Source organism: Tripterygium wilfordii, chromosome 14, assembly GCF_013401445.1.
Source record: "Tripterygium wilfordii isolate XIE 37 chromosome 14, ASM1340144v1, whole genome shotgun sequence".
Lineage (NCBI taxonomy): Eukaryota > Viridiplantae > Streptophyta > Magnoliopsida > Celastrales > Celastraceae > Tripterygium > Tripterygium wilfordii.
Window position 1 is genome coordinate 9,974,235 of NC_052245.1, and position 243,793 is coordinate 10,218,027.

A 243,793-nucleotide genomic window follows, 5' to 3' on the forward strand; every position below is an offset into this window, starting at 1 on the left:
TGTTCAAATTTGGAGAGAGAGCCTGATGGTAAACTGTGGTATCATGATATTCAACAGTACATTGAGAAGAAAGAATATCCACTAGGAGCATCAGAGAATGATAAGCGTACCATCAGGAGATTGGCAGGATCTTTCTTCTTAAGTGGAAATGTTCTTTATAAAAGGAATGATGGGATAATTTTCTTGCGCTGTGTTGATGTTGCTGAGGCTAAACAAATAATGGAGGAAATTCATGAAGGCATATGCGGTACTCACTCCAGTGGATATGCAATGGCAAGAAAGATTATTCGTGCAGGGTATTATTGGTTAACCATGGAGAGGGACTGTATAAGTTATGCAAACAGATGCCACAATTGCCAGATCTATGCAGATAGAACACATGTTCCAGTTAATCCGTTACATGTGTTGACATCACCATGGCCTTTCTCCATGTGGGGATTAGATGTCATCGGTCCAATTGAGCCGAAGGCTTCTAATGGGCATCGTTTCATTTTGGTTGCTATCGATTATTTTACCAAATGGGTGGAGGCTACTTCGTATTCTAGTGTGACAAGTAGTGTGGTGGTTCGGTTTATGAGAAAAGAGATTGTTTGTCGATATGGAGTCCCAGAAAGAATTATCACTGATAATGGCACGAATTTCAATAGCAAAATGGTGAAGGATTTTTGTGACCAATTCAAAATTAGTCACCATAATTCGACGCCATACCGTCCGAAGATGAATGGGGCTGTCGAAGCGGCAAATAAGAATGTCAAGAAGATTATTGGGAAGATGACAGAGAATTATAAAGATTGGCATGAGAAGCTCCCTTTTGCTCTATATGGTTATCGGACATCAATACGCACATCTACCGGGGAGACTCCTTTCTCTTTGGTGTATGGTATGGAGGCAGTTTTGCCTATTGAAGTAGAGATTCCATCCCTTCGAGTAGTTCTGGAGGTGGGTTTGGAAGAATCGGAATGGACTCGAATGAGATACGAGCAGTTGAATTTGATTGAAGAACGAAGATTAAGAGCAATTTGTAAAGGGCAACTGTATCAAAGAAGATTGATGAAAGCACATAATAAGAAAGTTCGACCTCGTAGTTTCAGGGAAGGAGATTTAGTGTTGAAGATGATCTTGCCGGCTCAAAAGGATCACCGAGGGAAATGGACACCGAATTATGAGGGACCATATGTGGTGAAGAAAGCCTTTGAAGGAGGGGCATTAATCTTGACAAGAATGGATGGAGAAGAGCTGCCTAATCCGGTGAATGCAGACGCAATCAAAAAGTATTATCCATAGCAAAAAAAAAAAAACAAAAAAAACAAAAAAAAAAAACAAAAAAAACAGAGAAAAAGCTCGCTAGATTGAAAACCCGAAAGGGCGGTCTAGGCAAAAATTAGAGCAATAAAAATCCCGCTGGAGTGAAAACCCCTTGTGGACGCTTCAGGCAAAATTAGGGAAAAAGAAAGGTCTCTACTAAAGTGAAAACCCTTCCTAGGAGCTTCAAGTAACATTGAGATCAGAAATGAGTGGAGAAAGCAATTAAAGAGAATTGGCAAAGGCCTTCATGAGAATTTGAGAAGAATATGGGGAAATACAGTGAATGACAGATAGCAAGGCTGTACACAGAGGAATTGGTTATATTCAGGGGTATGTATGATGAGTCTGCGGGGAAGAAATTTCATATGGAAATAGTCATATTCAATAATTGCAAAGTGGGTGCACACAAAACTGGGGCAGTTTTGTGCGGAATCGAAATTATTCCATTTATATCCTGTAGAGATTTCTGCTATTTCCTTTGTTTCTAACCTTCTGGAATCATATATGTACCTCATCAGTTTCTCTTGTTATCTATCCATTTTAATAAAATGCTCTGAGATCATTCATTTCTGAGTTCCTAATTCATTGATTGTTTTCATCAAAATTTTGATTGCTTGCGTAAAATTCTCATGTAGTACAAGCATCGCCATGCTATTGAATTTATTTGAAATTGAGTAAAGTAATAAAAGAATTATGACAAGTGCATTAGGATATTGTTTTTAACAGGAACTTGAAAGATTTTGGAGTTCTTGGCTGTGAAGGAGCTAAAGGAAATTAAATGTCGTTAAAAGGCATTAGTGGAGGCCAGGGAGATTTTGTTTAGCATTAAAGGTACGTCGGGTTTGATGGAAATCAGATGTAAACAGTAAATCGATGGAAAGATCAGACAAAAAGATAATGAAAGATACAAGAACAAGGATAACATGGCAGATTGAAGACATGATGGAATCAAAGACGCAGTCTTCTCATGATGGATGATTACAGGATGATAGGGGTGATGATGCTTATGACAATTAACCAAAATTAAATTTTCAAAATGAGAAAAATAAAATAAGATACAATTTTCTTCATACGTTCATACACTCATGGATATTTTCTTAGATAAAATCCAAACATTGGCCAAGCCGGGAATGGCCTTGTGATCCCGTGCCCCTTTATTTTCCTGCACCAATATTTGGCCAAGCCGGGAATGGCCTTGTGATCCCGTGCCCCTTTATTTTCTTGCACAAATATTTGGCCAAGCCGGGAATGGCCTTGTGATCCCGTGCCCCTTTATTTTCCTGCACCAATATTTGGCCAAGCCGGGAATGGCCTTGTGATCCCGTGCCCCTTTATTTTCTTGCACAAATATTTGGCCAAGCCGGGAATGGCCTTGTGATCCCGTGCCCCTTTATTTTATTGCACAAATATTTGGCCAAGCCGGGAATGGCCTTGTGATCCCGTGCCCCTTTATTTTCCTGCACCAATATTTGGCCAAGCCGGGAATGGCCTTGTGATCCCGTGCCCCTTTATTTTCTTGCACAAATATTTGGCCAAGCCGGGAATGGCCTTGTGATCCCGTGCCCCTTTATTTTCCTGCACCAATATTTGGCCAAGCCGGGAATGGCCTTGTGATCCCGTGCCCCTTTATTTTCTTGCACAAATATTTGGCCAAGCCGGGAATGGCCATAGTGATCCCGTGCATTTTAATTCTCATACGAAACTCGGTTGACTATACCTTTGTTTGCCTTTTATTTCATAAAAGACATACAAAGGGGGGCAGCTGTAGTACCCGATTTTCGTCCGGCTAAAATACCAAAAAATACAAAAAATGAAAAAAACACAAAAATGCAAAAAAAAACACATTTGTTGTACCTATAAGCCCATAAATATTCTCTTTCTTGGATCCTTAAGCCCACAAATACTCATATCTTAGCCCAATTTATACCAACCTATATTCAACATTTGTTGGCCCATTTCATGAAGAACTAATTTGCTTGTGACCACTACCATTTTGACCAATTTCTTGATTATCATTTGAAAGCCCATCACATGATTTGTCAAACCCATTACTATTTCCACCTATACATATATGCACATATATGTATATCTCTCTTGACATCATTCTATGCATCACCATCATTTTAGTGCAAATTGATGTGCAACTCCACTTAAATTCAATGGTGATGATTCCACTTAAATTCAATGGTGGTGACTCCATTTACATTCAATGGTGGTGAATCCACTTACTTAGTGCAAATTGGTTATTCAATGGTGGTGACTCCACTTATTTTGTCATGGTTGGCCATTCAATGGATGGATAGCTCCTAATTTCCTATAAATAGAGAGCTAGGGGAAAGAGGAGGAAAGAAAAGAAAACACAAGATAACATTGAGGGAAGGACACAAGACAACATTAAAGGAGAGGAGAAAGAGGCAAAAGGAGAAGAAGAATTAGAGAGTGAGTTCTTGAGTTTTTATTTTCTTTTTTACAACAATTCTCTCACATATTCTTTCTAGAATTTTGTGAGATTAATTGTTGGTTGTGTAAATCTAGCATGAGGAACTAATCTAGGGTAATGATGGATCCACTCGATTGTATCTATATGTGTTCATATGTGTTTGTATATGTTTTGTGTGTATATATATATATGGTGTGACGCCCATTGGTATATGTGTATATATGTACATAAGTTTGTGAGTTTATATTTGTATATGTGTGTAATCATGGTTTGGAGATGAATATGTGTATGATGTTATCATATATGTTTATATGTGTATGTGAGTCTTTAAATATGGGCTTGGTTTGCTATTATGTTTGGATATCCATTTACTCCATTCTTATGTTTCACTGGTTGGGTTTGGTTCGGACTTAAACTAGACTTGACTCCATTTGGATCGAGTTGGACTCTATTTGGGTCGGGATCAAGGAGAGTTTGAGTAATTTTAGGATCTTGTTTGAGTTATTCTTTGTGTTTTATTTTTCATATGTATATTTGGCCCTTATGTTGTGTACATCATTCACATTAACATGTATAACTTAAACATTAATTATTTGGATTTTTTTTATTTATTTATTATAAGTATATGAGTTTAAAATTGAATATAGGTCATTTCAATTAAGGAAATCATAAGTTGATTTCCTTTATTTGGATTATGAACCTTATTTGATTTCACTTATGAATTTGCCATAAGTTGGCAATAAAAGATTAAATCGATAAATGAAACTTTTCCAAATGATCATTTATACCATAAGTTGGTATTGAAAATTAAACCTACCAAAAGTTGGTAGTACATATAATCATTTATACCATAAGTTGGTATTTAAAATCAAACTTACCAAAAGTTGGTAGGGCATTTTATCATTTATACCATAAATTGATGTTTAAAATTAAATCTACCAAAAGTGGGTAGTGTATCTCCAAATAAAAACTATCATAAGTTGATAGTAATATTCCAAACCTTTTTTCAAACACTATCATAAGTTGATAAGTGTTATTTCAAACCCTTTTTCAAAGCTATCATAAGTTGATAGTATTTTTCATACCAACCTTTTTCTCAAAACAATTATATCTTGCAAAGAGCAAGTTTCCATAAGATAGCCATTAGATTAATCCGGGTAACCGTTTTTCAAACGGGAGTTGTGGGGTGCCTAACACCTTCCCCACACTCAATCGATCCCCGTACCCTTTTCTCTGGTTCGCAGGTTTTTACGGTGTCCAATTGCACCTTAAATCAATTGGTGGCGACTCTAAACATTTTTCATCCTCCAACGCCGGTCCGCGTCGTGACCCCGGTTGCGACACTTTTATTCCCAACTTAGATGGCAAAAGTCAAAATTCTAGTGTTCCTAATTTGGAGAATTCTCCTACGGAGGATTATGATCCAAATACTTCTACAGACATTGAGCCAAGGAGAAGTAAAAGACCTCGGGCTGAAAAATCATTTGGTCCAGATTTTTTAGTCTATCTAGTTGAAGGGAATAGACATGAAATCAAGGATAAAACCTTGTTTGTCTTGAATATAGAAGATGAACCCAAAACTTATTTTGAAGCAATGAATTCTAGAGATGCCCTCTTTTGGAAGGAAGCAATTAATGATGAAATGAATTCTTTGTTGTCAAATAAAACTTGGGTATTATCTGACTTACCGCCTGGATCTAAAGCCATTGGGTGCAAGTGGATTTTTAAGAAGAAACTGAATCCTGATGGTTCAATTAACAAATTCAAGGCAAGGTTAGTTGCCAAAGGGTTCAAACAAAGGCAAGGAATAGACTATTTTGATATTTATGCTCCAGTAGCTCGAATTGCTACAATTTGAGTACTAATCTCTCTTGCATCTATTCATCAACTAGTTGTCCATCAAATGGACGTAAAAACAGCTTTCTTAAATGGTGATTTAGAGGAGGAGATTTATATGGAACAACCAGAGGGACTTGTTCTTCCAAACCATGGAAAGAAAGTATGTAAACTTGTTAAATCTCTTTATGGTCTGAAGCAAGCACCAATGCAATGGCATGAGAAATTTGACAATGTAATTTTATCTTATGGTTTTAACATTATTGATGCTGATAAATGTGTGTAATATAAATGTGATAATAATGTTGTGATTATATGTCTTTACGTAGATGATATGCTTATTTTGGTACCAACCTTGCTTGTGTAGAAGAGACTAAATATTTTTTGTCATCTAACTTTGATATGAAAGATCTTGGAGAGGCTGAAGTGATCTTAGGAATTAAAATCCTAAGAAAAGATAATGGATTGGTACTTTCACAGTATCATTACATTGAAAAATTACTTAAGCGGTTCAGTCATTATGACTGTCAACCAGCCTCCACCCCTATGGATCCAAATATCAAGTTAATGAAAAATAATGGACGTTGTAAATCTCAATTGGAATATGCTAGTGTAGTAGGAAGTCTTATGTATGCAATGAATTGCACAAGACCCGATATAGCATATGCTGTAGGCATGCTTTGTAGATTTACAAGTAACCCAGGTGAAGAACATTGGAAAGCTATTTCTAGAGTTCTTTGTTATCTGAAGAAAACTATGGATTATGGATTACATTATCAAGGTTATCCCGCTGTATTAGAAGCATATAGCGATGCAAGTTGGAATAATATGGAATCTAAATCTAAATCCACAACTGGCTGGATATTCACAATGGGAGGTGCTGCCGTGTCTTGGAGTTCCAAGAAGCAGACTTGTGTTTCTGATTCAACTATGTTGGCAGAATTCATTGCATTAGCTGATGCATCTAAAGAAGCTGAATGGCTTAAAAATTTACTTGAAGATGTACCACTCTGGAAAAAGCCTACTCCAGCAGTGATGATTAGTTGTGATAATCAGTCAACAATATATAAAGTCTCAAATAAGAGTTATAACGGAAAGTCAAGGCATATAAGTCTTAGACATCAAAGTTTGAGACAATTGCTCAAGAAGGGAGTAATTACTGTTGCTTATTACAGTCAAAAGCAAATTTAGTTGATCCTTTGACAAAAAGTCTATCAAGAGAGATGATCTTAAAGACATCCAAAGGAATGGGGTTGCGGTATATATGAAATTCAACCATGTTTAGTGGAAACCCAACTTCAGACTTGAAATTATAGTCTAAGTTCAATGGGTACAAACAAACTAAAAGATTGGTTTAGCATGACACTATTATTTGGCTTGCCTCATATCCTAAATTTGATTTAGTGTCGGTATCTGCATGTTAGAGGATGGATTAAAATCCTTAATTAATTCTTTAAGGGTGATTCGCAGATTCACCTAAGAGAATTTACCTATGAGAGTGTGGAAGTGAGGCCGCTTCCTATGAATAAATTGATCATATTCTAGAGCACTCTCGAAATTAGGATATAGCACAAGGCGACAAGCGTGCAAAGTAAAAGAACACTCTTAAATTCAGAACTGAGTATGTATGACAATTCCGGCTTATCTACAAGGGTCCTTGGTTCAAGATTCGTACACCATAGCACCTTGATAAAGCTTTGATTTGTTTATGCTAAGTGAAAGTTCAAGTCCAAAAGACACTTATCACCTATGTACTTACTATGTTGATGATGTATACTATTGTAAAACCAATATAAATAGGGGAGGATTGTTGGATATTTTCAAATAATTTAATGTTTTTCACATGGAAGTTTAAAGTAGTTTTTTGCATTGAAGAGACACAACCAATGAATACAAAACTACTTGGAAGTTATTTGTCTTAAACAGTTTTTTTTTTATTCAAATTGAAAAGGTGTTTAGGCAATGGTTGAATATCTATATAATAGCATTACTACAACCATTCTAGATATGAGAAAAAGATACATCATCAAGAGTTACCATAAAGAGTGTTCTTGGGTTGCTTTGGATAGTGCATCTTCAAAGATCAACCACAAACTAGAAAACTTCATTGTATCCTAAAGGCATTTTCTCGTATACCCGGTGCACTTGTGATACCTATTAAAGGGAGAGAAATTTGTCTAAAAGAAAGCGATTACGCGCCTTGAAGTTGTTCTAATTTTTCATCTTCTATTACCTCCATTAACATATAACTTTTCCAACAGTACTTGCTTGTTAAGCAAAAGATTAAGAGACCGGACTTCCCGAATGAACATTCCGAGGGTGATTTTAGTGTAGATGAATTCGATTGGGTGGAGGGGCTTGCACATTGGTCTTTTTTTTGTGGTATGAAGAGGTCTTTGGGGATGTCACACTCTCATTTCATACTAAAAAACCAATTAACCATAACTCTACCAAATTCATTCTATAAATTCCACAAAAACCAGTCATCAATACACATAATTAATGTAAAACCAATATAAATATATTACTTAAATACTAAAACACCCTAATTAAAGGATATTGGAACTTAAATTTAGAAATTCAATCATCTACCAAACAACCGCGAGCCACCCTCCTAAGCATAACCTAAAGTAGTATAATTTGAGCATCATTCCACCAGTATTGTTCTATCTCTTGCTTATCTTTCTATTCTATCAATAGAATTTTTGCAATGCAAGTCAAAGATTCTATTTTCTTTAAGCAAAGAATGTTTATTTTCTTGTTCAGGCCTCAAATAAATATCACAAGGAGTTTGATCGAGGAAGGAAAAAAAAATTTGAGTTCAATTGCACAAAACAATCACCTTGTTCACTGGGAGAATTTGGTGTGTAAGATTGAAGAACAATTCAATCACATTGCTCGCTGTAGTACTAGATCACTCAGCAAACAGGTTTCCAATCTTTTTCATTCGCAAAGTTTTTCATTGACTTAATTTGAAGCTTACATGCTCAACTCTAGGTGTTAGTCCGACTGGTTGGACAAACAATTTCATTCTTTGATTGTTTTTTTTTTTTTTAAAATTTATTTTATTTTATCTACCAGAGTTTTTTACACGGGAATTGTTTATTTTTTATATTTTGTCAAAATAGGGTAGTTTGGGGAATTTATTGTGTCGTGGACAAGGCACGTACATTTTTTTTTGAGAAAGAAAACTTTCATTAAAAAAGAAGATTACAAATTCTGGAGACGATCTCTCACAATGACAGACTCAACTTCCATCGGTTACCCAAATCGTCAAATGATTTTCCTACTCCCATTCTTAGCCATACGAGCTAAAGTGTGAGCAATAGAGTTATCAGAGTGGAGAACATGTTGACAAAGAGAAACACCCAACCGAACCATAAAAGATTTAGCTTCGCACATAAAATGACCCATCCACAACTCTAAATAATCATCGGATACCAAAGCGTGGACAACATTTGTTGAGTCCACCTCAACCACCATCTCCCTAAAACCCTCCAACTGCAAGCACCGAAGAGAATAAATCACAGCTAATAGTTCAGCAAACATAGGATTTACGCGCCCTTTAATCCTTTCAGACGAATAGATCAAAGGATCCCCTTGATGATTTCTAAGGATCGCCCCAACACCCACCTTGTTCTTCTTTGCAAAAACAGCTGCATCAACATTCAGCTTAATTGTATCCACTGCAGGAACCCGCCAACATCCATTACAAAGTTTATTTTGTGTAATTATGACCATGTTGTAATTATCAAGGGATTTTTAGGTAGTTTTTGTTGGACCTTTGGTCCTGCATGTTTAATTTTGATGATACCAAAACTTTATTTATGACATGACTTTTGTGTGCTATTTGAATATTCTTTGATTTATAATAATTGAATTTATATGAAAATGCCATGATATTTGCCAAATGTTCCATACATGTTAAGTGAGGCTTATGCCTATACCTATGTGAATTTGACATGCATATATGCTCAACATAATGCTGCAAAATCAGTTCTGAAAACAAAATTGAATGGATTAAGTTAGGACTTAAACTTTGATTATCCATAATTTATCCGGCCAACTTAGTTCCAAATGGCATGAAACTTGAACCACACATTCACAAGACCCCAATATGTATTCTAGGATAAGAATTAGTGCATTACATTCATATTTGGTCATATGCTTAATTTCCACAAAAACTAAGTTTTTGCGCAAAACTTACGTTTTGAGCATATGTTTTCTTTAATGAACGTGACAAACCAAATGTACTACGATTTGCATGCAATTTTGTATGCACCTTAATATCAACACTTTGAAAACATTTTACTTAGAATTTTTCGAGTGATTTTGTCAATTAAGATGTGTTTTAATAGGATTACTCCTACAGCCCTATATGTGATTTGTTAATCAACTTGGTTAGGCTATAACTTCATCATAGGTGAACCAATTGACTTGAAATTTGGTATGTCTATTATATTTACTATGATCTTTCATATAAAATTATTACGGTCAAATTTTGACCACCACACATAGGGGCTGGACAGGAGCTGATTGCTATACTTGTGTTTTTATCAATTTTCGATTTAAGTGAGTTAGTTACTTGGTTGAGTGACCAAATGATTCCCAATTGCTATGAAATTTTATATGGGCATTCTAATATGCATAAAATGATTTATCATGCAGTGATCTGAATTTCCTGGGTTTTTTTCGAATATGATTAACCTAAGTGTTTTTTTTGAACCTCTTCGAGCTTACATACAATTGGGGAGTTTTATCTCCTATTTATTTTGTAGGTTATTCATTTTGATGATCATATATGTCCCAAGTTTCAGATTTGGGAGCATTGAAAGTGTCGTTTTCAAGAATGAGCTTGGAGCTCTAGAAAACTAAGAAACCAAGTTGCACATGTCCACACCACCACAACTATCACAATTAATGTCATGTACAACTTTCCCACAAATTGCCCACTGTTTATCTCAAGACAAATGGTTGGTGTCATAGTTTTTATTTTTCTTTTAGTTTTTTCGAACTACAACCTAAGCAGATGCAAGAACAACCTACACACACATTACCCGTGAGTATTACATCACAGGCATCAATACCAACAATCTCCGCCTTCATTAAAAAAAAACTTTTATAACTTTCGCTATAGCACCATATTCATCAGCAGTCACAACTCTCAATACAGAGAATTGTCATACTCTACCATAAAGAATACACTCACTCAAAATTCACCATTTTAAGAATTTTCATTTGGCTCATGTCGAAAAACCTATTGAAACAATTATGATGGAGCCCCCACGTTTGACTTTCTCGAGAGTTCATCAACACTGGACATGCTTTTCCACTACACACGCTACATTAATGCCAAACCAATGTACGTGTGCAAACCTATGGACCTGTTAATAGTAACACATCCTCTTTCATAGTAACTTGGAGATCAACAACATACCAAAAGGATAACGAGCCTCTTATGGAGAAAAAAGAGACTCACCATCAGCGGCGATATCAACATCTCCATCTATTGACTTGGAGCTTTTAGCCGACCTACTCCACCTGACATTTTTTTTCTTCAGTTGTCAACAAAGATTGTCCACACCTTTTAGACGCCTTGTGTAACTCCGATTGAATTAACACAACTTTGACTTACACTTGTCACAAGCCAATATTAATCCATCTCTCATCAAATTTCTCGATGTCGACATCTAACATGTCTATCTCAAGAATACCATACTCCGATATCAATTGTTGAAAAATTTAACCAAGATCCTCCTCGAGAAATATAAAAAATTGTAACACAATCACAATACAAAAGTATACATAAAAAATTATAAACCGAAGAAAAATTACAAGTGTTGTAAGAGACAATCAAATAAAAATTTACTATGTGAAAATTTGTTACTGCCACACAGTCTTGGTCCTTTACCAACACCCCTCTCACTAGGGGTGGAAGTTCGGTTTGACGGTTCGGTTTGGAATCGGAAACCACGAAACAAAATATTTTCGGTTTGCTCTTTTTATAAACCGGATCAGACCGTTTAATTTGTACAACCCGTTTTAAATCGGACCGAAAAATTCGGTTTGGTTTTCGGTTTTATCGGTTTAAACCGGAAAATTCGGTTCGGTTTAGTCATTTAGATATTAGACTATTAGTTATTTAGTTATGTACTTACGTGACTTATGTCTAGATTAGATGATGGTTAATTACTTAATTAGATTATATTAGCATATAAAAGTATATTACATACTAATTTGTATATATTATTACTTATATAAAACTATAAAAGTATTATTAAACCCAAAATACTATTCGGTTTTCGGTTTGAGACCGAATTATAATTTTTGAGACCGGACCGTAAACCGAAAACCGATTAACTTGTATTTTCTAACCCAAAACCGGACCGTAAACCGAAAAATCGGACCAAATGATTATTTTCGGTTTGGTTTACGATTTGGATTGCGGTGTGGTTTGATTTTTTACACCCCTACGTCTCTCACCCTCTGATACCGTGTGGAAAAACAAGTGCACGCAACCAAGTTGCACATCTCAACACCACCACAAACAACTTTTTCACATGGCCCAGCAGTTTGTCTTGGTCCTTTACCAGCACCTCTCTCCCCCTCTTATACCGTGTGGAAAAACAAGTGCAACCAATCAAGTTGCACATGTCGACACCACCACAACTACCACAACTTTTCCACATGACCCACCATTTTGACTTATCTTGCACAAATACAAGACAAATGGGTGGTGTCATAGTTTTTTATTTTTCTTTCGGCCGGGCCCACCTTTTTAATTCAATACCAAACAGATCCTCTACAAATACGAGTATGCTTTTGAGCTTCAGACCACTGGTTACAACCATTTTAGGCTTTTTTTTGTCCATAATTGCCAAAAGCAAAGAGCTATATTGTAAACTATCTAATTGATTTGGTCAATTGTATTAGAGACGACTGACAATGTATTGACACAACTTCTTCAATGTTCCCCTGAAGTTAAACAGTTACCTTCAGCTTTGTAAATTTGACAAACAACAACATAACCTCTCAGCTTTACCCATTTCTCTTCAAAAAAAGAAGAAAAAAATGGCTGAATCATTTTTGTTCAGTGTTGCAGAAAACATTCTGGGAAAGATAGCTTCTCTTGCACTGCAAGAAGTTTCTTTGGCATGCGGTCTTGAGAGGGATTTGAAGAAGCTTGAGGACAACTTAACAATAATAAAAGTTGTGTTACTGGATGCAGAAGAGAAGCAGGCACAGAGCCAAGCGTTGCGCCTTTGGCTTGGGAGGCTTAAGAATTTTTGTTATGATGCTGAGAATGTGCTGGACGAGCTCGAGTACGAAGGCTTGCGCAAACAAGTTGTGAAACAGTACGGACACACCAAAACGAAGCTAACACGCTTCTTCTCAAGCTCTAACCCGCTTAATTTCCATCTCAAAATGGGTCATAAAGTGAAGAAACTTGGGGAGAGATTAGATGAGATTGCAGCTGAAAAGTCAAAATTTCATCTTACAGAGCTAGTTGACTATCGATTAGCTGGTCGAATAAAGAGGGAAATGACTGACTCTCTGTTGCGTACATCAAATGTTATTGGAAGAGAGAGTGACAAGGAAATACTAGTTAACAAGTTTCTCTTAGATCCGATTGTGGGTGGAGATATCTCTGTGATTCCGATCGTTGGAGTAGGAGGCCTGGGGAAGACAACACTTGCCAAACTGCTATACAATGACCAGAGAGTAGACAAACATTTTGATCTCAAGATGTGGGTGTGCGTATCTGAAAGTTTTGACAAGAAACAAATCATGGTAAGCATGCTCAAGTCATTAGCTCTTCAAAATCGTGGAGACTTGGATCCTGACCAATTGCAAAAGCTGATTCAAGAAGAGCTGAATTCAAAGACATTCTTGCTTGTTTTGGATGATGTGTGGAGTGATGATCGCGGGAAATGGATTGAATTCAGGGATTTATTGGAGGGAGGTGCTCCTGGAAGTAAAGTCATAGTCACTACTCGCAGTGCCTCAGTTGCAACGACTGTTCGAACTGTCTCTTCATATGAGTTGAAGGGTCTTTCTCAGGAACAATGTTTGTCTTTGTTCAAGAAATTGGCATTTATAGAAGGAGAAGAGGATTTACATCCACATCTCAAAGAGATAGGAGGTGACATCGTGAAGAAATGTGGAGGGCTTCCTTTAGCTGTGAAGACATTGGGGACCCTTTTATATTCCAAAAGCGATGAACGTTATTGGAAATTCATAAGAGATAATGAGATATGGAAGCTGGAGCAGAAGGAAAATGACATTTTACCTGCTTTAAGGTTAAGTTATGATCAAATGCCATCTCATTTGAAATCATGTTTCAGTATTTTATCAATCTTTCCCAAGGATATTGATTTCACCAGCGTTTCATTGGGTCAAGTTTGGATGGCACATGGGCTTCTTCAAACCGCAAATGAACATCAAGACATAGAAGATACTGGATTGCAGTACATAAAGGAGTTGTATTCCAGATCATTCTTGCAAGACTTTGAAGATAATGGTGGTTTTTTTAGCTTTACAGTGCATGACTTAGTGCATGATCTTGCATTGTCAGTGGCACAAAGCGAGTGCTTTGCTATGAAGACTCATACCAACAATATATCTGAGGGGATTCGACATCTGTCATTGTCCAACAAGGCATTATTAGAACAAGAAGTTCCGGGTTTTCTAAGAAAGAAAAACTATTTGCGAACTATAATTTTCCCTAGTGAATTGCAAGGCCCTGCTTGTGAATCTTTTGTCAATACATGTATCTCTACATGTACGTATTTGAGGATGTTGGATTTGAAAGGATCATTTTTTGAGGTACTGCCAACTGCGATTGGTGGTTTGAAGTATTTGAGACATCTCGACTTATGTTATAGCAGAGTTAGGAGATTGCCTGATTCTATTTTGAAGCTGCACAATTTGGAAACTTTGTTACTTGGTAATTGTTTAGAACTTGAAGAGTTGCCAAGAGGCATAAGGAACCTGATTAAGTTGAGAGTTTTAGTAATAACGGTAAAACAGAAGTATTTACCGGAAGATGAAATAGGGTGCTTAACGTCTCTTCAGCTTTTGTCTATTGAATCTTGCACCAATCTTGAATTTTCGATGGAAGGAATACAACCTATAACATCCTTGCGATTCTTGGAGATTTGGAACTGCAAAAATTTAATTTCCTTACCTCGAAATTGGAAATATTTATCTGGATTGGAGGTTTTAAGTATCAAAAATTGCGTTCAGCTTAATTTGATGGAAGAAGATGAGAACCAAGAAGTCAAGGTGAGCCTTCGATCTTTGATGCTTGAATCGTTGCCACTACTCGTGACCTTACCCCAATGGCTTAAAATATCTTTCAACACTCTACAAACACTCACAATTAGTAGGTGTAAAAACATCTCCACATTTCCGGACTGGTTCCAAGACTTCACTTCTCTTGAAAAGATTTTGATCCGTTATTGTCCAAAGTTGTTGTCACTACCAGAGGAGATGCGTTGTCTGACTGCCTTGAAGGAATTGAAAATCATAGGATGTCCAACACTGCGTAAAAGATGCAAGAAGTTTGTAGGTGAGGATTGGCATAAGATAGCTCATGTCTCGAACATTGATATTGATGATGATGAAGTTGAAGATGAGGCATTATCAACTGCTTAGGTAACAAAATGTTTGCCCCTAAATTTGACTACTTTCTCAGTATTACTAAATTATAATGTTTCTTCTCTAATCAAAAAAGTTATTTTGCTTCTTCAATTTCATTCTGAATTATATTCTATAGAGCATATCAAACGCATTGCTTATATATTCAACAGGGTACTGAAACAAATCCATTCAACTGGTGAACGAAAATGATCTCGTCTCTCCACAAATTCTACCAATGCTTTGCAAACAGTGTTTACAGGCTTAGGTTGAGACTGAAACAAATCCTTTCAACTGGTGAACGGAGATGATCTCGTGTATCTATAAATTCTACAAATGCTTGCGAACAGTGTTTACAAGCTGAGATCGAGGCGGTGGCGTCGTCATGGTGTCATCTTCTAACAGGAGAACAAATAATGTGTGGTTGAGGTTGAGGTTGAGGCGGTGGTGTCGTCATGGTGTCATTCTTGGGCTAGAGCTTTGTGTATGTTCATCTATTTTATTTTAAAAAAGTTAAATTATATGTTGATTTAAACATGTTTGACTTCTCATATATAAAATTGATTATTTATTTATAGTTATATTGAATATTTTCTTACTATAAACTTGAACGGAGCATGGTTTCACTACATGGCCATAGAAAAATAGATCCATAATAGTCCATAACTTGGTGGCATTCTACCTATACAAATCCATATGGTAAATTCAAAATTCAAAAATAAAATCCTTAAAAACACTTTTTATCTCTTATCTCTTGATATTTCAATTCTCTATCCTCTCTCTCTCTTCTCTCTCTCCCCCTCCACACTCTCATGCACCCTCCTCTCTTTCACGCACCTTCTCTCTCCCTCTCTCACGGCTATCGATGGATCTCCATCGTTCCGCTACGAATTCAACCACCACTGCCGTCAAAAGAAGCATCCGGCCTCCAGGAGCAAAGCCCCACCACCACCTGCCGTCTGGTTTTGTCAAAAATCCACCGTGAAATCGTGTTAATCGCCATACAAAAAGCCCCGATCCGACTGATTTCGGTGTTGGTTCAGCAAACCGACACCACCAATGGACTCCCCTAGTTGAGGAGCACCTAGCCCAACCCTTCATTGATCAAAACGGCCACGACAAATGGACACTCAATGATGACTCGATTTTGATGGGTATTAGAGATTTTTGTTTGGGTTTTGTTTGGATTTTCATTGGTATTTGAGAGTTCAGTTGGAGTTTTGTTTGGGCTTTAGTAGGTATTTGAGATTTCGATTTGAGTTTCCATGGGTTTTATGGGATTTTATGCTTTGTCTTCTTATGATGCTTTGGATGTAATTAGTTACACTGTCAATCTAATAAGACATTGTTGAGTAAACTTGACATTGTTGGCTTATTTAGTTTGGGAGGGGCTTATTACAATTTATATATAAATGTTACACTGTCCATGTGATTAAACTGGGCATTGGTGGCTTAGTAAGTTTGGCAGGGGCTTATTACACTTTGAATGTGATTAATTACTCTGTCAATGTAATAAGCCATTGGTGAGTAAACTTGACAGTGTTGGCTTATGTAGTTTGGCAGGGGCTTATTACAATATATGTAAATAGTACATTGTCAATATAATAAGACACTTGTTATTAAACTTGGCATTGGTGACTTAGTCAGTTTGGTAGGAGTTTATTGCACTTTGAATGTAATTAATTACACTGTTAATGTAATAAGCCACTACTGTATAAATTTTGCATTTGTTGTCCAAAATGTATAAATTCATGACATTTTAATATTCATCATTTGTGCTTTCAGATCAAACATGGCAGGGCTCACGTCGAATACTCAAGGAAGAAGCAAGTCCAAGAATCACAACAAGTAATGGAAAAAAATTATTGAAGTTTGTTTGTTTGCATATTTTCCCTTACACCATAAACATATATGTGAGAAAAGACAAAAAAAATGATGTTTGTAATTACAAAACGATGAAACCTAACTCCACTTCATCTTCCTCCGCCACCAACACCGTTATTACCCCTACACTTCATCAAAGTCTTCAGATCCATCACCATCTCTCTCACACGGCTATCACCACCCCATCGGTCTCCATCACTGCTCCATTTTTGATCGTATATGTTGCAGTAGAGAAGAAAGACAAAGAAGAGAGGAAAGACAGAGAAGAAAGAGAAAATAGAGAGAAGAAAGAGATATGAAAAAGACAAAAAGAAAACCATGAGGCGAGAGAAACAGGAAAAATTAGAGAAAAGTGAGTTGTCTTTTTTAATCTAGGTTGCATGTTGAGTTGGCATGCCACCTAGACTATGTACATTTATGGATGTCAAAATTATGGCTACATATCATTTTCGTTCCAAAAAATATTATTTGAACTTGGTTTACCCAATTTATGTCTCTTCCTTCCAGTACCTACCCCGTAAAAGTTTATACATTTATTTACATCAAATTTAATATATATTAACAACTCTATTTGTGTATGTTTTTGTTTCTTTTCCTTGAAATTTTATTTCATGTGTTCAAAAAAAACTATATACCCATAACTCAATATGTATTTAGCAATATCTTTCTAAATCAAAAAAAAATTATTATTCGTGCGTAGCACGGTCCAAATACTAATTTATATTGAAAGAAAAATGACAAAAAGTTCAAATTTCTGGTAACCCAAACAACCCAAATCTAGGTGGCAATGCCATATCATTTATATCATTTGTCAAGGTGTAAAATTTTTTAAATTCAAAAATTTTCACCACTCTCTCAAGTTAAACCCTACGTTCCCTCACCCTCACACACACTCTCTCTTCCTCTCTTGGCTCGACGGATCTCTCTTCCTCTGTTGGCTCGACAGATCGTCTAGTGATGGATGGCGATCGGTCCATAGGCTCCCTTGATTCAATCGAGCAGCTCCATAATCGGATTTCAATGCTCGAGGTGGTGACGAAGTTGCAGATTTTTAAAGGATTCAAAGATATTGGGATATTGAAGCGGTTATGGGTTCTGATAAGGAGGGTTTTGTTGATTCGGTCAAGGGATTGAAATTCCCAGTGGTGGCAAAGCAATTGATGGCTGATAGGAGTACAGACTTGCACAAGGACAAAACTTATATCATCCTCTGTTTGTCTTCCTCCTTGATAATTGAAAAGGTGAGTCATCATTTGCATATATTTTTTACAGAATTTCTTTGATCTCTCTTTTAAGAATAGGAATGGCCACTCCCTTCCATAATGTTGTCACTCACGTGACTAATTACCATTCACTGATTCACTCTCTCCCAAACAAAATGTTACTAGTCTTTGACAAGGAAGGATTGGGTAAGATAGATACACCAGTTGTGTTGCAAGAGTTTGTGAATCATGGTTAGTCTGTTTTCAAGGTTTATGTGGTTGGAGAGCATGTGATTTTGTGTGATTTCAATGGATAGTTGGATACAATATTACGTTTTATGTCATTATATGTTTGCTATTTCATTGATTTAAATCAATGGAATTTAGCTATTCCATTGATTTTAACTAATTGATTTAGATATTCCACTGATTTGCCTGAAGTTTTGAAATTTCTTCTAGCTGCTAAACATGTTGAGTTAATAAACTTATTTGTATTTTCTGTATATGTTGTCCTTGCAAGGGTTGAAATCAAGAAGAGGATGTCACTAATCAGAGCATGGGAGGAGAGTGCAAAAAAGCAATGCTGAGAACAATGATATAGCTATTATTTACACCTCTGAAGATGAAGATGATATCATAAGAAAAATGTTTTTGTTAATTCTAGACTCCTTGTCATTATTTTCGTTAGTTGGCAGAGAGAATATATATTTTCTTCTATTGCATTTATCTGTATTAAAGAATAAAATTTGTAATGTCACTAGAAATGAAGCTCGCACATTTGTTTTATTATGTTTTAACATTGATCAAACATTTATATTTTGTTACAAGCTTTGATTGCTGATTTCATAGTTAGATATTCTACTGATTGTTTGGAAAGCTTGCAAAAATATAGAAACATGGCGTGAGTCCCGGAGTTTTGTTTCCTTTGCACATAACCAGGAAGTTTGTTCTTGCGATTACATTTAGGCTTTTAAATAGATTTATCTATTCTATCGATTTTAAATAATGGATTTAGTTGTTATATTGGTTCAAACAAATGAATTTAGTTGTTCCACTGCTCAAACCAATGAACTTAGTTGTTCCATTGATTCAAACAAATGGATTTAGTTGTTTCACTTATTCAAAACAATGAATTTTGTTATCAATGTGGAGTGGATTTTATTTTGGAATTTATTAATTTTAATGTAATTCAACTGCTTTTAATCTCAAACAGATCATTATTCCATTGATTTTGATGTCATTACACTGATTTTGATCCTTGAATACAAACCCCATCTCAACAGCTATTGTATGCTCTTACGTTTTGTTCTTTGTTCCATGATTTCTTAACTCGGGAATCGCTAATTCCATTGATTAAATAAATGGAACTTAGTTATTCCATTCATTAAATTAATAGAACTTAGTTGTTTAATTGATTAAATCAGTAGAGTTTAACTAATTCAATTGGTGGTGTACTTTGTGAGGATATATTGTAATCATTTACCTCTGAAGCTAATTTCTTCATCTAAGATTCCTCATCTTTCTAGGGCTTTTCAAATATAATTTAGATTAGTGTTGGGCTTTTCAATTCTGGGTGCTGTTTATGAGGCTCCTTATCTCTACATTTCGGTGGCTATTTGCTTGTAATTTTCTTTCTTTCATACTTAATAAAATTCAAATAGATCTATCAAAAAAAAGTTTCACAACTTCTTAGTTTGTGTACCAATTGAATAGTTGGAAATGTACTCATTTCAAAAGAATTTGAAAAAAGTTGATTGTTGGCTTAATTGAATTGATGGAATAATCAAGAGCTAAACCGCATCAGGAATGCCAAAAGAGAACATCGTCGTAAGGCTTGGTGGCCACTTGTTGCACCACGCGGGGTGAATGCTTGTATCATTGTGGGAAGACCTTTGGCATCCATTAGTGTAGGCCAAGAACAACTCACATTCTCTGGCATCTTGCGAATTGGAAAACAGTCCTTGAAACGGTTTAGTAGGTTTATTGCATCTCAGCACATGCATTTGTTTGTGGTTCTCTTGCTCCCTACAGGGTTGTTACTTGTTAGGGCATGCAACGTGTTCAATTTTTTAATGTGGTGGAATAGGGTGATAATGATATGATGAATCAAGGAAGCAAATTCATTGATAAAAATTAATGGAATAATTCAAATCCACTAATAAAATCAATGGAATAGCCTAAATCCACTAATAAAAATTAATGAAAGTTTCTTCAAGAGATATATTCTATCGATTTTTAATAATGGATTTAGCTATTTCACTAGTTCAAAACAATTAATTTAGTTGCTTCACTGGTTCAAAATAATGAATTTATCTGTTTCATTGATTCGAAACAATGAATTTAGTTATTCCACTAATTCAAAACAATGAATTTAGTTGTTCCACTAGTTCAGAACTATTTTTAATCTCAGGTAGATTGATTGATAAAAATTAATCGAATAGTCGAAATCCACTAATAAAATCAATGGAATAGTCCAAATCCACAAATAAAATCAATGGAAGAGCCCAAATCCATTGATATAAAGTTTTTGTTCAATAACTATATTTCTTACAATAAAATCATTGGGATGACTCAATGTAATAACATAAGAAATCAATGGAATAACCAGATGTTTCAAAAAAAGTAATGGAACAACATACAAAATCAATGGAATAACTATTCCGGCCGTCCGATGGCTGAAACCTGTAGAGCTCAACAAGACGAGTCCAACGGTGGTGGTGATTCGCAAAGAGGTGGCCTATGGTGGTTAGATCGAACTTCGAAAGTTTCGTTTTGCCGCGACTTCAAACTCAGATTCCGATGAAATAGGCAACTGTTGGCAACAAACGAAGGCTGAGGGTGAGTCATAACGCTCCGACGCTTCGGTTTGATGGGTCGGTGTCTTAGATCGATGGCCGGACGGTAGACTTTGGGTTCAGGCAAAGAGGGAGAGAAGAGAGAGAGAAAAGAAGAGAAAAAGAGGGGAAGAGAGAACACGTGAGAGTGTAGGGGAGATGTAAGAGTGTGGGTATTTGTTTGAAAATTTTAAAATTCTCTCTCATTAGCCTAGTCATCAATTCAGTCACCATGCCACCTAGAATTGGGCTCCTATATTTTGGACTACCTAACATTGTTGGAAAAATAACAACAATGTTCCCCGCTAATTTATAGCTATTGGGGGCTAAAATGTCATTTGAAGAAGAAAAAAGAACAAGTCGTTGGCTGCCATGCGGGCTGGGCACCTGAGCTGGGTTTCTCAGCCCAGCCCATAAGGCATATGTGGGTCGGGCCGGGCCGTACCGGGTTCAAGGCCTCGCGGCCCGTTTGACAGCACTAGGTGCACTTGTACCTTAAAATGGCCCCGCTTTATGTCGTCTATCCACTATGCTTTCAGGGGTATGCAAGTCATTTAACAAAATTGACATGTACATATATTTGATGCTAGGTCCCCAATTCGTTGGCTGGGAAGATTGGCAATTTTCTCGCAAACTTAAAAGAAATCAGTCGAGCAAACCGCAAGGATCCCCAGATGTCTTTCCTAGAAGAATTTCAAGCCGGTAAGTTATCACGTTGATCTAAGACGCCTTCTTTTGAATCCCTAATTTATTTTATTGATGTAATGTCAAAACCAATTTTTCGTATCTGAATGAACCGGAAGAGAATTGATTCATTTTATTGTACATTTGATGCTTTGGGAGCTGTTGTTAATAGCTTCTATTTCTGATTTTTTTTTTCTTTCCATTTGGACTCTTTTCTTGTTCTTTGAGTTCTGATAGTATAACTGAACAATGTTAACGTCAATTTCATTGTTGCCCATTGATCGATGTGGTGGGATATTACATGGTTATATGCTTTTTGTTTGGGAAGATACAAGTCTTCTAATTGTTTCTAGATGGAAACACCCTCTAACGAGTACGTATAATATTATCTTCCAAAACTAGCATTTATTAGCTGAAATATGAGATCAAGTGTTTTGATACTGTCTATTTTATGCATTACAGAATGTATTTTTGTAATGGTACTACCAAAGCTCTCCGAGTGACTACATTCTATTGAGTTCAAGTGACTACCCCAGTTTTGAGGAAGAAATTATCAAAGGCTGGACTACATAGTTTAAACCATGAACGTCTTGATTAATTATGCTATGAATAATCAATAATATGAGTATGTCACTGCCAGGACATAAATGTATAGGGAGAGATATCAACCTTGAAGGCTACAAATAGTTATAGTTGATAATAAACTTCTGATAGTGGCCCATGCACGTCACGTTTTAGGCATACCAGAACAAGAAATACAAATCTACTTTAGCACCCCATTGAATTTTCAGTTTTAATTTTCCCTTGATATATTAAACCCTTGCCTCATTTTTAAAAAAAAACAAAGAAATTCAAGGGCTAGATTAGGCGGAAGATATATTTTCATCTATATATCTGAATATGTAGCTGACTAGCTGTACATAAATATTGTTTGTTTTGTTTGTCCTTCTGTTAATATTTCTATATTTTTTCAATGTAGATTTATGCTCCTTTGCAGAGTCTCAGTCTCGGTATATGTGTGCTGTTCTGTTAAATATTGATTGTGAGTAATACATTTCTTTCTTTGAGCACTTACTGAATTGCTTGCTCTTAACTAATTTACCTTTGTACAGATCTGGAATCACTGCCGAATATTCTGCAAAAGAAGTATGCCTTGCTGCATGATCTCGATAAAAGTTTACTAGGTATTCAGTATAACAGGCTTTAGTAGATACTACTGCCCTTCATAATAAAACTAACTAGATTCCGGAAGTTCTCAGATTTGTGAATGAAAGAGAGATATACAACAGTTGCAAATTAATGACAGTGAAAACTGCACAAAGTAAAAGCTGAGTTTTCTTTTATGGATGGACTTGATGGGGGCAAAATCAGGATCATGATCTGCATCTGGCTTAGTTTACAACCAAAATAACCCACTAGGTTCGATTGGTGATGAAAAATATTTTTGAAGAAACAGATGTTATGTTTTTCTTTCTTTCCTTTTTTGTCTGACATTTATAAACTGCACAAAGTAAAAGCTGAGCTTTCTTTTATGGATGGGCCTGATGGGGTGAAATCAGGATCATGATCCGCATCTGGCTTAGTTTACAACAAAATATCCCACTAGGTTCGACTTGTGATGAAAATCATTTCAAGAAACAGATGTTATGTTTTTCTTTCTTTTTTTGTTTCCTGTGTTTTGTGCCTAAGCTTATAAATAAATACTTCATTTTTCATGTAGCAAGAAAAATTGAAGCACATAAAATCATCTGCTTATTTGTAACTAAAATTTTATTTCCTGTCTGGGAATGGACTTCTCAAAAATTCTTTTTTTCAGAAATTCAGAAGCAAAATGAAGAGCGATGTGAACGAGAAATAGAGGATATTAAACGGGGTGTTAAAGCTGGAAATATCACACCGGATACTTCGCTAATTAGATTCTCAGATGAAGCACTTGATGAGCAGAAACACAGCATTAGGATTGCTGATGAAAAGGTTGCATTGGCTCTTCAGGCATATGACTTGGTATGTGGAAACATGGCTTTTGTTATATGTTCGATTAAAATAATCTGCCGCATGTATACTCTTATTTGCACTATGGTTGCCAATTTAGGGTGGATTGGTAATACCCATTTTCTTGACATCTTTCCTATTCAATTGCCATATTTCTTGCATTTTGGTGGATCGGTAACTAGTGAGTAGCGACTAATCCTGAAGCTGCAAGATTCTGTTGTTTTAGTCATTCAGGAAAAGAACTGAACATGGCTATTCCACTAATGACCCAGGGAATCATCAATCAATCATTTCCTTGCCTAAAGACCGAAAATCATCAGTTAATTTTAAAGTATGGTAGGAGTTTCTCCTACTTTTATAAGATAGTTTTTTTTCCAGTTTGGTCGTGGCTAATAATATCTGCTAAGTAGATATACAAGCGAAGAAATTACATCACTACCTTTATAGGCAGAAATTCTTGAGTAAAAATGAAATATCCTTCTACCATTCCCAAAACAAATTGCAAAAAACGAGTGTCATCAGAGCGTGGCTGTGAAAGATATATAGGGATTGAATGAAGTAGAAATGTCTTGTGCAATTTTGATTCACGGGTTAATGTGCTATTCTAATTACTTTCTTCCCCATTTACATAATTTTTTCTGTCTATGTTTTTTTAGGAATTTATAGTGGACTCTATTCATCCTTGTATAGTGATGCAAACTATCCCCAAATAATGCTCTTTGCTTTTTTCTCTTTACTTTTGGTAAAATCTGATTATTACGATTCCCCTGCAACATCTCGTCCATGTTTAGCAAAGGATACACGCAAACACAAACAGAATTCTAGATTCTCGTCGTTATTTTCTTGCCAGCAGTGTATAATCTATTCATGTTGCAGGTAGATAAACACATACAACAACTTGATCAATATTTGAAAAGGTTTGATGAAGAGATTCGCCGGGGTAATCGTCTGATATCCCTTTTTCAATATCCCTCAGCCTGTAATTGGCATTTTCCCATTAGAATATGCTTCAATAGATTATATATTTAGTTGCCTGCTTATGTATTTCATCTGTTTTGCATGCGCTATTCTGATGTGATAACAGAGAGAGAAATTGCTGCTGCAACTGCCCTGCCTACACCTAGTCCTGATGGTAGCGCAAAGCCTGGAAGGAGTAGTGAAAGTGGAAGGGGAGGTCGTAAAAAGTATATCTCTATCTTTAATATGTTGATTTTTTGGTTTCTTCAAAGACTCCCTAACAAACTTTGTCCTTGAGTTTATGTTAATATTAAACTCTTTCTGGTTAAACTCACTAGTCATCACCCCTTCTCTCCACCTCATTTTTATCCTTAGCAAGTGTCTGTGACTGCATTACACGTCTTCGACCTGCAAAACGACCTGCAAAATGCCTTGTCATTTGATCATGCGTAACCAACTGAGACACATGTGCATGCCTTCTTCATTAGTACATTTGTGTAATTTATACCCTCTTCTTAGGTAGTGGTTTTTTCCCTTTTCTTTTTATTTTCTTTCCCTGCTTATTTATGGTGTTAGCAAGACATGGGAGATAGAGATGATGATTGTGAGGGATAGAAGTTGTCATCCAAGGATACTGTTCTATAAATTTCCTTGTTATTTCAATCCAAGGAAGTTGCATTTTATGGTATTCAAAAAAGAGGTTGTTTACGCCCATGCTACCCAAGCAGTATAGATGAAATTTTCATGAAACCACCTATTTTTGCAGAACACGGCTAGCAACAGCAGCTGCAGTATCTTCAGTGACAGAAGCAGCAGCATCTAGTGCTACAAATCCTACTGGTATGGAGTTAGATATACCAGTTGATCCAAATGAACCCACTTATTGTTTCTGCAACCAAGTTAGCTACGGGGAGATGGTGGCTTGTGATAATCCAGATGTATGTTCTCTCAAGTATATTTATATTTCCTTTTCAAATATTTTGTCCTTTTTTTTTTTTTTGTGTTATGTGATGAAAACTCTGTTCCTGAACAGTGCAAGATAGAATGGTTTCACTTTGGCTGTGTTGGTCTAAAGGAACAGCCAAAAGGAAAGTGGTATTGCTCGGACTGCGCTACTGTAAAGAATCGGCGGAAAGGCAGATGATGCAGGATCTTGTGCCTTTATGTATCTGCAAAGCCTTGTTGTAAAATTGTCTTAACAGGCATGATAGATATTTTACTAACCCTTTTGTTCTTTCCGTTTTGAATTTGTTAATGTTCATAGAGTTGCTTCATTTTGATTCAGCTGTTGGTTCTCTGGATTCATATGTTCTATGCAACATTCTACTTGTTCAATGTCAGATATTCTGGAGTCAGCCTTGCCATTCTGCTATGCAGCAACTTATCTGTAATTTGAGTTGCTTTAAAGGCCAATTTTAGAAATTAGAACTCACTGAAATTTTTAGCTAAAACATCTGACGAAGTAATCTCCAACCTTACCCCCAGCTTTGTAGTAATACGGCTATTGAACATACAACCCTAGATGTTCCCCCAAATTTTCAGAACAAAAAAGGCTTGTTTTCCAAATAGAAACTAGAAAGACTTTCAAAAATTATTTTTCTTTTCCAAAGATATGGAGATTATATGCCCTTGAGAGTTGAGAGGAGGGTTGGTTTTTTATGTAGAAAGTTGAAATTGGAAATTGTAGCCTTGACTTGAGGACAGAGGATATATTGAATACCTTAAGCCTGAGGGTACCCCAAGATGAAGAAGAAGATATTACTCAAGGGCCATCCATGAAACTATGAAAGCATCTTATACGGAAATAAAATTCTTGGGATGCCTTGTTGTCTTGTGAATATCAAAAACTATTTTCATCACAAACAGTACTCCTATCGCTTTTTTTTTTTTTTTTTGAGTTGTCCCAAAATTAATGTTACTTTTCTTCATTAATTAATAAATTTACTATTATATTTCAAAATTACCCTTGTAATTTTAATTATTCTTGTTTTAAGAAAAAAAAATTATCACCATAAATAAGGACAAAATTTAGATGTACAGTTGCATTATATTTAATCATAACTCCTTAAAATTAAATTTTCAAATGATGACAAACAAATTGAGACGGAATAAATTTTAAGGATCTATCAGTGTCTCATGTTAAGAAATTGTCAAAGAAATTAGCTGATATTGCCTTTCTAGGACCATAAAGACTTGTAGTTTTGACAATGACGAAGTATAGAATCAATAACCTCTCAATTGCAGTGGCAAAAAGTCTTGATAGACAGTTCTCATTACCGTACACATGCCACCCAACCTATGGTTTGATCCTAAATTTCCCACATTTGAATAATAACTCATTTATGAATAATGTATGGCCTGCCTGAAGATCAAAAATAAATTCAGGAACTCAATAATCCATGCCGCCCATGCCACCCATACCACCACCCATTGCTGGAACTTCCTTCTCATCTTTTGGAAGTTCAGATATGACAGCTTCAGTTGTTGTCATCAGAGAGGACACGCTGCGTATAGAAGTGGCACACAAATGGTGAATTGATAGAAAAACAAAAGAAATGACCAAGTCGGTGAGACGAAAGGATTTTCAGCTTACCTAGCTGCGTCGACCAAAGCTGTCCTAATAACTTTCAATGGATCGATGATGCCCGATTTAACCATATCGACATATTCACCTGGTTAAACAATCAAAATTGGTATATTATTTCACTGCTTATAGAATTGAACACGAGTTTGTAACCAAACACACGAGTGCAAAGATTCAAGCACACGGCAAACAAACATACACAACCTCAGAGATTAAAATAATGCAGTAACTGACCTTTGGCAGCATCATATCCAAGATCAGGGTTATCCTGCTCCAGTAACTTACCAACAACAACAGCTCCCTCTACTCCAGCATTTGCAGCAATTGTGTATACAGGTGTCTGCAAATCAAAAACAAATACGAGTATGCCTTCTTTTACACGATGAATAGAAATCCCACAAGTATAAAATTCCTTATCTCAAGTATTGCAGCTATTTACATGACAAAACCCATGAAATGTGAATTTGTTCACACCCCTGTTGATGTGGGATAAAAAAATTTACACATCAGCAAGACACAAACCTTGAGTGCATTCTGAATAATTTGAACACCAATCTTCTGATCGAAGTTGGCAGTTGGCAGCTTATCCAACTCTTTTGATGCATAAAGAAGAGCAACACCTCCACCTGCAATAGAAACATTTCATTAAGAAATTGTCCCCCATGTTCAATTTTAAAATATAATTTAGACGAGATGGGTGGAAAATTCACCTGGTACTATACCCTCTTCGACTGCTGCCTTTGTGGCATTTAAGGCATCTGTAACTCTGTCTTTCTTCTCACCAACTTCAGTTTCACTAGCTCCTCCAATCTGCAACAAGCCATGTCTAGTTTTCATCTCCATTTTGGTGATTCCAAAGCTAAGTACCGGAAATTGTTGCAAATACCAAATAAAGAATGCAGCTGACTAAGAAGCCTCAGTTGCTTTGCCAACAGGACTTAGTATTCTAATAACAGAACAAGACTTCACACAGACCTTCAATACTGCAACACCTCCTGAGAGTTTTGCCAATCTATCTTGCAATTTCTCCTTGTCATAGTCGGATGTGCTCAATTCAATTGCAGCCCTGATCTGATAGCCCAAGAAAAGAAGCCATACTTTCAGGAGCACATGGAAATGATTTAATAAATTTTCTCGACCATTTACTTCTACAAAGAAATAATGAGCCAGCTTGTAAATACGAAAACAAAAGCAATGCTTCACAAACACGCACCTGTTCGCATCTTTCCTCAATGGCCTTCTTGTCACCGGCGCCATCAAGAACAACAGTATCATCTTTTGAAACTGTAACCTGCAGCACAAAACCAACAAGAAACACTACTTCAAGATGTCATACCCACAGCAACAGAAAAGAAAAACACAATCATGTCTAAAGCACTTAATAACTACAACTTTCAAGCAATATTTGAGCTTTACCTTTTTGCAAGACCCAAGCATATCCAGATCCACCTTTTCAAGATTCATACCAAGCTCCTCAGTTATAAGCTGCAACCAATAAAGAAAAGCACATTAAAGGGTCTTCCTATCTCTAGATAACAATAAGATAGATGCATACAAGAGCACTAACCTCTCCTCCAGTGAGAACTGCAAGATCTTGCAGATTGGCCTTCCTGTTCTCTCCAAACCCAGGGGCTTTGATTGCACAGACCTGTAGTACATAGGAAATTCCAATAAGGAGTATAATCAAGAGCTAAATTACAGCACAGCACAAGATACAAATTACTGATACATCCAACTGTAAATATCAGACCTTGATTCCAGCACGCAGTTTGTTGAGAATTAGAGTTGCTAGGGCATCACTTTCAACATCTTCAGCAACAATCAATAAGGGCCTTTGTTTCTGAAAACAATTATAAAATCTAAATCAGCTAAACAAACCTAATTCTAAAAGTACTTACTGTTGAGACTTTATTTTTTATAAGAAAAAAGAAGTTTCAACAATTATAAGTATAGTCATATGTAACACAAAGCCCACTATTATTACAATATATTAAACATAAAAACTGACGTTCACCTTCAATGCCAACTCTAGTACTTTCACCACGGCATTTATGCTTGAGATTTTCTTCTCATGGATCAGAACTAGAGGATCTTCTAATTCCTGCCATAACAGACATCGATAGCATCTTAGTAAATTGGCAGGATATCATACAGTTACGTAAGGAGCTGTTTTCACTTTCTTACATCATGATATTATAACTGAGGTTACAAGATATATGCCATGCATCTCAATTCAAGGAATTAAGCGCTTACACATTTTTGATTCTTTTGGTTGGTAATGAAATAAGGAGAAATGTAGCCCCTGTCCAACTTCATCCCCTCAACAACTTCTAACTCGTTGAATAATGTCTTCCCATCCTGCAATAGTTAAACAAAGAGTAACAACCATGCATCTCAGCAAACAAATTAAGACAATAGAGAAAAGGAGGAGACAAAGCTCTGAAAAACCTAACCAGAACACAAACAAAGTGATGTGGAAGGAAAGAAAACTATAATGCACATCACATAAAGTTAAAATAGGACATAGAATGCTGTCATCCAGAAACCACAGTTGGACTATGAACTCTATTTGGAGGAAATATTATTTACTTATTAAAAAACACCATATGGAGCCTATACATTAGACGGTATTTATTGACAGCCATCGGAGTCTGGTCAAGTAAGTTCATTTTCCATTGTGCTGCTTGTTTTCATAAGTAAAAGCAAACTTCAGCAAGTGAGACAACAGGGAAAAAGAGCACGCATATACACCACATAAACATACAAAACATTGACATTCTAGAACAGTCATCCCAAAAATGATACCCTCTTTAAAGAATATCAAACAAAACTCTAAACTGCTGCTCTGTTTCAAAAGCAAGACATTAAAAGCCGAACAGATCCAAAACTTCAGTCACTACTACAATTGAATTCCAAAAACTATTTACATGACAGATTAGGATTCTCAATTTAAGCATGCATGTCTCATGACCATATGAATGATTGCGTTAAAACAAGTGTGTTATGAAGGCATCTCCAATCCTGAACAGCACTAAGTTACGAAATCTTCTTCCATAAGTCTCCAGTAGGAGTAAATAACAGAATCAAAACATATGTTATCTGAATGCTGAGTTAAAGTTAGCGTATATAATAATACAATACTCCACAAGTTGAAGTCCAAGGACTTCCGTAGCACCAGAAACAGCTTGTAGCCTCTTTTGTTTGGGGAGGGGTGAAAAAATATGCTCCACAACTTGACCGAACAATCATGATCCAAAGAGCACGACACTAATAAATTGAAGAAACAAAAATAGAGTTTTCAACATACTTGAATTGTGATAACTCCCTCTTTGCCAACTTTCTCCATGGCCTTAGCAATCAACTCACCAATTTCCCTCTCTCCATTTGCTGATATAGTACCAACCTATCAAGCAAATAATTGAGTTACCCTTGAATGAAAATTGAACTTCTAAATACACATAAACAGATATGCACATAATGTAACAAACCTGAGCTATTTCTTCCGAAGTGCTGATCATCCTTGCCCTGCTCTTCAAGTTTGTGACAACAGAATCAACTGCCATAGTGATACCACGTCTAAGGTCCATTGCATTCATCCCAGCAGCAACTGACTTGCACCCTTCAGCAAATATTGCTTTTGTGAGGACCGTAGCACATGTAGTCCCTGCAAACACATTGAAAATCTCTCATGACAAAATTAAGCATACATAACATAACAAACGCTAATACATTTTTCTATCTGTAAATGTTACATCATTTCCTTTGTACCAACAATAAAAACATGGATGTCATGCCAACTATATTAAGGCAGAAAAAGATAACAGGAAAAAAGAAAGATACAAGCCACATCTGGTAGAGAATAAGTTTATAAAGATGTAAAGAAAAAGTTCTATGTAGTTTCAAAGGCTTACCATCGCCAGCAACATCATTGGTTGCATTTGCCACCTGTTTCACCAGGCTAGCACCAATGTTCTTGACCTTATCTTTGAACTCAATACTCTTTGCAACAGTTACACCATCCTTGGTCACTTTTGGGGGACCATAGCTTTGTTCAATAACCACATTACGCCCCTTCAAACAAAAGAGCACCAAAAGAAACACTCCCAGTCAGCATAACAAGATAGTGTCCATAAAATGCGAAGCACCAAATAATGTAGCTGATAAATATTGAACACAATACGCAAGATATATAGCATAGGTACAATATTACAAGATTTCAATATTCAGTTAGCATTACTGATTAACAAAATGAGCATCAGTCACTATTCCGTAATGAATGGAAAAACCACTAATTCTAACAAAGGACCACAAATCTAAATATCAAATAAGCAACAATCCAAGACTGATATTGAATCAACACATCAGACTTAAGTACACCACTTATAATAGCATGTAGGATGCAAGTGAAAGACCTTCGGACCCATTGTGACTTTGACGGCGTCAGCAAGCTCTTCAACACCTCTTAGCATCAAGGCGCGTGCCTCTACCCCATATCTAATGTCTTTGGCGGCATAGTTCCTGCTCCAGTTCAACCTGCTTCCAACCTAGAACACAAACAGAAATAGACGAGTTCAGAGGAAGTTACGAAGAAAACGTAATTAAAGATCAACAAAGACACAAATAGTGGATAAACTACGATCACCTGCTGAGCACAGGTCCTCACAACCCTGCAAAAAACAAAAGAAACAGAACTACAGTGAGATAAATCAAGAAAATAACAGTATCATTGGTCGAGACAGAGGAAACTAATAGGACGAAAAAAATTTAAATTTCAAATCCAATGTATTGGCGCTCGATTGTTCAACACTGGCTTCTCCGCATTTCCTTCGCACATCGAACTTTTTCTTCTCGAGAAACAAACAAAACATAATCGAAGTATGTAGGGAAGAAGACACACCGAGATTTGGAGGCGAGGCTTGAAGTGAGACGGTACATGGCGAAGACAGTCAATAGATGGTAAAGCAAAAAGAGAAAGCGAGAGAGACACGGCGATGAAAGACTGACTGAAACAGGAACGAGTATGGGGAGCGTGCGTTTTTAACGGAGTGGGAAGGTTCCAGAAGCAAACCAGTCGCAACTCGCAACTTCTAGTTCTAGCGTTCTAGGGTTTAGGGTTTTACTAAAAACCCTCCTCCACAATTTCATTTTCACTCGTTTTTAATTTTGCCTTACCATTTTTTTTTCTTTTAAAAAAAACCCCTCTGGCGTCATTATTATTTACAAGAAGTCTACAATATTTTGTTGATCACATAATTTTGATTAAGATGATAATTTTACTATTTAAATTCAACCTTTAACATACTTTGTAGTTAAGGATTTTTTTTCTTTTTAATGTGAATTTTATTAGATTCTTTATTTTACCTACTCAAATATATTATAGATTCTCTATTTTACCTATTTAAATATATCTTTTCACAATTTAGAGCATTTCTACTTATAACAATTGCATTAGAACATCTCCTAACAGATTCTCTATTTTATTAGAAAATACTACTTTTTGAGTTTTGACAGTTTAGATATTCTCTATTCAACAACCACTGCATTAGTATCTTTATTCTAAATTTTTACTGCATTAAAATATTAGTTTCTTCGTATTTCATTATTCCTTATGCATATTATATGATTTCAAGTAAGAATTAAAATGTTTACGAAATATATTCTAGTTTATATATCAATTTTGGACAAAATAATTAATATTAATTAAAATAAAAATATTTTCGTTAAAAATAATTAAAAATATTTATTAATTTATAATAAACTAAAAACAGATATTTCCAACCACTGTATTTTATAATCAAAGATTATTAACAATTATATTTGAAAAGCAAATGTTCTCAACGAATATATTTGAAAAGTAAATATTCCCAACGATATATTTCTAAACTAGCAATTAAACAGCGCTTTGCGGCGGGCCATTGCTTCAGAAGTAAAGCGCGAGGTATTTTTTTAGCATTTTATTTTGTGAAAATTGTTGATCTTTGTAGTCATGAATCATAAAATACATTATATGTGAATTGCTTGTTTTCATGGCAACCATTTTGAATGGACATAAAATAGCTAATATTAATTGATATGAATTAAGTAACACTAAATCTATACCTATATATAAAGCAGAGGCTCTAACATAGATTTATCTTATTTTGACACATGGGATGCTCTTCTTTTTAGTTTTTGCCCACGTGGACTCTTCAGTGCTTCTTATCTCTAATTCAAGCACTTACAGTGTTTCAACATATATTTCAACTAGGGTTATGCCCGCGCTTTGCGCAACATGTAATTGTATTTTTTAATTATATTATAAATTAAATGTGGTGTATTTTTCAATTTTCGTCTATAAATTTGAAATAATTTAGGGTGTGGATCAAAGCATATGCAATTACAATTCATTATTTTTTAGACGCATTTTTATTCATTTTAGATTGATGGTTTGAATAATTGTTACCATTGAGCAATTAAGAAAGTATTTTAAAACCAACGCATGTTATCATATGAATGTTGAAAGATGGTGTCATTGCATACCCACGCTTCATGCAATCCATATCACGAACTTTATTATCTTATATTAATCAACCCAAAAGTCCATATCCAAGTAAGTGTTTAACACAATTAACATGCTTTTAAAAAGAGTAACTAGTAAAAACATACAACGTTAACACTTTGGAGGTGTATTATTGTGAATAACTAGTATTTAGACTCGTGCGATGCACGAATAATAATTATTTTCTTTTACATTTGCTCATAGAAGAATCAATACAAAGTAGGTTTTAGAAAAATATATGCATAATTATTTTTACAATAGAATATTGATTTACAAAGATATTGCTAATAAAGATTGGATTATGTGTATATACTACATAATTTTCTTGAACACCTAACATAAAAATTTCAAGGAAAAGAAAAAAAAATACACAAATAGAGTTGTTAATATATATATATATATATATATATATTTATAAATGTAAATAAACGTATAAACTTTTACGGGACAGATGTTGGGAATGAAGAGACATAAATTGTGTAAATGAAGTTCAAATAATATATTTTTAGAATGCTACGTTCAAGTTTATAGTAAAAGAATATTCCCTATAACTAAAAATAAATAATCTTAACAAAGACTTAAAACGGGAAAAAAATTTGCATGAGAAGACAAATATGTTTGAATCAACATAATACTCCATGCGGTTAATCTTATTTTGTTTCATGCAAAATATCATATAATTTAAGTTGTTTAAAGGGTATAACACATGAATCTAAATCAATAAACATGATCAATTTCTTGGCTTTGTCATATGAAGTATAATCAGATAGATATGTAGCATATAAAATAAACTCGAGCTTATAGAATGTGTATTTCCTAACCTTTTATTAAGAACCCCAACTACAATGCCAAGTTAAAATCTAATAAACCCTTGTACAAAAACTTGCAAGTAGAGCAAAAATAAGAATTTATTGATATTGAAATTGATAAAACCAATGCAAAAAAAAAAACGAGGAAAAAGATGATCGTAATTTACCTTTTTTTAATATGTTATCATATTCTTACTAAATTCAACAAATATAATAAAGATAATTGAGTAACTTATATATAATCGTAAAAATACATATATTCAACAAAATTTTTGTAGATACACTACTGACATTAACTTTAAATTTATAGTAAGATATTGAAGTTGATGATAATAAAAATTGACAAAAGTGTGGCATCCTATATTTATTCTGAAACACCTTTTTGAATATTAAATTACTTGTAGTATTACGTAGTCGTTATTCATCATTAACAATCAATATCTTCAGCTCATTCATACTTTTTACCCTAGAGACTGCAACATATAGTGACCATGACTGAAAATTAGCCTTGACAAATACAAACTCATATGAGAAAGTAATTGTCCTTTACTTTTGTTTATTTTCATTGAAAACAAATAGTTAATGTATATTGTCTTCGTTGAAATTTAAATAATAACTGAGAATCTGATTGATGTCTGATCATTCAAGTAATAAATACCTTGTAACCCACCTTATTCTCTGAAATAACCTTAGCTTCTATAATGTATTTTTCCAATTGTGTTATCAATATGGTTCTATTGCATAAACTAAATTCTGATCAATAATTCTAAGTAGCATGCCTAAAACACCAATCTTCAATTTGAATTAATGGTTTGGAAGACCAAAAGATGTAATTCTAAGTATTTGTCTGCGTTTCGCACAACAATAAATTAATTGGCCGGTTTAAATTAATTAATTTTTTAATTTGTATCGGGGATTGCTTCAATAGGATAATATAATTAACATTGATCATATTAATATAATATCATGTTTTGATTGAGAGATCAAATCAAATTCGTATCATAGAGCCTAGTGGAGCAATCCAATGAGTTTATTAATAAGTTAAGAAAATCTATTGGTGCAACCAAAGTCTTTCTTACTTGTTGAAATATTAAAAAAAAAAAAAAAAGCTTAAGCAATATTTTTGTCCTTGATGGCTCCTCTTTGATGACTCCCCTTCATATCCTTCCTTGGCTTTGGATGTCTTTTTTGGTGAGCTTGTGAAATCAAAGTCTGAAAGGAACACACATAGAAGGGCAATGATTAAAATTTTACATTTAAATCATTTATTCAATTATGAAGTATCACAATAACAAATCAAAGGATGCTAAACCAATACCAAAAATAATTCCATACATTTTCGACAGTTGAAATTGAAGCAGACATTACCATTCATTAAAAAAATATGGGATGTAAAAGAATTTATATATGACATATAGCAAAAATAATATACAAACCACTATCGATGAACCCAACTGATTGCATAGCCGGTAAATAGGTCTGCAGACCACTATCGATGTATAATAACTCACCAGACAATAAAAAAAATCCTTCAATTAGAACTGCATAACCAGATCCATATATTGTTTCTCAGCAATATTATTTCTTATCCGCATAGTGTTTCTCAGCAAAAGAATGATGCACAGTAATAAGCTTCAGACCTGAACTCAGGCAATCAAAAGGCAAAGCTCATATTCAAATTCAGAAGGTTGATTAATTCCAGTAATAGTAGTAATTATCACAACCAAACCACGCAAAATATTAGACATTTATTTAACTTATACATTATAATATTATATTAGTGTGTGTGTATATATATATATATTCCAATTAATTACCTGTGTTTCAATATTAATCATGGATGATGAATCTTATTTGCACCCCATTTTTTGCTAAGTACACCTCATTCACCCTTTGAAAATACACTAGATTGGAGTGTACTTAGCAAAAAATGGGGTGCAAATAAGAGTCATTATCATGGATACTGAAGAAATCTTGGTACCAAGATAGAACGGATGTTCAATGTAGCAAAAGTTACCTTTCAAATCTGTTAATGATTTCACCAACCTGGAAAACTTATGTTCATAAGAAAAAAATTGTGCGTACACTGATTTGGTCAATTTGCCATTTTATTAAGGCAAGCAATCTCTAGTGTTCGATCACCTTCAACCTTCAACATTCAAAGCTGCAAAAAAAGGTAAAAGTAAAAAATTAAATCCATGCCCATAGTACTTTAATGCACTACATCACAATTCATTAAACATAAAATCTATGAATCAAAGTTAATATAGATCAAATAATAAATAATCACTTTGAAATCTGTATCACTATTTCTTATGAAAGAGGAAAAAAGACGACGAAATTATGAATTATAAAAGAAAGAAAAAGAAAAAAAAATCATTACCTGTCATCTCTGAGTTTATCAACATGAGAGGAAACTTGAAATTCGACGAAACCATCTTGACTGAAGCAATTTGACTCCGCTTCTCATTCTTTACCATAGGCCCTATCAGAGTTGTTTTTCTTCTCCTTTCTCTTTTCTGCCCCAACAAAGCTAAATAAAACTATTCATGAGAAAGCTAAATATATAAATATATAGTGGGAGTAAGAGTGAGAGTATGAGAGACAGAGAAAAGAAAAATAATGTTGCAGAGAAAATACATAACAGCAAAATTACCTTGAAACCGTATTTCGATATTTCTTCTAATGTTTAATAAGAAGTTAATCGGTTGATTTAGAACATCTTTAAAATATTTTTTAAAAAATTGAACAATAAACCATAGAACCCAATGAAAGCAACACCATATTCAACATGAGTGGAACATTAATTTTCAACAGCATAATTGGTGAGGATTATCTCGTTTATATATGTTTAAAGTATGGATTATCACAATCTTTTTGAATGTATTTAAAATCTTTAAAAATCTTTTAACCGTTGGTTTTCACAATTTTTTTGAATGTTTTTAGAATATTTGAAACTAACCATTGAAGTTTAAGAGAATAAGAGATATCCTAATATCTACTATATCTTTGATTTAAAACAATTCATTATTGGTTTATGAGGAAAAAAATAATTAATTTTATAAAAACCTTTCAAGTTTCGAAGTGTAATTTTTGAATCTGATGGTAAGAAAATATATTTATATTATAACTTAAATACTGATAAAGGATAATGGGTAATTTTAAATGGTTGTTAGAAGAAAAAGGATGAAAAATCAAATTTGTTAACATAACTAAGCAACTAAAAGATAATGATGATTAAAATATCTAGAAAGTAATAAGAAATAAAAAAAATCTTAGAGGTTTGGGAGGGAAAAATTGTGTAGTGTATCTTACTTTTATATATATATATATAGATATTTGAACTTTGCTAACTAATATTTAAATTTTGAAAAAGGTGTAACAAATTTATAGTGATGAAGATAATCATAAACATTATTGTGTAGAATTTTAAAAAAACAACTATTATATAGAATTAAAACATGATTAAGTATTAAAATAAGGAAAAACTTGGATTAAAGAAGTTGGAAGTTTAGGAGGAAAAAAAAATCCTGAAGTGTGTATTCTACTTTTATAGATATATAGATTAGTCGTTAAATTGAAAGATTCGAAAAAAAAAGAACTTTGAGAAAATTAACATATTTTCAATTGCTGGAGAATCTTGTACTATTGGAGAATCTTATGTACATCGAGGGATTGAAAGACATATATATGATGATAGAATTACAACAATATGCTACCAGTTCTCTTTAACAATCTTCGCCTTCTCGAAAATGAACTTTACCTGTACTTTTGTAATGTCTCATAAGGCTCTTTCATACTTCAAGCCCAACACCTCACGACAATCAACACAATATATATCAACAACGATGTGAAGTCCATTCAAGAGATGCTTGTCTTTCTTAGGCGTCATCATGATATTCATGGCATATTACCATGAGTTAACAGGAAGGCTCTGCCCTTTTTCACTGAAAACCAAAGTAGGGTTAAAGATTCTAAACAAACATTGATACCGGACATTTGCATCATATTAATATATGACAATGATTTTTTCTAACTTATAAGGAAGGGCATGGAGATAACTCCTCAATGGCATAACATCAGACAAAATTTGTATCTCCTAACATTCACAATTCACAAAAAACTTTAATAATTCATGTCTAGTATTATCATTCAAGGTTCTTCGATTATCTTCAAAACTAATTACTTTTCAAGACCCTCCACATTCTATATGGTAATATGATGCAAATGTCTCAGCACTGCCAGGCTTTCAATTCCTTTGAAAAGCAAGTTGTCCCAATATGTTTTGATCCCTTGATTCTATCCTCCAATTGCAAGCACATTGTTCATAAATCTAGAAATAAAGGGGAGGATGTGAAGACATATCACCACTTGCCACATTAAAATGCAATAATGAGTCAATAATTTCAACTTTAAAATTCCATGACATTTAAGGTCTGCCAGCAAGTACGTAGTGTAGATGTTAATTTCCCAGAAAATCTATATTATCATGATTAATTTTATTTTATATTGACTTGTGTTTACCTAGACCATGCTTACAAATAATAAAACCTAATAAGTATTGCAGATCCATTAAAGCAATTGCTTCCATTCTACCAATTTGTGTTTGTTTTAAGTGGTTCAAAGGATCAAACGCGTCTCTCACAAAAATACTTTAGACCTAAATTTAATTTAATTTTATTCAACTAAATTTTAAAGCAATTTCCATTTGGCAACTGTTCGTTGCATGCAAAAGCTGACGCGGAGCCTCTAAAAGCATTTCAATATTCAGGTTTTATATAATGTATATGATGTATATGATGTATATGATATGATATGATATGATACGATGTATATGATATGATGTATATGATATATGATTTTATATTTAAATTTTGATTGAATTGAATTAAATTTGAGCAAGTATGAAGTATTGAAGTTTTCACGACTCTTCTGTTGGCTAAATCTTCTTCGCAGACGTTAAAAACTCAATTTCATAAATATGCATTTATTTCCTCTTCTCAGATTCATGTATGTGATATCCTCCCAGATTCAGATTCACCTTTCTTGCTCTGGCTCGATTTGATCTGGGTTCATGTATTTCCTCTGGGCGAGTAAGTATGAAGTATTGAAGTTTTCACGACTCTTCTGTTTGCTAATTCCTCTTCGCAGACGTTAAAAACTCAATTTCAGATTCACCTTTCTTGCTTTGGTTCGATTTGATCTGGGTTCATGTATTTCATCTGGGTGATCCTTGATTTCCTCCTCAATTTATTTCCTCCGTTCTGTTCATGACATCGCTAGATTTGGGTATTTCTTTTGCTTGAAATCTTTGTTTCTGATCCCGCGAGTCCCTTCCGATCCTCAACTCTTGCAGGTGCGTCCCTCTTTTGGTAACGGGTGTTTCGGGTTTTATTTCTTTAGTCCACGACATCGCTAGATTTGGGTGTATTTTCTCTAATTCCTTCTGTAGCGGAGAATAATTGTCAAGCCTTCTTAACAATAATTCACTCACCCATTTTTATTTTCTTCAATTGCAGGTATCGGAATTTTTCGATCTTCCTCTCTACGTCCCTCTTCTGGTAACAGGTGTGTTGTGTTGTGATGATGTTTACATTTGATGCACTGATGCAAGCAATACTAGCTTTGCATTCCATGGGCCAACCTTTCTTAACCGACCTTCCCTTTGAGTTTTTATCCTATTTTATATTTCAAAATTTAGTGCTAACAGTCGGTTAGAAGAAATGATAAGTATTGACATTGAATAAAAAAGTGTTGAAGAGGTAGGCTTGGCAGCAATATTTACCATTCTTGAATTACTTACAGGACTGACAACAATTTGTTACCTTATAGGTCTAATAATAGTTCCTATCACTGCGTGATCGGCTGCATCTTCTTTGTCTGTTCAGAAGAAAATGGTTTGTAAATCTTCTTATGTATGTTGACTAAATGTAAATTTAAAAAAAATCCACAACAGGTTTCATACATGTTTATTGTTGTTTCTGGTTTTTACAGGTGATGCTCTGTTAGTTTTCTTCGGTTTTTTCTTGATTTTGTTCTACATGTTAGTTTGGTCAAAGAGTTTGGCCTGCAAGTCTTTGACCTACTCACCTACATGCTCATGTGTACTCTCCTTTTTTTTTTTGTTTCCTAAGTTACTTTTGGATATTGGTTACCTGAATTTTTGAATATATCTGCAACTAATCTGAAATTCTTGGTTGCCTCTGAGTTTTATTTCATCAATCGATGGATGGTCTCTGGATGGCTTTGCATTGAAGGGTTTTAGCTTTTCTTACCTTCATGAAGGGGTGCATGGTTGTGTATGCATGGATAGAGAAGTATTTTTCAAAAAAACTTTCTGAGCTTTTTTCCCTGTTAATATATGTTGGTTTTTGGAAAAAAAAATAAATCCCCAAATTATATCAAATTGGGAATGGAGTCCGTGTTTTGTAGACACCAATATTTTTTTTTATCTTTTCGCATGGAATCTTACTGATGACTTTTTCTCATGCAAGGTTCATATCACATTCTAACAGGAAAATGAAATGCTACAGGAACAGTGATCCAAAAATGGCTGTTTGAATTAATTTTGGTAAGTTGTGTTTACAACAAATGCCCGTTTCAGTTCATTTGAAATTGGTTTTTGTATGCATTTTATGAAATGAAACAATTGTTTATATATGCCTAGAATGGGACGAGGAAGATTATGTGGAGTGAGATGCTGCAGAAGTATATCCCCTTTCCCTCTTAGTGTCAATCATATCTTAGTTTGAGTTAGATAACTTTCTTAGTTTGTTTCTGCAATGTATTTAGCTAACTAGATCGATAATGTGGACTGACTTGAGTCTATATTCATTTAGTCTGGTGTTTTTTAGGTACTGGTGTATTCTGACTATTTATGAAACTACAACATAGTAGGAGCATTCTACAAGTATTTCTCCTCTGAGTGGTAAATGCGACATATGCTACTTCTAGGTTTTTTATATCATCATATTGGGAGTAAGTCCTTAATATGGGTTTTGTAGTTGTCTTTGTTGTTGGTAACTCTGCAACTGACTCTCAATTAATAGAATTGGATTATGTTTCTGAGGAGTTGTTGGTTGTCAATGGGAAATCAAAGGTGTAATCACGGTCCTCTAGGGAGAAAAAAATGAGCCGAAGAGAGGAGGTTAAGGGGCCTGCGAGTCCCTGGTTCAAACTCTTCATGACATTGTAAGTTTGTTACTGCTGTGGTTTGTTTTATCAATTCTAAAGCATGACATGCTAAGTTTTTAATTCGTTTTATTGTGGGCTGATTTTGAACAGAACAAGTAGCATGAGAGGGCCAAGGAGAAAGAGGTAGACCTAAAATATTTATATTTTTGATTTGAAAGGAAAGAATATTTCCTGAAGGATTATTCTGTCCAAGATTTGAAGGAAAATGGTTTACTATGAATACTAGATGTTTTTACATAGTTCATGGTTTCTGTATTAAGACATCATATAAGTTCCTGTTATCTTTCTCTAAAAATTTAATATCGAAATGGCTATGCTTCTTTTGTGCATGTGTGTAAAATTCAATTGCTTTGGTTGGTAATTCTGTAATGCAAAGTTGAACTTTGTTTGATCAATAATGTCCCCGAAAATGTTTGCAATACTACTTCATAGTTGGTCCTCTTATTCATTAGATGATGCAGATGTGGAAGCATTTTCAATATACATAATGTGTAGGTATGCGCAAGGTATATAGACTATGCCTTTTGGTCCTAATATAGTTTCACATGTTTAATTCTTCTATTTTTCATCTCTTAAGTAGTGTTTTCGTATATTTCAAGGCATAGTCATGTATTGCTCCCGCTTCCACAAAAATTTTATGAATGACATGGGACAGGGGCTTAGATTACATGCAATGTCATGAAATTGAATTTGAGTCTCTGCATCAGTTGCTCAAATAGAATATGTATATTTAATTATGTTATCAACATTCTGTAAATTTTCTAATATCATCTATTATTGATTTGTCTCAATGACTTGATGCTTTTATTTATGAATATCATCTATTATTCACGTCGTCAAATGGTGCAGTGTACATGAACCCCGCTAGAAGGCTTGACAATGTCATTGATGAGTATTACTGGAGTGATCTTAAGTTCTGCAAGAACACCAAGGTTAAATTCCTATTACATTATTGATTTGTCTCAAGGACTTGATGCTTTTATTTATGAATATCATCTATTATTCACGTCGTCAAATGGTGCAGTGTACATGAACCCCGCTAGAAGGCTTGACAATGTCATTGATGAGTATTACTGGAGTGATCTTAAGTTCTGCAAGAACACCAAGGTTAAATTCCTATTACATTATTAATTTTTCTTTTTTAATTACCCTAAAGAAATTGACTCTAAAGTGCAAACCTACCAGACATTCAACCTGACAATATTTCTGCAGTGTTTATGGGAATCTCAATATATCCATAGTTGCAACATTGGGAATCAGTATATGAATCTAATATTTAAAAACAATTTCTTTTTCAGGTAATTATTACCAAGAATGTTAACAATGCAGAATTAATATTTGTACAAGAAAATAGAGGCAGAACAAGCAGCATGGGAGGGGGTCAAGGGGAACAAGATGGACATAAAATCTTTGTATTTTTTGCTTGAAAGAAAAGAGTATCAAAATCCTGAAAGATGATTCTGTCCATGATTTTAAGTTTTAAAAAAAGGTGGTGTATGTGCTTGGATTTGTTAAGGTAAATAAGATGAGTGAGAGTTCTTAGCTACTGAAAAGGAAACTTCCCCTTATATATGTTTTTCAGAAGACAAAGTTGAATGGTAAGATGCACAATGTTATTGGTAATCCATTAGTTTTATCACGGCTCTCTTGAATACTTTACAATGGAAACACTTATATATGTTTTTCAGAAGACGAAGTTAAATGGTAAGATGCACAATGTTGTTGGTAATCCATTAGTTTTATCACGGCTCTCTTGAATACTCTACAATGGAAACATAGTTCATGGAGGGTCCACCCTCTCTCTGTGTGATATTGGCATAGTTGTGTTTGAATCTATATTTTTGTAAATTTTCATGGATACTGTTGATGGGATGAAAATAATAAAAGAATGTAGAAGAACATTAACAGAACGAGAACAAATTACAAGAACATCCCGATTGTTTTACTATGCACTGAACATGAAAAATGACATTGGAATGGTTCAAAGAAATACATTCAAGGAAATATAGAGCTAAAAATAGAAGGTATAAGGTGTAACATAGGGTCACTGAACATGGAAAATGACATTGGAATGGTTTAAAGAAATACATACTGAACATGGAAAATGACATTGGAATGGTTCAAAGAAATACATTCAAGGAAATATAGAGCTAAAAATAGAAGGTATAAGGTGTAACATAGGGTTAGAGTTGTATAAATTACAAAAAAATTTGTCTTAATCACTAAAAGAAATGCATTTAAAATTTTAAATAACATGTTGCTTAAAAAATTAGCTTATTATTGAAAACCATGTGTATTACAATAAAAAAAAATCCAATCAAATTTGATGAATAATGCAAATTTTTTCCAATTACGGAAAATAATAGTATATTGTAAATAGATTTAATTAGTATAATACCAATTCTCATAAATAATTATTAACAATCAATTCGACACTCACAATAATTACTTTTCTTCATATCATAGTGTGAAAATTGACCAAATAAATTGAAAGAAAACATTATAACATCTATAAAACTAAGAAAAAAAATTAAAAAAATAAACCCGCACATCGCGCGGGATTTTCATTAGTTGTAATTAATAAAACAGGAATTCAAAAATATTCATTTCCATTATTTCTTACAGGGATTTTTACTAGTAACCTCCATCACAAAATATAGAGAATGACAATGAATACTTTAAGAGTTTCCATTACTACTAACAGGGATTTTTGCTAGTAACCTCCATGCACAAAATACAGAGAACGACAATGAATACTTTGAGAGTTGAAGCTTATTGTTTTTTGATATTCAAAATTTTTGTAAGTTATTGTGTTGTATTTGTCCCACTGCAGTTCTTCCCTGTAGACATCTGCACTCATGGAAGTTTAAGAAGAGTATTATATGCTTAAAACATATGATGTAGAAATTTGTCTGTTATTCACCACATGAAAATTGTTGTAATATGTAGTAGTCTTCTTAGCTTCCTCCTTAGACTCTCCATTTCTGCCACTAAACTTGTTGAATCTGACCTCAAGTTTGCATTCTCATTGTTGAGGCTTTCTCATCATTTATTGCTTGTTCTCTCTCTGTGTTGATGACCTACATGTGATATGTGAGTTCTTCTCCATTTCCTTCTCAGCTTTTAAAGAATTGAGAACGTTGATAAGTCCATTGATCATGTCATCCTTCTTTTGAGATTCAACCTCACACATGTGTTTAAAGTGTCTTGATAGTACATGATGTGTCTGAAGTTTAAATCATTTATTTCGCGCCCAAATCTTGTCTTCATCATGTTGAACATTCTTTCTACAGCACATTCTTCTTCTTCTTCTTCTATGTTATTGGTCACCAAAGCTTATGTTATATATTTGTTGCCTGTTGCATAGTCATATATCAATGGTGATAATAACGTTGTCGCACTCGTAAACTTTGTGTATAATGTTATATGTTGGATTGGGGAAAAGAAATGCCTCTGCCAATTCTTGCATTAGCATCTTCCTGGAAGCATGGGAAATAACCATTTTTTCTTGAATACTAGGAAGAGATCTATGTTGTTGAGTGGTTGCACAATTTTGGCTCTACAAACATACGTATACCTCTTTATTTTGAGGTTGATTTCTTGTTAATCATTACTTCTTTTAAAATAGGAATGGGTTTGTTGTCCTTGTCTAGACATTATGATTGCGTAAATTCAATTCTTTTCCATCAGGTGATTTTTTTTCTTTTTGCTCGATTCTTCTGTAGGCTCTTGTAAGACTATTGTCTTGCTACATATGCAATAAAACAATATTTATTAACATCCCAACTAACATTAATATCAGATACTTTAATAACAAAAATAAAGATAAAACAGAGATAAAAAAAAATAGTGATTTTAAAGACGTATATATTCATTAATACTTTCAGATCTCTTTTCTTTCTTTACCTTTCATTTTAGTGAAGCAAATAAAAGCTCATCATCAGAAAGTGAATGATCAGAATTTCTTGAGGTAATATTCCAAGAACATGGGCTCTAGAAATTTGGTCTTGATTTTTGCGGAGTGTGAACTTGGATATCTATCTCTAAATCAATAATCTTTTTTCTTGAACTAATATAAGAGATTTCTGACTTTTGAGAAGACATTTGTGTAGTCAAATCATCTTGGAATCCCTTTCTCTATAATCAAGGCCACTAATTACTTCTTATGATATATCTTGATTTAACATGTCTTCATTATATATGCTTGAAACTTTGAAACATATGGATCTCATTCTTCTATTGGTTGTGTTGATCATCACTTGAAAAGTACATTGAAGATGGAACACATCAACAACAATCTGAGACAATACATAGCGATCTAAATCTTTTATTGACGTTATTGAGACACTCATATTCCAACCAATTTTTTTGCCTATCTTCCAAAAATAGTAAATAACATATACGTTGTCTCATCTATCATAGTGACATTAAGTATGTAGCTTGTTTAGACAAAAAGTCAATTAAATATCAGTATACATCTAATTATGAAAGATTTCATCTATTGATATAGTTATTTTGATGATAAAAACTTAGCTCACCATGAAAGTAGTTTTTGATGAACTACACCACATCCTGAGCACACATTGGAATGTTTCCATAGTTTTATAGTACCTCCACAGACTGGACATGCAGGATATCACCATCCATCAATGACATTTATGTCCCGAAGCTTTGCGTTGCATGTAAATTTCTGTTGCTGCCTAAGTTTGTCAGGTTAATAAAATTTAATGGAATTTGTTAAATTTCTTTTGTTGCCACTTGTTCCCAGAGTGTGATTGACATTGTATTGAGCCTTTGCAACAGATTTATAAACAAATTAATTTACAAAGCAATTAATTAATGAAGGGAACATGATAAATTTAATTGCAATCAGGTAACATGATAATAACTTTTCATCTTCAAACCCTAGTTTCCTCAAGTTAATCATCTTATTGTTGGTGTAAACTTGTTGCAAATGTCCAACGTTAACTATTTGCCCTATAATATCTACGATAAATCATAGCAATAATAAACTTTCTGTAAAGTTATCATGACTATAGTGTTTAGTTACTAGATAGAGAAATGTATACTCAACTCTAAACTGATCCTGTGAAGCATTTGCGGATCATTCATAGCATTTGTGAAATCCCAGGTTGACAATAGGAGGTTTGTACTCCTTTACAAGCTGGACTCCAAACACACTATCTTTCGATGTGGGATCCTCATTAGTTTGTCTCTACTTTAACTACTTGCTCCTAAAGACAACAATTCAGAGTATTCATTAGCTTGCATTTCAGGGGTGTGTTTTTAGAGGTCATGATGAATCCCCTCATTCATTAAATTGAGAAAATTTTCTTGAAATGCTACAAATGATGGATGTCTTAAATAAAGACATTGCAGAGGTTTTATTGGAGAATGTCCCTCAAAATGTCAAATATACAAGTCCACAAATGCAGAAGGAAATCTTTAACGATGATTCGTGAGGAAATTGGGGATGCAAGTTTTTGTATTTTTGTTGATGAATAGTAAGATAAATCTAAAAGAGAGAAAATGAAAATTGTGTTAAGATTTATTAATCGTGAGGGCATTTTAATTGAGCACTTCTTTGAAATTATTGGTGTTAGTGGTACTGCTCTAGTTATTTTGAAAAAAGAAAGTTTTAATATTCTTACAAGGTACAATCTCCATGTTATTGATTTAAATAACTTCTTTTCACCAACTATTATTTTATTAATTATAGCATCAATTTGAGCTTTCTGATATTATTACAAGCTACAATCTCCATGTTCATATGATGTGTGGTCAAGGCTATGACGATGCTAATAATATGCGGAGTGCCTGGAATGGACTTCAAACATTATTTCTCAAAGATTGTCCATACGCATATTATGTTCATTGTTTTACCAATCGACTACAATTAGCATTAGTGGCAGTAGCCAAGGAAATGCCTTGCATTTGATAATTCTTTTCACATTTAAAAATCTTAGTAATAATGAGAAATTTGGCTCTTTACGTGGGGAAGCTAGTGGTGTTTATACAGCAATTATGACCTTTAAGTTCATATTTGTCTTGCATTTGATTGATAAAATCATGAGAATCACATATCTACTTTGTCAAACTTTATAACGTAAATATTTGGATATCTTGAATGCTTTGAGATTAATTTCAGCAACAAAAAATATTCTTTTGAAATTAAGACAAACATTATTTGAGAGAATAAAATTATTTTGTACCCAACATGACATTGATATTCTTGATATGGGTGATCGTTATAGAGTGCGTCATTCTTGGGAACGACAAGACCCTATTATAGTTTAAAACCATTATCACTTCGATGTTTTTGATAAGGTAATTGACTTTTAGTTGACGGCGTTAAATAGTATCTTCAACGAGAAATCAGTAGAACTTTTTACTCTCAGCTCTGCTTTGGATCCAAGTGATTCAAAGCATTTAACATTGAAGATATGCAATCTATCAAGCAAATTTTATCCTCAAGATTTTAGTTCACAAGAAATTCATGTCATGAGATGTGAGTTGGAACATTATCCATATGATGTAATACTTAATATTGAGTTTCAAACTGTTTCTACACTTTTCGAATTATGTCAAAAATTAGTTACCTCGTAAAAGTAACAACATAACTTCACAATAAAATGAATGATGATTTTCTTGTAGATTGCATGGTTCTTTACATTGAACGAGAACTTGCCAATAAAGTGAACTTAGATTCAGTAATAGATGATTTCTATTCCTTAAAGACTTGTCGGACACGACTTTAATAGAAATTATGTCATATTGTTTATGGTCTTTTGTTTCATCAACTTCAATATTATAATGTATTTATGCTAATGTTTTGGATTTTTTTATGCCATCAAATATCAAGAAGAATGTATTTTAAATAGATGGTAGGTCAAACTCAATGGCAAACACCTTAAGAAATTAACCCTCATTTTTCAAAAAGCCTCTCTTTTATAGTCCACCATCAGATTTCCGCCTTGAACAACTGACCCTCACTCCAATTCCCGCCACGGTCATAGTCTAACCTTCCTCACATTGCATCCACCTGCATCGTTTTTAAGCCTACTACCTCACTGACTTGATCTAGGGTCGTATCAAACAACTTGGGGGCCTAAGGCAAAAGAAAAATTAGGGCCTAAAAAATTTTCATATCCATATTCATATTTTCTATTAGACATTATTTATTTTTAAATTTAAAAATGATTCAAACAGTAAGCCAAGAACACAACACAATACAAACAACCAAAATAATTTAGGGATTTTGGGTTAGAATGATAAAACCAGAGAGGCTGAGATCTGTGGGTTACACCAAAGTGTCATATTGCATTGCCTTAGCCCTTAGTGTCCGTACGACTGCATCACACCGCACTACCTACGTGTTTGCCGCAAAAAAAAATACAACAAATTAAATGAAAAACTTCAAAAGGGTCGTTGGGTTTGAATGCCTCAAATCTAGGTAGAATATAAATAAAATTAGACTTACCGGTTATGATGAACACTCCCACACGAGTCACTATCACAATTTGGAGTTGCCAATGACGAGTTAACTTGCAGAAAATAAAAATTAGAGAGGCAAAGAGGTCTTCAGTACTTGTTAATGGAGATTTCAAAGAGAGAAGAGATTAAGAGAGAGGTAGAGACGTTGAAGAAGAAGAAGAGTTGAGAAATACGATTTGAGAGAGAATATTTGACTTTTGAGGATAAGGACAAAAAAACAATTATCTAAGTTCTATTACTATACAACTACATAAATAGCCTTTTAAAAAGTAATATTTTAAAGGTTTTTATATACATACACATATATAATATGGATTTTGGTATTCAAACCTCATTTTCGGTAGATGCACCCCTGTCAGAGACCCCATTATAATGTTTCACTTTTACAGACATTTTTTTTTATTTTTAAATTTTTTTTTCTGTTTGAATGACAAACCATGCCACTTCTTCCTTTGTTTATCAGTGGGGCCCATGTCAATTTGACATGGATTGATAAATGCAAATTCGAAATTATTTGGCAAATAAAGTTCTCTAAAAATTATTTCCTTTAATAAAATAAAATAATTATTTTATTGAATTGCATTAATACATGTTACATCCCTAATCTTCTAACGCAATAGTTTCAGAAGGGAACCTAGAACGAGTATGCTACATGAACGCACCAAGTTGTTCCATATAAGGCGTAGCCCATGTAGCTGCACAATCATACCGAAAGTGTTTCCATTGATACATAATGGGAGGCATCGGGTAACCCTTCGTCAACGCAATCCGGACATAATGATTATTATTTATGTGCCCAATAGCTATAGCAACATGTTGATATAACGGTGGAGGAATTGATTGAAGTGGCAAATATGTCAAGCTCTGTAACTGACTAAGAACGTGTAGTATGACATTATACCTCGAAGCAATCAAGAGAACCATGTCTGACATTGTCATCTAGTGCTCAACTGGTGCTCCTATATCTGTTGCAAAGAAGTTCAATGAGTTTTGAATATGGTATGCTCGCTCTTTACTACCAAATATTACAACATATTGATCCCAACATGTGTTCAACTCTTCTTTCAAGTTATACCGGATGGTAGCCCATGCATCTTCGCCAAGACGAAGATAGACAACTATTGCTCGAAAGTCGCAATTTCCATTAGGTATTACATCTTCTACTTGGTTAATGTAATTTTGCAATATAGGTGGAGATTGACGAACATAGCCATCTACGGAGTAGTTTATCCTTTCAGACCTTGAACTCATTTGTGTAGGAAGCAATGATGTATTATAGAGAGAGAGCAGCTACTGTGTCTCGTTGGTTCCTGGCTATGGAGAAAATCATGCTTAATGAATCCGCATGCAGACAAATTTCCCTGAGTTGATGTGCCTGACTTCAAGTTCGAGGTAGGGCGTTTCTTATGTATAACTGTGCCTACTTAGTTCTTTATCTTGAATAACTGCCTTTTGCTTTAAGATGGGGCGTTCGTATGAATAACTGTGTCTATTTGGTTATTGATCATGAATAACTGCCTTTTGCTTGGTATTCACCACCCTGTTCTTCGTTGGTGGACGTTCACGAGTATTTGTCTTAACAGATGATTCTTGAATAGAAGTTGTAGACGGTTTGATTATCTCCCTCGACTTCCTTAGTAGACTGAATTTACCCGGCCTGGACTACTTCTTAAATTGTTCTGTGAACATTTGTACCTCGACGGCATAATCAATGTCACCATTGAGTAGAGAAACATATGGCGACAAATCAAGTTTCCTCCAAAATGCATCAATAGAAGCAAGTGGTATACGTCGACCATCATTTACATGTATTGCAATCTCGTGGGCTTATGGTACGATGATAGAAAATGTACCTAGACTCGTGTAGGAAGCTCATAAGAATCTGTATTTCAAATCTATCATCTTTCTTCGTCGCCCGAATCTTCTTGCGTGCATTGTATATAGTATCAATTGTGGATGCATTGTCGGGATCACGGTTCTTCAACAAATTCAAGATATTTCTAGCCTTCACGAAATCCTTTGACATATCTACTGGAATCGCATTTTCAACAGCAGATAATTGACTGACATACGGGTGTCCCTCCATAAATAATGTCGCGGCATTGTTATACTTTCCACATAGCACCCTTAACATCCAATCGTCATCTGTTTTCAATTTCACTCCTTTCAGTTTGAAAGGACAATATATGTTTTTGGCGCCGATAAATTTTGTCGACATCGTCTTATTTTTGTATGTGCCACCGTGATCACAATGTAACTGTAATTTGGGTCTCTTTTCGAATCCACCAATCTCTGACCTTTTAATGACAATGATAAATCCCAAATTACGTCCAGTGTCTTGAACCCAATCAATTAAGGATTGATGCGATTCGAATACCTGAGGATATAGTAATTAATATAGAAATTAAGAAAGTTAGGTCAGGAATTAAATGCTAATGTGTAAAATTTTACCCTAAAATTGAATCTTGAAGCCAAGAAATTTCGTGGTAAATCACAGATCATCATACCATGTTAGCAAAAAATTCATTTGTAACATCAACGTCTATATTGTCTTCACTTTCTTCCACAAGTTCGTCTTCTTGTTTTATGAAAATATCATCCTGCTAACAATAGATATTCACCTTATAATATGCAATTAATAAAAATATTTTATGAAAAAGTAAAAAAATATGTATATTTACTTGACCGTCACTAGAACCACTTGACAATTGTAGATCTTCAGCCCAACTTCGTAACTGATCCAAATTCATTTTTTCTCTGAAATGATGAAAATAAGATAAAGAGAATGGAAGAAGTGGAGAACATCTCTACTTATAATAGAAAAAATTATAATCGTTAAAATTTGAACGTTAAACACATAGAGCCGTTGAAGATAGAGTTGAGAAAGCCAAAAAAAAAAACATACTTTAATACGTTTGGATTTAGGGTTTAAGCCTTATTCAAATAATTTTTCTTAATGGGGCCTTAGGCAACTGCCTAAGTTGCCGAAGGCCCCAACCGGACTTGACTTGATCATTGAAACTTCTTCGACCAATACTCCATCGGTGTAAAAGCTTTTCGTCTATCACCTTTTATTCGTTTTGTAGAATTGCTGGTGATCCACACAACTTCCTTCGTTTTTTCTTCAATTGTAAATTTGAACATCTATAATAAAAGAATCCATTGAAACACCAAATCTGATGAGGAAACTAGTTTGCTAAAAAGAATGCATACTCATATCCTATGAGTTTTTATTTCGAAGACATGATAGCGAAATTAACACTTTCACAACTGACATAATATATCATATCAAAGGCTCCGTTTGGCACAGCGGAAAAATTGATTTTCAATGCTAGTAGAAATGCTGTGAAAAATATGCTGAGCTTAAAGCTGTGAAATATGCTGTGATGTGTTTGGTGAATTAAAAACTGACGCTAGAGGAAAAATTGTTGACTTAAAAGTATTATTTTGAATTTAATAATCATTTGTTAATCATTTTGTTATTAAAGTTAATTTAATAAATATAATTTATTATTAAATTAATTTAAGTATATTAGAATTTTTTTTATCAAAATTGAAAATTTTAATTAGTCAAATAAATAAAATAATAAGTTTTTATGTGAAGATTATTAATGTGTATTTTATTTGTTTTATAAATATTAAATTAATTTGTATAATATTAATTTATAAATATTAAATTTTTTGGCAAAAATATATTAAATATATATGATTAAGTTGTGCGACCCACATTAAATAATGTAAAAGGTCAAAAATATCATGCTGAGCGTGGGTCCCACAAAAAGAAAAATGAAAAAAAAAAATAAAGCTGCCTCCGCCCATTGGGAGCTTCTTTTTGGCCAGCGGAATCGCTGGCCGTTTTTAGTCTGTTTGGCACAGTAGAGCCGCAAAGCGGAGCCGCCCTGCGAAACAGGCACAAAAGAAATTCTCACAAAAATGCTTCCCAATTGATTGAAAATCATATTGAAATTGTATTTGTATCATAGGAAGGAAAATACTATAAATCAACAACTATTCAAACATGCCATAAATGCCATTTATTTAGTAAAATACTTGGAAAAAATTAAGGCTAAAAAGAGGTAGCCTCTTCTTCTTTTTTTTTTTTTCCATCTTCACCATATTATTAGCCTTTAAATTTGGCCCTTCAATTTTAATAAATCTTAAAATTGAAGGCCAATTTTGATTGGTTTCAAACTTGGAGGACTTAAATTAAATACCTAAAAGAAAAGGATGGCACCGAAGTAAATTCACTTTCGACGAGAGGTACGATAAAGTGGCATAGCAGTGACAGATTGCTGCTCCGCCGGAAGAGCATCAACACAGAGTCTCACAGGCTGCCATTTTGGGCGAAACCCCTCAAATCGACCCAAAAACCTAGTAATCACCTCACCTGATTCTGATTAATAAGCTCAGAGACGGACACCGACGAACGGAAAGATGACGGAGGCAACGATAAGGCATAAGCCCGGTATGACGAGCGTGAAGGATATGCCGCTCCTGCAGGACGGTCCGCCTCCAGGTGGGTTTGCCCCGGTCCGATACGCCCGACGTATCCCCAACAAAGGTCCCAGCGCCATTGCAATGTTCCTTGCTACCTTCGGGGCCTTCTCCTATGGCATGTATCAGGTTGGCCTGGGCAACAAGATCCGCAGGTTCACATTCCTCTATCTCCACCATATCCATATATTTATATATCTCTCAATGTTGATTAATTAAAATTTTCGATATTTACTTACATTGATTGGATTGGGTACTTGATTTTTGTAGCTGATCCTGGTAAATTTTTTTGGTTATTAATGTAGCTGAGGTTGCATTGGTTGTTAAATATCTTTTCGGTATTTCTAATTGAATTAGATTCTCTGAAGCTTTGAGCAAATTGGTTGAGAAGGATTAAGCTGTAATTATTTTATGCTTGGGTATATCAGTTAGCTTTTTGATGTTACTCTATGGAGCTTTTGATGAAGAAAAGGATATAGTGTTCAGTTTGCAATTAGGTGATTCATATAAGGAGGTGGTATTTCTAAGGTGAGACTTTTTTTTAAAAAAAAAATTTCATTATTTCGGTAAAAACTGGAGCCAATTGAGCCTTGGAAGTGTCAGGGACTGGATATATTTTAGTTCTTGGTGGGGGTGAAGGGGTGCATTGATCTGTTGGGTCAAGCTTCTTAGGTCTAATTACATCTTTTGATGTGTCAAAAGTTTATGGTTTTTACGCATATGATCACGGGTCAATTGAACAGTTGTACCAAAATAGATTTAACTGAATAGATTGGAAATTTTGCAAACAAGTTTAGTTTTATGGTTATCGTGTTGTTCGTCTCACAGAGTTTGGGAGTTCTACCATTGAGGTAAATCTTCTAATTATAATTAGAAGGCAACTACTACAGATTTTTTTTTCCAAAAAGAAAAAAAAATAGTTGGAAGCTTTCGGTCCAATCAATATTTTTTGGGCTTTGCTTCTCCTGGGTGTTTGGCATTGAAGAAAAAATGTACATTAGATGGTCGTATTGGGGTCTGAGGTAGAAACTTGTGAGGACGGCATGGAAAAGACCATGACAGATCCAGAGGCAATAAGGAACAATATTAATGTATAATTCTGAAATATGATTGGCTTTCACTGTTCTCTGGGATGAAGCACAAGTGAATATAAATTTTTACTGTAGAAAATTATTTGAGGATTGACCTGTGATACTTTGGAACATATGTTGAAGGTTATGTGGCAAAAAAGTTTATTCTCTTTCTTTTTTCCCTGGTAAAACTATGGCTGTGCGAGTGACATGTGTTTACAATTAGCTAACAATCAAGTTTTGTACTGTTTTAGTGATCAACCAGGGACTGGTTTAACAGTCTTCCTCAACCACACAATAAAGAAATTAGTAATTTGATTTTGAAAAGATGTTTTTATGCATTACATTTCTGATGAAATGCTTTTTAAGTACTCTCTACATCAGAAAAAACAAAGGGGGAAAGTGGCTTACTTGGTTTGTTTACTGAATGAACATCTTTAAGTTGGGGATGGGGAGTGAAAGACTGATCTATTTGGAGGAAATTGCTGAAAAATAATACTTTTTCAGAATAATAGGTTGACACTTGAATAATTTCAATGTAATTTTGTAGCAGACTCAGATTTTCGCAGATGTAGGTGGATAAGATGATGAATCTGTGCATATTCATTTGAGAAGATGCTTTGAGCAGTTAGAGTAATAATTTAGATTTTTTTTCCTTCCATGACAGAGTACAAGCTTGATGTAGCAGAAGGCGGTGATAGTTAAAATTGGCTCCTTTACCTTTTCTAGTCTGCAATTGATCTTTCTTTCTAACGTTGCTTGTGGATGCCTTTTGTAATTTTCGAATTGAGAGTTCTTAGTTTATGTCACTTCTCAGTTTTCCTTGAAAGTCTATGTTCCCTTATCATTTGAAACCATGGAGACATGTAATTTGTTTTTTAATTTCTTCTCTCTTTGTGCATCCTCAGCACATTGCTTGGTTCCTTTGCCTTGTCCGTCTAAAGCTCCGCAATATGATTGTAATGATTAATTAAGGCAGAACACGTAACTTGGATATTGAATGAGTGAGCAATTCAATTGTCACTGTGTTTTGTGAAAATTTACATGTGTTGCCTGGAACAAACCTTTTGCAAACTGAAAAATTCCCATGATTTATGTAGCAGCAAAAAAAAATGAAAAAGCAAAGAGGCAAACCCCTGTTTTTAAGTAGGGAGTGATCATATCATAGAATGATCTTGGTGTGAGGGTTGATTTTACTTTATTATGCTTAAAACTGCCGTTGCTGAATGGGTAGATATAATTGACTTGCCTCGGGTTTCATGTATCTCAAGTCCTTTTTAACTGGAGTATTATTGTACTTATTCTGCCTGATAAACTTACTGGTTAACTACTTATGTTGACACAACTCGATGGAAGACATTTGTTACAGTAACTAGCATTTGGTGTATATGTGATTTATGTTGCATTGCTGTTTTTGGGTAAAAATAAGTGATGAAATCATTGAATTTCCAAGCCTTTTTTTGGTTCCCACCTCATTTGGAATCTTAAAGATGGAAAGATGGGTTTAAATTATTTTCATTCCATAGGGCTCTGAAGGAGGAGAAATATACTGCACGCAGAGCGATACTACCTGTTCTTCAAGCTGAAGAAGATGAAAGGTAGCTGACAGCTCCCTCCACTCATGATATATTTTACCCTCTCTGACAGTTGAGACTGAATGTTCCCTGCTTTGCCTTGAATAAGATTTGTCAAAGAGTGGAAGAAGTATCTTGAATATGAGACTGAAGTAATGAAGGATGTGCCAGGTTGGAAGGTTGGTGAAAATGTCTATCATTCAGGGAGATGGCTACCCCCAGCAACTGGTGAACTCCGTCCTGAAGTCTGGTGAAACTATTTTAACCAGTTCACTTGCAATGCACGCTTCATCGCCATTGTGGTGAAATTCCTTGTGTTGCATAAAGAGTTGCTATGTTTTCTTATGCAAATTCGTTGTGTTGCATGGTGCCTCCTTTGTGGTGAAATAAAATAACAAAGCTGGAAACCTCTAAATTGGTAAAAATACCATCTACATTATTTTTTATTTTATATCCCTAATGTCTTTATTCCTGTCTGTTTACCTGAATCTTGGGATAGAAGTAAGGCTTATTGTTCTCTTTTCATAAGAAGGTTTGTGAAGATCAACCTTTTACCAGTGCTAGCATGTTTGCTGTGTTATCTTGGTTATTATGTGGCTCCAATAAATTTACTTGGTTGCCTATTCATCTTGCCTAAGTGATTATCTCTCTTGAAACCCTCTCCTCTCTCCCTAACCATCTCTCTAATCATTGTGACCGATCATAAGTAACCATGGTTGTGGCCTATTACAATGCAAACTATTATTTGTGATTGCTGGCCTCTTCCCCTTGAAGGGAGGTACCATCAAGCCTCTTTTTGTTTAATGTTACTGCTGCTGATACTTCCAAATATGACCCACTTGATAAAAGCATCACTCAGGTGATTATCATTCTAAAACGATCTCTCCTCGCCACAATGGAAGCGACATTGTGTTGTGGAAGTTGTTATATGACCAGACCAACCTTATGAGTGCAGTGCTGCTTAAAGGTGGTCAGTAATAGGAATGGCTATTGTCTTAATTGTCGTCCGATAAATGATGATTATGAGGTACCATCAATTTGATGCAGAAGGTATTGGATTGGCTGTTCAGTAAACCCAAATCTTACGTTTGGAGACCCAGTAATTCCGTACAATAAAGGTGTAGAAAGGATAAAAAGAACTCTTATGCAAGTAAAGTGGCCATGAGTTCATTGACGACAGAACTGCAACACAGTTCAACAAAGACCCTCCGCAGTTGCACACGCAGAATAAAGTGGCACTTGGGCCTTTGAGGTCGTGGTTCATCCCGCTTGTTTTAAATGAAGAAAAAATATTGAGCATAAGCACTTGATATTAGTATATTATGCGTGTAAGGGTTTAGCTATCTGTTTTAGGTCGAGCAATACGTAGAGTAACTCCTTATAGACGTGCAGGTAGATAAATTCCCGATAGACGTGCAGGCAGATCGATTCATCACGTTCTTAATGAGAACTTTTATATTTGAGTATATAAGTACTTAGTTAAAAATGGGGTGCATATGTGCTCATCCTAGAAATTATAAGTTGTTAAAGTGCTTCCTTATAATTACTTTTTCAATACTGGCCTATGAAAGCTTATGGAAGAGGAGTAATGTTAGTGATGCAGGTTATTCAGGCATTTTGTCGAACACTAGTCGTTTTCTCATAAAAAGGAATGAAATTGAAGAACTTTCACAACATATAATCAACCCCAAAGATCATCATGGACGATGAGTTTGCCTCGGTTGCATGCTTAGACTGAGACAATCAAATAAGTTCCTGTTATCAAGCAGAACCTCTCTAATTATGGCAAATTGTTTAAGGGAAAAAGGTTGGTCCAAATCATTAAGGCCATAACTACTGGAGATGCTAATATGAATTTTTTTGTTTCTAGTCTATTTGATAGTTTTTTCATAGTTGGTTGACTAATCTTTATTGCCCAAGCAAGAAGACCAATCTAATGCCATATTTTTTTAACAGAGCAAGAAGACCCTTTAAGGCTATAAATTCAACTTGGCTTAAGCACAAAACCTTGCAATTGTGTTCTCTCTCGACAATGAGTCCATTATCATCATCGTAGCAAACATGTCATGCATTGCATTGTTTTGGTTTTGGTTTTGGTCTTAGTCTTCCTAACATTTACTACCTAACAACTTTCAAGCTTTGGGTAAGTCTTGACTTGAGAACAAACAAGTATCAATCAGTCTATCATCATCATCGTAGTAAGCACGTCGCACATTTATTTGGTTGTGGTATTTTTATCATTTACAATTTTTCAAGCTTTGGACAAATTTTGACTTGGGAACAAAGTATCAATTACTCATCTGTAATTTCGCCATCACTTGGTGTAATGGGTCCAAATCTCATTTATATTTCACTAACTTCTTGTATATATCGAAATCTCATCACCTGTAACCTCTTGTATATCATTTACAATTATTTTTTAAAAAGTTCATGGTTTTTTCCAAGCTAAGAAAAATTAGCAAAAAAAAAAAAAAAAGCTGCAGAAGAAGTGTTTCTAGTACTGAAAGTCTTGGAAGAGCAAGGCCTTGGTGGTAACAAGTTCTTTGGTGGGGAGACAATCAGCATGGTTGACATATCGTATGGGTGGCTGCCTCACTGGTTTGAAGCCATGGAATAAGTTGTAGGCGATCGACCCAAACAAATTTCCTCGATTGCATGAGTGGATTAGGAATTTTAAAAGAGGTTGAAGTGATCACAAAGAAAATCTTCCTGTTCAAAAGAAAATAAAATGTTGGCCTATATGCAAATTTGTAAGAAGAAGTATATGGAGGAGCAATTGAGTCAAATTCAAAATTAGCAGAATCCATAATACTAATTTTGTTTAAACTTCTCCTCTTTATGTTGAATCCATAATACTAAGCTGTTCATGGGTTAAACAAATGACACATTAAGAATGAAGAAAGAAAACACAGATGCATTTTATGACAGTAAACCAAGCATCAAGCCTGTCCCCTACATCTACCTTTCCAAAACCTCCAACACCATTTTTATTTTGCCCTTCTTGATTATTCAACATTCACTGTAAACACAATGCGGGCAGAATGTTGGCCATCACGCCACGTTATAGAACCAAAATTGTAACCAGTAGAAGCTTTCGCGGCATTAAATGAGACTTCGAATGAGGCCTTTCTTATATACTCAGTAAAAGCAATCTTCTTTGGTAGAACCTTCACCATCAAGCCTGCTGGAGCATGCACCCTAGAAATGTATGTGGAATTTGGCAATCCCACGTTTGTTATGGTTCTTTTGATCATATAAGAAGCTTGATGTCGATCAAGCTTACCTATAGAGATTGATGGATAGTTGATGTTAGAGATGAGACTTTCATAAGAGGTCTTAGGGCAGTTAAATTTAGAATTCGACATGGATCGTATGGTTTTCTCTGGATAGCCATAATAACAAAGGAATTGAAGGTAGTCTTCTGTGGTTGTCTCCAGAACTAATCCAGGGTTAAGTGCTTTTGGAGGGCTTATTTCTCCGACCCCGGTCTCATGTGGACTTGCTAACTGTCCTGAGCTATTTGTTACGGCCTGCCTCATGTTGTTATAAATAGTTGCTGCATAGAGTACAGAAGAGAAATCAATGTATGAATCTTTTTTATGATCATATTGTACTACTAAATTGTGTAATTCACTTCTAAATGCACCTGTGGTCATGAGAGCTGATCTGATTATGGATGAGCTCCACTGGCGGTGCACGGATTTTATAAATGCTGCAGCCCCAGTGACATGAGGGCAAGCCATTGATGTCCCAGATAATATGCCAAATTTAGATGGCTTTTTTTCAATCAGAAAACCCTCTGGTCTTGGAATCATGGCAGCTAAAATGGCTACGCCCGGAGCCATGATATCAGGCTGGATATAACCAATTTGTGTTATAAATTTAACAACTATGCTTTTACAGAAATCATGTATGCGGAAACACATTTATCTTATGAAATGGATGCACATGTCACTGAAAATTACCTTAAGTATGTTCTCTGTAAGCCCTCCAGGGCCTCTAGAAGAAAAATATGCAACTGCTGGTGCTGGTTTGTACCGTGGAACAGTGACCGACGGAAGGATTGTCGCTGTTGGTTTCCTGTCAAGGAACAGAAAATTGAGAACATATCTAAGCACCAGATAGATTGAGCAATGTTGCTTGTTACCAAGCCAAATAAAGAGTTTACATTAATTTGGTGAGTATTGCTAGAAAGGAACTGAAGCCTTTTTTTTTTTTATAAGCTTGAATTTAAAAGTTGATGCTTACTTGGTAGAATTGACATATTTAAGAACCTGAAACCCTGCACTGTTTCCGACTTCTGCAAACGGAAATTCGCCTGAATTGAAAGGCACACCTCTCTCATACTCATTGATTAGAATTAGTCCTTCGGCTTTAGCATCTTCTACAACCAATTTCTTGATTTTCCTTGAAATATTTATGTCTGTATCTATGCAAACAACAATCTTGCCTGCTACTTTACTTGGATCTAATGATCCCGGATAGCAATTCCTGCATCAGAGTTAAAGGATTCGCGTTAGCTCAAAGGGTGAACATCAGTAGCTCTATAACCGATACTGATATCAACTGATAAAGGCTAAAGAATCCCAGAAAATAACAATCATCAAATGTACCTGGCCTCTGATATAGGGGTAAACTTTGCGACGACATCCTTTCCAAAGGCAAGTGGATAAGTCTTCGAGCGAGTGAGGTTCGAAAAATTAATGGCTGAACCCTACAAGAAGAAGAACAAGAAAGTAAACATGCGTTAATGAAGCTGCATGACTCAGTTTTCTGGTTGGTCATTTCAATTAACATCTTACTTGGAAAGTTTGACCATTGCCAAGAACAACAGTAGATTGGAAATCCCTATCAATATTAGAAGCAGCAACTGTAAAGATCCATGGAGCAGAATTAACAATAGTGTAAGGATCAGGTCCATCATTCCCTCCAGAACAAACAACCAAAACTCCCATGTGTTCGGCATGAAACGCTCCAATGGCTATAGGGTCATTGAGATAATCAGATTGGAAGATCGCGTTCATCCCGATAGAGATGGAAATCATATCAACTCCATCATTGACTGCATCATCAATTGCCTTCAATATGGTAGAGCCAGAGCAACCTTCTTGTGAGCATGCCTTATACGAGGCAATCCTTGTCGAAGGTGAGCCACCCCTAGCCGTGCCAAGGGCCAGACCATGGTAACTTGCATTGGCAATGGAAGCACCAGCAGCAATAGAGGAGGTGTGAGTTCCATGACCTACAGGGTCCCTTGGTGATCCAGCAATATTAGGTTCATGGGTTGTGGTCTTGTTATCGATCGATTTTGGTGGGATGTTGTAGTATCTTGCTCCTATCAACTTCCTATATTAATTCACATATAAAGAGAGAGAAAAATGTGTCAGTAAACTAACTACATGATCATTGTATTCATTTACATTTTGAATGATTGGGAGAAGATATGATCATCACCTATTACAGTTAAGTTTGTTGAAGTCAGAACCTTCCATACAGACTCCTTTCCATCTTAAAGGAATTTCCCCAATCCCCTTGTCGTTGAAACTCGGAGACTCGGGCCATATCCCTATTACATGCTCAAACAATTTCAATGGCAAAATTAAAGCTGTTTGTTGCATGAACATTCGTTTGAGCTAATTACCTGTATCGATGATTCCAATTATAACATCACTGGATACATGCTGTTGATGGTTATGGCTAAAACGAACGCCTGATTCTGCTTCCAAGAAATCCCAAGAACGCGTTGTATGGAGTTGAAGAATTGGATCCGGGAAAATGGAGACAATACCATCATGACCTGCTTTATTCCATATTAAAATTCCATTCATTATGCTTTTAGGTAATTACAAATTAGAGGAAATGCATACCAGACAACAAAGAAGCTTCTTTCTCTGTGAGTATGGCAGAAAATCCTTTAAAAGCATATCTGAAATGATGGATAAGAGATATTCTCTCACTCTCATGGCTGTCAAAACAAGATTAAAAAATTAAAAATACAAAACTTTTCCAGCAATACATAGAATGTTAATGATAGTAGCAATGATGACAAGCACCTTGGAATAATAGAAGATAACAATTCCAAATGTTCCGAAGCATCGCTGTTTCCATCTGAAGAACTTCCCATGTAAACAACATAATGCTGTCAAGCCATAACCCAGAAACTGTTAGCAGTGAACCATGCACAGCAGAATATACAATCAATGGACAGAACTTAATTCCTTCTATTCTTGGCTACAGATTAAGTACACATGCAGAAAATGATAGAAGAAATGCAATTATGAATGAACTTACTGTGTGGATTGGGTTTGAGGAAGTTAGAGTGATAAGGAAATAACAATGAAAGGAAAGACAAAAGAGAAGATGAAGAAAGGAAGCCATGAGAGATGGAGTGAGTGAAGAAGGAAGGGAGACTACTATTAATCAGAGGAGCTGCTGCTGCTGCTGCTTCAGCAACAAGTTTGTTCTAGCTAGTCTAACCTTTTTCAGTGAAGGAAACTTGCATGTTGAGTATTTCAAGCATCTTTGATTATTCTCTCCATGAGCCCCCTTTATTGGCACTGGGGTATTTAATTTCTGTTCTTCCCTTTACCTTGTTTTTTTTCTTTTAATTTCCCACCTACTACTATTATTACTTTTCTTTTTCAAGAGGGAATTGTTGCATCACGCATGCCACTAAAAAAATATTATTTAAAAAAAAAAAGTAAAGAAAGGAGTGAAATTAAAAAGGAAAAAAAAAAAAACTTTAATGTAGATGAGGCCCAGATATCTCATTAGAATTTCCCTCATGCCAACCCATATATATATATATATGTAAGAGATAGAAAAGAACAAAAGGAGATAAAAAGATGCACTTACCTGAAGTGATGCCAACCAAACAATCTATGCATATATTATTTGTTCCTTTAGTATTCTTGTTGTTGTTATTTGAAACTTTGAATACAAGTGATGCCTCTCTTTTCTTAAAGAGGATGGAGACAAACAACTATTATCCTTTTGGGCTTTAAAATGGACCAGAGCAGCAGCCTATAACAAATGTACTCTCATAAGGCCCCAAAATATAGACCTTGGGCCGAAAGATTGATCAAGATTGAGAGTAACTTAGGGCCCAGGTATTTACAGTAGAGTAAATGAAATACAAATATTTATTTTTATGTTAGGATTATTATCATGCATTCAATTGCAAACATCTCCTCTCTCTATGGCATATAGCTTTGAAATGACTCGTTAGATTTCAACAGAGAATATATATTGGCTCCATTTGGTAGAGTTTGTTGGCTTTAAGGAGACTTTTGGACATCTAGGTCCATTCAAAAAGCACATTGACATAAAAGTATCCATGAAAATGTCAATTATATCACTACTCGGCTATATATCAGTTCAAGTTATTGTTTCAAACAATAACATGAAAAAAAATGTCTCAAATCCAGACAATTCCGACAACAATTCACTACATCACCATCGTCGTTAGACTCTCTTCATTAAGACGCACAATGACTAGCCAGATTCAATTAAAACGGCCACCGAAAAGGAAGACATGAAGTTGGCTCGTTTTGCTTACGTAATGTTACTGTTTAAAACTTTGTCATAATAGTTCATTTATCCATATGCAAAACTGCTTCATGGTGGTGGTAGTAGTTAAGATAATACGGAATTTTGGAGGGTTTACAACTCTAATAAATTGTGCCATCCAACTCATTATTTTCTTTGATATAAAATAACATTAACAGTACTGAAGCTTAAAATGTATTCTAATAAAGATTCACCAAAAAAAATAACATTCAAAGCTCAATCACCCAATCTTTTTTCCTTTCATCAGACATATCTAAAAATATATCTCTATATAAAGCAGAGTCATGCAAAGCCTTCACTGCTTTTCCATATGCAGCTCCCTCAATACCCAAAGCATGTAAAGCCTTCAAACACTCTTTCATAACATCAACTTCGTGGGTATTGGGTGATGTTGCTGCAGCTCGAGTCTTCCCTCCCACCAATTGTTGTTCAAGCAAATCATTTTTTCTCTTATATTGTTCTCCAATGTCTGTGAAGGCATTTTCTATCATGCTTGAGTATGTCTCTTGTTCTTCTATTTTTGAGACTCAGGAGTAATTATTTCAACTTCTTCATTAACCCTTGACGAGGTATCTTTAGAATTATCAACACCAAAACTCTCTTCTTCATTGTGTGATGGAGATTTAGTGGAAGGGTGTGCATGTGCACCAGAGGCTGTGGTATCTCCAAAAATGATGCATAATGCAGGAAATTCCTTACAACCCTTTTTCTTAAACCTTTTTGCCATTCTATGAACCTACAATATTAAAAAAATACTAGTTAAAGTCAATCCTAATTATAAAATAAACTAATTTGCAATAGAAAGCTAAGTATGTTACCTTTGACAAACTTTCCCAACATTCATTGGTTGCATTAACTTGGCATGTAATGACATTGTAACCAATTCCAGTCTCTTTGATCAAAGCTTTGAAACACTTTTGTCTATTTCTCAATTGGTTGTATTTGTTTTTCAATTGAACATCATTATAGTCTTTATCAAATTTAGCCTTAAGTCCTTCCTTAATTGCCTTCCATCCCGACTTAGAAAAAGTTGTAGTAGTTCGATTTCCTTTTTTCACCTCTTCAACCATTAGCTCAATCAAATAATTCTCAATTTGTTTGCTCCACACCTCATCCTTCTCATCAATCTCCTCACAATCAACTTCGTTTTGAACTTCACCAACATTCATCTTTAACATTAAAAAAGGAAACAAACAAGTTACTAATAATGATCATATACATGCCAGGAACACCACACCCAAATCACATAATGAAACCCATTTTGAAATAATAACAGTTCTCACATAAAGCTGCCTTGGCAGCAGAATGATCACTACTTGAGTTACAGCATGTGCTGAAGTATTTTATAGTGCTAATAAAAAATAAGAGGCAGTAGTATAGTTGTTGCTGCATTCAGCATTAGTAGGTGTTTCCTAGATTAGGATGATTACTACACAGAATGTTCTCATAAGTAGCAGAACTAAGAATATATCATCTATGCAGTCTAGTAATAATGGGATAATAAAGAGTGTTATATGGACTTTAAACATTGAATACTGGTGAGTTACAAGTTACAAACAAACAAATATTGCAAAATTTTGTAATCAAGAAACATGTCATATGCAGAGCTCTTATTGTATAAAGCCAAAATAGGTACATATCATAAATAAGAGCTCCTTTAATTCTCTCCATTAGAGATGCTATGAAATTCTACCACAAAAAACCCAAGCACTCTAGCCCAAGCTCCACATTTTATAGTCATCAATGGCTAGACCCAAAAACCTAAAAGAAGCCAATCAAGGAAATCCAGCAAGACCAGAACAAAAGGGCCCAAAAAATTGGAGAAAACACCTTCCTGGAAGGCTATGAGAGGGGCTAACAAGAAATGAGGTGTTCAGATTCATTATAAGCAATTACAAACCTACTTCCTTCTGTTGTGTCCATTAGCTCTTAATTCTTCAAAACTATTTCTCCATTCATCCATCTAGATACCAGTTCAATGTAAATTAGAAGAACACAGCAAATTCAAACTTCTTATAACACAAGTCCACAAAAATCATTGTCTAAAGTTCCATAAACAAACAAAGCAAATGGTCAAAGCTTCTTTGTTTCTGTGCAATTAAATCAAAAATAGATAAACAAAAAATGCAGCATTTATATGGTATAATTTATTCCAGTTCAACAGAAAACAAATATCTTAAATAACAATAAAATCATATTATGTGATTAAGGCAATAATACTAGTACTTATACTAACTTCTTCGACCAAGTAAATCCTCAGAATCAAGTGAGACACTAGCAGATGCTAAGCTGATGATGCCACGATTAAAGGGTGAAACTCCATGTTGTTTTCGTTTTCGTTTTCCTTTTCGCAGATCTAGTAAACCATAAAATATGCAAAAAGTACTGAACCAAATCAAGCTTAAAGAACAGACGAGAGGATGAGGATGAATAGAAAAACTGCCTCCGATTGCAAGGAATTGTTATGGAAAAACAGAAAATACGAACAAAAAACAGTGTTTGTATTTTCTGTTTTGTATTTTCCTAATCGGAAAGCTCGAGTAGTGCTTCTGGTTCAGATAAAGCCCTAGAATGAGAAAGAGATGAGATGGCTCGTTGTGCGAGAGACGGAGAGAGAGAAAAGGGGTAGCGTGTGTTTACAAAATTTTTGAAAACCTCTTTTTTTTTAAAAAAAATTTTAAAAACTTATTTTTGATTTTTATAAAAATCAAAACAGAAAATACAAACAAACATTGATTTTTGTTTTTATTTTTTATTTTTTGAAAACTAAAACAAAAAACCCTTAGGATTCTAAAAATATAAGAATGTTTTTAAGAAATAAATTAACCTAGGATAACAATAACATACAAAGCTATAATACCAAATCAGGACAATATCAATCTATATTAACATATACAATCTTGAACAAACCCGCGAATGTGGGAAGCCAAATTACAACAGGTCCCACTGTAATACCTGTTTTGAACATTAAAAATTTTTATTTTTATTTTTAAAAATTATAAATATGTAGTGTTTATCGCAACGAACACAACGATATATTTTTTGTTAAACAAAAATCAAATTCAATATGAAAAAGACTCGACAATCTACACTATCGGATATAAACTCAAAATATTTGATGTTTTTGATCACGATGAATTTGATTTTTGTTTCAAACAAAAAATATACCGTTGGATTCGTTATGAAAAATACTATATATTTATGATTTTTAAAAATAAAAATAAAATTTTTTATTACCCATAAAGGGTATTACAGTGGAACCTGCTGTAATAAAATTACAACAGGTCCCGGGCACCCTCGAATGTGTATCCCGCTACAATGCACAATGCACGGGTTGTAAGAAGTTTAAGGTATGTTTTGGTAAACAATTTTGAAAATACCTGAATCCACGTGTCATTTTAGAACATTAGTGGGTAACGTTGGCCCCCACCAAACAGACATTTAATTTAACACAAAAACGTAATTTGGAGTTTTGAAGCAACAATTTAGAGGAAAACAAGAGAAAAAACAAGGAGGAGATCTGCCAGAAACAATTTCACAAACAGCTCTCCTTCTCCTTCGCGATCAGATCGGACCCATTTTTCCATCTGTCGGTACGGAATTCTAGGGTTTATTCCTCCTCATTCCGATTCAAACCTCCTAATTCAAAATTTCAAATCACCTTACCGTTAAACTTCATGGTTGGTTACCTCGTTTGCTCTGAATTGCCCCTTTTTTTTCCGATTATTTTGTGATCTTGGTCTACAGGTGTATTTTTTTGGATTGAAGGCAATTCATGGTAATTAGGGTTTCATGTTATCATCCGTGCGAGTGAAAATTGGGGCTTGAGTTTATGAGATTTGAGGTTTTGTGTGGAATTTTCGGCTTCAATGGCGTCAGCTCAGGTGCTGCCGACCTCGCGAAAACAAGAGCATTTGGAAGCTGGAAAAAAGAAGGCACGCTTTTGTTCTTTCTCTCTGTTTTTTTTTGGTTTCATGCAAATGATCAATTTTGATTGGTCGAGTTTTTACACTTGGTTGCGATATAATCAGGTTTCCTCGAAATGCATGGCTATTTTATTCCCAATTGGATCGCTGATCTGAAAATTTTCTTTCTCATTACAATCACCTTTTAGTGTTGATAAGGTAAATATGGTATGGTGGTTGGTTTTGCATTTTTGCATTCACAATCTATCATCATGTGTTATTCATGGTAGTGGTATTCTTGTTATGGTGAAGCTCCATTGCATGTACCAGTGCTGTCAGGAAAGGTGATTTTTTTTTAAAATTTTTCTTTTCTAAATTTGTGTAATTGCTGGTTTTCGCCCTATGTTTGAGCTGATTTAACATTGAGTTTTTAGTTTGGGAGCTGAAATTAGACTTTCCATTATTTCAGTTTCGTTTCTATGGTTTCATGGGAATGTCTTTGTTTCTTCTTCATCTTTATAGTGATCTTAATTTTTATATCTTTTTCTGTGTATGCAGATTATTTATTATAGAACACTATCCTTGTACTTATGCCTTGGGCTCTGCCAAGGACCTTAGAGTTGATAAACTAGGATAATCTTGGAGGAGTATAGCATAGTAACCTAAACTGGCTCATACATCTGTTGTCCGTTAGAAGCTTGTTTTTGGTGTCAATCATATTTGCTATTCCATTTCTCTGAGAAGCTTGCTTCTTGGTGTCAAGTGCCAACTCCTTCCCATAAACAGTTTCATATTTGAAAGACCATCTTTGCACTGCTAGTACTACTAACTGTGAATATCTATGTTTTAAGAGTTATTGACCGCCCACTAGTTTCAAAGCATACAACTACACATGACATAAGGAATTGCCGAGTTGTTTTGTTAGGCTGTGGTATGTTGCACCCAAAATTTTCTTGTCCCATTGAGTCTAGTATTGAAGCAATGGATTATACTTTCAACAACAATGAAAATGCGACTCAAAATCTACAGCCCTAATATCCTATCTTGAGTTACTTGTGATAATAAGGTAGCAGAAAAGAAAACATTAAAATTTTAAGGTTAAAATGAAGTATAAGGATATGGGGTAATGGGGGAGAAGGGGAGGGAGGTTGGCACTGAAGTTTTACATATTATGAAAGGCTGCATATTGTTGAGTATTTGACAAGCGAGTGTGGCCCTTGAATGGGTAAATAAGTTCACCCTGAACTTGGCCATGACTTGTCCTTTGTGATTATGATATGCTGGAGGCTGGAGCTGAATTTGTTAAAAAGTTCAGACTAGTATTTGAGGGAATTTGAAAAGCCACACTATGTAATTAATTGCTCAAGCTCCTACTAAAATCTAGTTCACATTGGACATGATTCAATGTTCAATGCAGTTTGAGGCCATTTTTATTGTCCGGCATTGTCAGATGGTGGTGAGATTTAGTTATTGTAAAGTTTATTGATGACCGCATGCTGTATCTAAGATGCTTCATAAAAGTTTATGTGACTTTGAATGTGTGATGACCGTTGTGATTTGTGAAGTTTACTTGTTTAAGCATGCACTTCATTATAATCTCAATTTCCCTTTTATTCAAAAGCTATCTCTAATGCAATGGTAAAAGTCTTAAAGCTGCCATGTGCAAGCTTTTGGCTTTGAGGATTTCAAATGGTCTTCATGCAAAGTCGCTGGAGTTTAGAACAGCATCCAGAAGATTGTATCTATTTTGTGGGAGATAAATGGCAGCCTTTTCAGAATTGAAAACCATATTACTTTATAGTGGATGCTTCTTTGTTTTAGAATGCCTCTCGAGGTGCTTTAATCGTATGAATTCATACGTTTTGTGGCCGGTGTTTAATTTTCTTGGAAGTACCTGCAATTTTTTGAACCATTAGTTACTTTTATGTTATGGTATCCCCTTATTTTGCTCAGTTTGTTATTATTGCAGCTGGAAGAGTTCCGCAAGAAAAAGGCAGCTGAGCGAGCCAAGAAATATGCTTCCACTAGCCAACGTTACACTTCTGATGTTAGCATAGTTCAGAAACAATTTTTAGAGGCTGAACGTGTTACACACTCAGATGGCGCAGATACATCTGAAGGTCCCAGAACTTTTGTTGAAGGCTTTGGTGTAGATATGAACAATGGCATCAAAGCACTTGGTCTTGACCAAAAAAGTGAACAAAGTTATTTGAAAGATACAGATGATAATGTTTCTTTTATGACTGATCATAGTTCATCTTTGGTAGAAGTAGCACCAACACATGCAAATAATCTAGATTTTCAGAAATTTGATGCCTCTGAACCTACTGAAACAGTTGGTGTCCAAGAGATAAAAGATACGACTAATGATATTGGATATTATAATGGAGCCCCAAAAGGACCACTTAAATATGGGATTTTTAGCACTTACAGTCAATCTACTGGGATGGAGTCTTCTCAGTCGAAAGAAAATAAAAGTTACATGAAAGATTCTGCTGCTAGCCTCTCTGGCTCTCCATATAGTAATTTTACTACAAGTGTTTCAGCTTCGAATTCTGGCAGTTTTCAAATGCCTACGAAGCCCAGTTTTACTGGTTTGCTGGCAGTCGGCAGTACTTCGCCTTCTTATTACGAAGGTAATTTTGTTGAATTTTCATTTTTTCCTTTTCATATAAAAATAGCTTTTGTATTCTTACAAGGTTAGGTGTTGTATTTGAATTTCATTTTGTTTTGTATTGATATTAGTGGCTTTTTAACTTTTCGTAATAATGCAATGAGAAAGTATTAACTATCACCAAGTGTTTGTGGTTTTATGATAGACTCTATTCAACCTACCTCCAGCTCTAGAGTGTCCATGACAGAAGTTGTTGAAGATGTGCATGGTGCTGCAAAGTCAAACGATCATATGGATTCTGACTTGGACGAAAGAAAGCGTAGCAGCTTTGCTAGTGGTTCCTCCAGCATGCATGGTGCAAATATTCAGACAAGTGATTCCACAGGCTTTGACTCAGATGTCAGAGGCTCCCTTAATCATGAGCCACGACATTCTACCTCAACTGAAGGGAATTCTAGGAGATCCCGCCCATCATTTCTTGATTCTCTCAATGTTCCTAGAGCTTCTGCAGGGACAAATTTCCAAAAGGAAGAATTTGATAAGGACTCATTTCTAACGAGTAATTCAAATGTTATTGGTGTAGATAATTTCGGAGTATCTGCCAACAGTAAGTTGTCAAAAGAAAGTGAAACTATGGGACCTTTCTCTAAGCCGAAATATTCTAATATGGCCAGCGCTTTTGAGCATGCCACCAAGTTTTCAGTACCTACTAGTAATGGAGTTGACGTACTAAAGCCAAGTGTTAATGAGAAGACCTTGGAGAAAAATCATGGGTTTTATTCACCTAAACAAGATGAAGATTTTGCTGCTTTGGAGCAGGTATATTCTTATGTTGCTGCATTTCTGTGCATGTTCTTTTTTTTTGTACTGCTGTCCTTTTCTTGGTTGCGGTAATTTCCAGTCTTGCGTGATCCATCCAGCATATGAGATAAATTATTTTATGCTAGCTTTTTCTAATAGACTGTTAGTGGAACGGCTGGTGATTGCCTGAAGAGCGTCCAATTTATCTACTTTTGTACCTTGTTTGGTCATCCCAACTTTCTTCAGGGTTTCCCTGGGATTCATTGAACAAGTACATCTTAAAATTTTTTAGAGATTTTCCCTGAGAAATTTTCAATATAGAAAGTGGGAGGGGCTTCTACTCTTTTTTAATGATTTTTGTTAAAAGCACCAAGGAGATGCAAACAAGAAAGTCACAAAGACGCTAAACTGATACTCTCAAAGAAAATATTGGGGTTATTTACTGGAAAAAGGAGAAGCAAGAACGAGCCAGTATTTGTACATGTATTGTCTATGCTGATAAGAAGAAGCTTACCCGCAATTAGTTCTACATAAGGAGGAAGAATTAAGAATGTTAAATAATACCCATTAGTTGTATGTTCCGATTTGATGTGTCAAGGCAATGGCTTGAGCTTTAACAAATAGAAATTGATTTGGGTTCTAGATTACGACTTTAGTGTTTATTGCAATAATTAATAGGATGAGCATGTTGCAGGTGGAGCCTATCCTATCCATGCCTTGGCCTTTTCCGATGGACTTCTCAATGTCACCCTATCCCTTGATTTAGTAGAAGGCCCTAGCCTCTAGTACAAAAAAATGATCACTCCGCCACGATTGTTGTGTCACATTGTTGACGCTAGTTGTTTGATACTCTCCTTGATGGTGTTGGAGGTCGGGTTGGGGGAGCTTTAGGATATGGAAGATTTTTGGTTCTCGAAGCTATTAAAGTCAGAAAGGGAGGGGCCATTACCAGTCTTAGGTTGGGAATGGTTTAAGGGAAAGAGATGGATGGAAAAAGAATTTGAATGTCCTTGTAGAAGTCTAAGTAACTATTATATTGTAAATGACTAAATGCAAATTGAGGCTTCCTTTGGTGGTGAGATTTCCTCCATTTGCTCATCCACCTTTCCTACTGATAAGAAATTTTGGTAATCAATGTTTTATTCTTTTTGGAGTGTGTTGTGATATACCATATATGGCATATTCTTTATATAACAAAGGTGCTTATTAGTGGAGAATATACATGGAGTGTAAGAATTAGATGTTACAATGAGTGTAAGAGTTAGATAATCAGCTGTTCTGTGTTTTTTTTTCCTCAGTGTGTATTGTAATTAAACCCACTGGTATTTGTTGCCAAATTTCTTAAAATTTCCATGAATATGATATTGGCTATCCTCACCCCATCCTGGTTGACATGGGTAGAAAGATATAGCAGAGCACTACAAAATGGAGATACTGTCTTGTTGAAGCAATTGATGTATTGTAATCTTATTGTTCAGTATTTATTACATTACCAACTCTGGTTATCTTATAGATGCTATCAGCTTAGCATCATCCTGACATATTTGGGATGCACCTTCTTGATAATCTATATTTTTTTCGTGCTAGAAACAAAGAATCACACATTGAATCTTTGGGTTGATGATTTTCTCAAATTCCTTGAAACATTTTCCTGTTCTTGTGAGAAAAATTAACTAATATTATTATTTCTTCTCATGCTATTCTCTTGGTTATTTTTGCTTTACATGCGCAGTCGCTACTGTAATCTGAGCTTGTTCGCTTTTATCCCATCCTTAAGGTTACTCTTTTCTCTTTTTTCTCTCTTTTTTCTCTCTTTTTCTTTTTCTCAAAAAATTCTTGTAAGCAGCACATTGAAGATTTGACTCATGAGAAATTCTCATTGCAACGAGCACTTGAAGCATCAAGAGTTTTGGCAGAGTCCTTGGCATCAGAAAACTCATCCCTTACAGATAGTTACAATCAGCAGGTCTACACATGAACATTACTATTCTTTTTATGGCATTTTAACTTTTTATGTATTGATTGTTCATGATTGAACTTATTTGATTGACTGTCTGTATCGTAAATGCTCCTGTCTTAATTCCAATTGCCATAACATAGGGAGTGTCCCCCCTTTACAAGATGCAGTGCGGGAAAGGTGGCGAGTTTTGTATCATATTTGTGTTCAGATTTTTTACCAATAAAAAATGAATAGAAAATTTGTACGGAGTACAGACTTAGTTCTTAGGTGAAAATATCACTTTGCACCTCTTGTGTTACACTTTAATTAAGTAAAATTGCGAAGGAGTTGTTTCATGGGATTCAAAGTTCAATGGCACATGGTAAGTCAGGTGTCTCCGTCATGACTTTTGTTGCTGCTCAAAAGTAAATGATTTTACTTATCTTCTGGATATGAGCTAATTATAAAGCAGCATTTAAGACATGCCTCAATTATGTAGCTGGTACGATGCATCTGGCAGAAGTCAATGTTAGCTTCCAAATTAAAATTAGAAACCTCCACACAGAAGCCACGGCAAGAGTTGCATCCCACCAGTAGGCTTATTTTTATACTGCCTATTATTTGTTCCAGCTTGGCACCATTTTCATTTAAGCATCTTATTTTATGAATAAATATAAGGTCCTTATTCTTCAATGTCGATCTTCATTATTTACTATAATGTTTTCCCCAGAGAAGTTTCGTCAACCTATTAAAATCCGACATGGAAAAGTTACAGGATGAAATCAAGGTCATAGTGGTTAGTATCAATTATCCTCTACTTAAAGTTTCCTATATGTGCATATTAATAGTATGCTTGCACCATCTATCAATTTCCATCTTGCTGCTGTAAAAAATTTATTTGGGAAGTATGAAATACAGTTTTCATTGTTTGCTGTGACATCACTGCAACCTTTCTGTACAGTAATTGACAATTTTAAGAACAATAAAGTTTTGCACAAGTGCAGAAGTGTGTAAACCTTGTGAAGTTGATAGCTGCAATTCAGTAATGGACGTTTACTTCTCTAGATAATCTAGTGACAAGTTTACATGTGGCATCAATGTTTTTGGTGTGGTCTTTGCCCAAGTTTTGCTGGACAGAATGTTTACACAGCAATGTGTAAATGGATTGGTTTGACTTGCATTTACTTTAATATGAAAATGAATTGCTTGTTTGATAATGCTTATTTCTGAGTCTATGCATGAGTGTCTCTGGGAATGATATAGGTCATTTAGAAAGTTTCTCGATTGGTTTAAGAAATGAGTCATTTTCTGTTGGTTTGGCAATAAGTGGAGGTACCATTTTTTGTAGAAGTGAAAGTGGGTCACTGTATTTCACTTTGATGCTTCACGTCTGTGCAAAGCCTTTGTTAGGCAGATGCATCTGGATATTTGCATTAGAAAGAGACGATAGTGTGAAGATATGCATGGTGGTGGTCAACTATGGTATAACCGTATAAGGATGTGTGGCTTGGGTCCTCTTGCTGTTGGCCTGTGGAAAACTTACCTTATATAACTATTCCAAAGCCCTGATTTGATTAAGAAGAACACATGTGCTTACCATTGTACCATCATATCATGGCATTCAACCATTGTGGGTTGTGAAGAAAGGGTTCGCCAATGTGTTTGGATGCTTATAAGAGGCATGCGAGCTTTTGGGTTGGCAACGAGAGAACTGTGTGATTTTTGCATGATTTTCCTGGTTTCGTATTTTGAGAAACCTCTTTTGGCGATTTTCCTGCTTTTATTTGTTAGAGGTGACAACAAGGACTAATTGGTAGCTTATTACATGAGGCTTTTAGGGGAAGTTTTTTCAGAGGATTCTAGGTTCAGTAAAATACAATGGGATTGGAAATGCCAATCACTCTTGTTTGTCACTTGTCAGTTGTCACACATGGCAGATCTCTATAGCCAGCACAACATCTGGTCAGAGGTGATTTTTCCTAGTCTTTAAAAATGATATTTGGGTTGGCAACTTGGCATGAGAAACAATAGGTATATGTAAGGCTTTAGGGATCTAAAGAACAGGCATCTCTTACTGAATGTTGAATATTTTTTGTATTTCAATTTTTCTGCAAATCTTGCTCTTCCACAGACAAGTGAGGTACAATTTTTTTTTTCTGGAGCAACAAAAGGAAGTAATTCAGCGAAGAGGCACCAAGAGTGTGTTACCCAAAAAGTACAACGAAAGCGGAGAGGAAATCCAAAATCTTCCCTCTCTCTCTTTTCTATTTCCCTCATTTTTCTGTCACTCATCACTTTCAGAAAATGAGTCACATTGCTATCTGTGTGCTTATTGTAAACAACTATCCTTATATGCTTTTTTTTTTTCCAGTAACGTTTAAGCATGTTCTTTTGCTTGGTCCCTCCCCTTCCCTTCCTGTTTTTTGAAACAAGAGCTTTGAGCAGTTAAGCGATCAAGACTCATAGATTACTGTCTTTTAGGTATTAGGATCGTTGACCCAACATGTATGCTCTCACTCGAACTCTTCTTAGAAGATCAAGGTCGCTTGGCGGTGCATCTCCCAGAGGGATTCCCACCAATTAGCTTCTTTGTCGTCTTATGGATTTTCTCACCCGTTGACTCACACACATCTCAAACTTCTTGGTCCGTGTGTCAAGATAGGTCGAATGGGGAGCTCGCAAGCCGATGATAAGAGAGCGTGATTCCTGAGGCATGCCAGTGACGGCTTGCGCTGCCATCCACGATTGCGACGACGACGTTCCACGAGCGTAGCTAGCTAATTTATTAGCCTAATATCCTGTTCTAGTCAGGCTAAATTCTTCTAAATGACAGCCATGGATGAAAGTCAAATGATTTATCTTGGCTTTTATACAATTTATTCCTTGTTATAAAAGGGTAAAGTACAGATGCACGGATTGATAGTTCAAAGCATCACTTGGAATTGTGTTGCCTATGATCAGTTATGGACAATTATTTTGGAAATATGCTACTACATAGATGATTATATTGCTATCCTGTCTCCGTAGCTGTAAGATACCTGTCTAATGTGTGAAGAAGAATCTTAAATGTGTGGTAATATGGTAGAGCTGTATAATCTGTATGCCGATATAAGTAATTTTGCATTTTTATTTCTCAATATTTGCCTAATCTGCAATTTCAACAGGCAGAACTTGAGTCTGTGAAAATGGAATATGCAAATGCACAGCTAGAGTGCAATGCTGCTGACGAACGTGCCAAGTTATTGGCTTCTGAAGTGATTGGTTTGGAAGAGAAGGTAGTATATTTCTTTGGTAGTCCTTTTGCTGGTGGTTTTGCACTATTAAATATGGTTTTGCGCTATTAAATATTAATATGCTTGTTTTTCCTCCTAACTTTTCAATGTCGTGTCCTGAATTCCTGACATGTTTGAGTGTTTTTGCTTTTGCCTTGGAAAACCTGTTTATTCCTTTTTTTTTTCTCCTGATTTTGTCGGAACTGTGATATCTGGAGTCTATGTTGATTACTCTTATCTATGTGATGATTCAACCTTGACTCTACTTTCATATGCTTTATCAGAAAATTCTGACATTACAGCATTCTAGGTTTTGCTTATATATACTAACATATTTGTGATAATCATGTTTCTGTATGGTGAGAAGTTTCAATATAATCTCAATTTTATGTTACACTAGACTGAATGTATTGTTGAGTTATTGAATCTTTCTAGAAGAGGAGAAATTTGTAACCTTTTGGTTAGCTGTATAAGATGACCATATATTGTAAAGTTACTTGAGAAGTGGTTGAAGATCATCATATTTATACTCACTGCTTGAGGGATGAGTTAGATAATTCATTCATGGAATATTTTAGCCTTAATCCCTCTTGTGCTTGGCTGGAAAATCAAGGAGTTAAGCGGGAGAGCATTAGGACATTAAATCTCCTTTGCAGTTGATTTGGGTAGTTGGCTGAATGAAGACTCTGACCTTTTGATGGGTTCAAAGTAATCTCACCAGCAGATGCATATTAGTTTCTTTGACTGCACTTAGGATGCACCCCCTGTGGGCCTCATTATGTGTGTGTGTGTGTATATATGTATATATATTTATATTATTTTTCCATAAAAAAATGATGATACATATTGTTGGAGTAGGTAACGGTGTGGCTGACCTGGGAAGCTGATGATTCAGTCAATCAGCTGCTGTTTCTACGATTAAGTTTGCTAGCCATTAGATCTGCCAATCTTGTTTGGATAGTCTTTATAAGCTAATGGCATATTGAGCAGAGTTCACTAGCGCTTTAAAATCTAATTTACTGGATAGAACATTTTCGACATCTCCGAACTTTCTTCTCCATCTCGGATTTCTCTATGGTACTAATTGCTTCTGGTATTATTTGTTCCTTATGTCAGTTCTTGCTATTGCTTTACGTAGGCCCTCAAACTGAGGTCAAGTGAGCTAAAGCTGGCAAGGCAATTGGAGAACTCAGAAGCTGAAATTTCTTCATACAAGTATGTATATGTATTACTTCTTCACTCCATATGTGCAGCACATAGTTTCATGCAAATATCAGTAAATTGTTTCATTTCTTTTAAAAGTTGCTTGGATATCATCAAATCTTAAGTTGTGTTGGCCTTGGATCAATTTGCAATCTGTTAATAATGCATGATAAATAAACTATAGCAATCTCTGAATTTTCAAGTCGTTTTGTTGAAGCAGTGGGTATGGGGAAGACAGTAAAAAAATAAATATGTTGCGAGGTACTGCTGACTTCGTTTTGAGAGTGAGCACTCCTCAACAGAAAGTGAATCCATCTCCATAGTCTCACATTAAAAAATAAACCCATATCCTTAGACCAAGGGAAATAATATCAATTGAATTTTGGCAGTGATTCTAAATTGAGTATAGACTGTCTCTTTTTGAATATACAAAGAGAGGAACACCAAAGTTTGCGTTGAGAACCTGGTTAAGAATCTCATAACAAACCGTTTCGATCCAATTGAAAGCACCAATGAACAAAATAAAAGATAGATTTGATTGATAGAATTCACAAAATTGAATCCTAAATTCCTAATACAATCGCTTGTGTAGGAAACACAAAATGAATCTACACTAGCCCAAGCCAATTGGAGCAAGAGTACCTCAAAGGGCTGAATAAATATAGTATAGAACTCACATAATGGTTCTATCCTAGTCCAAGCAAATCAAAGCAAAGAGTGCCTTGAGAGGCGATTACAATAGGGATAACCCTAAAGCCCGCTAGGAGAGTTGGTTCATACTTTTAAAATTAGAAGTCAAAGTTGAAGTTTTTATTATAAGATTAAGCTTAGGCCCAATAGGCTTGGTCTTGGAACATTTTTCCCGCCTAGCGTGAACAAGTTTTTTATGACTTATGAGTGAGTTATGTTCAATTTCTCTACGTATTAGAATTATTTTTATTTTTATTTTTAATTTTGCGCCTTGCTTCGCTCGGGCATGCACTTTACTTGGGCGATAGACGACCCTTTGTGCCTTGAATACGCCTAGTGAATTTGACAACTATGATCTCTCTCTACATCATCTCCTCAACTGTCACCAAAACTCTTAGTTCTACCGTCCAATGCCTCAAACCTTGCGCGATTTGTGGTAGGCGACCTTTTGGTCGCTTTATTTTCAACTCCTCCCTCCATCTCCACACAAATCAACTCTCAATGAAAGCATCCAATTGTTGAGGACCTGGTTAAGAATCACAGAACAAATCGATTCGATCCCATTGAAAGTGCTAAGATTAGTTACTTTGCCATTCAACCCAATAAATTTTTTTGGTTTGGGGCCGTTTATATATATATATATATATATATATCCCCCTCACTTGTGGGAGGAGCAATCTGACAACCCAACACTTGCACATCAAACGAGGCCCAACAATAGGGGCTCTCACAAAGACCCACACTTGGGGCAACAATAAATTGCAGAAGTTAAGGTTTGAACCCAATACCCCTCGCTCTAATGCCATGTTAAGATTAGTTATTTTGCCATTCAACCCAATAAGTTAACTTGTTGGTTTGAGGCGTTTCACATCATTTATATATATATTCTAACAGAAAGCACCAATGAACAAAATAAAATATAGATTTGATTAATGGAATTCACATAATTGAACCCTAATACAGCCTCTGGTGTGAAAAGCTCAAAATGAATGTACACTAGCCCTAGCCAATTGGAGCAAGAATGCCCCAAAGAGCCGAATAAGTCTAGTATAGAACACACAGAATGGTTCTTTCCTAGTCCAAACAAATCAAAGCAAAGAGTGTCTTGAGAGCCGATTACAATTGGGATATACCCTAGGCAAAGCCTCCAAAACATTCTTGATTCTTCTATGCATAATAAAACTAATACATAAACTTAGTATTTAAAGACATCAACCCTAAACTAAATTAGGAAACAAACTGTAATTAGTTGACTTATATAAGAATTCCTATACAAATTCTAATTAGTTGACTAAATTTAATTAAGAATTCCTAATTCAATTTCTCACTCCTACGATTCTCATCAATTTGATGCAACTAAACCAATTATGATTAAATTAATCAAATCAGTCATTCTCATCAGTTTGATGCAACTAAACCAATTATGATTAAAGAAATCAAAGGAGATCTCCTTTGAGTGAAATATTCTATGATTCTTAGGATGGCGAATTCTTCTTTTGATTCTCCATCATCACTTTAGGATTTTATACAATTGGAGCAATATCCTTGTGGGTTATGGAAAGTACCATTTTTTGTTCTTATTGCTTCACTTCTCGTTTCTAGCATGTTGTCCACATTTTGCTTTTCCACAAAAGAAGTCTGCTTACTATGCTTTCAAATTTTGGTAACGAGTTACGTTTGTAATCAATGGTGTTTAACATTAACAAATCATTCTGAATGTTACAGAAAAAAGATGTCTAGTCAGGAGAAAGAGCGTCAAGATTTACAGTCAACTATTGATGCTCTTCAAGAAGGTAAGTGAACTTCTGATGTGGTTCACTAAAATTTTAAGGGAGATAAAGGGATGGGAGGGGCAAAGGGGAAATGGGGTGTTCATTAACGAGAGATTTCTATTTCTTGTTTTCCAATCCTTCTCTTTTGTTTGTTTCCTTATTCTTATAGTGCACATTGGGTTTCTTTCCCTCTTCTATTTTTGGGGGTGGGTGGGTTATTTTTCCAAGGTCAGCTCTGGGCAGAGGGGGCACTTGAACCTCCTACCTAGGGTTAGGGTGTAGTGGTGCCAGGTCACAAGGGCTCTCTTTCAGGGTGGGCTTTTGTTGAAAAATTTCCCTAATCATTAACTTTTTCTGTGTGAAACAGAGAAAAAACTATTGCAATCGAAGTTACGGAAAGCTTCTGGTGGAAAGTCTACTGATGTTAGCAAGGGTTCTACTCAGAGAAAAGATATAGCCACTACTACAGAAGATTTAGGTAAAAGTACTCTCTGTTTGGTTGGAGCAGCTGTTTATGATAGATTTGTTTTGTAGTAAAACAGTATATTTATTGAAAGGATGCATAATGCTTACTTATGAAATATACTGGTGAAACATCAGAAAAAAAAAGTGTATATAAGTAGGCGAAAAGATTATGCAAAACTTTGCTAAAAGCTCCAAAATTGGTTCTGTGGAATGAGACGCGGGCAACGCTGATACGATGACTGAACCGTCCTTCATATCCAATGTGGAACTTTCAAGTGTGTTAGAGTGATAGTTTCCATCAATTATAGCAACACTTTCCTTCTACAAGTGTAACGTGCAGCATCAAAGCAAGGTGGCCCATCGTTACATTCGACCCTGATTTTGATGTTTTTGGATCAACTTTTATTTTTGTTGGGTTGGGGGTGGGGCAGAACATGCTTTTTTTTTGTGTGGTAGAAGGGGATTTGGATCCCTAACCTCATGGTCAAGAGGGTCGTATGCCCACCAGTCTACTGTGATGCCATTTCCTTGATGCTGGTAGGTGTTTTTCTACGGCCTACTCTTGTCTTGCATATTAGTTGCAAGTTGATTTCCCATCGACCGTTTCACATATTTCCTTCCCCCCCACACTTGTAACCCTCGTTCATTAAAATTTATATCGTTTGCAGGAAGCTCATGTGGTTGGTGATTTTCTTTTCAATAGTACTTTTCTCGCTTTAGTTAGGGATTCATGTTGTGTCTTTGTGTTCTATTTTAATAATTCAATTTCTGATGCTATCACAGAAACTTCCAACCAGGAAACACAAGGTCCGTCTAATGTTGGAAGTGAAGCTGAGGGTCTTCCCTTGTTACACGAACATGGACTATTAGATCTTGAAGCTTCATCTACGCATATTCCACCAGACCAAATGAGGATGATTCAAAACATCAATGCATTAATATCTGAGGTATTATTTATTTTTGAAATCTTCTACTTTAATTAGATTGCCATTTCTTTTTCTCTTCCCTTCCCCAAAAAGAAAGTACTAGTTAGTTTTTCAAAACTTATTCTTCTTTTCCAATCGCTATTGGTTATTTTCTGGCCGCAGTTAGCGTTGGAGAAAGAAGAGTTGACACAAGCTCTGGCATCTGAGTCATCTCAGTGCTCCAAGCTGAAGGTAGCTTTTAATTTGATAGAATTTTATCTCATGCTATAGATGGATCTAAAATGAATTGGATATATATATATTATCAAACAGAGAATTAGTTGGTTATGTTTACTAATTGTCGTGCACATTAATGTATTCATCTGGTCATCATACTGTTGTTAGTTCCTCTGGTACATGCCAAATGTTTTTTTTATGCTGACTTGTTGCCATTAAGCAGAAATAAGATCACAGGCCATTGGCACACGAGAAGCACCTTCATGTACTATACGTACTTGTATGGTACTACCCAGTGTATGTTTTCATTTAACTACCTATTAAGTTTCCTTGGGGAAAAAAATTAAAAAATATAAATCATAATTCTTGTATGCAAGGGGCAATTAATAGATCAGAGTACACTTGTAACCTTTAAATGTCGGGTCTATCTTTCCCGTTGATTATATGATCTCATACTATTTAACGATTAGAATAGGTTCACATTTATTATATTTTCTTTGATTTCAGCAGTTAACTACATGCTTCGTTTTCTTTTCGCTCATTGGATCTCCATCAATAATACCCTATTTATTGAGTGATTTATGTCTTTTCCTAATTGTTTTGCAATACCTTAAATCAAATCTTATGCTGATAGTGATGAAAATAGTTGGTGCTTCCCTGTGCTTTTTGTACATATATGCCATTGTAATAATGTTTTTTATTGTATCTCTATTCTCTAATAATCCAGCTCAATAATTGAACTTAAGAAAGTTGTTACTCAAGTTTACTTTTTACCTACTTTATCATTTAATTGAAGAGGATCTCTGTGATAGTAATAGAGAGCGTGGATTTTTTTACAATTTTTTTGCGTCTTCTTCATAGAGGTTTTTTGTATTCAATGGCCTTGTGCACGGGAGTTGTTTACCTTTTTCTTTAACCAATATTTCTTATTTTGAGCAACCCCATAGACAAGTATTGTTCTATCGTAGGTGAAATGATCTGTGTTCTTTTCATTGGTTGTCAGTGAAGAGGTGGTTGTTCGAATTCACTGTTCCATATACATTCACGTATTTAGGTTGTGTGATTCGTAAAGCATTCATTCGTAAGCTCTTATATGTACATGATTGTAATGCACTGTGCTCACAATAAAAACACACAATTCCATACTCACAAGCGTGTAAAATAGAAAGTGAGCTTCTTGGATAATTTTTCATAATGCTCATCACGAACTGATATCAAGATTTGGTGTCCAGTTTTAAATATTATTAGACATATTTCATTTTCCAGGCTCTTAAATGGTTCCATGTGAAGTTAATGTTTGTCTTATTTCTTGTCTGTCGGAATTTTTTAAATTGCTTTGAAATCACTCTCTTTGGAGTAAATGAAGGATTTGAACAAGGAGTTGTCCCGAAAACTTGAAGCTCAAACTCAAAGACTAGAGCTTTTGACTGCTAAAAGTATGGCCAAGGAGAATATTCCAGCAAGATTGCCAGATTCTCGGACCATTCAGGAAAACACCCCATATGCAGATGAAGGTGACGAGGTATGTTCTCTGGACAGGTAGTGTTGTAATATTTTGTTTTGTTTTAGAGTATGCTCTGTCTGATTGCAATGCAAACCAGTACGTCTCTTGTTCTTTTTAGAGTTGTTTGCATGTCAGGTTCCTTGAGCCTCAATTGCCACTTTCATCAAAATTTACTGTGAATGATACCTTTAGTAAATTGAAATGTAAGGTTTCTCACATTCAAAAAAAAAAACATAATTTACAATAGGTCCCTGAGGAGATTGGGAATATTCATCTGTTCTTTCTTATATCATTCTTTTCCTTTTCTTTACTTTTGTTGTTTCTCTTTTTTTAATCATTATATATATTTTCTACTTTATGTAGCGTAAGGGCGATGGACTACTACGGTAATACTTGGCTTTTATATTTGTTGGTTTAGTTTGTTCTGTCTGTAGATTGCAAATGTGTAACATATTCTATGCTAGTATCTGCCTATTGTTCTGAACTTCTTCCATCCTTTTTGAGATTCTTCCTCATTTTAATGTGTTAGATGATGAATATGGATATGAATGGGGTAGAGTACGGTTTTATATAATAAGATAGTGTCTGACAGGGAATTTACTGTGGATTGCAAGTGTTGAGATACTGTTTTGCTTGACTAAGAATTCATGTAACAGATCTTAAACTGAGATATAAGGCTTGTTGTCTTTGAAGAGAAATACGAACACTACTAGCTGAAGGATAATTGAGCTGACTCGATGTGATGCATCATGTGGGAATTGGGATATCATCCTCTGTATGGTTAATTGTTTCTGTTTTGACCTTCCGCTCTCTCTTTAGGAATTTCTGATTTACATTAGTCACCACCAGGACCAGTGCTGTCACAGGCCTTTTATTTGCCCTCAATTGTTCAGTCAATTTCCCTTTTAAATTTATTGCGTCATCTTTCCTGTGTTGATTTTGAGTTTTATTCAGTTTAGATCCAAGAACTTGGTTCTGCTTTGCGTTGTTTATATATTGCAGAGAAGCATTTAACTCCTGCAATTGCATATATGGCTTTTGGAGTTGTAAGAGCCTAGTCTTCTTTTCTGGATGAATTTATGGATTTAGATTGGACCTGACCCCCCCTTTCTCTCTTCTTCTCTCACTCAATATTCCCGACGGCTACTACTTTCTAGGGGAAATTAGAGGGTTAACCAAGGAAAAGCAGTTGGGGGTAAGGACTGCTTATATATTTTAATTTTTCTACTTTTTTTAAAAAAATGGTAGCTTCAAGGAGTCGAAAGAGGGTGCGTAGCACAGTTTCTAATGGAAATGAAGTGCAAGTTTCTCGTTCAAACAGGAGCTCTATACAAACAAGAATTTGAAAACTTTGATAATGGCAGAACCTTTTTGTGTGTGCTATTTCTGTCATTTGTTTTTGGCCTATCTAGTTTTGGCTTGCTATTATAGTTGGGTAGCTGATAATTATATGCCATTTTTTTTTGGTCCTGAATTAGGTGGTGGAAAGGGTCTTAGGATGGCTTATGAAGCTCTTTCCTGGAGGTCCATCAAGAAGAAGACCCAACAAGCTTCTTTGACGCATGAATCGGGATCCCTTGTCAATGAAAGGTTTATTCTTAGACCTGCATTTTTTCGACACCCATCCATCCCTTGTCTTAAATGATATAACGGCAACTGCAATTTGTATATCGAGTCAAATCATATAATTCATTCTTTTTTTTGGTAGAAGGAAATTGAGATTGTTTCGAGTTGCGATCCTAAAGGTAGGTTTGTCATTCTTTTGGGCATTATATCCTTGCTGCTGTAATTGGTTCGTCTTTTTTGGACATTTGTTGCGTGCGGCGAAAGATAGTTGTGTTGAGAACTGATGCAGTTTAAAGATGCTCCTTAAATATGACTTGTTTTTGCACTCTAATTTTAGAAAAATAATAAATATTAATTACTTTAAATTAATTTATATATTAATTTTGTTGGCGTTTGCATGGATGGATGGACCCTACACCATATTAAATTTTTTGAAAATGATATGTCTAAGTTTATCATCCATAGTAGTCCATAGTTGATGTCGTAAGCCACATAAGTTATTGATACATAAAGAAATTCTCTTATGAGATCTTAAAATGAGGTTACTAACTTTCAGAATTCACTTTTATGGTTTAAAATATTTTTTTAAAATTTAGAAAAAATATATTTGTATTTTGATTAGTTTTATGAATCCAACGATATATTTTTTGTTTGGAACGAAAATCAAATGCAACCTAAAAGTGTATGAAATGTTTCTTGTTTTATATCTAACAATTCAGAATTATTATACATTTTTTATGTTCAATTTGATTTTTGTTTCAGATAAAAAATATATCGTTGGGTTTCATAAGACTGATCAAGATACAAATAGATTTTTTTCAATTTTTTAAAAAAGTTTTGAATCCTAAAAATTAAAATCTCATTTTAAGATATCATTTTACAACCGGATAAGAAAATTTCTATTAATACATATACATAAAAAAAAAAAAAAAACCCTTACAAAACCATACATAGTGACATGGTTGGTTATAATGACATGGCATGCCATGTCACATGCTGACAAAGCAAATTTTAAAAAAAATTGAAATCCTACAAGCATCAACCAAGGTTTATTTTCCAAAGTTTAACTCGTTTGGTCAGGATAACTTTAATTGATCAACATTTATGCAGTGTTGTGTTTGGGGCCTTTTGGCTTCTATTGATACGATTCGTTTTGTTATTAAGTCAAATTTGTTATAAATCACTCAAAAATGAATGACCACATATGAATATTGTACAACATAAATATGAGAGACTCATGTGAAGAAAAGAAGTGACAATTGTTATTACAATATGAGGAAATATTGAGAAAGTGGTTAATTTTCTTTCCATATATAGACATAAGGTGTCTTTGTAATTGATACGAACAAACACTGCAACAATAAATAATATATCTTTCTTGTCTCTTATTCTCTTGTTTTAAATCTTGAAACTGAAAGTTCTCTTATTTACAATAAAATTGTATTATTCTTTTTCTTTTTAGGGTCACATCATTGTGACCGTTTGAGTTTGTACAACACACATTGAAATAGGGAAATATTGTCTCAATTGAGACTCTGATTTGAATGAATACATTTGAATCTACTCTCATCTCTCTCTTTTCATTCTTTCTTCTACCTCTCTATGCTTTTTTTTTTTCTTGATCTCATCTCTATCACTGATTGTTTGATGTCTTGCAACATATAAATTTGAATCAATACTTTACAGCAGCTTTGGTCTTCACATACTTCTCCAAAATTAGCAATAAAGCTTGAAGTTGTTGATGTGGATTTTCATAAGTGTACGAAATTGCATAAATCATAAAGTGAGAGAAAAGTGTCAAATCTACATGGATTCAGTATTTACTAATATTTGAAATTTGAATAATTTTAATTCTACTTGGCCGAATCGAATTTATTTGAGTTTTATGTAAGAAAAAAGCAACGAGTCACAAACAAGTAACGCAAAAGTATCTAATCAATTGAAGAGCTAAGGTATCCAATTCACTCAACTATAGAAATAATATAAACCAAATTCGCTCTAGCCATGTCAGTTAAGGTTTGTTATTAAATTTGATGATTGAAATTCCCTATCAATCCAAGACTCTCTCTCAAGTTATATCAGAATTTACCCACACATGAATACCTATGATATTTCTATATAGATTTAATCTCATGCAAACACTTTAAGCTCTATGAAATTTCAAAAATATCACACAAATCACGCCGCACTTCTCGGGTTACATTCAACTTATGGTATTTATCACATGAAGCAAACATTACAAATCATCCCTTAGTCTCATTATAATCAACAAATAAACTGAACTGCGATCAAGCATTCAAAGGTATTAAGAAGAAAGATAAATACTCAAATCCAAATAATAAATTCAATTGACATAAATCATAAGAATTTGTTCACATAGTTGAGCTACATGGAGGCCTATCAAAATAGAACTAGTTCATAATTAAAGAATACAAAACAGGATTAGAGATTGAGTGTCCATGGAAGAAAAACCAAACACTAAAGATTGCATGAACGGAAAAGCTTTTTCGTCTTCACAACTCTTGTGGCGGCTGTCTCTCCAAGAATCATCGATACTTCCTTTCTATAGTGATGGTGGCGATACAATTGCAAGATTTTCAGTAGCGGTGGTGATGGATCTTCGGTGGTGGTGGTGATTAAGAACATCGGATGGAGTATGTTACTGGCGGCTCTTGCTCACCAAATTGGGTATCTAGGGTTTTAGGGAAGAAGAAACATAGTCGGGATTGAAAAATGGTAGGGATCTGGGGTGTTTTGAGAGTGAGCTTTTTGACAAGAAATTTGGGTGCACATAGTAACTCGTGGGGTGCAAATAGTCCTACTCATATTTGCCCCAATTTGAGACAAGTGAGATCAGTCGTTGGATTTAAGTTTTAAAATCCAACGGCTACTCAAGCTTCTATTGGACGCACAACGAGCGCAAGTTTAGCTCGTCAACAATAGAGTTCCAATTTCGCTCGATGCCCTTGATAAAATGCAATAAAAAGCTGACAAGTAAGAAAGAAGAATTTATGGAGAATTCGAACTTATTTTGATGAATAAAACATCCATTTAAATCATAAACATCAAAATGAATAATCAAGTTAAACAAAAAGAACACATGCAAAAAGATGTTTAAATAACATGCACATCAGTTGTTCTATACAAAACTCGACTCTTTTCAGGCTTTCATGCATAAGAATGTGTTTATCCAATACCAGTAAGTGGTTTTTGAGTTTAAAAAGGCCTCATGACAAGGTTCAGAACAGGAAGGGATGGGCTGTTGGTGTGAACCCAAGGAGTGGATATGAGTGGTGGCCACCCCATGTGTTTTCATTTCTTGGTAAGTGTGATGTCTTAGTAAGAGGTTACAAGGTGTTGAGACCCCTAGAATTTCCAATGGAATTAGACACAAATGCAGTTGTTTTTAATGTTGTTGTTTTGAAATTAGTGCTATTTTCGAACTGTCAAATCTTTGCTCTCAATACAAGCTGAAGAAAGATAGAGATTGCACACAGAATGCCCACTAGATCAAAAATTGACTTCAGCACATATTTTATGAGTGAGAAAAAAAATGAATGTGTGGTGGTGAAGAAACTTTGGAGGGGCCATTGTGTTGAGGCTTTTCTGCATGTGAATTCACAGAATGGGTCCTCATATGGGTTGTCTATACTTTCAAGATTTTCTTTTTGTGAAAATAAAAGTAGTATATCCAAAACAAAAAAAGATTTTGGCTGCATTTGATTGAAAGAAACTTCATAGTAACATTTTTTTAAATGCTTGCAGGGTGTTTGTTAAAATGTCTCACAGAAAATACTAGGTGACTGCAAAGTGGATATCAGTGAGGATACATGTTGGCATGTTCTGTAACCAAAACAGGCATTTTAAAAGCTTGAAATATCTTTCAAAAACCTCATATAATCTATTACTTCACCAGTACTATTCATCTCTTCAAATTGAAGACTCACTAAATCACTCTTATTCATCAATTTGTAGGTATAGCTGATAGACATGCAGAGTAACAAAACAACAAAAGACTAAGTACAAGAAGGAGGAGGAAGTTCTTCCATTTCTTCACACATCTATCATTCAAAGGTAGGTATAATGCTCACACTTGTGCTTTTTTCTTGGCTGTTACGTTCTTTCATCTCTTTTTTTGGTAAACGAGAAGGATAGCATGCAAGTTTTGCCCTTTGAATATTTTGAATATTCGATATGGGCCTAAACTCAAGTCATCAGGCTTGCGCGAACGTTCTTTCATCTCTTTTCTAGGCTCTTAGTAGAAACAGGTTTAGTTTAGTGTCTGATAAAAAGCTATACTGCATATGTTTTCCTTATTCTGCTGTCAAAATTCATAAATGTGAAATTGTGAAACTTTAAATGGCTATTATGTTCTCTCTCAAGAGCAAAGATTAAAAAATTTCCTCCTGTTTTATCCAAACACTTTAGTCTGAGTCTCAGTCTTCGGTGTGGGCACTGTCCATGTGCAAGGAAGGCAGCATGAAAACATAAGAGTTAAGGACCTATTTCTTTGTTTATGTGGAACAAGTCAGTCAGGATCACTACTACTGAGATTTTGTTATGCCCCTTCATAGCAGGCCTTGGATCCACAATATTTAACGGACCCAGACCCCCAGTGGACCAGGTGGTGGAGAGATAATTTGAGAAACAAACCCATCAGCTGTATTAATGGCTAGATATACTAGAGACATATAGTAGAAAGAAAGGATCTTTAGCATTTGACTTGGATAATCAAATTGTGATTTTCAACTAGAAAAAAATCAACAAGTCTCATCTTCCATTTTTGTTTACATTAGTAAAAACCCAGAAATTTGTCTTTGGAGAGGACTCCTTCCTATGTTTCTTGTCTTGTGCTTTACATTATTTACTACTGCTGCACAAAATCATGAACAAAGTAGAATGAAAACAGATCTAGACAATGTCATGGTACTAAAAATGTGAAATGCATCTCCTATGCCGAGCCGCGACGGATTTCTTTGTCTGCTTAGTTTCTTCTTTCCAGCATTTAGCAATGTCAAGTGCCACACTGATTGCATCTAGAGATGCACCAGATAGACCTCTCCTTGTGAACCCAACTGCATATAATCCAGCCTTTCCTTTCCACCCATTTGGGAATGGATTCTTTGGGATTCCATCTTCAGAAAAGAAATCATTGTCCTGTACAATACACATGCAAATCAAAATTAGACCAAATTTGTTCATATCATGCCAACTGTAAGATTACTTAACAGACAACTAGAACCCACATAAAACCCTCCTCTGACAGAGTAAATAGACAACAAAAGAACCATTGAAGACAGAGAGACAACAAGTCCCCTGTTTTTTTCCTGGTCGGAAAACAGAATCTGCATACAAAAGATTTCTGCAGGTTGACAGCGGAGAAGAAGCTATTTGTGAATAAAGACAAGAATAACAAGGAATCCAACTTAAAATTTCCAGTAAAAAGGAAAGTGATAGTAACAGTAAAGAGAATTGTGAATCCAAAATAGTAAATCCTAACTTCCATAACCGTCACATGAAGAAATTCAAAATACAAAACAAGGGACCTGCTCACCTTGAGCCATGAAGGCACATTGCTGCGATACCCAGTAGCCAAAATTACAGAATCAATCTCCAGATTTTCACCATTAACAAGCTCCACTCTTCCTGGGTAAAATCTCTTGATTCCAGGAACAACTTTGATATCTCTGGATCGTATTTTGGCTAAGGCACCAATGTCCAATACAGGGGTCTTTCCTGCAATGTTCTTGAGCTCTATAGGACCTAGAGATGGCCTTTTTAACCCATATTTCTGAACATTTCCAAGAATTAACCTTGCAAGAACCAACAATATCTTGTCCACCATCCAAAGTGGACACCATTTCATCAAATTTGCTGCTAATTCAAATGTCGATTTCCCAAGAACTTCCCTTGGTAATACATGAACCTGTTAATTAATAAACAACACAAATTTTATTATCTGAACTTATAAAAAGTAACCTTGGTACTAGTTAAATATATATATATGTATTTATGTACTTACAGAGCTTCGGACAACCATTGAAGGATGTGCATTGTGGTTGAAAAGATCAAGAGAGACTTCCATGCCTGAATTTCCACAGCCGACCACAAGCACGCGCTTGCCTCGATAACTTTCACCGGATTTGTATTCACGGGCATGTGTAACATTCCCACTAAACTCTTCCAAGCCATCAAAATCAGGCACAACCTTTTCAGCATTCTCTCCTGTGGCAACAACAAGCCACCTACAAATGTAGTCAACCTCCACAGGATTTGAACCACTTGTGGAAACAGTTTTGACCCTCCACAACCCAAATGTTTCATCATATTTAGCAGATTGAACTGTTTCATTGAAATGCGGGTTTATGTTGAAGTGTTTTGCATATGATTCTAGATAGTTAATGAACTGATACTTTGTGGGGTACTCTGGAAAGTCCTCTGGGAATGGAAAATTGGGTAATTGACAGAATCGTTTAGGGAGGTGAAGCTTTAAGCGATCGTAAGTCTGGTTTTGCCAAAGAGAGGCAATGCAGTGAGCTCTTTCAAGGACAATGAAAGGCACACCTTGCTGTTTAAGACCAGCAGCAACAGCAAGACCTGAAGGACCTGCCCCAACAATGACAGGCCCATTCACCCAAATACATCTCCTAGAGAAGAACAAGTCTTCATGATGTTGATCCTCACCAAATGTCTGAAACATGTTTGATATGTTCAGACAAGTAGTGGTAGTAGTATTATACATATCAGACAAAATTTAGTAAGATAAGTCAGAAGCCAAAAGAAAGAGAAGGAATTGGAATGATAGAGATATATGAAATGTTTTTGGTGTATTTGGACAAGGAGGAGTGGAGAGGGAATTTTGTTATGAAGGTAGTGAACAAGTGATGTGTTTGTTGTGGAGAGGGAATGAGGGATGGAGGGGTTTAAATAGGGGGAGGGTATTTGGTCATGAGAGAGGAGGCATGTGATTGAGTTTTAAAAAAAGTTTTAAGTCCAAATGATAAGCTTGGATGCTACCTTCCCTTTTGTTTATTTCATTGATTTTGCTCTTAATAAATTAATGCATGACTCTCAACATTACTCATTAAAACTTGTTTGTTGGAGATTGGTTGTATATATGGTATGCCTTCTCTCATTTTTGTGTTCAATAGGTGGAGATGATTGTGGAAGGACTTATTTGACAATTCTTGTATTTCAATTCCATGTGAGATCTACCAAAGTATATCATATGAAAGGGCTGATGCAATTTTTGATTACTGAAAGAGTTGTCAATTTCCAACTCGGTCATACTCAGTCATCAAATGTTCATACGTTCCAATTTGGAAACCTAAAATTGAAAATTGTTTCAATATACATACACGGACAAATTTGTGACTGTTCAGGTAGATTCATTATATCGATTGTTTATGCTACATCAGCAGTTTGACTGTCCGAAAACTCAAAAATCTTCCCGAGTGTGCACAATAGAACAACTTTCAATTTTACATTCTCAAGTTGGAACGTTTGAACATTTGGTGAATGAATTGGATCAAAAGGTGCATTACCCTAATGAATACCCGCCACACGGGATGGGGGCCCAAGTCTAACATCACAAGTTTGAGCCTAACTCTTTATTGAAAACTCATGTTGACAATAGGAGATTTGTCCTCCCTTATAAACTAGACTCCAAAGCCTCCATCTTTTGATGTGAGATTCTCATCATACCCCCTACACTTTGCCTCCTAAAACCAAACACTCTAGTTTGTTTCACAATACAATACAAATCAACTTATTGTCGCATCCTGCATTCATCATATTGAATCAAATTAAATTTGCATGAAATTGTGAAGCTAATTATGTAGAGTAAACTCCAAGTTTCTTCGGTCGACCTCAGTAAGATGTTTGTCCAGAAGTAGCTAGTGTATCAAATGTAGGAGTCAAGCCAAACTGAGTTGCAGACAGAGGGAAAAATCCATGAGTCTTGTTTTGTTTTGTAGATTTTACTAGTTAAAAGTCTTTGTAAAAATAATCTTCTTCCCATTACATTGTTGGTCCTTAATTAGTTATGAGACAGGCCTTTTGTTTTAAGGCAATATACAATATTCTGTCCTCTCTGTACAATGTTTTTTTTCTCAAAATTCAGTGAGCTATCCATGTGTGTATTAATGGTGGAGTCTATGTCTTTTAGGTAAATTTGTACAGACCAAGTTAATTGCTTGTCTTCTCCTCCGCGTAAATCATCCAAGATTTCAATGATTCAATTTTTGAAGGTAAGTTGTATTGTAATTTCTTGCTTTCTTAATGTGTGAGTACTCCGTTATTGTATGAGGAGCCATTTTTGGCAAATTTGATGGGAGACCCAATTTCGACTCGACACAACAACACACGGTTATAAGTCTCTCAACTAAAATAGGGAAAATTTGAGATAAATCGTTCAACTAAAAAGTTTTGTTCCAATATATCGACAATCAAATAAGTTTTGTTTCATAAAATTCATGAAAGTTAAAACAATATGGGAAAATTAAGGATAAGTCCCTCATTGAAAAGTTTTGTTCCAATAAGAACACTCTTAAAAGTTTTATTTCATAAAGTCCATATAGTTTGAACTAATATTCCAAGAAGAACAAAAAGTCAAAATATATGGTTTTATTGTCTAAAATACCCTTATCTTCATCCTCAAACATGGCACATGCCCCCTACACATGATTCATCTTGGACCTCCGCCTGAAGTTTTGTATTTGCTGCTGGAAGCTTTGTCTCCGTCCCTCGTGGCTTATTCGAGAGTTCTATGGCATTTTTTAGTGATTTTTCAACCGGATTTTTGTTGTGTTCGAACTAGATCTATTCATACTCACCACGAGACTTGTAGATCTTGTTGTTTTCCTTCAATTTGTCATCACTTCATTATTTTTGACAATTTATGTGGTGATTTTCGTGGTTTTTTGGTTCTGATGAGAGATATGCACTACAGGTGACATGTTATCTGTTTCGATTATTTTGATATCTGTCATAATGTTATTTGCCTTGTTAAAATGTTATCTGTTCTTAATGAAATGTTATCTGTTTAAAGTTCCAAAAGGACCAAAACCGATAACATATCATAACAGATCCAAAACAGATATAATATTTGCATATTCATATTTGATTTCTGAAGAATATTGACAGATACAAAACATATATAATATTGACAGATATAAAACAGATATAATATCTGCAGATTCAAATCCGATTTCAAATGGAAAAAAAAAAGTTTGAAAAAGCAATAAAACCTCAAAGGTGATGCGCCTTGGTCTGTGGAGTTGATTGGAGGTGATGATGTAGCCGGCGTTCGTCGTATTGGCCGAATCTAGCTCTTTTTTCAAATGGTGACCATGATTTCACGAAGCTTTTTTGGTGACTCAAGTGATTGTTTACTGTTGGTGATGACTGGGCTTTGATCGGACTGACCTAGAGCTTTATTTCGATAGTTCGTTCGTCGAAAATGATGGTCGGACGACCAACTTCCGATACGGTGGCGCAAGGAAGAAGAAATAGGAAGAAGAAGAAAGGAGGAGGAAGAAGAAGGAGGGAGGGTATTTTGATAAGTTGTTAGGCTTTGTCCTTTTTTCTAAAGGTTTTTTTAGATTGTCCTTGTTGGAATACAATTTTTAAGTTTTGTCCTTATAGATAAAAACCCCAAACAATATTTTATAAAGGGCAAAAAGTTATAAATATTTATTTTGTTGACAAAATATCCTTATCTTCTCATCTTCCTCATTTGATACCCAAATCAGACCTTCCTTCTCCGACGACTATTCCGGCCAGTTAATGGATGGGAATGATGCACCTAAGTCTGGGTTACACTCCCGTGGTGGTGGCTTGATGCGGTATTGTCTCCGATGGCTGGATCGGGTAATTTTCTTCACGAGTGGCCAAAACTTAAAGGTCAAATTCTGGTGAAATCAGCAGTTGACGGTGGTGAATGATGGCTAGGGACTGATCGTGGTGCTCAGACACTTCTATTTGGTAGGTCGACGGCTGATATGGATTTAATTGCAAGCGCACGAACGCACAAGTAATAAAGAGATGAGTAAATTATCGTTTCTACTAGGGATGTGTTAGCAAAAGAAATCAATGTCAAACAAGCAATAATTATGCAAATTGGGTAAAAAGGATTAGCGATTGGTTTTGATTTTAACTAAACTAATTAAAAAGAACAAAGACAAATCAAACACAAGTATGTAATCGAGGATGGAAAGCACTAGGGTACTTAACTTCACCTCACTCATCCAATTCAATTCCCTTGGTCCCTTGATCCCTAATTCATTTCTCTATAATGACAATCTATTTCCCAACCTATTCAATGTTCTATTGCTAGATACATCAAACGTATTTTCAATATAAATCCATGTTATTCCTAACAATAGGATTAATATATCAAAAACCCATTAAGAACTATGAAAATCATTTAACGATTTCATAAGTCACAAACCTTTATTCCTATGGTTTATGCACCCTATGTCATCTATGGCTTGAGGTAAACCCTAGATATCTCCTTCCGGTCTCAATCTAGGCAACAAATCAATTGAACGATGACTAAACATTCAAAAGCATTAATCACACCCATAGACAATCAAGAGAGAGAGAAATCAAGAAATAAGGAAACCAAGTTTATTGAATCTTTAAGGTTTGGTTACATTAAGACCCTAGTAAGAAATCTAGCCACTCATGGAAGCAAAATACATCATTAAACAAAGGAAATCAACCATAGAAACTAGGATAGAAAAGGAGAGAGAAAACCCCCTTGTAGACTCTCTTCTTCTCCAAGCTCCAATGGTGGCTCCGAGCTCTCCAATGGTGGTAGAATGAAACCCAGCTCCAAGAACTCCCCCAAAACCCTATTTTATGCTCTTTTATACTTCCCCAAACTCTTATGTCGTTTCCAAAACAAGTTGGGGTCGTTTTGGCTTAAAAACACGTGAATTTGGAACTTTTTCACGAAACTGCGCATGTTGTGAATAGTACCTCTGATCGATCGGGAATATTTCCGATCGATCAGAAATACAATCTGTCTCCACGAGTTTTTTGGGTATTTTGGCAGGTCCGATCGATCGGAAATCAGTTCTGGACTCCAAATCTTCATTTTGCACTCTTTTCCTTCCTTTCTTGCCTTGGCACCTACAAGATGCAAATATAGTTTTCTTAGGCAATATCAATTCTTAATCAACTCAAAATGGATGAACTCATGTGTAAAGGATGCACAAATGTATGTATATATTTGGCACATCAACGGTCTTGATCGATGTCCGGACGGTGGTAGTCAGTCATGCCCACGAATCTGCGTCATATATTATCTGTTTTATTATATCTATTTTGTTGGATCTTTTTGAATACTAAAACACAATGATTTCATTTGGTAATGTCGTCATAATGAAGGTGTAAAGACAAAGATTTCTTTTAAATAGATATAAGATCATAGGATCCAAAAAAGATATAATATCATCAAAACATATATAATATCAGCAGATCTGAAACAAATAACATATAATCAACAAATAACATATAATCAGATCTAGAAACCAAAACAATTTTCACTCATTTTATCTTATCGAGTTCCAAATATGATGCGTCTTGGTCTAGTGAGTTGATTGGTGGTGGTGACGGTCGCCGACGTTGACCGGATTGGTCGGATCGAACTTTTCAAACGATGGTCCATGATTTCACCAAGCTTTTCCGGCGATTCAAGTGATCATCGACAATCACTGACGATTGGGCCTGACCCATGAAGCTTCATTTTGGTTTTTCGTTCTCCAAAAACAATGGCCGGATATCAATATTCTCCTATAGTGGTGCAAGGAAGAAGAAGGAAGGACATTTTAGTAAATTTATAACTTTTGTCATTATTTTTTTAAAAAAATTTGACTCATTTTTATAAGAACACAATTCTCATATTTTGTCACAAGGTTGTTCTAGAAAACAGGGGGAGCTTCACAATTTTGTTCCTGCAAATTAAGGTCTGTTTGGTATCACTTTTGTTTTTTGTTTTTTGTTTTTTGTTTTAGTTTTCAAAAAATAGAAAATAAAAACAAAAAATATTGTTTGTTTGTATTTTCTGTTTTGGTTTTTATGAAAACCAAAAACAGGTTTTCAAAATTTTTGAAAACAAGAAAAAATGGTTTTTAAAAGTTTTGGAAACAGAACTAATTACACTTATTATAGATTGCACTTTCTTTAAGATTTCAGATTACAAATTGCACAGATATATGAAGATAGTGATCAAATATACTTTGGGTTATTGTTTTATTTCTTATCTTTTTTTTTCTTTCTGCTGATGTTTTTAATGGTGAAACACGACAAATGCTGCAGTTATAAAAAATATAGTGGTGTGGATATACTCCATTATTATGAAAATAAAAACGTAAACACATTTTTTTTTTCAGTTTTATGCTTTTAGTTTTTGTTTTCAGTTTTAAGTGTTCAACCAAACAAGTTTCAATTTTATGTTTTCATTTTATGTTTTATGTTTTTGTTTTTTATTTTTGTTTTCAAAATTTTTGGAAGTGATACCAAACACAACTTAAATTTGTCAAAATAGTGAAAAGATTGCATGCAACACATTGTTTAATATATAAATGAATTTGTTATGCATACATATATGATACATGAGAGTTGTCTAGATCACTAGCTTGGTTGCATTACTACATGTGAAAGTGAAAACAATAAGTTCCAAGTCAAAAATACACAAAACATCAATCAATATGGTTTTAGTGGACTAGCTTCTTTGCATTGATTCTTTAGTACCACAAAGTCGATATTGGAAATTTTCTGTCACTTATAACAAGCTATCATATATCTATAGGCTATATAAATTGTAGAAAGTGAGTTAATGAGTTGACTGATTCTTTCACTAACTTAGGTTGTGTTTAGTATCACTTCCAAAAATTTTGAAATAAAAATAAAAAACAAAAACATAAAACATAAAATATAAAATGAAAACATAAAATTGAAACTTGTTTGGTTGAACACTTGAAAACAAAAACTGAAAAAAAAAGTGTGTTTATGCTTTTATTTTCATAATAATGGAATATATCCACACGACTATATTTTTCGTAACTGCAGTCTTTGCCGTGTCTATTGCAACGTACTTCACCATTGAAAACATCAACAGAAAGAAAAAAAGATGAGAAATAAAACAATAACTCAAAGTATATTTGATCATTGTCTCATATTTCTATACAATTTGCAATCTGAAATCTTAAAAAAAGTGCAATCTATAATAAGTGTAACTAATTCTATTTCCAAAACTTTTAAAAATCTTTTTTTTCTTGTTTTCAAAAATTTTGAAAACCTGTTTTTGGTTTTCATAAAAACCAAAACAGAAAATACAAACAAACAATATTTTTTGTTTTTATTTTCTATTTTTTGAAAACTAAAACAAGAAACAAAAAACAAAAGTCATACCAAACAGGCCCTTAGTCTTTGGTTAAGTCAGAAATTACATGATACATGAGAGTTTTCTCTTGGTGGCTTTACTCCTTTTTGAGGAGGAATTCGGCTAGGAGAAGGAGTCTATTGGTTTCCTTTTTTCAAAACGCTTCCTTCTCCCTCCATCTTCCTGTCAAGTAAAATCTTTCGTCATTTCTGTCTATTATCTGAGAGAGAGTTCAATATGTTCTTGGTTCACCGTACATGCACCTCCGATTGTGCTGTCACTGGGGTGTGAGATCAAGTAGATTATGAAGGCGAAATTGTGATAGCTGCAAACACAGAGGGCATGCAATTAATCGCTTTAAGACCAGAGGTGTAAACCTCACCTCGATCAAGATTTTATATGGTTTTCGGGTTTCTTATTATTGTTCATAATTTATATGTATGTGTGAAAACTTTACTAATTACATTGTTGCACTTGCACACATTCCATAACATTGTCCGAGTACCCATGGAGTTTTGGTAGTTGGGTTTGGACTCGCGGCTACACACTCCACAAATTTGAACAACTTGATCAATTACATCACATGTTTTATACGTATCCAAATCGACCCCAAACTGTAAAGATACTAATTTTATCAAATTAATCCCTATAATTTGGTAAGAATTACCTATATTAATTAAATATAAATTAACCACTTTACATAACAAAAATAAATTGATTTCACATTGTTAGGGTTTTAATTATGTTTTTAGTTAGTTTTGTGATGATATATACACACAATAATTCTCTTATGCGGACACCCGCAAATTAGATTAACTTACGTACCTCAATCTCATCCTTAATTTAAAACATGTGGAACCCAAAGCAATCGTCCTCACTTGTCATTTCACTCATCTACACCCTCAAAAAATGTGTGTATGTTGAGATAATTTGTGGGTGTCCGCATATGTATACACACGATTAGAGAAAACAACGAAAGTTTATTGTTTTGATTAATATTTTAAGAGAGGTGTGCATTGATTTTGTATAATTCTTGGAGATATTTATTGTTTATGATTATGAGTAGATTACCAAAAATGGAAATGCAAGTTGGCATACATCTAACCCTTGGGATGCGAGGAGCCGAGGAGGGTCTTGGCAGGAAAACTACATATATATATACACACACACATATATATGGAGGTATACATATATATATATGGATGTGTGTATATATATATATACACACATCCATATATATATATGTATACCTCCATATATGTGTGTGTGTGTATAGATATATATACACACCAAATTAGATGAATTGATCTCAACAGTGGATTAAGAGGACCACTAATTACTTGGATCGATATTGGACAGGCGGCAAAACTGACAAGGATTCACATGATTCAACCAAGTGGTGAAAAACTACTGATAAAAAGAGGAAAGAAATGCTTAACAAATTTTGACTGGTAAAAAAAATATTTTAACTATTTTCATAGATTAAACTTAGTGGGATTTTCACTTAGAGACAAAACGTGAGAGTTGTGTTCCAATAAGGACAAGTCAAAAAAACTTTAGAATTAAGGACAAGTTACAAACTTACCCAAATACCCTTTGTAAAAGACCAAAAACACACTCTCCTAGTATCTTTCCCTTATGCCGATCACACGCGAACTAGACGAACCCCACACACGTAGAATCGCCTTCCATCAGATCTCTTTCGCTGATTTTCCATCCTCCCTTCTCTTTCGTCAATCTCTTTCTTCGTGTGCTTATCCAACTTCTTCTTCGTTCGGTTGTGAAAGAGATCATCACTGCTTCTTCTTTTTCTTCTTCCTCTATCATTCTCTTTGCTCTAGATCTTTCTTCTTCAATCAAATCTACGCGTCCAGAGAGAGAAAATATGAAACTGAATATGTTAATGTTATATATGTGTTTCAGTCCGCTGATATGTTCTATGTTTTGGATCTGTTGATATTATATATGTTTTGGGTCTGTTGATATTATATCTGTTTTGGATATGCTAAAATTTTATCTGAAAATATGCATCACCTTTATTCCTTTCTGTATTTTCTTTTTCGTCTGACTATGGTTATGATGGATCTGTTGAAATTTTATTTGTTTTGATAAGTCATCATTTTCCCAAAATGTTATTTGTTTTTCAAACAATGTTATATATTTGTTTCGCAAAATATTTTATCTTTCATAAATTTTCAAATGAAATCTTTTGCAAATACATAATAAAATTAAATCAAATCAGTCTCACCTGCGCTCCTAAAAATTTACCAATAACGTATATCATCAATAATCTAGAATTTCATTATATGTCATAATGAAAAATTATTTGTTCATGAATACAATCATAAAATCTAACAAAAAATATCATAAAAAATAAGATGGTAACATTACATATCTTCCTATTGTGGTTTCCTAACTTGTGTTTTAGATTTTGACCTCCACACTTAAAATTATAACTTTTACTAATTTTTGTGTAATATTCCTTCGAAGTAATTGAAAAATAATATTCAAATAATTAAATAGGTTATTTTAAGTCAATGGTAGAGTATTTTTCATGATAAGCCAAAAATCCGATAAGACATTTTTATCATAAAATTGTTCGGGAACTATTATTTTTTAAGAGAGAAAATAGTTATTATAACTCCTCTCTAATATGATATTTCATACTATTTGTAATTAAAATAATAGAAAATTAAATTATTTGGTTTATAATCCCGTGAATAATTTGGCACTTGAAATTCACTTCAATTAAAAGTAAATTATTTGATATAATAATTCAGTGCATTTCCATGTACGGGTTCATGCCTAATTATTAAAATAACTTAAAAAAAAGTAAGGCCATTCAAATGTGAAGATCCCAAAGTGTCTACGGGTCTCAGTTACTCAATTTATTAGGTAACCTAATACAATGAGGTCTGTAACTTTCTTTTAAAAAAAAAAGTGAAGATGTTTATATGGAGCAAAGATTATGGGTGTCGGGGCTCTGCTGTAAAAAAATTACAGCAGGCCCCACTGTAATAACAATTTGATACAAAAATTTTTTTTATTTTATTTTGAAAAAATTATAGATGTGTAGTTTATGGTCGAATACAACGATATATTTTTTGTTCAAAACAAAAATCATATGCTATATGAAAAATGCTTAACAATTTTAGACCGTCGGATATAAACTCAAAACATTCGGTGTCTGGATCACGATGAATTTGATTTTTGTTTCTAACAAAAAATATATCGTTGGATTCGTTAGATCATAAACTACACATTTATAATTTTTTTAAAATAAAATAAAAATTTTTTGGGATCCAAATTACCTACAGCGGGATCTGCTGTAGTTTTTACTACAGCAAAACCCTGCCACCCAAAGATTATGCAATCAAACCCTATATACTCTATATACTTATATACTTATATTTGGGAAATAGGAATAATTGGAAATTTTTTCATGGGAAACTAAAAAAGGGCACTGGGGGCAGCATGTGCATGTAACATTGTTTTCTTCAAATTCTATTCTTTTCATACAAAGATGAGGAGCATGTAGCTTTGGTTTTCATTGGCATAATTATTATACTCCTACTATTGTGTTTTATTTATTTATTTTGCTAAAACAAAAACATCAAAACTGCTATGCTGTAAATCTCCAGCACATTACAGAGCATTTGAAATACTATAACTACATACCCGTAATTTATGACTCTTATTTTACCCACAATCCCATGTAAGATGTGTGATAGTCATTGATTATAAATACACGTGTAAAACCCATTTAACATTCAACACTTCACGTGAATTAAAGATCAAATGAAAATCATAATTTAGAGGTTTCAAACATTTTTTTTGATAAGTCAAAAAATCAATAAAGGTCGAACCTAGAACTCTTTTCTTATACAAAGGTTTTGAGGTAATGCAGAGACAAATCTTGGCATATATTTACAGTTACTATAATAAAATAATACTCGTAGATCGATAAGATCTCCGCATGAGAATCTCTCGCAAGTCACAAGCTTCCAAGAAATCAATCACTTGACAATCCCATGCCATGTGTGTGTGTGTATATATATAGTTAATCGATAATGATAACATGCATGCATAGCCACTGCAACTAACCGAAAGACTAGAACAAATACTCCTATAATAATAAAATATAATTATTATTTATAACCATATGTATAATGTATTTGGGTATCCCAATAATTAATAACCTCACCAATGTATAAGATCAAGATATATACTTTAATCATCACATGATACCAATTCTTTAGGTGATTAATTTTAATTAATTCTGATCGTCTCCCAATGTTGAGTAATCATTTTGTTCCCCGCCGACCCTCTTTAGTTTTTTGAAGTTAAATAGGCTGAGATACACATACACATACAAAATTAATACAAACTAATTAATTAGAGGACACATGAAAGTTAATTATTCAGACTGATCAATCGAGTTGGCTGAAAATAAAATTTTCTGGCAATACAAGTACATGGGATTCACTCTTTGTCATAAAAATAAAAAAAAAACGATAAAAGGATATAGTTTTTTTATAAAAAAAAATAAATTAGAAGTTTTTATTTGTGGGTTAGTTATAATTAAATCCCTTAATGAGAATGAGAGATAGTCTGGTTGGTCAGGTTGTCTGCTCAGAACCTTGAGGTCCAGGGTTCTATTCTCACCAGGGGGTTTGGGATTTGGGTAGTTTTCCATCTGCTGTGGTGGCCTTCATGCCCCTCGGGCATGGCTTAACGTGTGTGTGGCCTATGGGCCTTTCAAAAAAAAAATCCCTTAATAATGATCATATTAAAGGCCTATATTTGACAAGAACTGTTGGGGGTCATTAATTTTATATGTTTTTTTTTTCTCAAAGAGAAAATAATGTGTATTTGGGTTTGTGAAACTCTTTTAATATTAATTTGCTGTCGATCCATTATATATAAGATTTATAAATTGCAATAGCTGATTATTGAACATAGATTAAAATGATAATGGCTCATTGTCTGGCATCTTATGTATTAATTGGAACATTCATTCCACTTCTATAATTGCAATATTTACACTAGATATTAATTTCTTCTTAATTAATATTTACACTAGATATAATTGCAATATTTACACTAGGTATTAATTTCTTCTTAATTAGCTATGAAATCATTAGTTTTTGTGTCCTCTTCTTCAGTCAAAGAAGAACTGGATCATTAATCAAATGTATCATGTACTAAAAATAGGGTTCAACAAGATTATAAGGAACAACAAATTAAGACCAAACTAACCATGTTAGTCCCAAACATTACAAATGATTAGAGATGGCCCCCAAAATATCAACTTCATTAATTGTCTATTTCTCAATGAATCTTAAATGACCATTTTTTTTATAAAATTTTAAAATAAGGTCAAAGTGTTTTCTGAGAGAGAGAAACCCAAATTCTTTTGGTCTTGTGTTATAACACTAAGGTTCACATGGAAACATGGCTTCTTATATTATTAAATCAATAACTAATAAATTGAAAGCACAAAAAAAAATTTAATTAGGCTCTTCCCTTATATATGCATATTATTTGGTGGAAATATTAATATAAGATGATCTACTTTGACCACCTATTAAATCAGAAATACTGATCATCCTTTAAAAAAATTACATAGCTATAATTCATATTCTTCTATACCATATTTAATTGATTAAGGTATATGGAATTAATTGCACTTATTTTGCCTCAATCCAACCGCATATATATGTATCTTTATAACCAAATTAATCAAACTTCCATAAGCTCATAATTAGGAAGCATTTTGCTTTAGATTTTAGGAGACTAATTCTTAACAAAATTTACAATTTTAGTTAATTAAAAAAACATAAAAAAATAAAAAATTCTTGGAGTTTTTAGAGCAAACTAATAAATCTTTTGACATGATCAAATACACATCAAAGCAAAATTGGGAACCCGCCGTAGTGACTTGCGTGCATATATAATGTGGGATTTGAGGCTATGGCAATTCTCTAAAATTTACAATTCACAATTAATGATAGAGAAAAAGTCAGACAAATTTTTTAAAAAAATGAAAAAACAAAAATTTGGTATGATGTGGCATACCTACCAGACTATTAGATTAAAATTATAGACTCTATTATTCTAAATGAATTGCAGAGTTCTCGGATCTCATAATGTGACATAATGAAGTATGTCTATTATTGAAAGTTTGGTGATCCTAAATTATATGATCAATATATTCAGTTGGCTATGATGTTGAACCGATTAGAAAGTCTTCTTCATTCAATTAAATCATCCAAAAACCATGGCACCAACTATGATTGCCCCATTCAAGATTAGGGACAATGTGTAGAATACAAGTATGTGCTACTTGGTCAAACAGGAAAAAAAAAAAGTTGAATAAAATGTAACAAGATGTGGAATAGTGTCACATGAAAACAATCACCACCTTGAAGAGATGTTCTTCATATCCATGATTATGCATATCAAACATATGTTCTAGGTTTTGGTAAATTACAAAAATCCAACTTGATGAATAAGGATCAAGAATCACGACCCTTTATGTCCGCAACAATCATGATTGCACATATATATATATATAAATATATATATACTTTATTGCTATATTTAATAACATATATATGTGTGTATATATATATACACACATATATAATATAGTATCCGGAGATGTAACGAACTCCATAACCGTAATAACTGAAATACCTATGTCTATGTATATAAAATGTTGGGTCAAATGTTGCTTTATAACTGATCCAAGGAGTTGAAGAGAAACATGGGAACAGAAGACACATGTGGTCACATGACATGAGTAAGAATCGGCAACATAGACTTTTAATGGCGTGTATATATATATATATATATATATATATATATATATAGAAATTCTCTTATGTGGACCAAAAGTGTGGACCAAGTTTGTGGACTTGTTTTTCAACCATTGGATTTTGGTCCACAAACTTGGTCCACACTTTTTGATCCACATAGGAGAATTCCTGATATATATTGCATTGCAGACCAGAATACCGCCATGTTATCCTAATTGGTGTCACTAGCCGTTCGTAACAGACTTTTTTCTTCTTCTATTTTTGACAACGTAAGAACATTTTGGTAAATTTATAACTTTTATCCTTATTTTTAAATTTTTTTTATCATGTACTTATTGTAATATTTATCATTTTGCATAAATCTCCTTTTTTTTAAATGTCAATAAGAAAAAAAAACTTGTATATGTGTGTACGTTGGGTCCAAGTAATGAAATTCATTATCGGGTATATCCAAGTCCCTACCTAACTGCTTAATACATTTTTGATGAACAAAAATCTGCATATCCTCCAATGCCAACTTAAAATACCAATCATTTTTTAAGAGTGTAGATGAGTTAAATGACAAATTGAGTCGATTATTTTGGGTCTCGCATGTTTCAAATCAGTAGTATTTATTTATTTGTGTATTATGTACCCAAAAAAATCTATAAAGACAAAAAAAACTGCCAAAAAATGGTATACATTGAATCTAGAGGCATACACCCATGGACGATTTCGTTTAACATTAAAGGACGAGAACCTAAACACCTAAAAGAAAGAGAACATAAAATTTTCTTTAAAAAAACCCTAGTTGAGATTTTTATAAAATAAATAAATTAAAAAGGAGGTGAGAAAGGGAGTGACAAAACAGAGCTAGAGAAAGTGTCAAACGCAGCCCCTGCCCCCTTAATTATCTAAATCAGCCTAGCCAATTTTTTACAACCCTAATTTAAAAAAGAATAATAATACATGAGGCAATGGATGCTAGAAAAAAAAAGAAAGAAGAAGAACAAAAAGATAAAATTGGAGAAGAATTTACAGTGCAGCATTGACTGCAGGACTTCTTGTTCCTCTTCAATCTTAGCTAAATGCCTAAATCTCGAAGATGAGGAGAAAGACAAGAACCATAGCCCTAATCCTGTAAAAATTGGAAGGCTGGATTCTCAAGAAGTTCCGTAGCAGGTTTGACTTCACTCAAATCTTTCTCTTGAAGGGAACTAGAAATTTCATCCAATGAGAAAGGAATACTGCATTCACAAAGCCATAATGAGAAGGAGCTAAAAGCATTAGCTTTAGATAAATGAATGAAGTAGCTTCAATTTCTTACCTAGAATTGTCATCCAACAAAAAGGAGCTGCTATCTTCATTGGATTCGTCTGACATTAAAACTTTCATGCTGGAAATCACCTGCATACAGAGGAGTTGAGAGCAAAGTCAATTATAACGAGCCCCATTTCTGAAGAAATGGAGATTTTGATGAATAAAATTCGACTTACATCTGGGGATACACTTCGAGTGTTGTAATTGTCATCCCAGTATAGTGTGCTTATTCTATAAAGCTGTTGAATACTTAAGACCTGAAGAAAAAAAAAAACAAGAGAGAGAGACAGAACATAAGAATGATTCATATTTTCCCAACAGAAGCTTATACAAAAACTTGACAAACCACTATTATTTCGGGTAACACCACCATGGCAATAAATAATTTCCCCACTTTTCTTTACATACAAAGAGTCAAACCCATTATTTACTCAAATTGTTCTAGAGCGTTTTTCCATGACCAAAATTTTCTGACACTGTTGGAAAATCTTGTGGGAATTTAGCAAATCGCATATGAATAACTACCAACTTTCATATTATTTGACGCGAGATCGAGAGACTTACGGGGCAGAGGTCATTTTTAATTTCATCAAATGAAATTCTTGATTTCTGGTGTATAACCTGAAAAGGAAATCCAATTAAATTAGCCTGATAAAAAACCATAAATAATAAATAGTAGACCATTATGAGCAATATCTACAGTGACATAATTCCCCATAAGATATTCAGTACAAGTCTAGATTAGCAGTCTTTATTTCCCTATGGTTGACAATGTTATAAAATTGGCTTCTAGTGGTTTGAGGGACTCAATTGACATTCAGGCACAGAGAAATGGACAAACAACTTCCCTCACAATAGTTGAACAGACAAGGGTGGCAATTTGTCCCCACAATTTTCGAATCTGCCCCTACCCGGATGAAACATTATAAATTCTCAGGCAGAGACAAGAAAGAAATGGATCCTCCATCAGTCCATCCCAACCTGAACCAGGTTCCGAGCAGGACAAGGATTAGAATCAGATGATCATATTTATGGCTCTGTCCAGATGCATATTGACAGTTATGCAGCCAATTTTATTCAGAGTCACTGCAAATTGGGCACTTTGAGGGAGAAGCACAACTTTGCAAACAGAAAAGATGACAAGCTATGCAGTAAAAACGTGCACAAGTTGAAGTCTAAACTTTAAAGTGCTAAACCTTTGTAACAGGAAAGCAAAAGGGAGTTATGCCTTGTAGAGTTAGATAAAGGACTCGGGCTTCAACCTCAAAGAAATAAAAGTGGTTTTTATCACATTGATGATAAGATGCTGAGCACAGATGCCAATTAACATTTGATGAAAAAGTAGGCAAAGAATTAAAATTTTATTCAACTTGGCCCCAAGAATCCAAGGTATTTTCTATTTTCCTATTATTTTCTGGAGAAGCAAACCCAAAGCTGAGGTTGGTTGGGGGTTTGTTCTCTCTCAGTTAGGGATAGGAAGAGCTTCCATCCAAAGTTTGTTTAAAGACAAAAAATTATCATCCCTTCTTGCTGAAGGCATGTTACATACATCATATATAATAATCCTTCCCTCGGCTCAAATCGACACAGATTTGTCTTCAAATACACCAATACCAGGCAGTTTATGGTGAATCCTATAGCAGAGGGGAATTGGTAAGATCCACAAAACTACTACTTATAGGTCTGACCACTAAAGATACTTTCATTCTGAAATTGACAGTTCTCAGAATACAAACCTTAAATCTTAACAAAGCATCAAATACTTCCATATCTAGTGCTACTAAAACTATAGCTTGCTAGTTACAGAACATTCTTTCTTGTCCATCACCAAAACACTAATGATTCTCAAGTCTCATTTGCATCCTTCATCAAAGCACAGGTATGAACTTCAATCATATTTCAACTGAGTGCACAAAATAAGTTTGACATATCTACTCCTGTAACCATGTAATTTCTTTTTTGAAACAAGGTGCCATTATATTGGAAAACTTAATTATCTAGGCAAACATTGGTTTTGGTCAACTCCGCCACATCAGTTCCCTGAAATAACAAACTTGTATCTTTTCCCGACTCAGAGAGGAAGAGAAAGAAGCCAACTCATGTCAGATAAAGTCTGCAGCCTGAAGAAGCCTCAGGTCTTCAACAAAAAAGAGAAGTGTATGGACTGTTTGGGGGGAGGAGGGCTACTAGAATAAAAAATATTGTCACCCGAATTGCTTCCAAAGACTTAACTCTATATACATACCAAAAATCCAACAGCTTGTCTTGTGTGTTTGAGTTCATCCCATGACAAACCTGCATACTGCAGTGAGGAGAAGCACAAGAAGGTAATCATTGAAGATGCGCCAACAAAGAGAAACACAGCACAAGGGAATTATCAATAGCATGAGAACAGCCTTTGAGTGGTCAAAATAGTAAGTACCTCGTCTTTTGCTCGGGCACACCATAGTTCTAATTCAGCCAACCCAGACTTTACATACTCACCATTACTGAATGTGCAGCACTCACGACGAAGAAGAAGGCTGGAGCAGTTGTGCAAGCAATTCAATTAAAAGTTGTTTTGGTGGCACATAATTTTATAGCACACCAACTAAAAAGGATGAACACCAATTTACCTATTGAATAGCTGTATATTAATATATGAAAAGATTTGAGAAAACATTCGCTTGACAAGACCTGGGGGCACCTGAAACGACACCAATCATTAGTTCACTCAGTATCAAAAAGAAGAAAGTACTTAATTTCATTGTTACAAGAACAAAATTCACATACAAAATTTTCCTTCAAGGCAGAGAGGAGGCCATCAAGGCTCTCTATAATGCTTTGCCATGGACTAGCTGGAAGGCTACTGCCAAATGATCGCCCAGAAGACTTCAGAGCACTACTCCTTGATGTCCTGGGAGCCTGGCATTGATTTGGCGTATAATGACATCAGAAAACAGCAATTTCAGGAAAGAGTGGGAGAGGAGCAAAAGCCTCATGCCACCATTCATTTCTATCTATGATCATACTTTCATCAACTCTTATTGAATCTTATCCTTTCTTACTACTTCAAGTCATGAATTTTTAGGTCTTCCTTTTGGCTTCCTACTCTCTCTTATACAATTTTTATTTTCAATTCTCCTAACCACCGCACCGCTATCTTCATGTTTTCCATGCACATACCATCTTAATGGTTTACTCGTAACTTAACTTCAATTGGTGCTACTCCTACCTCATGCCGCCATTCATTTCTATCTATGATCATACTTTCATCAACTCTTATTGAATCTTATCCTTTCTTACTACTTCAATTAATGTATTTTTTTTTTTAATTCTCTTCACCACCGCACCGCTATCTCTATGTTTTCCATGCACATACCATCTTAACGGTTTACTCGTAACTTAACTTCAATTGGTGCTACTCCTACCTTAGATCTAATAATCTAATTTCTTATTCTATCTTCCCTCGCGTGGCCACACATTCAAGCGAAGCATTCACATTTCTTCTACATGCATTTTTTGGGTGTGTTGTCTCATAATAACCCCACTAAGAACTATACATCATTGCTGGTCATAAGCTAACCTATAGAATTTTCCCTTAAAATAAAATGATTTTGACATTAAAAATAATTCTTGGCCCCAAAAGTTTTTTCCTATAGAAAAGCTTTAACCAAGTAGAACTCGTATCACAAAGGACAATTTACCAAAAATGATTACTGAAATTATAATGGGGAGAAAATAAAATTCAAGAAATAAACCACAAGAAAGTTGACATAATGGAACTTAGGGATAACTTTACCTGGATACAAGCAGCTAGAAGTGGAGACAAGTCCTTCTTCTGATTGTCTCGAATGATTCCATATATTGTTTCCACAAAAGCACTTAGTTGGTCCTCAAAAAGCTTAGCTGGTTGCTTAAACTCAACCGGATGTAGTGTACCAACGGAAAGGTTGGCAGAAGAAGGGGACGAACGAAAACCCTGAGAAATATATCAGCCCATAATAATGCACGTAAGCAATAATATAATGTATTGATAATCCATCACAATGTTGTCTGAAATTTTTCGATATACAGTTATTAAACTAAAATCCTCTGGAAAATAAAAATAGATATACATGCTTCCTATTCATAGATTCTCGTACTTGAGTCATTCTCTCAAATAATGAAGCTTGAGGAGGCCTTGCACCACTAGTGCCTTTCAAACTCCCTTGAAGCAAGGACAGCAAGGTTGAGGAATTAGATAGCCAATAAGCCATAGGAACATTGTCATCCCCATTCTGCAAGACATGAATCATGTCAATTTCAATTTACGGGGCTCAACTTGCAAGAGCAGAGGGGGGAATTACACTAAAAGTGGGTGGGAGGTAGAGTGGAAGAAAAAACAGCCATGCTCCATCAGGAAAGAAGGCAATTACATTTCAACAAAGAAAATAAAGCACTCAATTTGACCAAATAAAGAAAGTCTTAATTCACTCTAGATCAGCACGGCAGCACCTTTTTCCAAAGACACCGTCTTATTAATTAATCACATAATATTTCGGTGTGGGAAATTCTCTGTTATATAAAATAAAAAGGAGTTTTAGCGATAGAAATCTAATGATTCAACATTACAAGATTGCCAGTCTACAGCTTCTTCTGGTAAGTCAACACGATGCCACCAAAAGCATCAGCACTGTCAATATCACCATTATTGTCATCTTTCTTATTGTTGGCACAGTTTTTGGTCAATTTACCTCGCGAATCGCAGATCCAATAATCTGAATTAGACGGTCAAAAACAGTAGTTTTTTCCGCTTCAAATGATCTCCAGTGGAGAAGACATTTGTATATGGAAAATGCCGCAATTGGTTTTCCTTGACTGAAGCCAACATTTTCCGTCACACATTTGATTAGAGCATCTACACTCTCCTGTACCACATATAAAGGCACCGATGTTAAAGATTGTATTAAAATTCAGTAGAAGGCTAAAGAGAACCGGAGGAGAAACAGAAAGTAAATGATCATCATCTTCAATCACATACTTGTTGCCGTTCGATCTGAGACCGACTCAATTTTTTTGATGAATCTGTGCCAAACTTTTTTGCAGAAGAAGACTTTTGTGGTTCCTGTTGAAAACAAACTCTCTCAAGACACATACATGCAACGAAATTGGCAGCGAGACAGAGAGCAGATAAGCCATATGTCAATGCAAATTATACTGAAGCCAAATTATCACTTACACGGTGGCCATTTTCTTGAGGCTGCAATGAAGTAGGAGACAGAAAAAGGAACGATTAGAAACCCTAAAATTTTGGTGCTGAAATCGACATCATAAATTAGTATGGCATTAGCCTCATGCTTACCAGAGCTTCTGGGATTGCCAAATGCTCTGACATTCTTCTAATAGAGGGATTTAACAACATTTTCTGCCGCTGAATTTGGTCCTCAGCTTCAATATCGGAGAGCTTTTCTTCCAGCCTAGAAGATATGAGTATCACAATGAACTTGTGTGATAAACCCTACTCAATCAAGAAAACACACTAGATTCCAATTTCTATATTTCATTGCCTATAGTAAGGAAAGTAAAACACGAAATTGATGTTGTATATGACAGAATACAGCTTAGGAAAGATACAACTTAACACAAAGTGCTAGAACTACCTCTGCATCGAAGTTTTTAACTCGATAATCTTTGTCTCTGCCTCCAGAGCCATCTTCAACCGCTCTTCACTAAGCTTACTTGTTTCTTCATATTTCTTTTCTGTTTCATCAATTTTCTTTTCTAATGAACTTACCATAGCCTGAAAATAGTTATCCATAAAGGTATTATGCAATAGGAATTTCAAAATCTACAAGGTTATTCTTCCTTTGGCCTATTCATCACAGGCTAAGTCAAATGCCAAGTCACTTTCTGAAGTAAGAGATGTGTAACTCACCTTGAGCTGTTCATTTTCTGCAGTAAGTTTATTCATGATTTCATGATCCACAACTGGGACCTCCTGTATGATTGGGACTTGTTCAGAGGCTCTCTTTGTTGCCTCACGTTCCTTCAGAAGCAGGGCCTTCGTTTCTTGAAACTGCTGCTGCATCTCTTGCAAAGCCGACCGCAGTTTTGTATTTTCCTGTGTTTTGGCCTCCTCAGAATCAGCCTGCACGATTGGATGCGTGGATTAAAAATAAGCAATATAAGGTAGCTACAAATTAATGTTTGAACTACAACATGAGAATAAACTGTTGAATTCTCTTTTGGCTCGTCCATACAAAGCTTTTGACTTGTAAAAATAACAGCATAAAACTTTAGCACTTACATGAATTCATACACACACTGATCCTATTAATTATAGCCTAGTTGTCAAAACTGCACCAGGGGATAAGGAAGGCCTAAGCTATCCCCCAAAACAACCTCTGATATAAACTAATTTCTGTGAATGAGTTATCCATAATAAGATCTTACATTTTAAAATCATCCAATCAAAGCCATCGGATTGATGGCTTAACTAGAAGACAACAAATATGCAGACATTCAGTTTTCAAATATTTGAACAAGGAGCTCTTGGCCTAGTGGTAGCCACTCTTTAGCATTTTGACCAGGTGGAAGGTTTGAAACGTCCCACATGTCAAAAAAGACTACCACTAAAATCAAATTACATTCATAGAAAAAAAATGCAGACATTCAGTTGTTCAAATATTTAAGGAACACAAAAAGAAACAGTGTTTCTCTACCCTCATTCGTTTCTCCAGCTGCAAACGCCAAGTCAACTCTTCAACTTCCTTTTCCAGCTTACTCTTAGCAGCTTGTAGAGCACCAGTTTCCTTAGCAGCCTGCAAACAGATAGAACAGCCAAAAACATATTCAAGCATGCAATTACTTTTCTAGGCATTGCAAAAGGGATAACTGATCTTGACACTTAGATAAGTTTATGTATGGATTTTTGCAAGATAGAACACTAGCTTAACAAGAGAGAATTTTCAACAGCTATTTTTCCCAAGAAGCAATGCCAGCATGAGAGAGCTGCTAGATGAAAAGAGCACAATTTCATAACTTATTCACCAATGGAAAGTTCCCATATGTCACTAAATCAACGTGCATAATCCACCAAACTTCACTGCAGAGAAATGCAAGATCTGAAAATTACTCTAAATAATCGCTAAATGAAACAGAAATAGATTCCCAGAATGTGAGATTAAAAATGTCATAGCAAAAGAACAGAGGAAATCATTATAATAAGGGAGGTAGGTCACCATTTTGAGCTTTCGCAATTCCCTGCGTGCAACTTTTCCTCTCCAAGCACATTGTGTGGAAATAACTGCTTTCTTTATCCTCCTATAATGAGCATGGGCCAGGTATTGTCGGCAATAACTCTGATTGACACAAACTTATAAATCAGATATACTGTATAGAGAGAGGCGGTGGGGAGGGGGTACACCCATCACCACAAACACCATGAAGTGGCACAAGAAGGGCGAGGAAATCATCAAAATGTGAGGAGACAAAGCTATGAAATAAGGCGAAATAAAATGCACAAGATGTCGACTTATTATTTTTTTAACATTTTTTACCATTTTATACACCTATTTTTGCAAATATACCTGCAATAATTCTAAAAATACATGAACCTAAAGACATGTACCAATTTCTTAGTTTAGTTACAAGCATTGGTAAAGTAAATATTTTCAGGGCTCATTTAAATTTCCAAAAGCATCAATTAAAGATCAAAATAAATGGATTAAAATATGTGGATTTGACAATCAATTACTGTTTAGACAATCAAATAACTACTTCTTACTGGGAACAAAATCATTGCAATGCACACCACCAAGAAAAATTATCCCCATCTATTTCTTGATCACAAGAACTAGCTGGGAAACGGGGATGCTACCATTATTTACCATATTTCTCCACAAAAAAAGGAAAAAATGTGAAATCACAAATACATATCACCCAGAAAAATTGTAACAAAAAGAAAACTTAGCTTTTAAGCTCTACCTGGATGACCACTGCTGCTCTTGTTTGCTTTCTGAACCGAAGTTCATTACGCGCAGCCATCCCACGCATGCCTATCTGAATTGAAACAGCTGACGACCATAGATTCTTGTAAGCTTTCTTTGCCAGATACCTGCGAGAATGTTTCTGGATTTTCAAACAAGCAGCGCCTCTTCTAATGCATTCATAACGACAACGCGCCACTTGCCCTGCAGCGGATTGGAGGACATAATGATCCATACCATTACTAAAATTCTAAATTCAAAGATCTTGAGGAGATCAATACAATAACTTTGCAATATGCACAATTGTAAGTTTAATTATACCTCTGCACAAGGCTTGGATTTCAGTAGCAGAACTCCGCAATAAGATAAAGCTTTTGCGATCAAGATAGGAGCGAACTTTTCTCTGGATGATGCTAGCTGATCTTCCTAAAACCAAAGAACGAAGAGCATCCAGTTCTGCCGTCTGGCCTGCTCTTAGAAACACTTTTGTTTTACCTATCTGAATATAAGAAACAAAAAAAGGATCAGTAGCATTGTTTCTCAGAATCATCTTAGCAGAATGCGAAGTAATTGTGTTATACAGCAGCTCACAAACTGAATATTCATATATTTTTGTCCTAGCAAGGATAGTACACAGCAAGTCCATAACCCAGAACCAGAAAATGACCAAACAAATGGCTATATTTGAACTATCCAAAAACTGCAAGCAAATAAAAAATTACCAAACCTAAGAAATTTCTAGCAAGAAGTGCTCAAAAATGAATATATACCTGATAACCTTTGAGGTCCACTTTTTCAAGAAGCCTTTTGCAAGCAGTGACCTCATCACATCTATCAATGAATAAAAAACAAGATAAAAAATCATATTGAAAGAATCTAATGCCTGAGTAAAAAGTAATCAAACTTGTTGGGTTGAGGCTTTTCACATCATTTATATATATTCTAACGCTCCCCCTTACGTGTGGGCTGGACAACTCTAACGGCCCAACACGTGCACACAACAAACGAGTCGCAACACGAGGGCAACAACACATTTAATCAGTCAAGAAAGACTACCTCCCATCCAAAACCTCAGGTGCCAGAATTCCGAAACGACCTACAAATTCGTCAAATGGCTTCCTAGTGGGATAACCAGCGCAGCTTATTCTAATTGCCTCCATGACACCCTAAAACAAGATATGCATGTCAACTTGATTGTGTCTCCAGCAAACATATTTGAGAACACTAAAATAGACAAGCTAACAAATTAGAAATCTTACCCCACAACGCAGTTGCTGTAAAGCATTATTATTCTCAAAAATACCCGGCTTCAGAGCATTGTTTGGCTTCACACAACGGATGTAATGTGGTTCAGTGGCACTAAGTGTTTCAAGCAAAGCTTGCAATTGTAGCTGCATACACCATAAATTAGAAACTTGTAAAAACTATATAAGAAAATATTGCAACAACTGCACTAATCAGAACATGAGTACACCTTAAAGTGAGAACCAATTGATGAGAACTTTGATGTCTTGGAAGATTCCTCAGGTAAAGGTGGGAACAAGCCTGAAACAAAGGAACACTTCGAAGCACTGAGGAGAGTTTGATGCTCCGCAACAACATAATCTTTGTTCTTATCCAGGAAGAGCTCAGTTTGGTAAGTTACCTAAAACAATAATTTCAATGCAGGAAGTACAAAGCAGTAGTCATTTTCTGCATGATAGAGGAAGAACCAACATTTCTACCATAACATTATGAGGACCAAAGATACCACATACATCACCAGCATAGTGAGAAATGGTGAAGTCACTACGAGCCAACTTAGGCTTGCTGAAGCGTTTGTGGTCTCTGAATGTCTGATAAAGCTTTTCTGCAAATGTCTCATGTGTTGATCTAGGAAACATACTACAAACACATAAACAAGAATTAATTTCCACGGTCAATAGGAACAAGTTCAAAAGATCCTTGAAACAAACAAATGGAAAGGCCTACATCGTTATTAAGTTAAGGGCAATACATACCAAGCCTCGTCAAGAAGAGCAATGATGCCCCCAGGTTTCTGAGATGGAAAAAGTACATATTAGCGAGAGAAGAGGGGGGGGGGGATGAAATACACCAGGTTTCTACCATCAAAGTTTATTCACTCACACTCATCTTTTCATCAAACAACAAGAGATGCGAGGACAACACCAAACTGACTGATGGTTTACATACATTGGTGGCTTGCATATACCATAGGAATAATATAAATGGTAGTAGCAGTAGTATGCAAGCAATGCCCAGCCCATTCACCATTAACATCAGATTATGGCCATAAATTAAGCAAAATGAACACTCCTAGACTGGATAAAACAACTTGGATTGACTCAGTTTTGACATTGGAATAGAATTTTGATGTATACTCATATAGTCATATGATATAAAGGTTCAGTATCAGAAGAAATATCCTACCTTCTCAATGAGATCAAGAACATCTTGGTTATCTATGAATTCAATATAACTCCAATCAATTTCTTCTTTGGTATATTCTTCTTGCTCCATCTTAAAAACATGCTGCCCACAGAAAAAGAAGATAAAATTGAACTAGTAAAAATGGCCTCGTTATCCAGAGTAATGCCAAAAGCCTCAAGCACACATCTCAGGCACAAACCTGGTTGAAATGCTGTTGCAACTTTTCATTGGTCAAATTTATACAAAACTGCTCAAAGCTGCATTAACCAATTAACATTTAGGAAAGGGGAATTACTACAACCAGCAGCCGAACAGACTCAACAATATATCAAACACATATCTGAATCATGAGAAGCTTAACAATACACAGAAAGATACTAACATAGTCCTCACAGAACTAAAACATATAAACACCAGCAATCATCACTCCCCAAGAACAACATGTTAGCCATCAGGTAACAATTCAGATATTGCCCAAAGCTTATCGGTTAAAGAAGTTTTTGAATATGTAAAATTCCTGGCGCCTTGGGAGACATAGTTGAAAATTTGATTAATAATCAAACAAATCGACTACAACTAGTATCATGCATGGCACTCAAGTTACAATATCCCTAGTTAAGCATCCAAATCATAAGAAAAACAGGTACTACATGCAGCTCTCTGCAAGAAATTAGCCTTTGCAAATGATGAAAATAAAAGCATACCGGTTAGCACCTGTTTGTCTTGAAACTCTCAAATCCATATATATCCAGAACCCCAATTAAGAATTTTGAATCAGGATCTTGACCAATTGAGTTATTGATCTTGTTCACAAGCCTGAGGAAATGAATGTTCAAGATAAACAAAACTAGAAACCAGATGCAGAAATAAAGGGGTCATTTGGCAGAGAGAGAGGTACTCATGTACTCATGAAAGAACCTAGCAAGGTAAAAGAAACCGTACCAGTCAAACAACCTCGAATACACTATTTTGGCCAAGGCATCTCTATTGACAGTGGCAGCATCTGGATCAAGTGATTTTGTAATACTCTCGTCACGAGTCACAATGACACGTTTGCATAATGAGTCTTCAAGAGACTTCTCATCACACCTAAACAAACACATATATATCAGATTATCTATTTTCCTTTCACGACTATAGAATGAGTATAACCAAAAGCAGCATGGCTAACTATCTATTACATGAACAGTTCAGCTGCAGTTTTGAGATGGAACCAAGATCTATCATCCTTAGGTTCAGATGAATCTGTTTCCTCTCCTTTCGCAAACTCAATATTGCCTAGATGTAGTATTGCAGCCACAACTCTGAATATTGCATCCTGTGAAAGAATAACTTAGACTTAGCATAACTTCTGTACAAATAATACCTGTTAAACAATGTTCAACTTACCTGGTCATCAGAACCTATCCCAACAACATCCATAGCTGTCCTAAGTGCAAGATACTCCTTAGAATCATCGACTCCATCCAGTTCATAGCAATCTGATTGATTAAGATAATGAAAGGTTCTTTGATTTCCCAATTTGTACTTCTCTATGTCCTAATAGCATGATAAGGGGGAAATGTCAGTATTAATCGCTCAAATTACAACATAAAAAAGTAGATAATATCATTGAGTTAAAAAAAAATTAATATACAAGCTCGCATAAGATTAACATAGACTAATAGATAGAGTACCATAATTGAACTTGACCTTAAAGTAAGAGTCTATTTGGGGCACATAAAGAATAGAAAAATGGTGTAGATCAAAGGTTTTAGGCATAATGCGGCTACCAAAATTAGTGGAACAAGCACCAATATGTTTAACGTTTCAATAGCCTGACCATACAGAATGGTAGATAATATCATAGTTACCAGGAACTGGGTATGCTTCGGGTCGTGGTACGGGTACAGAGTACGTCACTTGATTAATTTGTGGTACACGGAGGGTATACTTAATTGGTAAGCTAGTTGGGAACGTGGTACGGTTTGACTAGTTGTTCAAATCACCATTAAATATTAGCCGCACTTATCTCTCTATTCCCAACATATCTTAAACACTAACTGTTCATCTTCCGTTGAAAATTTCAATCCACCAAGACTTTGATCCGATCCCATCAAGGGGCAAGAACAAGTTAAGATATACATGTATTGTTGGATATTGGAATGATTTAATAAATAAAATAAAAATCTAATCTTTGAATGATTAATATTAAAACGATTCATTTTTGTAAAGATCAAAACGCTTCGTTTGGAATGTTTGGTCTAGGGCAAGCAAACAATTGACACCTAGCCCACTTCCCCGAACATCATCTTTTTATCAATCTTGACGGCGTCTGAGCAATACTGAAGAAGAACAGACAGACGGTAAAACCAGAAATCTACTTGAAGTCATCTGTGCTGGTTTCGAAGAGGAAGTTTGCTTTCTCCTTGATGCTCAGTCTGAGTCTTTGAGAGGTTATTGGGCGTACTCGGGCTAGGTGGGTTTCTCAATATACCACCAACGTCGACATTTGACAAAAAAGTGTTTGAAATTCGAGCAAAGCCATTAACGATCGTCCAAAGAGAAATTGCAGCACCATTAAACTTCGAGGAAGAGCTGCTCAGTTTAAAAGACAAGTATCACAAATTGTTGTATTAAATTTGAAAAATCCCTTTCTCTTCACAGATTTTAGGGACACTCATTTGGGTGTCCTAGATCACGTTCCCGACCGACCTGTACCCCGTTCCGGGACGTGCGTCCTAGTTCAGGGGACGAGGGGAGTATGAGGGTTCCTGGTAACTATGGATAATATCATATCCGATATTTAAAAGGCCTTCCCACCATACCCGATATTTAAAAGGCTCAATACAAGTTTCTCTCATCTAATCCAGGCATGCTGCCAAGTTTACATCCTTTATTTCTCTCTCAGAAAATGATTAATTCTCATTAAAAATAGGTATTGTGGTAACCTAGTCAACATTGCATCAGCAACTGTGTGTTGATTGGCTTTTGTTATTCGAAAATTGAAATTCAAAAAAAAAAAGCGCTGAACCACCACTTACACCCAATGAAGAATTCAACATCTAGTATGCATAATAATACCAGACCTCAATTTCTTCCAACAAAAATTATGAGAACATCAGGAGATCGATTTACCTCTGTTGGTGCAGCGCAAAGCATATAAAAGCAATGATAATTTCTCTCAGGATCAGACACCTGACAAACACGAGATCGTTCCAGCAAATAAGTTCTGATGGCAGCTCCCGAAATCCTCCCCCTATCATCAAACTGAATCTCGACAAATTTTCCAAAACGACTGCAAAGACAGTGCACTCACTTCTAGTCAATCTTGCCTCAAGCAAACAGAAGAAAACAAACACTACTCCCTAAAGCCCGAAGAGACAATTAACAACCAACCTTGAGTTATTATTTCTCAGTGTCTTTGCATTACCAAATGCTTCTAGAACAGGATTGGACTGGCAAGCAAGGAAACAATAAAGTCAGAGAAGAATAGTAAAGGCAAACAGCTATATGAATGTAATTTATTTATACAAGGGAAAATTTCTGAAAAGTTCCATAACACAGGTGAACAACCTTCGGCCAAGAAAAATTGTCATATTTACCACACAGCAAAGTGCAATAAGGACAAGTGAAAGTTTTAGAGGAAGGAAAGGGAAAGAGAGTACGGAAATTTTCCACCTCTAACACTTGCTGCTCCACAGACCTTCCCTCTGCTGCAGCCCTCCCTCCCATTTGGGCAAGATAACGCATGAGCATCTTTGTACTCTCTGTCTTACCAGCTCCACTCTCCCCACTAACTAAAATTGACTGGCTTATGCCCTCATTGAACATCAGTCTGCAATTATAATTTTTTTCCATTTCAATTTGCTACGCAAAGATGAAATTTCAAGCTTTAAAAATCTGAGACTGATAGTTTACCTGTATGCAGAATCTGCAATAGCAAAAGGATGTGGGCTCAGCTCACCAAACGCAGCCCCTTTATACTGTCCCATCATATGACTATCATATAGATGAGGTAAGCGCCGGAAGGGGTTGACGGCAATCAATATATTGCCTGTGTAAGTCTAGAATCACCATGAGGGAGTTTAGCTTTATACATGGAAATATAGAGGGGAAACAATAAATATTTGAAGATAACAATCGGGGCAGAAAATAGATTACATCCACACTCCACAACTATAATGGAGGTGGAAAATACATGCGAGAATAAGAAAATAAGCTGCTACACCAATAAATTGCAAAATTCATCCCTTACACAATACAACGAGAAAAGGAGGGAGAGAAACTCATTAGTAAAGACTCACATATATTTCATTTATATCATATCGACATTGTAGATTCTGCAGAACCCCCGGCTCATGCAGATACGCCAATCTTGTCATATCATCCACACCACACGAAGGGAATTCAGGGTCCTTCGGGAAAACAGATGACACTTTGGCAACAACCTATAACAAAGTCAAAATTAAGGAGGCAACTTTGATGCCAATCCCTAAATTCATGCACACATGAAGCTGGGGCTAGAATTCAAAAAACTCAATCGCAATGAAGGCCACAATATCATTGCCACAATATTATAAGAGCAAGTTAAAAATTCTTAGAAGATAGTGTAGAAACTCTGAAATGAACCACGCTATACCATAATTTGGATAAACAAGCAAATTGAGGAAAGGTTGACAAACAACGCAAAACTGGCAAATTTCTAGAAGATGACGACCTTTAATAAATTCCATGAACTTCTGAAACATCACACATATACCAGGATTTGTATTGATGTCTAATCCAATAATCCTCCCAACTTGGAAAATATTCCATGAAAAGTGCAAAACGTTGAATAAAAGGGGGGAAAAAAGAAAAAAAGGGGGAGGGGGAGGGGAGGGGCCTATCCCTGGAATGGAAACTCACCGTCTTCCCAGATGTACAATCTACGGTGATCTCTTCACCATTTACTTCCATAACTTCCCCGTCTACCCATGCTTCCTCAGGATCTTCCAGCCAAACAAATGATCCAACCACTATATTGACTGGAGCACCCTGCATAGCTACAATGAGCGTCAATGCATCAATCAAAATGTGTAGTGTGGGCGTATATACGGTGCCGTCCCTTCCAGTCGGTCACGTCGGAACCCCTCTCGGACCTTAATCGCAATGTACGTTCACGCTGTACAAGCTGTCTTACAACCACTGAACCTCCCTCATTACTCCGTCCCCCTCATCTCTCCTCCTCCGTGACGCATATGGCTGTTATTGTCCGTGCAAAACCCTGGATCCAGCAATCTTACTCCGAGTTGAAGCACCAGAGATAAAATGTCGGATAGGAAAAAACCTATAAACTGGAAACAATTATGGAAAAAATAAATAAGTTAATTTTTTTTTTGTATATGATTTTCATTTATAATTGGATTAAATCCAGAACAATAGCCTTGCTCGCTTGAATTAATTTCAAAAAACATCATTGAAAAAGAGATCTAAAATCCAACACAAGTGTCTATATTCATATTGAATTCATGAAAAAATAATTAAGAATTCCAACAGAATAATATTCGTTTAAATCCCAAAATAAATTTATTTAATTAAGCTTACAATGCCATAATATACACGTGGTGGCAATGTCGATATTGTTTGACAAAATTAGATACTAGTATAAAAGCTGGTGAAAATGCCAATCAAACGGACTCCATAGTCACAATCAAAACCAACGGCTATTGGGTGGTGGGGACCACCAAAACCATCCTTTTCTTGAGGAATCCGTCTCTAGTATGGCTTTTGGCACATACTGAGACGACGATCAAGGAGGCCGAAAATGGTCATTGGGCCAGGCCTCATTTCCAATCTCTGAAATCTTGGAGCTTCCTATATGATGGGAATGGGATGAACAATATCCCCCACTAGATCAGGTTGCAGCAGGGCTATGAGCTAAGCCTAATCTTTATTTACTCCAAGGCCCAACACTAGTTTTGGAAACTGGCAAGACATCCCATCCAAGCCCAACATAGCTCTAAGTCTGCACTTCAAAACAGGCCCATTAGTATCCAACGAGTACGACCAGCAGCCGCCACGCAACTCCTCCAAAACTTTTGGATTTGGACCCGAATACTGTATACACCCCTCAAATGGAGGGAATTTCAGAGACAAAGTGGGAATCTCTCTTCAAGGACTTCTTCAATCTCCACAAATATTTTCCTGAACTCGCTGCTACCTAGGTACTTTGGGCTAGGGCGGGCATCCATGTCACTGATGCCTGGTTGCATCGGATACAATGGCGATCAATCATTAAGCTGGTCAAAGGAGAGATTGATAGCCGTTAACGACGCAGGACAGAACGTAGCTTAAGCTATGAGATAGTTCAAAGCAATGTCGGATTCAATTTCGGAAATTTTTAACACTTTATCATATCATAAGATGATGCATGTAACTTGATTCATTTTATCAAGTGCAGCTAGCTTCAAAGGTATTTTTGGGCGGCCCTTTGCCAACAACTAGCTGCAGCCAATGATGTGTTATTTAGCCCAAAGATGTATTTGGTGTCTCAGACTAAAACCCACAACAATCATGATGTGTTATAGTTAGGAAGAGATGGTGCATTACAAACAAAACAAAACAAAACAAAATTTAATGAGAGACATAATGTACCAAGAAGATAATAATCACATGGCAGGTATAAATGAGAAATGAGAATGGACCCTCCCTAATAGTACTACACACTCTCATGCATACTTATTATAACTCAGACAAACTGCCAAGTCAATTTCACCATGGAATCCAAGGAATTGTAGAACCACATTTTAATGCAATTTGGTTTCTCTCATATGTCCAATCAGGCTCTCATATATGGATAAACACCCTCCACATATCTCACATATTGTAATTGGTGATATATATACATATACATGCCACCCCCCACCTGCAACTGCAACTGCAACCCTCCAAGCTAATCATGATAGGATGTATAGTCATGATGTTTCTGGTATCTAATATATTATATATCTTTTCAGAATATAATTCCGGTTGGTCTAATGTTAACATCTTTGACACTGTTTATGGAAACAAGACAAACCTCCTAGACTCTTAATTTCTTTGTGGTGTTTGATCACCATGGGATAAGAAGGATTCATGTTCGGTGTTATACCGATGGAACCTCTTCTCCTTGATTGGTGTCCTCGATCCTACCTTGGTTGATAGCCGAGTACGCTTTCTTGCCTTGATGGGAGGCTGTTTTTATTTGCCACAGGTGAAAATTATTTTGGTATTGTCATACCTAATTGCATGTGGATACCCACATCAATTTTTTCAGTTTCTTAGTCTAGTTGGTCTAATATACATGGTTGGCATTGCCAATTACAATAGCAAATTAGCAAAGTCAAAATAATTTTTTTGGTAACCAAGAACGATATCAAACAAGTTTGTTCTTTTAACATCTTATGCGGGGCTAAACTCGAGTCGTCAAGCTTGCGCGCACAAAATTCTTCCACCTGACAATGGGGTAAGTTGGGCCCAATCCCACATGTGACCACAAGAGTATCACTCTCATTGAGAATCGAGTTCATATGGCTTGATCCCAAGAGATTCACCACTAAATTATCACCCAACTAGTTTTATATATTAGTAATTCCCTTATTCAGGTGAATTGATGTACAAGCAACTAATGATATGTCTACTTAAAGCTATGATTATTTAGCAATAATTATTAGATTGGAAGACTTAGCAAGCCAAGAAAGTAGTCACACATTAATTACTCACACTGTTCTTCATCGACTTTCTTCTTTTCTAATCCAATTAAATACAAAAAAGAAAAAAAAAATCCAGACACAATCCATCCTTATATACCTTTATTTTCTCACAAAATAAGACAGTTTGGAGTGATGGGTAGTTGTGGGAGCAAGTGCACAAGTGAGGGATATAAAGTAGAAGTTAGAGGGTTGAGAGAGAAGGTAAGGCTTCTTCAAGAGGAAATACAGGGAATTATGATTGAGAGGGAGATAGAGGACAGAAAATATGAGGGGAATATGGTGGTATTTGCATTCAAAGAAGCAGAGTGGAAGCAAGAGAAGAAGAGACTGAAAGATGAAATCAAGGGAATGAAGAAGGTTTTGGAAGAGAAAGAAGACAAGATTAGAGAAATTGAAGATGATGATCGATGCCAATGGCAATTGCAATTGGAGCAGATGAGGGAGGAGAGAGCGTGGCGCGACGAGGCCGTCGAGAAGTGGAAGCAACTCTACCTTGCAATCAAAACAGAGCTGGATGATCTCATTCAGAGGACTCACATTCATCATGGTGCTTCTTCTACCTCTCTCTGTTTTTCCCTGTTGAAGTTCTAAGCTTTTTTATTATTTTTTGATAAGTCATGAAGAAGAGTGACATTAATTTAAATGTGAAGGGGAGGGATTGCACTGGAGAGGAGAGGAAGAAGAGATGAAGATAGAGTTGAAGGCAAAAGAAGCTGCCATGGAAGCACTGAAAGCTCGATTAGCATCAATGGAGCAAGAAGAGTACAAGAGGGCGCGAGAGGTGGATATATTAAGGCAAAGTTTAAGAATTGTGATTCACAACAAGATATCACAGCAAAATATATAGTATACAAGTTAATCACTACTCACCAAAAAGGAAAAATGAGAAGTTGCACACCATATGTATGGAGCTTTTGTTGGTGGCCTCTCTCATCTGTCTCTATTGGAAATTGAAGAAAGGCTCCTTAGCCAAAGTCTGAGCGATACAGCCATAGTCTTACATTACCAAAGATATACAGGTTGAGGAATTTGTGCTTGCTGGATATTAAATAACATTACTTGCACTTTTAGCCTCCACATTCTACACTGACATGTTTTATCTTTTATGTACTGCTTCTCCAGGGATTGGGGTTAGTTTGATAGTTGCATCTTTGATTCTTGTACATGGGTTTTCCGCTATAGGCCATTTCCTGAGATACCCTGTTGTTTTCTCTTTTTTGTCAATATATTGTGCTGCTTATAAAAAAAAATCACCAGTCACCAATTACCAACTACTTTGGGATTTGTATTAATTAATGTGTTTTATTAAGCATACCTCATTGCATAAGACCATTAGATTAGCTAAAAGAATTCTATTGTTTGAAGCATTTACAATTATGAATTCTTATATTTTGGCTACAATTAAAAGTTTCAAATGAAAAATGTCCTTATTTTTTAATACTTAAATTTAAAAAAAATAGCCCAAAACAAATGAGAAAAAAGTTAACCATCATTAGTTTACCAATTCAAATTATCAGCATACAAATCAAGCAAAATAATGAAGATAATACCAAAATGGAACTCAATCTTTAAACAAAAATTTTCAGAAACAAAATAAGTCAATTTGAGGAAATATGTATTTTGGGAGAGCGAGAGAGAAATATTAGTAATACAGTGTTGTTTTATTAATCATTGTGAATTTGAGTGAAATTGCTTAAAACTATAAACGGCCTAGAGATAGAAAATGTATTTTTATAGAAAAACTAGGGCGACGCTTAGTGCTATTAAGGTTAGGGAAATACAGTAGTAACATGATGGTTATCTCCTGTCATTGAGTTTGTGTTTGTGGGGATTAGGTTCAAGTGTTAATAGTGAGTCCGTCTTAGTGAGGAGAGGGAGCGATGTACATACGAAAATAGTTTATTGTAGCAGAGAATGTCTGACGAAGGATCAACCAAAAACTAGTGATTGCTTCTTGAGATAATTTATGTGCTCTCTTTATCCACTTTCTTAATTTTTGGTATGTTTGTTGTGACCCGTAGGCATATTTTTACCATAATAGAAGAAAAATTATCATGTTCATCTCAATTTAGCTCCCTCCAATATAACAATATTTAATTTAACTTTAAGTTTATAAATTTGTGGAAATATTTTATCTTCCAAATAAACTAGATTCTCATGCATGATCATAGTCTCTTGATATGCTTGATATAGTTATTTGTAGTAACCGGTTTTCGTCCGGCTAAAATATTAATAAAAGAAAAATAAAGATATGAAATCCAAAATAAAAATTAAAGGAAGGAAAATGAAGTCCAAACTTGTGTCTTTGCTTAAAAGCCCATGGACTCATAAATTCAAAATTTAAAGCCTAATTCCTAAGTTTTGACCCAATTGTAAAAAAAACAAAACCCTAGAAAATATCTGAAAAAATAGGAGAATTAAATAAATAATAAATAAAAACCTTAAGAAGGAAAAGGTGGTGCCTTTATTAGGGTTTTGTAAAAGAATGGAAAAGATAAAAAAGAGTAGTCATCTTGGTTAAAATGAGAGAAAAAGTAGGGGCAAAAAGGAAAATTGAAAGAGCTAGGGTTTTAGTGGGGAGATGGTTGCACAATATAAAGAGCACACCATAGGGTTAGAAAAAGAAAAAAAGGAAGGAGAATAGAGGGCAGCCGCACACCAGGAGAAAAGAAAGAAATGAAAAAAGGGGAGGAAAAGGGAGCCGCACAATAGAGAACAAAAAGGGAGGAGGAAATCGGGAGAGAAAAGAAAAGAAAGAAGAGAAATAAAGAGAAAGAAAGAAGTAGCAGCCGAAAGAAGCAAGAGAGGAAGAAGGTGTTGAACGGAGGAGAAGAAGAGGTAATAATCTGTATACATCTTTGCAGTTCTCTAGTTCTATTGCCTTGATTAGATCTGATCCTTTTGATGGAATCTGTGTTGGGTTTCCTTGCTCTTCAATTACATCCTTGCATTATTCAAGTTATAGCTTCCGGTTCTATTTATTTTTGGTCCCATTTCTGCAGTTTTTTGTACATAGATGCCATACTTGAGGTTCTTAAAAATCTGGTTCGTCAAGATTTTGTTGATAATGAATGTTTGAGTTAATATATTATAACAAAAATAAATTATCTAAATCTAATACCATCTTATCTTTTTTTGAAGCCTACTTTATTGCACCATCCCCCGCTCCATGACACCACACCCGCTGCATGATGCCACCCCTGCTCCATGTTAATTGTATCATGCAGAAAATGACATCGACAATACTAGCGGAAATGCCTTATAAGAAGTATAGAACGATGTAGAGAGAAGTTTAGAAAATGGAATTGACAATGACTTGAACCCAATTCGGATCAATGTTTTGCAATAGAAATAATCCGCGGCTATTCAACACTGCCCCAATATGATTATTACTAGAATGATATGTGTATAGCTCTCTCATTGTAAGAATAACACATCCACAACTTCTACAAAAAAAACATATTGTTTATGTGCATATGACAATAATATTATGTGATATGCACATAAACAAGATGCATAAAACAATATTATTGTCATGATTTTTTTTAATAATTTCTTGTAAATTGTCAGAGTGTAAATTTTCAAAGTTAGAATTTTTATAATTGTGGCCACCATGAATTAACAGAACAATGGCGGCTTGGTAATTCACAATGGCTTCAATGAATGAGTAGTTGATGATTTATCTGAAGGAGGAGCATTGATTATTCCAGTGATGATCCAGAATGGAGAGAATTTAGAATTTTTGTTTAATTTGACTTTATTGAAGACTTGATTTTGGCCTGGAATATTGAGATGGAAGATGATCAACAAATGCATAAGGCGAATGTCAATAATCCCACCACTCAAGAACCTGAATCGGAGCTGAAGTTGCGGTTCAAGAAAGCTGCAGAATGAGAAAGTATTGATCGGTTGACAGAGAGAGCGTATGCATGCGAGGTGGATTTGCCGACGAGCGCCGATCGCCACGAAGGGGCTAGGGCTTTGAGATGCGAGGACACCCCTCTCCTCCACATCGTCTATGTAAACCAAGCGGTGACTTACCAACAACTCCATAACAATGAGTTCACAGATGTGTCATGGGTGGACTTTTACTCGAATTTGGCAAGAATATCCTTACCCCGATGTCATGGAAATGCCCCTGAGGTGGAAGATCATGGTGATGATGTCAACGTTTGACCACAGTTGTAGATGTTGGTGCAAGTGGGTTGTGGGCTGGACATAAGATGGGTATTTATTATAGAATGAGCCGGCCATGGTACAAGACAATATATTGACATGGAATGACAAATGCCAAATGGTTGACTTGGGTCTGATGCAAGTGGATGTGCCAGAAGTGAAATACAAAAGTGAAATGAGGGGATGAAGAAGTCATATTGATGGGTAATTAAAGAGGGTGGTCAACTAAATTAAAGTGGTATTTTTGAGAGATTTGGACAAAGGTCACTCTTCTCATAATCTGTTATGGAGACCGGAGAGTTTAAAGAGATTGAAGGAGTTATCAATCTGTTATGGAGACCGGAGAGTTTAAAGAGATTGAAGGAGTTATCAATGTCATAGACCTTTTATGAATCATAAGTTCTTAAAATAGGCAGCATATTCATCCTAACAATATACCAAAAGTAGAAAAAATGTTCATATCATCATTCTAGCAAGGATCCAAGGGCGAAGTTACGTACAAGTGACTCACCCCCTCAAATTTTTTTAATTAGTACTTAGTATATAACAATTATAAAAAGGATCCTCTTGAATTTTCTATTTAAACCCCCATATCATATCCTCCCCCTATCTATCTATCTATCTATCTAGAACCTCCATGCCTCTAATGCTTATCTCTCTCCCCCTATAATTAACTAATTATTGATCATCACTTACAGTATACATATATATCATATTGATTGTTTCTATTATTTCTTTGCAAAAATTTATGTGATTGAAACAAGAAGACAAGTAACAATTATTATTTATCTTATTTTATAAACTTTTGATTTTTAGTGTTATTTTTGTACTTTTGGAGGTATAAATAATAGATAATTAAAAAACAATTGGTGGCATTGTTGCCGAACCCCGCTTAGCTTTGCCATCCTGATATAAATTCTAGTGTCCAGCCCAATGATCCCCTCCTAGTATGTTCTGGCTTCTCCCCTGCTAGGATCAACGATCTTATGTTATATTTTGATGTAGTTGTAGTACCAATATTGTCAGTGTTCATGGAAATTTGGCACATATGATTAGTTATGTTAATAATTTCCACATGTGGTAGTTCGATGGGAATTAGGTGAGTTGTTTGTTTCTCTCTATATGGAGAGATGAGCCATGATATTGGTAAAAGCACCAAAGGGGTGCTGCTGGCTCTTGCTTGTGAGAATTAGGTTTAGGGTTGCAGATTACAATCAATGACATCACATTGTAATTTAATGTCAAATTCCTAGGTGTGGGCTTGAACATTGTCACCTTCAAATCATTAACACAACTAGAAATATAAGGACATATAACTAATTCTTTTTTGAAAATGTTTAATCAACCCAGCTACCATTGAATAATTGACTGGTAAATTGCGAGCCATGTGAAAGACTTCACAACCTCCATAGATCAATTGAGATCTATCTAAGTCAAGGCCCAGTCCCAGTCCCAGTCCCATGAAAGACCCGCAACGCCCCATGTACCAGTTGAAACCTGAGCCGAAACCCAATGTAAGAAGATAACGTAGCGTGACATTTGCACACGCTAGATTAAGCAATGACTCATCTTATAAATTGCGATAATGTAAACATCCATTGGAGTTGAACTCACGACGTCCCATTTACATTAAGAGTTATCGCAATCAAGTTCATCATTTCAACCAACGACCCGTTTTCTATAACTAACTCACTGTAATCTTCATTAACTCCCATGGATATGTTGTGTCTGGTCTTATTGTCAAGGGTCGATACTACTGTGGGTTGGACCTTGGTCTTTAATTGGTCATTATATATATGCATGCATGTATATATATACGACAAATTAAGATTTGACTTTATTAGCGTAGCCTCCATTTGGTTGGTCCCTAGGGTCTGCTGTAATTTTTTTCGACGGAACTATTTTCACCCCTCTTTTTACTTATTTCACCCCTAGTCTATGAAATAACCCCATATTTTATCCTTTTTTATATTATATTATATTGAAAAGCTGAGCAAAAGCTTAGCTCATTCAGAGTCACTGTTGACTGCTTATAAAACCCTCAAACAAAGTGCACAGTCAGTAACGTTCTCTCTCTAAAGTCTCTCGAACCCTGCCTTTTTAAAAACCCTTCACATAATGCTCCCAAAGCGTATCCAATTTTCTCTCTGTTTCCATCTTTGTCTCAACCATGGAAGCTTTGTACTTACTCAAGTTCTGGAGACCTACCACCAACACCCACAAAGAGAATCGCCAAATTTCTAATCATCTGGTGGGAACAAAGAGTATGATGAGTATGATTCGTTTTTTGAATTGGAGTTTAGTACTCTTGATTTTGACACCACCATCACCAACAACAATACAACCACCACGGCCGGCAACAATGGCGACTACAACAACGACAACGACAACGACGACCCAGAAATTGAAACCCATGAAGGTGAAAAGTGGTTTGACTCTAGCCAAGAACCACTTGAGAATTCAGCCATTAAAACTGAGCTCCCACAACAGACCCTGTCCGTGTCTCCGACTAAAACAATTTCCAAAAGAAAATTCCTCCCCGTTGAACCCATTAACTAGACCCAATCTTCTTCCATTTCGTTGTTGAAATCAGCTCCTAAGCTACGAGTCTTCCTGTTCAAGAATCCCAAGATGGCCTCACCTAAAACGAAGAGAAAAAGCATTTTGGTTTCGTTGAAAGTAAAATAGAAAATCAATTGGTGAATCTGAGTCAAATTTAATATTGTCTGTAAAGTATTGTCTTTTAGGTTGTCATGTCAATAGTGGGTTTAAATAGCAAAAATAGGGGTGTGAATATCAGTACCCAATTTTTTTTTTACAGCATATCACTTTGTAATATCAATCAATGGTCAGATCTTATCCTAATGTATCTAATGGTTGATATTTTAACAGCTAAAAAATAATCAATTTCTTTCTCTCCCATATTCACACACAGACGCTTTCCTCTCTCACTCTGACGAAGACGAAGAGATCTCCCTCATCGAAATGACTCCATGTTTATGATCCAGATGATGAATCCCTAACAAAAGGAAATTCCATATAAAATCAATCCTACTCCATGTTTGCGAAACTAGGAGAAACCAAATCAAACTCAGAAACCAAATCAAACCCAGAAACCAAAAAAAAAAAAAAAATTCTCTAATTACTTAATTACCCCATGCTTGCAGAATTCTCCAACCCAGAAACTCAATTACTCCATGTTTGCAAATCTCTATTTTTGAGCACCCAAGAAACATAACTCTCAAACCAAACATCAGAGTTGCATTCGCGATTCGTTTAGGAAGTTATTACCAAGCCCAAAAGAAGATCTCTTCGTCTGGATCTGTTCGTTGGAGAAAGATTGAAAGAAAGTGATAGAGGAAAGCGTCTATGTCACTAGAGAGACAAAAGAAAAGAACATGATATGCTCGTGTGGATTTGGGTGTGGGAATAGGAGAGAGAAAACGAAACTTATTATTTGTTTGCTCTTAAATTATCAACCATCATATACAATAAAATAAAATTAGACAACTCATCTTCTTCATCTAAACCCTAAATTCTCAAGTGGGTGTTGAGTGTTTCAGAGAGAGGAATGGTAGGGGACAGGAAGGAGAACTACTTCCTTTAGGGACCTGAGCAAAATGGAGGAGTCTTTTGTTTGGGAATTTGGACTTGCCAAGACAATTTGGTTGCTTCACTTGCTGGCATTGTGAGTCTCAAGAACAACATCAGACTGAGGATAAGCAACACAAGTAAGCACCCACCATCTATCTGACCATCATCAAGGAAGCTACCATTAGGCTGCTCCACATCTCCTTCCACTAGCTTTGCTACACAAGAAGAGCAAGAACCTGCCCTGCACGAGTAGGGCAGATCAGTCCCTTGGTCCTCCGCAATGTCAAGAATGTATTCGTCATCCGGGCACTCAAATTCTACTAGTCCATCAGGTGTTAGCAACTTCACTATGTATGTTGTCATTGCTGTGATGCGTCAACCATTCCCCTCACCCTTCATGTAAGGGAAGGAGGAGAATGAGAGAAAGAGAGGAGAACTGGGAAAAAGGAAAGAATTTGGGGGAATTTGGTAGGGTCAATTGGGGTGATGTTAGATTGACATTTTTTTGAGTTTTTTGAGTGTACTTAATTAATTCGGGGGTGCAACTAGTCCCTATCTTCTTTTTTTCTTCTTTATATGGAGAGAAAAGAGCACTGCTGTAGTTAAACTTCAACACACTCTCCTCCAAAATCCAAATTTCAGATACAATTAATATTAGTCATTAAAAAAGTAGGTTGGGTAATTGGGTCAGACAATATTTATATAAAGATTTATCAAATTTCAAAATGATTAGAGAAAACAAGCAAGGCTATCATCATTTTTTATGAGAAAGCTGAACACCCGAGTTATTAGTTGGAGTGGTAAGTATTGTGTGTATCACCTTGGAGATCAGGATTCAAATTCCCTTCCTCCGTTTCAAAAGTGAGAGAGCTGAAATCGCTCTCTCTTCTCATAGTCAGTCTATTGTTAACAATTTCTCCTCCAGCAGCAACTACATGCGGCAGCTGCTGCTGCAACCTCATAATACAATAAATAATACCCACCCACAACAAAACCTCAGACCTATTGATATATTAACTGGAGTTGGGTTCCCTTAACTTCTGTTAGGTTAGGTTAGGTTGACTGCATCTTCAATACTGACCGTTTTGATTACCAAATGCGCACCGTTTTAGTATCTCTTGAATTTGAGATTTCATTTCTATTTATTTATTTTTATTTGTAATAAGGTCACATTAGTTGACCCTTTGCTTTGTTTCAAATCCTGTATACGTCACATATTAGATTACCATTTGTAATTTACAGCAATTGAATGATATCTAATTTGATTGCTTCATCTCTCCTCTCCTACTTCTTCTCCTTTCTACATGTTGCTATCTGCTTCATATCATCTCTGATTTCTTCGCCTCCATATAATCAAGAATTTCAATTTATTACGATATGCAGCATGTTGCTAACAAAATAATATTTTAAAAAAAGAAAACTAGATATGTGCATTAGATATGTGCATTACCCATTCCATCGATAATTGAAATAAATTAGCGACGGAATGGGTAGCGAAGGAACAAAAAATACGTCGATGTTTGGATTACATTAGCCACGGAATAAAAAATACATCAATGTTTGGATTACATTAGCGACAGAATAATTTTGTCGCTCAATAAATTGAATTTTTAAATTGAATTTAATATTATTAATTATCTCTAATGTAGCTATCTGTGTGAGTAAGAGTAGATTATCTTATCCAATTTGTCAGGAAATTGCAATTAGCAACGGAATTTCATTTTCGTTACTTTGACAGAATGTTAATTTCAACAATAAATTAGCGACGAAATTGTAAATTCATCGTTAATTCAGTGATGAAAAATAAGTTTGTCACTAAATTAGAGACGGGATTGTAATTTCGTCACTAATTTAGTGATGGAAATTAATGTCGTCCCTAACTTTGTGATGAAATGGAATTACAATTCTGTCACTAATTTAGTGATGGAATTACAATTCCGACGCTAAATTAGTGACGGAATTGAATTCCGTTGCTAATTTTTATCACAAATTCTTGCGAAAATTCCCACCACAATCTCACGGAATATATTCTGTTGCAAAAAATTGCTTTCGTATAGTGTGGGTGACAGACGTGCGTCATGATACGTGGCTTAATATGGTTGGCTAGAAAGACAATTGTAAGAGGTTAGGCAACACAATGATGGATAGTGCTTGCAAGTTATCTGTTTTGCTATGCGGGATTCAGAGATTGTGTGTAGTTTGTCAACGTCAGGTCTGACAATAGTCAATGGTGACAGTCATGTTGAGGCGAGTGATCTAGGACCGAGAGATTGTTGACTCAGATGTATGTATTGGCGGAACAATGAAGGGGCTAGGGGGCCATGGCCCCCCAAAAATTTTGAAATTTTTTAGTATAATAGTAGTAAATATATAACATAGTTTTTTTTACTATGATAATACTATCGCCTTTCAATGCTATGGGCTTATAAATAATGTGAAAGCTCAATCAATATCATGGGCTCCATTCTCTTTTAATCAATTTAGGCCCAATTCTCTTAATCAATTTAGGCTCAATTCTCTTTAATATAGTTTCCTTGTTGGCTTCCTCTCTTTAATATAGTTTCCTTGTTGGATCCTAAGGATGCTTATAGATCTTTTTAATGCAAACAACATTTGTACTCTTGTTGAGAAATATTATCCTGAAAATTTTATGGAACAAGATAGACTTCTTTTGAAGTTTATGTGTGAAACCTCTTGTCACTAGACGAGCCTTATACCTCTGAACACTGCCATCAAGATTTAATTTTGTTTTGAAAATCCATTTTACACCTACTACTTTTCTGTTAGCAGGTCTAGCCACCAGCTCCCATGTGTTGTTCTTCTCAATCATCCTTATTTCTTCCTAAATTGCTTGTTGCCAGTTAGGATCCCCAAATGGCCTCATCAAACTTCTTTGGTTGTTTCACAGCTAAATTACAATTGTCATACACCTCAGTTAGGCTCTTGAACTTTATAGGAGGTGAATTTTCCACTATCAGATTCATATATTGTTTCATTTCCCATACCAAAGACATGGATGGTATTTATCTCCCTATTAGTGTGATCTATAGCCTACTCATCATAATTAGAATTGTGACTCCCTTCAGTCTCCATCTCTGTCTTTTGAGAATCATAACTGTCACTTCCAGTAGAGTCATCCCACTTCCATGCTGAGTCTTCATCAAAGATTACATCCCTACTTATCAACAACTTCTTTGTCTCAACTTCAAAAACTTTATATGCTTTTGACTGTAAACTGTATCCAACAAAAATGCATTTTTTGCTCTTTTCATCCAGCTTTGTTCTTTTCTGAGCTGGAATGTGTATGTAACACAAACTGCCAAATATCCTTAGATGATCAACTGAGGACTTTGTACCATACCATGCTTTAGATGGTGTCATACCTATGACTGCCTTAGTAGGACATAGATTCAGCACATAGACAACTGTATTAATAGCTTCAGCCCAAAACTCCTTTCATAAAATTTTCTCATTTGCCCTTGCCATTTCCATTATAGTCCTATTCTTTCTTTCAACCACCCCATTCTATTGGGGATTGAACACAGCTGTAAGTTGTTTCTTAATCCCTTCTTCTTGACAGAACTTGATGAAACCATCTGACATGAATTCTCCTCCCTTGTCACTTCTTATTGCCTTAATCAGCTTTCCACTCTCCTTTTCAACCATGGCTTTGAACTGTTTAAACAAGGGGAAAGTGTTTGATTTTTCCCTTTCAAAAAATACACTCATATCATTCTCAAAAAATCATCAACAAAAAGCAGAAAATACTTGCACTGGTTGAAAGATGATATCTTCATTGGTCCATATAAATATGTGTGAACAAGTTATAAAACCTCCTTTGCCCTCCAACCACTTTGTTGGGGAAAAGACTGCCTATGATTCTTACCCATAATACAGCTTTCACAAACATCCTCAGCTGCAATAATTTTTGGAAGACCCCCCTTCACCATTTCTTGTTGTGCAACAACCTCAGGTCAGTTGCATTTAAGTGATAATATATTCTATGCCATAATTTAATAACTTGGTCTGATTGAACACCAGTCTTCAAAGCCATCAAAGGTTCTGGCTGAAAGTTAACCCTGAAATTCCTATGGTTTTTCATCTACACAAACATGAGCTCTTTCCTCTCCTTCCCTTTATCAAAAATCATACAACCTACACCCTTGAATACAAGTTCATAGCCATTTTCCATCATCTGTCCCACACTTAGCAGATTATTGCTGAAAGTAGGAACAAAAAAAACACTATCAATATACTTCACTCCATCATCAATTTGTATCTTTACTCTGCCCTTCCCTCTGGATTCCACAAATGCTCCATTCCCAAGCCTTATATTAGAAATTTTGTCATAGGTGATAAAGTCAAACAGATCTTCATTACCTGATATGTTGTTGCTACAACCATTATCAAGATAGCACCACTGGTTTTGTTTGTTGGGGCCAATTGAGTAGTGTAAAACAAGTTTTCTTCTGAATCAGGACTAAAATCCACAAAATTTGATTGATTTTCTAATTTTAATCCAGTAATGCATACTTTGAACTGTTTCCCCCCTCCTTCAAGTTCTGTGCAAGTGCGATTTGACACAACTATGGGGCAAAATACTACTTCAGTTGTAGTTTTAGCTCGTTCCTCTTCGGGCGAAGTATTATTTGCCTTGGTTTTCAGTGGTCCGATGGTTGATCCTATGGTGGGGGAGGCGATTGCTCTTCGGTTGGGTATTAATAGATGTTTAGATTTTCAGTTTCGAGAGGTTCAATTCAAGGGGGATACCCTTTTGGTGATCAACGCGGTTGTTAATCCTCATTTGGTTTCGCATTGGGTGATTGAAAATTCAGTTGAGGATATCAGGTAGGGATGGCAGCGGGTAGGGTAGCGGATGGATATTTGATATCAATATACTACCCGCCATTTACCCGCTAATATTTTGTAAAATTCCCTCCATATCCGCACCCGCAGGGCACGGGTAATAACCGCCAAACATCCGTACTCGCTAATTTCATTTACGGATGGGTATTTGACGATTAACGGGTGGATAATAACCACCAAATACCCGTACCCGCACCCGCTTACCCGGCCAATAGGGTTTCCGATTTCAATAAGATCAATGCATGAGAATACCTCAATACCACCAATTAATTAGGTAGGACTATGATTATCTTAATTGGTATAAACATTTTAATATTAGTTTGCATGTGAATAGTTAAAAACTAATTTCAGTTGACTTGGTATAAACATTTTAATATTAGTTTGCATGTGAGTAGTTAAAAACTAATTTCGGTTGAGTGATAATTAACAAAGAAGATGAATGGTTTATAAAGAACAAATTTCTTCAAACAAGATTGCTCCGGAACAAAAGTGAACTAGATCAATAGTAATTCCAAAATGGATTCTACCAAATTTTCTACAACCACAATTCACAAATGGATCATTGATCTAGTACAAGATGTTTATCAGCAATTGATAATGTGCAATAGATCAATCCATACAACCTTGTTCTTGTAGACCTCGAATGCATGAGAACCAGAAGGTCCAGAACTGTGTCCAAGCCATCTATTGAACATGACCTCAACAAGTCAGCCTCCACAACCGCAAATAAAATATACTAATCCTGAATATGGAGTATGGAAAATGGACATCATACAAATCAGCAGAGAAATCAAATGGACAAATGACAATAGACAATTTCAAACAAACATTTGAACTAAAATAGATTTATAATATTTTTCTATTATTTCCCAAGAAGAGAAATCAAACAAACAAATTGAAGTAACCAACAACACAAAATTCTTAAGATAAATGTTATTTGCACCTAATTAATTGTCACACTTTTAGGTGCAAATAAAGTTAACCAATTCTTAAATGTACAGGAACAACAAAGAACCCTTTGCCTTTGGGCGGTACAAGCCTGCCTTCCACCCCTGGGGCGGAGATCATGATTCCTAAAGTTTCATCAAGGATGAACTTCAAAGATCTCCGCCACAAAAGGGTGGAAAGCTGGAAAGCACCGCCGGCTCCATATTGGCTCAAGGTTAGCAGAGAAATCAAAAGGGAAATTGACTAATAACTGGTAGATCTACAAAGTGGGAGAACAGGAGAAGTGAAAGAGGAGATCTGTAAATTAGAGAACTAGAGAAGTGAATGAGGAGATCTGTATAGTGAAAGAATCGAATTTAACTATATATAGGAGAGTTAGTCTTGGAAGTTGGAGACTTGGAGATGAGATACAGAGAAAGAGAAATATTAGTAAATGTGAAAATTTAAAAAGAGTTGGGAAGATTAAGTGTCAAACACGTTTCAGTGAGAGACGGCAACTCAGTCTTTTGGTTTCGATTTTCGAGGGTAGCTTTGGACCTGTTGTTTCAACTTTCAACTCTCCAACTTTCAATCGTTTTACTTTTATATTTATTCCCTCCAACAAAAGCTACAAAACCCTAAGAGATAAGAATAAGTTACCATCTTATCAACAACATATCTATTTAACCAATTATATTTTGCCAAGTCAGGATATGTAATCTCGAAAGCCAATAAAATAATAACAACTCAAAAGTATTTTTTATGTGGCTGCTATATCTTGATAATATCATAAGATCCTAAGAATAATTATCATACCAATTATATTTGGCCATCAATAACCTAATATGATATTAATCCATCTATTTTTTTATTGAACTATTAATCCATCTGTTGACTTATTAATCCATTATAAAATATATTACGCTAATACAATTAATCCATTTATGAACAATTATATCATCATATGTTCATATTTGAGTAATCTAATAATCTATCAATAACTAATTGCTTCCTTTAGTAATTAGTATTCTATTCCATTAGTATGAAATTATGAATGTATGATAGCATGTCAACTAATTGTTTTGTTTAGGGTATTGAACTATTGATCCTATTGGTCCCAAGGGAACCCTAAAAGAGTAACTATTAGTTGCTTTGTTAAGGGTTTAGGGTTTGTGGAACCTTAAACCCTAAACCATTAACAACTAGTTGCTTTGTTTAGGGTATTGATCCTTATGGAGTTTAGGGAACACTAAAAGAGTAACTATTAGTTGCTTTGTTTAGGGTTTAGGGTTTGTGAAACCATTAACAACTAGTTGCTTTGTTTAGGGTATTGATCCTTAATTCCTTATGGAGTTTAGGGAACCCTAAAAGAGTAACTATTAGTTGCTTTGTTTAGGGTATGGGGTTTATGAAACCATTAACAACTAGTTGCTTTGTTTATGGAGTTTAGGGAACCCTAAAAGAGTAACTATTAGTTGTTTTGTTTAGGGTTTAGGGTATATTGAACCCTAAACCCTAAACCATTAACACACTAATACTTAGAGTTTATTGACCCTAAACCATTAATAGTTAATTATTTAATGGTTACTCACTATTCACTATTCACTAACTCGGTCACTATTTGCAAGTAACATAAATTATTAATTATTAATTATTAGTCATACATTCATACGCAATCTAGTATTCTAGTTACCAAATTAACCCATAATACATTTAGTTCCTTTAGGTATATCTTGAATCTTGTACCAAAACAATTAGTAATTAAATTATTATTAATTAATTATTCAAAGGTCAAAGCTTGTAAAATTTAAAAAAAAAAAAAAAAACCCTAACTTTTGAAGCCCTTAATCTCCTACGTACAGGCTACAGCCGCTCCTCAATCTTCACACTTTAGAGTTCAGTCTTCCATCTCTCTGCTTGGCTCCACACGGACCACACCTCCACCGCTCTACCTTGTCCCGATCTCCACCTCTCTTTGTCGTCCATCTCTGACAGGCTACGCATGTGCTGGTAGCTGCTAACAAGGTAGCCCATCGATCATTCGATCCTCTAATAGTCAAGTTAGTAATTACTAATTACATTCAGTTTAGCCCCAAAGCTTTGTTTCTTATTTTTTGATGTGAAATACAGAAAATGGTTGATCAACAAAACAATCCAGTAGGACAAGAACCTATTGTTGATAGTGTAGGTGGGCAACCATCACAAACACCAATAAATGTTGATGAGAATTCTTCTCAGCAAAGTAATTCAGCAACTAGTAATGTTGATGTTTCTCCCGGTGGAGTTCAAATTGTGAAAAAAAGAAGATTCACATCAGAAGCTAGGAGCCATTTTACTCAACTTATGATAAACGGAGTTGAAAATGCTAAGTGTAATTATTGTAAGAAGAGGCTTTCAGGCAATACAAAGAATGGGACTTCTCATTTCAATGCACATACTAAGAATTGTGCTTTCAGGACAACTAAAGATTTAAAGCAGCAATTGTTGGCTTATAATCAGAAAAAGGGGGATGCAAATTTTATGGTGGGAAACTATTCTTTTGATGAAAATGCTTCCAGGAGAGACCTTGCTCATATGATTATGCTGCATGAATATCCTATTTCAATGGTGGAACACGTTGGATTTCAACGATTTTCAGCTGGTCTTCAACCATTGTTTAAGGTTCCTTCTCAAAGTACAGAAAGATCTGATCTATTCAAGGTCTATGATCATGAGAAAAGGAATTGTTTGAAGATACTGGAAAATAGCAGTAGCAGAATTGCTTTAACTTCAGATATGTGGACTTCTTCCAACCAGAAAAAAGGATACATGGCTATCATGGTTCACTTTATCGATGATAATTGGGAGATGCAGAGTTCCATCTTAAGGTACAATTTTATTGATTATTTCTTTTAATCATTTCATAATTTTACGGTACAATTTTATTTTTTGTCTAGGTTTGTATATTGTTAATTTCAGAGCATGCAATCTTTGTTAATTATTTTGTAATTGTTTGTCTAGTTTTGTATATGTTCATTGTCCACATACTGCTCAAGTTCTCTATGAGGTTCTTATAGAATGCATGCTAGAAATGAACATTGACAGAAAATTATCTACGTTGACTTTGGACAATTGTTCAACTAATGATGCAATCATTGAGAAATTGTTGGGTAAGCTTGATGCATGTTCACTTATTTTAGATGGAAGGATATTTCACATGCGATGTTGTGCTCATATTTTGAATTTGATTGTTCAACGTGGCTTGTCGGAGATTGAGGATTGCATTGAAAATGTTAGAAACATTGTTTCATTTTGGGCTGCATCACCTAAACGAGAGCAAACTTTTAGAGAGGCCGCACGTCAATTGCATATCACAAGTACTAAACAATTAGTACTTGACTACAAGACTAGATGAAACTCCATATATTTGATGCTTATTGTTGCTATAGGTTATAAGGATGTCTTCACTCGCTTGAAAAAGAAAGAGTCTCTTTATAAATGTTTGCCTAGTGAGAGTGATTGGGATTTGGCAAAAATTATTTGCGAAAAATTGGAGATCTTTCATAACACCACGGAGATGTTTTCTAGGAAAAAATATCCAGCTGCAAAAATGTTTTTTCCAATAGTGTGTGGGATAAAGATTTCTTTGGGTGAATGGTATGAGTCTTCAAATGCTATTATTAAAAATACTTCCTCCATGACTGAAAAGTTTGATAAATAATGGAATGTTGTCCGTGATGTCATGAGTGTGGCTACTGTGTTGGATTCTAGATACAAGTTGAAGTTAATGGAATATTGTTTTCCTAAGTTTTACAAAGAATCAGCTTCAGAAGAGATTTCTAGGATTCAAACCCTTTGTTATGATTTGTTTTATGAGTATCACAGTAGATATATGAAAGACAAAGAAGATCATAATCATGGGCTTGGTGAATCTTCATCCTCATTTAATAAGGTCAGAGACTCTGACAAATCTTCTTGGAATGATCCTGGTTTTGAAGCTTTTATTTCACAAAATGAGGATGAACTTGGAAGAAATAAGTTGGATAATTACTTAAGTGAGAAAAACTTGCCCCTTATGAATGAGTTTGAAATCTTAGCTTGGTGGAAGAGCAATGGACTTAAATATCCAATATTGTAAAAGATTGCTAGGGACATTCTTGCTATCCCCATCTCCAGTGTAGCTTCAGAGTCAGCTTTCAGCATGGGAGGAAGAGTGGTGAGTAAGCACAGAAGTCGACTTCAATCGAACACTATAGAAGCATTGACTTGTGGCAAATCTTGGTTACTAAATAGCCTCCAAGTCCAAGGTAATGAAACTTTATTTATGAATTATGATTTGTGAAATATGAAATTTATGTTCACCATTTGATTAGTTTCCTTTTTGTCACCAGATGTTTGTTCAAAGGGCCAATGGATGCATCTTATCAAACTGTTGAGTATGATTATGATATCAGGGACAGTTTGCAAGGGATCCCGAATTGGAGTCTCTCAAAGGTTAGCAGGCGTCAGAACGCTTGGGCGGATGGTCTCACCAAATGGGTCACGGCTAGGAATCTTTCCGGCAGCATTCCCACTTATTTCCTTCCAGTGGTGCAGATATGGTTGGATACCAAGCATGAGCCTCCTGACCATTGTTTTGGTCTTGTTCCTTTCTAGTTTGGCTTTTGTTTATGCCTCTTTTATTAAAAAAACAGTAGAGAGATTAGGCCAAACCAACAACAAAAATACACAACACTCACAAACAAACCAACCCACCATATACTAAGCTTAGGTGGGAATTAGGTGAGTTGTTTGTTTCTCTCTATATGGGAGAGAGAGTAGTAAAACTTCAACACACTCTCCTGCAAAATCCAAATTTCAGAATAACCCTTTTCCTTTTGGGCCAATATTTATATATCAAACTCCAAATGATGAGAGAAAGCAAGACCATCAATCATCATTTATGTTACCTCTTTTAGTTTTGGGTTCTTGGACCACTAACCAATCTCACCTTTTTCTATGCACCCAGTGAGAGCTGAAATCGCTTTCTCATAGTCTGTCTATTGTTAGAATTTCTCCTCCAACAGCAACTGCTGCAACCTCATAAGAGAAGGCTTGAATTCCAAGAATTCAAACCCTACAATAAATAATACCCATCCACAAAAAACATCAGGCCCCCCTCTCAAGTCACTACTGTGGGTTGGAGCTTAGTCTTTACTTGGTCATTTATATATATATATATGCATGCATGTATATATACGACAAAATTAAGATATGACTTTATTAGCCAAAGCCTCCTTTTGGTTTATGATTTTAATTTTTTTTTAATTTACTAGCGATATGACTGAAAGACAATAAACGCATTGAATGACTCCACCAAGGACTAGCTACCCAAATTGAAGTTCATTGGTTGTTTCTACCTTCTAGTGACGACAATATGACAGTCATTCCTTACTTTAAGCTTTGGAAGATTGGGATGGGGGAGCTGGACTTACTTTTTCCTGACAGAGTCTCGCACTCGTCTGAGTTCGTCTCAATCGTGGTTTGTTCATGGTGTGCCCTATCTCAATGAAGATTGTTATAGTATCGGTAAAATACTGAATACCGTATTATTACAGAGTCTTTGGTTATCGAAAATGACACTATAGTAGTATGTCGTTATCAATTATTCGGTATGATGTTTTTACTGATAAAGGTAATCAAAATTCAACATCGGAAATTTTATCGATTACCAACATATATATTAAATACATATTAATTGTTATTATTTTTTAATCTTGTTTAAGTGTAACCGTTGGATCACTTGAAAATAGATCTAGGTAATTGATTTTTAGGATTTTTTTCTAAAGATTGATATAATAGTATAATATTGTTGTTTCTGGGTGGATATTGAATTGGATATAGCAATCTTTTTTTTTTTGAAAGATGTTATAAAAATTGATAAATTTATCAATTATCAGTTTACTATTATCGATCAATCAGTATACTGACATTACCGGTAATGGTAATGGTAATGGTATCATTATTTCAATTACCGAAATGATTGGTTTGGTAATTATTACCATCGGCGTTAGACTCCCTTTACTGAGACGCACAATGTCCAACCAGATTCCGACCAAAATGTCTATCGGAAAGGGAGACCCGAAGTTGGCCCGTTTTGCTCTCGTAATGTTACTGTAACATTGAAACAGTAACATACGATCTCATATCTAAACTCAGATTACGATATCAGATCTCATATTATATCTCAAATCTAACAAGATGAAGACGAACTCTAATAAAAATAATAATAAGAAGAAGAAGAATAAAAAAAGAAGAAGAAGAAGATGATTGTGTAGGTGCAATGGTGGTGGAGGAGCGACGGTGGCAATGGTAGTGGTGGAGATGGAGGAGAACAATGGCATTGGTGGAGAAGGGAATTGAGACAAACGTGACAACGGTGGAGATGGAGAGTAGTTGTCTTAGATTTAAGTATTATTTAGATCCATGCATAATGTAGGATTATGTAATTATTAATTTTTAAAATAGGTACTTATGTGAAAAAAAAATACTCATATGGTAAAGTGTTTTTTTCTTTGATTCATGTGTCCAACTTTCATAAATTGGGTCATTTTCCTTTAAGTTAATGGCAATGCAAGCCAAGTTTGAGTTCCACTTACACCAAGCCCATTTGCCAAATCAAGCTTCACTCGAGTGACGAGTCAAATATTTGAAAGCCCAACCCAAGCCACCATATGTTAAACCCAATCCATTTGGGCCAAATCGGTGAAGGGAACCTGACAACCACCATGGGACAAACCCACTGGTGCATTCCCCCTATTATTCTCGATTCTGGATTCGTATGTAATTGACAACTTTCTCTGATTAATTCAGCTGTCCTGGCTCATTGTTTTTCCTCTCCAAAGGTCATAAAAAGATTGAGTTGATTTCTGGGAGTAGTTGAATTGCCTTGTTTCTTAGCGACTTTGGGAGTTCGGGATAATATTTTTATGCTCGAGAGGTGTTCGAATAATTGTCGCAGTGACGAAGTTGAGTTTCGCATCCTCTGGTCTATTTGCCGCTTCACTCTGGAACTCGATCCATGTCTGCCATTTTACGGTTTGCACTGCATGCATCTCTGTTTGACCAAGGAAAAATATATGACGCTATTAATAGTAGCTTCAATAGACTATTTTTGAAAGAAAAATAATGACGCTACTGTCTTTATTGTTAGAAAAAAGTACAAATGACAATGGTCATTTCTCTAAAAAATTCAATAATCTGTTATAATGCTAATTAATTTATTATAAACATGGTTATTCTTAAAAAAAAAAAGAATTCCTGATTGGATGTATGAGAGATCAAAATTGCAAATGCTCTAAAGTATAGACGGTAAGATGAAGGTATAGACAGTACAAGCTGAAATAGATTCAATGCAGTTAAAAGAGTTAAAAAAAATAGTTAAGATGAAAGGATAATTAAATAAACATTCAACTAGTGTTTAATTTTAATTATTAAACATTCAATGCTTGCATATCTTTTGTTATTTCTTGTTCTGTTGAGTACTTGAAATTTAACAAAGCATCGGATGTACAGTTAATTCAACCGTTGACATAAGAATCACTTTGGGGGAGTCTATATTAGCTATTACCGATAATAGCTAGTGACATAAGAATATTTACCAAATATTATAACGATGGTGGGTTCAGAATGAAAAAATTCAAAAATCATAAATATGTCAATCAAACCATCAAGTTAACGAGAATGCTTAATTGCTTAAGAGTATGTAGAGAGTGGGTTCTAAAATCAAGGTTTGAGTTAGCAATAACGAGATATAAAATGGGCATGTAGAGAGTAATTTATGGGTTTGTATATAAATTCTGAAACCAAGGTTTGAGTTAGCAATAACGAAATATAAAATGGGATTATAGAGCATAATTATCTGTGGTATTTTCAAAAAAAAAAAAATTTATGGGTCTATATATAGACTCTCTCTTTCTTTTTCTTTTTTTAAATTTTGAACTGTCATGGAATAAGTATTCTCTATAACAACAACCCACATTATTAATCTATGGGAAAGAAAAGACTCGATGATCCGGCTTCCCTATAATAAGGTTTGTTCAAATAAGTTTTGCAATTTACGAGGAGCTTTTTACCAAAATAACAATTTCAACATAAATAATTACCTATATTACTATGGGGTGAAAATATTTACCCGAATAATAATCCACATCATTCCGGATGGCGTGATTAGCTTTAGGTTTTTACAATCACGTCATCCTGGATGGCGTGATTGTATTTACAAGAGTCACGCCACTCTGACTGGTGTGACTATTGTACATATGGAAGTCGCGCCACTCAGAATGGCATGACTCTTGTACATATGAAAGTCATGCCACCCATGGTGATGTGACTGTGGATATTGTGTATCATGTCGTTTGTAACAACGTGACTGTATAGTCATGCTGTACTTAACGACGTGACTTGTTAAAAACTAACCCCACCCCACCCCTACCTTACACAACTGCGTGACCATCTCTCTCCCATCTCCATCTCCATCTCCCACACACTTGCACAGACCCACACCATTTGCTGCCGCGAAAGCACCACCACCACTGACACACACCAACGACAACCGCACGAGGCACAGCCGCAGCCCTCCCACGTCAGATCTCCCACCACAGCCTCACTCCCACCGCAGCCCTCCCACAGCCGCATCAACCCCCATCCAAGGTGATCTTGCCCAGGTTGCAGTCTCACCCAAAAGGTGAGATTTTTAATTTTTTTATTTATTTAATTGTTACATTGTATATTTGTAAATCTGTTTATGTGTAGGGGTTGATTTTATTTTTTAAAATTTTTGTTTGTGTGTAGGGTTGATTGTAGTGGTGTAGGTAGTTTGTGTAGTTGAAATGGAATTAGTGTTTAGGATATTATAATATTTAATTATGATTGTTTACTAATTTAAGAAAAGTAATTAAGCATTTATTTAGTTGAAGAAAACATAATTATGTTAGGTAAAGATATTATTTAGTGCATTAATAGTATAATTTATATGTGATGTAGATTGGAGGTGATAATGACATCGCCTTGGGATCGAAATGTAACTAGTGGATTTTCAATTGCTGATGAGTATGAACAAAATCAAGAGCAATCATCAACATGGGTTCATTATACTCAAATAGACATTGGTAGTTCATATGAACAAGTATCGTCATATGTTAACCTAAATCTAATCCCATAAATGTGTATGGGAGACGACAATCACTTTGAGCAAGCAATTGCTAACAATGAGTATGAGTTGGTAGAGGATGAGCCCGACATTCATACTGATGATAGTGACGATGACGAGGAGGATGGTGGTAATGTAGGGTTGAATATTGATTTTGGAATCGACAATGAAAATGGACACCCAAATTTGGAGGAGATGGTACCTGAATTTGGCGATGTTAGTCAAGCGGAGTATCCAGTGTGCCGAGATTGGGATAAGCAAAATCAGGGTCCATATGATACGTTGGCAGTAAATGAAGTTTTTGGAAACAAGAAAGAATTAATTCGCGTAGTGAAGATATGACATATTCATAATAACTCCCAGTATAAGACGCAACGCTCAAGTAAAGCATAATTGCAATTGATTTACGTGAAAGAGCCAATTTACAATTGGTATCTTCAAGCAATGAAAAAGAAAAAATTTAACCTGTGGATGATAACAGTTATTAAAGGTCGTCATACTTGCACAAATACCTCACTACATCATGGACATTGATAGTTGGATGCAGAGTATATTGTAGATGAAGTGATTCATATTGTTAAAGTTGATTTGAAGATTAACATAGCAGCTATTCAAGCATATGCTTGCTCACATTTGAAGTACCTGGTGTCGTACAGGAAGGCTTGGGTTGCAAAACAAAAGGTGATGGAGAAATTATTTGGTACATTTGAAGATTCATACAACGTGCTCCCTAGATTTTTACAGGCGTTGCAGATTTCTATCGAAGGCTTCCACTTTTGTCATCCATTAATAAGTATTGATGGAACTCATTTGTATGGAAAATACAAGGGGAAAATGTTGATTACAGTTGCATTCGACACGGATAATGGACTTTTTCCATTATGTTAGCAATTGTAGATGAAGAAAGTTCTGATAATTGGTGATGGTTCATAGATAACATTCGTTCTTATGTTACAAATCGACGAGGAATTTACGGGAGCGAGAAAAGCTGCTAATACATTACGTGATGCACTTAATGAGTTCGTTGCTTCCATTGCAACTAATTGGTTGGGGTCTTGCCGCGACATTCTGGAAGAGGTTGGTGAGGGTCATCGATTTGAGGAGGTTATAAGCAATGTGGATGCTCCACCCCAGCATCGTCGTAGGCTTCTAGGATGTCCATCACATATACGCAGTCGTGTTTCTCGTACACCTGACTTTACAATGCATGCCCCATAGTTAACACAAGATGAGCCTGGTCAATCTACTACTCCTACGACATGGACTAGGCACCAGATCATATGATATTTATCATCTTTCAGTTTTTATTGTTGTTTGAATTATCTATTGTATGTTTTTCTTTTCCAAATATTTAGTTGGATGGATACAAGCAAGACATGTCTATGGTGGATTTATTTTGTTTGTTGTGCATGTCTTGTATTGATTATTAGAGCATGTCTATGTTGTATTTATCTTGAGTTGTTGTGTATGTTATGTGGTGCTTATTAACAGGTCTCGGGTGGGTGGTGATACCTGTGGTATGTGAGAAAATGGTTAAACAATCTCGCAAACTAGAATGACGTGAATTAAACTATTCTTTGATCACGTCATTATCGATGGCGTTCTTTTCCTATTTTCAATAGTCACGTAACCACGGGTGGCGTGACTTTCATATGTACAAGAGTCATGCCACTTAAAGTGGTGTAACTTCCATATGTACAATAGTCACGCCAGTCAAAGTGGTGTGCCAATTGTAAATAGAATCACGTTATCGTAGATCGTGTGATTGTAAAAATCTAAAGCTAATCACTCCATCCGGGATGGCGTGGATTATTATTTTGGTAAATATTCACCTCATAGTTATATAGGTAATTATTTATAGTGAAATTGTTATTTTGGTAAAAAACTCAATTTACGAGAGTCTATTTAATCATAAGATTAGTAAAACGTCACATCATCAATGTGAAGAGAATTTTTGAATTTTGACATTCCCAACCCTTCTCCGACTTCCGTATAATAAGGTTTGTTGAAATACGTTTTGCAATTTACGAGAGTCTATTTAATCATAGGGTAAGTAAAACGTCACATCATCAATATGAAAAGAACTTTTGAATTTTGATATTCCCAACCCTTCTCCATGTGAGATGCGATTATCTTTCTCAGATTAATTTAATTTTTGGTCACTAAAAGATTAAACATTTCTAGTAAATGACCTAAAGTTAAACTTTGTTCCAGTTTGATGACTCGAGCAAATTTTCTAAATTTTAGACAATCAATGCGCTTATGTGAAATATAAAAATCAATTTGAAGCTGATGTGGACTGACAGCTAAGGACAATTACCAACTTAAAAATAAATTAATCCTTTTCTTTTAAAAAAAATACATGAGTGCCTGCACCAAAGGCGATTTCATGCGGCCACTCATCGTGTTACCCCAACCACCATCACTCTACAAGAGCCTCCCTTCTCGGGCATTCACTATAAGGCTAAACTCCCGAGCCACTCATCTAAGATAAAGAAAATATATAGGTATCAAACATATTACATATTGAAAGGAAAGAGATTGAAATTAAGACACATGAAAATCTCATGGTGACACAAAAGGTCTAGAACATATCAAAGGAATGATATATTGCCTTCTCTTTCCTACCTACAATTAGTGGATAGATGTTGTCCGACTAAAGCCAACTTATGATTCTTGCAAGGGTTGGTACCCAACCATGCCAAAATAAAGATTTTTCTCATCCCTTGATTCATACTGAAGGACTACGATACTCACTGTGATAAGAACAACGTCAGGATTTCATTTTGGCCACTGAAAGATGTCTAAGTTTTCATTCTGGTCACTGAAAGTTCAAATATTTAAATTGAGTAACCTAAAATTTAATGGTCACTTGGGCAAAATTTGAGGATTTCGTTCAATCAACAAGCTTATGTGTCACTTTAACTATTAAATTCAACTATGTTTTTGCTTATTTTAGGTTTAGATTTTGTCGGAGACGATAGAATCGCGCTTTTCTTTTTTTAATGGTTTTGATTTAGGTACATTTGATTTGGAGTTTTTATTTTTTAGGAATTTTTAGGATGGAGAAGAAGATAATAAATTTTCATTATATTCTTTTTTTAAAAATATTTCTATTTTCCACTTTGGCAACTTTAGGAAAAAATAATTGTATTTAACGATCAACACGAGACATCAACACATTGATTAACCAAAATCCCCAAAAATATGCCCGAGTGATAAATATGGACCGATTTTAAAATTTTAAGTTGTTTATTTGAAACATTTTATAACGAAAATAAAATCCAAGACTTTAATCCTGGTTCACAAATTTGGCATCATCCAGAACCAACACCTCTAATAATGCACAAAACCTTAAGCGGCCGGAAAATAATGACCACACATCTCATGTGGGTCTCATTTCATTGCATCTATCAACTGAAGCAGGAGAAGATAATAATGGTGCCTCCTTTTCTCCATATCAATCCGATTTAGCCATGGCCCACCGATCAACCAAATCAGAATCCATCGTCATTGCCACGTGTCAATCCCATCAAAATCTCCTGTTTTTTAGTTTCGGTTTCTTTACAGACAATCCTTGTTCCGTGGACGTCAAAGCAGCCGTACAAGTTAAAACTCACGAAGACACCTATACATACACCCCCAACAATATCTCACACTCTTAACCCGAAAGCGCCGGACATGTGACAACGTCGCTGTCACACACGTGTCGCCAACGCATATGGGCGCTCTCTCATCTCAGTCCCAAACAAAAGCCGCGTCCGCTCGCTGGAAGTTTCAAAGCGCAGTGATATTCCACCGTCCATTGTCACATCCACTGAGCAATCGTAGCCGTCGCAACCTCGCTCGCTTCTCCTTCCGCCACGTATTATTGTTACACGTGTCGCGAAGTTTACGGTTGATCAAAGATTAATTTAATCTTATCTGCTCCCATCTCTATATATGCACCACACCTCTCCTCCTTTAACCTCCCACCACATTCAAATCTGTCAATAGTTGAGCTGAAATAACTAAGCGAAACAGAGAAGAAGAAGAAGTTAACGGTTTTCTCTTCAATTCCTCATTAATTTTTCTTATTACAAATGTCGATGAGTATAACGCATCAGATTGGAGCACTCGCCGGAACTCCAATTCAGGCGGAGGGAGTTGCGACATCAGGAGAGTCAACGGCGGCAGTCAGCGCAGCTGCGGTGTGGAAGTCGCCGGTGGCGAATATACGTTGCCGAGTTCAGAATCGGAATAACGTCGACTCGCTATCGCCACCTTTGAGTCCCTGTCGGTCGCCAGTAATGGGCGGAATAAGGGCGGATCTGTCCGTTGCTTGCCAAGCGTTTGTTACGGAAGCTCTGGCGGTGGATATGGAGGCGCCGGCGGCGGAGAGATATTATAAAGAGGTAAGGAGTGCCCATGAAAAGGGAAAGGGAGTGCCGGTTTATGTGATGATGCCGCTAGACAGCGTGACCATGGGGAACACCGTGAATCGGAGGAAAGCGATGAATGCGAGTTTGCAGGCGTTGAAGAGTGCGGGCGTGGAGGGGATAATGATGGACGTGTGGTGGGGACTGGTGGAGAAGGATGGCCCTGGTGTGTACAATTGGGGAGGCTACACGGAGTTGCTCGAGATGGCGAAACGCCATGGCCTCAAGGTGCAGGCTGTCATGTCCTTCCACCAGTGTGGCGGCAACGTCGGTGACTCTGTAACGTGCGTAGCATTCTTCCTTTTTCATTATTATTATTTTTAAAAATTTCTGCTTTTGCTTTGAATTATTTTTGAAAAATTAATTTATGAGCGTTGAACATGCTTTTGTGGACTTGCCGTCTCCGTAAAGGATAGGGTCCACATGTGAATTATGGGAAGAAATGCGGAGCTCACGTGGAGCTCGGGAATTTGGGATCTATTGAAAAGTAAATAAGCTTTATTTTAGCTGTCTAGAAAGGTTTGGTGAGGGCCTGAGGGGATTTCATAGCTTGACTTTATTTTTCCATAAATTACTGCTACGTACTTTTGACCCTTTGAATTTAGTTTATTCCCTTAATCAACGTAATGAGGTCTAAATCTAGAATAGCAGGTAAATTTAGTTTTGATGTTTGCCGCCTTGTATAGAACAATGGAATGTCATTTACTGATCATTGGAACTTGAAAATTCATCTCTTTTCTGAATATGTCTATTTTCTGTACAGTATTCCTCTACCCAAGTGGGTTGGTGAGGAGATGGACAAAGATGCAGACCTTGCGTACACTGATCAATGGGGGAGGAGAAATTATGAATATGTGTCTCTTGGCTGTGATACCCTCCCTGTCCTTAAGGGTCGAACCCCTGTCCAGTGTTATGCTGACTTCATGCGTGCTTTCAGAGACAATTTCAAACATCTTCTTGGTGACACCATTGTGGTAATTGCTTAATCCTTATATACAATTACAAATTTATTGCATTTTGGTGCTGCAGGGCTATGGTTTGATTGCTTATATCCTCATATAAGTTGCTTGACTGATAGCCACTAGAACTTCTATTGAAGGATCCTGTTTATTAAAGTTGTTTTTCAATATCCCTTGGTTAACACTACACTACGAACTTGACTTTGAAGTTTTAAACGTGTCACTTGATATCTTGTTGGGGAACACACCTGTATATCCGTTGAATTATTTTTGAAATAAAATCCTGAATCTCCTTTTATATTTTATGAACAAAATTTGGTGGTTCATGAATTGCACAAAATGCATCCTTGTGGCACTCTGCATGTTCTATCAACTGCCGTGACTTTTATTTGAGAATTCTATAACATGTCAAGAAATTGTATTCTGAGTTCTTGATTTTGTACCATTCAGGAAATCCAAGTGGGAATGGGTCCAGCAGGTGAGCTTCGTTACCCTTCATATCCAGAACAGAATGGGACATGGAAATTTCCAGGAATTGGAGCATTCCAGTGCTTTGACAAGGTAATCACTGCTTATCTCTTTCAGAACGCTGATACTAAATAATTTTTTGTCGTTGGCTAACATAGTAACATGTGCAATATAATGCAGTACATGCTCAGCGGCTTAAAAGCTGCAGCTGAAGCTGCTGGGAAGCCAGAATGGGGTAGCACAGGCCCTACAGATGCTGGTCACTACAATAATTGGCCGGAAGACACCCAGTTTTTCCGAAAGGAAGGTGGTGGTTGGGCGACTACTTATGGTGAATTCTTTCTTACCTGGTACTCTCAGATGCTGTTAGATCACGGTGAGAGAATACTAACCTCAGCCTCGTCAACCTTTGAGAATACTGGTGTGAAGATCTCAGTTAAGGTTGCAGGAATTCACTGGCATTATGGTACTCGGTCCCATGCTCCTGAACTCACAGCTGGATATTATAACACACGATTTCATGATGGTTACCTTCCTATTGCCCAAATGTTGGCACGCCATGGTGCAATATTCAATTTCACCTGCATCGAGATGCGTGATCACGAGCAGCCCCAAGATGCCCTCTGTGCTCCAGAGAAGCTTGTCAGGCAAGTGGCTCTAGCTACTCGTAAAGCCAAGGTTCCACTTGCAGGGGAAAATGCTTTGCCACGTTATGATGACTATGCACACGAACAGATCTTACAAGCATCATCTTTAAATATTGATGGCAATTCGGAAGATATGTGCGCATTCACATACTTGAGGATGAACCCCAGCTTGTTCCAACCAGATAACTGGAGAAGGTTCGTGTCATTTGTGAAGAAGATGAAGGAAGGGAAGGAGGCTAACAGATGTTGGGAACAGGTGGAGCGAGACGCCGAGCATTTTGTGCACATTACCCAGCCCTTGGTGCAGGAGGCTGCTGTTGCTCTCATGCACTAAGAATCATACTATGGGGAATCACGGCCTTGGATTAGGCTTTTGCTTTCAGTGCACGGATCATACTAATGGGGATGATGGCCTTGGACTGGCATTTCTTTTAAGTAATATGAGTGTCTAATTCCTTGCTTTGCTATAGCTCCTTTAGTTTTAGTCATGTGGCTATAGCACTGTAGAATATTGTAACTACAGAATGAGAATCCTCAGCATCAGATAACTGTATCAGTTCCACAATCTAGCCAGACATTCTGATGTTATGATGTGGTTGGTCCTGTGTTTTCATTGTTGTTGAATGGATTGGGTAATTATGGTAGCAAGGGTACTCTTCTTTGTTAACTGAGCATTACGTATTCCTAACAAATTCAGTCATAACATATAATTAGACAATGTAATAATGAAAATCAATGTGATTAGATAACGTAATAATGTAATTTAATGTAATTAGATAACTGTTATGAACAATTATGGAAAAATTGTTAGGGATACAAAGAGTTTTATTATAGGTAATTTCAATTCGTAACAATTAACAACGCGTTTTCTTTGGAGGAAAACATCCCGTAGTAACTCCGTAGTTAAGCGTGCTTCTGCGAGAGTACTATTGAAATGGATGATCTCTTGGAAAGTTAAAAGTCGTGTGAGTCCGATATATCTACGAAAAATCGAACAACTCAAAACAGATAATATTATTGATGTGTATATGAGCTGAAATTCCTAATATTCTTGTCACTTATTTTGCATCCTCTTCACTGAGCTACTCGGTTTCTCTCATCCGGGAATGATCTGCCAATTATGTCCTGTGAGCACACCTTTCATTTAGCAAGTGTCTTTCTTTCGGTGAGTATGTCACGAGAGTAGCTCACATCCACAGATATATGTGGTGGCCAGAAAAGCTTTTTCAATGATGCAGATTTTTTATGATGTGAAGTTCATTGGCCAAATTCGAAAGCGAAAGTTGTGTTGGAAATGAAATCTGTTAGGCGATTGCGGTCACATGTTTTGTTGTTGTCTAGACGTTTCTACTTCATACTTGTGGACCTAATCTTACCTTGCATGTAAAGTATTGATCGAATCCTCTACATCACATTTATCATGGCACGAAAAGTTCTTTGTATATGATATTTTTTTTGGTAATCAATAATTATAAATACGTTTATCCTTTGAATATCTAATATGAGGTTAAACGCGGGTCGTAAGATTTACGAGTGTAGAAGTTTTCCCGTGACAACATAATAAATTGGTTCAAAGTCCAATGCGTGACTACAAGAATATTACTTCACATGAGAATCACTCGTTGCGATACTTTTCACATTTAAGTCCAATTCATCCCTACACTTAAATTGAAATGACAAGTTGTATTTCTTTCTTTACTACAAAGGGGCCATAATTTGTTACATTTGAAAGTCAAATACATTGCATGGCATGCCCCCAGTTTGCTTGACTAAGTATGTGATGGCCCACTTCACAAGCAGAAGTACCCGCTCTCCCTGCAGTTCCTATAATGACTCATTCAGAATACCAAAATTCTCTAATCATAAACAACCCGGAAACAATATATATATATATAACCATGCCACCACATTACAATCCCAATTGAGCAGAAACTTTTGAAATCAATCAATACTTCTAAGCTTCGGAATTAGTTTGAGAAAACAACAAACATGTCGAACATGCAGCAAAGCTTCAGTGCAGGCCAAACCCAAGGCCAGACCCAGGTAAAATACTAGTGAATAATGTTAACAGTATATACTTTATGAGTCCTCAATTAATATTTGATTAAAATGGGTACAGGCCAATGTGGAAGATTGGATGCAGTCCGGTCAGAACACAGGAAATGCAGCCAGAGACAGGACGGCCACTGCTGCCCAATCTGCTGGGGACTCTGCCAAACAAGGAACAGACCAGGCCACTGGTTTTCTCCAGCAGGTACATATATATACATATATATATATAATTAAATTATTGTGTAAAAGAATGTAATGATTGGATCTTGAAATGATCCTTATATAGACTGGAGAGCAAGTGAAGAGCATGGCACAAGGTGCAGTGGATGCAGTGAAGAACACACTTGGTACTGGTGACAGCAACAACAACAACAGCAGCAGCAACAGGAAATCATAAAGGGATAATACTGCTTCAATTAGTGGTTTTCAACTAAGTTAATTTTGCTGGTTTGAGATTTCTCTGTTTAGACATCTCCTATAAGCATGAAATTTAAGATGTAATAAGGCCTTCCATTTCTTTTTGCTTTTCTTTTCTTTGGGAGTGAAAATATGTAATAAAAAATTGACAAATAATGCAAATGAGATGGTGCAGCAAGTCTTCTCCCTATGTAAGAAATAATACTCTTACCATGACCTAGTGGATCTTTGTATTGTCTTTCATTAATCACCAGTTTTTAATTCTGACTCGTAAGTGGATCTTGTAATTCTTCTTTCACTTTAAATGAAGAATGACATTTTTAATTGAGAAAAGAAAAAGTAAAACTTAAAGGTCAACATGCCACATGGATATGTTGACTGTCTTAAACTGAGCAAATCTTACCGAATGTGTAATTTGACACAAATTGAAACTTTGGGGTATCAAATTGATATAAAATATATTTCAGTCTGTAAATTGAAACACGAGGTATCTTTTAGTGACCAAATGTGCTATTAATCCTAAATAAAACCAATAATTTATTTCATTATGGGTTTATTTTAAAAATCCTAGCGATTACTACTATATATATATAATATGCTTCCCTTGGAGAATAAACAAATGCCGGCATAAGAACAGAACCATCACGAAAAACATGTCTGATTTCCTTGCATGTGATCAATTATCATCTCATTTTTCATATTTAACATGGATTAGGCATTTAATTAGTGCCTTTTGTTGGTAAGTTTTAAGTTGTTATCGATTTAAGGCTACCCGATTAAGAGTGTCTTTGGATTGGGGAATTTCGGGGAAGGAAAATGAAGTTTCTTTCTAATTCCTTTGCTTGAATAGTTTAGAAAAATTAAAATGAGAGATTTAGGAGGCATTAAATTTTTGTCAAAATTATTCATCTCCAAAATGGAGTCTTTTGGACGGAATGGATGATTTATTAACTTATTTTTATAAGTTAAAAAAAATATGTTTTACCTTTTATCTAATACTTAAACATAAAAAGTTAGGATAAATTAGTAAATTAAATCAATTTTCTTTCCTTTCTTTTTTTTCTATTCAAACATGAGAGAGATAAATCTATTCTAACTTCCATTCTCTTCCCTTCTCGTCTTTTCTCTTCCCTTCAATCCAAACACACTCTAAAACATTTATCACGATTAGCTAGAAGTAACTCCAAAACCTATTGATGGCTCCGTTAATGATAAACAAGAACCACGGCCTCTAAACTATATTAACATATGCCAGCAATTGAGAAAAGCTTTTTTCATCCATAAACAACAATACAAGTAGTAATCTTATATGGGTACAGTGTGAAGATCGTAAGAATGCACTCCTCTACCTATGAAAAGATTTGTTATCAAACTGAGTTTTGCAATGCTCTTCTTAAAAAAGAACGTGGGAACTCAAATGGGTGCAAGTACAACTTTACTTATGGGAAAAAATATACGTTGGGAGTTTTGAGCAAAGAGACCTTACCTTTACTATAAACACGACTAGCAGTGGATCAAAGTCTTTTAACAAATCAGTGTTCGGATGTAGTAATATATTTCATGGCATTTATAGTAGATATCAAGGTATTGTAGGCTTTGGAAAAGGAATATTGTCACTGGTTTCTCCACTTGGAACTGAAATTAAAGGAAAATTATCATATTGCTTACTCAGACGGAATGCGAGAACTAATAGTAAGCTTAAATTTGGCAATGGAGCTAAGATTTCTGAGGTTGGAAAAAGTTTCAACTTGACTTGTGCAAAAAAATGGTTCACCCTTGTACTACCGTACACTTGAAGGGATCAGTGTTCTTGGTACAAGAATAGACATACACCAAAGTCCGGGTAATATCGTAATCGATTCTGGAACAACCCTAACAAAGTTGGAATCAAGTATTTACAAGGATCTTGAAGCTGAAGTGAAAAAAGTAATTGGTCCCGATTCGGTACCAAATCCATATAATGTACTCAACTTATGCTACAAAGCAGAATCTATCGAAGAGAAGGACCTCCCAAAAATGATATTCCACTTCACCGGTACACAAAAACCTTCATTTACCATATGCAAACACATTTGAAAGACAATTTGTTTTGTATGATGATTATTCCGAGAAATGATTTTTTTGTTTTAGGGAATGTGGCACAAATAAACTTTCAAGTGGAGTTTGACCTCCAAGAAAATAAAATCTCTTTTGCTCCAGCAGATTGCACCACATTTTGAGCATAAAATTAAATCTATATAGCACTTGTTAAATGCTACCAAATTATCAAGTTTTGTGCTGATTTGTATTGTTACATCGAACTTGAAAAACTAAATAAGCCAGGATACAAAGCATCAATAAAACTAGTACTATGTCTTTTATTTTTCATATTGTCCTATTGATCAGTATGATACCAGTAGGATCGATTTGATGGTCATCTAATTAAACTCCTAACTTCTAACTTCATTTCAAATTGATCTAACAGTCAGAGGTTATCAGTAGGATCGATCTAAGTACCTCGTTCATCCTTCAAAAAATTTCAACGTCGGAAAAATCTTATGTGGCATCTCAATTGACATAATTTATACACAGTGGATACACGTGGATTCCACGTTGGACAAACACAAATTTTTTCGTCCCTCATCAAGACACATGGTTTCATTTTTGTTCGTCATCTATACATATGGTTTCATTATCGTCCTTATATATATATATTTTTTTTTCTCAATTCCCTCATTGTTTCAATAGCCAAAAAAATGTGAAAATATTTTTTTCGTACTTCTCTAGATCTTAATAAAAATGGACCTCTCTTTGAGCACAAAATTGCGGCTGGTTTGGTTTTGATTTCTGCACTATAAGGGACAAAATAATTACCTTTTGCATAACGGTTGTGTTTTACATACATAAAATTGGTATACATAAGTATACATAATGACATGACATGATGATTAGGATGGTGATTGTGCAAATTTAAAATTCAAAATCTGAAAAGAGGAAATAATATTTTAAGTTGGTTTTGTCATTTCCAAGATGCAAACCCTCAAAACATCGGTAATCACAAATGGAGAGAAGCTTCCAAAATCCTCCCAATATGCAGTCCGATACTCTTCCCCCCGTTTATACCTCCGGCGAGCTTTATCATCTCCGTTGATAATCGTCCGTGCTCACCGTTGTCGGCATACACCTATAATCGTCCATGACAACAGTTCTCTTGACTGGTCTTGCTGAAGTTGGGTTAATATCGACTAAAGGTATGAACTTTGAGTGAGTAATTTGTTTCTAAACAATTTTTTTTATGTTTAATGATCTTTTTTTACACCGTTTAATTGTATATGTAGCTAAAAACTTTGATTACATTACCATTTGTTTTGTGTATTTTAATGGATTTGTTTTGGGTATCTTCCTCTCTCATGTCCAACACCGGATCTCCACCGTCCAGCCACCAATCCGACCACCACTGCTGTCAAAAGAAGCGCCCGACTCCCACAAGCAAAGCCCAGCCACCACTTGTCGTCATCCGTCACTGGTTTTGCCGGAAATTCACCTTGAAGCCGTGGGTTTTCACCGAACAAAAAACATCGATCCAATGGATTCCGGTGTCGGTTTGGTGACCCGACACCACCAATGAACTCCGTTAGGTGAGGAGCACCTAGCCCAGCCCTTTGTCGACCAAAACGGTCACCGAAAAATGGAGACCCATTTCAAAGGTATGCTCTGGTTCGTTATTACATTGTCAGTTCAAAGTGTAATACAATTGAAGTATGCACAATATAATTAATTTGTTTGTAGGCCTTGCAATATTGCATAGTATATTCCCAATAGTGTAAATTTTGCACAATGCAGTTGCTCAATACATTGACAGTATGAAAGTGTATTTGGTTATTGTTCTTGCATAAGCCTTTTGCGGACTCGTTTCACATAGATCTCAGTTGTTGATTTGATTATTTTGGCTTGCTGTGTTCAAGATCCCAGTGATTACACTTTGCTATTTTGGTAGTGTACTTGTTCGCATTATTTATGTATGTTGTGATTTTTGGTAGTGTATTTCTCCCAATTTGTTTACCTCAGTGGGTTACTACACAATGAAATCTGGCAATGTATTTAGCACAGGAGGTTATTACATCATGCATTTGGTAGTGTATTTAGCCCAGTGTGTTAGTGCGCTATTTGTGCGCAATGTAATTATCCCAAAGATTGTTGGGTATTGTCTAAAAAACATAGCAACATTGATAGATACATCAAATTATAAGCTCTTTTTAGACACTGCAGAAATGAGGATGTAACCATTAGGGTCTCGGGCAATGCATATTGTATTTGGAACATTGTAAATTATGCACAATGCACTCGTTCAATACACTGACATTTTGATATGTAATTGTTTTTCGAATGCATTTTTTGTATTTCGCTACCATATCATTTTGCACAACCTAATTTGTTTGTTGAAGGTCGTCATGCACTAGTGCGTAATGTAATTGGCCTTTCTTTTTCAGAATGGTCAAAACCAAAGACACAAAGAAGAAACCCATCTCATTGCAATATTGGTCTAATATGCAAGGGCTAACACCACTAGTATGCTTGAAGAAGAAACATAAAAGGAGTTTGCGAAAGACACCTTTTTGGAATTTGTTCAAGGTGTTCATTGACAAGAAACACGTGGAAATTACACCTCGAGGATTTTATTTTTGTTGACATGGATTGTATTGAAAAGTGTCAAATACGTTGTCAATTTTGTTAAATACACTGGTAGTTCATTAACAAATGAGTAATAAACACTCTATCGAAAGACAATGTAATAAAGCATTGCCATGAACAGCTACATTAAATACCCTGTTAATTCGTAATGTATTAACATATGATATACAAAGACACTATAAAAACATAATGTAATAAGACACTGCCATTGACAGTTATGTTAAATACCTTGTTAATTCGTAATGCATTAACATGGGTGATGAGAGATGATGATAGAGAACATGAAAGCTGGAGAGAGATGAGGAGATGACAAGAAAGCTGGAGAGACAAGGAAGATGTACAAAAAAGCTGCAACAAAACTAAACAAATTTTACAAAAATCGAAAAAGAGAGAAGGAGAGGGACCAAGGAGAGAGAAGCGGGAAATCTCTTATGCTTCTTTGGGTTTTGTGTCAAAAAATCTATGTGGCATGCCTAGTTGGCATGCCACATAGATTATGTAGATTATGTATGTTAAAAGTTATGTATATAAGTCATTTTCCTTTGCATAATTGGGAGACGAAAAATGTCATAAAAGTATAGTTTAGCGATATAACGTTGAAATTTGTTAAAGTTTGTCATATAAATTTTTTTTGATATGCTACATAGGATTTTTCGACCACCTTTTCACTTGAACCATGAAATAGCTATTTTTTCATAATTGAAAGACGAAATTAAGAGCAAAAATAATTTAAGGACGAAAATGAAACTGTGAGTTAATGGAACTTTTCATCACTGAAAGATACTCTTTGTTCCAACTCAGTCACCCAATTTCAGATTGTTTCAACTCAGTCACTCAAAATTCAGTTTTGTTTCAATTACATCACCTGGGCAGATTTTCACAAAAACGGGCAGTCAAACATCACACCTAGCATGTTGACCACCAGGTCAAAGGCTGATGTGGAAAAAAAAATGCCATGTCGAAAAAATAAAAATGTGGCATTTGTAAAAAAAAAAAAAATTTTGCCCAAATATTTGGCTTTCAGAAGACGCGAACCCATGAAAGACCTAAAACTTTTGTCTTCAAAAAAGACGTCGTCGCTGCACTCTCTTGGACGCGATGTGGCTCCAACTCGACAACAACCGACAACCGTATATCACTATCTCCCTTCGACAACCTTGCACGTAGCACGGCGTTACCCAACAGAGCATCCGAACATCTACCCGTAATTGTAGTCATCGACCAGCGCCTCAGGTCTTATTGAAGCTCTAGGTTTTACAACTCTGGTAAGAGTTTATTTATCTCATATCTTTCATGATTGTGTAGATTCAATCGATTTCTTTATTATGATTTGAGTTTGTACCAGATTTGGGTATTAAGGTTTTTAGGTTTTTGTGATTGTGTGTTCTGTTTTTGTTGATATGAGTTTGTAATTCATTTTATGTGTTTTTTTGCTTATATGCTTGCAGTTTGTTGTTGAAATGAAACCTTCCGTTGAATGTTCTCTTGATGATGGGGATGATGATCTCCTTGATGCATATATGACATCCTTGGAAAACAATGTTGGAGGTTCTATTATTGGCAATGGAGATGGTGGCAGTGGAGATACTAGCAGTGATGGGAGTAAATATGAGGGTAGTGATGCCGATGGGAGTGGGAATGAGGATAGTGATGTCGATGGGAGTGGATATAATTGCAATGATGCTGAGGGGAATAAAGATGATAAAAGTGGGGATGATGGCAGTGGCGGTGATGGCTTGGGTGACATTGGCAGTGATGAAGATTTTAAAGAGGTCTATGAATCAGATAATGAGGACATACTGCTATTTGAAGATGATGGTGACAATGGCATTAGGAGAAGTATGGTTGCAAATCCAAAATTCAATCATAAGGTTACTTAAGAAAAGTTGATGTTTGAACTTGGAATGGAATTTACTGATCTCAAAGAGTTTAAAAATGCTATCAAGAGCTATGCGGTTGATGGTGGGTACCAAATACATATAGCGAGGAATGAGAAGACAAGGTGTCAAGCAAAGTGTGATGTTGGATGCCCGTGGGTGATATGGTGCTCTCAAATCAAAGGGGAGAGTACTTACCAAATCAAGACATACGTTAAACAACATATGTGTAATCGGAGACTAGAAAACAAGCAAGCCAATAGCACATGGCTAGCGGTGAGATTGGTGGACAAGATAAGAGGGGAGCCAAAAGTGAGTGCAGCTGATTTGGTTACATATGCAAAGGAACACATGTCTTTGGCAATTTCAAGGACACATGCATATAGAGCAAAGAAGAAAGCATTGGACATGATCGATGGGAAACATAAAGAACAGTATGGTCAATTGAGAAGTTACATGTCCGAGGTTTTAAGGACCAACATCGGTAGCACATGCAATTTACTTGTGGACAGGGATAGACTAGAAGACCCTGCAGTGTTCAAGCGGGTATATATGTGCCTTGCTCCATTAAGGAATGGGTTCCTTGCTGGATGTAGGCCTTTGATTGGTCTAGACGGGTGTTTTTTGAAAACTGTTTATGGTGGTCAATTACTCACTGCAGTAGCACATGACGGTGCTAATGGGATTTTTCCCATAGTATGGGCGGTTGTCGAAAGGGAGAATGGAGATTCATGGGAATGGTTCTTAAGGAAGTTACTATTGGACATCGGAGGGTTCGATAGGAGGAGATGGTGCTTTATTTCTGATAGGCAGAAGGTATCACATTTAACATTCTGTTTTTCAAGTTGCACATGTTTTCTATTTATTAATACATTCTCTGTTAACTCTACTTACTAAGGCTATATGATATATTATGTTGTAGGGATTGGTGTCAACCATTGATAAGCTTGAAAGAGAAGTGGAACAAGGCATTGAGCACCGATTCTGTGTGAGGCATATTTATGCCAACTTCAGCAAAAAATGGCCAGGAGCTCATTATAGAAAATTGGTATATGATTGTGCAAAGGCCACAACAATGCAAGATTTCCTCTCACACATGCAGAAGGTAAAAGAGTTAGATGAAGAGGCTTGGAAGTATTTGGATGACATAGTTCCATGTTTGTGGACTAGGGCAGCTTTCTCCACATTTAGCAAGAATGATGCCATTGTGAATAACATGTCAGAGAGCTTCAATGGTAAGATTGTGCAAATTAGAGGCAAACCAATTATCACAATGTTAGAGGAGCTAAGAGCTGATGCAATGGATAGGCATGTTAGATTGAGGATAAAGATGGAAAGGAAACAAGGGAGACTTGTGCCAGAAGTGCACGATAGATTAGTTAAAGAGTTCCAGAAAAGTAGATTATGGACAGCAAAATGGTCTGGAGATTCAGAACAATCAGTTTTTCAGGTATATGGTTATCAAATATTAGTCTTTTACATATCACATTGATGATGGTAGTTAATAAACACACAACTTTGTTTGTAACAGGTGAGCAAAAAGCCAGAGCAATACGTTGTCAATGTAAAACAGGCATCATGTACTTGTAGGTCATGGGACTTATCTGGCATTCCATGCACTCATGCTGTCGCTACAATTGGATGGCTTCACAAAGATCCAATAGACTTTGTGCATGAAGCATATACAAGGGAGACATATTTCAGGGTATACCATCACAATGTTGAACCAACAAATGGAGAGAACTTGTGGGTTGCCACTGGTGGTGATACCGTTATACCTCCTCCAATGAAAGTATCTGTTGGAAGACCAACAAAGAAGAGAAGGAGAGAACACGATGAGCCTAAGACAAGCAGTCGACTAAGACGAAGGTATCCGAAGATAAAATGTGGCAAATGTGGAGGACTAGGGCACAACAAAAGAGGATGTCATAATCCTGCAATATCTTAGGTAGACATTGTTTTAAATGCAAAATTCATGAGATTTCTATAATATTCTGTAACTAAGATATCAAATTCTAAATTGCCAGCCACCCAATGTGAATGTTAATGTCGACATGGAAAGTGCAGTTGGAAGATGGGGTACTAGGGGAAGAGGTCGTGGTAGAGGTGGTAGAAAGGTTGGTCCAATGAGAGGAGGTGGCATTGGTAGGCCTTCTACTACTAATACTGATGCAGTGAGTACTGATGCGGATCGAGTTAATAGTGACAGTGTCTTTAGATCAAAGATGCCAGTGAAAAGATCTATGATGCGAGGGAGTGGAAGTGGTGGTGGAATTGTCATGACCGAGAGCCATACAGTACCAATGGATTTGAGTTTTGGTGGATCATGCAGCCCTGGAAAAAGAACAAAATCAAGTGCCAGGAGGATGCCAAACACTATTCTTACAATTCAAGGTGCAACATCCAAAGCTAGGTACACTACCATGCTGAATGCAACTCAGGAATCAATAACGAAAGCAACGAGGTAGTCATATTAGTGATAATATTAGGGTCGTGCTAACTAGATTAGTAAATATCTGTTGGATATGTTTTTGGTGGACTTAGCATCTGAATATGTTTTGGACTTATGTATGACAGTCATCTGGCATCTAGATAATGTTGTTTTGGACTTGCTTCTATGAAACAAATATGATATGGTGAATATAAAGGTCTATTATGGTGGAATTTTAATCTTTATATATATAGGTTTGTAAAATGTAGTTACAGAATTTTGATCTTCAAATTTACAGGTTTGTAATATGCAGGTAAAGAATTTTTATCTTTATGGTGGAGTTCTTTTGATTTGTTTTGTTATAGTGTAGAATTTTTATATGTTTTGTTATAAATTTTTTTTCCACGTGGCATTTTTTTCCACATCAGCGTTAGACCTGGTGGTCAACATGTCAAGTGTGATGTTTGACTGCCCTTTTTGTGAAAATCTGTCCAGGTGATGAAATTGAAACAAAACTGAATTTTGAGTGACTGAGTTGAAACAATCTGAAATTGGGTGACTGAGTTGGAACAAAGAGTATCTTTCAATGATGAAAAGTTCCATTAACTCATGAAACTGTGTATAGTTGAGGGATGTAAATTTATATTTAGCCGAAAATTTATCAATGACCGTTAAGGCGTTAATAGCTACTGCCTTGTTTTTCATGTTTCTCAAACATTCTCGTCCCCTTGCGTTCCTTTCCAGTCATGGCGACATTCTGCAGTCATCACCATACGCACCTCCAATTCCATCGGTTCCGTTCATCTCTTTCGCCTACTCTTCACAACCCCAAAACCCCTAGCCTTCCCCGTCGATTTCCGCCCCTATTTTCTGGTAAAATTGGGGTTGTTGCTTTCCGGGGGAATTATGGGGAGAGAGATAGAGGTTCCTCCATGTGCTGCTTTTGCAAGACCACTGACGTAGAGAAAATTGCAGTTGAGGAATCGAACGAAAGGCCTCCGTTTGATATCAATCTTGCTGTCATTCTCGCTGGTTTTGCATTCGAAGCATACACTAGCCCTCCTGTAATGATTTCTCTGTTCTCGTTGCTGTTTAGTTTCCTTGAAAGATTAGCTACTCGGTCACTATTAACAATTTTCAATTTAATCTGCCTTACGTTTTCAAGCAATTAAAGGATAATTAGTCTTTACGCTCAACTTTAGAGCCGTTGGAAGAAGAAGAAAAACCTTGCCTCTCTCTCAACGCTTTCTACTTTGAGGAAATTAAAAAATAGATGACAAATTGACCTGATTTTTGTCCCCATTTCGAATTTTCTTTGATCAGGAAAACATGGGAAGGACAGAAGTTGATGCTGCCGGATGTAAAGCTGTTTATCTTTCAGAGTATGTTGATTATTGGCTCTTTATTCTATTGTAGCTTTAAATGATTAACTGTGTTTCTTCATGCAATTGCTTTATGTACATGGTAATAATTCTCCTTAATTTTGGTGGAAACAGTTGTCGCTTGCCAATGGGATCTATAATTTGCAGAATTACATAACCCATACTTGTTTAACATAAAAACAGGTCATTTGTACGTGAAATATATGACGGCCAATTGTCTATAAAGTTGAAAAAAGGTCTCAACTTTCCGGCCATGGATCCATGGGTAAGCTATTTTTCTTTATGCCTTTCTAAACTTAGACGTAGGCTTAATTTTTGAAATTTGGTAGTACTTCGAATTGTATATTTTTGGGAATTCAGTAGTGCTTTGATTTGCATATGTTGCATAGACATACGATTGCTTTATCTCTTTTAGCTTTATATGCATTCTCAAAGTCACGATGCCTCTTCCTAGAGCTCACATTTCAGTTGCATCAATCAAACTCCCAATTTTGTTTTCATTTTGGTTCCAAGTTCCAATTCTATTTACTCTACTTTTTTTTTTTTGACATGCTATTAGGGAACTAGTGATCCATATGTGGTCATGCAATTAAATGGTCAGGTGGCCAAGAGCAAGGTTAAGTGGGGGTAAGCTAATGTTATTTTCTTTCATATCTCTGAAACTGTTGTCTCTTTTTTGAAGCTTCAATGAATCACAGCACTACAAGGCTATTCTTTTGAAGTTTCCTTTGCATTGAATGTTGTGTAATAAATATGATTTGTTTCTTGTCTGAGTCGAAGAAGCGAAGTTGGATTTGTTTAACCTACTGTAGCAATTGTTTACTGGAATACTTGATGAAGAACGGAAGCAGTCATTTAGAAAATCTCAGCTTTGTTATTTTGAAAGTTTCTTCTATGTAAGATTCAACTGAGACCTGAGATTATTACTGCTAGCTGTTTTGGGGTCTGCAAAAGGCCAAGCTGTCCCTCTATATTTTCCGGGTATTTCAAATTGCTTTTCAGGGTATTTCATAAGGAAGGATAGTTTGCAACTGAATGGGTTTCTTGCAACAAGGAGACAATAATAAAAACTGATTTTCCCTCATGTGTGTGTATATATATATATATTAACTTTTTTTTTCTATATGCTGATTGCTCCTACTCTTTCTTTTTCTTTGTCAAATCTATATCTTATCTGAGCACGCCTCATATTTCATTATATTAGTGGTGATGTCTGATGAAATGCTGCAGTTGCTGTTGACTCAAATTTCTTCTTGTGTAACAATTGTTAACTGGGTGCATGAACTTTTTTCGAATTTATTTTAGGCATTATTAGTTGCAGAATCAAAACAATATTCAATACACGTGGAAATTCATTTAGATTCCAGTTTTGGCTTTGGTTCAATTATATTATGGCAGGACGAAGGAGCCTACATGGAATCAGGAATTCACTTTTAACATCAAGCTGCCCACAAATGAGAAGCTTCAGGTCAGTATGTGTTGCTAATTAAATATAATTTTGATTTCTCATATCTGAAGCTCTTTTTTTAAGGCAAGATTTTTATTCAAAGCAAAAGAGCCATATATAGAAATGAAACTCACAAACAATAGACTGCCCTAAATACAAACAAAAACACCAAATCAGACCCACGCTCAGTAACAAACATACGTTGGGAAAGCTGCTCGTAAAGAGCACGGCCCTTTGACCTAATACTAGGTCTCCCCGGAGGGTTTAAATAAGCGATCCAGTGACATCATACTTGATATCCGACGGACTCGCCAAACATAATAGGCATATGAGTATTGATTTGAGAGTATCATCTTGCACGCGAGTAGTTCACGGGAGCGCTAGGTTGTAGTTGCAAGAAGAAAAGAAGCATGAAACGTACAATAAGTTAACTTGTTGGGTTGGGGCTTTTCACATCATTTATGTATATTCTAATACTCCCCCTCACTTGTGGGCTGGGTAACTCCGACGGCCCAACACGTACACAACAAACGAGGCCCAACACTAGGGGCTCTCACAAAGGCCCACACTTGGGGCAACAATAAATGAGGGTTTAAATTGCAGAAGCCAAGGTTTGAACCCAAGACCTCCTGCTCCGATTCCATGTTAAGATTAGTTACTTTTTCATCCAACCCAATAAGTTAACTTGTTGGGTTGGAGTTTTTCACATCATTCATGTATATTCTAACAATTTGTTTATCATATTTTGGTGTTTCTCGTAAAGATTTAATTTGCCAGTTGTGATCTATACATTCATAATCCTGCAGTTAGAAATTAGAAAATGTTGTAGTACCTCTTTTTATGTGTAATGCAGTAGGCCTCTGTTCATCACATGCAATGCGAGGAAACATCTCATAAGTGATCTTGCATGCTCAAAATTATTTGTTTCTGTGGCATACAAGGCAGTGTTAAACAGTTAAAGCATTGATTATGGAGCGATATTGATAGTCATAAGAACCTCAAGTTTATCCCAATATGGATGTGTTGACCTAACAAGGCTATTATGCATAGGGTGTGGCTTGACTATGGTATTATTGTTATACTTATAAAGTGTTAGAATATGATATAAATAATGTGAAATGCTCCAAACCAACAAGTTAACTTATTGGGTTAAATGACAAAATAACTAATTTTAACATTGTATTGGAGCAGGAGGTCTTGGGTTCAAACCTTAGCTTCTGCAATTTAAACCCCCACTTGTTGATGGCCCGAGCGTGAGCCTTTGTGAGAGCCCCTAGTGTTGGCCTTATTTGTTGTGCACGTGTTGGGCTGTCGGAGTTGTCCATGTCACACGTGAGGGGATATTAGAATATGATATAAATGATGTGAAATGTGTCAAACCAACAAGTTAACTTATTGGGTTGAATGGAAAAGTAACTAATCTTAACATATTGGTTATCTTGAAAATTATGAATGTTAAGTATACTAATCATTGTGCTTGTCTGTGAAGTGGTACAACTATAGCATTCATTTAGCAGGAAATTTTACATTGTTTGACTAAGAGCATCTTGTTCCATCTTTTCAACTTACCAGGATTGTGGCTTGTGGGTCATCTTAATAATTTTAAAGGTTGTATGATGTCGATCAGACCATTGATGGTACTGTTATCTTATAATGTGCACAACCGTGCAGTCATGATTCTTCCACTTTGTATAATGTGGACATGTACTAGTATATTTTTTATGTTTTATTGGATGCATATGTTCATAGTTGCACTATGACAACTTTGTTGTACATGGAGTTGTTTCACATATTACTTTTCATTTCATAACTTGTGAACAATAAACTTTAGGTGGCAGCTTGGGATGCAAACCTTGTAACTCCACACAAACGAATGGGGAATGCTGGCATTAGTCTTGAGTGTCTTTCTGATGGTGAGGATTTTATGAACCGCATGCATGATGGATAATATTATGCGTTGATGTTTGTTGGAATATATATAAAAGGAGTGAAATGCCCCAACCCAACAAGTTAACTTATTAAATGACAAAGTAACTAATCTTAACATGATATTGAAACGAGAGGTCTTGTGTTCAAACCTTAGCCTCCGCAATTTAAACCCCCAATTTATTGTCGCCCCAAGTGTGGGCCTTTGTGGGAGCCCCTAGTGTTGGCCCACACTTGTTGTGCACTTGTTGGTTGCTCATCTATAATAAGATGTTTATTCAATAGTTATTTACTTTCTAAATTATGCGGATAAAATCTGATGATAGGAACTTCAAATGTTTCTTTGAAAGTGACCATATAATGTATGTGTCTCTAGGAAATGTACATGATGTGCTAGTAGAGTTGGAAGGAATGGGAGGAGGTGGAAAAGTACAACTAGAGGTACGTTTATTTTTTTCTATTAAAACTGATACAGGCATGAAGTCACACAAAGAACAATAATTCCGTGCTGCCTTTATTTACTGATATTCATTCTCTGTTACTTTTTTTTTTTGAATTGGAAGAATGCATATCTTGCCAATGGGTTACAGTGACATGGCTTATGCCTTATAGACCTACTCTTATACACAAAAATAGCAGAGAATTTTTCTTTTGTTCTTACTTGAAAAACATGAAATACGTACCAATTCAATGATATATGATTTACCCACAAAAGACATCATTTCTCCTGGATTCTAGGTGCATCCAGTATTTTGTATACTGTTTGGAGTTATAGGGGAGGTAGTTTTCTTGATTGGGGAATCTTCATCATGGAATAAAGCAGTTGAATTGCCGTCTTTTTGGTGGCATTCCACTCTTGTGCAAAAACATTAAGCTTGATATGTTTTGAGTCACAACTGGTCAGAATGTCAATATACATTTTTCCAATTCTTCTGAAAAAATTTCACAGTTTGAGCTTTCAATAATTCAATGTACAAGACCTTGTGGCAGAGATGTTGTAATGCGTATAGAGTATCAACTGTATACTCATTGTGCTTTGGCAGCATTAAATATTAATGTTCTCTTATTATCCTTCAGTGTTCAATATACACCAGTTCTAGATTTGTTTGGCCTTCTATTCTGGTCTTAGGTATGAGTGTTCAATGTCGATAGATCAACACTTCAATTGATTGATGTTCCGTATACATTTCTTTCAACTCTTAAAAAAGATATGCTACCCAGTGAATTTCCATATTGGTCTGTACTTATATAAGTCAAGGAGATCAATATGCTTGTCTTGTGAATGAGGGAGGGTAGACATGTATACTGGTTTTGCTTCATTTGATCGAATTCCTACATGAATGTAGCTCTGATGAGAGTATCAGTGTAATGGATTTACTTACCTACTAGCGATGCTTAAGTTAAATGTGTATTACTCTTCCATTTTTGAAATATCTTAGGGCACTGTTGTCCCCATCCCATTTATTGGCAAAGTAGCTGCACAAGAAAAATTAACATTTGGTGCTTTTGCTTCAATTTTCACTGCAATTGGGTGTGCACAATTCTCATGAAAGTCTCCAGTAGAACAGTGTTGCTGAGCAAACTCCAGCACCCGCTTCTGTAGCTTGTGCAAACCTCATTGACCGTAGACAGTCGTAATATGCTAGACAATTAAAACCAACTAACATTTGGATGCTTTAAAGCAATTGTCTTGTGCCTTTTCTTGATGCTGTATAGTTTTACTTAATCATTGAGTACACACTCGACTATTATATTACTTTTTTTGATTTTCCTAGAAGGTATCTGGAATGTCTATACTCTCACTGAGTGTAACGTTTGCTTTATACTAAATTAACTTGATAAATGCTGTCTTTAAACCTATCTCGTCATTCCTTTGGAAGACTATTCTCTTACAAAGTGAACTGAAGATGTCTCCATTTTTCTTAAAGATTTTTTGTGATAGTCATCTTCTTTTTCTCTCTCACCTTTTGTAATTCTATCATACTTCATTTTTGGCTTTTCAATTTGATAGAAAAGTGTCTACTTTATATTCTTATCATTGGTGATAATCCATTAATCACCTTTAGGAGTGGTATTACTGTAGTCAGATAGATGTCATTCTTACGCTAAAGATAGATAGAAGACTTTGTAAGGACAGTAAAGTGACCATGCTTTAAGAAATGGCCTAGAAGAAGTAGAGTAGAACGAAGGTATAAAATTAGGTGGTGGAATCTAAAAGGGGAGAAGTTATAGTTTTTAAGGAGAAATTACTTAGGGTTTAGTTGGGGAAGCAAACCTCATGTGGGAAGAGATGACGACTTGTATCAAACAAGTAGCAAAAGAAGTACTTAGTGAGTTGGAAGGCTACCTGAAGGCAAAGAAACATGCTGGTGAAATGACAACTGGCTAGAAAATGTGAGGTTCATGAAAGATTGAAGATAAGTATGGACTAATGAATAAGGAGAGGTCTCTCTTCTTCTACATTTCTGCGTTGGTTTTCCTTTTACGTCTTAAGTCTTGAGAGCTAACCCTCAAGAAATTGCAATGTCGAATATCCGATTCTCTCTTTATCGATCTCCAATGAGAAATACAGGTAGTTCTAATTGAGCAATGTTGACTAGGACTGATTCGGACCCATTCCGATGAAATGCCCCAACCCAACAAGTTAACTTATTGGATTGAATGGAAAAGTAACTAATCTTAAGATGGTATCAGTGCGAGAGGTATTAGGTTCAAACATTAACTTCCGCAATTTAAACCCCCATTAGTTGTTGCCCCAAGTGTGTGCTTTGTGTGTGTTTATTATTGCCCTAAGTGAGGGCCTTGTGTGAGTGGCCATAGTGTTGACCCTCGTTTGTTATACACATGTTGGGCAGTCGGATTGCCCATCCCACAGGTGAGGGGGAGTACTAAAATACATAAAAGATGTGAAATGCCCTAACCTAACAAGTTAACTTATTGGGTTGAATAGCAAAACAACTAATCTTAACAGAGCCTTTTTCATGTCCTTATCTACATTTTTGCCCCTCTTTCTCCTCTTTCTGTGGTGATTTGAGTCTCATAACTTCCAGTATTTTGATTGCAATGATAAAATATCCTCTTATACTACAAGGGTTTGTTGTTAGACTGGGTTTTATTCAATTATGATACTTATTCTTGTGCTGATGAGTTTTCAGGTTAAGTACAAGAGTTTTGACGAAATTGATGATGAGAAGAAGTGGTGGAGGGTGCCTTTTCTTTCAGAATTCCTAAAGAAGAATAATTTTGAGTCTGCCTTGAAGATGGTGGTTGGTTCTGAAACTGTACCAGCACGGCAGTTTGTAGAACATGCTTTTGGGCAGTTGAAGTCATTCAATGAGTTGAATAATTGGAAGAATCAATTGTTAAACGGTTACAAGCATGGTGAAGAAGGAGTTGGGAAGTCTAATGATTCTGTTGCTGTTGCAGAGATGCTCTCACCGACAGAAAGGAATCCAGAAACTTTGAATGACTCGAGCTGCATCAAAGAGAGAAATTCTGAATCTCATGATGATAATGTTAGCAAGGATAATGAATTCCTCCCTGAGCTAGTGGTGCAATTTGGTGATCCCATACAATCAGATAAACATTTCTGGAAGAACTTTTCTGATGCTATCAATAAAAATGTTGTTCAGAGTTTTGGTCTCTCTTTCTCAGATAAGTTAAAATGGGATGGGTTTGATCTATTATACAGAATTGGTTTACAGTCACGAAAGATTGCAGAAGCAGGCTATATTGAATCAGGGCTTGCAACTCCAGAAGCTAAGGATGTTGATCATGATAAAGCAAGTAGCCAAAACGCTATTTCTTCAATCCAGGCTTCCATTCCAGAGATAAAGAAGGCAACGCAGGATTTATTACGGCAAACTGATTCCATTTTAGGGGCTTTAATGGTTTTGACTGCAACAGTTCCCCAACAAAACCAGGAAGCAAGCATACTGGGAAAGAGAGAATCTGAAGAACGGTCTTCTTCCAAAGTGGAGGATGGTGCCTCAGGGACTTTGCAGAGAGGAAGAAAGCTCACTAGCTCAGTGGACAATTTGGTATTGGATGAAGACAAAGATGAGGAAAGGAAAGCACTTTTTTCAACTGCAGAAAGTGCCATGGAGGCTTGGGCAATGCTGGCCACTGCCCTAGGCCATCCGAGTTTTATCAGATCTGAATTTGAGAAAATATGTTTTTTAGATAATGAATCTACAGACACACAGGTGAGGTTATGAAAGTTTTTATTGCGCTATATAATTTGAATTCATGAAACGGGAAAATGTTTATTTTCCATAGTCATGACTTAGCTATGAGTTTTCATTTTTTATCATACGATGTGGCAGGTAGCAATTTGGTGTGATTCTTCGCAGAGGCGAGTTGTTGTTGCCTTCAGGGGGACAGAACAAGTAGGTTATATATATCTTGCATTTTCCTGAACAAAGTTGACTACTCTGGGTTTCAGTGTTATTCACTTGTATATTGATGAGTCTAGGCTAGATGGAAGGACTTGCGGACTGATCTAATGCTAGTTCCTGCAGGGTAATGCCAATCATTCCCAAATTGTCTCTTCTTTGTTATCTTTCCTTTTTAGTGATTTTTCCTGGCAATGAGTCTAAGTGTTGGTTTTACATCATTGAAACGCTCTCATACTATTTAAGCTTATTTGGACTGTGATGGAATATATTCAGAATATCCAATCAGTAGTTACAAAGTTGTAACCATTGTTTATACATGACTTTCAAGTTTCAACTAAGTAAGTGATATCACCAGGAAATGCATGAAACTACCGGAGCTAAAAATATAATTTTTTCATAGTAGCTTTTGAGGATTATCAGATGGGGTTCTGATATTTGTTCTTGTTTTCCCTTTCTCATCTCATTTAAAATTATTATTTTTTCTCATTTTTGTCTGCTTCTTAATATACTCTTTGGCATCCAAATTTTACCCTTTTCTCAGTTTCCCATTGAAAGGAACTCTGTTTTCTAAAATCTAATATTTTGTTTCACTTAATGGTGATTTTATCTGCTTTTGCAGGCTAAACCCTGAGAGAATTGGTGGAGATTTCAAGCAAGAAGTTCAAGTATGTGAGACTTAAGCGTATTGGGTATTGTCTTAAAAGTATATATTATGCAAGCTAAAGGTCACAAGTTCAATTCCTTGAAATAGTCTCTCTGTATATTATGTGGGGGCAAGGTCTGTGTACATCTTGTCTGTTATAGACCTCGCCTACAGTGGGAGCCTTGTGCATGAGTGTTGTTGACGGATGAACATGTGGCTCATTGGTAGAGTTATAGGGGTGCAACCTAGATGTCACATGTTCAATTCCTAGAAATCACCTCTCCACATATTATGTGGGATAAGATTTACATAAATCTTGCATGTCCCCGACTGTGCCCACTATAGAAGCCTTGTGCACCGGTGTTGTTTACCTTTATTATGCAAGGAATTTTGTTGAAAACCATATTAGCACTTGTCATTTGGTGAATGTTGCAATAATATTTTCAGGTACATAGTGGTTTTCTAAGTGCATATGATTCAGTCAGAATAAGGATCATCTCCATCATCAAATTATCAATTGGTTATGAGTAAGTTTTACTTTAATAGAGATTGATTTATCTACAACCATGAAATCATTGTAGTAGACCTGCATGAATGAAGGAAATTGAATGAATGCCTTCTTATTGTTGGGTTTATAAACTTGACAGTCATTTGATTTGCATGCATGAGATTCTTAAAAAAAATATACATTCCAAAATGCTGAAATTGTTATTGTTTATTGCTACTGGTAGGCATAACTATTGGAAAAATAGGTTTAGTAGAATTAAGTGCAAAATGAATTCACTGTTTTATGTTTCCATATTGTGCACAAGTTTGCTGACTATTTACCATGTATTCTAGTGGTAGATGTACGATATTGTTGGTGTTTTCTTCATTAATGTCAAAGAAATACAGATATTGCAATGTTGAATCCTCAGCATGGGTTATGTACAAATATTAGCCATGTATCTCATTTCATGCAAGTGTTGAATGATGTCATCCTTTGTTGTTCATATTTAGAATAAAGTCCTCTTGCTGATGTAATTCAAAATATTTTCCTAAATATATTATCAAGTTTATGTATTTGGACTTGATCTCCTTTTATTTTTATAAAGATCTCCATCTTTCTTCCAAAAATCTTTTGGCAATCCTGCATATATGTGGGGAAGTTGCAGATATCCCCTTTGAAAAATTACATTTAGACTTACATGGATGACTTATAGTCTAATAAGGTAGCTAACTGTGAACTCTTAATGCTAGAAAGCCCTTGGAAATCAAAGACTGGGATTCGGGTTTAATACAGAAGAATTTTAAGGTTGATTAGGAATTGTTTTGATGGAGTAGGGTATAAAAATATAAATTATTTGATCAGTTAGCTGCTTTTGAATCTGATTCAAATCGCTTGAACACTGGTCAATTGAAAGCTATGTGTTGGATAGAAGAAAGATAAAAGAAAGAAGGCACAAGGGAGCAAATAGGCCTTAGAAAGCCATGTAACTCTTTATTATATGCTACTTCATTGGAAATAAGAAATGCAACTGTAAAGTAAAAGGCTTAAAAAATCAAACCGTAAATTTAGAAAACAGATCTGTTGGAAGATAATACTAGGACAAGAAAACCCAAGTTAGCTGTACATGCAAATGCGAGTATGGCATGACTTAAAAGATAGAAAGTATTGAGAACCACAATAAATTAATAACTTAGTATATCTAATAGCTTGGTCTTTTGATTTCATAGTGCTTACATTTTTGTTTTAGTTTTTTTTGGTTCCTTGGTAAGTGAGTAGAGGGTGAGGAGCCGTGTGTACTATGTTTTGTTCTTCTTCTTTTTTTCGCGTAGTATTTCTTGTCTTCTTTCATCCTGCTTCCTTAGGGAATGTCCTTGTATTATATTTTTGTTTTTGTTGAAAATTTTGTTTGGCTTCACGTGTGTAGTTATTAACAAAGAAGGTAGATATGTGATTTACATCCTACAATTCCTGCAGTGACAGAGATGACATTGTTGAGACACTACACAGATGGCATGTTTATGTGACTGGTCATAGTCTGGGAGGGGCATTAGCCACCCTACTTGCCCTTGAACTTTCTTCGAGTCAGCTGATGAAGTGAGTTTTTCTCTGTCCAGCTTTGTTCTCTATGCACCTTATGATTTTGTCCTCAAGCACCATTGTTTTGAATTATTGACCCAAGATCACTGAGAAATCTATGTCGTAATATTATGTTCCTTAATTAAAAAAAGGCACCCACAAAATTTGTTGAAGTAGATGAAGGAGAGAGAACTTAATGTATGCAAAGATGTATGATTTGCCACTTCTGAAGCTACAAAGTCAATATTTCAGAAGTTGGTCACAATTGATCCTGCATAATTGATTACCGGTCAGAAATTCAAATCTGTCAAGATGACTATGTTAATGTTTGTTAGAATTAGTGCTCAAAAGGAGCCCATAAGATCAGTATGACAATAGTAGTTGCACTGTCCTAAAGATTATTTTATATTGGGTCGTTGAATCCTAATGTATATCGTGTTTTAGAACTGTTGCATTGCAAATACTCACTGAATTCCCTGTTTGACTATTTCTTCATGATCTTCAGGCGTGGGGCTATTTCTGTGACTATGTATAATTTTGGTTCTCCAAGAGTTGGTAACAAAAGATTTGCAGATGTTTACAATAAGGTAATGATGGAATTATGTGTGATACACTCAGAATCACAAATTCACATATGTGCTCGCCTGCTCGGATCACTTGAACATATGCCTCTATGTGCAGACCCACATGAAAACCCAGTTTCACATGACTATGTGCATTTCAGAAACACACACATTGTTCACATTTCTCAAAATAATTTTTTATCATCGTATGAAAATATATACCCTTGGATCCTAGCCTTCATGTCTGTGCTTTTGCTCATGAATAATTGGCAACAATAATTCATAAAACTATGAAGGTTGGTGTATTACAAAGTGATATGGATAACAGCATACAGTCGTGCATATTATTTTTATCTAAAAAGTTATAGGAATATTATACTTATGGAAATTGATGCGGATGATATGCTGGGGAAAAAGAGAACTTATACTATGACTTGTCCAAAATTATGCTTTAGAATTGCAACCCACTCTTAACTGTATATATTGTGCATATCCTTTTTCTTCATTCCATGTAAACTGGCACAGAGGTTCCATTTGTTTGATTGAAACATTCCCTAAGATTCTGTTGATTATGGTTTTCTTCATACTTTTGAAGTGACACTATTTACCTTCTACATATGCTACAACAGTTGATTTGCAGTTAACTATTTAGACTTGCATTAGCCGACTTCTAATATTATACTATTAGAATTAGGTTTACCTGCAATATTAAAATTTCAAAACCTTCTCCATAAATAAGGTCAGCCCTGGTACAATTTCAATCAATAAGTTGTATAGAATTTCTTCTATGTATTTTTCTTTTATTATAACTTAAATCCCTTTTGGAAACCTGAGAAATTAATTATACTTCTTGTGCATCAAAAAGTGTTAAAAAATAAAAATTCTTTTTAGTCTTCGTCTTTGAACTAAATGCATGTCCAGTAAATGTTCTTCAATGCATGCGCAGAAAGTCAAAGATAGCTGGAGAGTTGTAAACCACAGAGACATAATACCAACTGTCCCACGCTTGATGGGTTATTGCCATGTCGCTCAACCTGTTTATCTTGCTGCTGGAGTATTAAGAAATGCCTTTGTAAGTTCTGACTCTGGCTATGTATTCTGCTCTATGTCATTTGTATCGTCCATAACAATCCTGCTTGAAACTTTAGAGGCATATTCTGTATGTTATTGGTGCCATACTCTACATAGCTGAACAGATTGTTGTTTTTTGTACGGAGAAATATTTACTAATAAAAGAGGGCACCAAACTAAGGGCCAAAGATACACTACTACTGAATGAGATTTAGAACAGTCTCCTTAACATGGCAACCTCTCCCCACATATCCTCTGAACCAAAGTGAAAAAAATATCAAGCCATGAGCTCGCTGTTTTACTGAAAGGAGATTCATCCCCTCTTAAATCCTGTTATTCCTCTCCAACCAAGTTTTCCAGCTGATAGCCAAAGGCAACAGGTCGATGATGCCTTTACAATTCTTTGATCTTGATAATCAAGAGAAGGCCAACGCTACAGGTTTGATAGTACCTGCAACAACCCACTGGACACCCAAAATACATTCAACAATGTTCCAAAGTGGAAGGCTACAAATTTGGTGGAAATCCACAACATTTCTGATCTGGATGATTGATTTGACTTGATGGTGTTTAGTGAATGATTTAACACTACCTGAAATAGGATTTTTTTCATTCTTCTTTATCTTTTCCCTTTGTTCTTTTTTTTTTTCATTTTTCGAAAGATTTTTCTTACAGACAAACATGTGATCTAGTGAAAGAGTTAATAGGGATGCAACCCAGAGGTCACATGTTTAATTCCTAGAAACAGCCTCTCCACATATTATGTTGGGGTAATGTCTGTGTAATTGCGAGAGCCTTGTGTATGGGAGTCGTTTACCTTTTCTTCCTTCACCTTTAGCCTATCAATTTTTTAAAACAACTCTATTGCACAAGACTCCCGCAGTGGCAGAGTCGGGGATAGAAAGAATGTACGCAGACCTTATCCTACATAATATGTGGCGAGACTGTTTCCAGGAATTGAACATGTGTCTTCTAGGTTGCACGACTTCAACTCTATTACTTTAGCCTATCAATCTCTTGCTAAAAAATTAAATGAACAACTTAATTCTTTTTCTTCAGTTTTGTGGGTTAGCTTTTACTTCAAAAAGGGGCAGGTGCCAAACTGCCTTAAAAACTTTGTATTTTTCTTTCCTCAGTTTTGTGCATGTTTGATGAGAAAATTCAGTTGGTTTGTGTAGTACTGTATACATTCGTTTAACATTACTTTCTGTGGTTCCAAAAAGGCATGGTGCCTTGGGTAGTTGGGGAGTCTACATCATTATTTTTTGCTTAAACTTAATTTAGCGTTCTTATAACATGATTGGCAGCACTCATGCTATAATTTATACAGTAAGCAATCCTGCTGTAGATTTTTGTTGCCCATGATATCTCGCATTAGGAACAAAACATAATCTTGCATGTTGTTAGAGACTTAGAGCAGTTATTCAACTCATGTACTTTTATGTTTACTTTAAATGAGCTACTGAATGCAGCCACTTACAAGTTGATACCAATGTACAATAATAACCAGGAAAACACGGAGCTTCTGAAAGACGGTTATGAAGGTGATGTGATTGGGGAGGCCACACCAGATGTTATTGTCACTGAATTTGTGAGTTTCTGTTATTTATTCACAAATGATCATTGATGTCATCTCAATATTTATTATATTATATGATCCTCTCTAACTCAAATATGGGATGTGCTCAAAATTTATGGACATTGTCCTCCCGGGAACATGACAAGGGAGATGTCCATCAGATGATTCAATTCAATTTATTGCATAGTTACTGCAGAGACAACTTTTGTGAAGAATGGCTCCAAATCATAGCCAGTAGGGAAAGGCTCTTGGCATCATTTAGGCAATATTTTCTAATTATATAGCTGATTTACAAGGATTATGCATTATGAAATTTGTGACGGACAACGCTGTGAAATTGAACTTTTCACTGATAAAAAGTTTTTATACATTTAGCTGTTAGTGAGATCTAATTGGGTTAAAATGGATATTAAGAAATGCAAGATTAGATTTCCTTGTCCACATTTTAAGTTCTTGGTAAGAAAAGCGATGGATATGACAAGAAAAATATTACTGCATCATACTTTCATTGTCTATCAGGAGTAGGATTGTATAGTATGCTGGTATATGGTTGGATTCACTGGAATTTGTACTTTATTTTGTGTTTCTATCTTATCCTTTCGTGTACTGTCTAATTTATCAGAGAGCATTTGTTGGTGGAATGAAAAGAAAAATGTCGGCTGATGATTAAAATAGCTTTACACAGAGTGCTCTTTCCCCTAGATTTTTGACCTTATCACATTAGGGACGTTCTCATTTCAGACTGATTTGAGGTACCTTAAGATTAATCCTAAATCATCAATACCTAGAGATTCTAGACATAATATGATAAGGTTGTTTGGACATGGTCCCTTCCTATGAGTTACTCTCATGGCGCTCCCTCTCCAGTGACAAGACCAAAAGGAAGATCCTTACAATGCTCCCCATGTCCATCATGTGGCACATCTGGAAAGAATGAAACCACAGAATCTTTGATTCAAAGGAGATATCCTTTGACCTCTTTATTGATAACTGGTTTAGTTGTATCAAGTTTTGGTGTTCCTCTCTCCATACCAATCTGCTTGAGGCTTTGTTTCCAGCCTTCTTGTAGTTCTCTGGGTCGCACCCCTTGGTGCTTTAATAAAACTTTAACCATTCAAAAAAAAAAAAGACGTGTGGCCTTGTATGGTTTACTGTAACATTATATCGTAGCCTAGATGTGTGCAAATTCAATTCACGGTTACCCCCCTAGTTTTCCAATACCTAATTGATCCTGATTCTAAGCATTTGATGCAGATGAAAGGTGAGAAGGAACTCATTGAAAAGATATTGCAAACTGAGATAAACATATTTCGTTCTGTCAGAGATGGGAGCGCCCTTATGCAGCACATGGAGGACTTCTACTATATCACCCTGCTAGAGGTACATATCTTCTTTTTACATGGCTATGTATCCCATGTTTTTCACCCTTCTAGTGACATCATCAATGATACAGTAGCAAATATGAAAAGATAAGAGTGTTTTTCTTTTCCTTCACCCTTTCCCCCCTTTTCATAGAATTATCAGATTCTTTTATGAAGTCTTTGATTTGAATCTTTTTATGATTAAGAAAATGAACGAACGAGGAAAGAATATAGTAGCAGAGTCGGGGACAATCAAAGCTTAGTTCCATTTTTCTAGCTATTCATTATATTATGACAAATTTGCACATTTCCCCCTAACACTTTATATGAGTAATTTGCTCAACACTCCTTGTAAATTGGAACATTGACATCTATCATGACGAACTTGCTCCATCTTGTATAAACGTACCCAATCAACAACCTTTACGGAGTGTCACTTAACTGATCTCTCGATTTAACTTCGTGGTGAAAAATTTTCCTTTTTACTGAAGTTATAATGAAATGACATCCACCTCTGTCCTTGGCTCTTTCACAAAAAACGTGGCTGAGCAATGTTAAATGCATATTGATAATCATAAAGCATTTCCGATATAATTGTCATGTGAGAAACTCATATCCTTCAATAGTGCTGCACCCTCACCATCTCTCTTGACAGTCATTAGTTTCTCGAGAGAGAAACTTCTTTGGCACCATCTCATATGCTGTATCTGTCGTTGCTTGGTACTAGATTTATCACTTGATCTTGCCACTGCTTAAATTACACATGCTCCATTCCATGTTAGGTGGGTGGATTGACAGACTACAGTTCAGAGTCCTTCTAGAACCTAAGGCTACATGCATAAACTGTGGTGATTATATACCTACAAGTATATAACAGTAATGATACAATTTTGAACTTTACTGTGGTAATTTGAAGACTAATAACATTGAAGGACGAGGCTGTGTCTGGTTTAATTGGAACGATGGTTGGAAGTTCAATGTTTTGCATGCCACAGTTAATGTTCGTCGTCATTTTTGGAATAAGAATTTCTAAGAATCGATAGGCCCTTACCCTATTCCCAGAGAGGGAATGGGCGGGCCAAGAGATGAGATCGACAGAAGATAGTCGCAGATCCATCTGCGATCAACACATCCTGAAGAGTCAAACAAAGAGTACAGTGAATACAAGAGGGAGGAAGGCTGTCTTATCCATGCATAGTGTGGTTGGTAGTTACTTCTTTGAGTGTGCTTGATTTTTAGTATTATTTTTTTCCTGGTTTGAGATCTTTAAGATTGGGAAAATGTAGTTCAAGAAAAGCTAAGAAGTGCTTAGTTGAGCCAAACGAAAATTTAAGGGAAATTAAAGTTCAAAAAAAGATAAGAAGTGCACAGTTGGGTCAAATGAAAATTTAAGTACAATTTGTTCTTTCAGCCAAAGTATCTTGGTTTTCTAGGAAGTTTACATCATGGTGATACAATTACTCTAACTCCAGAGAGAAAATAAAATGAAATAATATCCAAAGCTTTAAACCATGACTAAAAATTAGTACAGGAAATGAAACTTTTTTGGTGAATTTTCTGTGTCCCGTGCTATACTCATTTGGCAATGCTATATGTTTTTCAACTTTCATTTCCCTATTTTGGTGGTTCTCTTGTTTGTTGCTTTCTGTGTTCTCTTGTTTGTTGCTTTCTGTGTTACTTTCATTAATTTGGTTATGATGTTCAGCTAATACATCATTTTCTCATTACAACTGGGTTGCTGTTGCCACTTTTATTATTATCTTCATCCTTATCACAAAATTGGCTTTTATCAGAATGTGAGATCATACTACGGAACTGTTCAAAGGCCTCAAAATAATGAAAATAGCAGAATCTCAGCCGGCTAAGAAGGCTATGTTGTCTATAGGCCTGCTGCTGAGCCTCTATGTGTATAGCAGATTGTTGATCACAAAATTGCAAGCAGTATAGTAGATTGTTTCAGGAAAGACTTACATCCAGGTTTGTTTTGTCTTTGCACAGAAGTTATATTTACATGTACTTTTAATTTATTTGAGTTCTCATACCTACTGAATCATAAAGAGACATCTTGTTCTCTAAGAGAATCACATGATTTATGCCTAATAGTGTAATGAGTTTTCATTAACACAATAATAATGTAAATGCCTTTTCTTTTTGGATGGTGCCACAAGTATACAGTTTTTTCAGCTTGTCTTGTAATCAAATGCTCGTTTCCATATAAGTAAGGGTAATCAAGCATTTGAATTAATTCTACAAAAATCAAGAAATACAACTTCGTCTTGTTTGGATTTGTTATTATATCTTATTTTTCAACTGCACTATGGTGAATTGATTTTCATTGCAATGACATGCATTGTCGAGTAAGTTATTGAGTCGATCCGCTTTGCCGGAAAGTATTGAAGCTGAATCTCCAGGTAGGTATGGTCTCATATATGAAAATGATGAAATGGATGGAAGGGGAGAGCAACCTATTGACTCTATCGAACGGCATCGGAGATATATGTTTGAGAAAACCAGACCAGCACCATATGGATCAAGTGATTCTTGTCCATTCCACTCATAATAGACACCTTTGTCTTCCAATCATCTTCCAAGCTCTTTTCTCAGAGACTACTAGAAATATGTATGATTGAAACACCAAACTGGAACACAAATCTTCTACCCCAGAACCAATGGACGATGAAAACGAACAAATCAAAAGGGACGTCAATGAAATTTTGAAGGAATTACAAAAAAGCTGTATCCGGGATTCTACAATTTCCAAGGGAATTACAGACTCTTGGATTCAGATCCAACAATGTTATTGAGAGCCACATTAGCAAAGCTAAGTATATTCTCTTTCCTCTTCCCCCTTTCTTCTTCCATCACTTGAATCAAGTTGTCAAAGACCCCATTCCGATTTCCAAGTCTTCCTCTCTCATGCATAGAGCCGCTGATTATTTTTTTGCTTGTGGTTTCTCACCCCAAGGAATAAGAAGCATCAGAGAGAGGAGCAGAAAGCCAGCGATAGCCACAACAGAGAAGATGGGAAAGGAGGAGACTAGAAAGCACAGTCGCTCAAGTTTATGCCAAGGGTGGAGATATATGCTAAAGCGTAAAGCCAGAATATGCTAAATTGAGAGTACACAATTCAAGAGGAACTGTAGCATCCCCCGATCAAGTCCACAAAAAAGTTAATGGAAAAGCCATAAAATATCCAAATTCACAAGCACCAATCTAAAACCCACCTCACCTGCAGTCCACCCACAAGAAGAGACTGTTTTAAATGGTTGTCTACTATCATATTTTTCAAGTTTTATTTTCGATCAGTCATTAAGAATGAAAACAAGAACCAGAGTAAAGCCCAACAAATAACTTCAGTTCTTTCCAGAATACAAAGACATCACAAATAGCGTGACTATCCTGACAATCAAAGATAACCATTGACCATGCCACCACAAAATCTGGTGGCAAGGCATCCCTTAATAAAGATCCCTACCTTGTCCCCTAAATTCAGCTCATGTGTGCCTTATTCAACAATAAAATATAGAAGCATCTCTCAAGAGCAGTAAGCTAACAAAATCACTCAAATCCAGATACATGGATCTTGGTTTCAAAGAAGATGGACATGCTCGTTACTGAAAGCAGTATGTCCCATTTGACAACATTGACCATCTATCATCCAAATGCAACTAAGAAACACACTAACTCATCTAAACCAACAACCCAAGCATTTCATTCAATTTTTTCGTCTCAAAAGAAAATAATAACAGTAAGGGGATATGAATTTATTTCTCTGTTCCACAACACTGCTATAAGAGCATCATCACAGGATGGTCCTTGAAACACACGTCTTCTAGAACCTAAAACACCAACCAGGCTACCACAACAAGAATAATAGACACCATTTTTAAAGCTTCCTATTTAAGTCAAGTTCCACAGTTAAACATGCAAAGTTCAGTTTCTCGCCTTATATTACATCCAAAGCAACGAAAAAAAGAAGCATCAGAATCAACACCAATGCTCTAGTGTAAGTACCCTAGAAACTCATATTAAACCATCAAAAACTCTGCATCAGAAACCCTACCTGGAATTACACCAAAGGCAATGAAAAATAGAAGCAGAATCAACACCAAGGCACTAGTGTACGTGTCATAAAACTCACACAAAACCATCCAAAAGTAGGGTTTCTCGAAACCTACTCTTGAATTACACCAAAAGCAATTAAAAATTAGAAGCAGAATCAACACCAAGGCTCTAATGTACGTACCCTAAAAACTCACACAAAATCATCCAAAGTTGGTTTTCTCGAAACCTACAATTGAATTACCCCAAAAGCAATGAAAAATAGAAGCAGAATCAAAACCAAGGCCCTAGTGTACGTATCCTAAAAGCTCACATAAGACCATCCAAAATAGGGTTTCTTGAAACCTACTCTTGATGGCCTATATAAAGAGACATCAGCACCCACATTCCATGGAATTAAGGCATAAAAGATTAATTCAAGAACCTAAAAGAACATAATCTTGTAATTCAACTAAGGCAAAAGGAACTTGATATTCATAAGAGAAGAATCACTTAGGGTTCCCAATATGTGGCAAGTCTACTTATATTCCACAATTATATATCAATCGAGAACCATAACAGTGCGCCGATTATAGACAAGCAAAAACAAAAGGAATGGAAGGTTGGATCAGTTGTTGTATTACGAACATGAAGACTGGATCAGTTGATGTCGGAGTCATCGAAATCGTCTTCAAAGGAGTTGAAGAAGTCGGCGTCGGTAAGCTTGCTGTCCATGGGGAAGAAGCCCTCACCGAAGACCTCGATTGGGTCGATATCGTCCACATCCATCGCCATGCTCCCTCCCTGCTCGTCCATCTCCGCCAACAACTCCATCTGCGTCGGCCTCATCTTTCTCTATGCGTCTCTCTCCTCTCTCAAGATCTAGAAATGTCTCTGCACTATGCCCCGAATATGATTACCACAAATCCCAAAACGCTATCGTTTCTAGAGGCAAAAGAAACGGCATCGTGTAAGTGCCTCGGTTGTTTTTTTTTTTAAAAAAAATAAATTAAAAGCCAAATAAGTAAATAACGAAGAAGATAAGAAAAAAGTGGCAAATGGAGAGTGGCGTCGTCCTCTCCACAAAACCCAGTAGCTGCTTCATCTCCTCCTCCATTCCTCAGTTTCAGTCATGGCATCCCACGGCCTCTAATCTTCTACCTCACAGCTCACTTGTCACCGTCAGGTATCGCCGTTGGGACTCGAACGCCGAATCCCCTCGCTCCCGAAGATTCGACTTCAATTTTCGAGACCGAAGCGACGCCGAAGAAGATGATTATGATGAATATTCTAGAAGCAGGGAAAAGAAGCGGTGGTGGTGGTCGGTTGAGGGAGAAGAAGAAGACGAAGAAGAAGATATAGAAGGGCCTGGGATTCTGGAGGCAGCTCTTGATAGTGTCTGGATTTTCAAGGTAATAATTCTTCATTGCCTGTTCCATTGTCATTTATGCTCTCTTTTTTTTGTTAATAAATAACTATGAAGGATCTGTAATCAAAGGAAATCATAGTTTATTTACCTGTTTGGATTGCTTTTACGACTAGTTGTATGATTTTCCCTGCATACCTGACCTTGCGTAGCCATGTATAGACGATCTTTATATGCAGTCATTCCATTGCGTCCATAACAATATTATCAATTGCATAATGTATTGAATTCAGTTATAATGTATTTCCTGTTTTTTGGTGCTTCTGTTTGCATAAAAGTTCCACTTTGATGTCATGGTTGCATATGGAAATATTACTCATTCTTGTTCCTTGTTATGCTACTTTCTGAGAAGTTTCTTGCACATTTCGTGAAGGATTCATGTATTTTTATGTACACTAGACATTAAGTAGTTAATAATAATAAATTGCCCTAAAATATGCATTTCGGCAGTGCAGGTGTTCAAATCCTTTGGTTGGATGCTCCCTCCCATTATCATATCCACACTGCTAGCCAGTGGTCCGAAAGCTTTCCTGATGGCATTAGCAATCCCGCTTGGGCAGTCAGCATTGTCTCTTATATTTGAGAAATTGTGGGGAAGGACAAAAGGCAGGTCAAAACGGAAGGCCAGGATGAGGAGAAAACCATTTGCAAAACCTGAGAGCAATGTTGACACGGAGGAGGAAAATGAAGAAGAACAAGAAAGCCCGGAGGCTGGAAAAGGGAAGATGGGGTACCAATCTTGGGCTGTTGGTAATGAGGGCCCAGTAGATAATGAGAGAGCACAGGGTGCAGCAAGTTTTGGTGGATGGGATGACTTGGATAGAGCAGCAACAACTCGAGGACCCTCACAAGGGATGGGTCGTAATCCTCGAAGGACTAAAGCGGAGAAGAGCAAGTTGAGTAGGAGGGGGAGAAGTGAGACACCATTGCTATTGAGATTGTTAATAGCTGTTTTCCCAATTTTAGGTTCTTGGACTAGGATGCTCTAAGACGGACAAAACAGTGTAGCACCCGTCAAATATTTTTGATTGCTGTTTTGTGATATTTAGGTTCTTGACTAAGTGTCCAAGTGATTTTCACCCAGTCAAGAGAAAAGTTAAACCGTGACACACATGACATGAACTGCTGTGGCCAGGTCTCCAGACTTGAATGCGATATTTGTCCCAAGTTCTTACATGACCACCTCTTATTTGAAGTTTAATCAGTTTAATCGAAATGAGTGACTTGGAAGAGCCACTGTGCAATTATGCTGCTGATTAGTTGGTCGCGTGTACTTTCATTGGGATGAATGGACTGTTTCAAGGTTTGCTGTCTTCTTTTTTTCACCTCAAATGTTGATGATTCAATGTTTTCACCACTGATACATTTTGGTTGCATAAAGTTGTGGAAGTGATACTCAAGCTAGTTACTTGTAGGTTGTAACATATATTGTTTATATACAGTATTTGATATGTAGGGGCTACTCGTTTACTCAATTATTTTCCATTTTCCTCCGCAGTGCTTAAGCTCATCAGACCAATTTTCTTCTTGGTAATATGAAGGGTAATAACTCAACATTCTCGTCATTGTGGAGCAAATAGCAAGAAATCGTAGTCAAACTGTGAAAGATTTTCTTTTGCTCTAAACGTAGGGTTTATTGGGTTCTAGTAAACAGGCTGGTGTCTCGGTGAAGCGCATTGTTTGTATTCGCATAACTACTGTTGAAGATTTGCAGTAAGCAGCATTTCAGTTGTTTTTGCTACTCTTACGTACTAAAAAAGTGCCTCTGGGGGCTGGTTGGCCCCTACTGCTCCCGTCGCGTATGGCCTGGATTCTGACTTCATTTTCACACTCAATTGAGAACGAGTACAATGTGGCTAGGCTAATATGAAAGGATGTCAAGACTACATTTGACAAGGTATCTCTCTCGAAACAATGTTATTGTATACATGAATCTATCATCTTGAAAATAGCTGGACACGGTTGAGATAGCAGGCGGATGTGGGCTCTTGGAGGCAGCCACAAAATCCTTCCACATCCTTGGGAAATGATTTTCGCAAAGGATGGTCTGGAATCACGCCAACCTATATGTTGACTGAATTTGCTGCAAATTAGATGAAAAGGCTTAGTTAGAAGGACCTGTATGGTTTTCATGTGCTCCATTAGGGAAGCAATGATCATTACCCTTTCCCATATGTTGGTTCTCCATACAAAACAACACGTTTATTGTCTTTCAATGCACCAGCTAAATATCTCACTTGCGCTTGCTGTTCCTTTGTTCACCTAACAAAGGAAAATATTTATCAAATGCTTTTATCATGATTTTGATTATAAGGTTTGTTAGCTCTACTTAGTTGCAGATGCCAAAAAGGTCACCCTTGTCCTTTATAGAGACGGGATCGTTGTGGTTGTGAGTGTGCCAGAGACTTGCAGTCAGTCTCAAAGTGTAAAAACAGAATGTATTGTGATTGCACTGCTAATCTAACTTCTAAATCAAACGATTGTAAGGAGAAAGAGTTTAAATCATGGTATTAACATGAAAACTCTAAGGAAATCTAGATCCACTGAAGTGCGCTTCACTAGATAAATCAGAAATAAACGAAAATGGCAAAATGTAACACTTCATTGATGAACAAAGATGTTCATTGAGGTTGGAAAACAAGAGTGGGTAAGAACAAGGCTTGAGAACAAGAATATTAATAAGAATGCTTGAGAGCTTGAGCGTTTGAGAATTTGAAAGTTTGAATGCTTGAGAGTTTAAGCCGATGGGTTGAAATTTGTATTTGTTTGATGTGTGTGTTCGTTCACCATCTTCTCTTCTTGCTTTTATGCTACATCAATACCTCCATGTAAGCTAGAACTTTGCCCATATCAGCTAGAAAAATGGCCATAACTGTCATGACTGTAGTGGCCCGAAATTCACTCCGTTATGCTCCATCTTCTTCAACCGTCTCTTCTAGAAGCTCCATGTCTCCAGAAACTCTCTCCATGCTGTTGAATTCGTGCAGAAAATAGTTCTCAATGATAATAGGCAATTAAGCAACCAATCACCTTGTAAATAGGAACAAACCCAATAATTGATCTTATTTCCATGATTTTGCACCTAATTTGGGCTAGATAAACCACTTAATTGAAGGCCCAAATACTACAACTAAACTCTACCCAAATAGACCTCACTCTGTCCAGCCCGTGTGACCAGACTGCAACCCAATCTCCAATGCGTCTGTCAAGCCCATACATTGACCTTAGCCTAGCCCATAAGCCTACACAAATATGGTGTAAACAAGGTTCACACATCCAATATTAAGAATGCTTTAAGGATGAGTCTCTGAGAAAATGCCTACATTTTGATTATAAGGTTCACACATCCAATAAAATTGGGGATATTGGTAATGAATGTTACCGAGTAAAGTAAAAATGTTACCCAAAAGTAGTGAATGTGTGGGACACGAGTAAACCCGTGACGCACTGCCCATGTTTTGTCAAGCATTTGAAACTCACAGGATTTGAAGGAACATGAAGGGTATGAATGAAATTCATAAAACACATCTCAATTTTTCCTGATTGTTGAGGGATAACGGTAAAGAATTTTATCGAGTAGAATATTGCCCGAAATGAATATTGGGATACTAGTAAGGAATTTTACCGACTAACACACTACCCGAAAAGAGTATGGGGGATACGAGTGATTACTCGTAAAGTACTTCTCATATTTTTTAAGTATTAAGGGATACTGGTAAGAAATTTTACCAAGTAATGTGCTACCCGAAAAGAGCATAGGGATACTAGTGAGTATTCGTAAAGCACTTCCCAAATTTTTAAAATATTCGGGATACTGATAAGGAATTTCATTAAGTAACGCGTTGCCCAGAAAGATTATGGTGAGTATGAGTGAGTACTCGCAAAGCACTTCCCAAGTTTTCTGAGTATTCGGGGGATACTGGTAAGGAATTTCATCAAGTAATGCGTTACCCGAAAATATTATAGGTAATACTAGTGAGCTCGTGCTGCAGTGCTTAGATTTTCTTTAGATTTAAATTGGGATAAAGAATGATGTAGTGTTATAACGTTATGGATCATTGGGGTCATTAATTTTTTGGGAATTGAGATTTGGTGACATTGCAAAGAATGGATGAGTTATAGTCAACAACGGTAAGTGTTTTTCTCGAAATAGGGCCCTAATATTACATAAAACATGCCAACATCAGAGCTAACCAAAGTACATATCCCATGCTTAACCCAAAAAAAAAAACCACCAAAATGACATTGGTGCTGTTTGGGAGTGCTTTGAAGTGTTGTGTGGTGCTGTGAGTTATAAAACTGTGATGCTGTGTGGTGAGTTGAAACGCAGATACTGTTTGACACATCACTTTCAAAACTGTGGTGAGGTGCTGTCAACCGCAGTTTCGCGTTTTGCGTATATAAATAATTAATAATAATATTATAAATGTTATAGTAGATAATTAATAATATTAATATTAATTAATATTATTAATATTAATGTTATATTAGATAATTAATAATATTAATATAAATTAAAAAATTGTTTACATTGCATAGTAGTTTAACATAAAGTACTTTACATCATTTGATGACGTTGGACAATTCAACAAAAAAAGTAATCTAGTACGATGCAAACTCTTCAGCCGCAATCATATAGCGGATAGCTCCCATCTCTAGGTCCTCACCAATGAATGGTTGGTACTCCGAAGTACTCGGTCCAACTCTGCTGGTACTGGCTTCCATGCCTGAGACATGAACAGTGTTGTCATCATCACTATATGCAGTGAAGTCCAGGTCAGCCAATGCACGTAATCGTATGAAATTATGTAAAACTGCGCAGGCAACCACGATCTTCACTTGAGTGCGAAATGAGTAAGGAGGCATTGTTGATAAAATGCGCCACTTATTTTTTAACACACCAAATGTGCGCTCAATAACCAAGCGGAGAGATGAGTGAGCATAATTGAAGGCTTCCCATGGCGTCAATACATCGGGACCATTTTGGAATACCTTTAGATGGTATCTTTGTCCCCTATACGGTGCTAGATATCCACTTTGATTCGGATATCCTGAATCAACCAAGTAATATTTTCCTGTAACATATTGAGACAGTTAATGTTACTTACTAATGAATTTTGAAATAAAATAGTAGTTTATAATAAATATGTTCATATGCCTTACCAGTGGGAGGGTGGAGAAACTTTGAGTTTGCATTAGATCAAACCGTACTAAAAATTCTTGAATCATGTGCCGATCCCTCCCAACCCGCACACACATATGTGAATAACATCTCGAAATCACATGCCACCATCACATTCTACGTGGTCACGCCTTTTCGCCCAATGAATCTTACCCGATCATCATTCGGGACTGACGCATCAATGTGCGTACCATCAATTACCCCGATGCAATCCCTAAAGTACGGGAAATATCTATCGTCTTCTTTTATGTACTTCAGTACTGTCGAATATGTTGGATCCCTTGGCCTGATAATATCGTCTGACATCCGAATCAAGCTGCTCAATACATTATGAAATTGACGATGTACTGTTTCCCCAGAATGTTGGAATCTATCCTACACAGTCCGATTGCCGACACCATTTCCTACTGTGTAAACAAACATCTCCACTATCTCTTTTACACTTAGTTCACGAGATGGTACGAGGCCATACCTCTTGCTCAATTCACTGCACAAGTCCCTGAACACCCTCCTATCCATCCTCAAAACGACAAACATTTTTTCCTATTACCACGTAACAAGTCTGTCATGTACATATGTCCTTTGTACCATGATGTCCAACAAGGTGTACGTTGAATATGAAACATTGCCTCACCCACCGGAACAATTGCCACCCTCGTAATAGCCGCAAGTTCTTCCATAATAAACTGCTCATTTTCATCGGAATAGATATCCATATCCTGTTAAAGTAAATGAAATTAACTTCTTGTTAAAAGCTGCTTATAATATATTCATATTATACCACAATATTGCCCAAAAAGTAAACAACATAAGCAAAATCTTGTTGAAAAATAACCAGTTCTACATTTATTGAAGTACAAAACAAATCTCAAACTCTACGATTTGAACAAGTCTGCAATTCAAAACAAATCCGAACTTTAAATCATATAGAAGTCTAGACATAGAATTAAGTGAAAATTCAGAATATTTTCTTTTAAATACTTCAGGTGCTGCCTCCTGCCCTAGATCCCTTTGCGTCCGCGTACATCATCTTCAACCACGCAAGCTGCCAGTCCCTGCGTAACATGGCAGTGAAGTACTCACGATGATCTTTGTTCTGAAACAGCCTGAGAGCAAACAATAGCAAATCTCCCATCTCGGCAGTCTCTGGAATTTCCTCCAAAATCCTCATACAGTAAGCTATTTCAACTTTTGCATCTGACATCTGGGCACTGGCAATTGCATTTGTCCTGCTGCTGACAGCGGACACAAGATTGCCCAAGGACTTGCTAATGTTTTCGCGATAATCAGACACAGATGCCCTACGCTTCTTCTTCCCACGGGTACCTAATGTGCTTGCTCTCTTCCTAACTTGACGAAGTGGCGGAGTGGGGGAGCTAGTTACTTCATTACTTTGCTCAATGTTTATGTCAAACTCTGGATCATTGGAAGCATCAGAGCCAATATGGATATTTTCAACATTGTCTCCAATGCTGGTCCTTGCAAATCCTTCATTATTTTGGCCGGCATTTTGGTTCGATGCACCTGTAAACATCGCAAATTCACCCGTGGCCATAAGTCCCTCAAATAGTGCCTCCAACTGCTCAAGGTTTTCTGGTCCCTGGATTCGAAACTTTGCAACCTTTTTGTCTTCCTGAAATGTATTAGAAGAAAATTATTTATTATAATGCATATAAAATACAGATTTTTAATCAAGTATGATATACATATGCATTCACAGCTAGCAACTTATATACAACAATCAAAACTTATATACAACAATCAATACAGTGCATCATCGTTTACTGTTTGAGCCATTGTCCTATATGCATTCAAAGATTACAGCTTCTGCATCTGTCCTATAAGCATCACAACTTGCATAAAATTCACTTTGAGGTCCAATTTATTGACATATATACATTTAGAGTGAGCAAAGATTGATAAAACTTTATCGAAATTGACATATGTTTGATATCGTGGCCATTAACATTAACAGATTACATTACATTCACATAATCATCAAATTTACCTGAATTCTTCTCTCCCACCAATCATTGTCCGCCAGAATAGTGTTACGAACATTGTCCCATCCAGTCCCAGTGTCATGAATACGCAGTTTCTTCCACAATTTGTACTCCTTCTTCAGATTATCCCATTTGTTCTTAAACTGTGGTTGATCATATCGCTTCCCAGTTTTATCAAAAAAACCAGCAACTATCTTCTGTCAACCTTTTTTGGTGAAGTGTGAACCAGGCCTACGCCCTTCCTTTACTTGTTCGACACAAAGATCAACAAAAACTTTCGTTTGGGCAGAATCCCAATTGGCCTTGTCTGCAGCTTGTGTTGATGGTGCAAGAGGTGTGGTATTACTCATACTACGTGGCAATGCCCATTTTTATAACTTAGACACAAAGTAATATGCTAAGGCACACAATTGTACAATAATTGAACAAAAAAACAAAAATTTGATTGGCATACCAATGATATAAATAACCAGCATTTAGAGAAAAAAAAATAGGTTGCCATGAAGGAATTTGGATCTATAAACAAATGAATCATTACCATCACACAAACACAATGCAAGCAATTATAAATTTCCACTTAAAATATGTTGTCTTCTGCTACGGCAGTCGCATGTTCTGCATCATCGTAAACATTGAAATACAAGGATTGCAATAAGCACCAACACTAAAACAAGCAAATCATAATCCATCCAATCCAATCATTTCATGTCTCCAGATCACTTCACTTCCACAAGATATAATATTACCAATAAATTTTCTCCAAGGACAACGAGCATCAACATTACACCACTAAAAGCAGTTAGCAAGGAAACCAACAAACATGAGTTTCACAACCATGCAAAGCAAAATCACCACAAAATCTTCCACCGACGTAGTATGAAAGTATTGGAAGAATGAAAACCCCAAAACCTTATAAAACCATGAATGGAGTAGTCATAATCCATATTGCAGTTTGGTTCAAAAATAGTAACTATAAATTTTCTTCTTAGCATAAGATTTGGTACTCTTTAGAAATAAATAGTTCAAAAGTACTCCTCCCCCGTAACGCAAGCCGGACATTTTTTATTCAAGGATCCCACCTCAGCAGCTTCCTTCTTAGGATTATCCCCTGAGGCAAGCATTAGCACACCAACAGCTTCTATTTAGGTTGTAGGATAAGATGCGGAAATTAATACCCTAGATTAGGAATCGATAAGTCAAGAAAGAATGAGCGGGAGGGCTAGGTTGAAGACTAAACATTTGGAGAAAGCGTATGCGAATTGTCTCAAACAATTTCATTCAAGCAAAGCAGAAATCAAGCCCTAACCTTGCGAACAACAAAAAGGGAATTCAAAATAGAAGGAAGTAATCGTGTAATACCTGATAATCGGAGTTGAGATGTGATTCTCCAGCTATACATATCAGTCCAAGCTTCGTACCGGAGTGAAGCGTAGCTACCGCTGTGTCTGAACGCTTCTAGTGGAGAGCTTCCCGTGGTGAGGCGAAGTGTTCGTACGATTTAGGTGAACTGATGAATTTGGGTTTACCGTGGACTCAAACATCGTTCAATGGGCTGCAGGCCGCAACACAGCTACTGGCTCACCAAACATGCAACACTACCGTTGCGGTAAAACACAATTGGAACGCGGGTCTTTAAACGTGTTGCCAAACTGGGCCATTATTGTGCATCCCTTTGATCTATGGCTCAACAAAAAGTCAAAAAAAAAAAACACATATGCCCTAATGTATTGTAACGACTAATACTACATATTCCAAAAATGTGATCCTCATTTTATTCCCAATTCTGTAGCATGCAAATAATAATTGATTATAAACACACATATAGAGTCCAGTTTAACATTAACGCTTCGTATTAGTTACAAGTAAAATGAAAATCATATTTTGAGTCTCATGAATTATTGTATTGCAACCATTCTAATTGCTCTTTATGTTATGGCTGTTGGCTGGCGCACTTAGCCGTCCACAGTCCACACAACCTTCCAAGTAGCAAAGACAAAAAACAAAAGATGAAGGCCCACCAACCAGGCTATGTGCGGCACACAGTTTGAATGTTCGATCGTCGTCGTAAATCACTCCACGGCATTTATCCTCCATATCCAGCCAAATCCAAACCACACAAAACCATAAATTAGCATGCCCTTTACCCTCTCAAGAGCGCTCTTGTTCCTGCACCCGAAGCCCCTCGCACCAACGATGGCTCACAATGCGAGCTCTTTTACCCCAAAAACACGCCTCAGGGGCGTCGTCTTCGACATGGACGGAACCCTAACGGTCCCCGTGATCGACTTCGGCGCAATGTACAACGCCGTTCTTGGAGAAAAGGAGTACCGGAGAGTTAAGGCGGAGAGTCCCTCGGGTATTGATATTTTGCACCACATTGAGAATTGGAGCCCCGATAAGCAGCAAAAGGCGTACGAGATCATCTTGGATTACGAACGTCAGGGCCTAGAACGCCTCCAGATCATGCCTGGTTAGTTGTTTACGCATTTTCCAATTGTTCAAATTATATTTTCTGCTTCAACTTGTTAGTGATTGTAAGGTTTAATGTAAAGTGGTCTTCCTTCTGAAAGGGCTAGTAATTTACTGATTTTGGGTGGATGTACGAAGAAATAAGCCTATTGTCCTTTATTGGTTATCAAGGATCTCTGATCTGCCCAATTGCTTGTTTGCTATGTAATGTCTGTGTAGAAGAAATTGGACATAAACACTCTTAAAAATGTGGTCTGCTTTTTGAATCTCTAGACCTGCTGAATTGGGTGAATTAAGTTGGTGTACCCCTAGACTCATTTTTCTGGACCAAGTAAAGAAAAGGTCTTTGGTAGGATTGGATTATATGCCCTGTCCTGCTTTCGGTGGAGATAGATTTAAAGATTATGTTCTTACTGGATTTTATAATTCTATGCATCTCCATACATTCATGTGCAGGTAATTTATCAATTTGAATGTAGGTATGATCCATCACAATGTCACATTAATGGTCATATTCTTACAAGAGAAATCAGAAATTTCTTATGTTATGTGGTGCAGGTGCTGCAGAACTTTGTGGTCTTCTGGATTCAAAGAAAATTAGGTGAAGTTCCAACTCCTTTTAGTTATTTTCCAGTTTCTTTTCTTATATGAGAGATTGTTTGTTTCATGCATGTTTGTGTTGGTTTTTGGCAGACTGTTTGCCTTCCATTGTTATATGCCATTTCAGGCTTCCGCTGTTAGTTCAGATTGATTTACAAGAATTTTTGTGGGTCTAAAATGCATGTGTGAATTGATCAGTTAATTTTCTTAACTCTCAAGTACAAGGCTTCAGCCACTTATCTGCAGTGCACTTGAAATCCTAAGAGCATTTCCTCTGTTTCAGCCTCTGTAGGCCATTCAAATTGTTCCTTTGGCTTATTGTGCGAATGATCGCAGAAGAGAGGAACAGCATAATTTATGGCCGTTTCATAACACTAATTGTTCCTTCATAGGCAATTGTTGTATGACCTTCAAACTATGATGCTCTGGGCTTGTAACAACTTTCAGAAGGGAAGTCAGCAATTTATTATGCATAATTGTTTTGCACTTGTTTCTGGTGGGATGGCATTAAGGTGATCTGAAATTTTTAAATGAGGGATGCCTATTACATTTTGTTGGCACAGACTATATTGAATGGGGATATAGTCAGTGGAAGAGAAATTGCATGATGTCCCAAATATTCTTGACAGAAAGTTATTGGTTCCAAAACCACCAAATGCATGTTGTCTTCTTTTACGTTATAGATATGTGTGGAGGAAAACCTATGTATTACTGCGTTAACAAAGTTTTTGTTCTATTTCAGAAGGGGGTTAATAACCCGCAATGTCAAGGAAGCTGTTGATCTGTTCCATGTACGATTTGGTGTAAGTATCCCAAAGTGTAAAAAAAAAACATTTTGTTAAAGGTTAATGAGGTAGCCTATAAAAAAAAAAGGCCATTGAGGTATCAATTTGAAATTACTTATCCATTGTGTTTGCACTAATGCTGATCATACACGTTTGTGAGTGCAAAGACATCCAGCTCTTGTGCAGTATCACTATCATCACATGGGATGTATGGTTATCCAAATGGTTGACCAATCAGCAAAATATCACATCTGAGAATCCTTATTGAGTACTTACCATATAAATTTTACCTTCGATTATACCTCTGATAGCTTTAGGTCAAGAGTAGGGCATCTTAGCATTCTGGAATACTTGTCAACTGTCAGTCATGACTCATGACTCCCACAGGTTTACCTTCCCACAAGCAAAGATGAACTCTCCATGCTTCTCTCTTTCTATCTGTCCAAAGGAAAATAAAAACAGAAACGAAGACAAATAACCACACACTATATGCACTGGGGATATCTCTTCTTGGCTTTGCCTCTGCAGAATTTTATTTGTGAGCATGATATATTTGATCTTTGTAACATGAATAATTACTGCAGATGTCATTTTTTCCAGCATTAAGCAGGGAGTTTCGTCCTTATAAACCAGACCCAGCTCCACTGCTGCATATCTGTTCAACTTGGAATGTTCAGCCAAGCGAAGTCATGATGGTTGGTGATAGCCTTAAAGATGATGTGAGTGTGTTTCCTCTTACCATATTTTCTACGAAAAGGGTTCCTATTCTTCAAGGGTTTTAATTTTATTTGTTTTATCAAAATCACAGCAGGTTGCAGTTTCTTTTTCTTTCTTTCTTTCTTTTTGGGTTCCTGTTTTAGTTGTTGATCAAACAAAATTTGTTTTATGTTGCACTTTTTTTTTTTTAAATTCAGTGTCTATGAATTTTAAGTTGATTGACAGATCTGTGCTAAGCGAGAGTGTAATTATCTGGTGTTAGCAGGTGGCTTGTGGGAAACAAGCAGGAGCATTCACATGTCTGCTTGATGAAAAAGGGAGGTATGGCTCTTCTGATTTTGCGAAATCAGATCTACAGCCAGATTTCAAGGTGGCTTCTCTGAGTGAAGTTTATTCACTATTGGAAGAAAAGTTCGATTTGATGCCATGATTTTGCAACCTGTAATATATGTTTTCTGCTTCATCTGGGGAACAGGTAGGATAGAGGACTAGTTGAACTGGTAAATATTTTGAGGGCATAGAATGCCCAAATAAAGTAAGGAAAAGGGGGGAAACTAGAGGAGATAAAGAAATCAGTTAAGGATTAGATGCAGCCGATTTACATTCTGACCAGGATTTGGAGGACTTTAATTTTCATTTGCAGACACATTTATGTGCTGTTGAGTGGTAACATGTGCAGCAATGTATATTGAGCCGCTGAGGAGTACCATCTATATATCGGACAATTATTATCATATGCAGTGGATATAATGTTTACTGCTCGCTCATATTGCAATCTTAGTTGCATATGCATCTGGCAAGAACAATGTTTTGGCATTTTTTGTACGTGGATGAAATGTTGTGTTGAAGGAACTTGATGCTGCTTGGCATTTCCTTTAGTGACAGCAAGCAGTTTTAGATTTTTGTTGTGATTTCAGAATGCTCATCCTGTTAAGAACAGGTTTTTTTTTTTTAAAAAAAATATCATTTAGAGATGAACCCAAAAAATACTAACGCCCACCGTGGGGTTCGAACCCACGACCATAAGGTTAAGAGCCTTGCGCTCTACCAACTGAGCTAGACGGGCTTTGTGCTGCAGGTTTTCTTAGTTATTAAAAATAAAATTCATAGTGTTTTCCACGTTTCAACTTAATATTGCGCCCGCAGATTGACCAGAGTTTGTTTCTACAAAAACCCCGCCTTTTCTTCTGCTCTGTATCCATTCGATTCATTTCACCTTGTGAGAGCGAGAAACAGAATCAAGAATTTGAGGAAGAATGAGTAGTGAATTGAACTTCAATCAAGAATCAGAACCCGAGATGCCTGAAGATGCTGACGATCTCCAACGATCAACCCACAGCCTTTCCCTCCTCCATCTCAACTGCTTCAACTCCCACAACCACACCCACCCACCTTGCACCACCTGCGGCTGCTGTGGCTCCTCTTTCCCCTCCCCAACCCCACCACTGCCACCATCCACCGACCTCCATATCAACCCCTTGAAGCGCCGCTCTCCTGAACCCAGCACTGCACTCGTAACCGCCACCGCAGTCACGGATTCGTCAGAACCCATAGCCAAGAAGCTCTTTCAGGACCAACAACAAACACATTCTGGGCAAGAAAACTCCACTCTCCCTGGCTTCAACAAGGTTTCGCTCCCATCCGTTCCGGTTCACTTTCAGGAAAGTTCTTTCCCTGTTCTTCGCCGCTGCGCCTCTGATCCCTGCAATCCACCGCAATCTCCGCCGGAGAATTCCAAGATTCCGGGTGGCAATGCTTCGACGCCGTCGTCTTATTCTGCTTCACTGCCGCCGTTACCGCCCTCCCTTCGGAGATCCGTTTCTGACCCGATGCCTTCCCCTGCCAAGAGCTTTTCAAGGTGGTCCAGCTCAAACGAAATGGGTCCGGAACAGAGTACCAATTCAAAGGTAATTTTGCTTTCTATGGATTATTGAGCATCATGCGTTAAATATGGATCTTGAAATTGATTGATATACATTATGACAGAGGCTGAAGAGGATGAAGGAAGGACTGAAGGAGATGAAAATGTGGTGGGAAGAGCTGTTGAATGAAGCTGAGGAAGCAACAGCCGCTGAAGAGATCACTCACAATCTTTCTGCACAGGTTTGATTTTTTTTTTTCTTGTAAGAATACTTCCCTTTAGCCCTCCTTGGTTGCGTGAATTCAAGATTTGAAATTGATTATCTTTCCGGCATTTTCAGCATATGTAATTATCAACTTTAAGTACTGTGAGGCCCTTGTGTTGCAGGCTGATTCTGTGGCAGAATTTGAGGAAGCTGTGACTGTGGAGAGAACAGGGGATTGCCTCCTCGTAAACTTCAAGTGTCCCTGTGGCAAAGGCTATCAGTTTCTTCTCTCCGGAAAGAGTTGTTACTACAAGCTCATCTAGAGTGCTGATTTTCACTGGGGTTTCATATTTTCTGAACAGTTCTGTCAATGAAGCCCACTTCATGTACAGTGCTCACTTTTTTAGGTTGTTATTCTTGTTTGTTGTACTTTTCGTTTAGCATGAACCAACTTTCCTTCTTTCATGATAGCTTTGTGTATTATTCTCATCATTATTTCCTCTCAGTTCTTCTGAGAGATCCCTTCAGATGATACCTTTTTCAGATGTATTTTTTCCAAGATATTTGAATTGTTAATAAACGAGTTCTTTCCTGATTCGAACTGTCATCTTTTAAGTTGGAGAATATTTCTGATGTGTGATTTCCTGAGTTTTGCGTCATAGCTTGGTGTGCTGAATATAAAACACAATTCATTGTTGATGTTTTTCATTTTTTAAGAATTATGCAATCTGATGCAGCTACTTGTATGGTTTGTCACACCATTCATTGTTGATTCTTCCCTATGTCTTTTGCGCCTACAGAGAAGTACAAATTTAAAGTTTGTTCTCCCTGGAACTGATGACTTAACTTTCTCTTGGCAAAAAAAAAAAAAAAAAACCTGACCGAACTGTATAAAAAATTTTCTTCAGCAACCACATAAGTAAATTTGAGTAGCTGTGGGGAATCCAGGCATTGGAACTTCTTGAGGTTTCGGTGTTTCACAAGCTTTTATGAACTGTTAAGGCTTTCCATTTTTCTGCTTATGCATCTAACCCTAGTCACTATTAGTTCTCAGACTGTAATGGACTTCTGAATAAGCAGAATACAGGTAACCTAGGTAAAAACTGTCAATTTTGCTGGATACCTCTCATTGTGAGAGTACCTTTCATTAAATAGAATATTGTTTCATAATACAAGCCTAATATTGTGACTAACAGCTATATCATATCCCTAAACATATGCCTTATTGTATGCTAGTAATATCCCTAAATATATACCTGATTGTATGCTAGTAACAGCTCCAATCTCTATCCCTGATTGCTTGCTACTAATTACTACAGTCTATCTCTATATATGGTAAGATATCTACAGCACTTATTAACATATAATACAGTTATTTACAGCTATATCTTCTATTATACTATCAAAAACTGATATTTGTATTTATAGAAGTGAATATGTCTTGGTTCATTTATTTTGTTACTTTGATAGTAAAAAAGATGAGCTGTGTGAGATCTTGAAAGTATTTGCAGAGTATTTTATTTAAACCAGAGAATTACAAGTCTACTGCTTTTCTCCATATTAAGGTAACTTTGCTTACTGAATATTTTGTTGTGATTCCCTATTGAGCAAGTCGCATATTAGTATTAATGAGATGGTTGATGATTTGCTGTGTGTTAAGAGCAACTAAGACCACAGTAGCCATACAATCATTTATGTTGCTTCATTTAAACCCCTTTTGTATCTATAAAAGTGAAGTACTATTTGGAGTTAGCGGGTATCTTGGTTACTTCAGTTTTACTTTGATAGTAAAGAAGACAAGGTATAGGAGGTCTTGAAAGCATGATGCAAAGTACCAGTATACGACTTTTCTGCATAATAAGGTAATACAGAGGTGAACCATAAATAGTTTCTCATGCTTCTTTTTCATTTACCATACCGATGCTGATGACACTGATGACTTTCTCTCACTTGTTAGGAGTAATCCGGATTGGCGCTGGATTGATCATTGGTTAGTTGTGTCAAATATGTGGTTAACAGCGCCATGCCGTAAACTGAACACACCGGTATCACAACCTCTATACCCTTTATGGTCATCTATGAAGTGAATTGCATCTCCTTCCCATCCGGCAAACTCCTCAGTTGACAATGACAGAGAATGGCTTCTTCCCAAAAACAGAACTCTATTTCCGAGAGTCTTCGTATGCACCCATCTTTCTTGACAGAAATCCAACTCGAAGACATGGAAGAACACTGTTCTGTACGGCCACATTGCAGGTTGCCAGTATTTAGCAGTCAAAAATTCCAACATAACCGCCTCTTCCCCTTCCGGAGGGACAAAGTTTTGAATGTACCTTACAACAAGCAGAAGTTTTCCAGATGACTCTGCCAAGTAATAATTCTCTCTATATCCGGTTCCGGTCTTCTCAAAACCCCCCTTAGGTTTGATGCTCATTCTTTTAACTGGAACTAGACCTTGAAAATCCCAAGCTTGAACTGATAAATCACTTGTTAATGCATAAAGCATGCCATTGTGGTATATGATATCAGAGTAGTAGCCCTCACATGTACTATTGATGGTAGTCAATTCGCTATGATCTCCATTTGTGCAAAAGGAAAGCTTTTTTCTGTTATACTTGCATCCATATATCACTGCTGCAGATATATATGTATGATTTGTGATGCAAGATTCATATGACGACAACACCACAGCTTTCTTGAAGAAATATGTCTTTGCATACACGATGCGCAACCAATTGATGGGTGATCCGATGCACGAATCGTCTATGGTAATTGATTCAGTTTTCTTCATGGTGTAGGGTTTGTTCTCTTCAGTATTGAAGAAAATTACAAATTCATCATCAACATCATTAGGAACGAGGAGCCATGGAAGTTGAGGGCATGGAGTGTAGCGCAAGGAAGAGACATAGGATTTGGCAGCAGAGCACCAATCAGAGCAAACACCTGCAAAGCCGTCAATAATGTCGATCAAGGAGAGATTCGACATGATCAACTCTAGCAGATCTGGTAGAAGCCTTGACCAATCGCGTTCTTCTTCTGATGCTTTCCTTCTTTTAGCAGAATTGAGGCCAACTATGGATAGTTTTGACACAATCGAGTCTAAGAGATCTGGTTCTGGTTCTGGTTCTTGTTCTTCTGTCTCTGGTATCTTCCTTTTGGTGCAATTTAGGGTTGCCATGGATAAGTGTTGCAATGGAAGAATGTTAAGGAAGGGAAGAGTTGAATATATAGAAATAGCTTTAACAAATCCATAAAAGGAGTAGAAAAAGGTTATCCAAAACCCTAAGAAAAGTGTTTTCTAGTTTGATGGTAATTGTAATCTTATTTCACCTTAATTGCCTCGTATGCCCTCAGATTGTGTTTTTTTTTTTTTTTTTTTATATATTTTATCTAACCAATATTATCTTCAAATTTGTGTTATAAAATTATAAGAAATTTATTTTCTTTCCTTTAGAGAAAATTATTAATGTGGGGAGGTTTTTATTTTATTCTTCATTATAATTATATATGATAGTGTATTTATCTCTTTCAGAGTTCAAAAAATTGGTTTAGGATGGGAGACAGACTAAGCTAATATTTTTATAAAAAAAAATTTACTACGTCAAAAGGAGAGCTTTTTCAAATAATTTAATTATCAAAATAGTTGGTTGAAATGGAACAAAAAAAAATTAGATTATTTAAAAGAGTAGAAAAAAAGAGATTAAATTTCCATTTTAACTATTGGGTATTTGAATCCAATTATGATTCCATAATTTTTATTTTTTTTTATAAAATGAACTTATTATATTTTATAAAAGTATAGTTGCAAAACATACAAATAAGTTATAACACCCCGAGTCACTGAACGGTAAGAATTATGTATATCACTCTGGTGTGATAATGATTCAAATCCCTCCTCCCCGTTTAAGGGAAAAAAAAAAGAGAGTTTATAATGTCAAAAATAAATATGCACAATTCATGTTGATTGATTTTCATCGTAGTAACCGCGATGGTCAATTCAGAGACCGACAACATATTTTCGCGCTAATCACATTGAAATGACCACGAAAATGCAAGAATGAGCAGAGATGACGCTTGCTGACTGAAATCCTCATAGACCCACCACATATTTTCTTGCTAATCACATTGAAATGGCCACGAAAATGCAAGTGAAGATCATTCAAGTTATCACTCATGATCAGGTTAACCACCAGAGACGAGCTGCATTCACATTAATTCCTAGCGTAATAAATCCAGTAATGCAAATTACATCAAAACAAGAATCAAAATGCAAGTGAAGGTCCTCGACTCGTCACTCTGGATCAGGGGAACCGCCAGGTACAAGCTGCATTTGCATTAAATATTAGTAGTATAATAAAATTAAATATTTAAAACTCTTTTAACTATTCTATCATAGACGACCTCTACATTTCCATCATGCGAATCACTAACAAAGAACAACCATGGGAGCCTTAAAATAGCACAATGAGATGTTATCACCTTTCACGGATAAAATTAAACAACACAATCATGGCATTTTAATTACCTTTTGGTAAACAGTTCCACCAAAGATTAAAAAAAAAATCACAGAAGTTGTTACTTAGAGCTCGAGTATGTAAATTGCGTTTTAGTTAGGACATTGAAATCTAAAAACATGCACCTTGATAAGCTCACAGCTTAAATCAGTCATAATTTAATTACAATGGCAATATTGTTCCCATTCAGCAAGATCTGATCAAGTTTGGTTATTCTTCGTCCTTCGGCTGTGATTTCACTGTAATATTATTATTAACATAGAATCGGAAAATTAGATCCAAAAAAGAGCAAAAAACTTTCAAAATTGACAGTGAAAATCACAAGTCTGTGCACATATACTCGGAGTGAGAGAGGAGATTAAGATTTAAGAATGCAAGTATCATCATCAACCCATTAGAGCCCTAACCTCGTGAATCAGAATCTGAAAAAACCGTTTTGACTCCTGCCGAGAACAAGAACTCCAAACTAATTCTTTAATTTTCATGGTCTGGATTTTAGAGTCATAAACTTCTTGTTAGAAAATGTCAGTCACATAAAAAGCTTTAAAACTGCTATATAATGTTTTGGGCACGAAGGCACCACAAATACAAAATCTCTACAGGCATATGAAAGACTATACAGACGCCTCGCAATATGAAATGCCAGGATCAGGCAATACAGTGAAAATCAGATGATATGAAGGATGAATTGAGAGATTAGTAGAGCCCCTACACTCGCGTACAGAGCTCAAATTCCATCAACTCCAACAGCCCCAACCTCTCAACTACAATCCTTCCCACACAAACAGCAAAATCCATCCCTGATCCAATGACCAGACCCATGCACACACCAAAACCAACCCAATAAACATCCATTCGATGGTGTAAGAATAAATTTTCCAACTCTTTACATTAAATCAAAGTCCAATTCCACACACCATTCCCAGCCTTTACGACCATAACGCCCTCCGCTACCTCTGAGTAAGATTGAGTCCCCTAGGCGACAACAGCAGATCGATGAAGACAGATCATTGAACTTACTTAATTATCAGTTGCTAATTAAATATACAGTCCAATAATTAGTCCAAATTCAGATAGACGGCATTGTTTTGTATCACACTAAGCAAGATTTTCAGAACCCATTTTTTCAAGCACAAAAATCCTCTTAACTATATGCCACAATACAGCTGAAATTATTACTAAAGAACAAAAATGTGATATAGTCACAAAAGTACAGCAGGAGCTCTCGGAGTTTATTTGTCCCAATTAAAGGCACTCGAAATAAGCCTAATCTTCAAAGGGAAATTTCTCTAAATGACCTCATCCAGTAACAAAACCGCAAAAATGACCAGGTTTGTTAAAAACAGATCAAATGACCTCCTTTTAATTTTCAAAGTCAAATATACCCTTACCCTTATAAAACAAATACAGATCTGAATATCATTCTCTCATCCTTCTCTCCCGAAACACAAAATAACAACCTTTCTACCTTGCGACGCAGCTGCTCCACCTCAATCTATACTTGAAAACACTAAAACCTTGATCGGAAAGCACAAATCAAAAATACCCATTGTATCGGCAATATTCGTTGTTAATTCGCCCAGCTCTCATTGCAAGTAAGTACATATATATACAATGGTCGTCTTCAGTTTCATTTACTTGTCCTGCTATAGTCGAGCAAATTGCTCGAGCATTTTATATAGTCGATCAATCTATTTTTAGTCGAGTATTTGGTCGAGTAACAGTGAATTATTTGGTCGAGCATTATTTTGTTTGATCGAGCAAAAGTAAATTATATGGCCGAGCATTATCTTGTTTGGTCGAGTATAGTGAACTTATTTTGTCGAGCAACGATGAATTATCTGATCGAGCCTTATTTTGTTTGGTCGAGTATAGTGAACTTATTTGGTCAAGCAATATCTTTGGTCGAGCAACAGTGAATTATCTGGTCGAGCAATATCTTTGGTCGATCAACAGTGAATTATCTGGTCGAGCATTATTATCATTTATCATGTACCTTTTTTTTTTGCAGGGATGACATCAATTGATTTCGTGATCTTGTATGGTAGACAATGGGAAATTTTTCGCAGTATGTACAAGTTCAAAGGTGGAAGAAGTCAATGTGTCATTGTTAATGATACCATTACATATTCGGAGTTGGTGGGTATGATCTATGAGTTGTTTGGAGTTGATAGTAATATACATGTTTTGGAGTTGAAGTTTGCATATAATACACACTTTGACATGAAACCAATGGTCTTTAAGTAATGACCGTGACCTCAAATTTTTCTTAATACGAAGATACATGCCAAAGCATGATCTACTAAAGGTCTCCAATTGATCCTCATTTAACTTATCCCTGATATTACAAATAACTGCATTTGGTTGGGAAAAGTTTGACACTTTTGCAGGAAAATGTTGACCCTCTGGAATAATGTAAGCTATAGTAACCCTAATATAAAAAAATAAAAGTGAAATAAATATAAGTTAACAATGCTCGACCAGTAAATTCAAATGCTCGACCAAATCAATATGAATGCTCGACCAATCAATATGAATGCTCAACCACATAATAGATATGCTCGACCCCCATAATAAATCTAAGATAAAAAAATAAGTGAAATAAATATAAGTTAACAATGCTCGACGAGTCAATATGAATATTCGACAAGTAAATTCAAATGCTCGACCAAATCAATACGAATGCTCGACCAGTCAATATGAATGCTCGACTATTAAATATGAATGTTCGACTAGTAAATATAAATGCTCAACCATTAAATATGAATGCTCGACCACATAATAGATATGCTCGACCCCCATAACAAATAAATCTCGACAAAAAAAACTCTAAACTCGACCACAGACTCTCAAAATGCTCGATGAAATGCTCAAACACTCGACTACGTTGAAAACTTCATTTTTAACTGTGCGAAATTGTTTTGAGCAAAGTCACGTAGTAATATGGAACCCAAAAAAATGGGTGAAACCTCACAAAACCCGTAATGGCAAGTAAACGCAAACAAATTAACCAGAATCATTTTTGAATAAATGGTAAACTTACCTTCGAGTATTCGGAACAGTTGATGGAATACAAACCGTTGTTGTTGATAGAACACAAACCGTTGTAGTTGTAATAGTTGAGAATGAGAATGGAACTGTGTTTGAAGGAGAAACTGAAAGTGAAAGGGATTTTAGGAAACGGAAACGAAGGAGTGAAGGAATGAAAGAAAAGTTAGGGTTATTTTGGTATTTACCAATATAAATTAGGTCATTTTACCTGTTTTTTACAAACCGAGTCATTTTTACGGTTTTGTTAGTAAACCGAGTCATTTTTATCAATTTCCCATCTTCAAAAGGCATATTACTCATAATTATATGACGCAATCACTCAAACAAATGGATTTATGACCAGTTATCGGACTTGCATTCTTGGTGAAATCAAAGAATAAAAACAAACAAAAACACTTGTGGGTGATTCTTGTTTGGTAATAAGAAAGACAGAGGGAAGCTACATACTATTCAGTGACATCTTCAAGAACCATGTTAACATAGACGTCAAAGCCCCTGAGAGTGCCAACAAGTTCCTTGTCTCCTTTCATTATGACCCATATTTTGGATCCTATGCACCGATCTATCAGCTCTGCGCCCAATAAAGGAAACAAACATATTATAATTTTCCATTTTGTCAGTAAATGTAGGGGAAAGCGAAGCAATGAGTACTGGACCTGATGGGAGAAGCTGTGATGGATTGTTAGCCATGAAGACCAGAGATTGTATAGAGCTTCCCTACGAAGAACTGATACTGTACTTGTACGCGTACGACGGCACAACAACTTAATTTCCCGTTTCTCTCAAATCCAAAACTCTAAAAATTGAAAGCACAAATTCAATATTTTGAAATCAAGTCTAGACTGTTAGTGTCATACCGAAATGAAGGCGTGAAGTAAGAGTTTTGAAGGCGTCAACTTAAAGCCATATATCACCCGAGAATTGGCGTAAAGCGCTCCTCCAGTCTCGACTCTCGAACCAGTCAAACGCTTCCTGTTTTCAGGTTTCAGCTTCTTTGCGCAATCTTTTTCGGGTTTTTTGGAAAAGTAACCCCAACAAAAACAAATTTGGAAATCTAACCCATTTTTTCAAAAACATGATATCTAGCATTTTTTACAAAGGAATTGATACAAATACCCTAAATACATTGAAACGACCTCGGTTTGGTTCAAAGGCTGGCTTTCACTTCCTGCGACATCCTTCACCTTCTTATTTGCTCTTTCATTTTCCTTTTTGACTATTTCTGATAGTTTTCATTCTCTCAGATACTATTATATACGATTTCTGCCTCATTCAACCTGATACATCATGGGTATGTATTATTTAATGTTGTATTTGTGCTTCGTTCTAGTAAGCAATGCTTACGGTTTGTGTTTTTCATTTTAGCAGTGCTGGGTGCTTAGGGTTTGAACATGGTTCCTTCATTTTTAAATAGGAGATAAGAAGAAACAGTAAGGTCTTCTTTTATCCTCTTCAAAGATCAAAGATCACCCATCTCTAACTAAAATGAGTTCTTCTTATTCAACTCCTGCAAAGAGAGTAATAAATGAGGAGGAAAACCTCATTCTTCCGAAGAGAGCAAAGACTGAAGACCCGTCTTCTTCAAAGAAGACAGGGATCCAAGAGAAAGGCTCCACTTCTAGGAACAACGAGGAGCCTTACGACTCTATCTTTGAAATATTCACTGTATCTGAGGAGCTATATGGAGAAAACCCTCAGAACTCCATTGAAGGGTTGAAAGAACTACTGAAGGAAGCCGAAAGGAACCTTCAGAACGAATATGAACATAACCAGTCCTATACGAACGTGCTCCGTTCAGCCAGGGATGCATTGATCAGCATTCGTGACAATGCCTGGGGTAACTCTCACGGCCAAAATGTTTATCGACCACAAGAGTCCCTTTTGGACCTTGCAGCCGATGTTGGAACTGTAATGAATGCCATAAACGATGTAATCCGTACATGGGCACGTTAGAGTTTATATCATTTCATGTCCATTTTATCAAATATTTCATTTATCATTCTATGAATTAAAAATTACTAGACCATATATCGAAAATACTCAAACAGATATCCAAAACTACTCGAACAGATTTAAGAAATACTCGAACAGATATCGAAAACTACTTGAACATATTTAAGAAATACTCGAACATATATCAATAAATACTCGAACAGATATCAAGAAATACTCGAACATATATCAAAATTTCAGAACAATAACATTAACTGAATCAACTGAATATTTTGTGTCTAATATTCAACGCAAGATAAGAGTATCCTAAACCAAACCCATCTACAATGCGAATTTAATAGGCACTCACTTTGGGTTATAATGACGATATAGAGGAAGAATGACGACAGAGATGGGAATGACCACAAAGTCTTTAAAGTGCCCAAGGAAAGACGGCTCGGCCAGACCTCGTGAAGAAACACCTGCAAGCTTTGTGCCGCAAAGAAACACCTACAAATGTGACAAATGGAGTTTTTCGTAAGTTGGGTTTTAGGTTTTTTCGATGGGTTTTAGATATCCAAGTGTACTGCGGTATGTGAGGGGTATTTCTGTGTATTGTGGTATGTGATAAGGGTTTTGAGTCAGAAAAATACAAAAAAGCGTTAGATTTTATGTTTTGACAAAAGTGGGTTAGTTTTCAAAAATGGGTTTTAAAAAATGCTACTTTTCCAAAAGAACCCCATCTTTTTTGATGAACACTATTTGCACCTATTTTTTATTAAGTATTCTCTAAAAATACATTAGAGTGGAGTGTACTTAGTAAAAAATGGAATGCAAATAATGTTCATCCAATCTTTTTCATTTGGGTTATTTGCCCTAATATTAGCATATCAATAGTACTAAGTAACCCATATAGTAATAATCTATGGGAGCCCAAGTCTCTCATATGAAATTTTAAAACGTTTTAACTCTCAAAATATAATATATGTTAGATCTTTTAAAAAAAATACATATTCGAAATCAACGTATAAACTTCTTTCTAATAAGATCTATTATTGATGAGTTTTATTGAATGAATCTTAATGACTTCTAGAATAAAAGAGTGAAATAAAGTTATTTCATTGATTAAATCAATGGTATTAATTTGTTGGGCTCTTATGGGTTACATGTCATTTTTGAATCAACAATGCTAGGTAGCCCAAAATATAGGAGCCCAAATCTAAGTGGCATGATGATTGGATTGATGACTAGACTAATGAGAGAGAAAATTTTAAAATTTCAAACAAATATCTACACTCTCACATCTCCCCACACTCTCACGTTCTCTCTCTTCCTCTCTTTTTCTCTTTTTTTCTCTCTCTTTTTCTCTCTCTCTTCCTCTCTCCTTTTCTCTCTCCTTTTCTCTCTTTTTCTTTCTCTTTTCTCCCTCATTGCCTGAACTGAAAAGTCTACCGTCCGACCATCGATCTGAGACGTCGATCCATAAAGTGAAGCTCCGGAGCGTTATGACTCACAATCAGCCTTCGTTTGTCATTAACAACCACCTATTTGGCCGGAATATGAGTTTGAAGTCGCGGCCAAAAGAAATTTGGAGCCCGATCTGACCACCATAGGCCACCTCGCTGCAAACCACCACCACCTTTGGCCTCGTCTTGTTAAGATCTACAGGTTTCAGCTATTCGACGACCAAAATAGTTATTCCATTGATTTCATATGTCATTCCATTACTGTTTTTTGAGACATCTGGTTATTCAATCAATATAACTTAATTTATTTACTCATTCCACTGATTTGGTTGTCATCCCAATGATTTTATTGTAAGAAATATAGTTAACTGTATATTAGTGGATTTGAGTTATTCCATTGATTTTATCAATGGATTTGGGCTAATTGGGGATATTCCATTGATTTTATCAGAGAATCAAATTGAATATTTCAGAGGAAAACAAAATAAATTCAAAAAAATAGAATGAGAAAGAATTGTTTATTTGGTATGGCTCCTTCATCGTACAAAGATCCTCCTGTAACCAAACCCACATGTAGCACACAATGGATTCTCACCCATACCCTTGACCCATTCAAGTGGATTAGTTAGGAAGAACTCATCTCTGCTTTAGAGTTTGCTATGGTGCATGTGAGCAACAACAAACTCTCTTTCCCCTTCTTTCTTCTCTCCCCGCTTCCACCACTGGCCGACAACAACTCTGACGTCCAGCGACGTTTGGTGTAGGTGTTGGTCCCAAAATGATCAGACAATAATCAGGAACACAATCCAGCCCTCATCAACCGAATATAGTAGCGAGATCGACCAGAAAATCCAAAGGAATTTGCCATGGAGCCGGACCTTCAAACGTCAAATCCGGCCGCCCCCGCATTGAGGAGCACCTAGACCAGCCATCTATCTGTAGGAACAGCCACCGGAGGTGCTTGCCCCATGTTGTGACCCAGGCACTGACAGTGAGAGGAAGAGAAAGAAGAGAGAGAGAGAGAGAGAGAGAGAGTGTGTGTGTGTGTGTGTGTGTGTGAGGGGGAGCGCAGAGAGTGAATATTTGTGTGAAATTTTCAAATTTCAAAATTTATCCACATAGGATGCTGATATGGACATGCCAACTAGATTTGGGTTCCTTTGGGTTACCAAATTTTGGGCTCTTTGTCATTTTCCTTTTTGAATGCCTATTGTCTTGGGCATTTATTATTGATTTGCTTAGGCCCAAGTAAACGAAAAATGTATTTGGGCCCAAGAAGAAGTGTGGTTATGCATTTGACTAGGGGTGAATATCCGGTCGGGTTTCGGGTTATCGGACCGAGTCAGACCCGACCCGATATATTTTTAAGACATGAAAACTCATTCCGATAACCTTGTTAAGGATTATCGAGTTATCAAGTTTCTGGTCGTCGGGTTATCGGGTTTGATTGAGAATCAAAAAAATTCAAACTCTGGATGCCACCATAAAAACCTGTGAAAGAAGAGTAATCCTGCTATGGACTATAGTCACAATAATGCTAAGCTATTGATGATTGCTTGACTGATGAGAGACGACCTAGACGAGAGGGAGGCATTTGAGCTGTTCTGTTCTAGACTTCTAGGGCTTCGAAGTTTCTAATTTTGCACGTAGGAATTTTGTTTACTTTTAGTTGTTAATTGTTATAAACATATAATCACTAATTAGTAATTAATTAAATAATAGAAGAAATCCAGACCCAATACTTGGACTTGTTAACAGAGGTCTGGGTCGGGTTTAGCCTGGTCCGATAAAAACATTATTAGGTTAGCTCGATAATCATCGGGTCGGACTGGGGTTTTCCAACCTAGTGTTTCACCCTACATTAGACATACCCACACGCACCTCAATTCTCCCAAGCTCGTAGTACGCCATCTTGGTTCGGCTGAGTAAAAGTCCAATGAGTAAAGACCTAGGTGACTTGGATTTTGTTCAAGTCATGTACTTGACTTAATGACATGTTAGTTTGTCTATGTCGTGCCAGGTTAACTTAGTCGACACGAGAGAATTATGAGTAAAAAGTAATTTTATTAATTTCAAAAGAAAGTTACAAGACTCAGATGCAAGGTTCATTACTAGATAGAAATCCTAGTCTAGTCTACAGAAATCAATTTTGCAGATAAGGTTTAGCGAATCGTGAATTTTTTGGTGATCAGTTTTGCAGAAGCAACCCTTGTGTTTTCTTTTTGAATTCACTCGTAACCTAGTTTTGCAGAAGCAACCCTTGTGTTTTCTTTTTGAATTCACTCGTAACCTTATTTGGAACCGATAAAGATTTACAATTTCGAATTTGTCTTGTATCTATGTGTTAACATTATTGATCCAACACATGAGACCTTGAGTTAGCATTCCCACAACTGCAGAGGTAAGGTTCAACTCGTATGGTCGTTACTCGGCTCAGACCGAAATAGAGTACTATAGGGAGAATAATGATGTCAATCAAAAGAAAGAAGCAATTTAAATATTATTGGATCAACGAAGTAGGCGGGGGCGAACAAATTCCATTTGGATTGAGATCGGAACAAGGGGTTTTGATGGAAGAAATTTTGAAATGACCCCTAAACTTTCTTGAATAGGTCAATTTATCATTTGAACTTCATTTAGGATCAATTTAGCCTCTAAACTTTTCAGATTGGAGTCTGTTAGCCCTTTCATCAAATTTTCATCTTTTTTAGTAGATGTGACATATTTTTTCGTCAGTTACATGACATGTGATAAATTGTAGTTATTTTGTTACGACACTTGTTAATTCAAGCCCTTGTAACTTGTCATAACATCTTAAATTACCCCTTGTATTTTTTTACTTATCATTTGCGTATAAATTAATTTCGACGCCATGTCAAGAAAAAAATGGACACATATGTTAACATAGACGAAAATTTTGTGCAGTGGCTAACAGACTACGATCTTGGAAGTTGAGGGATTAAAATGATCCTAAATGAAGTTTTGGGGGTAAATTAATCTATTCACTAAAGTTCAGGGGTCATTTCAAAACTAGTTCTGGATTTTGACACATGTTCGCTAAAAATGACACTTTTAATTTACGATTTTTAAAATTACTTATTTATTTTCTTATTATGAATTGAAGTTCCTTGTTTTAATTTTTATTTCATCTTAAATGTTTGTTTCCTACTAGGAGTATTTTTATTATTTATTTTCTACTGGGGTAGTTTTTATTGCTTTTTCTTACTAAAAGTATCTTCTATTATCTCCATTTAAGGATTGGAACCTCGTAATTGAGAGATAATTTTTTAAATTAATTATTGAGATAAATTTAGAGAATATCTCATATTAATTTACTCCATATTCTCTAAATTTAGGGTCCGTTTGGTATCACTTTTGTTTCTCGTTTCTTGTTTTAGTTTTTAAAAAATAGAAAATAAAAACAAAAAATATTGTTTATTTGTATTTTCTGTTTTGGTTTTTATGAAAACCAAAAACAGGTTTTCAAAATTTTTGAAAACAAGAAAAAAAGGTTTTTAAAAGTTTTGGAAAGAAAACTAGTTACATTTATTATAGATTGCACTTTCTTTAAGATTTCAGATTACAAATTACATAGAGATATGAAGACAATGATTAAATATACTTTGGGTTATTATTTTATTTCTTATCTTTTTTTCCTTTCTGCTGATGTTTTCAATGGCGAAACACAGCAAAAGCTACAGTTATAAAAAATATAGTGGTGTGAATATATTTCATTATTAAGAAAATAAAAGCATAAACACACTTTTTTTTTTGCCAGCTTTATGCTTTCAGTTTTTATTTTTAATTTTTGTTTTCAGTTTTGAGTGTTCAACTAAACAAGTTTTAATTTTATGTTTTATGTTTTTGTTTTTTATTTTTGTTTTCAAAAGTTTTGAAAGTGATACCAAACATGACCTTAGAAAATAAATATTTCCCGCAATTTTATCAGCCGTTGAATTTCGTGTTCGCCCAGCATTAGTTGGTCATATAAATAAAACATGCCTTTTGCTGGACCCACATGCCACATAAGCATATATGTTGGCCGTCCATTCTCCTCCGACTTGGAGCGCGTGTGGTCCACCATGTCCTCAAACATTATTGGGGAGGGACCCAACATTATTGTACGTCCCGTTGAGTGTGATTGTTAACACATCAACGGGACATTTGATCGGTACTGTACAAAATCTGCCCCGAGTGATTGTTTTGTTTCATAACATTGTAACAAAAAATCTTTAGGTGTTAAAAGTGAATGACTCATATTTTTCGGTGATGAAAAGTATAATTAATTCTAAAATGATCATAAATGAAGTTCACCATTTACTAAAATTTAGGGACCATTTCAAAATTTGTCTCGGGTTTTGACACATATTCGCTAAAAATGACACAACTCTTAATTTTACAATTTTTAAAATTACTTATTTATTCTCTTTTTATGAATTGAAGTTCCTTGTTTTAATGTTTATTTCCTATTAAATGTTTGTTTCTTAGGAGTATTTTTATTATTTGTTTTCTACTGGAGTAGTTTTTATTGCTTTTTCTTTCTACAAATATCTTTTATTATCTCTATTTAAGGATTGCGACCTCCTACTAATTGAGAGAGAATTTTTAAATTAATTATTGAGATAGATTTATAGAATATTAATTTAGAAAATGATATTCTCTAAATTTATAGAATAAATATTTTCTGCAATTTTATCAGCCGTTGAATTTCGTGTTCACCCAGCATTAGTTGGTCATATAAATCAAACATTCCTTCTGCTGGACCCACATGCCACATAAGCATATATGTTGGCCGTCCATTCTCCTCCGACTTGGAGCGCGTGTGGCTCACCATGTTCTCAAACATTATTGGGGAGGGACCCAACAAATCCCCAGAAGGAAAACAACAAAATAAGGCATCTCAACGGGGCTGGAAACCTCTCCACTTCTCTCCTCCTCTCTCACAATCTTCCATCAACTCAAAACCCTCCTCCGATACGCTCTTCTGGAGATCTCTCTGGCTCAAAAGTGTGATTGCCCTTCGTAAACACCAGAACCCAGTTTTTCTTCTTTGTTCGTATTCAAAGAGTGTTTCTCTAACCTCTCTTCTTCTTCTTCTACTACTACCATGATTCAATCATTACTTTGTCCTCAAAGCCCACTTACAACCACTACAACATCGGACCCAAGAATTCATTGCCCTCGAAGGCTATCTAATTTAGAATATATACCAACAAAAATCATATGTTCCTCTCAAACACGAAACCCCAACAGTGTGAACAACTTTACAAAACCCAGAAACAATATTCTAGGGCCCGTGATGGTGACGCCAATACAGGTTGCAAGAAAAGGAAGGGATATTGGGGAGGAAAGGGATTTTTCTCAATTGGGTGCAAGACAGATGCTGATTTTGTGTGGGTTTGGGTATTGGGTACAGGGTTTTAGATGCTTTCCATGGTTAGCACTCAACTTCCACATGGCACATGGTCTCAACGTATACCCTTCGACATTGCAGCTTGTACAGTTCTCTGGTAACCTTCCCATGGTGGCCAAGCCTCTCTATGGGATCCTATCTGATGCCCTTTACATTTTTGGTGCTCATAGAATACCTTATATTTCCATTGGAGGTTAGCTTATTCATATTCCTCTGCCTTATTTTTGCGACATTGTTCATTTTGGTCTATAACGAATTTAATAGATTTTCTCTTTCATTCTGTTTGAACTGATTTCTTGATCCATTTTGAAGTATTCTACTTTACTTGTTCCATTCATTTTGTTCCTTTTGTTTTACTTACTTTAATGCGAAACCTATATATGCGAAACCTATATTTCGAGTGTTGCATTGTTCTGTTTTCTGCTCTCTTTAACTTCCTTTTGGTATTTTTTTTTTCACATTACAAGTGCTTTGATCTTATTACTCTGTTTTCAACTAGCTCCAATAGGTTCTAGCTTGTGCTAAAGTGTGTACGCCCTTTTTATTATATGCATGGTTTGCTTCTATTTTGCCCTCATTGAATATACTGAAGGTTTGTTTTGCTTAATTGGACGTTCAAAAATTTTAGCAGATAACTAAAGGTAAAGGTAATATGAATTTCTTGTTCATTTTTGCTAACAAGCAGTATAATTCTTCTTCGAATTTGTTCTACTGCTCTAATTGTTATGAGTACTGAATCCAAATAATTTGGCTTGTGCTTTCTAGAAATGACAATCTGTGTTAATCTAGTTTGAGATGATTATCTATTATACTAGTGTTGTATTCAAAAATTCTGCAAGATGGGTGAAAAGTCCAAAAGGAGAAAAATCAGTATATTGATGCTTTAGCTGCTTTTGAAATTGCATCTAATCTAAGCTTAGAGAGATAATGCCTTTACTATCTTTTCATCATAAAAAGTACTACAGTGAGTTTATTAATCAACCGATGAAAGGCACTGATAGAACTTGAATGTCTCAGTTCTTTTGCAGGTCTTGGCTTGGGGTCCAATGGCATTAGCCCCTATTGTAGGTCAAGCCCTTCCGACCCTTATGGCATGTGTGCTTCTAAGCAATCTTGGAGCATCCATTGCAGAAGTTGCAAAGGACGCTCTTGTGGCAGAGTATGGCCAAAAATACAAAATGGGAGGCCTCCAGTCTTTTGCATTTATGGCGTCAGCTGTGGGTGGTGTCTTAGGCAACTTACTAGGTGGATACTTTTTGCTCAAAGCACCGCCAAGAACCATGTTTCTGGCATTTTCAGTACTCTTATCTCTTCAACTCATGTTTTCATTGACAACAAGAGAGGATTCTCTTGGATTATCACAGCAATCTAACCAAGCAAGGAAATCAATATGGGAAAGTATCAGAAAACAGCTATCTGATCTTAGAATGGCAATAAAAGAGGAGAGCATCTCTCGCCCTCTCACTTGGGTTGTAGCTTCTATTGCCACGGTTCCAATTCTCTCAGGTTCTATCTTCTGCTATCAAACTCAGTGTTTACATCTTGATCCTTCTGTTATAGGGATGTCACGAGTGATTGGCCAGTTGATGCTTCTTTCCTTGACTGTACTTTATGATCGGTTCTGGAAAGATGTTCCGGTGAGGAAATTGGTTGGTGTAGTGCAGATGATATATGCTTCTTCCCTTCTTCTTGACCTTGTTCTTGTGAGACAGATCAATCTTTTGCTTGGAATTCCAAATGAGGTGTTTGCCCTTTGCTTTTCTGGTTTGGCAGAGACTCTTGCACAATTTAAACTTCTTCCCTTTTTGGTGCTAGTGGCGAATTTATGTCCTCGAGGCTGTGAAGGATCTCTCACTTCTTTTTTAGCGTCAGCATTGTGTTTGTCATCAATTCTTGGTGGTTTTTTGGGTGTGGGATTAGCTTCTTTGATTCGAATAACATCTGGTGACTACTCAAGCTTGCCAGTAGGTATTTTGATACAGTTCCTTGCAGCATTAGTGCCTCTAGGATGGCTCCATTATGTACCCATGTCCCAAACAATTGTTGAGAAGGATAGAAAGAAACGTTTGAGTAGAAGAACCAGGAAAAACAGAAGGATTGGAAGAACATCACTTGATTCGTTATCTGCTTATCGACGTGAAAGGGAATCTGAGACACAGAGTTGACACAATCTCTTGGTCCTTGTAGGGAACTTCTTTTGAGAACAAGTATAAAAGAAAAAAAGTTTTGAAGTCCCAAATTTTTGGTCTTTATACTCCTGAAATCGTCAATGAGGTTTCTCATTATTAGTTCTGTCAACCCCCACGACTGGAACTGCTGGTGGACTTTCAATACCCGCAATGGAGGATCAGTATAATGGGAATCCTCATTCCCAGAATGTTACTTCCATCAATCGTGAGCTTCAACACTGCTGAAGGTTCTCATTTGTCTCTCTTCCCTGGGACTTCACAGCAGTGGATATTGTTTTTGGGTTCTACTGAACTTTTCAGCAGGCTTGGTAGTGCATTCCTCAGGTTGTCGTTGTGCAATTCAGTTCCATTTCTGGGACAAAAGAAGATCTTCATCCAGAAAATGCATTGAAATAATTTACCATATTAAACGGTGCGAGGTCTTCCCACTTAATCACATCCTTGTTCCAGGCCATCGCAGGAGTTCAATTTTGTAGCATACCTCATGCATGAACTAAGAATATACACAAATGACGAGGGCTAGCCCTCTCATTTAAGCTAAATATTTGGTTCTTGATGCTTTTTCCCCTGTAATTATCTGGTGGTCATCAGTTTCTTTCTTAATTGAGCAAATTTTCACACATGGCAGGAAGAATGAATCCGCAACCTTATTTTCTGCTTATAACAGATGTGTCATGCTTGCTAGTTGGGAACTTAAGGTGGGAGCACCTTATAATGTCAAATGAAAGGCAGGTCATAAATTAATGATATCAGGGGTATCCCCGTATCTATATATGAATATGAACACTGGTTTATAAAGAATACACAAGAAAAGCAGCTTGAATTGTATACATAATGTAGAATAGTGTATGCCACTTGCATCACCATCATAACTTATGAATGTTCTTATTGCAACCACTTCTCGAGTACATGTCACACACAACCACCCTTATGAACATCTGAACCCAAGCCCACATCAATTCCATTCCTGTCACAAAGAACAGGCCAGCCGTTAGGTGGTCTGATGCACCAATAGTCTCCTACTAATTCATCTCTCCTGATCTTGAAAGTTTTATCCTCGTCACCATAGTTGAAGCTGAAAGAGCCTGAACACCTAGCCATAGACATTGACACCATGGGTCGTACTACAAGGAAGAGACGTAGGATTGTACATTAGAGTGCCAATCTGAACAAAAAGCTTCAAACCGTAAAATGTTGATGAAGAAGAGCTTTGACACGATCAACTCTTTAACAGTTTTGGCCTTCTGGGTGAAGCCCTGAGCCCTGACCAATCCCGTTCTTCTGTGGGGAAGTTCTTTGAACTGATATCTTCCTTTTAGTATGACAGAGAATTGATGTAACAGGAATTGAACAGAAAGAAGCTGTGTGTTCTATGCGAAAATTTCAAAATAAAGGGAAAGAGAAGTTCCCTTCATCAACAATTTGAGGCCATCCAACATCTCGTAAATGGAGCTGGAACAGAGATGCGTTTTATCAGCAGCATAGAAAGAATGAGTCTTGCTCTGAATAGTTATCCAACTACAACCTGGTGCCTTTCTTAAGCCCTTTTCTTTCATCATTGTTCTCACTTGAGCCACACCATCCCATTTCCTTGACAAAGCATGTAAATTTGAAAGCGAGACATAATTTGAGGGGTTTTCGGGTTCTAACTGAATAAGGAATCTGTAAGCCAGATCTTGCATCTCCAAATTTCCATGCATTGCAGCAGCACAGACGAGAGCACCCCACACACTTGGACCATGTTGGATGGGCATTGTTTTGATAAAGTTTAATGCTTGATCAAGCTTTCCCGATCGACCTAACATATCAACTACACATGAACAAATCTCTAATGTGGGGTTGATTCCATGCTCATTTATAGCAGCGTGATAGATCCGAAGGCCTTCATCTATCAATCCTGAACGAACACAAGCAGATAGAACGCCTACCACTGTGATCATGTCTGGTTGATTCCCAAGATGAAGCATCTGATCATACAAAAAGACAGCTTCCTCACCTTTGCCATGAAATCCATACCCACATATCATTGAACTCCATGAAATCGCATCTCTAAGAAAAGACCCATCCTCAAAAACTTGTGTTGCACATTTCAAGCCCCCACACTTTGCATACATATCAATCAAAGCGTTAAAAAAGGCCGTGTCATGATTTAATTGCTTTCTGATAGCAAATCCATGTATTTGCTTACCAGTCATTAAACCAGCGAGCGTGCTACAAGCTGGCAGAATACTCACAAGTGAAACTTTATTTGGTTCTACTCCACCTTTCACTAGCATTTCCCGAAACAGATCCAATGCTTTATCAAAATCTCCGCTCAAAACATGCCCATTAACCATTGCCGTCCAAGCATGAACATTTATGCACTTCATTCGCTCGAAAACCCTCATAGCTACATGCACCTTACCACTCCTCGAGTACATGTCGATCAGAGAACAACACAGATGAACATCCGAACCCGAGCCCATATCCAGTCCATTCCTCACAACAAAACCATGAAGCTCCTTTCCATGATTCCGTTTCCCAAAATTCTCTATACACAGAGGTAAGAGACTAGATACTGTAAATGCATCAGGTTTTAAACCTTCAATTTGCATATACTTGACGAGTCCCCGAAGTTCCTCACCAAAATTATGATTTCCTGACTTCGCCCATTCGGATATCAACACATTCCAAGAACCAACATTTCTCTGCGACATTTCATCAAACAGTTTTCTAACGTCCCCAAATTCCTCACATTTGCCATACATTGACATAATAGAATTAGCCAGGACACAATCCAAAACGAAACCAATTCTTATGCTTTTCCCATGAATAATTTTTCCAGCACTTGCATTTCTTAGCTCACCAGCCACTTTGGATAGTGTTGCCAGCGTGTAATCATCAGGCAGTATATTATCCTTCCCCATTTTGGCAAACAAATCAAAAGCTTCAACATATGCATTATTTTTAACATACCCATTAATCAGCGAATTCCACAAATACACATTTTTGTTCTGAATTGCGTTAAATACGAGTTGGGACTCGTTAGGCGTACCGTATACAGCATACGCGGAGATGAGTTTTGTGCACAGAAACGGATTTTGAGCCAACCCAAGGGAGAGAAGTCGAGCATGTGATTGTTGGGTTAGGGTCAAAGAACATCGATCGAGTGCGAGTTGAAAAGAATTGAAGAGAGTCGCGGAACTGTAACTGCGGAAGGTTACGAGTCTAATGGTGTACCCAGCAGAGATGAAAAACATCAGCTTGAAATCGTGAATATGCAAAGTGCGATGGCCAACGAGCTGGCGTGTAACGAACTAACGTTTTAGTAGACTGAATTAGTGACGTTGAATTAAAATTTTGATTTTAGGAATATGGGTGTATCGAAAATCAAAGCATCATATACGTATCTCTTATAGAGGTCTTAGTTCAAGTTTCCGTATAGGGTAGGATAATATTACTATACAATGTATAATTTAATCTTTATAGTTGATGTATAATTTAATCTTATCTGGTGTATAATTCAATCCCATCCGGTGTTTGGAAAAGATTTGATATTAGGCTTGTATAATATAAGATTTGTGATAATAAGTTTAGATTATCTCCAATTAAAGTGAGAGTGAATGTTTTTTTTGTCATTTGATATGTTATATCTTATACTAAATGTTCCGTTTAAAATAAAAATGAGTTGGAGATGTTTTAATATTATACGATCGACATTGTATACGAACTATTTTTGTGTAAAGTTGTACTATGCCGAGTATTTTAAAAATGGTCCAAACACTCGATAACTTCATTAAAGAATAATTTTATACAATACCGAGTCTTATCATCTCCTCAAAATGGAGCCTCAAAGTATCAATTATCAAGAAAACAAACGGACCGTTGATTAAATTTGCCTTGGCAAACCTACCATTGTATTTCATGTCTCTCTTTAAAGTCCCAGTCTGAAAAAATTTCGCATTTAAATTTATCTACAGAGCATATAATTTATTTACAATGCATATAATTTATCTATAATCTATATAATTATCTGCAAGGCAAAAAATAATTTATCTCCAGAGCATATAATTTATTTGCACTGTATTAAAACTACTTATCTATAGCATGTAATTTATCTTCGATGTACAAATTTATATGCACTGTATATAATGTGATTGTAGTGTAAATTTAGTGCAGATAAATTTAAATATATGCTAAACATAACAAAACCACAATAGATAATGTAGATAAATTTTAATATATATACTAACCATAACAAAATCACAGTTGATAATACCGATAAATTTAGTACAGATAAATTTGTATTTGTATTTATATGATTCACTGTTCGATATGTAAACTTTGAGTCTTGATTTGATATCTAAAATATTCAAATCTTCAAAAATGTATTAGATACGATTATTTTGGGTTTGAGAGTCTTCTTTTGAATGCCTCAAAAATTGTCTCAATCGGAGCTCAAAAGAGTGAGTTATGGCTATTCGAACATACTGACATCGAACACACTAACATCAGAAACACAGTTCTAATGTGCAAACTTGGAGCCTCGATTTCACCTCTAAGATGTTTGAATCTTCAAATATGTATTAGACACAATTATGTGAATCTTAAAGTCTTCTTCAAATGCCCTAAAAAAAAGTCTCAATCGGCGTGCAAACGAATGAGTTATAGCGTCCAAACACACTAATGTAAAAAAACACAGCTCGGATGCGCAAACTTTAAGTCTCAACTTGACTTTTAAAATGTTCAAATCTCCAAAAATGTATTAGAGATAATTTTATGGGTTTTTGAGTATTCTTTCGAAAATCATAAAAATTGTCTCAATCGAATCTCCAAAGAGTAAGTTATGGTTTTGCAATCACATTGACATCAAAAAAGATAATTTAGAAGTAAAATAAGGGTCGAAGAGAAGTAGGTGAATGCCAAATAAGTAGGTGAAGAGAAGGAAAAGCTCAATATTTGTTAATTAACACAATAAAAAACATAAAGCCAATTATTCTCTATTTTTATTTATTCTGTGACAATTAAAACTTTATAAGGCTCAAGAGCTCCTTAAAGCCAAATTATTTATGGGTGGGAAGAATGATTAAAAATAGAGGGATTAGTATAATGCTTGTGAAGATGGGTGACAAAATCATTCAAGATAACATATGAAAATAAATGCAATCAAGAGAATCTAGTTCCAAAATCTTTTCAACATCAGATCAAAGATCCAGATTTTTCTAACTAAACTAATATCCAGAACAAGACAAACTAAGATCAAGTGAAAAGCACATTATCCTCAATAATATTCCACAAAAATTTTTTTTTTTTTGTACTTTGTATGTACTGCTCTAATGATGCACTAAACTGGTTTGTTTAAGCTTTTCTGTTTTTGTTCTTATTAAAAGACAAAAGTAAAGGGAAAAAAAAAGGTACCAGCACATCAAGGAATGCCATGATATTAATATTAATTTTGTTGTCTAATCCATGCTTTAGTGCTTTCATTAAAATCAACATTTTGTTATTCTTGATTTGTTGCTTCATTAATTAATTATGATATATGAACTTTCTTATTTGATAATGAATAATTAAGAGCAGCAATAATTCAGTCTGAAACAATTAATTGTTAATTTGTTATCTTGATTTTTCTCTTAGAGCATGTCTTTAAGGGCAGATTATGTATGCCTTTTTCAATGCAAACTTGTAACTTTTTTTAAATCGAAAAATAATATCGTAAAACCTTGTTTTTTGGACATTCGATATGGGTCTAAATTGGGGTTATTAGGCTTGTGCGAACAGAAGTTTCTCACTCGAGACATGGTAAGTTGGGCCAAAGCACAACGCATGACCATAATTAAGGGTATTGCTCCCAATATAAATCGAACTTAGGACCTTCCAAATCTATATAGTTTGGGCATATAGAGATTTGACACTAAACTATTACCCAAGTGGATCGGAAACATGTACCCACGTTTTATTGAATAAGTACATCCTAATGAAATCATATGAATACAATATATATAACCCTCAAATTTCCCTTGTGATGCAAGATAATTTAAAGGGCAAAAGAGTACTTTTCATCCCTCAACTATTGGTCGGGTTTCATTTTCGTCCCTTAGTTTTTTTTTTTCCCTTTTTCGTCCCCCAACTATGGGAAAGTACCTTGTTTATCCCTCGAATAAATCCGACCATTGAAAAATCTTACGTGGCATCATATTGTTCGTCAGATCAGGTTTTTCCCAACTTCAATCTCACTTAAAAGGACGAAAATGATACTTTTCAATAGTTGAGGGACGCAAATGGGAGAAAAAAAAGCTTAGGGACAAAAATGAAACTCGCCTCATAGTTGAGGGACGAAAAATATCTTTTTGCCTAATTTAAAGCTACAAAGAAGCACATATTTTTAAATTGTGGGATGTCTTAATTAATTAAAAATCATTACAATATAGAAAAGTAGCTTTTAAAGAATATCTATGTGGAAATCAAAGAAAGATTAAGAAATATTATAAAATTAGTGCGATCAAGAGAATCTAGTTCCAATCTTCAGCACTAGATTAGATGATCCAAAAAGTGCAAATAATTAATTAGAGAAAAAATGTCATAGAAACTCTTATAAAATAAGTAACCGTCAATAGATTAGTATGAGGCCAACATCTTTACGCTATCTAATCTTTTATGAGTTCATCAGCTCTCTAAGTGTATGTTTGGTATGCTTGTTTTTCAAACTTTTTTGTTTTCATTTTTCGGAAAACAAATTTGACCGCTCATTTATTTAAAAAACACTGATACAGAAAAATAGAGAAAATTACTTAAAAATGGAAAACAAAAATAGAGACGTTTTCTAAAAAATGAAAAAGCATAAAATAAACCAAACGAAACCTAAAGTAATCTCTAGACAAAAGTTAAAAAAAGATTCTTAATTGATAGGCTTCATCCCAAACCGATTCGGCAACCCTAGAATATAGATGATTTGATAAGATACATGGAGGTAAGGGACCATTTTGCAAACATTATATATTTCCACAAAAGGGTAAAGCAAGCAACACAGACAATTAGTTATTTCCATGCAAAATTACATTGCCTCATAAAAGTAAGATGGGTCCATAACATTTTTGCTAGGACTACAATTGCTACAACCCAACTTCCAAAACATGCATAATATGTAAGGACCATATATATCTCCCTTGATTCTACAAGGAAAACTATAAAAAAAGAGACTCAAATTAGAAGATAAAGTTAGCAAAAAGGAGCAACTAAGTTGTGCACACTGCTAGCCTTGCTTGGAAGTGCACATCCCACACCAAAGTTTCCATGCATATCATCCAAATTCCACAACCCATCCCATAAATTGTCCTCATAGTTATTGGAGGCCTGATCATGGACACCACCACTCCCACTATTGTTTCCAATTCCAATAGTACTGCTGAAAATTGGATAAAAGAAGTCTTCCTCCTCACTACTTGCTGTCTGAGGGTTCAAACTACTACTACTAGTAGTAGTAGTGACCACTTCTTGCCTTGGCAATTGAACTACTCCAAATGTTGCTACTTTCTGGTCATTATTATCATCAAGTAAGGACATGATTCTTTTTATGTCCAATTGATTGAGTTGTTGTAGTTGCAATTGTTGCAAGTGCTCCTGCTGCTGCTGCTGCTGGAGCTGCAACTCTTGCTGTTGCTGAAACTGTTGCCTCTTCAGAAGGCGATTTTTCGCCTTTTCGGAACTATCAGGAGACAGTGTGGATTTCTTCTTGAAATGGGTCCTCCAGTAGTTCTTAATCTCATTATCAGTTCTCCCTGGCAAGCTACGCGCAATTGTTGACCACCTATGATCATTTTTAATTACTTAGCATAACAAAGTACTCTCACTAATTAATTAATTAATTGGACTTAAATGCAAGATGCTTACCTGTTCCCCCATCTAGCATGTAACTCTAGTATAATAATCTCTTCATTTGGAGTTATTTGTCCTCTCTTAAGGTCCGGCCTCAGATAATTTACCCACCTCAATCTGCAACTCTTTCCATTTCTTTTCAATCCTGTATAAACAAACCCAGAATTTTACCAAGGTAATGGAGACACTAAGGTGATGAAGAACATCGAATAAATTGTAAATTAATGTTGATGGTTAGGTCTCAACTGTTACATAAGAGTTGTCAACCAGTTATCCGGTGGACAGTTGAGTAGATTTCACGTTTAAAAAAAAAAAGGTTGAGTGTAATTACCTGTAAGCCTAGCCACAGAGTTCCATCTTCCTTCACCATGCAATCTCACATACTCCATGAGCAACCTGTCTTCCTCAGCAGTCCATGGACCCTTCCTCCAACCCTCTTCAATAAGACCCCATCCCAACTGCCCTGCCATTACTCCCCAACTAGTCATCTAAAACTTTAAAACGCTCTAGATATAGCAAACGTAAGCTAATCAATAAGGTCAAGCTTTCTGTCTTCCCAATTCTATGGCACCCCAACGTCAGTGTGTGTTCCATATATATACGCTCACCCCCCACACCCAACAAAGCACTAGTCCTTGATTTCCATCAGTCAATTTAATGTTATTTTTCTACTAATCCCTATCCTTCTACCATGTTCACTGAAATGACCAAAATACCCTTGTGAGGTCATACAAGTGTCATCTACTCAGGTTTGTCTGAGAAAAAGGATACCCAAGTCCAATAATTGTGACACAAAAATGTGTAAGTAAAATGAGAATCCAAAAGAATGTTTAGGGCATTTGGCTGACATGTTGTAATAATAAGGGATCAATTCGGAATTAGATTATATTGTTTTTTTTTTTTATGCTAAAGTGAGACAAAAATGTATGTCTAATTTAGATTTGCCACGTATTAACCTAGGGCTTATGCATCTAGACACCCAAAGAAGTAGCACAAAAAACTAAGAATATTTGTAATAGAATAATAATAGGGTGGTCGGTTTTTTTATATTGAAAAAAAACAAGTGGAGCAATGGGAGTTCGACAGGTTCTTGCATTGCTTACTTATTAAGGAGATTAAGACATGAAATCTTGATTATATCTTAATTAAATACTATTTGTTGGAAACCCATTTTGAGTAAATGTAGCTCTGTGGGGATTAAAATATAAAGAGGGGTTGGGTGGCTTTGGTACGTCATCTAATTAAGGGACAGGTGTAGGGTTTTGATTAATTAAGAGTTTTGGAAAGGAAATTGTGAGTCAGTTTTTTTTTTTTTTTTTTTTATGGTATACCTAGTGGTGGAGCCGTGGAGGGATGGGATTTTCCATGCACTTTTTTTTGGTTTTGATATTGATTAGCCACATTAAACATTGTTTTAATTTGCTGCTCTGGGCAGGTGTGCCTCCATCTATATATGTTTCTGCACTGCATTGGTCAAGCAAATGCCAGGTGAAACCTTGAAACTAGGCACAAATATATATATCACAACCCTCTGATTGACCCAATTGTGTGTTATTGGTAATGGTGGATTACTTTTTAAAATTTTTTTTGATTAAAAGGGTCATGCATCATGGGACTAATGTTTAGTTAGCCATCGTTTAACTATATATAGTGTGGATGGATAAAAATCCAGCACGACATGTGGCAAAGAAAAGAATTACAGATGAGTTTCCTTACGCAAGGTTAGTTACAGAGAAATTTTGTCAGGTTAAATTTAAGAAGATTCAAATCTAAGGATTCAAATTCAAACCATAAGATCGAGATGAATCGTTGAACACAAATTTCAAACAACATTTCAAACGAAATTCAGGATAAAAAAACTCTAACTGAAACACTCCACATCAATTATATATAAAAGGAATGTCAGGCATGTGAATGAGGTACGCACTGAAAATCCACTACTGAAACTCTTCGATTCCTCTCTCTGAAAGGTCCTGACTTGAGCGTTAGAGTACACGCCCGGGCAATGAAATGTCACCGGTTCTTGTCTTACAGGTATAGAGGTTCACCATCCATGTCACTCCTTGGGATCAGGAACGGACGCGTCAATCGTGCTGAAAATAGCATCGACAAATGATAAGATGTGTACTCACTCTCCATAACTAAAGAGGTTATAGGTTCTAGCGGTGGGGGAGGCGAAATCAATAAGAATATTCAAGGGTATATTATAAATCATTTAAAATGTGAGCGTTGCCACTAGTGTTGCTTATGCTTTTATTCATTTTTGAAAATGTGACCAAGTTTTCTTACAACCTCGGTGGCATCGAAATAGCATCCACCAATAAGTCACGTTAGCAGTTTCTATTATTAAAGGATTTAATTTAAAAAATCCTAAAAGAGACAATACTTATCCTTGTTTTGTACGGATTCTTTTGCAATAAAATAAGGGGGAGACACTGATTAAAACTTGTTTAACAGCTGATTAGCATCGTTGATCTTCCAGATGCATTGATTTAAAAAATGTAATATCTTTAGCTTTAAAATAAGTAGTAGTAAGAGTGTTGAAGACGATCTAGAGAGCATTATTGTTTTTTTTTTAAATTTTTAAAATTTATTGGGTGTCATTTCAATGTAGATTAGGACAACAATTTTTGGTAATTTGTTTTTACTTACTTGGAATAGTGAACATGTGGCATATTTGCCCTAGAGTTTCTAGAAATTACTAAGATCAAATTTCCTTTGATCTTCAAAGTTGAAAACCTCAAGTTAGTGGTAAGGTGTCCAAGGGGATTGCCCCGGAGGCAAAATCACTCATGATAAGCCTCTTTAAAAAAATATACAATGTTATCACATACATATATATATATATATATATATATATATATATAAATTCTTCGGTAAAGACGTCATTATTGGGGTTTATATAAGTACCTACACTTTTAAGTTCGTATATCTGATCAAATGACTGAAATTAAAATCGAATTAGGATTTGGGGTTTAGGGTTTAGGATTTAGAGATTAAGTTTTAGTATTTGGGGTTTAGTTTTAAGATTTTAGAATTTAGGGTTTAAGATTGTTTAATCAATTTTAATTACAACTATTTTAGTTTTATGGGTTTAAAATAGAGCTATTTATATAAAGCCCAATAAGAACGTCTTTACTAAAGAATTTCTGGATATACATGCATGTTTATCTCACTTTAATTGTTTTTAGGGAGTATTGAAATTAAGTACTAAAGGCTCTTTGGTTAATTAATTGATTATTCGCATCCATAAAAGCACCTGGCTACAGCTCAATCTTGTCTTTTTATAACAATGAATTCCACTTCTTTGGCTTTTAAGATGGAGTCAGAATTTCACTAAAACTTATGGAGTAATTAATAAGATTTTTCTTGATGATAACATAAGAATTGCCAAATAAGTTTGGTATATATCAATATCTTATTTGATATACTATTATGAATTATATATATATTTTTTTTACATCCAAGCCACTAATTAGGGTGATAAGTATGGTGTATATCACCCTGATAACAAGGGTTCGAATCCCACTTCCCGTTTAAAAAAAAATGAATTATATATTTTTTCAGAATTATACTTTATTCAATATTATAAATAAGGTCTTTGATATAAAATATGGAAGCATGCATATGATAGATTTAGCAGAGGATATGAAGATATTTGATGGAATACAGAAATAGATACGGAATCCGTGTAGATTGCGTGTGTGTACTACATCATCATGAGCTATTTATGATTTAATTTCTTCTTCCTCATATTTTAATCCGATATATTCTTTATGAGAAACAAATTAATTAATTCATACATCTAAACCAAGTGGGGCCCTATTACTATTTACCGATACTATTCCAGAAATATATTATTGTTATTATTTTAAAGATTCAATTATTTTGAAAAAAGGTCATCGAGACTGAAATATATTCATTAACTAAGATTGGTAAAGAGAATTTAAAACTCTAAGACACTTAAACTACCGTAGAGATGGATTACAATCAAGAGAATTAAAAATGAAAAACACAAAAACAAGACTGGTCATGATACCGTATTCCATTGGATATCATTCGGAGACTGAAAGATATCATGTTACACCGAAATTTGCCAAATTAAACAAACAAACATGAAAAAACAACACGAACAAAATCGATCTGGCCATTTGAGAAATCATCCAAACATATCTGGAAGTAAATCAAGACGTAGATCCAAATCCAACTCCATCGAAATCACGACTATCTTGAAGTTTAGAACTCGAAACATACTAAAGGATCTCAGATTATACAATGTTCTTGGAGCATGGCATTCAATTATTGGACATAGCTAGGAAACCATAATTTTACCTGACTATTGAGATTACAAGACTACTCTTTAAAAAGGTTCTATGGTTTGATAGCTAGATTTAAGCATAGTTTTACACGACTATTGAGATTACAAGCTCTTTATAAATAGAAAGGGTTCCATGGTTTGAGTCCTCCGGCCCCGCTTATGTATAAACAAAATTTAAATTAGGAATTCTAATTGAGGGAGTATTAATGTGCACCCACGTTGATTTGAAACCTCGTAAGAATTTAGGTTATGTGTGTATATTAACTACTTTAGGTCATGTTTGGTATCACTTCTAAAAATTATGAAAACAAAAATAAAAAATAGAAAACGAAAAATAAAACATAATTTGACAACTTATTTGGTTGCGTACATAAAACAAAAATGAAAATATAAATTTGATTCAAGATGAGATCGTCATACGAGATGTCGTGAAGCTCTGATCTTGATTCATAGAAATAGTAAATGCTCTTGATTCAAATATGAGTAGGGGTCACCAAAAGGCTCATGGGCTAAGGCCCAGCTAGAGCTCGCGGGCAAAAGCTTTACCCAATCCTGAAAAGACATCGGGCATGCGCAGCCCGAAAATACTTATGAGTGGGCCAAATGAGTCCAAAGTCCGACTCAAAACCCGAAGCTCGAATAATGACCCGATCTCGAAGCACGACTCCATGGGCTAAATTCGGGCCAAACAAATCCAAAGTCCGAACAATGACTTGGGTCTGAAGCCCGACCTGGTCCAAGATTGACCAGTGCTTGAAGCCGACTCAGGTCATCGTGTGTGTGATGTTTTGAAAGCCATTTTTTTTTTTTGGTTTCTAAAAATTTAAAAACTTATTGTAGGTTTTCATAAAAATCAAAACAAAAAATGCAAACAAACACTATTTTATAATTTTTCACAGTTAATTAATATTCGATTTTAATCTCATATGCCTCTCTAACAAAATAATCATCAAAGTGTGGTAGTGGTGTACATATACATACAAGGACGGAGCCACACTTAAATCGGCTGAACTTTCGAATTTTTTTTTACATCTATATGTTTTAAACTATACATCTTTATAAAAATATATGTATTTCTCCTCTCTAAGTTCTTAAATTTTTGAAAAATTTTCTAATAACTATATAATATGTATGATTGATATAAAAATTATAATTATTGATTGATACACACACTCATACAACTATACAAGAGAATAAAGATTGATTGCTACATATTCATACATGATGACAGATGATTTATGCTTAAAGAAAAATTTTCTACCACATCTTAAACGATTGTCTTTTTTTTTTTCTTTGTTAATTTGAACATTTTATGTATTAATTTGTGATGTACAATTTAGTGACTATATAAATATTACTTAATTTAATGATTATATATATTTGTTTATTTCCATCCACTTTTCAGTGAAAATAGTCCTAAAAAAATTCAGAAGCTGTCCCCCAAAGCCCCCTCGACCTTTGCAGGAGCGGAGGCACCCTTGGATTATGTGGGGCAATTACCCTTAGTTTTTTAAACATACCCTTGTAGTCTTGTACCACTAATTTTTTCTACTTTACCCCTTATTTGTTTTAAAATGTCCTATATACTATCCATTTTTAAATTTGCCCCCTTAAATTTTTTTTCCTAAAATCCATCCCATTCAACTTCTTTTATTCCAATTTCATTAAATTTACCCTTAAAACTACTAGGCCAAAGGCCAAATCCACTTTGACCTCTCTGTAAAATCTCCAAAGTTTGAAGATCCAAACTCACTTTAACTATGATCCCTTAAAATTATAAGATCAAACCTAACCCACTTTGTTCTCTATACAAAGTCCACAAGATCCAAAGGTTCAAATCCATTTGACTTTGCTTAATTGCTCATTGCATCTCTCGACTCTCAAGTCTCAAAGATAGCAAACTGACAAAGTGAGCAAAGTGATGGTGACGGCCTGAGTCCCTGACGGGTGAGCTTTGAGTTTGTGACGGAGTGACGATCGATGGTGATGACATGATGCATTTGAATTCGATTCTATCCAAGTATTTTGAATTAGGACTTGTATTCCGTTGTAAAGAATGATAATTCAATTGCTTTATTATTCTATACACTTTTAGCGGATTAGACTATGCAATTAATCAGGCCCATAATCAAACAAAATTATAGCACACTTTTTGAATTATGTCAGGAATTATTACATCAAGAAAGTCAAAGAACTATTATATAACCGAAAGATTGATTCGTCTAGTATTAACTCTTCATGTTTCCGCGGTGACTACAGAACGAGCATTTTCAACTATAATTTTCTAAAAATAGTCTTTAAAAAAACGTCGGGGGCACCCACAAGGTCATTTTCCTCTATGCCCCTGAACCTTTGGCTCCCCTTTTATAAATTCCTAACTCCATCACTGACCAAACTCCCTCAATCCATTTTCTAAATCCGCCCTAGAATATACAATTCATTTGTTTTCCTTTTTCCCAAAGGCAGATACGAAAAGAAAAGATTATTGGATTTGCTCATCACAAATTAACTTGATTAGCAAAGATTGACAAGCTTTTTGAACTAAAAGTTTGACTCCAAGAGTCGTCCACACAGCGTTGACTGTATCTATCAATACTGGTAAAAAGTTACATATATATATATATATGTATGTATATGTGTGTGTGTGTGTATGTTCAAGAAGATATGAGTACTTGTGTTGATGTCACGAACCTCAAACCCAATCGTAGGGAATATGTTGATGTTCAAACTCAATCTCTAAGACCAATTTGACCGTACCTGTAAAAGGTGACAAAAATCATATTGGTGCTTGTTGGAATCAATTTGAGGTTGCATACCAAAACTCCTTTGTCAAATCTAATCACTTAAACTATCTCTAATTAATGGTTGGCATGGGCTGTTGGGCACTACCAACCATTGGTGTTAATGTCTTGTTTTACTAAGACAATCTATGCATGCTCTCACTAAAAAGTGCCCTATACAACTCATGAAGATTGATTAAATTAATTAATCCTCATTTTTTTCCCCTCATCTTTTTGCTTTTTAATGATAAATTAATTAATCTCTAGCCCGGTTCAAACAAGCAACTTTTGTCATAATTTTGACCCTAGTTAACAAGTATATACACTCATAGGCGGCCCACAGGTGGAGCGACATGGACTGCCACCCAGGCCCCTTAATTCCTTAGAGCCTAATATTTTTCAAAAATTACAACTGCTCAATAAAATTACATCCCAACCCATTCGAACTTAAAATCAATAAAGAAAATTTAAAATTTAATAACATTATAGTATTATAGCCCATCCCATTTTTAAGAGGACTCTTTTTTAGATTTTGTCCATAATCTTCGTAAACTCAGGGAAGCCACTGTATATATCTCTGCTATTGCATGCCTTTTCTATATATACATATGCACACTTTTTTGACCAATTGAGTCTCTAATGATCTTCTTTTGGGTCAATTGGTCAATATATGTACTTAGAATTTATCTTCTCTCTTTTCTTTCTGTCTTGCACAAAAGCTTTCTACATAATTTTGGTAGGCACACATTGCTATCACTCATTCTTGCTATTATCCACCTCTCCCTATAGCTATTTGTTTTTGCTGCAACACCAAGCAAGAACATTATATTTTATTCATTATAGTGATTTCTTTCAAGTGACCAAACTATTTTCTTTCATTTTGTTGGTTTAGTTGCAAAATGGTTTATCATTTAGCGGTTTTGGGCCGGTCTTAATTGTTGTCATCGTAAAGCATGTTGGGTTGGCATCTCGAGTTTACGAGTTGTCCTAGCTATTCGATGGGCATGATAGACCGAGAATTCTTGGTTACCAAAACGACTATTTACTCGATAATTATCTTTAATTCCACCTAAATTTCAACTTTCTTAGGTTGATTAAGTACTTTTGTGCGGGCGTGCGCGCGCAAACCTTTTAGGACAAGACAACCGAACTCCAAACAAGTCTCTTTTGACTCTACCCATTTCATTTTCACTACTTTACAGCTTCTGAGTTTAACATCCTTTCAATCATTTTCTCACACTTTTTGAAGTGGAAATCCAACTTATTGTGCCAAATGATCAAAGTCTAGACCTCAAAATTGTCTAAATGCTTCTCTTCTAATGAGTCCATAAGAAATCGATTACGCTTACAAGAGTTCTACTTTTACTTTTCGATATTTGATGTATAATCAAGCGAAGTATCATCATCATCATCAACCGAGCCGTTATCCAAAAATTTGGGGTCGACTATACGAGTATATGAAAACATCATCAGAAATCCATCACATGTATTCGTTTTCTCCATTCAATTATATCATGGATCACACATTCACTCTCCTGTTAAATTCATATCATTTCTTATTACTTCAAATCATGTCTTTTTAGGTCTAACTTGCCGCCTCATACTCTCTCCTATACAAATTCTCTCAATTCTCCTCACCGCCGCACATCTATCTCTACGTTGAACATGTCCATACCATCTTAAACGATTTTCTCTTAACTAATCTTCAATAAGTGATACTCGTACCTTAGATCTAACAATCTCGTTTCTTACTGTATATTTCCTAGTGTAATCACACATCCAAGTGAAGCAGCAATACTAATATCATATACATAATGGGGACATCTTGATCTACCATACTAGCTAATGAACTTCATTTGACTATAATTAATTAGTGAAAGATAGAATTTGGTGATAAGGCTATGATGAAAGAAGAGAATGTTTGAGTGCACTAATGTTGAATTTTGACTAGGAAAGTATAGTAGATAAGAAGACTTGTAAACATATATTTTACACATACATCTGCGGTGATAATTTACTTGCACTACTGCTGCTACTTCTTCTTAGACCTGAAAAAATTATTTATAATATTTTTTTAAAATACCATTGAGAAATTTGCTTCTCATTAGAATCCAACTTTGAGTATATATATGCTTAACTCAATCGATTGCCAACTGAACAACATGTCGTTGGTAAAATTATTTAGTGTTAGTGTTAGCAGCAGATTGATAAGTGATAATCCAACCAATAACCTAAGTTGACTTACGAAAAGATTAGTAATGTAAGTTGTAAAATTAAATTTTAATTATGATATTTTTATGTATTATATTATATATAAATAATATTAATATATTAAAATGGAGCCGGCTCGTGAGCTTTTAATAGTGGATTTTTTTTTCTTAGATTAGTAATAATAAGAGAAATTTACTGAGAGATTTCTGATTTAAAAACAATGTATCATTAAGTTTAAGGTCAAACATATTACACCAATATGTCCTTATTTTTTTGGATAAAAATGCCCTTGTATATAACATAACCTTAATACAGTTTATATCATCTCCAACCTCACGCCTCTATCCTCTCTCTCCCTAAACTAACGCATCTCTCTTCTCTCTCTACCTCACACCTCTTCTCTCTTCTCTCTCTAAGATTCGACTCTCTCGCTCTCTTTTCAATCTCTATTTTATTTTGAAAGCACGAATCTCTCTCTTCGTTCTTTTGTTTCCTTTGAGATTTTCAGTTCATTTTCTTCTAGATATCCACTCTTAGACGTCGAATTTGAATATATTGTAGAAAGTTTGTGCGTGTTATTGACGTGTGGCAAGTGTTTGTAGATGAAAGAAATGAAATTTTTTTCGAGATTTCAGTTTTTGTCTATACACAATCGAAAATCCTATGAAATCGATATATTATGGGCAAAAATTAGAGAAATTGATAGAAAATTCCAAAAAACTGCGAAAATTAAACCACCATGAAATAGTGAAATTTTTTATTTGAGTGATCATATGTAATCCGTTTGTTATGAAATTTCATATGAACATTCTTAAACTTAAAGAAATTCCACAGTTATGATTGAAATGCACTGATTTAAAAAAAATTCACTGTATATTATATGTACTTCATTTGTTATGAATTCTATATGAATATTCTTACACATTCTTACATATGAACATTGAATATTTGAGTTACATACTTATTGGCTCTAGGACGACAATAGAAAGTTCACTGGCATCGTTTACTGCTAAAATCCGTGCCACAACCAACATTCAATGCCAGGTGAAGCAGGGATGAAGAAAAGTTTAAAAGATTTTTAAAGGAGAGATGCTATTTCCAACTTCAAGAATTTTTAGGAACATAGAATTTCTAGTTGTTATGGTTCCAGAGAATGATGATCCTGTTAAAGATCCCAAACAGCGTAGCCAATTGCACATACAGATCGAGTACAAGCATGAGTTGTCATATTCAATCTCTCTTTTTGCTTGCTTTTAGATTCCTGTTAGTGGCAAATGGTTCTCCAATGTAATTGTGTTGCTATTTTCCTCATAATATAGTGAAAGAAAAATGCCATACTTAGCAGAACGTTACACTTATGGTGATTGGCAAAACCAGGTCTCACACAACCAACGACACATATATACAGAAATTCTCCTAAACCAACGACACACACACACACATATATATACAAAAATTCTCCTATGTGAATCAAAAAGTGTGGACCAACTTTGTGGACCAAAATCGTAAAGCACAACATAAGTGGGGGCCACACATTTATTATGGGATCCACCACATCTATGGTTAAAAAACAAGTCCACAAAGTTGATCCACATTGGAGAATTTCTATCTATATATATATAATAGTCCACAGCCTCTACGTACACTACCATTTAGTGGACTATATAAACATACAGATCAAGAACAAACTCCTACCGGGGAGTTTGGTTGATAATTGTGTGAAGCAAGCATGAGATGAGGAGGAGATCAGTGTGAGGTGAGTGTGAAATGAGTATAGGGTGAGCATCTAAGAAGCACCGATTGAGATGCGAGTGCGGGGATTTGCAAAACTCAAAGAATCTAGGATTCGAGTGCAGGGGACTCGACAAATAAAAAATATTTATATATATTTTATATACATATTCTAGTACTTGTGGATTAACTAATAAAATCTGTGAATAAAGTAAGACAAGAACGGGCTTCATGAAACAAACATATATTTACAAGATATAAGCCCAATAACATAAAAGAATAAAGCCCAATCCTTGAAGAAGAAGACCCAAACTCACATTAGGGCTAGACAAAGGAAGTCTCTAGAAGAGAAGGAAAACACGAAGGCTTCTTCCTTGTACGAAACAGAGATGAGGAATCTTCAGAGATGGGAGAATTAGAATGGGGTGGATGGGGACATTCTCAAAGCCAGAGAAGAGAAGAGAAGGATGCTGAAACCTGAGATGACTGTGACCAGAGGCAGAGATCGATCTAGAGATGTCGACCCAGAGAAGTCGATCCAGAGAAGTCGAAGCAGAGAAGGAGATCCATAAGTCGAAGCAAAGAAGGAGAAGTCACCACAACGAGGAGAAGTCCTGCTGTTCCAACGCGACTATAGAGAAGCAGAAGTCATGATGATCGAAGAAGTAGAAGTCACGAAGAATTAAGTGAAAATATCGAGTCGGTCCCGGGTCTTACCTGGGTCCAAGGTGTGTCTCTGCAAGTCCAACTATTGAGATGCGGTCAACACGTGTCCCAGCAACATTTCGACGCATCACACGCACAGGCGAACTAAGTGCGTAGGGGACACGGACTCCGCAATGATTTTGCCGAGTCAATGCTTCCTAGGTGAGCATGATTATGTTTGGTATAAAATAAAGAGTGAGCATGAGTGTGAGAATATTAATAGTACAATTTCTATATTACCCTTTTTTCTTTTTAGAAAATAAAACAATATTTTATAATAAGGATAAAAACAATATTTTATAATAAGGATAAAATAGTATTTTATACATTAAAACTCATTCTCTCTTTGGAGAATAGTCATTCTCATCATTTTGGTATGCTTGACTATTCTCCATAAGGGAGAATAGACGATGGAATGTATTTGGAATTCTACCCTTCAAAACTCAACCAAAGAAGAGAATATTTAATCCCACCCTCATTCTTCCCTCAAAACACTAAGCAAATGCCCCATATAGACCTAATTAACAGACTGAGGACTTCTATCATCTCAAGGACTTCTATCTCAGAAGGACTCCTATCTCAAGATTTACATCTGATGTAAAGTTGTTAGGATTTAGTTTAGATTTAAATGTATTTGAATTTGTATTATTTAAAACTTTGTATTTCAAATTCTCCTTATATCCAGGAGTTGGTTTAAACTTAGTTGTATACTCTGATGTATATTTATACACGAATTATATCAATGAAAGATTCATCTGTTCTCCAAAACATATTATGGTATCGGAGCAGTAGCTAATTTTTTTTTTTATTCTTCTCATGGCTACATACAGCTCTATTCCCGCAATCCCACAGCTCACCACCGTTCGCAACACACATGACTCCCAAAGCAACCTGATCAATTTCAATGTTGTAGCCCAAACTCCATTGAAACTCACCTCTACCAATTATGTGTCCTGGAAACTGCAATTTCAAACTTTGTTCGTCGGATATGATCTCTGGGGGTATGTCAACGGCTCACAGCCCTGTCCAGCAGCAACTATCACTCAAGATGGAACCACCACACCAAATCCGTCTCATGCAGTCTGGGTTCGACATGATTAGTTGATTTTGAATGCGATAATTGGATCATTGTCACCTATGATAATTCCATTTATTTTCCGAGCAAAAACATCACGAGAAGCATGGACAATTTTGTCCACCACTTATGCCAAGCCATCCCGTGGAAGAATCAAACAAGTAAAAAACCTAACTCAAGAATCTTACCAAGGAATCCATGGGTATTACTGAATTCCTTCAAACCATCAAAGCCAAAGCTGATGAACTTGCTCTTCTTGGTGCACCGGTTGATGATGAGGATCTCACAGACAAAATTCCTGATAGTCTTGGAGAGGATAATTCAAGACTATCAAGGTAATTCAATATCCTTTGAGGAACTCCATGAAAAGCTTCTAAACTTTGAAGCATCTCTCCAAGGTAACAAACCTGCTTCTATATATTTCCTGCTTCCGCTAATCCGGTGAGCCGCACCAATAATGGGTGGCGCAACTCGTCAAACTTTGGTAGTAATTCAGGAAACACCAACAATGGATGGCGTTCATCTTCAACCACTAGCCGAAATAATAATATGGGCTGGTGCTCTGGAAATCGCTCCCCCGCGTCCACAAACGCTAGGCCGAACACCTCTCGTAATGACCGTAACTCTCCACGTCCTTATCTTGGCTACTGCCAAATCTGTTGGATTCAAGGACATACTGCCAAGCGCTGCCCTTCCTTCAGTCTAGTTCCAGTTGAAAATTCCAATGCACAAATGCCAAGAGCTCATTATGCAGCAAACACTTCCAACACATCAGCGTGGCTTTTGGACAGTGGTGCTTCTCATCACGTCACCTCCAACTTGAGCAATCTATCTCTTCATGCACCATACACAGCCCCTGATGACAATATGTTTGGAGATGGCACGAATCTTCCAATAACTCATACTGGTTCCCTCTCTCTCAAAACTCCCAATGCTCAATTTTCTCTAAATAATGTTCTTTGTGTACCTACCATGCAAAAGAACCTGATTTCCATTTCGAAATTTTGCATTTCAAATAATGTTTCTATTGAATTTTTACCCAATTCTTTTCTTGTGAAGGAACTTCGCACGGGGGCAACACTGTTGAAAGGCCAAACTAAAGATGGTGTCTATGGGTGGCCGGTATCCTCTCCTCTATTTGCATTCTCAAGCATCAAGACCACTTCGTCCGAGTGGCATCGTCGACTGGGGCATCCAGCATTTCCTATTTTAAAGCATATTGTGACTAGTTACAATTTGGATTTGTCGTCATCCCTGACCTCGGATTTTTCATGTAACGCTTGTCATTGCAATAAGAGTCACAAACTCTCTTTTTCCAAATCTACTTTAGTTTCTACTAGACCCCCTCAAATAATATTCTCTGATGTATGGACATCACCAATTGTTTCTCATGATGGCTTTAAATATTATGTTATTTTTGTTGATCACTTTACCAAGCACATTTGGTTTTATCTGCTCAAACAAAAATCAGACGTAAAAGAGGTTTTCATTCGATTTAAAGCCATAGTAGAAAAACACTTCAATCACAACTGTAGTAACCGGTTTTCGTCCGGCCAAAAAACAAAATACAAAAATACAAAAATAAAAAATAGAAAAAAAACAAAAAAAAATAATAAAACAAAATGATAAAGTGGTGAAAAAAAAAGGAAGAGAAAAAGGGGAAGGGAATCGGTGGAACAGAAGAAAAGGGGGAGAAAGAAGAAAAAAGGGGAGACGTGGGGCAGAGCAGGAGAAAAGAAAGGGAAAAAAACAAATTAGAGAGCGGTGGCGTGAGAGAGTGGAGAGAAAAGAGAAAAAAAAAGAAGGAAAAAAAACAAAAAAGAAAGAAGAAGGGAGAAGAAGTGGCAGAATTTAAGGAAGAAAAGAAATAAAAAGAGAGAAGGAGGAAGGTCCGGGGAGGGCCGCAGAGGAGAAAAAAATAAAAAGGAGAGGTTTGGGGGCTGCGGCAGGGGGAGAGAAAAATAGAGAGAAAGAAAGTTTGCACAAGAAATCGGGCGGGATCGGAATCAGAGCATTGACAGATTCGTGAGATAAGAAAAGGAGAGGTAATAATCGACAATTTCTGTGTTATTTTTCGATATTGTTTCTAGTTTGATTTCCGGTTTTGTATCTTTGAATCTTATGGTTCATGTTCTGGGATTTCTTCAAGATTTTGGTTTATGGATGTGATGTTCTGGGTTTCGGGTGCTGGTTTTGTGATGTTCTTGGTTGAATTGTTTGTTATTCTAATATCAGGTGATGGGGTCCTTAGCATGAGCTTTGTTGGCTTGCTATTTGAGTCTTGATTTATATATACATAGTGTGTGTATATATGGGTGCAATATATTGTGTATATATATATATATATATATATATATATATATATATCTGTATGTGCGTATATATATATGTGTGTGGTGTATATATAGATATGTGGTGTGTGTGTGTATATATACAGGGTGTGTACATATATATTTCATTTGTGTTTGTATATATGTGTTTGTGTATGCATGTCTATAATATATATATGGAATTAATTTGATTTGAGTATTATGATATTTGAGCACCATTTAACCCTCCATTCTTATGTTTGTGTTTGTTGGGCTTGGATCGGGCTTGGGACCGCTTGGACCGAGAGGCATACCTAGAGGATTTGGGCCGGATTGGAGCAATAGGTCTCGAGGGCAATATTGGGTTTTTGTACATTTGTATAAATTTCGTTTTTGTCACGTATCCTTGTAGAATGTAAATCTTTGTAATAGTATAGTGGAAAATAGTGGAAATGCATACCTAAATGTTTTAGGGTGCTAGAAGCATATAGACATTAGGAGATGATTTTGTGAATGATGATTGCATTAAAATGCATGCTTAGGATTTTGATTTTTCACACCATGCCATGATGCTTAGACGTATGCTAGGATTATTTGAATGTCATGATAATAAATGCAACGCGTTAGTCATTGGATTAATCCAAGCCTTCTCACATTAATAAAACACATCAAGATTAAATTATGGAATCCTTATGTTTTGTTTAAATACCAAAGAGCCTTCAAGATATTGAGGTTCCATGGGCATTCATTGAAAACATTTGGATTTCGTGGATCCGGAAAGCAAATGTGTTTTTAGGGATTAGGAGAATTTATTTACGGACTCAACGGTGGGTTTAAAGATATTTGACCCATTCAATGAGCCATAAATGGATTCTTTCTTTTCTCATGAAGAACGTAATTGTGAGTAAGGCTTGAATTGAACATTATTCCTTGATTGTGGGCCCTTTTGGTACATCAACCAAGTCCTCAAGAGTCCTTTTTCCCAAATATCCAAACCCACTCCAAGTGGTACCTTATCCAATCTTTGGCCAAGCCGGGAATGGCCCCAATGATCCCGTGCAGCCCCCTTTTTTTTCAAATATCCAAACCCACTCCAAGTGGTGTTTTCTCCAATCTTTGGCCAAGCCGGGAATGGCCCCAATGATCCCGTGCAACCCCTTTTTTTCAAATATCCAAACCCACTCCAAGTGGTGTTTTCTCCAATCCTTGGCCAAGCCGGGAATGGCCCCAATGATCCTGTGCACCTTGTTCTCCAAACCACTCCAAGTGGATTTTTC

General features: G+C 35.8%; 25 protein-coding genes, 1 long non-coding RNA gene, 1 other non-coding gene and 1 pseudogene across 39 annotated transcripts; 13 read left to right on the forward strand and 15 right to left on the reverse strand.

Moving 5' to 3' along the window:
- The first annotated feature begins 12,500 nt into the window (after positions 1–12,500).
- On the forward strand, positions 12,501–15,660 carry LOC120015464 (putative disease resistance protein RGA3). Of its 2 annotated transcripts, none has more exons than XM_038867908.1 (2): positions 12,501–15,238; positions 15,394–15,660. In XM_038867908.1, the coding sequence occupies exon 1, from the start codon at positions 12,653–12,655 to the stop codon at positions 15,236–15,238; it is 2,586 nt and encodes an 861-aa protein (XP_038723836.1). In that variant the 5' UTR covers positions 12,501–12,652; the 3' UTR covers positions 15,394–15,660. The 2 variants fall into 2 exon arrangements, with proteins under 2 accessions (XP_038723836.1, XP_038723837.1); XM_038867909.1 differs by having other exon boundaries at positions 15,474–15,660.
- A 6,044-nt stretch (positions 15,661–21,704) lies between these two features.
- Positions 21,705–26,135, forward strand: LOC120014624 (PHD finger protein ING1). 3 transcript variants are annotated; one of them, XM_038866630.1, is made up of 8 exons: positions 21,721–21,842; positions 22,804–22,866; positions 22,937–23,008; positions 23,641–23,828; positions 24,693–24,756; positions 24,901–25,000; positions 25,540–25,711; positions 25,807–26,135. In XM_038866630.1, exons 1-8 carry the CDS (start codon positions 21,815–21,817, stop codon positions 25,915–25,917), a joined length of 798 nt encoding a protein of 265 aa, XP_038722558.1. In that variant the 5' UTR covers positions 21,721–21,814; the 3' UTR covers positions 25,918–26,135. The 3 variants fall into 3 exon arrangements, with proteins under 3 accessions (XP_038722559.1, XP_038722558.1, XP_038722557.1); XM_038866629.1 differs by lacking the exon at positions 21,721–21,842 and adding an exon at positions 22,059–22,197; XM_038866631.1 differs by lacking the exon at positions 22,804–22,866 and having other exon boundaries at positions 21,705–21,842.
- Positions 26,136–26,972: 837 nt separating this feature from the next.
- LOC120014502 (chaperonin CPN60-2, mitochondrial) lies at positions 26,973–32,366 on the reverse strand. Its single transcript, XM_038866468.1, has 18 exons — positions 32,255–32,366; positions 32,000–32,024; positions 31,770–31,901; positions 31,269–31,428; positions 30,846–31,021; positions 30,665–30,760; positions 29,611–29,715; positions 29,372–29,458; positions 29,108–29,197; positions 28,925–29,005; positions 28,774–28,842; positions 28,571–28,648; positions 28,333–28,428; positions 28,068–28,167; positions 27,880–27,983; positions 27,592–27,697; positions 27,367–27,445; positions 26,973–27,277 (listed from the first exon to the last, which is right to left on the reverse strand). Exons 1-18 carry the CDS (start codon positions 32,290–32,292, stop codon positions 27,163–27,165), a joined length of 1,737 nt encoding a protein of 578 aa, XP_038722396.1. The 5' UTR covers positions 32,293–32,366; the 3' UTR covers positions 26,973–27,162.
- An 18,824-nt stretch (positions 32,367–51,190) lies between these two features.
- Positions 51,191–52,142, reverse strand: LOC120014214. Its single transcript, XM_038866133.1, has 3 exons — positions 52,074–52,142; positions 51,900–51,992; positions 51,191–51,769 (listed from the first exon to the last, which is right to left on the reverse strand). The coding sequence occupies exons 1-3, from the start codon at positions 52,140–52,142 to the stop codon at positions 51,191–51,193; spliced, it is 741 nt and encodes a 246-aa protein (XP_038722061.1).
- A 1,536-nt stretch (positions 52,143–53,678) lies between these two features.
- LOC120014419 (NADH dehydrogenase [ubiquinone] 1 alpha subcomplex subunit 13-A) lies at positions 53,679–57,110 on the forward strand. Its single transcript, XM_038866365.1, has 3 exons — positions 53,679–54,041; positions 56,483–56,554; positions 56,640–57,110. The coding sequence occupies exons 1-3, from the start codon at positions 53,827–53,829 to the stop codon at positions 56,782–56,784; spliced, it is 432 nt and encodes a 143-aa protein (XP_038722293.1). The 5' UTR covers positions 53,679–53,826; the 3' UTR covers positions 56,785–57,110.
- Positions 57,111–59,441: 2,331 nt separating this feature from the next.
- Positions 59,442–64,590, reverse strand: LOC120014215 (CO(2)-response secreted protease-like). Its single transcript, XM_038866134.1, has 13 exons — positions 64,324–64,590; positions 63,386–63,488; positions 62,822–62,940; positions 62,584–62,669; positions 62,398–62,495; positions 62,172–62,327; positions 61,985–62,096; positions 61,333–61,876; positions 61,144–61,244; positions 60,779–61,021; positions 60,496–60,610; positions 60,177–60,384; positions 59,442–60,086 (listed from the first exon to the last, which is right to left on the reverse strand). Exons 1-13 carry the CDS (start codon positions 64,588–64,590, stop codon positions 59,536–59,538), a joined length of 2,703 nt encoding a protein of 900 aa, XP_038722062.1. The 3' UTR covers positions 59,442–59,535.
- On the reverse strand, positions 64,235–66,716 carry LOC120015436 (L10-interacting MYB domain-containing protein-like). 2 transcript variants are annotated; one of them, XM_038867867.1, is made up of 3 exons: positions 66,336–66,716; positions 64,918–65,268; positions 64,235–64,835 (listed from the first exon to the last, which is right to left on the reverse strand). In XM_038867867.1, exons 2-3 carry the CDS (start codon positions 65,266–65,268, stop codon positions 64,614–64,616), a joined length of 573 nt encoding a protein of 190 aa, XP_038723795.1. In that variant the 5' UTR covers positions 66,336–66,716; the 3' UTR covers positions 64,235–64,613. The 2 variants fall into 2 exon arrangements, with proteins under 2 accessions (XP_038723795.1, XP_038723794.1); XM_038867866.1 differs by having other exon boundaries at positions 64,236–64,835; positions 64,918–66,716.
- An 858-nt stretch (positions 66,717–67,574) lies between these two features.
- Positions 67,575–85,297, forward strand: LOC120014973 (protein BLISTER). 3 transcript variants are annotated; one of them, XM_038867130.1, is made up of 14 exons: positions 67,575–67,692; positions 67,847–68,034; positions 69,974–70,640; positions 70,824–71,437; positions 73,266–73,385; positions 74,089–74,154; positions 76,523–76,633; positions 77,769–77,845; positions 80,249–80,316; positions 80,663–80,773; positions 81,544–81,707; positions 81,849–81,917; positions 83,269–83,424; positions 84,885–85,297. In XM_038867130.1, the coding sequence occupies exons 2-14, from the start codon at positions 67,969–67,971 to the stop codon at positions 84,963–84,965; spliced, it is 2,370 nt and encodes a 789-aa protein (XP_038723058.1). In that variant the 5' UTR covers positions 67,575–67,692; positions 67,847–67,968; the 3' UTR covers positions 84,966–85,297. The 3 variants fall into 3 exon arrangements, 2 of the variants coding, with proteins under 2 accessions (XP_038723058.1, XP_038723057.1); XM_038867129.1 differs by having other exon boundaries at positions 67,587–68,034; XR_005471655.1 differs by lacking the exons at positions 81,849–81,917; positions 83,269–83,424; positions 84,885–85,297 and adding an exon at positions 80,896–81,112 and having other exon boundaries at positions 67,587–68,034; positions 81,544–81,679.
- A 4,567-nt stretch (positions 85,298–89,864) lies between these two features.
- Positions 89,865–91,714, reverse strand: LOC120015689 (probable indole-3-pyruvate monooxygenase YUCCA3). The gene is made up of 3 exons (XM_038868218.1): positions 90,995–91,714; positions 90,527–90,898; positions 89,865–90,129 (listed from the first exon to the last, which is right to left on the reverse strand). Exons 1-3 carry the CDS (start codon positions 91,712–91,714, stop codon positions 89,902–89,904), a joined length of 1,320 nt encoding a protein of 439 aa, XP_038724146.1. The 3' UTR covers positions 89,865–89,901.
- A 14,243-nt stretch (positions 91,715–105,957) lies between these two features.
- Positions 105,958–122,347, reverse strand: LOC120015325 (myosin-6-like). Of its 2 annotated transcripts, XM_038867701.1 has the most exons (38): positions 121,749–121,883; positions 121,148–121,291; positions 120,762–120,907; positions 120,522–120,678; positions 120,240–120,298; positions 119,979–120,138; positions 118,251–118,400; positions 118,043–118,179; positions 117,804–117,950; positions 117,576–117,677; positions 117,061–117,118; positions 116,862–116,963; positions 116,432–116,469; positions 116,189–116,315; positions 115,906–116,076; positions 115,691–115,822; positions 115,488–115,597; positions 115,202–115,262; positions 114,753–114,930; positions 114,430–114,635; positions 113,685–113,804; positions 113,166–113,264; positions 112,379–112,591; positions 112,104–112,243; positions 111,806–111,920; positions 111,683–111,703; positions 111,485–111,568; positions 111,198–111,371; positions 110,607–110,741; positions 110,264–110,443; positions 109,255–109,386; positions 109,098–109,168; positions 108,905–109,004; positions 108,728–108,784; positions 107,047–107,103; positions 106,659–106,739; positions 106,490–106,569; positions 105,958–106,409 (listed from the first exon to the last, which is right to left on the reverse strand). In XM_038867701.1, exons 1-38 carry the CDS (start codon positions 121,881–121,883, stop codon positions 106,295–106,297), a joined length of 4,494 nt encoding a protein of 1,497 aa, XP_038723629.1. In that variant the 3' UTR covers positions 105,958–106,294. The 2 variants fall into 2 exon arrangements, with proteins under 2 accessions (XP_038723629.1, XP_038723630.1); XM_038867702.1 differs by lacking the exon at positions 121,148–121,291 and having other exon boundaries at positions 121,749–122,347.
- Positions 122,348–124,705: 2,358 nt separating this feature from the next.
- LOC120014216 lies at positions 124,706–125,841 on the forward strand. The gene is made up of 2 exons (XM_038866135.1): positions 124,706–125,120; positions 125,224–125,841. Exons 1-2 carry the CDS (start codon positions 124,706–124,708, stop codon positions 125,418–125,420), a joined length of 612 nt encoding a protein of 203 aa, XP_038722063.1. The 3' UTR covers positions 125,421–125,841.
- Positions 125,842–132,383: 6,542 nt separating this feature from the next.
- On the reverse strand, positions 132,384–133,305 carry LOC120014217 (annotated as a pseudogene).
- A 17,987-nt stretch (positions 133,306–151,292) lies between these two features.
- On the forward strand, positions 151,293–154,450 carry LOC120015301 (beta-amylase 1, chloroplastic-like). The gene is made up of 4 exons (XM_038867667.1): positions 151,293–152,007; positions 152,487–152,697; positions 153,133–153,243; positions 153,331–154,450. The coding sequence occupies exons 1-4, from the start codon at positions 151,388–151,390 to the stop codon at positions 154,129–154,131; spliced, it is 1,743 nt and encodes a 580-aa protein (XP_038723595.1). The 5' UTR covers positions 151,293–151,387; the 3' UTR covers positions 154,132–154,450.
- A 996-nt stretch (positions 154,451–155,446) lies between these two features.
- On the forward strand, positions 155,447–156,530 carry LOC120015788 (late embryogenesis abundant protein 1). Its single transcript, XM_038868341.1, has 3 exons — positions 155,447–155,840; positions 155,917–156,051; positions 156,136–156,530. The coding sequence occupies exons 1-3, from the start codon at positions 155,787–155,789 to the stop codon at positions 156,244–156,246; spliced, it is 300 nt and encodes a 99-aa protein (XP_038724269.1). The 5' UTR covers positions 155,447–155,786; the 3' UTR covers positions 156,247–156,530.
- A 6,103-nt stretch (positions 156,531–162,633) lies between these two features.
- LOC120015554 lies at positions 162,634–165,492 on the forward strand. The gene is made up of 4 exons (XM_038868031.1): positions 162,634–163,630; positions 163,737–164,264; positions 164,346–164,762; positions 164,842–165,492. Exons 1-3 carry the CDS (start codon positions 162,827–162,829, stop codon positions 164,760–164,762), a joined length of 1,749 nt encoding a protein of 582 aa, XP_038723959.1. The 5' UTR covers positions 162,634–162,826; the 3' UTR covers positions 164,842–165,492.
- A 424-nt stretch (positions 165,493–165,916) lies between these two features.
- LOC120014930 lies at positions 165,917–183,838 on the forward strand. 2 transcript variants are annotated; one of them, XM_038867063.1, is made up of 18 exons: positions 165,917–166,309; positions 166,569–166,627; positions 166,811–166,892; positions 167,187–167,254; positions 168,026–168,095; positions 169,906–169,987; positions 170,377–170,441; positions 173,156–174,205; positions 174,326–174,388; positions 174,475–174,521; positions 175,017–175,062; positions 175,488–175,567; positions 177,004–177,123; positions 177,611–177,692; positions 178,615–178,740; positions 180,250–180,330; positions 181,573–181,698; positions 183,473–183,838. In XM_038867063.1, the coding sequence occupies exons 1-18, from the start codon at positions 165,992–165,994 to the stop codon at positions 183,542–183,544; spliced, it is 2,637 nt and encodes an 878-aa protein (XP_038722991.1). In that variant the 5' UTR covers positions 165,917–165,991; the 3' UTR covers positions 183,545–183,838. The 2 variants fall into 2 exon arrangements, with proteins under 2 accessions (XP_038722991.1, XP_038722992.1); XM_038867064.1 differs by having other exon boundaries at positions 166,235–166,309; positions 166,742–166,892.
- A 2,329-nt stretch (positions 183,839–186,167) lies between these two features.
- On the reverse strand, positions 186,168–186,614 carry LOC120014932 (small acidic protein 1). Its single transcript, XM_038867066.1, has one exon. It carries the CDS (start codon positions 186,567–186,569, stop codon positions 186,381–186,383), a length of 189 nt encoding a protein of 62 aa, XP_038722994.1. The 5' UTR covers positions 186,570–186,614; the 3' UTR covers positions 186,168–186,380.
- Positions 186,615–186,762: 148 nt separating this feature from the next.
- Positions 186,763–188,621, forward strand: LOC120014931. The gene is made up of 2 exons (XM_038867065.1): positions 186,763–187,132; positions 187,602–188,621. Exons 1-2 carry the CDS (start codon positions 186,779–186,781, stop codon positions 188,133–188,135), a joined length of 888 nt encoding a protein of 295 aa, XP_038722993.1. The 5' UTR covers positions 186,763–186,778; the 3' UTR covers positions 188,136–188,621.
- A 3,127-nt stretch (positions 188,622–191,748) lies between these two features.
- On the reverse strand, positions 191,749–192,405 carry LOC120014218. Its single transcript, XM_038866137.1, has 2 exons — positions 192,330–192,405; positions 191,749–192,221 (listed from the first exon to the last, which is right to left on the reverse strand). The coding sequence occupies exons 1-2, from the start codon at positions 192,403–192,405 to the stop codon at positions 191,749–191,751; spliced, it is 549 nt and encodes a 182-aa protein (XP_038722065.1).
- A 3,934-nt stretch (positions 192,406–196,339) lies between these two features.
- Positions 196,340–199,671, forward strand: LOC120015715 (haloacid dehalogenase-like hydrolase domain-containing protein At2g33255). Its single transcript, XM_038868255.1, has 5 exons — positions 196,340–196,801; positions 197,359–197,401; positions 198,143–198,203; positions 198,770–198,904; positions 199,168–199,671. The coding sequence occupies exons 1-5, from the start codon at positions 196,465–196,467 to the stop codon at positions 199,330–199,332; spliced, it is 741 nt and encodes a 246-aa protein (XP_038724183.1). The 5' UTR covers positions 196,340–196,464; the 3' UTR covers positions 199,333–199,671.
- Positions 199,672–199,895: 224 nt separating this feature from the next.
- On the reverse strand, positions 199,896–199,968 carry TRNAK-CUU. The gene has a single exon. It is a non-coding gene; the product is annotated as a tRNA-Lys (tRNA).
- On the forward strand, positions 199,967–201,563 carry LOC120015566. Its single transcript, XM_038868050.1, has 3 exons — positions 199,967–200,809; positions 200,889–201,005; positions 201,151–201,563. Exons 1-3 carry the CDS (start codon positions 200,159–200,161, stop codon positions 201,289–201,291), a joined length of 909 nt encoding a protein of 302 aa, XP_038723978.1. The 5' UTR covers positions 199,967–200,158; the 3' UTR covers positions 201,292–201,563.
- A 1,168-nt stretch (positions 201,564–202,731) lies between these two features.
- LOC120015661 lies at positions 202,732–204,310 on the reverse strand. The gene has a single exon (XM_038868184.1). It carries the CDS (start codon positions 204,144–204,146, stop codon positions 202,953–202,955), a length of 1,194 nt encoding a protein of 397 aa, XP_038724112.1. The 5' UTR covers positions 204,147–204,310; the 3' UTR covers positions 202,732–202,952.
- A 901-nt stretch (positions 204,311–205,211) lies between these two features.
- On the reverse strand, positions 205,212–209,527 carry LOC120015604 (sm-like protein LSM5). Of its 4 annotated transcripts, none has more exons than XM_038868097.1 (5): positions 209,391–209,527; positions 209,190–209,266; positions 208,981–209,104; positions 208,526–208,637; positions 207,521–207,913 (listed from the first exon to the last, which is right to left on the reverse strand). In XM_038868097.1, the coding sequence occupies exons 2-5, from the start codon at positions 209,221–209,223 to the stop codon at positions 207,827–207,829; spliced, it is 357 nt and encodes a 118-aa protein (XP_038724025.1). In that variant the 5' UTR covers positions 209,224–209,266; positions 209,391–209,527; the 3' UTR covers positions 207,521–207,826. The 4 variants fall into 4 exon arrangements, with proteins under 4 accessions (XP_038724027.1, XP_038724025.1, XP_038724026.1 ...); XM_038868098.1 differs by having other exon boundaries at positions 209,190–209,329; positions 209,448–209,520; XM_038868099.1 differs by lacking the exons at positions 207,521–207,913; positions 208,526–208,637 and adding exons at positions 205,212–205,292; positions 205,649–205,721 and having other exon boundaries at positions 209,190–209,498.
- Positions 209,528–216,831: 7,304 nt separating this feature from the next.
- On the forward strand, positions 216,832–220,153 carry LOC120015778 (probable folate-biopterin transporter 8, chloroplastic). Of its 2 annotated transcripts, none has more exons than XM_038868329.1 (2): positions 216,832–217,537; positions 218,362–220,106. In XM_038868329.1, the coding sequence occupies exons 1-2, from the start codon at positions 217,039–217,041 to the stop codon at positions 219,507–219,509; spliced, it is 1,647 nt and encodes a 548-aa protein (XP_038724257.1). In that variant the 5' UTR covers positions 216,832–217,038; the 3' UTR covers positions 219,510–220,106. The 2 variants fall into 2 exon arrangements, with proteins under 2 accessions (XP_038724257.1, XP_038724258.1); XM_038868330.1 differs by having other exon boundaries at positions 217,487–217,537; positions 218,373–220,153.
- Positions 220,154–220,248: 95 nt separating this feature from the next.
- LOC120015777 (pentatricopeptide repeat-containing protein At3g12770-like) lies at positions 220,249–222,905 on the reverse strand. The gene has a single exon (XM_038868328.1). The coding sequence runs from the start codon at positions 222,770–222,772 to the stop codon at positions 220,904–220,906; it is 1,869 nt and encodes a 622-aa protein (XP_038724256.1). The 5' UTR covers positions 222,773–222,905; the 3' UTR covers positions 220,249–220,903.
- A 3,651-nt stretch (positions 222,906–226,556) lies between these two features.
- Positions 226,557–227,926, reverse strand: LOC120015718 (transcription factor MYB13-like). Its single transcript, XM_038868257.1, has 3 exons — positions 227,719–227,926; positions 227,403–227,532; positions 226,557–227,319 (listed from the first exon to the last, which is right to left on the reverse strand). Exons 1-3 carry the CDS (start codon positions 227,873–227,875, stop codon positions 226,731–226,733), a joined length of 876 nt encoding a protein of 291 aa, XP_038724185.1. The 5' UTR covers positions 227,876–227,926; the 3' UTR covers positions 226,557–226,730.
- Positions 227,927–242,373: 14,447 nt separating this feature from the next.
- Positions 242,374–242,690, reverse strand: LOC120014289. Its single transcript, XR_005471547.1, has 2 exons — positions 242,654–242,690; positions 242,374–242,574 (listed from the first exon to the last, which is right to left on the reverse strand). It is a non-coding gene; the product is annotated as an uncharacterized LOC120014289 (long non-coding RNA).
- Positions 242,691–243,793: the final 1,103 nt, after the last annotated feature.

What these genes read in the sequence shown, in the direction of transcription:
- LOC120014502 (XM_038866468.1), bottom strand. Translation starts at nt 32,292, where the DNA reads ATGTACCGTCTCACTTCAAGCCTCGCCTCCAAATCTCG. An exon ending in TGAGGACCTGTGCTCAGCAG is followed by an intron (nt 31,902 to 31,999) that starts GTGATCGTAGTT and finishes TTTGTGTTCTAG; the next exon opens with GTTGGAAGCAGGTTGAACTG. An exon ending in ACCAAAAGAATCAAAAATGT is followed by an intron (nt 29,459 to 29,610) that starts GTAAGCGCTTAA and finishes CTGTTATGGCAG; the next exon opens with GAATTAGAAGATCCTCTAGT.
- LOC120014973 (XM_038867130.1), top strand. Translation starts at nt 67,969, where the DNA reads ATGGCGTCAGCTCAGGTGCTGCCGACCTCGCGAAAACAAGAGCATTTG. An exon ending in TTCGCCTTCTTATTACGAAG is followed by an intron (nt 70,641 to 70,823) that starts GTAATTTTGTTG and finishes GTTTTATGATAG; the next exon opens with ACTCTATTCAACCTACCTCC. An exon ending in TCAATGCATTAATATCTGAG is followed by an intron (nt 81,708 to 81,848) that starts GTATTATTTATT and finishes TTCTGGCCGCAG; the next exon opens with TTAGCGTTGGAGAAAGAAGA.
- LOC120015661 (XM_038868184.1), bottom strand. Translation starts at nt 204,146, where the DNA reads ATGGCAACCCTAAATTGCACCAAAAGGAAGATACCAGAGACAGAAGAA.
- LOC120015778 (XM_038868329.1), top strand. Translation starts at nt 217,039, where the DNA reads ATGATTCAATCATTACTTTGTCCTCAAAGCCCACTTACAACCACTACA. An exon ending in ACCTTATATTTCCATTGGAG is followed by an intron (nt 217,538 to 218,361) that starts GTTAGCTTATTC and finishes TGAATGTCTCAG; the next exon opens with TTCTTTTGCAGGTCTTGGCT.
- LOC120015689 (XM_038868218.1), bottom strand. Translation starts at nt 91,714, where the DNA reads ATGTATAATACTACTACCACTACTTGTCTGAACATATCAAACATGTTT. An exon ending in CAATGGTTGTCCGAAGCTCT is followed by an intron (nt 90,899 to 90,994) that starts GTAAGTACATAA and finishes ATTAATTAACAG; the next exon opens with GTTCATGTATTACCAAGGGA. An exon ending in ATGTGCCTTCATGGCTCAAG is followed by an intron (nt 90,130 to 90,526) that starts GTGAGCAGGTCC and finishes TGTATTGTACAG; the next exon opens with GACAATGATTTCTTTTCTGA.
- LOC120015788 (XM_038868341.1), top strand. Translation starts at nt 155,787, where the DNA reads ATGTCGAACATGCAGCAAAGCTTCAGTGCAGGCCAAACCCAAGGCCAG. An exon ending in AAACCCAAGGCCAGACCCAG is followed by an intron (nt 155,841 to 155,916) that starts GTAAAATACTAG and finishes AAATGGGTACAG; the next exon opens with GCCAATGTGGAAGATTGGAT. An exon ending in CCACTGGTTTTCTCCAGCAG is followed by an intron (nt 156,052 to 156,135) that starts GTACATATATAT and finishes ATCCTTATATAG; the next exon opens with ACTGGAGAGCAAGTGAAGAG.
- LOC120014419 (XM_038866365.1), top strand. Translation starts at nt 53,827, where the DNA reads ATGACGGAGGCAACGATAAGGCATAAGCCCGGTATGACGAGCGTGAAG. An exon ending in CTGGGCAACAAGATCCGCAG is followed by an intron (nt 54,042 to 56,482) that starts GTTCACATTCCT and finishes TTCATTCCATAG; the next exon opens with GGCTCTGAAGGAGGAGAAAT. An exon ending in CAAGCTGAAGAAGATGAAAG is followed by an intron (nt 56,555 to 56,639) that starts GTAGCTGACAGC and finishes GCCTTGAATAAG; the next exon opens with ATTTGTCAAAGAGTGGAAGA.
- LOC120015301 (XM_038867667.1), top strand. Translation starts at nt 151,388, where the DNA reads ATGTCGATGAGTATAACGCATCAGATTGGAGCACTCGCCGGAACTCCA. An exon ending in TTCTTGGTGACACCATTGTG is followed by an intron (nt 152,698 to 153,132) that starts GTAATTGCTTAA and finishes TGTACCATTCAG; the next exon opens with GAAATCCAAGTGGGAATGGG. An exon ending in CATTCCAGTGCTTTGACAAG is followed by an intron (nt 153,244 to 153,330) that starts GTAATCACTGCT and finishes AATATAATGCAG; the next exon opens with TACATGCTCAGCGGCTTAAA.
- LOC120015715 (XM_038868255.1), top strand. Translation starts at nt 196,465, where the DNA reads ATGCCCTTTACCCTCTCAAGAGCGCTCTTGTTCCTGCACCCGAAGCCC. An exon ending in ACGCCTCCAGATCATGCCTG is followed by an intron (nt 196,802 to 197,358) that starts GTTAGTTGTTTA and finishes TATGTGGTGCAG; the next exon opens with GTGCTGCAGAACTTTGTGGT. An exon ending in GTGATAGCCTTAAAGATGAT is followed by an intron (nt 198,905 to 199,167) that starts GTGAGTGTGTTT and finishes TGGTGTTAGCAG; the next exon opens with GTGGCTTGTGGGAAACAAGC.
- LOC120014932 (XM_038867066.1), bottom strand. Translation starts at nt 186,569, where the DNA reads ATGAGGCCGACGCAGATGGAGTTGTTGGCGGAGATGGACGAGCAGGGA.
- LOC120014216 (XM_038866135.1), top strand. Translation starts at nt 124,706, where the DNA reads ATGGGTAGTTGTGGGAGCAAGTGCACAAGTGAGGGATATAAAGTAGAA. An exon ending in GAGGACTCACATTCATCATG is followed by an intron (nt 125,121 to 125,223) that starts GTGCTTCTTCTA and finishes TTAAATGTGAAG; the next exon opens with GGGAGGGATTGCACTGGAGA.
- LOC120015464 (XM_038867908.1), top strand. Translation starts at nt 12,653, where the DNA reads ATGGCTGAATCATTTTTGTTCAGTGTTGCAGAAAACATTCTGGGAAAG.
- LOC120015604 (XM_038868097.1), bottom strand. Translation starts at nt 209,223, where the DNA reads ATGGCTAACAATCCATCACAGCTTCTCCCATCAG. An exon ending in ATCACAGCTTCTCCCATCAG is followed by an intron (nt 209,105 to 209,189) that starts GTCCAGTACTCA and finishes TATTGGGCGCAG; the next exon opens with AGCTGATAGATCGGTGCATA. An exon ending in CTTGAAGATGTCACTGAATA is followed by an intron (nt 208,638 to 208,980) that starts GTATGTAGCTTC and finishes TTTCACTTTCAG; the next exon opens with TTTCTCCTTCAAACACAGTT.
- LOC120015777 (XM_038868328.1), bottom strand. Translation starts at nt 222,772, where the DNA reads ATGTTTTTCATCTCTGCTGGGTACACCATTAGACTCGTAACCTTCCGC.
- LOC120014214 (XM_038866133.1), bottom strand. Translation starts at nt 52,142, where the DNA reads ATGAATTTGGATCAGTTACGAAGTTGGGCTGAAGATCTACAATTGTCA. An exon ending in GTGGTTCTAGTGACGGTCAA is followed by an intron (nt 51,993 to 52,073) that starts GTAAATATACAT and finishes TATTGTTAGCAG; the next exon opens with GATGATATTTTCATAAAACA. An exon ending in ATGAATTTTTTGCTAACATG is followed by an intron (nt 51,770 to 51,899) that starts GTATGATGATCT and finishes CTATATCCTCAG; the next exon opens with GTATTCGAATCGCATCAATC.
- LOC120015325 (XM_038867701.1), bottom strand. Translation starts at nt 121,883, where the DNA reads ATGCAGGGTGCTCCAGTCAATATAGTGGTTGGATCATTTGTTTGGCTG. An exon ending in TTCTAGCTGCTTGTATCCAG is followed by an intron (nt 109,387 to 110,263) that starts GTAAAGTTATCC and finishes AATCAATGCCAG; the next exon opens with GCTCCCAGGACATCAAGGAG. An exon ending in CTGCCTTGAAGGAAAATTTT is followed by an intron (nt 109,169 to 109,254) that starts GTATGTGAATTT and finishes GTGTCGTTTCAG; the next exon opens with GTGCCCCCAGGTCTTGTCAA.
- LOC120014218 (XM_038866137.1), bottom strand. Translation starts at nt 192,405, where the DNA reads ATGTGTGTGCGGGTTGGGAGGGATCGGCACATGATTCAAGAATTTTTA. An exon ending in TGATCTAATGCAAACTCAAA is followed by an intron (nt 192,222 to 192,329) that starts GTTTCTCCACCC and finishes AATATGTTACAG; the next exon opens with GAAAATATTACTTGGTTGAT.
- LOC120015566 (XM_038868050.1), top strand. Translation starts at nt 200,159, where the DNA reads ATGAGTAGTGAATTGAACTTCAATCAAGAATCAGAACCCGAGATGCCT. An exon ending in AACAGAGTACCAATTCAAAG is followed by an intron (nt 200,810 to 200,888) that starts GTAATTTTGCTT and finishes ACATTATGACAG; the next exon opens with AGGCTGAAGAGGATGAAGGA. An exon ending in CTCACAATCTTTCTGCACAG is followed by an intron (nt 201,006 to 201,150) that starts GTTTGATTTTTT and finishes CTTGTGTTGCAG; the next exon opens with GCTGATTCTGTGGCAGAATT.
- LOC120014624 (XM_038866629.1), top strand. Translation starts at nt 22,074, where the DNA reads ATGTTAACGTCAATTTCATTGTTGCCCATTGATCGATGTGGTGGGATA. An exon ending in ATGGAAACACCCTCTAACGA is followed by an intron (nt 22,198 to 22,803) that starts GTACGTATAATA and finishes TTTTCAATGTAG; the next exon opens with ATTTATGCTCCTTTGCAGAG. An exon ending in TCTCGATAAAAGTTTACTAG is followed by an intron (nt 23,009 to 23,640) that starts GTATTCAGTATA and finishes TCTTTTTTTCAG; the next exon opens with AAATTCAGAAGCAAAATGAA.
- LOC120015554 (XM_038868031.1), top strand. Translation starts at nt 162,827, where the DNA reads ATGTTTGAACTTGGAATGGAATTTACTGATCTCAAAGAGTTTAAAAAT. An exon ending in TTATTTCTGATAGGCAGAAG is followed by an intron (nt 163,631 to 163,736) that starts GTATCACATTTA and finishes ATTATGTTGTAG; the next exon opens with GGATTGGTGTCAACCATTGA. An exon ending in CAGAACAATCAGTTTTTCAG is followed by an intron (nt 164,265 to 164,345) that starts GTATATGGTTAT and finishes TGTTTGTAACAG; the next exon opens with GTGAGCAAAAAGCCAGAGCA.
- LOC120014215 (XM_038866134.1), bottom strand. Translation starts at nt 64,590, where the DNA reads ATGATAGAAAATGCCTTCACAGACATTGGAGAACAATATAAGAGAAAA. An exon ending in TTTGGTTGGCATCACTTCAG is followed by an intron (nt 62,941 to 63,385) that starts GTAAGTGCATCT and finishes GATTAATAGTAG; the next exon opens with TCTCCCTTCCTTCTTCACTC. An exon ending in AAATATGTCAATTCTACCAA is followed by an intron (nt 60,611 to 60,778) that starts GTAAGCATCAAC and finishes GTTCCTTGACAG; the next exon opens with GAAACCAACAGCGACAATCC.
- LOC120015436 (XM_038867866.1), bottom strand. Translation starts at nt 65,277, where the DNA reads ATGTTAAAGATGAATGTTGGTGAAGTTCAAAACGAAGTTGATTGTGAG. An exon ending in GTTGGGAAAGTTTGTCAAAG is followed by an intron (nt 64,836 to 64,917) that starts GTAACATACTTA and finishes TTAATATTGTAG; the next exon opens with GTTCATAGAATGGCAAAAAG.
- LOC120014930 (XM_038867063.1), top strand. Translation starts at nt 165,992, where the DNA reads ATGGCGACATTCTGCAGTCATCACCATACGCACCTCCAATTCCATCGG. An exon ending in GTGGAAAAGTACAACTAGAG is followed by an intron (nt 170,442 to 173,155) that starts GTACGTTTATTT and finishes ATGAGTTTTCAG; the next exon opens with GTTAAGTACAAGAGTTTTGA. An exon ending in TTGCAGATGTTTACAATAAG is followed by an intron (nt 177,693 to 178,614) that starts GTAATGATGGAA and finishes ATGCATGCGCAG; the next exon opens with AAAGTCAAAGATAGCTGGAG.
- LOC120015718 (XM_038868257.1), bottom strand. Translation starts at nt 227,875, where the DNA reads ATGACTAGTTGGGGAGTAATGGCAGGGCAGTTGGGATGGGGTCTTATT. An exon ending in CTCTGTGGCTAGGCTTACAG is followed by an intron (nt 227,533 to 227,718) that starts GTAATTACACTC and finishes TTGTTTATACAG; the next exon opens with GATTGAAAAGAAATGGAAAG. An exon ending in CATGCTAGATGGGGGAACAG is followed by an intron (nt 227,320 to 227,402) that starts GTAAGCATCTTG and finishes AAATGATCATAG; the next exon opens with GTGGTCAACAATTGCGCGTA.
- LOC120014931 (XM_038867065.1), top strand. Translation starts at nt 186,779, where the DNA reads ATGGAGAGTGGCGTCGTCCTCTCCACAAAACCCAGTAGCTGCTTCATC. An exon ending in ATAGTGTCTGGATTTTCAAG is followed by an intron (nt 187,133 to 187,601) that starts GTAATAATTCTT and finishes TCGGCAGTGCAG; the next exon opens with GTGTTCAAATCCTTTGGTTG.